Source organism: Gossypium arboreum, chromosome 4, assembly GCF_025698485.1.
Source record: "Gossypium arboreum isolate Shixiya-1 chromosome 4, ASM2569848v2, whole genome shotgun sequence".
In the NCBI taxonomy this organism is placed as follows: Eukaryota; Viridiplantae; Streptophyta; class Magnoliopsida; order Malvales; family Malvaceae; genus Gossypium; species Gossypium arboreum.
The window spans coordinates 61,937,489-62,225,846 of record NC_069073.1 but is presented as its reverse complement, the minus strand read 5'-3'; the positions used below and the strand labels follow the sequence as shown (position 1 = coordinate 62,225,846).

The following is a 288,358-nucleotide window of genomic DNA, read 5'->3' as shown; positions in this document are numbered from 1 at the left end:
AGTTTATAACACAATCATAGTCTTTCAGAAGCTCGATCCATCGTCTTTGTCTCAAATTCAATTCTTTCTGAGAAAGAAGATATTTCAAACTTTTATAATCAGTATAGATGTAGCATTTTTCACCATAAAGATAATGTTTCCAAATCTTCAATCCAAAAATCACAGCTGCTAACTCAAGATCATGAGTCGGATAATTACGTTCATGTGATTTTAACTGTCAAGATGCATAAGCTATGACCTTCCCTTCTTGCATCAATACACAGCCCAGGCCGTTCAGAGTAGCATCACTATGCACGGCAAAATCTTTCCTTGACTCTGGTAATGTTAATACCGGTGCCTCTGTTAACATTTGCTTCAAAGTCTCAAAACTCTTCTGGCACTAATCATCCCAAATAAAAGGAACATTCTTCTGCAGTAGTTTAGTCATTGGTAGTGCTATCTTCGAGAATCCATTTACAAACCTCCTGTAATACCCAACTAAACCGAGAAAACTGCGCACTTCCGATACATTCTTTGGTGCCTTCCACTGAACAATTGCTTCGCTCTTCTTTGGATCAACTCTAATCCCATCAGCAGATACTACATGTCCTAGAAATACAACCTCTGACAACCAAAATTCACATTTGCTGAGGTTTCCATACAACTGTTTCTCTCGTAAAATCTGTAGAATTATTCGAAGATGTTGATCATGTTCTGCCTCTGTCTTCAAATATACCAATATATTATCAATAAAAACCACTACGAACTGATCTAAATACTGCTGGAAAATGCGGTTCATCAGATCCATGAAAGCAGCTGGGGCGTTGGTCAACCCAAACGGCATCACTAAAAATTCATAATGGCCATAACGAGTACAGAAGGCAGTCTTAGGCACATCACTTTCCTTCACCTTCAGCTGATAATACCCGGATCTCAAATCAATTTTTGAAAATACTGAAGCTCCCTTAAGCTGATCAAACAAATCATCTATGCGAGGCAATGGATACTGGTTCTTGATCATTACTTTATTCAACTGTCGGTAGTTAATACAAAGTCGCATCGAGCCATCTTTCTTTTTAACAAACAACACTGGAGCTCCCCAGGGTGAAATGCTTGGTCTAATAAATCCCCGATCTAGTAAATCTTGTAAATGCACCTTCAACTCTTTCAACTCAGTGGGCGACATTCGATACGAAGGTATAGAGATTGGTGCTGTACCCGGATAAACTTCAATAGCAAATTCAACCTCTCTGTCAGGTGGTAAGCCCGACAATTCTTTAGGAAATACATCTAAAAACTCACATACTATCCGAATTTTACTGCACTGGCTTCCAACTGAATCTGAATTAATAACATATGCCAAATATGCTGAACAACCCTGTTGAAGTAATTTACTAGCCTTTATTGTTGAAACAATTTGTGCTGGGCTACTAGTACGAATACCATTTACTTCAACCCGACCTTCACTCGCTGTCTGAATACTGAATCTCTTCTTATAGCAGTCCAAAATCACTCCATGTTCAGATAACCAATCCATTCCCAATATTATATCAAAATCCCCAAATGGCATAATCAACAAGTCAACCGAAAAAGTTTTATTCTGTATAATTAACGGGCATCGCCTTCTTCACGAGTTCTGACCACATAAGCTCTACCTGGTACTCTGGCCTCAGATTGCTAAGTAACAATGTCACTGCTTCTCCTAACACCTCCTCTTCTGGAAACCAAACTACCTCTACCAGATCCTCTGCCACGAACAGTAGGCACTGACCTTTGAGATGCTGCAGGTGTGGCACTTTCATTTTTTGGACAATCACGGATAAAATGATCTGTGGACCCACATCGAAAACATCGTCAGGTTATCATCCAACATTCACCTAAATGTTTTTTTTCCGTAATGCTCAAAGTCTAGAATTTCTATACTTCGGGATGGACCTCTCACACTACTAGTAGATATTTTCATCTGTTTACCCTTGCTTCTACCGCCTCTATCTGATCTAAAACTAAATCTCCAACCACTCTAAGATTCTTTTGGTCTTTTCGGCTGAGGGTTCGAACTGGTAGTTCCCGTACGCTTCCCAGCTGGTCGAACACTTTCAGTCTTTTTATTGAAACCCAACACTTGTTTTACCATTTTAGCTCGCTCAACCAAGTCTACCATTTCAGTAATACGTTGAGATACCAACTGTAATTTGATCTCATCTCGTAGGCCCCGTAAAAATCTCTTACATCTGTCAGCTTCATTTGGAATAACCTCTGAGGCGTATCTGCTGAGTCTCGAGAATTCTCTCTCATAATCTATTACTGACATGTCACCCTGTTACAACATCAAAAACTCTTGCTTCTTGTCTTCGATATACATTTCTTCGATATATTTCTTTTGGAACTCTTTCTGAAATAGATCCCAAGTTATCTGATTCTCTGGTAAATGTCGAATCACTGATTCCCACCATAAGTAAGCCTCTCTTTGTAGCAAAGATACAGAACAAGTCAAACACTCTCGGGGGGTACAATTGCTGAAAAATTCTCTTAGTCGATTCCATCCAATTTTCAGCAGTTGATGGATCGACTCCTTCTAGACCTATAAATTCAGTGGCACCATACTTTCTCAATTCCTTTATCAGGGCTCGTCTTTGAGTTGGAACTGAAGTCGTAGCAGGAACAATTTTCGCTACTCTTTGTAGTGCATTGGCAATTTTTCTCCATATATCAGAATCATCTCTATCATTTCTTCTATCAACTCTAGGTGGTTATTTTCTTATAGGATTTATGCTAGGTGTTACCGACTCAGTTTCATCTAATCCATACGACTCTTCATCACCAGTATACATTTCCTAATCGGTAGCTTCTATTCTTTCATCTGACATCTTTAATCTATAAAATAAAAACAAACAAATAGGTCAGCATCCAAAAATCCCGACTCAATTTTGACTTAAAAGTGGCATGTACTATTAGACTCACTTCCGAGCTTGATTTAGCCAGAGAATCGGCTAAACCTGATAGCTCTGATATCAACAACTGTAACACCCCCTAACCCTAAACCGTCGCCAGAATAAGGTTACGAGGCATTACCGGACATATCAGACAACTTACGAATAATTCACAATTAATATAACATTCATAGTAATACAAATAATTAAGTCTCTATATTGGATTTTCGAAGCCCAAAACACGTATTAAAAGTAGAACGGGACTTGTTCGAGTATCCTGGAAAATTTTTCGTAAATTGTTGTTATTGTTGTTCTTATTTTTTTTTATAAAAATTTCGACAGTATTTTTGCTAATTTTTACTTAAAACCCTCTGCAAATTCAAACCAAAAGTAACCAACCAATACCAATATTTCAGCCAAAAAAGTTTTACATCTTAAACACTATTAGGTTACGCTTAATCCATTAATTTATTACTTAAATTTTAAAGTATTAACATACAAGGAACTATTTCATATATTTCATTTCATTTCAAAATTTAATACTAAATTTACTAATTTATAACTTTAAACTTACTTATCATCCGAATTACATAACTATCTAATTACAACAAGATCATTTAACCTATATATATATATATATAACTCATGTACAACCACCTAATACATGCCACTTAAACAAAAAGACGAAATACATCACCAAAATTTTCTTGTCGGAGTCGAGTTTGTTTTGGATGCTGGACCGGATCCGAAACTCTAATAACCTACGCACGGAAACAACCGTACGCTGAGTATTTCATACTCGTGGTATTACTATAAATCAAAACTATTTATCATTAATAAATTACAAACATCAACCATAAAACTTTATAATCATTTAAACTAATTATATATATAATTATATTACTTCATAATTCTTAAATTCATATTTTATTTTTCACATACTAATTCAATTCATAATTTAACTCATACATTCTTTCTCATACTTTTCAATAGTGCCAAACAATTAATCTCATTTTCAAAATTTCATTTCAATTATTTACCCTATTAACAAGGCTCGGACTCTGACAGATACGCGGATTCCATCCAAACACACCAGAATATCCAACACAAACACACCCTGAATATTACAAATCCTCCTTAACACACCAGTATATCATATCCTCCCAAACACACCAATAAGGCATTAAATGCCTCTTTGGATAAACCGAAGTATATAATAATAGAAACATCTTTTCTGCCGAACTACAAATCTCCTCATCACATCACAAATCCAATGACATGCCATTTGTATCAAATCTAGTCCGACAAGTTAATAGGGTATTATTTTATTTTTCCAATTTCAATTTCATTTCCACAAAAATTTTCATTACTCAATCAATTCAAACATCTATTATCTTAATTCATATACAAATTAATTTTCACACATACTCATATTTAATTTCAAATATAATACTTACCTTACCTTAATTATTCCATAACTATAAATTCAATATACAAATTAATAAATAGTTTGAGTTATAGTAATACAAACCCGGAATATGAGTTTACTCCTCAACGATCTTTTCTTTTCCTTTGGATGCCGATGCCTCGTTTTCCTTGTTAGCTAAAAAATAATAATAACAATTTACATTATTAATTACAACATTAATTTAAATAGTTAATTAAATTTCTACTCATTTTATGCCTAATGTTCGTTTGGTTGCAACTCCCAAACTTACTTCATACTTCATCTGGAATTATTACTTTGTTGTTCTGGCTTCAACAAGAACTTCATATTTCATCGGGATATACTACTTTATTGCTCTAGTTTCAACAAGAGCTTTATATTTCATCCGGATAACTTAGTTTTTTTTCCTGTGTGAAAAACCCAATAAAACTCTTGCTAATTGAAAATTCATATATTTATTTCATACTTCAATTCTATTCATTTTTCTTCCATATTCATCCTAACTTTCAAGTATTCATAATATAACCCTAATTTAAAATTTCTTTTAATCTAATCCTCTATTACAAAACTTATAGCTTACCTTACAATTTAATCCTTTTACTATTCTAACTTAAAATTTATTCAATTCAATCCCTAATTCATCTTTTTTCTTCAATATGAACTTTGTTTAAAAGCTTATAAATTTTCTAACTATCAAATTAAGTTCATCAAAATCTTGTTTTAAGACTTCTAAAACATCAAATTTAAGAGAAAAGGACTAGATTTAGCTTACCAAACAAACTTGAAGCTTTAAAATCCCAATTTTCCCCTTTTCTTTTCTTTCCCTTTTCTTCCCCTATTTTTTGAATGCTCTCTGTTTCTTATTCTATTTGTTTGTTGGCTTTTGTTTCATTTTATTCTATTTACTTTATTTTAATTTGTTTTCTATTTAATTAATTAATAATTATAAAATATCTATTTAATAGCAAATGTATATATTACAATTGTATCCCATATCCACCCTACATTTGTCTTGATCTAATCTATTTCATAATATAATATAATTAATAATTTTAATAATAAACATCTAATAAATATCTCTTACTAATTAATAATAAATATAAAATATCTTTTTACTTAAATATTAAGTAAATAACTAAATATATTACAAGTGTACCTATTTAATTATTATTTCAATACACTTGTATACTTCATCACCGCACTTGTCACACAACTAGATTTATTTATTTATTTATCTATAATTCATATTATAATTTAAATAAAATAATAATTATATAATATAATAATTTAATAAAGTAAGAAAAATCTTACACTTATGTCGCCTCATTCTATAGTAAATGGCATATTTTTCATTTTGGCCTTTTTATTTTATTTTAATCTACAGTTAAACTTTTACTCTTTATTCAATTTAGTCCTTTTTTTTATTATTTACACTAAATTGAGCTAATTTCACTTAATTAAAGCCTAATTAAACATATTATTAGGCTCACAATTATTCCTAATAATTATTTTCGAACTTATTTCACTAAGACAGTGGCCCTATAACTCACTTATCCGGTGCCCGTGAATTTTGGGTAATTACAGGGCCAATGGGTCGTGTGGGCCTATGGGTCTGCTTAAATTGGCTTTGGGCCCAATCGCTCTATTTATTTGCTAAAGGTTGCACGGGTCACGCGAGACGACTGTGAACCTACTGATGGGTCAGCAAGTGCACTTAGATCCCGATTTACGAAATGACCGTTATGCCCCGAAGGGCAAAATTACAAAATTGCCCCTACATATGTTTGCATTCATGTGATATTATGTTGCATGGGAGAATGGAATCATTGATTTAGAGGGAGTATATGATTTGTTAGAGTCTCCTGTTTGCTTGACGACTGTGGATCCACCGACGGCTTAAAGCCATTTTGTGATTGGCAGCTCTGCTGCGAAATTGGTTAGTGCCACTGTGACAGCCCAAAATTGACCCTAGTCGGGAAGTGGTTTCGGGACCACTAAACCGAGTCACCGAAATGTTTGAACGTAATATTTATTGTCTAGAATATGTATTTACGAATGTGTGAAAATTTCAAGCTTCGGTTTAGTCGATTGCATGTGAATTCAGTTAGTAGGACTTGTATGTCACTTTTGAAAATGATAGGCTAATCTATAAGGACCTAATAGTACATGTAGTCAAAGGAGGACTTGCATGTCAAAATCCCCCTAAGTGCTAGTGGCCGGCCATGACAAGGAAGCATGGGCAAGACATGTCATGAAACATGTTGGGTGAGTGTTTTATGTTGAAATAAATAAAATAAGGTGCATGAGTAATAAAAAAAAAAAAGTGTGTGTGTGAAGGCTTTCCCCTCCCCTCCCCATTGCCGTGCAAGTGAGAAAGAAAAACAAAAAAAAAGCTTTGTTCATCTTTTTTTTTTTTCATCCTTTTGGCCGAAAATCTCAAGGGAGAAGAAAGGGGTCCTTGCTCATGGTTGGTTTGGAATAGGTTGGCCATCCTTGTAGCTAGATTAAGGTATGTTTAATATGGTGCCATGAGATTCATGCATGTTCTTAGTTGCTAGTTTTAGTTCTAATTAGTCCATGATTCAAAACCTTGCTATGTCATGGGGATGATAGTATGAAATGAAAATTTGAGATAAGTAAGGTTAAATTTGATTTGGTAAAATCGGCCAAATGGGTGTATATGTTTGTAAAAATATATTTTCTTTGTTAACTCCTTACAATCGGTTGTAGGAGTAATATTGGCTTATAAGGTTGAGTTGATTCATGATGTTGTATGTTAGGATTAAAATACTTGAGACTAGATTAGCTTAATGGTGACCATGCATTCGACCTTGAAGCATTAAACAAATGTTGGTTGAGATTTTGATATTTTGAACAAAGATAGTTGTGAAATGGGGTGAAAACCATTAAGTTATACACATAAAAATCCAGCAAGAAGATTAAACTACTAAATGTATTCATTTTAGATCAAGACATCAAAGAGGAGAACCAAGCAAAGGCAAAGCAAAGATAATCGAGTAGTAGATTGGGAATCATTTCATCCGATATAAGGTAAGTCATTAAGCACTTATTTTGTACTAATTTAAAGGGTCGTAATGTCCAAGTAATGATGCTGAATGGAATGGTAGAATATATATATAAACATGTATGTATGTGGTGATAAAAATATTGAATTGAAAGAAAAGAGGTGAGATGTATTGAATGATCGGTTTCGGCACTAAGTGTGCGGTGTAAACATTTATAATCACAAATTGGCACTAAGTGTGCGGGTTCAAATTATACAGCACTAAGTGTGCAAGTTTGATTATATAGCACTAAGTGTGCGAGTTCGACTATTAAGCACTAAGTGTGCGGGCTTATTGCACATCCTCTAATAAACGTACATGTTCTATGTGCGCGGCCTTACCGAGTCAATCATGGACAGCGGTACGAGTAAACACCTTGAGCTCATGAGGAATGGACATTTTATTTATATTTGGAATTTTGGTTTGGTAAGTCTTGATCTATGTGGTGATTATGCTCGAAAGTAAATGCATGCAATGTCATATGGCGTAATGTATGAAATATCAAGTAGGGCTTGGTATGTGACCAAACCGAAATGCCTAAAGAATTATAGTACCGTTTGGGGTGTGGATGGAGGATTTTAATCCCGCATTAATTATTTTCTTTTATGGTATATTATTACTGAACGGCAATATAATGCTTATGGCTTACTGAGTTATATACTCACCCGGTGTTTGCTTGTCGCCATTTTAGGTTTCTCGGACTCGTCCTTTTTGCGTGCTCGTGATCGTCATTGGAGTCATCACACCGGCTAGCAACTTTTGGTATTTTTTTTGTGTAGTCGGTTTAGGAGAACATTTTGGCATGTATAGGCTAATATGCTTTGTTGAACTTTGGTATGTAAACTTTTAGCCATGCGAAAATGGCATAAATGCTCGGTTGGATTTAGTTCTCAAATGTTAAGTCACAAGTCTTGGTAATTCGATTTCCATGCCTTATGCCATGGTTGATTATTTTGGTGTTAAAATGCATGTTATGGCAATAGTGTAGTAGGGAGATGTTGGATAATGATTAGCCTCTGGTATGGCTAGTCATGATCATGATTTGTGACATGTATGATGAATCACTAGTTAGATCAAAAGGGAAATCATGAAATAGGCATAGTTGCTTTAGTGACAGGTGCTGGCAGCAGCAGTAACGTGAGATTGAAAAATCACTAAAAATAGTAGGAATGGTATTAAGTAGTAAATAAATTATGTAAATGTACCTTGATGAATCTACTTTTATATAGAAGAAACGAAATGGTCATATGAGTTATAAGTTAACAGATATTAAAGTTCTTGTGAAACAGGGCCAGAACGGTTTCTGGATCCCCTGTCCCGACTTTGGAAAATCATTGTAAATTAACCAGAGATAATTAGGAGTCATGCCATATATGTGTAGATTCCTCTCTGAGTCTAGTTTCTATAGAAACAAACGGCATCAGTATTGAAGCCCTGTACAGGTAGATATCCAATTCGTAATGGACAAAGGTCAGTGTAGTCGATCCCTGCAACAGGGGAGACTTTAATTAATAAACTGTACTAATTGGCTCTACCAAAAATTCTAGAAAAAAATATGTAGATGGAAATATGAGTCTAGTTTCAGGAAAAAATTGCGAAACTGATTTTCGAGTTGTAAAACTCAAGTTATGAATTTTGGAGCGACTAGTACACAGATTGGCAGCTTGTCTGAAACTCTCAATAAGTGGGTTGAAGTCTGTTAACACCTCGTGTTCGACTCGGCTGACGGTCTCGGGTTCGAGGTGTTACATTTTTATTGGTATCAGAGCTATGGTTTAGTCGGATCTAGGACTACCATAGCGTATGAGTCTAGCTATACATGCCTTAATGTTAATGTTTAAATGTGTGATGACTTGACGGTTAAAATTTTTGTTTTGATTAGTAAATGGATCCGGTGTAGAGAGAACCTTGGCGGATGACGTTGAAAGTGTAGCGGCTGCTCCTGCACAAGGGACGCCGCTGTTGAACCTCGGTCATCTGCGAATAATCAAGGTGAGGAGGCAAAACAAGCCTTCTTTACCATGATGAATGAGTGGGTAGCATAATACGCCCGAACCAATCCGGCTGTCCAACAATTCCGAATTTAAATAATCCACCCGAGGGCTGTAATGCCATCGGTTATCCTATGAGGCCGAGTAAGCCACCAGTAGACTTGATTAGAAAGCGGGCTGAGGAGTTTAAGGCCATAGTTCTTGATGATGCCGAAAGAGCCGAGTTCTGGCTTGATAACACCATTTGGGTGTTTGATGAACTGTCATGCACACCGATGAATGTCTAAAGTGTGCTATATCCTTGTTGCGAGACTCGACTTACTATTGGTGGAGGACTTTGATCTCCATAGTCCCAAACGAAGCGAGTTACTTGGGATTTCTTTCAAAGCAGAATTTCAAAAGAAGTATATTAGTCAACGGTTCATCGATCAAAAGCGTAAGGAATTCTTGGAACTCAAGCAAGGCCGTATGACAAGATACACGAATCGAACATGAGTTCGTAAGACTTAGTCGGTATGCTCGGGAGTGTGTGGCCGATGAGGTTGCTATGTGCAAAAGATTTGAAGAAGGATTGAATGAAGATTTAAAACTACTAGTGGGTATTTTGGAGATAAAGGAGTTCGTGACGCCTGGTCGAACGAGCACGCAAGGCGGAAGAACTTGGAAAGGAGAAGAAGAAGGCTGAATTTGAAGCTAAAGACTATCGTAAGAGATTGATGGGTAAAGCTCCGTTCTCGATTGTAAAGAAGTTCGTGGAGGACACTAATAAATCGAGGACGATCGGGAATTTCCATTAGAGCACGACCATCGACGGACTCCGAGCTACTTGGTGGCTAGTGTGGGCAATAATCGTCAAGAGAGACTGAATGCCCCCAATGTGGAAGAATACACCTAGGTGAATGTTGGGGTAAGTCTGTTAACAAGACTGTTACGGATGTGGTTCAAGGACCACTTCATTAGAGATTGCACGGAGCTAGATGAGAAGAATAAGATGCAAGGTGCAAGATCGAGTGGGGCGACAACTAGAGGTAGACCCCGAGGATTTCAGGAGGTAGGGGTGGTAATCGAGAGGAGCCACCGACTGGTTGTTCGATCCGAGACCCGTGCTCTGCTAGAGCATATGCCATCCGCGCACGAGAGGAGGCATCCTCCCCGACGTTATCACTTTGGTACTTTTACTCTCTTTGATACTAGTGTGATTGCATTGATTGACCCGGCTCTACTCATTCATATGTATGTGAAACTTTAGCATCCAAGAAGACTCTCACTGTTGAGTCTCTCGAGTTCGTAATTCGAGTGTCAAACCCTTTGGGTCAATACGTACTCGTTGATAAAGTGTGCAAGAGATGCCCCTAATAATTCGAGAATCTGTTTTCCTACCGATCGATGCTTCTACCATTTGATGAATTCGATGTTATTCTTGGTATGGATTGGTGATCAGTACATGATGCGGTGGTGGATCGCAAAAGGAAAACCATTGATTTGAGGAGTGCAAATAATGAGGTAGTCCGAGTCGAGTCTCTCGATTTAAAAGGAGTGCCGGCGATAATATCTTCTATGACCGCTCGGAGATATGTGAAAAAGGGTGTGAAACATACCTTGCGTATGTGTTTGAAAGTAAAGAGACGGAAAAGAAACTCGAATCGGTACCAAGTGGTTTGTGAGTATTTAGATGTTTTTCGGAGGAGTTACCGGATTGCCACCGGTTCGAGAAGTGGAATTGACATCGAAGTTGTACCGGTACTACGCCGATCTCAATAGCTCCGTGTCGTATGGCATTAACGGAGTTAAAGGAATTGAAGGTCCAATTGCAAGAATTGACGGATAGAGGTTTCGCTCGACCGAGTTTTTCTCCATGGGCGCACAAAGTATTGTTTGTGAAAAGAAGGACGGAAGCATGAGGTTGTGCATCGACTATCGTCAACTCAATAAAGTGACGATAAAGAATAAATATCCGTTGCCACGAATTGATGATTTGTTTGATCAATTAAAGGGAGCCTCGGTGTTTTCAAAGATAGATTTGAGGTCGGGGTACTATCAGTTGAGGGTCCGAGAATCGGACATACCCAAAACCGCTTTTAGAACGAGGTACGGTCACTACGAATTCTTGGTGATACCGTTTGGGCTCACTAAGGCCCCTGCGGTGTTTATGGATTTAATGAATAGAATTTTCAGGCCATACTTGGATCGGTTCGTAGTTGTATTTATCGATGACATTTTGGTCTATTCGAGATGATGGCCGAACATCTTTGAACACTTGAGGCTAGTGTTGCAAATCTTACGAGATAAGCGGTTATACGCAAAGTTCAATAAATGTGAATTTTGGTTGAAAGAGGTTAGCTTTTTGGGGCACGTGGTGTCCGATCGGTGTCGTGGTGGACCCGAACAAAATTTGACCATAGTCGATTGGAAACCACCAAGGAATGTTACCGGGTTAGGAGCTTTTTGGGGCTTGCGGTTATTACCGACGATTTGTAAAGGTTTCTCGACGATAGCCACGCCAATGACGGCTACTCCAAAAGGATGTTAAGTTCGAATGGACGGAGAAATGTCGAAAAGTTTCGATCAACTGAAAGCTTATTTGATGAAGCCCCAATTCTAGTGCAACCGAATTGGGCAAAGAGTTTGTCATTTATAGTGACGCATCCCTACTTGGGTTGGGTTGCGTATTGATGCAAGAAGGGCGAGTTGTGGCCTATCGTCGAGACAATTAAAGCCACATGAGAAAAATTATCCGACCCATGATCTCGAATTGGCTGCCATCGTATTCGCCTTAAAGATATGGCGACATTACTTATTTGGTGAGAAGTGCCATGTGTATTCGGATCACAAAAGTCTCAAATATTTGATGACTCAAAGAGACTTAAATCTGCGACAAAGACGTTGGCTCGAGCTGTTAAAGGATTATGAGTTGGTCATTGACTATCACCCGGGAAAGGCTAATGTGGTTGCGGATGCCTTAAGTCGTAAATCACTATTTGCGTTGTGAGCGATGAATGTACACTTGTCTGTTCTACCCGACAATGTGTTAGTAGCTGAATTGAAAGCCAAACCATTATTGATACGTCAAATTCGTGAAGCTCAGAAAGTCGACGATGAGTTGGTTGCAAAACGGGATGAGTGTGTTCCGAACAAGGAATCGGAATTTCAGATTGACGACCATGATTGCTTGACGTTCAAGGGTCGATTATGTATTCCAAGGAATTCAGAACTTGTTTCGATGATTTTGAATGAGGCTCACGAGTCGAATGTCAATCCACCCGGAGTACGAAAATGTACAACGACACGAGACACCGTTTTGGTGGCATGGTATGAAACGAGACATTTCCAACTTTGTTTGAAGTGCTTAGTATGTCGCAAGTAAAGGCGGAACATCAAGTGCCCACGGGTTTGCTTCACCAATCATGATACACGAATGGAAATGGGAACGAGTCACGATGGATTTTGTATCCGGCTTGCCGTGTCGGCAAGCAAGAAAGATGCAATTTGGGTCGTCGTTGATAGATTGACTAAGTCGGCTCACTTTATCCCCGTCACGCACGGATTTTTCATTGGATAAGCTAGCTGAATTGTATGTTTCTCAGTTGTGAGATTACACGGGTACCGATTTCTATTGTGTCTGACGGAGATCCAAGATTCACCTCACGATTTTGGAAGAAATTGCAAGAAGCTTTGGGTACCAAGTGCATTTTAGCACCGCTTTTCATCCCCAAACAGATGGTCAATCCGGCGGATAATTCAGATACTTGAGGATATGTTGAGATGTTGCATCCTCGAGTTTAATGGTTCATGGGAAGCGGTATTTACCCTTGATTGAATTCGCTTACAACAATAGTTTTCAGTCAAGCATTAAGATGGCGCCTTACGAGGCTTTGTATGGTCGTAAATGCCGTACACCATTGTTTTGGGTGAGCTCGGTGAAAGCAAAATTTTCGGGGTGGATTTGATTAGAGATGCTGAGCAAAAAGTTCGAGTAATTCGTGAAAGTTTGAAGGCTGCTTCGAATCGTCAGAAGTCGTACGCGGATTTAAAACGAAGAGATATTGAGTATCAGGTGGGAGACAAAGTGTTTCTTAAGGTATCACCCTGGAAAAAGATACTCAGATTTGGCCGTAAGGGCAAATTGAGTCCGAGATTCATTGGGCCATATGAGATCTCCGAACGAGTCGGCCCAGTAGCGTATAGGTTGCTTTTACCCCTTGAACTCGAAAGGATCCACAACGTTTTCCATGTTTCGATGCTTCGACGTTACCGATCCAATCCTTCGCATGTAATAAACCCCTCCGAGATTGAAATTCAAGCCGATATGAGTTATGAAGAAGAACCGATTCGTATCCTAGCTCGTGAAGTGAAGGAGTTGCGAAACAAAAGGGTTCCGTTAGTAAAAGTGTTATGGCTCAAACACGGATGGAAGAAGCTACTTGGGAACCCGAGAATTCTATGAAAGAGCGTTACCCAAGCACATTTACGGTAAGATTTTCGGGACAAAATTCCTTAAGTGGGGAGAGTTGTGACAGCCCAAAATTGACCCTAGTCGGAAGTGGTTTGGGACCACTAAACCGAGTCACCGAAATGTTTGAACGTAATATTTATTGTCTAGAATATGTATTTGAATGTGTGAAAATTTCAAGCTTGGTTTAGTCGATTGCATGTGAATTCAGTTAGTAGGACTTGTATGTCACTTTTGAAAATGATAGGCTAATCTATAAGGACCTAATAGTACATGTAGTCAAAGGAGGACTTGCATGTCAAAATCCCCCAAGTGCTAGTGGCCGGCCATGACAAGGAAGCATGGGCAAGACATGTCATGAAACATGTTGGGTGAGTGTTTTATGTTGAAATAAATAAAATAAGGTGCATGAGTAATAAAAAAAAGTGTGTGTGTGAAGGCTTTCCCTCCCTCCCCATTGCCGTGCAAGTGAGAAGAAAAACAAAAAAAAAGCTTTGTTCATCTTTTTTTTTTTCATCCTTGGCCGAAAATCTCAAGGGAGAAGAAAGGGTCCTTGCTCATGGTTGGTTTGGAATAGGTTGGCCATCCTTGTAGCTAGATTAAGGTATGTTTAATATGGTGCCATGAGATTCATGCATGTTCTTAGTTGCTAGTTTTAGTTCTAATTAGTCCATGATTCAAAACCTTGCTATGTCATGGGGATGATAGTATGAAATGAAAATTTGAGATAAGTAAGGTTAAATTTGATTTGGTAAAATCGGCCAAATGGGTGTATATGTTTGTAAAATATATTTTCTTTGTTAACTCCTTACAATCGGTTGTAGGAGTAATATTGGCTTATAAGGTTGAGTTGATTCATGATGTTGTATGTTAGGATTAAAATACTTGAGACTAGATTAGCTTAATGGTGACCATGCATTCTACCTTGAAGCATTAAACAAATGTTGGTTGAGATTTTGATATTTTGAACAAAGATAGTTGTGAAATGGGGTGAAAACCATTAAGTTATACACATAAAAATCCAGCAAGAAGATTAAACTACTAAATGTATTCATTTTAGATCAAGACATCAAAGAGGAGAACCAAGCAAAGGCAAAGCAAAGATAATCGAGTAGTAGATTGGGAATCATTTCATCCGATATAAGGTAAGTCATTAAGCACTTATTTTGTACTAATTTAAAGGGTCGTAATGTCCAAGTAATGATGCTGAATGGAATGGTAGAATATATATATAAACATGTATGTATGTGGTGATAAAAATATTGAATTGAAAGAAAAGAGGTGAGATGTATTGAATGATCGGTTTCGGCACTAAGTGTGCGGGTGTAAACATTTATAATCACAAATTGGCACTAAGTGTGCGGGTTCAAATTATACAGCACTAAGTGTGCAAGTTTGATTATATAGCACTAAGTGTGCGAGTTCGACTATTAAGCACTAAGTGTGCGGGCTTATTGCACATCCTCTAATAAACGTACATGTTCTATGTGCGGCCTTACCGAAGTCAATCATGGACAGCGATGCGAGTAAACACCTTGAGCTCATGAGGAATGGACATTTTATTTATATTTGGAATTTTGGTTTGGTAAGTCTTGATCTATGTGGTGATTATGCTCGAAAGTAAATGCATGCAATGTCATATGGCGTAATGTATGAAATATCAAGTAGGGCTTGGTATGTGACCAAACCGAAATGCCTAAAGAATTATAGTACCGTTTGGGGTGTGGATGGAGGATTTTAATCCGCATTAATTATTTTCTTTTATGGTATATTATTACTGAACGGCAATATAATGCTTATGGCTTACTGAGTTATATACTCACCCGGTGTTTGCTTGTCGCCATTTTAGGTTTCTCGGACTCGTCCTTTTTGCGTGCTCGTGATCGTCATTGGAGTCATCACACGGCTAGCAACTTTTGGTATTTTTTTTGTGTAGTCGGTTTAGGAGAACATTTTGGCATGTATAGGCTAATATGCTTTGTTGAACTTTGGTATGTAAACTTTTAGCCATGCGAAAATGGCATAAATGCTCGGTTGGATTTAGTTCTCAAATGTTAAGTCACAAGTCTTGGTAATTCGATTTCCATGCCTTATGCCATGGTTGATTATTTTGGTGTTAAAATGCATGTTATGGCAATAGTGTAGTAGGGAGATGTTGGATAGTGATTAGCCTCTGGTATGGCTAGTCATGATCATGATTTGTGACATGTATGATGAATCACTAGTTAGATCAAAAGGGAAATCATGAAATAGGCATAGTTGCTTTAGTGACAGGTGCTGGCAGCAGCAGTAACGTGAGATTGAAAAATCACTAAAAATAGTAGGAATGGTATTAAATAGTAAATAAATTATGTAAATGTACCTTGATGAATCTACTTTTATATAGAAGAAACGAAATGGTCATATGAGTTATAAGTTAACAGATATTAAAGTTCTTGTGAAACAGGGCCAGAATGGTTTCTGGATCCCCTGTCCCGACTTTGGAAAATCATTGTAAATTAACCAGAGATAATTAGGAGTCATGCCATATATGTGTAGATTCCACTCTGAGTCTAGTTTCTATAGAAACAAACGGCATCAGTATTGAAGCCCTGTACAGGTAGATATCCAATTCGTAATGCACAAAGGTCAGTGTAGTCGATCCCTGCAATAGGGGAGACTTTAATTAATAAACTGTACTAATTGGCTCGACCAAAAATTCTAGAAAAAAATATGTAGATGGAAATATGAGTCTAGTTTCAGGAAAAAATTGCGAAACTGATTTTCGAGTTGTAAAACTCAAGTTATGAATTTTGGAGCGACTAGTACACAGATTGGCAGCTTGTCTGAAAACTCTCAATAAGTGGGTTGAAGTCTGTTAACACCTCGTGTTCGACTCCGGCGACGGTCTCGGGTTCGAGGTGTTACAGCCACAACCGGTGCTACATCAGGAGTGTTGGGATGGGTGGGTCGATTAAATCCCCACAGGAGTGTAGGGAGGAATGGCATACGGAGTGCAGGGTTGGTTGGGTATTTGTGCATTTCATAATCTGATTCTGATTGTGACATGAGCTCAGGCCAACTGAGGCTACTATGGACTAAGGCCCAAGTGCCACCGTTATTGTAATGGGATTAGGCCCAAATTGATGTGACGCATGCTTTACGATCGATGAGGGTTGTACACAATGAGTTTTTGTAAACTCACCCCCTTCTTTCAAATTTTTCAGGTAATCCTCGGTTGGCGGTTCGACGTATGGGAGGATTTAGAGGTGGCCGCATTGCAAACAACTTTAAATATTCGTATTTTCTTTTACATTACTTAAATTACTTTTTCTTTGGGTTTTTGATGTAATAAGGCATTTTCTCTAATTTTCTGGCTTTTAATTTGGGGGTTTTTAACTGTTATGATTTATTTCTGTTAAAAGTAGAGCGCGGTTTTCCAAAATGATATCTGTTTTCGTAACATCACGTTTTCGAAACATTGTTGAAATGCTTCCGCAACAAACATGTTTTTAAAAGTAAAGCTGGTTTAAAATGGTTACAAATAATTAAGTTGACTTTAGAATTAAACAAATGGGCTTTTCTCTTTCAGGTGAGATTTATTAATAAGACAAAGATTTTCGATAAAGCATTTTAATTTGACACACCAGATTTGATCATAACGTCTAGGTCGGGTTTGGGGTGTTACAGGGCTTTTCGGATGTCAGAACTTTGTCGATACTTTCTCAGATGTCTTGTGACAGCCCTAATTTGGCCCTAGTCAGAAAGTGGTTTCGGGATCACAAAACCGAGTCCCAAAAATAATCAAATGTTATATTATGTGTTTATTTCATGTGAAAGTGCATGTGTGAAAATCCCATGCTTTGATTCCGCCATTTGTGAGTGAAATTACGAAATAGGACCTTTGTGAAAATTTTTGAAAATGCTATAGGCTAATATGTAGTGGCCTAATAAATAGTAGTGCAAAATAGGAGGATTTGCATGTCAAACTCCCCATTTTATGTGTAGTGGCCGGCCATGGTGTTAATGGTAGACAACATGTGCAAATTTTTTTATTGAAGTTATGGCATAAGTATGGCACAAATAATATATGTTATTTTGTGTCATAAAATGTTTAGTAATAGAATAACAAAAAGGAAGAAAAGGAAGGTTTTTGTTCATTCTTGTTCATGAAAGCTGAAAATAGAAGAGAAAGGAGAGGAAAAGAGCTCTTGAATGTTCGGTCACTTGGGGAAGAAAAATCCAAGGTAAGTTCATGGTAGTTTGCTTCTATCTTGATGTTCATGAGTTCTTCTTGATTCTACCCTAACTCATGAAGCATATTTTGATTTTTGGTTGTGTTGTGAGCATTCGGTCATGAATTAAAATGAAGAAAATGGTTGTTGTTTCATGTCCTTTTGATGAAAAATGGAAGATAGGTGAAGTTGAGCCAAGCAAATGAGCATGCATGTGCCTTAGATGCTAAGGGAAAAATCGGCTAACATGTTGTGCTTTAAAATGATGAAATGAAGATTATGCTTAAGTAAAATTATAGATATGTGATGATTGATTGGTGATATGCATGTTTAAATAAGATGCATGCAAGGTATGTGTGAAAGAGTGATTTCGTAATAAATCTGTTTGGGACAACAGCAGTAACGTGATTTTGGAAAATCGCCATAAATTGTGGGAGATGAGTTAGAAGCTGAATAAATTATGTAATTAAATCTTAATGAGTCTAGTTTCTTATAAAATAAACTGTGTAAGAAAAAGGATTTCCGATAATGATATATTTGAAGTGATGTGGGACAAGGTCAGAATGACTTCTAGATCCTCTGTTCTGTTTTTATAAAATCATTATAAATTGTAAAAAAATGTTCATAAGATGAAATTTATATGCTTAGACTCCTTATTGAGTCTAGTTTGAAATGAAATAAATGAGAACATATTTTTAATTCTGTACAATAAGAAATTTGATTCGTAGTGAGGAGTGGTCAGATTAGTCAAACAGTGAAACAGGGGAAACTTTAAGAAAAATCTGGTATTGATTGGCAAAACCAAAAATTCTGAAAATTTTATGGATGAAATATATATGAGTCTATCTTCAGGAAAAATTAGCGGCACTTGATTTGGAGTTTGGTATCTCCAGTTATAAATGATTTAGTGGCTGTTGCTCAGGAATACAGCTTGCAGTGAAATTATGATTATGTGGTAAACATTGACAAAAATTTGTTAATGTGTTGCTTATTGATTTCTTATAAGCTTACTATGATCAGTAGGTGTGAAAGTTGAATATATATATTATAATTTGAAAGTGATGCTCAAATAGTCGAATAATGATTAGTTTAAAATCTTTGAATTTAAGCTCAAGAGCATAGAGGGACAAAATTCGGATAAGAGAAAAGAGAAAGTAATCGAACAGCCGTTGTAATTGTTCGGCAACATTCAAGGTAAGTTCTTAAGTGTTTAAGCTTGATTCCTTTTTATATGCCTAAGAGTTAAATTAATATGGTAAAGGGAATGTAAATTTTATTTAGTTAATGTGCCGAATATGTAATGATTTAAGGCTATAAGCCGATTATGGCTATTATGCCTAAGTTGAATTGGATTTGGAAATTTGATGCACTAAATGAGTGTTACAATGAATAAACTATGCCGTATATGTGCTGGTGGAGATATCACGATTGTGATTATTGAATATCTAAAGGAAACCATGATGTGTATACAATTATTATATTTAGTCCGTTGTGGTAGCCGAAGGTGGCTTGGTACTAAAGTGATTAAATGTGAACTTCGATGAGGTAACTGTTAGTGATCGATGATATAAGTTATGCATTATAATATATATTCGGGTTTCAAACCTAACAGACGTAATGCCAGTGAAATAACATCGGACTTAAAGGTCTAGCAGGCTTATGGCCGGTGATGAAATCAGGTTATTACCTAGCAGGCAAATTGCCGATAAACTATTAAAAGTGTGGTGCTATAAGACTGTGACAGCCCAAAATTGACCCTAGTCAGAAGGTGGTCTCGGGACCACAAAACCGAGGCATAAAAATAATTTAAAATTTATTTCGATGCCTATAATATGTGTGTATTCATGTATGACATTTTTTGATGATTGGTTTAGTGTTATAAAGGTGAATTTCACTAGAAAGGACCTAGTAGCGAACTTTGAAAGTATGATGGGGAAATGTGTGATGACTAATTAAAGCATGCATGCAAAATAAAGAACTTGCATGTCAAATTCCCCCTTTTATAGGTGGTGGCCGGCCATGACAAGGGAGGATAGGCTAAACATGTCATGAAACATGTTTTGTTGGTGCATTAGGGTGAAATAATAAACAAAGGAGTATGGGTGATAAAAAATGAAAAAAAAATGTGTGTGAGTGTGGTAATCCCCCTTGCCGTGAGTTGAGAAAGAGGGAAGAAAAAATTTTGTTGTGTTCATCCTTTCTCATCCTTTTGGCCGAAAATCATAAGGGAAGAAAGAGGATTTTTGCTTCATGCTTGGTTTAGAAGAGATCTAGAAGGTGATTTGGCTAAATTGGCATCAAGATTAAGGTATGTATGAGGTTGTGTTAGGAGTTTCATGCATGTTTTGGTTGCTAACTTGATGTGCATGTTAGCCATGGCTCAAATCTTTGTTATGCCATGGAAATGGTATTTGGCCAAAGTTGTTATGGTGATAAAGCCATTGCATGCTAAGTGTGAAGCTTGATGATGATGCATGCAATGATGGATTGTCTACTCTTGAGTAAGATTTTGAGTTTTCTTTTGTGTTTAACCATGATTGAAGTTGAATGGAGCATGATTGTCATATTCGCCATGATGCATTCATGAGCATGGTTCATGCTTCTTGCATGTTAGTTAAAATTTGTATTTTGGATGGCTATGGACACCTTGAAATTCGCCATGCTCATATTGTATATATATGTTTACACATGATGTTTTGGCTATGAAGTAAGTGATGAATATATTGGTTTAAAGAAGAAGATGTGGAAGAATGCTTGTGAAATTGCAAGCACAATTCGCCTAGCACACATATAAGTGCTTGATGCTATATTATAAGTTTTGGGCCACAATGTGCAAAGCATTAACTAGTAAAATGCATGCTGTTTTGTGAGGTATTAAGTGCAAAATTGGCCTCAACATGTACATGAATATTCGCCTTGGGTAGCCTATTGAAGGCCTTAGCCTTTCCTTGATGCTCAAATAAATTGTATTGAATTGCTTGATGTAGTATAAAATGTGCATGACCATTGTGTATTCAAGCTAAAGAGTGGCCATATGACCATTTAAACTCCTTGTCATATTCGCCATAAGCAAGCACAATGAGGTTTTAATAAATTGAATTTGTTTGAATTAGCTCAAGAGCTAAGAGGGCCACAATTGGACAAGGGAAGGAAAAGGTGATCGAGTAGCCGAAAAAGCCGTTCGACAACATCCGAGGTAAGTCCTCAAGAACTGACCTTACTTGAATTATGTGAGATGAAGTATGGATGTGTATGATTATTGATTTATGTGTGTATGAGAAATTGAATGATACCGGGCTAAGTCCCAAGGCGAATATGCTTGTGAATATATGTGCGTTTGAGCCTTAGTAACTGAAAATGAAATATGTATGTCCAATGATTATTGATGTATGTGTGCATGAGAAATTGAATGATATCCGGCTAAGCCCGAAGACAATTATGCTGGAAATTATATCCGGGTTAAGACCGAAGGCAATTGTGCTAGTGGCTATATCCGGGCTAAGACCAAGGCATTCGTGCGAAGTTATTCTATCCGGCTAAGACCAAGGCATTTGTGCACGTGATTATATCCGGTTATATTCGAAGAATCTTGGGCTGGAGGTGAGTGTTGGTTGCTGTAATGAATTCAATTAGTACACTCGAAAAGCCCAAAGGATAAGGTACGTTATATGTGCATTGGAAAGTCGACATGTTTGAGCAACATTCGCTCAATCGACTAATGAATTTCAGTTATTGAATTGATTGATACTTTGTGAAAGTATATAATGATGAAGTGTGAAGTAAGAATGTGTATTAATGAAATGATGCATTTGGCTATGTGAATGTATTGCTGTAATTAGAGTTGATTATATTCCTTGAGACTTACTAAGCATAAAAAATGCTTACCCGTTACTTTGGCTCTCTGTTTTATAGATTTCGCTCGATAGCAATCGGATTCGGGATCAATAAAGTCGAAGTCATCCACACTATCCACGCCTCTATTTTGGTATAAATTTTGGTTGAACTTTGAAATGGCATGTATAGGACTACCCTTGTTGGTTGAATATGTTGTGATGTATATATGTACGGCCATGCGAAAATGGCTCGTAAAAGTGAAGTATCGACTTAGTCTAATTGTGGGTTGTATGTATATATTTGGTGTCATGATGTGGCTATGGCTTGGAAATGGGAATGTTGGTCATATGATCAGCCATTGGCATGGTTAAAATGATCATATATGAACCTATGTATGGCAAGACTAGTTGGTTCATGGAGACTACCAAAAGGTAAGACCTACCTTAAAACAGATGCTGCCAGCTGCAGTGACGTGAATGTGAAAAATCACCAAAATTCGTAGGAATGGAATTAAGTAGTGAATAAGCTATGTAAATGAACCTTGATGAGTCTATTTTCATATGGAAGAAACGAAATGGTCATAGGAGTTACATGTTAAGAGATATTAAAGCTATTGTGAGACAGGGCCAGAACGGTTTCTGGGTTCCCTGTCGCAACTTTAAAAATTTACTATAAATTATCCAAAAATAATTAGGAGACATACCTTATATTTACAGATTCCATTTTGAGTCTAGTTTCATTAGAAACAAACGGCACCAGAATTAAAGCCCTGTACAGAGAGATATTCAAGTTATACCGCGCGAAGGTCAGAGCAGTCGATCCCTGTAACATGTGTGACTTTAACCAATAAACTGTACCAATTGGCCAGACCAAAAATTCTAGAAATAAATCCATGGATGGATATATGAGTCTAAATTCAGGGAAAATTTACGAAACCAGTTTCCGAGTTTTGAAACTCGAGATATGATTTTTAAGGCGACAGTGACGCAGTTTTCCAGCCTGACTGGAAATGTCAAATGGATGGGCAAAACAAGTGAACTTGGCTTGTTAACCCCTCGTGTCCGACACCGGCGATGGTCTCGGGTTCGGGGTGTTACAAAGACTATGGGCTAATATGATATGTGGATTCGTTCCGTATAGTAAATTATTCAGGTACGAACAACCTAATTAAGTACATGTAAATTAAATGAAATTGATGATTGATGTGAATCGAACGTATAAGAAATGGTTTCATGTTTATGTTCAACTATGAGACCTTGTGTTAAATCGACAATCGAATTCGTTCAAATACATTAAGTTGGTCAGGTATGCGATATGTACTTATGCATGTTAAATCGATTGGAATTGAATCACAAATGTGAATTGAGAAGCATAGGTAAAAATGCCTATATGCGAGTAAGGGTAAAACCATCGTAAATTATCGATAAGGATGGGCTATGTGCGGAACCATCTTATAATTGCTAATTTGAAAGGTTGTGTACGAATCAGTGAACAATATGTACATATTAGATGAATTGTGACCTTTTGATTCTACCTGAATTAAGTTGTACGATAAATAATTTATGTATATGACTTAGAGTCGAATGGTCACTATGGGTTAAGTTTGAATGGTGAAATGGATATGTGATATTTACGTATGACTTTTGAACCGAAATGTAAATGATGGTGTTCATAAGGAGCTTATATCCGAATGTAGCAAATGACTACTAATGTGATATGTTGAATGAGAGGTGTTAAAATATAATTAAATATGCATGATATTCGATGTATATCCGGTTAAATCCATGAGCTTCGTCTTTGGTATTATATCCGGGTTAAATCCCATGAGCTTCGTCTGGTATTATATCCGGCTTAAAGACCCGAGCTTCGTGCTGGTAAAATATCCGGTTAAATCCTCTGAGCTTCGTGCTGGTATTATATCCGGATAAATCCTGCAGCCTAGTCTTTGGTATTATATTCGCCTTCATGCCTAGCGTGCTTTGTCTTTGGTGATGTGTATTCGACGCCGTGCCTAGCGAGGATAATGCCGGTGAAATGATATGTTATGTGAATTCGGTGTTCCTTGTAAGATAAGGGTTTAGCCGAATGTTAAAGATGAAATGATAGTGTATTGTATCATGCTTATATGGCCTAATGGCAAGTATAACATGTTGGTAAAAATGCAATATGCTTTTATAATCGAATGATAAGTTTGAAATGAACGTGAGTGAAATGTTATGCATAAGCTATCAAATGCTAAATGTGAAAATGAGATGAAAGAAAGTGTTTGAGATATATAATTATATACGTTCGAATGATGTTAGTACTTAATTGATATGAATATGTTATATGGAACTTGTTGACTTGATTATTCCGGCCTTTGAGCTTAGCAAACTATAATGCCGGTGAGATACTATTCAGGCCTTCGAGCCTAGCAGGCTATAATGCCGGTGAACTGATATCGGGCCTCGAGCCTAACAGGCAAAATGCCGGTGATTTGAGAAAAGTCCATGACTAAGGTACCTCGTGTTAGGTTGACAAATGAATACATTCAGTACATTAAGTGGGCCAGGTACGCATTATGTACTCATATGTGAGTTTGATCTGCAATGAATCATAAGCGTGCATTGTGATACATACATGAATAAATGTTATAACTATATCTATGATCATGATACACCGGGTCAGGGTGTGAAAGTATGTGAAAGTATTCGATTTAATTATGTTATACGAATTCAGATTAAGTGTGATAAGAATGCTGAAAGTGCATTATGTGTTTGTGTGTATTCGGCCAGATGGCAATATACCTAGAATATGGCCACTTAAGAAATTGAATAATCGAAGTATAATTGCGTTTATTTGTTTGCATTGCTTAAGACTTACTAAGCTTATGAAAGCTTACTCGTTGTTACATTCCTCTGTTTTATAGATTGTTGACTTGATTTACTGCTTCGGGTTGGAGTTCGCGGAGATATTATCACCTTTGTCGAGCTCACGCTATTGGTGTAAGTAAATCCTAGTATTTGAGTCTATGGCATGTATAGGGTTTTAATGTTGAGTATGTGATATTATAATTTAGCCAAAGGTGTTGGCTAGTGATTTTTGGGCCTCGTAAGCCCATATATGGGATGATTACATGTGAAAAGAAAAGTTTTAAATTGATTGAAATTTTTCAGCACTGTTTTTGTGTGATTGACTGAGTTTAAGTCGGGCAACACCTCGAACCCTGTTCCGGCGAGGGATATGGGCGAGGGGTGTTACATGTCTCATATTTCCCAACTCATATAATCATTCATCATAGTTCAATTGCATATAATCAATAATAATTTAATTAATAACATATTTATTTGTATATAGACTTACCTCATACGGATTGGAATGAACATAATCGGCTACTCAACGACTTTTGATTTTCCCCGATCTAATTCAGTTTTTTTTTGTTCTTGATCTATATAAATTCAAATTTAACTCTTTTATTCACCAAATCATTCAAATCAGTCCACAAACACACATTTAGGGCATTTTACAAATTAGCCCTCACATTTTCATATTTTGACACCTTAGTCCTTAATTCACAAAATCACAAAATACACAAAATTTCCTTACACATATCTTAGCCGAATTCTTATAGTGTTCATACAAGTCCACATATTTCTTTTATTTCTCATTTTATTCCCTCAATTTATAATTTTCACAATTTAGCCCATTTTACTCAAATTAATCAAAAATTCAAAGACAAAATATATCAACCCAACACATTTTCCAACAACTAACATCACAAAGCTCACAATTTCATCAATGGTATATTTCAAAATCTTCAACAAAATCAAAAATTGAGACATGAGCTTGATAGAACACTAAGCAACGATCACAAAAACGTAGAAATTATCAAAAACAGAACAAAACTCATACCTTAATCAAAGAAATCAATGACTGAACCCTAGTTGAATCCTTTTCTTTCATTTTCCTTTGATTTTCGGCTAAACAAAGTGTTAATGGCCTTATTTTCATATGTGTTTTATTTTTAGTAACATTGTTAATAAGTTTACCATAATAACCTTATTTTTATCATTTAAAATTCCATTAACTAATGTCCATCAATGTCATTTAATTATAACCATGGTCTATTTGCCTCATAAGGACCTCACATCTAAAAAGATACATCAATTAAGCCATTATTCAAATAGTAGGCCAGTTTCACACTTTATGCGATTAGGTCCTTTTATCAAATTGAGCACACAAGCGATAAATTTTCATACGAAATTTTCACACTACTATTTAACATATCATAAGCACAGAAAATAATATTAAAATATTTTTTTGACTCAAATTTGTGGTCCTGAAACCATTATTTTGACTAGTGTCTAAACCGGACTGTTACATGATGAAAGCCTATTGAACCTTAGGAATACTTAAGGTACAAATATCATGACATTTAGGTTGATGAGATCCCGTATAGGACCATATCTGGGATATGACATCAGAATCGTTATGTGTTATCGTGTAAGACCATATCTGGGATATGGCGTTGATATGAGATTTTGTGTAAGACCAAGTTTGGGACATGGCATCGAAATGAGATTTCGTATAAGACTATATATGGGATATGGCATCGATGTGAGATCCCTTGTAAGACCATGTTTGGGACATGAAATTGGCATCTTAATGTGTGTATGATAATCCCGAGTGTCCTTAGTATTCCAAGTGGTTCAACAGGTAGTCCAAGGATTTGTCAAGGAAATGATGTGATATGATCATATTAAAAGGGTATAGGTATGTACACCAAGCTCGTAGTTATTGAGATTACAAAATGACAAGACTTTGGTACGATGAAAATGAAGGAATTATGATCTTAAGTTCTATTGAACATTATGTAAATTGAATGAGATAGGATATGGCTACAGTGAAAATTGCAGTGAAAATTGAGAATGAGATAATTTAATTCATGTTGTGTATAAGTATGAAAGTGCATACTTGTATTGCTTATTAATTACATGCAAGCTTACTAAGCTTTATGCTTACTGTAACACCCTGTACCCGAGACCGTTGCCGGAGTCGGACACGAGGGGTTAACGGGCTTAATCCACTTACTTGCACAGTTCATTTTAAAAATTTCCAGACAGCTGGCTAACTATGTCACTGTCACCTTAAAAATCATATCTTGATTTCCACAACTCGAAAATCAGTTTCGTGATTTTTCCCTGAAACTAGACTCATATATGCATCTACAAATTTTTTTCTAGAATTTTTGGTCGGGCAAATTAGTACAGTTTATTAGTTAAAGTCCCCCATGTTACAGGGATCGACTACACTGACCTTTGTGCATTACGACTTGGATATCTCCCTGTACAGGGCTTCAATACTGATACCGTTTGTTTCTACAGAAACTAGACTCGAAAAGGAATCTGTAAATATATGGCATGGATTCTAATTATCTCTGGTCAATTTATAATGAATTTCCAAAGTTGGAACAGGGACTCCAGAAACTGTTCTGGTCCTGTCTCACGAAAACTTAAATATCTCTTAACATACTGTTCATATGATCGTTTCGTTATTTTCCTATAAAAATAGACTCGTCAAGGTTCGTTTACATAATTTATTCACTATTTAATTCCTTTCCTACTATTTTTAGTGATTTTTCACATCCACATCACTGCAGCTGTCAGCATCTGTCTTTAAGGTAGGCTTTACCTATTTCATAGTTTCCATGATTCAACTAGCCCTTTAACATAAATAGCACAAAATATGATCATGATTAACCATCCCAATGGCTAATCGTTTTCAAACATTTCCATACCTCTTAATGAACAACATACAATGATTATAATACCATGCCCAAAGTATACTTAAGCCATTTTCGCATGGCTATCCAAACTTACACAAAACCGAAAGGTACATGACCTACAACAAAAGGGTAGTCCTATACATGCCATTTCAAAGTTCAACCAAAAATATACCAAAAGGAGCTTTGATAGTGTGGGCGACTTCGACTTCAAAAATCCCGAGTCCGATAGCTGAAGAACCAAAATCTATAAAACAGAGAATCAAAGAAACGGAGTAAGCATTTAATGCTTAGTAAGTTTTGAGCAAAGAATTTAGACACAACCAAAGTATAGCATTCATGTAGCTAAACAGATAATTTCATATGCACGAATTCTCAATATCATACTTACTTCACATTACCAATGTAACACCCCTTACCCGTTACCGTCGCCGGAACAGGATACAAGGTATTACCAGAACATAACACATACCATTAAACATAACCGAAATATAAATATGTCATCCAATTTGATAGTGCATCGTATAATATATGTCTTGAACAATATTAGCCAACTTTAATGGCTTGTACAAATTAGCTGGTCGAAAATCTGTAACTAATATTTTAAACCTAGACAAATATGACACGTAACAAAATAATTAAGCCTACTATACATGCCATAATTCAAAGCGTTTAGTTCAAATACCCTAAAGTATGATAGTGCGGATAGATCTTCACGATCCTTAACTCCTGAGCAAGCCGAAGAACACTATAAGACAAAAGAGAGAAACAAAGTAAGCTTATAGCTTAGTAAGTAAGTATGTAAATACTAATAAAAAAAATCTAACATGTTTACACAACAATTCAAGTATATCTACTTTAACTTCACTATTCATTCCACTTTGATTAAGCTGTCTCTGCTGCGTCATATTCACTAAATAAATCATAACTCGAGTTACAAAACTCGAAATTCAAATCCGTAAAATTTCCTGAATCTAGACTCATAAAGATTTTTCTAATTTTTTCTATAATTTTGGTTCAGCCGATTAGTACAGTTTATTAGTTAAAGTTTCCCTGTTACACAGCTCGACTGATCTGACCTCTGTTCACTACAAATTGAATTTATCTCAGTACACAATTCAAACAACCCTGAAGTCTGTTTCATTTAAAACTAGTCTCAATAAGGAATTTAGGCATGTAAACTATATTTCTTAATTTGCTTTGTACAATTTTAATGATTTTTCAAAGTTGGAACAGGGGATCACGTATTCATCCTGAGCAAGTCACATACAATTGTAAATATCTCAAAATATAGAATTCCTTTGCTTGCTCTGTTTCTTTTATATGAAAGTAGACTCATTAAACTTTAATTTCACATCTCATTCAACCTCTAATTATATTCCTACTATTTTTGGTGATTTTTCAAAATCACGTCACTGCTACCATCTAAAAACAGTTTTAATGCTAATTTCACTCTTTCACACATTCTTTATGCTAACCTCATTTTATCTTATATATGTATATATCACAAATCATTTTCACCACATTTCATTCACCATAAGTGTAGGTCCAAACCACAATATCACCACAAAACCATCCCGTTGAACAATTCGGATCAATCCTCGATATTTAATGGTTTCAGCACACAGCCCCACCATCATACTTCGTTTAGTTCGGCTCTCTTGTATACATGGTGAACACTTAGTACCACTCATGCGACCCAACCGATTTGTCTCGTAGCTCTCTTGTCTACATGGTGTCCTTCACTTGGAATCACGCATGCGACCTAGCTACATTTATCTTTCACGTAGCTCTCTTGTCTACATGGGATACATCTCGTATCACACATGTGACCTAGCTACTCTGAGGTGTCTCGTAGCTTTCTTGTACACATGATGTGCACTCAGCATCATACATGTGACCTAGCTACGCTCCTCTATTTCATTCGATCTCTCAGAATGTTCAGCAGGATCTCTCTCTATATTTATTTCCATTCTTCCAATAGTCGATTTATATTTTAACATCAGCTAGTATATTTATATAATAGGCTGAAATATAAGAATGTACATGAAATTATTGTAATATTTACATACAAACTTACCTTGGTGCAAAATATGGAAATTTTGCAATTTAGTCCAAAACTTTTCCTTCCCCGTTCGAGATCAATTCGCGTCTTTCTTGATCTATAATAACACATTTAGCTCATTTAATACTCATACTATTTATTTCAATCCAAAAATCACATCATGGAAAAATTACATTTTGCCCCTAACTTTTCAAAATTACAATTTTGCCCCTAGGCTCGGGATTTAATTTCAGCCCTTATTCTTATATTTTATGATATGCTGAACATTTTCTCTTCTACAACAACATCAAATTCTCACTCTATCATATAGTTATGAACAATAGGTATTTTCTGGATTATCTTGCTTTTACTCGTTTTCACTTAAAACCGAGTAGCACAAGTTATTTAACATAATTTAAAACCTCATATTCTATCATAAAACATCAAAATACACAAATTTCACCTATGGGTATTTTTCCAAATGTGAACCCTAGGTTAAATTATTACTAGCATAAGCTTAATCGAGCTTAGGGATTCCAAAAACGTAAAGAACATTAAAAGCGGGCTTAGAATCACTTACTATGGAGCTTGAAAATTGAAGAAACCCTAGCTATGGAGAGAGGAGAATTCGGCAGCAACTAAGGAGGATGATGATCAATTTTGTGTTATTTTTCCCATTTTATTTCATTTAATATCCAAATGACCAAAATGCCCTCCTTACTAAACTTTCAAAAATTCCTTCCATGTCCTAATTTTGTCCATGAACTTAAAATTGGTCAAATTGCTATTTAAGACCTCCTAATTAATATTCCAAAACAATTTCATACTAAAACTTACGGGATGCAAATTTTGCAACTTATTCGATTTAGTCCCTACTTTCAATTTAAGTACTTTAGGCATAGAATTTCATCACGAAATTTTCACACAATCATGCAATCATATCATAAAACCCAAAATAATTATAAAACAATTATTTCTATCTCGGATTTGTGGTCACGAAACCACTATTCCGATTAGGCCCTAATTCGGGTTGTCACAACCAACCCTTATATTCATACACAAAGATCAACTTAGCCAAAGGCCGGTAGCTCATTTATCAACTGAGCGAATACTTATTTGTAAGGGCTCAACTAATTCAAAGCACATACGAAACATACCTCATTGTTGGGATTTCACAAGCGTATTAACTAAAATTTTTACAGCAAGTTCATTCATTCCTGAATCACGTACCTTCTGAGTTTAACTGGATATAGCTACTCGTTCAAATGCCTTGGGACATAGCCGGTTATAGTAACTTCGCACAAATGCCTTGGGCTTAGCAATTTAGTGACTTCGCACCAATGCCTTGGGCTTAGCAGGAATTAGTAACTCGCACAAATGCCTTGGATCTTAGTCCGGATATAATCACTTAGCACAAAGCCTTCGGGACTTAGCAGGACATCATTGAATAACCAAGCACAATTATCAATAAATCATGACACATTCAGTATTTCATTTTCATTAGCAAAACTCAAACACAAGACACTTATCACACTTGCAATTTCGGCTCAATAGCCACACACAAAGAGCATGATTTTGATTTGCTTAAAACATGATCTAATCAAATCATAATCCAAGTTCCATTACTCGAAAACTTACCTCGGATGTTGTCGAAGCGCTTCAATGACTATTCGATCCTTGTTTCCTTTCCCTTATCCAACTGTGGTCCCCTAAGCTCTTGAGCTAATTCAAACAAATTTAACTTATTAAAGTCTCATTTTGCTAGCTTATGGCGAATATGACAAGGAGTTTGATAGGTCATATGGCCACCTTTTAGCTCAAATACACAATGATCATACACATTTTAATCACATCAAGCAATTTAATACAATTCATTCGAACATCAAAGAGAAGCTCAAGGTACTTAGCCCATATATACATTAGACATTAGAGTCACATATATGCGAAATCACGAATCAAATTCAACATACTAGCTAATATTTCCCTTAGGCGAATTTTCTAAGTCAAGCTAAAGCCATCAATAGGCTACCAATGGCCGAACATACCCATCAACTCATGTACTCATTCATGTGGCTGAGCATACACATCTATGCTAAGGCCGATTGCAACACTTAATACATTCTACAAGTATGGTCACTTGTATTGACTAAACACCATTTGTTTCAAGTTCAAAACTTGGCTAATACACATATATACACTATTAAAGCATCCTCTCCTTTACACTAATTCAACACATGCATTACCCATAATATACAAAATTATATTAGGCCTTAGCACACAACTTGCTAGCCGATTCTTCTCCATCTAGCAACTAATGCACATACGAGCTCATTTGTTAGACTCTACTTCATCTAAAAACAACCTTATTTCTCTTCTATTTCCTACCATGGCCGAATGCATCACAACACCTTACCATTTCAATTTTGGTCATGGTTGAACAAGGAACTTAATGTCTCACTCAAGGATGATAAAAAGGAGATTCAAGAGTTATCAATCCACCATCACATGCATCATTACAAGCTTCACTTTTAGCATGCAAATAACATCAACACAAATCCACCTTAGCCGAATATCATCTCCATGACATAGTTAAGATTTGAACCATGGGCTAGTTAGAACTCAAGCTAACAAAAAAAAACATGCATGAATCTCATGGCACAACATCAAACTTACCTTCACCTAGCTACAAGCATGGCCGAATCTCTTCAACATTTCCTCCCTTCTTTCTTTTGAATTTTCGGTCAAGAAAAACCAAAGAACACAACTTGTTTTTCTCTCTTCCTTAGAACATTCGGCCAAGAGCTATGAAGAAAGATGGACACTTTTTTTCTTGTTTTCTTTCTTACACTCACGGCAATGGGGAGAGGGAGAAACAATCTCTCCATTCTTTTCTTTTCTTTTTTCCATTTCTTTATTACTAACTTTAGTTTATTGTTTCCTCCCATGATGCACCAACACAACATGTCTATGACATGTTTTGCCCATCATCCTTTGTCCACCCTAATGTCATGGCCGGCCACTACTAGATGGGGGGGAAATTTGACATGCAAGTCCTCCCTTTTGATTACATGCACTATTTGATCCTTGTAGATTAGCCTATCATATTTCAAAAGTGTCACACAAGTCCTATGTACTACATTCACATGTAATTAACTAAATCGAAGCTTAAAAATTTTCGCACATTCATTTTCACATATTTTAGACCATAAATATCACATTCAAATAATTTGGTGACTCAGTTTAGCGGTCCCGAAACCGCTTTCCGACTAGGGTTACTATAGGGCTGTCACAACTCTTCCCCACTTAAGAAATTTTCGTCCCTGAAAATCTTACCGGTAAATAGGTTTGGGTATTGCTCTTTCATAGAGTTCTCGGGTTCCCAAGTAGCTTCTTCCATCCCGTGTTTGAGCCATAACACTTTTACTAAAGGAACCTTTTTGTTTCGTAACTCTTTCACTTCACGAGCTAGGATACGAATCGGTTCTTCTTCATAACTCATATCGACTTGAATTTCAACCTCGGAGGGTTTATTACGTCTGAAGGATCGGATCTGTAACGTCAAGCATCGAAACATGAAAAACGTTGTGGATCCTTTCGAGTTCGGGGGTAAAAGCAACCTATATGCAAGCCGGGCCAACTCGTTCGGAGATCTCATACTGCCCAACGAATCTCGGACTCAATTTGCCCTTACGGCCAAATCGAGTATCTTTTCCAAGCGACACCTTAAGAAACACTTTGTCTCCCACGATACTCAATATCTCTTCGTTTTAAATCCGTATGACTTCGATGATCGTCGCCTTGAGACTTTCACAAATTATTCTTACTTTACGCTCAACATCTTTAATCAAATCCACTCGAAAATTTTACTTTCACCGAGCTCGGTCCAAAACAATGGCGTACGGCATTTTCGACCGTACAAAGCCTCGTAAGGTGCCATCTTAATACTTGACTGAAAACAATTGTTGTGGCGAATTCAATCAAAGGTAAATACCGTTCCATGAACCACTAAACTCGAGGATGCAACATCTCAACATATCCTCAAGTATCTGAATTATCCGCTCAGATTGACCATCTGTTTGTGGATGAAAAGCGGTGCTAAAATGTAGCTTGGTACCCAAAGCTTCTTGCAATTTCTTCCAAAATCGTGAGGTGAATCTCGGATCTCTATCCGACACGATAGAAATAGGTACCTCGTGTAATCTCACAATCTGAGAAACATACAATTCAGCTAATTTATCCATTGAAAAATCCGTGCGTACGGGGATAAAGTGAGCCGACTTAGTCAATCTATCAACAATGACCCAAATCGCATCTTTCTTACTTGCAAACCTTTGGCGGCCGGATACAAAATCCATCGTTACTCGATCCCATTTCCATTCGGTATCATGATCGGTTGGAGCAAACACAGAGGCACTTGATGTTCGCCTTCACTTGCGACATATTAAACACTTGAAACAAAATCGAAAATGTCTCGTTTCATACCATGCCACCAAAGCGGCGTCTTAGGTCGTTGTACATTTTGTACTCCCGGGTGAATTGACATTCGGCTACAATGAGCTTCGTTCGAATCATCGAAATGAGTTACGAATTTCTTGGAACACACAACCGATTTCTGTACCTCAAGCAATCGTCATCATCAATTTGAAACTCCGATTCCACATTCGGAACATATTCAGCCCGTTTTGCAACCAACTCATTGTCGACTTTCTGAGCTTCACGAATTTGATGAATCAATAATGGTTTGGCCTTTAATTCGGCTACTAACACATTGTCGGGTAGAACGAGAAAAGTGTACATTCATCGTCGTAAAGCAAGCAAGTGATTTACGGCTTAAGCGTGCGCAACCACATTAGCCTTTCCGGGTGATAATCAATGACAAGCTCATAATCTTTTAACATCTCGAGCCAACGTCTTTGTCGCAGATTCAAGTCTCTTTGAGTCATCAAATATTTGAGACTTTTGTGATTGAAAATACATGGCACTTCTCACCAAATAAGTAATGTCGCCATATTTTCAAAGCGAATACGATGGCGACTAATTCGAGATCATGAGTCGGATAATTTTTCTCATGTGGCTTTAATTGTCTCGACGCATAGGCCACAACTCGACCTTCTTGCATCAATACGCAACCTAACCCAAGTAGGGAGGCGTCACTATAGATGACAAACTCTTTGCACGATTCGGTTTGCACTAAAATTGAGCTTCGGTCAAATAAGTTTTCGTTGATCAAAACTTTTCGACATTTTTCCGTCCATTCGAACTTAACATCTTTTTGAAGTAGCCGTCATGGGTGTGGCTATGATCGAGAAACCTTTACAAACCGTCGGTAGTAACCAGCAAGTCCCAAAAGCTCCGAACCTCAGTAATATTTCTCGGAGGCTTCCAGTTAAGTATGGCTGAAATTTTGCTCGGGTCAACTCAAATACGATCACGGATACCACATGACCCAAGAAGCTAACCTCTCTTAACCGAACTCACACTTCTTGAACTTAGCATATAATTGCTTATCCTGTAAAATTTGCAATAGTAATCTCAGGTGCTCAGCATGTTCGGTCTCATCTCTTAAATAGACCAAGATGTCGTCAATGAACACAACTACGAACCGATCCAAATACTGTCTGAAGATCCGATTCATCAAATCCATAAATACCGCGAGGGCATTAGTGAGCCCAAAGCGGCATCACTAAGAACTCGTAGTGGCCGTATCTCGATTCGAAAGCGTTTTGGGTATATCCGAATCTCGAATTAGAATGGGTGGTAATACCGATCTCAAATCTATCTTTGAAAACACTGAGGCTCCCTTTAGTTGATCAAACAAATCATCAATGCGCGGTAATGGATATTTATTCTTTATCGTCACTTTATTCAGCTGACGATAGTCAATGCACATCCTCATGGTTCCGTCCTTCTTTTCACAAACAATCTTGGTGCACCCCAAGGTGAGAAACTTGGTCGGCGAAACCTCTATCCGTCAACTCTTGCAACCGAGCTTTCAATTCTTTTAACTCGGTTGGTGCCATACGATCTGAAGCTATCGATATTGGCGTAGTCCTGTACAAGCTCAATACCAAACTCTACTTCCGAACGGTGGTAAACCCGATAATTCTTGGAAAAACATCCGGTATTCACAAACCACCAAGCCAGATTCGGGTTTCTTTTCCAATTCCTTGTCATCAAGTACATACGCAAGGTATGCTTCGCACCCTTTCTTACATATTTACGGGCCAACATTGCGATATTACGGTGGCAACCCTTTAAGTCCGTAGACTCAACCCGGATTATCTCGTTATTTGCGCATCTCAAATCAATAGTCTTGCTTTTGCAATTCACAACCGCATCATGCATGATCAACCAATCTAAACCGAGGATAACATCAAATTCATCAAACGGCAACAGCATCAAGTCCGCCGGAAAACAGGATCCTCGAAGTACTAGGGGACATTTCTTACACACTTTGTTGACAAGCACGTAATGACCCAAGGGATTTGACAACCGAATTACGAACTCAGTAGACTCAATAGGTAAAGTCTTACTGGATGCCAAGGTTTCGCATATATAAGAATGAGTAGAACCAGGGTCAATCAAAGTAATCACATTAGTATCAAAGAGAGTAAAAGTACCGATAATAACATCTGGCGAGGAAGCATCCTCGCGTGCGTGTATGGCATAAGCCCTAGCAGGAGCACGAGCCTTAGATCTGGTGGTAGCATCTCTAGATCCTCTCTGACCGCCACTAGCATTGCCCGTATTCCTAGATGGTCTACCCCGAGCAGTGGTAGCACCCGGTTTCCCACTCTGATTTACATTCTGTTCAGAAAATCTCGGGCAATCTTTGATAAAGTGGTCGTGACCATAATTATAACGAGAGCGGTCATGGAACCTACAACTCCCGAATTCCATTTACCACAATCTCGACATTCCGCTCTGTCTCGACGGTCATTTCCAACACTTGGCGATCAAGTGACTCGTGTGCTCACGGGGTCGATCGCGATCTCGTCTAGAAAAGCCGAAGTGTCCCTAGACCGCCCAAGCCATCTCTAAATTTCTTCGATGATGTGGGAAGGGCTTCCCAAGACCTCTTATGAAACTCCTTGCTCCCACCTCGCTTTTCTTTTCTCCATCTTGAGCTCCTCGGCCTTGCAAGCTCGCTCAACAAGTACTACAAATTCTCGATTTCCAAGATGCCAACATACGACTTTATATCATCATTTAGTCCATCCTCGAAACGTTACACATTACGGCTTACGAGGAAATGCATTCTCGTATGCGTCTGGCTAAGCCTCACAAATTTTTGTTCATAGTCGGTAACCGACATGGAACCTTGTTTGAGTTCAAGAAATTCCTTCCGTTTTGGTCAATGAATCTCGGTGATATACTTCTTTGAAACTTCGGTTTGGAAGAACTCCCAAGTTACTTGCTCTCTAGGCACAATGAAGTCAACGTATTCCACCAATAGTAGGCGAGAATCACGTAGCAAGGAGATAGTACACTTTAGGCACTCATCGGGTGTGCAAGATAGCTCATAGAGTACCCAAATAGTGTTGTCCAACCAAAATTCAGCTTGCTCGGCATCATCGCTATTCGTAGCCTTAAATTGATAGCCGTGTTTTGGATTCTATCAAGCTGGGGCTTATTTGACCTTATTTGGTCGATTCGGAGGCATTGTAGGTGCGGGAGTGGTATTTGTTGGGAATGGAGGTTGTGGAACAGCCGTATTAGTTCGAATGTATTGGTTGAACCAATCATTCATCACGCTATAAAAAGCTTGCCTAGCCTCATCATTCGGATTGCTAGCAATAGGTTGAGAGTCTCACGGTATTTGTCCCTTGTCTTGAGCAAAGCGCTACACTCTCAAGATCATCAGCTACCGCTTCGGTCGGGATCGGGATCCATTACTATAAATAAACACATTTGCAAATGTCGAAATCACCACACTATCAAATAATCACATAAAATGGCATGTATAGCTAGACCCAAACGCATTACGGTAGTCCTAGAATCGACTAAACCGTAGCTCGATACCAATAAAGCTGTAACACCCCATACCCGAGACCATTGCGGAGTCGGACACGAGGGTTAACGGGCTTAATCCACTTACTTGCAGTTCATTTTAAAAATTTCAGACGGTAGGCTAAGCGTGTCTTGTCACCTTAAAAATCATATCTTGAGTTCCACAACTCGAAAATCAGTTTCGTGATTTTTCCTGAAACTAGACTCATATATGAATCTACAAATTTTTTCTAGAATTTTTGGTCAGGCCAATTAGTACAGTTTATTAGTTAAAGTCCCCATGTTACAGGATCAACTACTGCGACCTTTGCGCATTACGACTTGGATATCTCCATGCAGGCTTCAATACGACTCGAAAAGGAATGTACATATATGGCGTGGCTTCTAATTATATCTGGTCAATTTATAATGAATTTCCAAAGTCGAACAGGGACTCGAAACCGTTCGGCCCTATCTCACGAAAACTTAAATATCTCTTAACATCTTGTTCATATGATCGTTTCGTTATTTTCCTATGAAAATAGACTCGTCAAGGTTCGTTTACATAATTTATTCACTATTTAATTCCTTTCCTACTATTTTTAGTGATTTTTCACATCCACGTCACTGCATTTGTCAACATCATCTTTAAGGTAGGCTTTACCTATTTCATAGTTTCCATGATTCAACTAGCCCTTTAACATAAATAGCACAAAATATGATCATGATTAACCATCCCAATGGCTAATCGTTTTCAAACATTCCATACCTCTTAATGAACAACATACAATGATTATAATACCATGCCCAAAGTATACTTAAGCCATTTTCGCATGGCTATCCAAACTTACACAAAACCGAAAGGTACATGACCTACAACAAAAGGGTAGTCCTATACATGCCATTTCAAAGTTCAACCAAAAATATACCAAAAGGAGCTTTGATAGTGTGGGCGACTTCGACTTCAAAATCCGAGTCCGATGGTGAAGAACCAAAATCTATAAAGCAGAGAATCAAAGAAGCAGAGTAAGCATTTAATGCTTAGTAAGTTTTGAGCAAAGAATTTAGACACAACCAAAGTATAGCATTCATGTAGCTAAACAAATAATTTCATATGCACAATTCTCAATATCATACTTACTTCACATTACCAACCCTTATATTCATACACAAAGATCAACTTAGCCAAAAGGCGGTAGCTCATTTATCAAGCGGCGAATACTTATTTGTAAGGGCTCAACTAATTCAAAGCACATCTGAAACATACCTCATTGTTGGGATTTCACAAGCGTATTAACTGAAATTTTACAGCAAGTTCATTCATTCCGAATCACGTACCTTTGAGTTTAACCGGATATAGCTACTCGTTCAAATGCCTTGGGACATAGCCGGTTATAGTAACTTCGCACAAATGCCTTTGAGCTTAGCCCGGATTTAGTGACTCGCACCAATGCCTTGGGCTTAGCCCGAATTAGTAACTTCGCACAAATGCCTTGGATCTTAGTCCGGATATAATCACTTAGCACAAAGCCTTGGGACTTAGCAGGACATCATTGAATAACCAAGCACAATTATCAATAAATCATGACACATTCGTATTTCATTTTCATTAGCAAAACTCAAACACAAGACACTTATCACACTTGCAATTTCGGCTCAATAGCCACACACAAAGAGCATGATTTTGATTTGCTTAAAACATGATCTAATCAAATCACAATCCAAGTTCCATTACTCGAAAACTTACCTCGGATGTTGTCGAGCGGCTTCAATGACTATTCGATCACTTTTTCCTTTCCCTTATCCAACTGTGGTCCCTAAGCTCTTGAGCTAATTCAAACAAATTTAACTTATTAAAGTCTCATTTTGCTAGCTTATGGCGAATATGACAAGGAGTTTGATAGGTCATATGGCCACCTTTTAGCTCAAATACACAATGATCATACACATTTTAATCACATCAAGCAATTTAATACAATTCATTCGAACATCAAAGAGAAGCTCAAGGTACTTAGCCCATATATACATTAGACATTAGAGTCACATATGTACGAAATCACGAATCGAATTCAACATACTAGCTAATATTTCCCCTTAGCCGAATTTTCTAAGTCAAGCTAAAGCCATCAATAGGCTACCAATGGCCGAACATACCCATCAACTCATGTACTCATTCATGTGGCCGAACATACACATCTATGCTAAGGCCGATTGCAACACTTAATACATTCTACAAGTATGGTCACTTGTATTGACTAAACACCATTTGTTTCAAGTTCAAAACTTGGCTAATACACATATATACACTATTAAAGCATCCTCTCCCTTTACACTAATTCAACACATGCATTACCCATAATATACAAAATTATATTCGGCCTTAGCACACAACTTGCTAGCCGATTCTTCTCCATCTAGCAACTAATGCACATATGAGCTCATTTGTTAGACTCTACTTCATCTAAAAACAACCTTATTTCTCTTCTATTTCCTACCATGGCCGAATGCATCACAACACCTTACCATTTCAATTTTGGTCATGGTTGAACAAGGAACTTAATGTCTCACTCAAGGATGCTAAAAAGGAGATTCAAGAGTTATCAATCCACCATCACATGCATCATTACAAGCTTCACTTTTAGTGTAACACCCAGTACCCGAGTCCGTTACCGGAATCGAACACAAGGTGCACACAGACTTAATTATTTTCACAGTCCATTTAGAAATTTCCAGACAAGCTGGTTACTGCATCACTGTCGCCTTAAAAATAATATCTTGAGTTTCAAAGCTCGAAAATCAGTTTCGTAATTTTTCCCTGAAACTAGACTCATATGTCCATCTACATATTTTTTTCTAGAATTTTTGGTCTGGCCAATTAGTACAGTTTATTAGTTAAATTCTCCCCTGTTACAGGGATTGACTACACTGACCTTCACGCATTACAACTTGGATATCTCCCTGTACAGGGCTTCAATACTGATGCAGTTTGTTTCTATAGAAACTAGACTCAAAGAGGAATCTATACATATATGGCATAACTCCTAATTATCTCTGGTTAATTTACAATGAATTTCCAAAGTTGTAACAGGGATTCCAGAAACCGTTCTGGCCCTGTTCCATGAAAACCTAAATATCTCTTAACATATAACTCATATGACCGTTTCATTTCTTCCATATGAAAGTACATTCATCAAGGTTCATTTACATAATTTATTCACTATTTAATTACATCCCTACTATTTTTAGTGATTTTTCACATCCACATCACTGCTGCTGTCAGCATCTGCCTTTGAGGTAGACTTTACCTATTTCATAATTTCCATGATTCAATTTGTAACACCCCGTACCCGAGTCCGTTACTGGAGTCGAACACAAGGTGCACACAAACTTGACTTAATCATTTTCACAGTCCATTTAAAAATTTCCAGACAAGCTGGTTACTGCATCACTGTCGCTTTAAAAATCATATCTTTAGTTTCAAAGCTCGAAAATCAGTTTCGTAATTTTTCCCTGAAATTAGACTCACATTTCCATCTACATATTTTTTTCTAGAATTTTTGGTTAGGCCAATTAGTACAGTTTATTAGTTAAAGTCTCCCATGTGACAAGGGTCGACTACACTGACCTTAGCGCGTTACAACTTGAATATCTCTCTGTACAGGACTTCAATACTGATGCCGTTTGTTTCTATAGAAACTAGACTCAAAGAGGAATCTATACATATATGGCATGACTCCCAATTATCCCTGGTTAATTTACAATGAATTTCCAAAGTCGGAACAGGGGGTCCAGAAACCGTTCTGGCCCTGTCTCACGAAAACCTAAATATCTCTTAACATACAACTCATATGACCGTTTCGTTTCTTCCATATGAAAGCAGATTCATCAAGGTTCATTTACATAATTTATTCACTAATTTATTCCATTCCTTCTATTTTTAGTGATTTTTCACATCCACGCCACTGCTGCTGACAGCATCTGCCTTTAAGGTAGACTTTACCTATTTCATAATTTCCATGATTCAATTGGCCCTTTTTGCATACATAGCACAAAGTGTGATCATGATTAACCATTCCAATGGCTAATCGTTTCAAAATAATTCCATAACTCATAATGATCAACATACAAACGATTATAGTACTATGCTAAAAGCATTATATAAGCCATTTTCGCATGGCTATCTAAGTTTACACAAAACCGAAAGGTACATGACCTACAACAAAAGGGTAGTCCTATACATGCCATTTCAAAGTTCAACCAAAATTTGTACCAAAAAGGGGGCTTTGATAGTGTGGATGACTTCGACTTCAATGATCCCGAATCCGATAGCTAACGAGCAAAATCTATAAAACAAAGAGCCAAAGCAGCGGGTAAGCATTTTAATGCTTAGTAAGTCTCAAGTAATGAAATCAGCTTTGACTAAAGTATTACATTCACATAGCTAAATGAATCACTTTAGTAATACACATTCTCATAATCATATACACACACAAGGTATCAACCTATCTAAGAGCCGAAAGTTCGTTAGTCGATCGAGCGAACACTATTTCAAACGAATCGACTTTTCCGATGCACATGTAAACATACCTTATCATATGGGTTTTTCGGCGTATTAATTGAATTTATTACCGCACCAAAACGCTCACCTTCAAACCGAGCTTCTTGAATTTAGCGGATATAACCACAAGCACAATTGCCTTGGTCTTAACCCGATTTGGTATCTTGCACAAATGCCTTGGTCTTAGCCGGATATGACAACTTCATGACGAATGCCTTGGTCTTAGCCGGATATAATCACTAGCATAAATGCCTTGGGACTTAGCCGGATATATTCACTAGCATAAATGCCTTGGGACTTAGCCGGGTATCATTCAAATGCTCATGTATACATATATCAATAATCACGACACATCCATATTTCATTTTCGTTACTAAGGCTCAAACACAAAATATTTATCAAACCTTTCCAATTTAGGCTCAATAGCCACACACAAAAGCATGATTTCAATTAACTTTATAACTTAGTCCCTCGCACATTCGGCTGTCCGCCATAATATGACAAATCATTTCAATATAATTCAAGTAGGGTCATTACTCAAGACTTACTTGGACGTGGTCGAGCGATTTAAATGGCTACTCGACTACCTTTTCCTTCCCTTTATCGGATTTAGCTCCCTTTGCTCTTGAGCTTAATTTAACAAATAAATTGATTTAATCATTTGAGCATCGAAGAGGAATTCAAGGTACTTAGCGAATATATATACTCATTAGGCATCAAAGTCACATATGTACGAAATCATGAATCGAACTCAACACATTAGTTAATATTCCTCTTAGCGAATTTTCTAAGCCAAGAATAGGCATCAATATGCTTGCCTCTAACCGAATGCATGCACACCAATTCCCTCATGTGGCGAATATGCATGTCCATGTTGAGGCCAATTATACATAATACCACACAAAACAGCATACATTTTACTAACTAACACATTCCATATTGTAACTCAATACGCATCAATCATTTACTTCATAACCGAAACACCATCATATGTAATTATATGCCTTGAGATAGTATATATGTCATACCAATACATCATGTGCAAACATATATATATATATACATGCAAGAGCCGAATCATAAGGCTGATTATGACTATCTCATGTATCTTCATTATGGCCGAATGCTCCTTCTACACCATTTACCTTCACAAAGCATGAATTTCATCATCCAACTTACAAGCTTACAATGTCATGAAGTTTAACCTCATAGTATCTATCAAACTCTCACTCAAAATTGCTAAAAAGAATATTCAATAATCATTAATCCACCATCACATGCACCATTGCAAAGCTTCACTTTTAGCATGCAAATGATATCAACACAATCTCACCTTAGCCGAATATCATCTCCATGACATAGTAAGGATTTGAACCATGGCTAGTTAGAACTCAAGCTAACTACTAAAATATACATGAATCTCATGGCAAAACATCAAACTTACCTTAATAGTGACCTAGGATAGCCGAATGCTTCACTCCCTTCTTCCCTTTTTCCTTCAATTTTCGGCCAAAAGATGTTCAAGGATGAACACACACATTTCTTTTTCTTCTTTGTATTTTCTTCCTAGTTTTGGCTCAAAGAAAGGATGAACAAATTTTTTTTTTCTTTCTTTTCGTTCAACTCACGGCAATGGGGGGATTACACTTTCTCTCCCTTTTTTTTTCAATTCTTTATTCCTCACCTTAGTTTAATTTTTCCTCCCATATTGCACCAACAAAACATGTCTATGACATGTTTTGCCCATCCTCCCTTGTCATGGCCGGCCACCACTTATAAAAAGGGGGGTATTTGACATCCAAGACCATTGTTTTGCATGCATGCCTTAATTAGTCATCACACATTTCCCTATCCTACTTTCAAAGTTCACTACTAGGTCCTTTTTAGTGAAATTCACATTTATGACCCTAAATCAAATCATCAAAAATGTCACACACAAATTAACACATATCATAGGCATCAAAATGAATATTAAATTATTTTATGCCTCGGTTTTGTGGTCTCGAAACCACTTCTCGACTAGGGTCAATTTTGGGCTGTCACACAATTAGCCCTTTTTGCATACATGGCACAAAGAATGATCATGATTAACCATTCCAATGGCTAATCGTTTCCAAACATTTCCATACCTCTTAATGAACAACATACAAAATGATTATGATAGCATGCCAAAGTTTATATAAGCCATTTTCGCATGGCTATCCAAATATATACAAAATCAATGGGGTCTATGACCAACAAACGAAAGAGTAGTCCTATACATGCCATTTCAAAGTTCAACCAAAATTTGTACCAAAAGGGGGCTTTGATAGTGTGGGAGACTTCGACTTCCAAAAATCCGAGTCCGATGGTGACGAGCCAAAATCTATAAAGCAGAGAGCAAAGAAAGCGGAGTAAGCAATTTATGCTTAGTAAGTTTTGAGCAAGGATTCCAACACAACAAAAGCATAGCATTCATATAGCTAAGCGAATAATTTCACATGCACACATTCTCAATATCATACTTACTTCACATTACCAACCCTTATGTTCATACACAAAAGATCAACTTAGCCATAGGCGGTAGCTCGTTTATCAACCGGCGAATACTTATTTGTAAGGGCTCAACTAATTCAAAGCACATACGAACATACCTCATTCTGGAATTTTTGCAAGCGTATTAACTGAAATTTTACAGCAAGATTGCTCTTTCCGAATCACGTACCTTCGGATTTTATCCGGATATAGCGACTTCGCTCAAAAGCCTTGGGACATAGCCGGTTATAATAGCTAGCACAAATGCCTTGGGACTTAACCTGATTTGGGAACTCGCACAAATGCCTTGGATCTTAGTCCGGATTTAGTAACTCGCACAAATGCCTTTGAGAATTGACCGGATTTAGTCACTTAGCACAAAAGCCTTGGGACTTAGCCGGATACCATTCGAATAACCAAGCACATATATCAACAAATCATAACACATTCTTATTACATTCTCATTACCAAAGCTCAAACACAAGACACTTATCATATTTACAATTTCGGCTCAATAGCCACACACAAAGAGCATGATTTTGATTTGCTTAAAACATGATCTAATCAAATCATAATTTAAGCTCTATTACTCAAGAACTTACCTCGGATGTTGTAGAACGATTTGATGGCTATTCGACCACCTTTTCCTTCCCTTTATCGGTTTAGATCCCTTTGCTCTTGAGCTTAATTAAATAAATAAATCGATTTAATCATTTGAGCATCGAAAAGAGGAACACAAGGCACTTAGCCTACACTTATACATTAGACATTAAAGTCACATACATGTGAAGTCATGCATCAAACTCAACACATTAGTTAGTACTCTCCTTAGCCGAATTTTCTAGGTTGAGATAAAGCCTTCAACATGCTTACTTATGGCCGAACAACACATCAACCTATGTACTCATTCATGTGGCCGATTATGCATGTTGATGTTGAGGCCAATTACATGTTTAATACCACACATGAGCGGCATACATTTTACTAACTAATGCATTACATATTGTAGTTCAATACACATCTATCATTTACTTCATAACCAAACATCATCATAAGCAAATATATACCTTGAGATAGTATATATGTCATACCAATACATCATGTGCAAACATATATACATATAGGTGCAAGGGTAGAATCTCAAGTTGCTTATATCCAAATATAAACATATATCCAAAGCTCAAATCTTACCTACCATGCAATATGCATAAATCATACTTATGGATATACCATGGCGAATACACCACAACACCATACCGTTTCAATTTTGGTCATGGTTAAACAAAGATCTTAATGTCTCACTAAAAATGCTAAAAAGAGAATCCAAGAGTCATCAACCCACCATCACATATATCATTAACAAGCTTCATATTTAGCATGCAATGGCATTAACACAAAATCTACCTTGGCGAATACCATTCCCATGACATAGCAAGGATTTGAACCATGGCTAATAAGAACATCAAGCTAGCAACTAAAACATGCATGAATCTCATGGCACAACATCAAACATACCTTAATCTTATACAAGTATAGCCAAAACTCTTCCTAATCCTCTTCCAAACCAAACATGAAGCAAAAACCCCTTCCTTCTTCCTTAGAATTTTCAGCTCAAAGAAATGAAAAAAGGATGAACAACAATTTTTTTTCTCCTTTTCTTCAACTCACGGCAATGGGGGTAACACACATTCTTTCTTTTTTTTTCTTCCTTTCATTATTCAATTCCCATGCTCATTATTTTATTTTTTCTTACATACCCCATTGTCACAACATGTTTCATGACATGTTTTTCCCATAATCCTTGTCATGGCGGCCACTAGCTATTAGGGGGAAATTTGACATGCAAGTCCTCCTTTTGATTACATGCACTATTAGGTCCTTATAGATTAGCCTATCACATTTCAAAAGTGTCACACAAGTCCTAATAACTGAATTCACATGCAATCGACTAAATCAAGCTTGAAATTTTCACACATTCATAAATACATATTCTAGACAATAAATATTACGTTCAAACATTTGATTGTCTCGGTTTAGCGGTCCGAAACCACTTCCCGACTAGGGTCAATTTTGGCTGTCACAACTCTCCCCACACAAGAAATTTTCGTCCCGAAAATCTTACCGTAAATAGGTTTGGGTAACGCTCTTTCATAGAGTTCTCGGGTTCCCAAGTAGTCGCTTCCATCCGTGCTTGAGCCATAACACTTTCACTAGCGGAACCCTTTTGTTTCGCAACTCTTTTACTTCACGTGCTAGGATACGAATCGGTTCTTCTTCATAACTCATATCGGCTTGAATTTCAACCTCTGATGGAGTAATTATGTGCGATGGATCAGATCTATAGCGTCGAAGCATCGAAACATGAAAGACGTCGTGAATCCTTTCTAGTTCAGGGGGCAAAATCAATCGATATGCAACTGGACCGACTCGTTCGGATATTTCATATGGCCCTATGAACCTTGGACTCAGTTTTCCCTTACGGCCAAATCTGAGTATCTTTTTCCAAGGTGACACTTTAAGAAATACTTTGTCTCCCACCTGATACTCAATATCTCTTCGTTTTAAATCTGCGTACGACTTCTGACGATCTGATGCTGCCTTTAGACTTTCACGGATTACTTTTACTTTCTGTTCAGCATCTTTAATCAAGTCCACTCGAAAATTTTACTTTCACTAAGTTCGGTCCAAAACAATGGCGTCGGCATTTTCGACCGCATAAAGCCTCGTAAGGTGCCATCTTAATACTTGACTGAAAACTATTATTGTGGCGAATTCAACCAAAGGTAAATACCGTTCCCATGAACCACTAAACTCGAGGATGCAACATCTCAACATATCCTCAAGTATCCGAATTATCCGCTCGGATTGACCATCGGTTTGTGGATGAAAAGCGGTGCTAAAATGCGCTTGGTACCCAAAGCTTCATGCAATTTCTTCCAAAATCGCGAGGTGAATCTCGGATCTCTATCCCACACAATGTAAATCAAGACCGTGTAATCTCACAATCGAGATACGTACAATTCAGCTAGTTTATCCAATGAAAAATCCGACGCACGGGGATAAAGTGAGCCAATTTAGTCGATCTATCAACAACAACCCAAATCGCATCCTTCTTACTTGTCGACAATGGCGGTCGGACACAAAGTCCATTGTGACTCGATCCCATTTCCACTCGGGTATCGTGATCGGTGAAGTAACCGAAGGCACTTGATGTTACGCTTTCACTTGTTGACATATTAAACATCTCAAACAAAGTCGGAGATGTCTCGTTTCATACCATGCCACCAAACCGACATTTCAAATCGTTGTACATCTTCGTACTCCGGGTGAATTGACATTCGGCTACAATGGGCTTCGTTCAATCATCGAAATGAGTTCTGAATTCCTTGGAACACACAGACGACTTCTGAACCTCAAACAATCATCATCATCAATTTGAAACTCTGATTCCTTGTTCGGAACACACTCTGCCCGTTTTGCAACCAACTCATCATCGACTTTCTAAGCTTCACGAATTTGATGAATCAATAATGGTTTGGCCTTTAATTCGGCTACTAACACATTGTCGGGTAGAATAGACAAGTGTACATTCATCGCTCATAAAGCAAGCAAGTGATTTACGGCTTAAGGCGCCGCAACCACATTAGCCTTTCGGGTGATAATCAATGACAAGCTCATAATCTTTTAACAACTCGAGCCAACGTCTTTGTCGCAGATTCAAGTCTCTTTGAGTCGTCAAATATTTGAGACTTTTGTGATCCGAAAATACATGGCACTCTCCCCAAAAAGGTAGTGTCGCCATATTTTCAAAGCGAATACGATGGCAGCTAGTTCGAGATCATGGGTCGGATAATTTTTCTCATGTAGCTTTAATTGTCTCGACGCATAGGCCACAACTCGACCTTCTTGCATCAATACGCAACCCAACCCAAGTAGGAGGCGTCACTATAGATGACAAACTCTTTGCTTGATGAAATTTGCACTAAAATTGGAGCTTAGTCAAATAAGTTTTCATTGCTCAAAACTTTTTCGACATTTTTCCGTCCATTCGAACTTAACATCTTTTTGAAGTAGCCGTCATGGGTGTGGCTATCATCGAGAAACCTTTTACAAACCGTCGGTAGTACCCGACAAGTCCCAAAAAGCTCGAACCTCGATAATATTTCTGGAGGCTTCCAGTTAAGTATGGCTGAAATTTTGCTCGGTCGACTCGAATACCCGTCAGATACCACATGACCCAAGAAGCTAACCTCTCTTAACCAGAACTCACACTTACTGAACTTAGCATATAATTGCTTATCCCGTAAAATTTGCAATACTAATCTCAGGTGTTCAGCATGATCGGTTTCATCTCTTGAATAGACCAAGATGTCATCAATAAACACAACTACAAACCGATCCAAATACGGTCTAAAGATCCGATTCATCAAATCCATAAATACCGCAGGGGCATTAGTGAGCCCAAACGGCATCACTAAAAATTCGTAATGACCGTACCTCGTTCTGAAAGCAGTTTTGGGTACATCCGAATCTCGAATTCGCAACTGGTAGTAACCCGATCTCAAATCTATCTTTGAAAACACTGAGGCTCCTTTAGTTGATCAAACAAATCATCAATCATGATAGCGGATATTTATTCTTTATCGTCACTTTATTCGGTGACGATAGTCAATGCACAACCTCATGGTTACGTCCTTCTTTTTCACAAACAATCTTGGTGCACCCCAAGGTGAGAAACTTGGTCGAGCGAAACCTCTATCATCAATTTCGAATCGAAGCTTTCAACTCTTTTAACTCGGTTGGTGCCATACGATACGGAGCTATCGAAATCGGTGCGATCCCAAGTACAAGCTCAATACCAAACTCTATCTCCGAACAGTGGCAAACCCGTAATTCTTGGGAAAAACATCCGGTATTCGCAAACCACCAGCACAGCACTGGGTTTTATTTCTAACTCCTTATCACCAAGTACATATGCAAGGTATGCTTCACACCCCTTTCTTACATATTTCTGGGCCAACATTGATGATATTACAGCTGGCAACCCCTTTAAGTCTGTAGACTCAACTCGGATCATCTCGTTATTTGCGCACCTCAAATCCATAGTCTTTCTTTTGCAATTCACAACCGCATCATGCACGGTCAACCAATCCAAACCAAGAATAACATCAAATTCATCGAACGGCAAAAGCATCAAGTCCGCGGAAAATAGGAACCTCAATTACTAGGGGCATTTCTTACACACTTTGTCAACAAGCACATAACGACCCAAGGATTTGACACCGAATTACGAACTCGAGAAGCTCAATAGGTAAAGTCTTCTTTGGATGCTAAGGTTTCGCATATATAAGAATGAGTAGAACCAGGTCAATCAAAGCAATCACATTAGTATCAAAGAGAGTGAAAGTACCAGTAATAACATTTGGCGAGGAAGCATCCTCGCGTGCGGCGATTGCATAAGCCCTAGCAGAGCGCGAGCCTCGGATCTGGTCGTAGCATCTCTAGATCCTCTCGACCACCACTAGCATTGCCCATATTTCTAGATGGTCTACCCCAGCGATGGTAGCGCCCGGTTCCCACTCGATTTACATTACATTCAAGCAACCTCGGGCAATCTTTAATGAAGTGGTCAAGCGATCGCACTTGTAACAGGAGGCGGTCATGGAATCTACAACTTCCGAATTCCATTTGCCACAATGTCGACACTCCGCTCGTCTCGACGTTCATTCCCAAGCCTTGGCGACCGACGTGCCTCGTGTACCATTGTGGGGTCGATCACGATCTCGTCTAAAAGGCCGAAGTGCTTCTAGACCGCCCACATCATCACGAAATTTCTTCGATGCTGTTGAAGAGACTTTCCGAGGATCTTTTACGAAACTCTCCGGTTCCCACATCAACTTTTTGTTTTTCTTTTCTAAGCTCTTGACTTTACAAGCTCGCTTCGACAAGTACTACGAACTCTCGTAATTCAAGAATGCCAACGAACATTTTTATATCTTCATTCAGCCCATCCTCGAAGCATTTACACATGATAGCCTCGAACGAAATACATTCCCGAGCATATCTACTAAGTCTAACAAATTTTCGCTCGTAATCGGTAACTGACATAGAACCTTGCTTAAGCTCAAGAAATTCCTTCCGTTTTTGATCAACAAATCTCTGACTGATATACTTTTTCCGAAACTCAGTTTGGAAAAACTCCCAAGTTACTTGCTCTTGGGGCACAACAGAAGTCAGAGTACTCCACCAATAGTAGGCGAGAATCACGTAGCAAGGAGATAGTACACTTTAGGCATTCATCGGTGTACAAGATAGCTCATCGAAAGTGCGGATAGTGTTGTCCAACCAAAATTCAGCTTGCTCGGCATCGTCGCTATCCGTAGCTTTAAATTCAGTAGCCCCATGTTTTCGGATTCATCAGCTGGGGCTTATTCGACCTTATTTGGTCATTACGGAGGCATTGTAGGTGCGGGTTTGTGTTTGTTGGGAATGGAGGTTGTGGAACAGCCGTATTAGTTCGAATGTATTGGTTGAACCAATCATTCATCACGCTATAGAAAGCTTGTCTAGCTTCATCATTTGGATTACTAGCATTAGGTTGAGAGTCCGCCGGCGCTGTCCCTTGTCTTGGGAGCAGCGCTACACTCTCAAGATCATCAGCTACCGCTCGGTCGGGATCGGGATCCATTACTATAAATAAACACATTTCAATTGTCAGAAATCACCACACTATCAAATAATCACATAAAATGGCATGTATAGCTAGACCCAAACGCATTACGGTAGTCCCAGAGTCGACTAAACCGTGGCTCTGATACCAATAAAATTGTAACACCCCGTACCCGAGTCCGTTACCGGAATCAAACACAAGGTGCACACAGACTTAATTATTTTCACAGTCCATTTAGAAATTTCCAGACAAGCTGGTTACTGCATCATTGTCGCCTTAAAAATCATATCTTGAGTTTCAAAGCTCGAAAATCAGTTTCGTAATTTTTCCCTGAAACTAGACTCATATGTCCATCTACATATTTTTTTTCTAGAATTTTTGGTCGTACCAATTAGTACAGTTTATTAGTTAAAGTCTCCCCTGTTACAGGGATCGACTACACTGACCTTTGCGCATTACGACTTGGATATCTCCCTGTACAGGGCTTCAATACTGATGCCGTTTGTTTCTATAGAAACTAGACTCAAAGAGGAATCTATACATATATGGAATAACTCCTAATTATCTCTGTTTAATTTACAATGAATTTCCAAATTCGGAACAGGGATTCCAGAAACCGTTCTGGCCCTGTTCCACGAAAACCTAAATATCTCTTAACATATAACTCATATGACTGTTTCGTTTCTTCCATATGAAAGTAGATTCATCAAGGTTCATTTACATAATTTATTCACTATTTAATTCCATCCCTACTATTTTTAGTGATTTTTCACATCCACATCACTGCTGCTGTCAGCATCTGCCTTTGAGGTAGACTTTACCTATTTCATAATTTCCATGATTCAATTAGCCCTTTTTGCATACATGGCACAAAGAATGATCATGATTAACCATTCCAATGGCTAATCATTTCCAAACATTTCCATACCTCTTAATGAACAACATACAAAATGATTATGATAGCATGCCAAAGTTTATATAAGCCATTTTCGCATGGCTATCCAAATTTATACAAAATCAAAGGGGTCTATGACCAACAAACGAAAGAGTAGTCCTATACATGCCATTTCAAAGTTCAACCAAAATTTGTACCAAAAGGGGGCTTTGATAGTGTGGGAGACTTGACTTCCAAAATTCGAGTCCGATAGCTGACGAGCCAAAATCTATAAAACAGAGAGCAAAGAAACGGAGTAAGCAATTTATGCTTAGTAAGTTTTGAGCAAGGGATTCCAGCACAACAAAAGCATAGCATTCATATAGCCAAACGAATAATTTCACATGCACACATTCTCAATATCATACTTACTTCACATTACCAACCCTTATGTTCATACACAAAAGATCAACTTAGCCATAGGCCGGTAGCTCGTTTATCAACTGAGCGAATACTTATTTGTAAGGGCTCAACTAATTCAAAGCACATACAAACTGTAACACCCCGAACCCGAGACCGTTGCCGGTGTCGGACACGAGGGGTTAACAAGCCAAAACCACTTCTGGCACCGACCAATTTGACATTCCCAGGCAAGCTGGAAAACTGCGTCGCTGTCGCCTTAAAAAGCATATCTCGAGTTTCACAACTCGGAAACTGATTCCATAAATTTTATCTGAATTTAGACTCATATATCCATCCATGGATTTATTTATAGAATTTTTGGTCAGGCCAATTGGTACAGTTTATTAGTTAAAGTCGCCCATGTTACAGGGGTCGACTACACTGACCTTCGTGTGTTTCAACTTGAATATCTCTCTGTACAGGGTTTCAATACTGATACCATTTGTTTCCAATGAAACTAGACTCAAAAAGGAATCTGTACATATAAGGCATGACTTCTAATTCATTCTGGATAATTTATGGAAAATTTTCAAAGCCGCGACAGGGGACCCACAAACTGTTCCGGCCCTGTCTCACGAGAACTTTAATATCTCTCGGTATACTGATCATATGATCGTTTCGTTACTTTCATATGAAAATAGACTCGTCAAGGTTCAATCACATAATTTATTCACTATTTAACACCATTCCTACAAATTTTGGTGATTTTTCACATCCACGTCACTGCAGCTGGCAGCCTCTGTTTTTAAGGTAGGCTTTACCTATATTGTAGTTCCCATGGACCAACTATAGTCTAGTCATACTTAGGTCCACATGTGATCATATTTAGCCATTCCAAAGGCTGATCATGTGACCAACTCTCTCATTCCAAACCATAATCACATCATGAAACCAAATATAATTACAAACCACATATGGTCAAATTCCATACTCCACTTTTACGAACCATTTTCGCATGGCCGTACACATATACATCACAAGTACTTAAAAACAACCGAGGGTGGTCCTATACATGCCATATCCGAACTCAACTAAAGGAGTACCAAAAAGGGCTTTGATAGTGTGGTTGACTTCAACTTCTATGATCTCGAATCCGATCGCTAACGAGCAAAATCTATAAACAGAGAAACAAAGAAACGGAGTAAGCAATTTATGCTTAGTAAGTTTCGAGCCATAATATACACACAACCAAAGCATAGCATTCAAGTAGCTAAACAATAATTCATATGCACAATTTCTCAAAGACATGCTTACTTCACAATCCCAACTCTTATATTCAAATGCAAATAACGGCCTAGTTAATGCCGATAGTTCATTTATCATTAGAGCGAATATTAGATGCGCATTTACTCATAGTGTGCAAAGCACACACAAAACATACCTTGTTGTTGGGAATTTCACATGTGCAATAACTGAAAATTTACCAGCAGCTTATAAATTTCAATTCACATACCTTTGAGTTTATCCGGATATAGCTACTCGTTCAAAACACCTTGGGACATAGCCGGTTATGGTAACCCGCACAAATGCCTTCGGACTTAACCGGATATCACAACTCGCACAATTACCTTCGGGCTTAGCCCGGTATCATAGCTCACACAATTGCCTTCGGCTTAGCCGGATATCATAGCTCGCACAATTGCCTTGGGCTTAGCCGGTATCATAACTTCGCACAATTGCCTTGGGCTTAGCCCAGATATCACTCGAACATTCATACACATCTTTGTTTCATTTTCACAACAAAACTTTTATGCACAATTCACTTAACAAAATATCATTTCGGCTCAATGGCCATATACAAGGGCAGAATTTCGATTGCTTATTACTTCATTCAATCGAATCAAAATCTAAGTTTCGATACTCAAAAACTTACCTCGGATGTTGTCGAAGCGATTCGATGGCTATTCGACTACTTTTTCCTTCCCTTTATCGGATTTGGTCCCTCTTTGCTCTTGAGCTTAATTTAGCAAATAAATTGATTCAATCATTTGAGTATCAAAAGAGGAACTCAAGGCACTTAGCCCACATATATTCACTAGACATTAAAGTCACATAAGTACGAATTCATGAATCGACTCAACACACAAAGCCTTCAACATGCTTACTCATGGCCGGACAACACAACCTCTTAGGTACTCATTCATGGGCCGATTATGCATGTTGATGTTGAGGCCAATTACATGTTTAATACCACACATGCATGGCACACATTTTACTAGCTAATGCTTTACATATTGTAGCTCAATACACATCTATCATTTGCTTCATAATCAAAACACAATCACATGAAAATACATACTTTGAGGTAGTATATATGTCATTCCAACACATCATGTGCAAACATATATATATATATAGGTGCATGGTCAATCTCAAGGGGTTCATACCCATCCAAACACAAATTTTACCAATCAAGTAACAAGCATAAATCATGCTCATGAATGCACCATGGCGAATACATCACAACCATACCCTTTTAACTTTGGTCATGGTTAAACAAAGAATTCAATGTCCTACTCAAGAATACTAAAAGAAATTTCAAGAGTAGTAAATCCATCATTACATGCATCATCAACAAGCTTCACATTTAGCATGCAATGGCTTTAACACAATATCAACCTTGGCCAAATACCATTTTCATGGCATAACAAGGATTTGAACCATGGCTAACATGCACATCAAGTTAGCAACCAAAACAAGCATGAACCTCATGACACAACCTCAAACATACCTTAATCTTGATGCAATTATAGCCGAATCTCCTTCTAGTTCTCTTCTAAACCAAGCATGAAGCAAAAATCCTTCCTTTTTCCTTAGTATTTTCGCCAAAGAAGAGAAAAATGGATGAACAAAATTTTTTTTCTTTGCTTCTCTTTCACTCACGGAAAAGGGGAAAGGATGAGCAAATTTTGATTTTTTGTTTCTCTTCCTACATGGTTAATTTTTTATCATTTATCACATCATGCATTAACAAAACATGTCATAACATGTTTTCCTTGCCCATATTCCTTGTCATGGCGGCCACTATACCATCTTTGGGGAAATTTGACATGCAAATCCCTTATTTTTGCATGCATGATCAACTAGTCATCACACATTTCCCCATCATACTTTCAAAGTTTACTACTAGGTCCTTTCTAGTGAAATTTACATTTATAATTCTAAATTGAAACATCAAAATGTCATACACAAATTAATACATATCATAGGCATCAAAATAAATTTTAAATATTTTTTATGCCTCGGTTTTGTGGTCCCGAAACCACATTCCGACTAGGGTCAATTTTGGGCTGTCACAACTCTCCCCACTTAAGAAATTGTCATCCCGAAAATCTTACGGTAAATAGGGTTGGGTATCACTCTTTCATAGAGTTCTCGGTTTCCCAAGTAGCTTCTTCTATCCCGTGTTTGAGCCATAACACTTTCACTAGCGGAACCCGCTTGTTTCAATAACTCTTTCACTTCACGTGATAGGATACGAACGGTTCTTTCTCATAACTCATATTGGCTTGAATTTCAACCTCCGATGGACTAACCACGCGATGGATCGATCTATAGCGTCGAAGCATCGAAACATGAAAGACATCGTAAATCTTTTCGAGTTCGGGGCAATATCAAATGAGACGAATCGAACCGACTCGCTTCGGATATCTCATATGGCCCAATGAACCTCGGGCTCAACTTGCCCTTACTACCGAATCGAGTATCTTTTTCCAAGGCGAAACCTTGAGAAACACTTTATCTCCCACGATGCTCGATATCTTTACGCTTCAGATCCGCGTCGACTTTTGACGATCGGAGGCTATCTTCAGATTTTCACGGATCACTATCACTTTCTATTCAGCATCTTTAATCAAGTCCACCTCGAAAATTTTGCTTTCACCGAGCTCCGTCCAACACAATGGTGTACGGCATTTACGCCCGTACAAGGCCTCGTAAGGTGCCATCTTAATACTTGATTGAAAACTATTGTTGTAAGCGAATTCAATCAAAGGCAAATACCGTTCCCATGAACCATCGAACTCGAGGATGCAACATCTTAACATATCCTCAAGTATCTCGAATCATCCGCTCGGATTGACCATCGGTTTGGGGTGAAAAGCGGTGCTAAAATGCAACCGTACCAGAGCCTCTCGCAACTTCTTCCAAAATCGCGAGGTAAATCTCGGATCTCTATCCGACACGATGGAAATAGGCACCCGTGTAATCTCACAACTGAGAAGCGTCTGATTCGGCTAGTTTGTCCATTGAAAAGTCCGACGTCACGGGGACAAAGTGAGCCGACTTAGTCAATCTATCTACAACGACCGGATCGCATCTTTCTTACTCACGACAATGGCGGTTCGGATACAAAGTCCATTGTGACTCGATCCCATTTCCACTCGGGTATCGTGATCGGTGAAGTAATCTGAAGGCACTTGATGTTCCGCTTTCACTTGTTGACATATTAAACATCTCGAAACAAAGTCGGAGATGTCTCGTTTCATACCATGCCACCAAAGCGGCGTTTCAAATCGTTGTACATCTTCGTACTCCCGGGTGGTTCGCCATTCGGCTACAATGGGCTTCGTTCAAGATATCGAAATAAGTTCAATTCTTTGGAACACACAGACGACTCTGAACCTCAAACAATCGTCATCATCGATTTGAAACTCCGAGTCCTTGTTGAACACACTCGGCCCGTTTGCACCAACTCGTCATCGACTTTTCGAGCTTCACGAATTTGATGTATCAATAATGGTTTGGCTTTCAATTTAGCTCTTGACACATTGTCGGATCGAGCGGACAAGTGCACATTCATCGCTCGTAAGCGAATAATGATTTACGACTTAAGGCATCCTCAACCACATTCGCCTCCCGGTGATAGTCAATGACCAGCTCATAATCCTTTAACAGCTCGAGCCAACGTCTTTGTCGCAGATTTAAGTCTCTTTGAGTCATCAAATATTTGAGACTTTTATGATCCGAATACACATGGCACTTCTCACCAAATAAGTAATGTCGCCATATCTTTAAGGCGAATACGATGGTAGCCAATTCGAGACCATGGATCGGATAATTTTTCTCATGTGGCTTTAATTGCCTCGACGCATAGGCCACAACTCGACCTTCTTGCATCAATACGCAACCTAACCCAAGTAGGGAGGCGTCACTATAGATGACAAACTCTTTGCCAGATTTGGGTTGCACTAGAATTGGGGCTTCAGTCAAATAAGTTTTGATTGATCGAAACTTTTCGACATTTCTCCATCCATTCGAACTTAACATCCTTTTGGAGTAGCCGTCATTGGCGTGGCTATTGTTGAGAAACCTTTTACAAATCGTCGATGACGCGGTAGCGGATATTTGTTCTTTATCGTCGCTTTATTAAGTCGACGATAGTCGATCTACGACCTCATGGTTCCATCCTTCTTTTCACAAACAACACCGGCGCACTTTAAGGCGAAAAATCGGGAGAGCAAAACCTCTATCCACCAATTCTTGCAACCGAGCTTTCAACTCCTTTAATTCCGTTGGTGCCATACGATACGGAGCTATCGAATTGGAATGGTACGGTACCAATTCGATGCCAAACTCTATTTCCGAGCACGGTGGTAAACCGGCAATTCTTTAGGAAAACATCCGGGTATTCACAAACCAGCGCACAGATTCGGGTTTCTTTTCTAACTCCTTGTCATCTAGAACATACGCAAGGTATGCTTCATACCCCTTTCTTACGTATTTACGAGCCAACATTGCGATATTACGGTGGCAATCCCTTTAAGTCCGTAGACTCAACCCGAATTATCTCGTTATTCGTGCACCTCGGATCAATAGTCTTGCTTTTGCAATTTACAACCGCATCGTGCATGGTCAACCAATCCAAACCAAGAATAACGTCGAATTGGTCGAATGGCAAAAGCATCAAGTCCGCGGAAAACAAGAACCTCAAAATACTAGGGACTTTTCTTACACACTTTGTTGATGAGCACGTAATGACCCAAGGGTTTGACACCGAATTACAAACTCAGAGACTCAATGGGCAAAGTCTTCTTTGGATGCTAAGGTTTCGCATATATAAGAATGAGTGGAACCGGGTCAATCAAAGCAATCACATTAGTATCGAAAAGAGTGAGGATACCGGTAATAACATCTGGTGAGGCAGCATCCTCGCGTGCGCGTATGGCATAAGTCCTAGCGAGAGCACGAGCCTCGGATCTGATGGTGGCATCTCTAGATCCTCTCTGACCGCCACTAGCATTGCCTGTGTTTCTAGACGGCCTACCTCGAGTTGTGGTAGCACCCGGGTTCCCACTTTGATTTATGTTTTGTTCAGATAAACTCGGGTAATCCTTAATGAAATGATCGACTGATCCGCACTTGTAACAGGAGCGGTCACAGAATCTACAACTCCTAGAATGCCACTTGCCACAATATTGGCACTCTGTTCTATCTCGACGATCATTGCCAACACTGGCGATCGAAGTGACTCAGCGTGCCCATAGGGGGTCGATCGCGGTCTCGTCTAGAAAAGCCGAAATGTCTCTAGACCGCCTAAGCCATCTCTAAATTTCTTTGATGATCGTGGGAAGGGCTTCCCAAGACCTCTTACGAAACTCCTACTTCACTTTTCTTTTCTCCATCTTGAGCTCCTCGGCTTTGCCTTTCGCTCGACAAGAGCCACAAACTCTCGGATTTCCAAAATGCCAACATACGACTTATATCATCGTTCAGGTCCATCTTGAGCGTTTACACATCACGACTTCGAAGAAATGCACTTTCAGCAGCGTCTGGCTAAGCCTCGCAAATTTTCGTCAGTAGTCGGAATCGACATGGAACCTTGCTTAAGATCAAGGAATTCCTTTCGTTTTTGGTCCATAAATCTCGGACTGATATACTTCTTTCGGAATTCAGTTTGGAAGAACTCCCAAGTTACTTGCTCTCTAGACACCACAGAAGTCAGAGTACTCCACCAATAGTAGGCGGAATCGCGTAGCAAGGAGATAGTACACTTTAAGCATTCATCGGGTGTACATGATAACTCATCTAGCACCGAATAGTGTTGTCCAACCAAAATTCAGCTTGCTCGGCATAAATCGCTATCCGTAGCTTTAAATTCAGTAGCCCCATGTTTTGAATTACATCATTGGGGCTTACTTGACCTTACTTGGTCGATTCTGGGAGGTATTGTAGGTCTTGGGGTTGCATTAGTCGGGAATGGAGGTTGTGGAACAGCCGTGTTAGTTCGAATGTATTGGTTAAACCAATCATTCATCACACTATAAAAGGCTTGCTTAGCCTCATCATTCAGATTGCTGGCAATAGGTTGAGAGTCCGCCGACTTTGTCCCTTGCGGGAGCAAAGCGCCGCACTCTCTACATCATCAGCTATTGCTCGGTTGGGATCGGGATCCATTGCTATAAACAAACACAAATTCAGATTGTCAGAAATCACCACACTATCAATTTATCACTTAATGGCATGTATAGCTAGACCCCAAACATATCACGGTAGTCCTAGGATCGACTAAACCTGGCTCGATACCAATAAATTGTAACACCCGAACCGAGACCGTTGCGGTGTCGGACACGAGGTTAACAAGCCAAAACCACTTATGGCACCGACCAATTTGACATTCCCAGGCAAGCTGGAAAACTGCATCGCTGTCGCCTTAAAAAGCATATCTCGAGTTTCACAACCCGGAAACTGATTCCGTAAATTTTACCTGAATTTAGACTCATATATCCATCCATGGATTTATTTCTAGAATTTTTGGTCGGGCCAATTGGTACAGTTTATTAGTTAAAGTCGCCCATGTTACAGGGGTCGACTACACTGACCTTCGTGCGTTACAACTTGAATATCTCTCTGTACAGGGTTTCAATACTGATACCGTTTGTTTCCAATGAAACTAGACTCAAAAAGGAATCTGTACATATAAGGCATGACTTCTAATTCATTCTGGATAATTTATGGAAAATTTTCAAAGCCGCGACAGGGGACCCACAAACCATTCCGGCCTGTCTCACGAGAACTTTAATATCTCTCGGTATACTGATCATATGATCGTTTCGTTACTTTCATATGAAAATAGACTCGTCAAGGTTCGATCACATAATTTATTCACTATTTAACACCATTCCTACAAATTTTGGTGATTTTTCACATCCACGTCACTGCAGCTGGCAGCCTCTGTTTTTAAGGTAGGCTTTACCTATATTGTAGTTCCCATGGACCAACTATAGTCTAGTCATACTTAGGTCCACATGTGATCATATTTAGCCATTCCAAAGGCTGATCATGTGACCAACTCTCTCATTCCAAACCATAATCACATCATGAAACCAAATATAATTACAAACCACATATGGTCAAATTCCATACTCCACTTTTACGAACCATTTTCGCATGGCCGTACACATATACATCACAAGTACTTAAAAACAACCGAGGGTGGTCCTATACATGCCATATCCGAACTCAACTAAAGGAGTACCAAAAAGGGATTTGATAGTGTGGTTGACTTCAACTTCTATGATCTCGAATCCGATCGCTAACGAGCAAAATCTATAAACAGAGAAACAAAGAAGCGGAGTAAGCAATTTATGCTTAGTAAGTTTCGAGCCATAATATACACACAACCAAAGCATAGCATTCAAGTAGCTAAACAATAATTCATATGCACAATTTCTCAAAGACATGCTTACTTCACAATCCCAACTCTTATATTAAATGCGCAAATAACGGCCTAGTTAATCCGATAGTTCATTTATCATTAGAGCGAATATTAGATGCGATTTACTCATAGTGTGCAAAGCACACACAAAACATACCTTGTTGTTGGGAATTTCACATGTGCAATAACTGAAAATTTTCCAGCAGCTTATAAATTTCAATTCACATATCTTGAGTTTATCCGGATATAGCTACTCGTTCAAAACACCTTTGGGACATAGCCCGGTTATGGTAACCCGCACAAATGCCTTGGGACTTAACCGGATATCACAACTTCGCACAATTGCCTTGGGCTTAGCCCGGTATCATAGCTCGCACAATTGCCTTGGGCTTAGCCCGGATATCATAGCTTCGCACAATTGCCTTGGGCTTAGCCGGTATCATAACTCGCACAATTGCCTTGGGCTTAGCTTTGGATATCACTCGAACATTCATACACATCTTTGTTTCATTTTCACAACAAAACTTTTATGCACAATTTACTTAACAAAAATATCATTTCGGCTCAATGGCCATATATAAGGGCGAATTTCGATTGCTTATTACTTCATTCAATCGAATCAAAATCTAAGTTTCGATACTCGAAAACTTACCTCGGATGTTGTCGAGCGATTCGATGGCTATTCGACTACTTTTTCCTTCCCTTTATCGGATTTGGTCCCTCTTTGCTCTTGAGCTTAATTTAGCAAATAAATTGATTCAATCATTTGAGTATCAAAAGAGGAACTCAAGGCACTTAGCCCACATATATTCACTAGACATTAAAGTCACATAAGTGCGGAATTCATGAATCGACTCAACACACAAAGCCTTCAACATGCTTACTCATGGCGAACAACACAACCTCTTAGGTACTCATTCATGGGCCGATTATGCATGTTGATGTTGAGGCCAATTACATGTTTAATACCACACATGCATGGCACACATTTTACTAGCTAATGCTTTACATATTGTAGCTCAATACACATCTATCATTTGCTTCATAATCAAAACACAATCACATGAAAATACATACTTTGAGGTAGTATATATGTCATTCCAACACATCATGTGCAAACATATATATATATATAGGTGCATGGCGAATCTCAAGGGTTCATACCCATCCAAACACAAATTTTACCAATCAAGTAACAAGCATAAATCATGCTCATGAATGCACCATGGCCGAATACATCACAACCATACCCTTTTAACTTTGGTCATGGTTAAACAAAGAATTCAATGTCCTACTCAAGAATACTAAAAAGAAATTTCAAGAGTAGTAAATCCATCATTACATGCATCATCAACAAGCTTCACATTTAGCATGCAATGGCTTTAACACAATATCAACCTTGGCCAAATACCATTTTCATGGCATAACAAGGATTTGAACCATGGCTAACATGCACATCAAGTTAGAAACCAAAACAAGCATGAACCTCATGACACAACCTCAAACATACCTTAATCTTGATGCAATTATAGCCGAATCTCCTTCTAGTTCTCTTCTAAACCAAGCATGAAGCAAAAATCCTTCCTTTTTCCTTAGTATTTTCGGCCAAAGAAGAGAAAAATGGATGAACAAAATTTTTTTTTTCTTTGCTTCTCTTTCACTCAGGGCAAAAGGGGGGAAAGGATGAGCAAATTTTTGATTTTTTTGTTTCTCTTCCTACATGGTTAATTTTTTTATCATTTATCACATCATGCATTAACAAAACATGTCATAACATGTTTTGTTTGCCCATATTCCCTTGTCATGGCCGGCCACTATACCATCTTTGGGGAAATTTGACATGCAAATCCCTTATTTTTGCATGCATGATCAACTAGTCATCACACATTTCCCCATCATACTTTCAAAGTTTACTACTAGGTCCTTTCTAGTGAAATTCACATTTATAATTCTAAATTGAAACATCAAAATGTCATACACAAATTAACACATATCATAGGCATCAAAATAAATTTTTAAATATTTTTTTATGCCTCGGTTTTGTGGTCCCGAAACCACATTCCGACTAGGGTCAATTTTGGGCTGTCACACGAACATACCTCATTGCTGGAATTTTTGCAAGCGTATTAACTGAAATTTTTACAGCAAGATTGCTCTTTCCCGAATCACGTACCTTCGGTTTTTATCCGGATATAGCGACTCGCTCAAAAGCCTTCGGGACATAGCCCAGTTATAATAGCTCGCACAAATGCCTTCGGGACTTAACCCGGATTTGGGAACTCGTACAAATGCCTTCGGATCTTAGTCCGGATTTAGTAACTCGCACAAATGCCTTCGGGAATTGAAATTTAGTCACTTAGCACAAAAGCCTTCGGGACTTAGCCCGGATACCATTCGAATAACCAAGCACATATATCAACAAATCATAACACATTCTTATTACATTCTCATTACCAAAGCTCAAACACAAGACACTTATCATATTTACAATTTCGGCTCAATAGCCACACACAAAGAGCATGATTTTGATTTGCTTAAAACATGATCTAATCAAATCATAATTTAAGCTCTATTACTCAAGAACTTACCTCGGATGTTGTAGAATGATTTCGATGGCTATTCGACCACCTTTTCCTTCCCTTTATCGGATTTAGATCCCCTTTGCTCTTAAGCTTAATTAAATAAATAAATCGATTTAATCATTTGAGCATCGAAAAGAGGAACACAAGGCACTTAGCCCACACTTATACATTAGACATTAAAGTCACATACATGTAAAGTCATGCATCAAACTCAACACATTAGTTAGTACTCTCCTTAGCCGAATTTTCTAGGTCGAGATAAAGCCTTCAACATGCTTACTTATGGCCGAACAACACATCAACCTATGTACTCATTCATGTGGCCGATTATGCATGTTGATGTTGAGGCCAATTACATGTTTAATACCACACATGAACGGCATACATTTTACTAACTAATGCATTACATATTGTAGTTCAATACACATCTATCATTTACTTCATAACCGAAACATCATCATAAGCAAATATATACCTTGAGATAGTATATATGTCATACCAATGCATCATGTGCAAACATATATACATATAGGTGCAAGGGCCGAATCTCAAGTTGCTTATATCCAAATATAAACATATATCCAAAGCTCAAATCTTACCTACCATGCAATATGCATAAATCATACTTATGGATATACCATAGCCGAATACACCACAACACCATACCGTTTCAATTTTGGTCATGGTTAAACAAAGATCTTAATGTCTCACTAAAAATGCTAAAAAGAGAATCCAAGAGTCATCAACCCACCATCACATATATTATTAACAAGCTTCATATTTAGCATGCAATGGCATTAACACAAAATCCACCTTGGCCGAATACCATTCCCATGACATAGCAAGGATTTGAACCATGGCTAATAAGAACATCAAGCTAGCAACTAAAAACATGCATGAATCTCATGGCACAACATCAAACATACCTTAACCTTGATACAAGTATAGCCAAAACTCTTCCTAATCCTCTTCCAAACCAAACATGAAGCAAAAAGCCCTTCCTTCTTCCTTAGAATTTTCAGCTCAAAGAAATGAAAAAAAAGGATGAACAACAATTTTTTTTTCTCCCTTTTCTTCAACTCATGGCAATGGGGGGGTAACACACACATTCTTTCTTTTTTTTTTCTTCCCTTTCATTATTCAATTCCCATGCTCATTATTTTATTTTTTCTTACATACCCCATTGTCACAACATGTTTCATGACATGTTTTGCCCATAATCCTTGTCATGGCGGCCACTAGCTATTAGGGGGAAATTTGACATGCAAGTCCTCCCTTTGATTACATGCCTTTGTTAGGTCCTTATAGATTAGCCTATCACATTTCAAAAGTGTCACACAAGTCCTAATAACTGAATTCACATGCAATCGACTAAATCGAAGCTTGAAATTTTCACACATTCATAAATACATATTCTAGACAATAAATATTACGTTCAAACATTTCGGTGTCTCGGTTTAGCGGTCCCGAAACCACTTCCCGACTAGGGTCAATTTATCAACACAAATCGACCTTAGCCGAATATCATCTCCATGACATAGTAAAGATTTGAACCATGGGCTAGTTAGAACTCAAGCTAACAAAAAAAAACATGCATGCATCTCATGGCACAACATCAAACTTACCTTCACCTAGCTACAAGCATGGCCGAATCTCTTCAACATTTCCTCCCTTCTTTCTTTTGAATTTTCGGTCAAGAAAAACCAAAGAACACAACTTGTTTTTCTGTCTTCCTTAGAACATTCGGCCAAGAGCTATGAAGAAAGATGAACACTTTTTTTTCTTGTTTTCTTTCTTACACTCACGGCAATGGGGAGGGGGAGAAACAATCTCTCCATTCTTTTCTTTTTTTTTTTCCATTTCTTTATTACTAACTTTAGTTTATTGTTTCCTCCCATGATGCACCAACACAACATGTCTATGACATGTTTTGCCCATCATCCTTTGTCCACCCTAATGTTATGGCCGGCCACTACTAGATGGGGGGGAAAATTTGACATGCAAGTCCTCCCTTTTGATTACATGCACTATTTGATCCTTGTAGATTAGCCTATCATATTTCAAAAGTGTCACACAAGTCCTATGTACTACATTCACATGTAATTAACTAAATCGAAGCTTAAAAATTTTCGCACATTCATATTCACATATTTTAGACCATAAATATCACATTCAAATAATTTGGTGACTCAGTTTAGCGGTCCCGAAACCGCTTTCCGACTAGGGTCACTATAGGGCTGTCACACTTACTCCCTCTCTTTTCCATTTTCTTATAGTATCGCCAAGCTAGCTCAGGGATCAAAGTACGTCGGAGGCATGTTCACACTATCGACTGGAACATTTGGGTGTAGTTAGTCTTAACATTTTGAATATGGCATGTATAGGGACTTAGTCTTTTTGTTATATGTCATATTGGTCTAGCCAAATGTGTTGGCTTACAATGATAGTTGATTCATTTTGTGTATGGCCTAAAAATATGGCTCATAATGAATATTGGATTGTAAATCTATTCATCTATGTATGTATGTGCCAATTCCATTATGATATGGCCTACGGTTATTGATAAATGTCATGTGTGTGTATAAGATGGTATGAAAATGCATGTATGCAAGTCTAAGAAATACTGCTTATTTGTATATATGTGTTTGGAAAAATAAGGGTGGCATTTGGCTTGGAAATAGCCTTAAAGTTGTCTACACGGGTAGACACATGGGCGTGTGTCTAGGCCGTGTGTGACACATGGTCTACCCTATGGGCGTGTGGTCTGGTTTTATGTCCTCTGCACCCTAATTAATGCAAAATAGAATGCCTAGTAGTAAACACAGGGGTAGGTACACAGCCGTGTGTCTCGACCGTGTGAGGGACACGGCCTCAGGATATGGGCATGTACCAGGCTGTGTGAAGTCTGCACCTGATTTTGGAATTTAATTCACCACATGGCCTAGTACACGGGCGTGTGAGTTGGCTGTGTGACCTTATTTGGCTGATGATGTCATAGTCAAAGAGTTACACGGGCTGAGGGCAAGAGTGTGTCCCAAGCCACACCAGTGTGTGTGACCACTCGGCCTACCCATACGGGCGTGTGACTCTCTAAAACATGAAAATTTTCTAAGTGTCGTAAAAGCTCCAAAAATTCCCGATTTAGTCACACATCTTTCCTGGTGTATGTTTTGGGCCTTGTAGGCCTGTATAAGGGATGTTAAGTATATGTTTGAATGACCTTAATTGGAACGAAATTTTATGGTCTGGTTTTTGGGTGCTTGATTGCGTTCAAGTATAGTAATGCCTCGTACCCTGTTCCAGCATTGAGGGATGATACACTTTTCATGTGGTTTTAACTGTTTGGAAGCATAAGCTATCACTTTACCCTCTTTCATCAAAACACAACCCAATCTGTTCAATGATGCGTCGCTAAAATCACAAACTCTTCAAAACTTTTCAATGCTTTGTAGCAATAGAGTAAAGAGGGTAAAATCACAAACACTTTTCATGTGGTTTTTAGCTAGCTTATGTGTCGCTAAAATCACTTTACCCTCTTTCATCCGGTGCTTCAGTTAACAATGCTTTCAACTTTTCAAAACTCTATTGGCATTTTTTGGACCATTCAAACTTCACATCTTTTTGTAGCAATCGAGTCATTGGTGTAGCAATCATAGAAAATCCTTTAACAAAATGCCGATAATAGCTAGCTAATCCTAAAAAACTCCTGACTTTGGATATGTTTCTTGGTGGTTTCTAGTCAACAACTGTTGAAATCTTGCTCGGATCAACTCGTATACCTTCTGCCAAAACAATATGTCCCAAAAATCCAACCTTTCAGAATCAAAACTCGCATTTGCTAAATTCAGCGAATAATTGCTTGTCTCTCAAGTTTGTAGCACAATCCTCAAATGTTCGACATGCTCAGACTCATCTCGGGAATAGGTCAGAATGTCATTGATAAATACTACAATAAATTTATCTAAATACGGTCTAAATATTTGATTCATCAAATCCATAAAAACTATAGGAGCGTTAGTTAATCCGAAAGGCATAACAAGGAATTCATAATGCCCGAATCTTGTTCTGAATGCAATTTTCAACACATTTGAATCTTTAACTCACAGCTGATAATAGCCAGATCTTAAATAAATCTTTGAAAACACTGTTGCTCCTTTCAATTGATTAAATAAATCATCAATTCTCAGCAAAGGATACTTATTTTTAATTGTAACCTTGTTAAGCTAATGATAATCAATACACAGTCTCATCGATCTATCTTTTTTCTTTACGAACAACACGGGTGCCCCCTAGGGCGAAAAACTAGGTCATGTGAACCCTCTATCTGTTAACTCTTGCAACTGAGCTTTCAACTCTTTCAATTATATCGGAGCCATTTTGGACGGAGCTATAGATATCAGTGATGTTCCTGGTACAAATTCAATAGCAAACTCGACTTCTCTGATCTGTGGCAACCCAGGCAACTCTTCTGGAAACACATTTGGATACTCACAAACCACTGGTATTGATTCAATCTTCAATTCAGACACCTTTGTACCCAGTACATACACAAGGTAAGCTTCACAACCTTTTCTCACATATCTCTGAGTTGACATTGATAAAATCACAATAGGTAATCCATTCAACCCATCTGATTCAATTTGAAGAATTTCACTATTTTGACATTTCAATTTAGTAGTCTTTCATCTACAATTCACAATAGCGTCGTGCAGAGTCAACTAATCTATACCCAAAATCACATCGAATTCATTAAATGGTAACAATATCAAATCAGTCGAAAAATAGTAAGCCTCAGTCATCAAAGGACAGTTCTTGTAAACTTTATCAACTAAGACATACTTGCCTAAGGGTTCGATACTTTAATCACAAATTCGGCAGACTCAATAGGAAAACTCTTACTAGACACTAAATTCATGCAAATATACGAATGAGTCCATCCAGGATCAATCAAAGTAATTACATTTAAGGATGACGCATCTTCACAAGCGCGAATAGCGTAAGCTCTAGCTGGCGTTGTAGCCTCAGATCTCATAGTCGAGTCCTTGCTTGTTCCCTTGCTACTATTCATATTTCCCAAATTTCTAGGTGGTCTCCTTCTAGCAGCTATTTTGTTCAATCTTGCATTCTGATATTTATCTTTCTTGACAATCTAGAATGAAATGATCTTACGAGCCACATTTAAAACAACCTCTATTATTCATCCAGCATTCTCCAAAATGTCATTGTCCATATTTTTGACACTCAGGTTTATTATTTCTCACACTACCAACACTTGACATCGAAGTAGCTTGAGCTTTATGACTCAAGTATTGCTTTCCACGATCTCTATTTGGATACCTGATTGAAGCATTTGAATTAGTATACGAATTCCGTGATTTCCTTGATGAAGATTGATAAGGTTTATTCATTGATCTTTTTCTCGAATCTCTAGCCTCATAATCAGCTTTTCTTTTTCTTTGCCAAGTTCTTCGGCTTTGCAAGCTTGACCGACTAACACCACAAACTCTTTCAACTCTAGAATCCCAACTAGCAATCTGATGTCTTCATTCAATCCTCTTCAAATCTCTTACACATAATTGCCTCAGTTGAAACACATTCTCGAGCATACTTACTGAGTCTCACAAACTCTCGCTCGTATTCAGTCATAGATGTACGACCCTGTTTCAGCTTTAGAAACTTTTTACGTTCTTTATCAATAAACCATTGGCTGATGTATTTCTTTCTAAACTCAATTTGAAAGAATTCCCAGGTGACCCTTTCTCTTGGCACCATAGATACTAAACTATTCCATCATTGATATGATGTGTCTCTTAGAAGTGATACAGTTCACTTTAAACATTTAGCTGGTGTGCAAGATAGTTCATCAAATAATCTGATAGTATTCTTAAGCCAAAACTTGGCTCTTTCGAGATCGTCATCAACTATAGCTCTAAACTCTTCAGCCACATGTTTTCTAATTTTATCGACATGCGGCTTATTCAATAGTAAGGGTTCTAAATCTTGAGGAGCTACGGGAATTGGTTGTGGATTAGGCGAGGATGGAGGTTGCTGAGTAGCTGGATTTGTTCGAACAAACTTCGTAAACCACTCATTCATCATTTGGAAGAAGGCTTCTTTGGCCTCTCCTCCCTGACTACCCGATACGAGTCTCGACTCAGATTGCGCTACCCCGTGAACGGAGGCTGGTGCATTACTTTCAACATTATCAGCTATAGCTCGATTGGGATCCATTTACTATATGAAAACATGATTTAAACTGATAACAAATATCACACTATCACAGGTTATATATGGCATGTATAGCTAAACTCTCAGTTATGCACATTAGTGCTAGAATCGACTAAACTGTAGCTCTGATACCAATAAACGTAATACCTCTCACCCGTATTCAACACCAGAATAGGGTTATGGAGTATTACTTGACTTATAACACAATTAAACATACATTTAACATACATTTTCCAATTCCAAATATAAAGTATTCAAATTCGCTCATAACGTCACTAATACGAGCCTACGAGGCCCTATACATGAATTTGAAATGATTCGGAACTAAACTGATAACTCAGGAAATTTTTACAAAACTTAGAAAATTTTTCAAACTACAGGGGACACATGCTTGTGTGGCCCGGCCGTGTGTCTCACACGGCCAAAGACACGCTCGTGTCACAGGTCGTATGGACATTCAAAATGGGATCACATGGCTATATCCCAACCCGTGTCCTACCCCGTGTAACTCTCTGACTTGGGTCATACAGCCAACCACACGCCCGTGTGACCAGCTCGTGTACCCTTTTAAAATGGCCTCACACACCCGTGTGTCAGGCCGTGTGTTAGGCCATGCCAATCCTGTAGGGGATACTGACTTATGCCACACGACCAAGTCACACACTTGTGTGCTAAGCCGTGTGGAGCATACTGACTTGATTTTTAATTCAACACTAGGGGACACACGACCGTGTAACCTAATTGTGTGTCACACACGGTTGAGTCACACACTCGTGTCTTTACCCGTGTGGACAAAAATAGGCTATTTACCAAGCCATTTTGCCACCAAAATTTGTACACACCTACACCAAACCAAATGGCACATAATATGGTATAAATAGGCATTCAACTAACCTCAACCAAGCCTAATTCATACCATTTCAATACCAACAAAACAAGGCACACAAATACCACAATATGCCATTCAATTTTATACCAAACTTCACTTTCTCAAATCATCAAAATAACCACTTTCAAATATGCATTATTTGCCTAGATTCACTAGCATTAATATCCCTAAATGCCAATTATCAACAAGCATCACATATCCATTATCAAACAGATAACACAAGCCATATGCACATATATACATATTATCAAATATACCAAAATAAGCCAACTCTCATGGCTATATACAAAACCAAACACTTAACGTTTACAAGCCAATTCAAATGGCTAAATTAATTATCAAACCATAACCAAAATGACCATACTTCCTATACACGCCATATAACCAAAAAATAGATTCAAAAGTACCAAAGTGATAGTTGGATAGTGTGATGAAGTCTCCGACGATTTTTGAATCTGAGCTAGCTTTGATATCACTATAAAACACAGAAAAACAGTGTAAGCTATAAAGCTTAGTAAGCTCGTATGAAATAAACTCAATTAGTCATAAATACACAATTCAAACAATTGAATATATCATCACATAACTCATATTAGCTAACAAACCTTTCACATAATCAATCACAAGATCAGTTATGAAATTCACAAGTTTCATCGATTCAATATTATACGATTCTTGTACATACCTGTACCATTTCTTACTAGTCTCATGCTTATCCATGTCTTTGACATACTAGTTGAACCATTTGGAATACTATCGGATACATGGGAAACTCGCACCCTAAGTGCCACATACATAGCTGAAGCTATCTCAATCTCGTATCACATATAATGCTCACTCTCTAGCTATAACAAGTTTGCTCACACAAGCTGACGAGTATCCGCAACACATGCCAAATAACTCAGCAAATGGTAGGACGTAAGGACCAACACCCAACTGACATAACCCCTAACGACATGTCATTTGTATCTAATCTATTCCTAAGGTTCAGCCAAAATTTCACATTTGTCAAATTGTCGTGAAACATGTCCGTAGTGTCGTATTCACAGTTTATGCAATACCAAAGTCTTTAAAACACAAATATAACAATCCTTATTATATTCAAACTTACCTCGAATGCAAAAATGACGAAATGAGTTGATTAGTCCAAAACCTTATTCTTTCCCCGATCTAAATCTGTATTTTGATTTTCTTGACCTATTTGAACAAAAATGCCTTGGCCGAACCCTAGCTTCAAAAATGGCTATTTCTTCTTTTTAAAAATCAGCTAAGGAAGATGATAACATAAAATTTTGGTTTCTATTTATTTTTTTTACTTTAAATAACCAAATTACCTATTTAACCTTAATTAAAAACTATTAAAAACACTTAATGCATGTCCATAAATGTACATTAACATTAAATATGGGCTAATTAATACATAATGGCTTCCACTATTTAATTTCATAGCCATTTAATACCTTTAGCTAATAGAACACAAGTTTTACACTTTACGCAATTTAGTCATTTTTATCGAATTAAGAATTCAAACGACAAAATTATTAACAAAATTTTCACACAATCTTATATTCATTAAAATAATAATAAAATTTTATTTAAACTTTAGATTTGTGATCCCAAAACCACTGTTCTGATTTGACTAAAAATAGGCTGTTATAGTGTCAATATAGGCGCTTCAGTCAAAACTGACTTCAACTTCTCAAAACTCTTCTGCCTCTCATCAGTCCACTCAAAGGCAGAGTTATTTTCAAGAAAATTCATCAACAGAGTAGTAATACTCAAAAAACCCTCGACGAAATGATGATAGTAACTAGCTAAGCCTAAGAAACTCCTAACCTCAGACATAATCCTCGGCGACTTCCAATCTAAGATCGCCTCAACCTTCTTCGGATCAACCCGAATACCCTCAGTTGAAATGACATGAACAAGAAAGGCCACCTCACGAAGCCATAACTCACACTTTCTCAACTCAGCATACAACTGCTTCTCCCGCAAAACTTGAATAACCACTCTCAAATGTTCATCGTGCTCATCCTCCAATTAAGAATACACCAATATATCCTCTATGAAATCCTTGACGAACCAATCCAGATAAGAATGGAATACATAGTTTATCATGTCCATAAATGTGACAGGTGCATTCTCCAACCCAAATGGCATGACAAGAAACTTGAAATGCCCACAACGAGTCCTAAAAGTTATCTTTATAAAACCCACATCCTTCACCTTCAACTAATAGTACCCATACCTCAAATTAATCTTTGAGAAAGTTAATAATCCTTAAAACTTGTTAAACAAATCATCAATCCTCAGAAGTGGATACTTATTCTTGATGGTCAACTTATTCAACTGGCGATAATCAATGCATAGTGTAACACCCCTAACTCGTCTCCGTCGACAAACTAGGGTTATAGAGCATTACCGTACAATCAAAAATATTTTAAAATTTAAAAATTTAAAAAATTAATCACATCATAAACAATTCATTCACATGCACATTGTCCTTAAATCGAGCCCTCGAGGCTCTAAAAATAGCTTAGAAGTAATTCGGGACCAATTTGAAACAAATCAAAAAGCTTAGGAAAAAGATGCAACATTTGCAAAATAGGGGTCACACGGTCGTGTGGCTAGGCTGTCTGCCTCACATGGCTGAGACACACGTCTGTGTCTCAGGCCATGTAACCTTCGAACTAGGGACACACAGCCGTGTCCCAACCCATTTCCTCACCTGTGTAACTCTATGAGTAAGGTCACACGACTGTGCCGCACGCCCATGTGTCAAGCTGTGTAACTCACTGACTTGCACCCTAAAGAAATCACCAGATGACACAAGGCTAAGTCACACCCCCGTGTCTCAAACCGTATGTGTAACAACTCGTTTTTAGTTAAATCGAAATAGTTGTTTCAGGACCACAAATCTGAAGTCAAAATATTTATTTTATTATTATTTTAATTCCTACAACATGATAGTATGACTGTGTGAAAGTTTTATTAATAAATTTCACTGTTTGAGTGCTCAATTCGATATAAAGAACTGAATCGCGTAAGCTGCAAAACTTGAGGTCTATAAGTTAAATGCACTAATTGTCTATAGAATGGAAATATATGAGCATTTGCATGGTAATTAGACCATTCATATTGTAAGTGGACATTTATGTGCATGGTTAGGTGAATTTTAATGTTTTATTTACAAGGTAAAAATAGTAAATTAGAAATTAAAATTAAATTAAACAAAAAAAACATTTGTATCATCTTTCTTATTCAATTTCTCAACCAAAAAAAAGAAGAAAAGTGTGACAGCCCTAATTTGACCCTAGTCAGAAAGTGGTTTCGAGGCCACAAAACTGAGTCATAAAAATAATTAACCGTTATATTTTATGCTTATTGTATGTGAACATGCATGTGTGAAAGATACATACCTTAATTTTTTTATTTGAATGTGAAATTTATTAAATAGGACTTATGTGAGACAATTGTGAAATGTGATAGCTAAATTGTAACGTGGTCTATTAATGCATGTTGTCAAAAATGTGGACTTGCATGTCAAATTAGCCATTTTTTTTAATGGCCGGCCATGATATTGATTAATATATCTTATATGTGTTTTATATTAGCATTTTAATATACAAAATAAATAAGAAAATAAGATAAAGAGTTAGTGGGAGGAAAAACCAAAGTGAATCCATTTTTACTCCTCCATTGTCGTAGCTTGAAGTGAGGAAGAAGGAAATTTTTGCTTAAATTTTCAGCTTAGGTGATGGCTATAATGAGGTAAGTACTAAAAAATTCTTGAAAAAAAAATTATGCATAGTTTGGATGATTGGTTTGAATGCTACCTATTCCATGTTTTAAATTTGGGTTATTTGGGGGTTTGAAATTCGGTCAAGAAGCTAGAACTCTTAGTATATATATATTTTTCTTTATTAAATTGGATAGTAATGTAGAGAATGATGAATTGTTAAATTGCTTTTAACTTGAAGGTAGAGGTTAGAATGTGTTTTAGGGAGATGCCGAATGTGGTTATTGTAGGTATCTTAAGAAATAATATTGTGGCTTGAGTTGCTAACAATCGGTTAAGGACTATGAGGATTAACAATTTCGGTATGATGTATAGGTGTTAATTACCATGTATTTAGATGATTTGAAGATTAAGTAGTGACTTAAATTCTTAGTGGCAAATGGCTATTATGGTGAAATGCAAATGTTAATATTTAGTTGCTAGTGTTTATATGTGTGTTAGCCGAATTTGAACTTGAATAATGATTTGAGCACAATGTGTTGTATTGATATTATGCTCAAGTGAAATTATAGATATATATAATGAAATTGATTGGTGATACACATGTTTAAATAATATGTATGCAAAGGATGTATGAAAGAGTGAATTAGTAATAATCTGTTTGGGACAGCAGCAGTAAAGTGATTTTGGAAAATCACCATAAATTGTGGGAGTTGAGTTAGAAGCTGAATAAATTATGTAATTAAAGCTTGATGAGTCTAGTTTCTTATAAAAGAAACTATAAAAGCAAAAGAATTGCTGATAATGAGATATTTGAAGTAATGTGGGACAGAGTCAAATGACTTCTAGATCCCCTATTCTTTTTGTATAAAAGCACTATAAAACGTATAAAAATAGTAAAATGATGAAATTTATATGCTTAGACTCCTTAATGAGTCTAGTTTCAAATGAAATAAACAAGAACATGTTTTGAATTCTGTACAATGAGAAATTTATTTTGTAGTGAAGAGTGGTCAGATTAGTCAAACAGTGAAACAAGGGAAACTTTAGGAAAAATCTGGTATTGATTGGCTAAACTAAAAATTATGAAAATTTTATGGATAAAATATAAATGAGTCTATTTTCAAGGAAAATTTACGGTAATTGATTTGGAGTTTCGTATCTCTAGTTATAAATAATTTAGTGACTGTTGCTCAGGAAGTCAGCTTATATTGAAATTGTGATTATATTGTAAACATTGATAAAAATTTGCTAATGAATTGCTTATTGATTTCTTATAAGCTTACTATAATCTGTATGTGTGAAAGTCGAATATATATGTATTATATTATGAAAATAATATTTGAATAGTCGATTAATGATTAGTTTAACATTTGTTGAATTAAAGTTCAAGAGCATAGGGGGCAATTTCGAATAAGGGAAAAGAGAAAGTAACCGAGTAGCCATTTCGCAACCGTTCAAATATATCCGAGGTAAGTTTTAAGTAGTTTCCGTTAGTATATAATTGACGATGCCACTATAAGAGTATAGTAGGTAAATTGTGATCTTTGGCTTGCACTTGAATTAAGATGTATAATAGATAATGCATGTATATGACTTATAGTTTGATGGCCACTTTGAATTTAAGATTAAATGACGAAGAGAATGAGTGATATGAGATATAACCATTGAGCTGAAATGTGAATGATGATGTGCGTATCGAGTTTATATTCGAATGTAATATACGACTATTAAGTGATAAAGTGACTGACATGTGTTATGATCAAATGTGTTTGAGATAGAAAAATATCCGGACATGAGATCCGCAGGCTATATGCTAGAAATATATCCGGACTTGAGGTCTGCAGGCTACATGCTGGAAAAATATTCGGGTTAAAGACCCGCAGGCTTACGCTAGTAATGTATTCCGAGCTCTAAGATTTGATGAACCGATGCCGATAAGTTAAATAAGATTTGACTTGAATATCGTTGGTAAACATCGTTATGTAAGTATTATATGTTTTACATGTTATGGTTCGTGTTATGTGCTTATATTTGAATTGATTTTTAAGTGATTTACTAACATCAAGGCACGATATATATATATATATATATATATATGTGTGTGTGTGTGTGTGTGTGTGTGTGTGTGTGTGTGAATGAATTCGATATTTGAGGATAAGACAATAATATAATTGGTTAATGTAAGTCACCATATGAAAGAATGTGATTAAAGGTATTAGTATAATCTATGTAAATAGTGAAATATGTACAAGAAGTCTTGTGTATAAATAGATACATATTCGGCCAAAGGGTTTTGTAACTAATGTACTAGTGTATATTTGGTTAAGTGAATTACAATTAGAATACAAGTTTTCTGATACTCAATGTTCAATTTTAATGAAAAGCCTAAATAGTATGAATTGCTTAAAACTTACTAAGCCTCGAAAGCTTACTCTGTTTCTTGTCTCTCTGTTTTCTAGATCGTTGGTTTTTGGCCACCGACTCAGGGATCGTCAGCAGTTCATCGTACTATCGAATTTGTTGGTACAGTTATTTTGGTCTCGATATGGCATGTATTGGTTGGACTGTTGACAAAAATTATATTTTGTAATTTGTAAATATCTTGGCCGTATGAAAATGGCAGTTATGACTTATAAATCTGTATGTATTCAGTTCGATTTATGCTTGGGTTAGTAGATTATGTGATTGAAATTAAATGTTTAGCTTGGTAATACCTCATTGCCTATACCGACGATCGGACACGGGCTAGGGGTGTTGTGACAGCCCAAAATTGACCCTAGTCGGGAAGTGGTTTCGGGACCACCAAACCGAGGTATAAAAATAATCTAATATTCATTTTGATGCCTATAATATGTGTTAATTCGCGTGTGATATTTTTGATGTTTTGATTTAGGGTTTTAAATGTGAATTTCACTAAAAAGGACCTAGTAGTAAACTTTGAAAATAGGATAGGGAAATGTGTGATGACTAGTTGATCATGCATGCAAAATGAGGGGTTTGCATGTCAAATTTCCCTAAACTAAAGCCTAGTGGCCGGCCATGACAAAGAATTATGGGCAAAACATGTCATAGACATGTTTTGTTGGTGCATCATGGGAGGAAGCAATAAAATAAAAAGTTAGTAATAAGAAATGAAAAAAAAAAGAGATCATCATTCATGTCTTTGCTAGCCGAAACTAGGAAGGAAAAAGAGAGAAAGAAAAGCTTCATCCTTGGGTTCTTCTTGGCCGTTTTGAAAGGAGAAAGGTTGAAGATATTCGACCATACTTGCATCTAAGTTAAGGTATTTTTGATGATGTTCCATGAGATGCATGCATGTTTTAGTTGTTAGCTTGAGTTCTAACTAGCCCCATGGTCTAAATCTTGCTATGTGATAGAGATGATACTCGGCCATGGATGTATCATTCTTGCTTGGTGTTGATGTTATGTTGATGAGATATTAAGTGATTTTTGAAAACCATGTTGAAATTTGATTAAGTGGGGTGAGTATGGTTTTCGGCTATAAAAGATTAATAAGGGTGATGGTTGTGTTTCATGCTAAACTTAGATAAATAATGGTAGTTTGCTTACATCTTGATATCTATGAGTTCCTTTCTTGGTTCTACCATAGACCCACGAAGTATATGTTTATGTGGTGTTGTTGGAGATTATGATAGAAGCTAATGAGTGAGAGTTTGATAGATACTATGAGGTTGAACTTCATGAGATTGTAAGCTTGTAAGTTGGATGATGAAATTCATGCTTTGTGAAGGTAAATGGTGTGGAAGGAGCATTCGGCCATGATGAAAATATATGAGATAGTTATAATCAACTTGAGATTCGGCCCTTGCACCTACATGTATATATGTTGCACATGATGTATTGGTATGACATATATACTATCTCAAGGTATATATTTGCATATGATGATGTTTCAGTTATGAAATAAATGATGGATGCGTATTGAGTTACAATATGGAATGCGTTAGTTAGTAAAATGTATGCTGTTTTTGTGTGGTATTAAGTGTATAATTGGCCTCAACATGGACATGCATATTCGGCCACATGAAGGGGGGGTGGTGTGCATGCATTCGGTTAGAGGCAAGCATATTGATGCCTATTCTTGGCTTGGAAAATTCGGCTAAGGAGAGTACTAACTAATGTGTTGAATTCGATTCGTGATTTCGTACACATGTGACTCTAATGTCTAATGTATATAAGGGCTAAGTACTGTAACACTCCTAACTCGTGACCGTCGCCGGTGTCGGACACGAGGGGTTAACGGCCAAATCCCCTTAAGGTACCAACCAATTTGACATTTCCAGTCAGGCTGGAAAACTGCGTCACCGTCGCCTTAAAAATCATATCTCGAGTTTCAAAACTCGGAAACTGGTTTTGTAAATTTTCCCTGAATTTAAACTCACATACCCATCCATGGATTTATTTCTAGAATTTTTGGTCGGGCCAATTGGTACAGTTTATTAGTTAAAGTCACCCATGTTACAGGGATCGACTGCTCTGACCCTCGCATGTTACAACTTGAATATCTCTCTGTACAGGGATTTAATACTGGTGTCGTTTGTTTCTAATGAAACTAGACTCAAAATGGAATCTGTACATATAAGGCATGACTCCTAATTCTTTCTGGATAATTTATGGAAAATTTTCAAAGTCGCGACAGGGGACCCAGAAACCGTTCTGGCCCTGTCTCACGAGAACTTTAATATTTCTCAGTATACTGCTCATATGGTCGTTTCGTTTCGTCCATATAAAAATAGATTCATCAAGGTTCAATTTCATAATTTACTCACTATTTAATTCTACTTCTACTATTTTTAGTGATTTTTCAATCTCATCTCACTGCTGCTGTCCGCAACAGTTACTGCAGTAGACTATGCCAATTTCATGAATCTTTCCTTGGCCTTAATCATCCACCATACATGACACAAATTATGGCCACCTTATCAAAATTAGAGTTTCTAAGACTCGTGGCTATAGGTTCTAGCATCCCACTCGACGACTACATAGGCCATTTTCACATGGCTTAAAGTTTACAACCCACAATTCGACAAAATATAATAGCCTATACATGCCAAATGTTCTTCAACAACGAAAACAATACCACAAGATTTCAGCCGGTGTGATGACTTCAACGACAGTCCCGATCACGCAAACAATAAGAGTCCGAGAGACCTAAAATGGGTGACAAGAAAACACCGAGTGAGTTTATAACTCAGTAAGTCATAAGCATTCATCAATCCACTGATAAAGTTACTACAACATGTACAACAAACGAGGCTAGGTATTCATCCATATCGAATCTATACCATAATACCTCGGACCTTTCGGTCCAATCTCGTACCAAGTCATACATCCCCATTTCATATTCTACACAACAAGATAATCGAAGCATTTTTACACATTAACTCATTTTCCAGCACAACCATGCAATTTCAATCATCACATAGATTTAAGGCTTACCAGATTCAACCCCAAGCATGAACGTATTTTCTATTCGTCATGGGCTCGAGGTACTTACCCGATCCGCTGTCCATACTCAATTCAATGGAGACACACCCTCCATATATATATAGAGTACGCACACACAGTGCTTACTACTCGATTTCGCACACTTAGTGCCACGAAATTTAAGCCCGCACACACAGTGCCATACCCTTCGAGCTCGCACACCCAGTGCCGTACTTTTTTCAGCTTGCACACATAGTGTCATATTTTTCCAGCACGCACACTTAGTGCCATATATTTCCAGCACGCACACTTAGTGCCAATCTCGTCACCATACACACGTATTGCCCGCACACATAGTGCCGAAAGCAAACTTTCTACACATTCCACTATTTCTTTTACATTCAACAATTATCCTCACTCCATACACATACAATTTCATTTATACATATATAGCATTCCATTAAACACAATTGCATAGATTTTCCAATCATTTAAGCAATATCAAACATATGTGCTTAATGACTTACCTTGTTTGGGGTAGAACGGTTCCAAATCGGCTACTCGTTTGCTTTCTCCTTTCCTTTATCCAATCTAGTTCCCCTTTGCTCTTGAGCTAAATCAAACAAATTTACTTCTCAATCAAACATACACATACGGCAACCATATACATTTCAGAAACCAATTCATTCGTATCATTTGTCCATACATTAGCTTTTAACACATTCGGCCACTAGGGCAACCTATTTAACTTTTAAGATTCATTTCTAATTTTAGTTAAACGATGCCGAATGCCATTAACTACTAATGCCACACACACATATGCATAAAATTAACCCATACATGACCTATAGCTCATTCGGTCATTCATCTTTCAAGCCTATCAAGCTTCATATCATGCTTCCTTGGTCGAATATACATATAACCACAATTTAGCATTTTATTCATTTCATGATACATTCGCCTAGGGATAATTTCATTGAGAGTCCCTATTAGCCACTTCACCCTTCAATTATATCATCTACTTAACATTTCTTAAGATTACCATCTTAATGCCCATTATAACCACTCTCATAATCTAAATCTAAAAATCGGCAACACCCACCTTTTAGCTATCTTAGCGAATACTTCTCAACACTTAGATTAAAGTATGCACCTTAACTTAATACAACTTTCATTATCCCATGTAGTCGAATGTACCAAGCATTTATCATTTGCACATAGATTCTATAGCATGGCCGAATACTCATGCACATACACATAACAACAAGAACTCAAGGATCTAAAATCTCCTTTTATTAAACATTCATCTCACTTCTCTTCATGCTTCATCACAACAACATTTAAACAACCAACCAAAAAGACAACCTCCATGGCGAACTTCATCTCCATCAAATAGCAAAGAAATCTAAGCCATGGGCTAGGTAGGTTTCAAACTAACAACTAAAACATGCATGAATCTTAAGGAATGACATCAAACATACCTCACTCTAGTTGCAAGTATGGCCAAGCTTCTCCAAACCCCCCCCTCTCTCTCACTCACGGCAATTGAAAGAAATATGAGGAAGGATGAGCACTTTTTTTTTGTTTTTCTTGTTCAATTCACGGCAAATGGGGGGGAAAGGCATCCACACACACTTTTTTTTTTCTTTTCTATTTCTTTTATTATTTTCATTTCTTTATTCTTTCTACATAATCCACTAATTAAACATGTTGGCAACATGTTTCCACTCATAGCATGGCCGACCATCATGCTTCATTTTGGCTAATTTGACATGCAAGGACAACACTTTCCCACATGTATTAATAGGCCACCTTACATTTGCCTAGCACATTTCTAAATTTTTCTCACATAAGTCCTATTTGATAAAAATTCACTTACAATTAATAAAATCCAACCATGAAATTTTCACACATGCATATATGCATATAATGATCATCAATTATGATGGTTAATTATTATTATGACTCGGTTTAGTGGTCCCGAAACCACTTTCCGACTAGGGTCAATTTAGGGATGTCACAAGTACCTTGAGCTTCAATTTGATGATTGAATGAATTGTACTGAATTGCTTGTTGTGATTAAAAATTGTGCATGACCATTGTGTATTTAAGCTAAAGGATGGCCATATGACCATTTAAACTCCTTGTCATATTCGGCCATAAGCTATCATAATGAGATTTTAATAAGTTAAATTTGTGTGAATTAGCTCAAGAGCTTAGAGGACCACAGTTGGATAAGGGAAAGGAAAAAGTGATCGAATAGCCGTCGAAATCGTTCGACAACATCCGAGGTAAGTCTTCGAGTAATGACCCTACTTGAATTATATTGAAATGATTTGTCATATTATGGCGGACAGCCGAATGTGCGTAGGGATTAAGTTATAAAGTCAATTGAAATCATGCTCTTTGTGTGTGGCTATTGAGCGAAATTGGAAAGGTTTGATAAATGTTTTGTGTTTGAGCCTTAGTAACGAGAATGAAATATGGATGTGTCGTGATTATTGATATATGTGTACATGAGCATTTGAATGATACCGGGCTAAGTCCGAAGGCATTTATGCTAGTGATTATATCCGAGCTAAGACTCAAGGCATTCGTATGAAGTTGTTATATCCGGGCTAAGACCAAGGCATTTGTGCAAGTTACCAAATCGGGTTAAGACCCGAAGGCAATTGTGCTTGTGGTTATATCTGGCTAAATTCCGAAGAGACTCGGTTTGAAGGTGAGCGTTTTGGTGCTGTAATAAATTCAATTAATATGGTCGAAAAACCCATACGATAAGGTATGTTTACATGTGCATCGGAAAAGTCGATCCGTTTGAAATAGTATTCGTTCAATCGACTAACGAACTTTCGGCTCTTAGATAGGTTGATACCTTGTGTGTATATGTTGATGAAGTGTGAAGTAAGTATGATTATGAGAATGTGTATTAATAAAGTGATTCATTTAGCTATGTGAATGTAATACTTTAGTCAAAGCTGATTTCTTTACTTGAGACTTACTAAGCATTAAAATGCTTACCCCGTTGCTTTGGCTCTCTGTTTTATAGACTTTGCTCGTTAGCTATCGGATTCGGGATCATCGAAGTCGAAGTCATCCACACTATCAAAGCCCCCTTTTTGGTAAAAATTTTGGTTGAACTTTGAAATGGCATGTATAGGACTACTTTTTCGTTTGTTGGTCATAGACCCCTTTGATTTTGTATAAATTTGGATAGCCATGCGAAAATGGCTTATATACACTTTGGCATGGTATCATAATCATTTTGTATGTTGTTCATTAAGAGGTATGGAAATGTTTGGAAACGATTAGCCATTGGAATGGTTAATCATGATCATTCCTTGTGCCATGTATGCTAAAAGGGCTAGTTGAATCAAAGAAATTATGAAGTAGGTAAAGGTTACCTTGAAAACAGATGCTGACAGCAGCAGTGATGTGGATGTAAAAAATCACTAAAAATAGTAGGAATGGAATTAAATAGTGAATAAATTATTTAAATGAACCTTGATGAATCTACTTTCATATGGAAGAAACGAAACGGTCATATGAGTTATATGTTAAGAGATATTAAAGTTATCGTGAAACAGGGCCAGAACGGTTTCTGGATCCCCTGTTCCGACTTTGGAAATTCATTTTAAATTAACCAGAGATAATTAGGAGTCATTCCATATATGTATAGATTTCTCTTTGAGTCTAGTTTCTATAGAAATAAACGGCATCAGTATTGAATCCCTGTACAGGGAGATATCCAAGTTGTAATGCACGAAGGTCAGTGTAGTCAATCCCTGTAACAGGGGAGACTTTAACTAATAAACTGTACTAATTGGCCCGACCAAAAATTCTAGAAAAAAATTTGTGGATGGAAATATGAGTCTAATTTCAGGAAAAAATTACGAAACTGATTTTCGAGCTTTGAAACTCAAGATATGATTTTTAAGGCGACAGTGATGCAGTAACCAGCTTGTCTGGAAAATTTTAAATGGACTGTGAAAATGATTAAGTCAAGTTTGTGTGCACCTTGTGTTCGACTCCGGTAACGGACTCAGGTACGGGGTGTTACAGGTGTTACAAAAAGAACTCCATGGACACATGTTGATTCAGCTAAGCTTGGTAGCTCAATTGGTGAGTGAATTTTGTCCCGTTTTTAATGATTTCTATGTTTTTGAGATTATTGCAGCTTATTCTAGCTAGGCCAGGGACTAATTTGCAAAACTGTTAAAGATTTTAGATGTTTTCATTGATGAATAAGCATGTGTTTTGAAGTTTCTGATAGATTATGAATGCTTGTTGATAGATATACAAGTTTTGTTAAGTGATTTTTAGTGAAAATGCAAAATAGGGATTAAATTGTGAAATGTGGAAATTTAGTGGTTAAAAGGTGAAATAAATGAAAAATATGGGCTGCTAAGGGCATAATATTAATTCGGCTAGTATGAGTTTATTTTAAATTTCATTAATTTGTTATTTTATGAAATAAAGACTAAATTGTAAAAAATGTGAAAAATTAAGGGAAAATGTGTAAATGTGCTTTAAAGTGTGTTTTGGACTATGTTGAATAGAGGGATAATTAAATGTGCTGAATTTGATATTATATAGATCCAGAAAAGAAGAATTTGGAATTTGGTTGAGGGAAAAGCAAAGTTTTGGATTAATCGATTTATTTCATCGTTTTTGAAACCAAGGTAAGTTCGTATATTATAAGTTTTAATACAAATGTATTTCTTATGCTTTGATATTGCATAGATTGTGAATACGAGACTATAGATATGTTCGATAGTGATTCGATGATGACTCGACATTCGAAGTCCCAGTTGAACCTTAGGAATAGTTTAGGATACTAGTGACATGTCATTAGAGGATACATTGATTTGGCTTCGAGCCATGATATTAATACTTCGGATATAAGCTACCTTGATTTGGCTTCAAGCCATGGTATAGGTACTTATTGTGCGAGACTCTTGAGTATCCGACTTCTATTCTGATTGGTTCATCGGTCAAACGAAATATGTGATTGAGTATGAGAATGATATGAGATGGTACAGTGTTATCAAGCTAGCTCAGATTCAGGGATCGACGAAGATCACTTTACACTATCCACCTATCACTTGGTACGTATGAACTTTGGTATTTTAAGTATATGGCATGTATAGGGACATTGGTCATGTTGGCTAAGTCTTGGTAATGATTTTGGCCATTTGAATTGGCTTGTAAGTGTATATGTTTTGGTTTGTATATATATAGCCATAAGTGATGGCTTACTTTGAGTTATTTTGGAATGGTTGAATCATGTATATGTATATGTCTATGCTTTGTGAAATGTGTTGAATGATTAAAGTTGAATTCATGATGCTTGTTGATAATAGGTAATTTAAATGTCAATAGGTGATGATTTGTGAATTAGCATGTTTGTGGAATTGAGCATATTGATACATATTTGTTAATAGTCATTTTGATGAATTGAGAAAATAAAGATTGGTATGAACCTAGATGGCATAATGTGGTAATTATTTTTTGCAATGGTTGGTATTGGAAATGGTATAAATTATGCTTCATTTGGAATTGAATTTTATGTCTATTGATGCTATGTTTTGTGCCTTATGAGTTGTGTAGGTGTGCCTAAGTTTGGGTGGCAAATTGGCTTGGTAAATAGCCTATTTTTGTCCACACAGGTAGAGACACGGGCGTGTGTCTCAGCCGTGTGCGACACATGATATTGTTACACGGCCATGTGCCCCCTAATGTTGAATTTGAAACCAAGTTAGTATGCTCCACACAGCCTTACATACGGGCATGTGACTTGGCTGTGTGGCCTAGGTCAGTATATCCTACAGGTTTTCACGGCCTAGTACATGGCCTGGCACATGGACGTGTATGGCCATTTTTAGGGTACACGGGCTAGCCACATGGGCATGTGTGTTGGCTGCGTTACCCAAGTCAGAGAGTTACATGGGGCCGGACATGAGCTGGGACACTGTCTTGTGCTCCCATTTCGAATGTTCACACGGCCTGTGACACGAGCGTGTGTCCCCTATTTTGAGAAAAATTTTCTAAGTTTCGTAAAAAATTCTTGAGCTATCGGTTTAGTCCCGAACCACTCCCAAAGTATGTTTATGGCCTTGTAGGCTCGTAATAGGGACAATATGATTATATTTGATTGGAATTACATTTGGTTGATGAATTTTGATTTGAATTGGATGGTTGTTTAAGTTGTAAGTCTAGTAATGCTCCATAACCCTATTTTGGCATTGAATACAGGTGAGGGGTGTTACATTAATCGGAATCAGAGATATGGTTTAGTCGACTTTAGGACTAACGCAGCGTGTGTGAGAGTTTAGCTATACATGCCATATATAAACTGTATAGCGTGATGACTCCTGACATTTTAAAATGTGTTTTCATATAGTAAATGGATCCCAATTGAGTTATAGCTGATAAGGTTGACAGTAATGCGCCAGCTTTCACTCAAAGGACAGTGCCTTCTGAATCTAGACTCATATTGGGTAGCCAGGGAGGAGAGGCGAAAGAAGCTTTCTTCCAAATGATGAACGAATGTGTAACACCCCTTACCCGTATCCGACACCGGGATAGGGTCCGAAGCGTTACCGGACTCAAACATAAACATTTAAACAAAACCGGGCCATAAAATTTTGCCCAAATTAAAACCACTCACACAAAAGCATATTTTCTCTTACACGAGCCCACGAGGCCCAAAACATCCAGTAGGGGTGGCTCGAGACTAAACTGAGAACTTTTTGAACTTATACAACACATAAAAAATTTTCTTGTCTAGGAGGGTTACACGCCCGTGTGGGTAGGCCGTGTGGTCACACCCCCCCGTGTGGCTTGGGACGCGCCCGTGTCCTCAGCCCGTGGAACTCTCGATTTATGACGTCATCAAAAAATAAGGTCACACGGTTAAGTCACACACCCATGTCCTAAGGTAGTGTCCTTCACACGGCTGAGGCACACGGCCGTGTCTCTGCCCGTGTGTTTACTACTGAGCATTTTGTTTTACCTAATTAAGGTGCAGGAGACACACGCCCATGGGGCAGACCATGTGTCACACACGGCCTAGACACATGCCTGTGTGTCTACCCGTGTGGACAAATACAACGCTATTTTCCAAGCCAATTGCCACCCTTATTTGCACAAACACATACATGACTTCAAGGGCACTTAACATGGCATAATTGAGCACTAAAAACATACACAAACAAGACATGATCATGATCACCCATCTTTACTAATACATGCGTAAAACTTCATACTGTGTTAAGCCAAATTTATAAATTTGCATGCACTAAGAGTTGAAGTTTACTTCCATTTAACATACTCATGTCTTAGTTATTATCATACCACTCACTCACAATTCCATCATCAAACATCCATAGTCACATCCACAATTCATCCATGCCAAACAATTTTAACCACATCATGTATGACCTTGACACATTCATGCATATATGAATAGATTTACAACCAAATAATCAATATTAACCATATTTCATGGCCATATATGAAATGAATCACCAATTCACTATAAGGCAACACACTTGGCCAAATTAATAATGACATATTTAATCAAAGAAAAAGTCCCTATACATGCCATAAACTTAAAATACTTCAAATCTTAGTAAGTTCACATGCAAATAATATACAACTATTAACATTCATTTACTTTACCCATTCATCAGAATGTTATTAATATAATTTGCATTAAATCTCATGATTACCACTTACTCATTCATAATGCTTACTATTTTATCTTACAAATACTAGTTACATGTCTTGGCATTAGACTAACAACCATGATCTCCTCATTATAGCATATCACATTATTTAACATGTTATCTCAATTCCCTTAACAACATGCACATCATTTATGAGTAACCATAATTTCAAATTCACTTATCTATAGCTCATATCTCTCAATGTTTTCATAGTGACTTTAATCGACAATTACGCTTGTCTTTTCTTTTTCTCATATCCAATGAATCACGGTTTAAGTACATACATCGTACTATATCACAACCCAATTAGGCTCATAAGCCTATACATCGTACTATATCACTACCCAATTAGGCTCATAAGCCTAACACATGATCATTTTCAAATCTTATCATGTATCCATTCATCATAAATGTAAATTATTAATCACATGGTTACCAGTATCTCACAAGCATAACTTGTTCATGCACATTCTTATCAAGAATTCATCATATACCAAATTCATTTCAAATGAGTTCTGTGTACATACCTGTACCACACGTAATATAGTCACATACTTTCTCGTATGCATTCTTACCACATTTTCATAGTATACTGAGTCCTTTACTCATGAATTATAAATACATACCTGTACTAACTCATAGCACATTCTCACATTTCTGCATCATTGACTTGTCAAATAACTCATTAATTTACCTGTTGAACACTTGGAATACTATTGGACACACAGAAGCCTCGCACATAAGTGCCACATTCGTAGCTAAAGCTACCTCATATCGCATAACACATAAATGCTCATTCTCGAGCTACTTACGGGTCTATTCACACAAGCTGTCGATTAGGACATAGCTACATGGGCTACTCACACAAGCTGTCAGGTATCTGCAACACATGTCGGACTACCCAGCCACAGGTAGGACGTACAAGACCAACACCCGGAGCCACATAAACATATATCACATATCTCATGAGCTCATAAATCACTTGGTTCCTAGTGACATGTCACTTGTATCCTAAACTATTCTTAAGGTTCAAATGAGATTTTTCGATATCACATCTCTATTGAATTCATTCACAATGTCATTCTCATAGACCATAATGTCGTTCATACACATTATAACAATTAAACATAGAAATTCATACATTAATAAAACATTAAAACATGATATAATATTGCATTATTTACACATGAACTTACCTCGACACCAAAAATGGCAAAAATGGACCTAACCGTCAATTTCTCGTTTTTCCCCTGTTCTAGATTCGAACCTCATTTTCTTTGATCTATAATATCACATTTAGTCTATTTATTAGTCATATTAGTCAATGTGATCCAAAAATCATACTATGGCAAAATTATATTTTTGCCCTACACCTTGTCTTATTTACACTTTTGCCCCTAGGCTCATAAAATGATTTTCATTCAATTTCTTTGCACTTTAAGCCTAGCTGAACCATTTTTATAACTGTAACAACCCACAACTTCCACTAAAGCACACTTTTATGACAAATTTTAAAACTTTTACAAATTAGTCCTTTTTAGCATTTTCACCGGAAACTACTTAGTAAAAGTCGTTTAACATACAACAAACATTCATATCCCTCCAGTAAACATCAAAATACACCCATGTCACACATGGGTAAATTTTTAAACATGAACCCTACTTCAAATCAAGGGTAGAAATAGGTAAATTAAGTTACGATGACATAAAAAATGTAAATGGGGCTAGGATGCGCTTACTATGGAGCTTGGAAAGCTTGAACAAAACCCTAGCCATGGCTTCCATGGTACATTCGGCCAATGGATGAGAGGTGAAGAAGATGACATCTTTTTCTCAAGTTAATTTGGCTTTATTAGTCAAATTACCAAAATACCCTTAATAAAAAACAACTTAAAACATACCTAACCATGTCCATTTTTGTCCAAAAATTATCCAATGGTCTAATTACCGTATAAGGACCTCAAATTTAAAATTTCATAGCAATTACACATCTCTAGCTTCTAGAACTCAAGTTTTGCACTTTTTACGATTTAGTCCTTTTGACTAAATTGAGTGCCCAAATGTCAAAATTTTTGAACGAGATTTTCACAAAATCATTTCGTGAAATTTTAGACTATAAAAATATAAAAAATAAATTTTCTTACTTCAGATTTGTGGCCTCGAAACCACTGTTCTGACGAGGCCCAAAATTGGGCTGTTACAGAATGGTTCACGCAGTATGTCTGAACAAATTTGGCTGCTCAACAACCTTGTAACACCCCAAACCTGACCTAGACGCTATGGCCGAATCTGGTGTGTCACATTGAAGTGTTTTAGCGAAAACAGTGTTTTCATCGAAAACCCTTCTTAAAATAAAAGAACCCTAATTAAAAAAAAAACCTTTCAGTTACGAAAGCCTTGCTTAAAACATTTGATTTAAAAAAAAAACTTAGTTGCGGAAACGTAGAAAACATACTATAATGTAAGAAATCCATGTTCAGCTTCTCGTAATTATAATGAAAAATAATAATAATAATTCAAGTAATAATAACATAATGAAAACCTTATTATAATCTGGTCTGAACACACCTAAAAAGAAATAAAAACTTAAATGCTTAAGAAAAACCAAGTCCGAATTATCTTGCTAGACGGCCACCCAGACTCCCTCCAAACATCGAACCTTCTACTGAGCATCACCTGAAATAAAATAAAAGAGGGGGCTGAGTTTTCGCAAACTCAGTGTGTACAACCCTCAATGAAAAACAAGCATTCAAAGAGAGATCATCAAACATGCAATGCAATCCCATCCAAATTATCCATCATCTACACACCAGCTCTGTCCCCCGTCACACCTTGTAGGGATATAAATATCGACCCACCCAGCCCACACAACAATGGTAGCCTAGTTGCGAAACTACCTTCATTTCGGCTTTAAAAGCCGTTGGTGGATCCACGATTGTCAGGCAACCATGCGATCCTCATATACTTTCTTCGTTCCATAGTTCCCACCCTATATGCAACTTAAGCAGAACATCATATGTATGCATGTCACATCCATAAAACTTACATTCAACACCTAGGGGTATTTTGGTCATTTCGCCCTTAGGGGCACTTCGGTAATTTTCCCTTAATTATGGTTTTCACTTACCTTGACCCGTTAACAAGTCCTGCGAGCTAAGATGAACGAATACTATGCACCAGGTAGGATTCCAAAGAAGAGGAGGTGGGTTACTAAGACCGCTTAAGTACCAAGCTCTCCCTAGATCCAATCCTAGACATGCATATAACCGTTGCCACACCTTAACCCTTTGACTTGTCCACGGTCGCAATATGTTAATAAAGTCCTATGTAGTTGTCATATACTAGGCTCAAAACCCCTTACAACGCCCAAACAAATTCACATACCTGTATCTGGCCCATGAAGGCGAACCATATTCATATGGCCCATTAGGCCCAAATCACATTTATATGGCCCGTTAGGCCCAGTCACATTCATATTCATGCTCACATACAAATTCCTATCACATAGCATCAATATTCAGTTTTTGCCTATTATGGGCCCAACAGCCCATCGACCCCATTTAGCCCATTCTGGCCGTATGGCCAAATCATAGCCCAAGTCCACGGAATCGCCCGTGGGTCTCAGGCAACCTATTGGTCTCCCCCTTACGAGTGTTCACACACTCGTAAGACTACCGTAGCCAAACTTTTAGCTTTTCAGCATTTCGACTTTACGGCATTTCGACTTTTCAGCATTTCGGCTTTTGCTGATTCATAGTGTGTGTGCAGTGTATGTATACACCTGGTAAGCAAGCGTGCTGCGATTCCTTTAGTTACCAACCTACAATGATATCACCCTTCCATTAACGTATGTTTGATCCATATTCTACCCAAAAATCGAAACCTCACCTTAACCATACCTTGAACACCAATCCTTAATAGCTTTCCTTGATCACGTACTCCCCAGATCTACATTGATCTTACTCATTAAAACCAGAATAATAGATGACTCGTATCCAAAACAAGTCCCCTTACCTTAACTATGAACATTCGGCCACCTTAGCCAATGGGAGAGGAATACTTACCAATATCGCAACACCTAAGGAGCAATTCGACAATGAGCTAAGATCCGAGATCCAATACTAATTCCCTACCACAATTGATTAGAAAGAGTGAGGGACAATATTCGATACTTAACGAAGAAAACCGATTGGAAGAGTAACACTTACACTAGATTTGGTCAAAGAGTATTCGGCTCTAGAGATTTGAATGGCAACAATTGCTTATTCGGCACCAAGGGAGAGAGGAAGAAGAATCGGCTAAACCCAAAAGTGAAACAAAGAAATCAGAACAAGGAAAATAAAAATGAGAACAAGGGTTTTCCGCTTTTGGAGAAATCGACAGAAAGAAAAGGAAAAAAACAAAAGGGTTTTCGGCTTTTAGGGAAGAGGGTTTCTGGCAACAAGATGAGAAAAAGATTTCGGCATTGGCCTCATACCCTTGCATTTGACACCTATTTATAACCCTTATGGCCGAACTACTCAAGCCCAAGTTCCCATTTAGGCTCCACTTGCTCCTCACTTCTTATCTCCTCGTTTTTCTCCCTGATAACCCCTTGATCTTTTCCTCAGGTTTCTCTCTTGAACACTTCCCTTGGAGTCCATTTCCACTCCACTTCCAACCTTCTAGAAGGCCAAAATTAAACTTCTAAAAACACTAAGCTAGGATTCAAACCTTGGACCTCCTTGCTAGCTATTAACGCCACCTCCCTACACTCTAAGTGGTGTCCCTTAGCCACTCCTCCACAAGGCTTTATGATGCTATTTTCCCCTATCTTTATTTAAAAGCCCAACTACTTGCCAACCCTGATTCTTTTAATAATTAAATTACAATTTCTTCTACCCCTTAATTTGAACTCAAACCTTGACCAAGACCTACCCTTGCGTAATTAACACTTAACCAGAATTGCTAAGTACAAAAAAAGAAAATTCAAGATTTCGGGATTTTTGGGGCGTTACAACTCTACCCCCTAAAAGAAATTTTACCTGATTCAAACAGTTGAGGATATTGACGTTGCATCACTTCCTCAGGTTCCCAAGTAGCCTCGTCAACCTTGTGATTCCGCCAAAGCACTTTAACTAATGGAATGGACTTCCTTCTCAGCTCTTTGACATCTCGATCAATTATTTGTATGGGCTCTTCCTCGAAAGTTAGGTCTGGACTGACCTCGATTTCTTCAACCGCCATGACATGTGATGGATCCGAGTGATACTGCCTTAGCATGGAAACGTGAAACACGTCGTGGATCTGGCTTAGTTTAGGAGGTAACTCCAGTTGGTAAGCGACTGGCCCAATCCGCCTTACAACTCGATATGGCCCAATGAACCTTAGGTTTAGCTTCCCCTTCCGTCCAAACCTTAATACCTTCTTCCAAGGAGAGGCCTTAAGGAAAACTAAGTCCCTCACTGCAAACTCTATTTCTCGATGCTTAAGGTTAGCATATGACTTCTGCCTATCCGAGGCCTCTTTCAAACGACCCCGAATCAATTTTACCTTATCCTTAGTATCATCTACTAACTTAAGGCCCAAAACCCTTCGTTTGCCCAACTCCATCCAACATGTTGGAGTTCGACACCTTTGCCCATACAGTGCTTTGTATGAAGCCATCCCAATGCTTGCTTAATAACTATTATTGTATGCGAATTCAGCTAGCGGTAAATAGTCCTCCTAGCTACCTTGAAACTCAATCACGCATTCCCTCAACATATTTTCCAATACTTGGATCACCCTTTCTGACTGTCCATCAGTTTGAAGGTGGAAAGCCATAATGAAGTTCAACCTAGTACCCAATGCCTCATGCAGCTTCTTCCAAAATCGTGAAGTGAAATGTGGGTCCGTATTGGATATTATGGACACTGACACTCCATGCAACCTTACAATCTCTGCCACATACAACCTAGCTAGCTTTTGTAATGAGTAATCAGCATGAAATGGGCAGACATGGTTAACCGATCCACTAAAACCCATATCGAGTCTTTCTTAGTAGGCGTCAAGGGTAGCCCACTAATAAAGTCCATAGTGATCCTCTCCCACTTCCAGAGTGGAATCTTCACTGGTTGAAGCAATCCCGAAGGTAGCTGATGTTTTGCCTTCACTTTTTGACAGACCAAACACTTACTTACAAACTCCATAACCTCACACTTAAGTCCAGGCCACATGTAAAGCTCCCGCAAGTTCTGATAAATCTTGTTTCCGCCAGGATGTATAGCATAGAGGCTGCTATGTGCTTCTCATAGAGTAGACTGTCTTAGATCATTGTCTTTAGGTATATACATGCTCCCACGGAAACACAACACTCCTTCACTGTTCATCCCAAAGTCAGATGTCTCCCTACTCTCCACTTATTTAAAACGAGCACTCAAAGTCCCATCCACTAATTGCTTACTCCTTATCAGCTCGACCCAGACCGACTTTACTTGAAGTTCAGCTAACAAGCTACCATCATCCAACAAGCTTAAATAGGCGAGCATAGCCCTCAAGTCTGACCTAACGCTACGACTCAACACGTCGGCTACCACATTTGCTTTGCCAGGGTGGTATTCAATCGTGCAATCATAATCCTTCAATAATTCCACCCACTTACGCTGCCTAAGGTTGATCTCCTTTTGGGTAAGGAGGTACTTCAAGCTCTTGTAATCCGAATAAATTATACACTTCTCCTCGTATAAGTAATGCCTCCATATTTTTAGTGCAAAAACCACCGCAGCTAGCTCCAAATCATGGGTTGGGTAGTTCACCTCGTGAGTCTTAAGTTGCAGTGACGCATATACAGCCACCTTTCCTTCTTGCATCAAGACACATCCTAAGCCCACATGCGACGCGTCACTATAAACTGTAAATTCCTTCCCAGGCACTGGCTGAATCAACACAGGGGCCTCAGTTAAAACTTTCTTAAGTTTTCCAAAACTCTCTTACTGCTTGTCCGTCCAAACAAACGATACCCTTTTCCTCAATAACTTAGTTAAGGGTGCAGCAATTAGTGAAAAGCCCTCAACAAACCGCCTCTAGTATCCTACCAAGCCCAGAAAACTTTAGATTTTCGATACCGACTTAGGTGTTGTCCAGTCTAACACCGCTTCAATTTTCTGAGGATCCACCTTAATCCCCTCGGCTGGCACCACATGTCTTAGAAAAGTAACCTCTCTTAGCCAAAATTCACACTTACTGAATTTGGCATACAGCTGCTTCTCCCTCAAAGTCTGCAACACAATCTTTAAGTGTGTATCATGCTCCTTCTCATCTTTTGAGTACACCAGAATGTCATCTATAAAGACTACCACGAACCGATCTAAGTAGGGTTGGAAAACCCAATTCATGAGATCCATGAAAGCGGCAGGTGCGTTCGTCAGCCCGAATGGCATCACCAAGAACTCGTAGTGCCCATAACAGGTTCTAAAAGCTGTCTTATGAACATCCACCTCCTTAACCCTCAATTGGTGATATCCTGAACACATATCAATCTTTGAGAAAATAGAAGCTCCCCTAAACTGATCAAAAAGATCAACGATTCTCAGTAGAGGGTACTTGTTTTTAGCAGTTAATTTGTTTAACTGTCGATAATCGATGCACATTTGCAAGGTTCCATCCTTCTTTTTCACAAATAACATCGGTGCTCCCCATGGAGACACACTTGGTCTAATGAATCCTCGATCCAATAATTCCTGAATTTGTGCCTTAAGTTCTACCAACTCCTTTGGTGCCATCCGATAAGGAGCGATAGACATTGGAGCTGTCCCAGGTAACAACTCGATTCCAAATTCCACTTCTCTACTGGGTGGCAACCAAAGCAGCCCCTCGGAAAGACATCTGGAAATTCCCTAAATATTCTCAACTCCTTCACAGTAAGGCTTTTAACATCCGTATCACTAATAAAAGCCAAAAAGGCTTCGCATCCCTTTCGTACTAACTTGTCAGCCTTCAACGCTGAAATCACATTCGACAGGTAATTTCGGTGTTCACCAATTACAACCACCTCCTTATCCTCTGCCGTTCTTAACACCATTCCCTTTGCAGCGCAATCCAAGGTGGCTCGGTGCTTCACTAGCCAATCCATACCTAAGATTAAGTCGAATTTGCTAAATGGTAGCTCCATCAAATCTGCTAAAAAGGTAACCCCTTGGACTACTAAGGGTACCTCCCTAAACAACTTATTCACTCCTAAAGCTGCCCTAACGGACTTATCACAGTCATCTCATTCGCAATAATCTCAAACATATCACCCAAAGACTCAGTCTTATTGCATGCAACATATGAATGCGTCGATCCAATATCAATCAAGGCTGTGTAAGGTAACTCGTATATAAGGAACATACCCGTTATCACATCTGGGGCATCCCCGTCCTCTCGGCGAAGAGCAGCATAAACCAAAATCTCCCCTCAGCATGGCCTGCATTTCTACCTGGTGCTCCACGTCCTCGTCCAATGCTGTTACTGCCCTTGGCCTGTCCACGACCCACTGGTGGCAGCTGTCTACCCTTTGGTGGCTGAGCACCACTTTGACCCACTACTGGCTCTCGTCCTAGCGTTCAAGGGCAATCCCTGATCCTATGCTCCATAGACCCACACACGAAACAAGCTCCCATTCTCTTCCAACACTCACCTCTATGTCTTCTCCCGCAATCAGCACAATGTGGCACCCTTGGATTAGCAACAGGGGGCCCTGCTCTAACTGGCCCATTATTTCTGACTCTAGCCCTAGGCCTTTGTCCCCCACCAGGAGTCTCAGCCTCCCTCTTATTCTTACCCCTTTCTTTCTCTCGGTTTAGGCGCTCAGTGCGCTTTACCTCGTCCGCTATCTTTGCTTTCTCCATCAATTCTAAGAAAACTCGTTCCCTTTGTGGAGCTATCAACACCCTGAGGCTATCTCTAAGTCCATCCTCAAACCTAACGCAACGCTTATAATCCGTTGCCACCATTACTTTTGCATACCTACTAAGGCGTAGAAACTCTACCTCATACTCCGCCACCGATTTGTTTCCTTGGGTCAAGTTCAAGAACTCCTTTCTTCTAGCATCTACAAAGCTTGCACCCATATACTTCCCTTGGAATGCAGCTTTAAAAAACTCCCAAGTGACCCACTTCAGTTGGGTGCCCTCTTTCACTGTTAGCCACCATTGGTAGGCTTCTTCCCTAAGCAGTGACACTGCCCCTTTCAGCTTTTTTTCTGGTAAGCAGTCCAAGTCCACCATTATCCTTTCAGTGGCCTCCAACCAATATTCCACCACGTTAGGAGCCACGCCAGCTACGCCCTTAAAGATTTCAGCCCCGTTCGATTGAAGTCGCTCCAGAATGGACCCTCGATTTCTAGTGCCATTGTTGGGCCCAACGACTCTCTCCAAAATCCTCAGCATTGCCTGCAACAATGCATCATCCTCCGTGGCCCGATCGTACTATCCATTCTCAGCCATGGGTGAGGCCGGAGCCTCTTTTACTCCAACATTGGGCACATGACCTAACGCTGATGACTCATCCCTAACACTTCCGTGACCTCAGCCACGACCTCTCACACCTCTTCTAGCACTCATCCTCGATTCACATATTATCTGGATTAAAAATTTTATAAAGTTTTAGTTAGTTTCAATATTTAACCTGATGTTTTATGAAAGTATTTAGAGAGAATATTGTTTTCAAAAATCCTCTACAGTTTCAGTATCCTACGAACTTCAGTTCCACTCTAACAAAATCATCTAAAGTAGCCCTTTAACTATCTACTATATAACAATTTAAACAAAATTAAGAATAAAAGTACTTACTTGGTTTGACGTCGGAGGCTCGGTGTATTGCTCAGCCAGACTTCCCCTTTTCTAATTTTTTTTTAAAAACACAAAAAGAAATCAAGTAATAAGGTCCACTTCACAGCCCGCGTTTTACAACCTGGGCTTTGATACCACTAAATGTAAACCCCAAACCTGGCCCAGACGCTATGGCCGAATCTGGTGTGTCACACTGAATTGTTTTAGCGAAAACTGTGTTTTCATTGAAAACCCTTCTTAAAATAAAAGAACCTTAAATAAAAAAATAACCTTTCAGTTAGGAAAGCCTTGTTTAAAACATTTGATTTTTTTAAAAAAAACTTAGTTGCCAAACCTAGAAAACATACTATAATTTAAGAAATCTATGTTTAGGTTCTCGTAATTACAATGAAAAATAATAATAATAATTCAAGTAATAATAACATAATGAAAACCTTATTACAATCTAGTCTGAACACACTTAAAAAGAAATAAAAACTTAAATGCTTAAGAAAAGCCAAGTCCGATTTATCTTGCTAGCCGGCCACCCAGAGTCCCTCGAAACATCGAACCTTTTACTAAGGATCACCTGAAAATAAAATAAAAAAGGGGGTTGAGTTTTTGCAAACTCAGTGTGTACAACCTTCGATAAAAAACAAGCATTCAAAGAGAGATCATCAAACATGCAATGCAATCCTATGCAAATTATCCATCCGCTACACACCAGCTCCGTCCCCCGTCACACCATGTGGGGATATAGATATTGACCCACCCAGCCCACACACCAATGGTAGCCCGATTGTGAAACTACCTTCATTTACATATTGGGCTTTAAAAGCCATTGGTGGATCCACGATTGTCAGGCAACCACGCAATCCTTATATACTTCCTCCATTCCATAGTTCCCACCCCATATGCAACTTAAGCAGAACATCATATGTATGCATGTCACATCCATAAAACTTACATTCAACACTTAGGGGTATTTTGGTCATTTTGCCCTTAGGGGCATTTCGATAATTTTCCCTTAATTATGGTTTTCACTTACCTTGACTCGTTAACAAGTCCCGCGAGCTAAGATGAATGAATACTATGCCCTTGGTAGGATTCCAGAGAAGAGGAGGTAGGTCATTAAGACCGCTTAAGTACCAAGCTCTCCCTAGATCCATTCCTAGACATGTATATACCCGTTACCACACCTTAACACTTTGACTTGTCCACGGTCGCAATATGTTAATAAAGTCTTATGTAGTTGTCATATACTAGGCCCAAAACCCCTTACAACGCCCAAACAAATTCACATACCTGTATCTGGCCCATTAAGCCCAATCATATTCATATGGCCCATTAGGCCCAAATCACCTATATATGGCCCATTAAACCCAAATCACATTTATATGGCCCGTTAGGCCTAGTCACATTCATATTCATGCTCACATACAAATTCTTATCACATAACAATAATATTCAGTTTTTGCCTATTATGGGCCCAACAGCCCATCGACCCCATTTAACCCATTCTGGCCCGTATGGCCCAATCACAACCCAAGTCCACGGAATCGCCCATGGGTCTCAGGCAATCTATTGGTCTCCCTCTTACGAGTGTTCGCACACTCGTAAGACTACCGTAGCCAAACTTTCAGCTTTTCAGCATTTCGACTTTTCGACATTTCAGCATTTCAACTTTTGTCGATTCATAGTGTGTGTGTGCAGTGTATGTACTCACCTGGTAAGTAAGCATGCCGCGATTCCCTTAGTCACCAACCAACAATGATATCACCCTTCTATTAACTGTATGTTTTATCCATATTTTACCCAAAAATCGAAACCTCACCTTAACCTTACCTTGAACACCAATCCTTAATAGCTTTCCTTGATCACGTACTCCCTAGATCTGCATTAATCTTACTCATTAAAACTAGAATAATAGATGACTCGTATCCAACACAGGTCCCCTTACCTTAACTATGAACATTCAGCCACCTTAGCCAATGGGAGAGGAATACTTACCAATACCGCAACACCTAATGAACAATTCGGCAAAGAGCTAAGATCCGAGATCTGATAATAATTCCCTACAACAGTTGATTAGAAAGAGTGAGGGACAATATTCAATACTTAGAAAAGAAAACCGATTGGAAGAGTAACACTTACACTAGGTTTGGTTAAAGAGTATTTGACTTTAGAGATTTGAATGGCAACAATTGTTTATTCGGCACCAAGGGAGAGAGGAAGAAGAATCGACTAAACCCAAAAGTGAAAAAAAAAATCAGAACAAGGAAAATAAAAAAGAGAATAAGGGTTTTCAGCTTTTGGAGAAATCAACAGAAAGAAAAGAAAGAAAACAAAAGGGTTTTCGGCTTTTAAGGAAGAGGGTTTCTGGAAACAAGGTGAGAAAAAGATTTCGGCATTAGCCTCATATCCTTGCATTCGTCACCTATTTATAACCCTTATGGCCGAACTCCTCAAGCCTAAGTTCCCATTTCGGCTCCACTTGCTCCTCACTTCTTATCTCCTCGTTTTTCTCCCTGATAACCCCTTGATCTTTTCCTCAGATTTCTCTCCTGAACACTTCCCTTGGACTCCATTTCCATCCAACCTTCTAGAAGGCCAAAATTAAACTTCTAAAAACACTAAGCTAGGATTCGAACCTTGGACCTCCTTACTAGCTATTAACGCCACCTCCCTACACTCTAAGTGGCGTCACTTAGCCACTCTTCCAAAAGGATTTTTGATGCTATTTTCCTCTATCTTTATTGAAAAGCCCAACAACTTGCCAACCCTGATTCTTTTAATAATTAAATTATAATTTCTTCTACCCCTTAATTCGAACTCAAACCTTGTCCAAGACCTACCCTTGCGTAATTAACATTTAACCGGAATTGCTAAGTACAAAAAAAAAAAGAAAATTCAAGATTTCAAGATTTTTAGGGTGTTATGAACCTCCACCCCTCCTAATCCCAACCAGTTCCCATAGCTCCTCAAAGTGCGAACTTTTAAGATTGAATAAGCCTCTAGTTGATAAGACCGTAAACATGAAGCTGAAGAGTTTGGAGCTAATGTTGACGATGATCCTAAGAGAGCCGAGTTTTGGCTTAAAAACACATCAGAGTATTTGATGAGCTTTCTTGCACACAGGTTGAGTGTTTAAAATGTGCTATATCACTTCTGAGGGACACTGCATACTGATGGTGGAATACTTTAGTATTTGTGGTACCTAGAGAATGGATCACCTGGGAATTCTTTTAGACTGAGTTCAGGAAGAAATATAAGCCAACAGTTCTTGGATCAAAAGCACAAAGAGATTTTAGAATTAAAATAGGGTCGTATGACCGTAACCGAGTACGAGAGAGAATTTGTACGGTTGAGTAAATATGCTCGATAGTATACTTCTACCGAAAAGATCATGTACAAGCAGTTTGTTAATGGTTTGAATGAAGACATTAAACTTCTGGTCAGAATTTTAGACTTGAAAGAGTTTGTTGTCTTGGTTGATAGAGCTTGCAAAGTCCAAGAACTTAGCAAAGAAAAGAAGAAAGTTATTCATATACTAGAGATTTGAGAAAGAGGTCGATGAGTAAACGTTATTATTGTTCATCAAAGAAATCCCGAGATTCGTATAGTCGATCAAATGCTTCAGTGGGACATCAGAATAAAGATCGTGGAAATCAATACATGAGTCCTAAACTCAAGCTACTTCCATCTCGAGAGTTGGCAGCATGAGAAACAATAAACCTGAATGCCAACAATGTGGGAGACGACATTTTGGAGAATGCTAGAATAAAAGTAATAAAGCTTGTTTCAAATGTGGCTCACCAGATCATTTTATTCGAGATTGCCCAGAGTTATCTAAGAAAGATAAATTTTAGAATACAAGGCCGAGCAATACGACTGCGAGAGGGAGACCACCAAGAAATACAGGGAATGTGTGTAGTGGCAAAGGTATGACTAGGGATTCAACTGTGAGATCCGAGGCTAGAGCACCAGCCAGAGCTTACGCTATTCGTGCTCGAAAAAAAGTGTCGTTACTTGATGTTATCACCAGTATATTCTCTCTTTATGATACTAATGTGATTGCTTTAATTGATCCTGGATCGACGCATTCGTATGTTTGTGAGAATTTAGTATCTAGTAAGAAATTGTCTATTGAATTTTCTGAGTTTATGATTAAAGTATCGAACCCCTTAGGCAAGTATGTTTTAGTTGATAAAGTTTGCAAGAACTGTCCTTTAATGACTCGGGGTTACTATTTTCTGGCTGATTTAATGCTATTTCCATTTGATGAATTCAATGTAATTCTGGGTATGGATTGGCTGAATCTGCATGATGCTGTTGTAAATTATAGACGAAAGATTATTGAACTGAAATGTCAGAATGGCGAAATCCTTCAAATTGAATCAGATGAGTCGAGTGGATTACCTGTAGTGATTTCGTCTATGTCAGATCAGAGATGTGTGAGAAAAGGTTGTAAAGTTTATCTTGCTTATATATTGGACACAAAAGTGTCTGAATCGAAGGTTGAATCAGTGACTGTAGTTTGTGAATATCCGGATGTATTTCTAGAAGAATTTCCTGGATTACCACCGATCAGAGAAGTTGAATTTGCTATTGAGTTAGTACCGAGAACTTCACCGATATCAATAGCTCTGTATAGAATGGCTCTGAAAGAATTGAAAGAGTTGAAATCTCAGTTGCAGGAGTTAACAGATAAAGGTTTTACACGACCTAGTTTTTTGCCCTTGGGTGCGCCAGTATTGTTCGTAAAGAAGAAAAATGGATAAATGAGAATGTGTATTGACTATCGACAGCTCAACAAGGTTATGAAAAAGAACAAATATCCTTTGCTGAGAATTAATGATTTGTTGGATCAGTTAAAAGGGAAAACAGTGTTTTCGAAGATTGATTTGAGATCGAGTTATTATCAATTGAGGGTTAAAGACTCCGATGTGCCAAAAACTGCATTTAGAGCAAGGTACAGACATTATGAATTCCTTGTTATGCCTTTTGGACTAACTAATGCTCCTGCTGTTTTTATGGATTTGATGAATCAGATCTTTAGACCGTATTTAGACAGATTTGTTGTTGTATTCATTGATGATATTCTGATCTATTCTCAAGATGAGTCTGAGCATGCCGAGCATTTGAGGATTGTGTTGCAAACCTTGAGAGATATGCAACTGTATGCTAAATTCAGTAAATGTGAGTTTTGGCTCAGAGAAGTTAGATTTTTAGGGCACATTGTTTTAGCGGAAGGTATAAAAGTTGATCCGAGTAAGATTTTGGCAGTTGTTGATTGGAAACCACCAAGAAATGTATCTAAAGTCAGAAGCTTTTTGGGGTTAGATGGCTACTATCGACGTTTTATAAAAGGGTTCTCGATGATTTCTACACCGATGACCAGATTACTATAGAAAGATATAAAATTTGAGTGGTTTGACAGAGTTTTGAGCAGTTGAAAGCATTGTTACCCGAAGCACCAGTTTTGGTTCAACCTGAGTCAGGTAAAGAGTTCGTGATTTATTGTGACGCATCATTGAACAGTTTGGGCTATTTTTTGATACAAGAGGGTAAAGTGATAGCTTATGCCTCTAACCAGTTGAAACCACATGAAAAGAATTATCCAACGCATGATTTAGAGTTGGCCGCAATTGTATTTGCATTGAAAATTTTGGCGACACCATTTGTACGGTGAAAAATGCCACATCTTTACCGATCATAAAAGCTTAAAGTATATTATGACTCAGAAAGATTTGAATTTGCGACAACGAAGATGGCTCCAGCTACTAAAAGACTATGAGTTAGTAATTGATTATCATCCGGGAAAAGTAAATGTGGCAGCACATGCTTTGAGTAGAAAATCTCTGTTTGCTTTGAGAGTGATGAATATGAGATTAACTATGTTCGATGATGGTTCTATTTTAATAGAGTTGAAAGCTAAACTAGTTTTTCTTCAACAAATTTGTGAAGCTCAAAAGTGTGATACCGAGTTACAAGCTAAAAGAATGCAATGTGAAACGACTAGTGATTCAGATTATCAGATCGGAGCCGATGATTGTTTAATGTTTCGAAATAGAATTTTTGTACCAAAGAATTTTGAGCTTATTCAAAAAATTCTGCACAAGGCACATAATGGTTGTTTATCTGTTCACCCGGGGAGTACCAAAATGTACAATAACTTGAAACAATTGTATTGGTGGTTGGGTATGAAAGGAGACATTTCGAAGTTTATATCGAAGTGTTTGATTTGTCAACAAGTCAAAGATGAACACCAAGTACCTTTGGGATTGTTACAACCTGTGATGATACTAGAGTGGAAATGAGACAGAGTTATGGTGGATTTCGTATTGGGGTTACCCCTGACTCTGAAAAAGAAAGATGTTGTTTGGGTTGTAGTTGATAGATTGACAAAATCGACTCATTTTATTCCAGTATGTACTGATTATTCGCTTGATAGATTGGTTGAATTGTACATCTTTGAGATTGTTAGACTGCATAAGGTGCCTGTTTCGATTATTTTTGTGACATCCCTAATTTGACCCTAGTCGGGAAGTGGTGTCGGGACCATTAAACCGAGTCTTATAAGTAATTAAAAGTTATATTCTATGTTTATGATGTTAGCAAATGCATGTGTGAAAGTTGCATGCATTAATTTGATCATTTCTATGTGAATTTATTAAGATGGACTTATATGAAACATTGTTGAAAGGTGATAGGCCAATCTTCAATGGTCTAATAGTATATGCATGCAAAAGAATGGTTTTGCATGTCAATTTACCCAAAGAGAAGGAAGTGGCCGGCCATGGTGATGAAGATGGGCAAAAGAAAACATGTCTTAAACATGTTTTGCTAGTGGTGGATGTTAGAAATAATAAAATAAGAGCATGGGTAAAGAAATGAAAAAAAAATGATGAGTGTGGATGCTTTCCCCCCCTTGTGCCGTACATGAGAGAAACAAAAACAAAGAAAAAAAATTTTTGTTCATCTATTTTCACTCTCCTTTTGGCCGAAAATACTAAGGATAAGGAAGGAGTTTTGCTTCATACTTGGTTTGGAAGAGGATTAGGAAGAGGTTGGCTATACTTGCATCAAGAGTAAGGTATGTTTGAGGTTGTGCCATGAGATTCATGCATGTTTTTGGTTGCTAGATTGATGTTCTTGTTAGCCCATGGTTCAAATCTTTGTTATGTCATGGGAATGAAATTCGGCCCAAGTGAATATGGTGATAAAGCCATTGCATGCTAAGTGTGAAGCTTGATGATGATGCATGCAAAGATGGATTGTCTACTCTTGAAATTTCTTTGTAGCCATCTTGAGTAAGACTTTGAGTTTTCTTTTTGTTTAACCATGATTGAAGTTGAAAGGGCATGATTGTGATGTATTCGCCATGATGCATTCATGAGCATGGTTCATGCTTCTTGCATGATAGTTAAAATTTGTGTTTTGGATGGCTATGGGCACCTTGAAATTGACCATGCACATATATGTATATATATGTTTGCACATGATGTTTTGGTTATGAAGTAAGTGATGAATATGTTTGTTTAAAGAAGAAAATGTTGAAGAATGTTTGTGAAATTGCAAGTATAATCGGCCATATGAGTGCTTGATGCTATATTATAAGTATTGAGCCACAATATCTAAAACATTAACTAGTAAAATGCATGCTGTTTTTTGTGTGGTATTAAGTGGATAATTGGCCTCAAATTGGACATGTATATTCGGCCTTAGGTAGCCTATTGATGGCCTTAGCTTTTCCTTGATGCTTGAATGAATTGTATTGAATTGCTTGATGTAGTATAAAATGTGCATGACCATTGTGTATTCAAGCTAAAGGGTGGCCATATGACCATTTAAACTCCTTGTCATATTCGGCCATAAGCTAGCATAATGAGGTTTTAATAAATTAAATTTGTTTGAATTAGCTCAAGAGCTTAGAGGGCAACAATTGGACAAGGGGAAGGAAAAAGTGATCGAATAGCCGTAAAAGCCGTTCGACAACATCCGAGGTAAGTCCTCAAGAAGTGACCCTACTTGAATTATGTAAAATGAAACATGAATGTCTAATGATTATTGATGTATGTGTGCATGAGCAATTGAATGATATCCGGGCTAAGTCCCGAAGACATTTATGCTGGAAATTATATCCGGGTTAAGACCCGAAGGCAATTGTGCTAGCGGCTACATCCGGCTAAGACCAAGGCATTCGTGCAAGTCGTTCTATCCGGGCTAAGACCGAAGGCATTCGTGCGTGGTTATATCCGGTTGTATTCGAAGAAGCTTGGGCTGGAGGTGAGTGTTGGTTGCTGTAATAAATTCAATTAGTACGCTCGAAAAGCCCAAAGAATAAGGTATGTTTATATGTGCATTGGAAAAGTCGACATGTTTGAGCAACATTCGCTCAATCGACTAACGAATATCAACTATTGAAGTGGTTGATACCTTGTGAAAGTATATAATGATGAAGTGTGAAGTAAGAATGATTATGTGAATGTGTATTAATGAAATGATGCATTTGGCTATGTGAATGTATTGCTTTAATTAAAGCTGATTTTATTCCTTGAGACTTACTAAGCATAAAAATGCTTACCCCGTTGCTTTGGCTCTCTGTTTTATAGATTTTGCTCGATAGCAATCGGATTCGGGATCATTAAAGTCGAAGTCATCTACACTATCAAAGTCTCCATTTTGGTATAATTTTTGGTTGAACTTTGAAATGGAATGCATAGGACTACCCATTGTCGGTTCAATTGTGTTGTGATGTATATGTGTACGGCCATGCGAAAATGGCTCGTAGAAGTCAAGTACGAACTTAGACCATTTGTGATTTGTATATATATATATATATGGTTTCATGATGTAATTATGGATTGGAAATGGGAGTGTTGGTCACATGATCAGCCACTGGAATGGCTAAATGGTCATAGGTGAACCTATGTATGGCAAGACTAGTTGGATCATGGAGACTACAAATAGATAAGACCTACCTTGAAAACAGATGCTGGCAGCAGCAGTGGAGTGGTTTTGAAAAATCACCAAAATTTGTAGGAATGGTATTAAATAGTGAATAAGTTATGTAAATGAACCTTGATGAGTCTACTTTCATATGGAAGAAACGAAACGGTCATAGGAGTTACATGTTAAGAGATATTAATGCTATTGTGAGACAGGGCCAGAACGGTTTCTGGGTCCCCTGTCGCAACTTTAAAAATTTACTATAAATTATCCAGAAAGAATCAGGAGTCATGCCTTATATGTACAGATTCCATTTTGAGTCTAGTTTCATTAGAAACAAACGGCACCAGTATTAAAGCCCTGTACAGAGAGATATTCAAGTTGTAACGCGCAAAGGTCAGAGCAGTCGATCTCTGTAACATGGGTGACTTTAACTAATAAACTGTACCAATTGGCCCGACCAAAAATTCTAGAAATAAATCCATGGATGGATATATGAGTCTAAATTCAGGGAAAATTTACAAAAACAGTTTCCGAGTTTTGAAACTCGAGATATGATTTTTAAGGCGACAGTGACGCAGTTTTCCAGCCTGACTGGAAATGTCAAATTGATGGGCGAAACATGTGGATTTGGCTTGTTAACCCCTCGTGTCCGACACCGGCGATGGTCTCGGGTTCGGGGTGTTACAATTTTGGATAGAGATTCGAGGTTCACGTCGAGATTTTGGAAGAAATTGCAAGAAGCTCTGGGTACGAAGTTGAACTTTAGTACTGCATATCATTTACAAACCGAAGTCAGTCCGAGAGAGTAATTCAAATTCTCAAAGATATGCTTCAATGTTTTGTTTAAGAGTATGAGGCAACTGGGAGAGATATTTTCCTTTGGTTGAATTCGCATATAATAACAATTTTCAATCGAGCATAAAAATGGCACCGTACGAAGCATTGTATGGTCACAAATGTCAAACTTCGTTATATTGGACCGAGTTGATCGAGAAACAGATTCACAAGGTTGATTTGGTTAGAGAAACTGAAGAGAAAGTGAAAATAATCTTCTATTATTTGAAAGCAACTTCAGATTGACAGAAATCATACGCGGATTTAAAATGGAAAGAAATTGAATTTTAGATCGGGATAAAGTGTTTCTGAAAGTCCGTGGAAGAAAATTCTTCGTTTTGGGTGCAAAGGCAAGTTGAGTCCGCATTTTATTGGGCCATATGAGATTATTGAAAGAATAGGGCCAGTGGCATATTGACTAGCTTTACCGACTAAGTTAGAGAGGATCCACAATGTGTTTTATGTATCGATGTTACATCAATATAGATTGGATCCTTCACATGTAATTTCTACGGCTGAGATTGTAATTCAACCCGACATGACGTATAATGAAAAATCGATCCGAATTTTAGCTCAGGAGGTTAAAGAGTTGAGAAATAAATGAATAGTTTTAGTGAAAGTTTTGTGGCAACGACATAGTGTTGAAGAGGCTATGAGGGAGCCCGAGGAAGTTATGAGAAAATAGTACCTAACCTATTCACTGGTAAGATTTTTGGGGATAAAAATCCCTAAGGGGGAGAGTTGTAACAGCACGTTTTGAGTCAAATCAGAACGTGGTTTTGGGACCAGAAATCCGAAGTCAAAATATTTATTTTATTATTATTTTAATGCCTAAAACATGATAGTATGATTGTGTGAAAGTTTCGTTAAGAAATTTCTATGTTTGAGTGCTCAATTCGATAAAAATGACTAAATCGCATAAGCTACAAAACTTGAGGTCTATAAGTTTAATGCACTAATTTGCTATAGAATGGAAATATATGAGCATTTGCATGGTAATTAGACCATTCATATTGTAAGTGGACATTTATCTGCATGGTTAGGTGAATTTTAATGTTTTATTTACAAGGTTAAACTAGTAAATTAAAAATTAAAATTAAATTAAAAAAAAACAAACATTAGTATCATATTTCTTCTTCACTTTCTCAACCAAAAATAAGAAAAACAGAACTCCATGGATGCATGTTGATTCGATTAAGCTTGGTAGCTCAATTGGTGAGTGAATTTTGTCCAATTTTTAATGATTTCTATGTTTTTGAGATCGTTGCAGCTTATTCTTGCTAGCTCAGGGACTAATTTGTAAAATCGGTAAAGATTTTAGATGTTTCCATTGATGATTAAGCATGATTTTTGAAGTTTCTCGATAATTTATGATGCTTGTTGATAGATATACAAGTTTTGTTAAGTGATTTTTAGTGAAATGCAAAATAGGGATTAAATTGTGAAATGTGGAAATTTAGTGGTTAAAAGGTGAAATAAATGAAAAATATGGGCTGCTAAGGGCATAATAGCAATTCAGCTAGCATGGGTTTATTTTGAATTTCATTAATTTGCGATTTTATGAAATAAGGAATAAATTGTAAAAAATGTGAAATATTAAGGGTAAAAGTGCAAATGTGCTTTAAAGTGTGTTTTGGACTAAATTGAATATAAGGATTTTCGAAACCATTTTTTGAAAATGGGATCAACTTGATTTTGAAGACGAAATTTAAAACGGGAGTCGCCATCGATCTTGATTTGGTGTGATCGGGTCACCTTTGTTTTAATAAAACAATTTTAGTTTACTAGAACGACATTTTGGTCTACGAAATCCAAGAGAATAGGTTCGGGAGTCGGTTACGTGCGAGGAAGGATTAGCACCCTCGACACACGCAAATATTGGTACCGAATTGATTAGTTAATGTCTTAATGTCGAAAGCTGAAAATCGGGAATGGATTTTAAATACGATTTTTTATTAATATCGATTTTAAAATTCTTGAATTAGCTCAAAATGATTGTTAAAGATTTCCTTATCTCGAGATATCGGGGTATCACATCCCGTAAGTTAGGACACAATACCATGAATTCTCGAGCGCAAGGTCATCTTTTATTTTAACTAGAAATCTATGTGTTTTAACTCGAAAAGGATATTTGTTATTTAGAAACAATGAGAAAATTGAAACCCCGTAAGTTAGGGCACAATTCCCGTATGTTCCAAAATGCGAAACATTGCCTTACTTTGAAATTCTAGTTTTTGAATAGTAGCAAAGGTAGTATTTAAATGATGTATGTTATTTGTTTAGGTTAAAACGAAGCGATTTATTGGATAAATGTAGTGAAATTTAATTCATAAGGCGATAATAAAAAATAAAAATATGATGCGACATAGAGTGATGATACATGAATAAAGTATTACGCGAGCAAATGACAATAGAGGAAATACGAATAAACGAATTATAACACACACAATGGCAATAACATAACATATGTCAATTAAATAACAAGCTTAATAAACACAGAAATGAGGTGATAATATAAAATGATTTGAATCAAACAAATAGATAATCTTAAATATAAAATATATACATAAAGGATTTTAAAATAAATACTATAAAGGCGACTTAAAGTAAATAATAAAAAATCTAAAATCATTAATGAAAAGTTTAAAATCATAATACGTAAAAAGAAGTTCAAAATAAATAATATACATAGTATAAAAACTTATCATAAATATATGCATAAAAAAATAGACAACGTGCAAAGGGTTTAAGATAAAACATATGAAAATTTGAAAATAAATGCCCTAAACAAAAGGCGGTTTAAGGATAAATGTTATATAAATTTAAAATAATAAGTAATTCAAAAATGATATATAAAAGGTTTAAAATAAATAAGCGAAAAGCAATGTAAAATAATTAACATGTATATAATAATTCAAAATGATATGTAAAACCAAAACAGTATAAAATAGATAATATATAAGATAGTTTATGATAAAATAAGTCAAAAATGAATATTATGTAGATAGAAATTTAAAATAAGTAACATACAAAACATTTAAAAAGGGTATATATGAAAATGGATAACACATACGAAATTTGGAAGTAATAATATACAAAAAAGAATATTTTAGAATACATAATAAAAGCAGTTTAGGATGAATAATACATTTAACTAATTTAAAATAAACAATGGATAAAGCAATTTAAAGTATATGAAATAATTTAAAATAATATATATCTAAGACAATTTAAAATAGTATAATATATAAAATTTAAGGTAAATGAAAATAGTTTAAGATAAATAAATAAGCGAAAGGTCTAGATTGTCATGAAAAAAGGGTGAAATTACAAATAAAACAAAGATTAAGGGTCCAAATTCGAATAAAATAAATGCGAATATTAAAAGGACTAAATTAAAATCTAAATAAAATTAAAGGGAGAATTTAGAAAGGAAAAAAAAAGGTAATAGACTTCTTTAAAACGTGTCGAAACCTCAAGGGACTGGTTGGGAAATTTTCCCCAACCCCTTATGCGCAACGTTTAATTTGTCTAGGTCAGGGACCAAATCAGTAATGAAATAAAATAATTGGCGCTATTTGAAAGGATAAAAAATGCAAATCAGGATCAAATCAAGGGTCAGAAAAGGGGGAGGGGCCAAAGTGGGTAATTTCCCATTCAAGGGAGACATGCGGACCCCTCCCCTTTCTAAACGGTGCCATTTACTTCTTTTATTTAAGTTAATTTTTTTTTAAATTCATTCTTCTACTGCTGTTTAAAAAAAAAACTTTTAAACACCCCCCATTTCAATTCCTCTGCTAAGGTTTTAAACCCCCCATTTTTGCCTCCTCCATGGCCGACCATGAACTCCTCGGCGGTCCTCCACGCCCATGCCACGAATCGGTGACCAGTATTGCGCGATGTGGGATTCTCCGACCCTCTTTGAACGAGTTCGAGGATGGAATCTCCCTAACTTGCGGCACCATAAAGAGAGGAGGAGCCTTTTGGTTCCTCTCCCTCCGCCACGGCCAATGGCCAAACCCCAAGGGTTCGGCGACCTTCAGATCGGCGAGGGAAAGTCGGAGCATGCCCCAAGTAGTAAATCATAAGTTCCCTTTTTTATTATTTGTATTTTATTACTGTTTTGTGTGTAAAAACTGAAAAAGAAATAAAGAAGAAAGCAAATCTAAGTGGAAAAGAATGAAAATCGAAACTCAACAATAATCACCTTTTGAAATCGTCTATTCTTTTGATTAATTTCGTTTGGTAAATATCTGTAGTTGTTTACAAAGCATAGATTTCGGCTTTTAAAGCCAATCTACCAACCGTTCACTTCCCCTTTTTTGTTCTTTTGTTCATTATTTTCTTTTGCATGCTCTCTGTTGTTGCATCTAATTTGATTGCAGATGTCAGAAGTGAAAGGTGGTGGTTGGCTCGAGGGAGGCCAAGGGTTGGAAGACGCAGCGTGGGTGCTGAAAAAATAAAGGTAGTGGGCTATTAGGGTTAGTTTAGGTAATAGGCTACTAGGGTTTTGATTTGTTTTTGGTTTTAATCTGTAATGGGCCATTTATTTTGCACTTTTAATTTGGGTTTTATTATTTTGTTGGCCAGGCCAAAATTGGCTATAACAAGGATAATTAAATGTGTTGAATTTGATATTATATAGATTAAGAAAAGTGAAATTTGGAATTAGATCGAGGGAAAAGCAAAGTTTCAGATTAATCGGTCTACTTCATCGTTTTTGAGACCGAGGTAAGTTCGTATATTATAAGTTTTAATACAAATGTATTTCATTTGCTTTGATATTGCATAGATTATGAATACGAGACTATGGATATGCTCGATAGTGATTCGATGATGATTAGACATTCGAAATCCCACTTGAACCTTTGGAATAGTTTAGGATACTAGTGACATATCATTAGAGGATACATTGATTTGGCTTGGCCATGATATCGATATTTTGGATATAAGCTACCTTGATTTGGCTTGAGCCCTGGTATAGGTACTTATTGTGCGAGACTCTTGAGTATCGACTTCTATTCGATTGGTTCATCGGTAAGCGAAATATGTGATTGAGTATGAGAATGATATGAGATGGTACAGTGTTATCAAGCTAGCTCAGATTAGGGATCAACAGAGATCGCTTCACACTATCCACCTATCACTTGGTACCTATGAACTTTGGTATTTTAAGTATATGGCATGCATAGGGACTTTGGTCATTTTGATTAAGTCTTGGTAAAGATTTTGGCCATTTGAATTGGCTTGCAAGTGTATATTTTTTGGTTTGTATATATATAGCCATAAGTGATGGCTTACTTTGAGTTATTTTGGCATGGTTGAATCATGTATATATATGTCTATGCTTTGGGAAATGTGTTGAATGATTAAAGTTGAATTCATGATGCTTGTTGATAATAGGTAATTTGAATGTCAATAAGTGATGACTTGCGAATTAGTATGTTTGTGGAATTGAGCATATTGATACATATTTGTTAATGGTCATTTTGATGAATTGAGAAAATAAAGATTGGTTTGAACTTAGATGGCATAATGTGGTATTTATGTTTTGTAATGGTTGGTACTAGAAATGGTATAAATTATGCTTGATTTGGAATTTAATTATATATCTATTGAGACTAAGTTTTGTACCATATGAGTTGTATAGGTGTGCCTAAGTTTAGGTGGCAAATTGGCTTGGTAAATTGTAACACCCGTGCAGAGTCCGTTCATCGGGTCGAACACAAGGTGCTACAGACTTAACTTAATTGTTTTCACAGTCCATAAAAAAAAATTTTCCAGACTAGCTGGTTACTGCATCACTGTCGCCTTAAAAATCATATCTCGAGTTTTAAAGCTCGAAAATCAGTTTCGTAATTTTTCCCTGAAACTAGACTCATAAGTCCATCAACACATTTTTTTCTAGAATTTTTGGTCAGGCCAATTAGTACAGTTTATTAGTTAAAGTCTCCCCTAATCCAGGGTTCGACTACACTGACCTTCACACATTACGAATTGGATATCTCCCTGTACAGGGCTTCAATACTGATGCCGTTTGTTTCTATAGAAACTAGACTCAGATAGGAATCTATACATATATGGCATGACTCCTAATTATCTCTGGTTAATTTATAATGAATTTCCAAAGTCGGAACAGGGGATCCAGAAACCGTTCTGGCCCTGTTTCACGAGAACTTTAATATCTCTTAACATATAACTCATATGACCGTTTCATTTCTTCCATATGAAAGTAGATTCATCAAGGTTCATTTACATAATTTATTCACTATTTAATTCCACTCCTAAAATTTTAGTGATTTTCAAATCCACACCACTGCTGCTGTCAGCATCTGTTTTCAAGGTAAACCTTACCTATTTCGTGGTTTCGTGGACCAACTAGAGTTTTGTCATATATAGGTCCACATATGATCATATTTAGCCATTCCAAGGGCTGATCATTGCCCAAGACTTCCATTCCAGTCCATAGTCACATCATGAAACCATATATATATACATAAACACAAATGGTCTAATGCCATACTCCACTTTTACGAGCCATTTTCGCATGGCTGTACACATACATCACAAAACGTACTTGAAAAAAAACAGCAAAGGGTAGTCCTATACATGCCATATCCAGAGTTCAACTAAAAGAGTACCAAAGGGCTTTGATAGTGTGGATGACTTGACTTGATGATCCCGAATCCGATAGCTAACGAGCAAAATCTATAAAACAGAGAGCCAAAGCAACGGGTAAGCATTTTAATGCTTTGTAAGTCTCAAGTAATGAAATCAGCTTTGACTAAAGTATTACATTCACATAGCTACATGAATCACTTTAGTAATACACATTCTCATAATCATACTTACTTCACACTTCATCAACATATACACACACAAGGTATCAACCTATCTAAGAGCCAAAAGTTCGTTAGTCGATCGAGCGAACACTATTTCAAACGAATCGACTTTTCCGATGCACATGTAAACATACCTTATCGTATGGGTTTTTCGAGCGTATTAATTGAATTTATTACAGCACCAAACGCTCACCTTCAACCGAGCTTCTTGAATTTAGCGGATATAACCACAAGCACAATTGCCTTGGTCTTAACCGGATTTGGTAGCTTGCACAAATGCCTTGGTCTTAGCCGGATATAACAACTTCATACGAATGCCTTGGTCTTAGCCGGATATAATCACTAGCATAAATGCCTTGGGACTTAGCCGGGTATCATTCAAATGCTCATGTACACATATATCAATAATCACGAAACATCCATATTTCATTCTCGTTACTAAGGCTCAAACACAAAACATTTATCAAACCTTTCCAATTTGGCTCAATAGCCACACACAAAGAGCATGATTTCAATTGACTTTATAACTTAGTCCCTACACACATTCGGCTGTCCGCCATAATATGACAAATCATTTCAATATAATTCAAGTAGGGTCATTACTCAAGACTTACCTCGGACGTGGTCGAACGATTTCGACGGCTATTCGACTACTTTTTCCTTCCCTTTATCGGATTTAGCTCCCTTTGCTCTTGAGCTTAATTTAACAAATAAATTGATTTAATCATTTGAGCATCGAAGAGGAATTCAAGGTACTTAGCCCACATATTTTCATTAGACATTAAAGTCACATATGTACGGAAATCATGAATCAACTCAACACATTAGTTAGTACTCTCCTTAGCGAATTTTCTAAGCCAAGAATAGGCATCAATATGCTTGCCTCTAACCGAATGCATGCACACCAATTCCCTCATGTGGCGAATATGCATGTCCATGTTGAGGCCAATTATACACTTAATACCACACAAAACAGCATACATTTTACTAACTAACGCATTCCATATTGTAACTCAATACACATCTATCATTTCCTTCATAACCAAAACATCATCATAAGTAAATATATACCTTGAGATAGTATATATGTCATACCAATACATCATGTGCAAACATATATACATATATATATGCTAGAGCCGAATCTCAAGTTGATTGTAACTAAACATGAACATAAATCCAAAACACAAATCTTACTTTCCATGCAATGAGCATAAATCATACTTATGGATGTACCATGGCGAATACATCACAACACCATAATTTTTGGTCATGATTAAACAAAGAACTTAATGTCTTACTCAAAAATACTAAAAAGAAAGTCCAAGAGCCATCAATCCACCATCACATGTATCATTAGCAAGCTTCATATTTAACATGCAATGGCATTAACACAAAATCCACCTTGGCCAAATACCATCCCCATGATATAACAAAGATTTGAACCATGGGCTAATAAAAGCATCAAGCTATCAACTAAAAACATGCATGAATCTCATGGCACAACCTCAAACATACCTTAATCTAGATACAAGTATGGCCAAACCCCCTCCTAATCCTCTTCCAAACCAAGCATGAAGCAAAAACCCCCTCCTTCTTCCTTAGGATTTTCGGCCAAGAGAGAATGAAAGGATGAACAAATTTTTTTTCCTTTCTCTTCTTCAACTCACGGCAATTGGGAGGGAGAGAAGCCTTCACACACATTTTTTTTTTTTCATTTTTTTATTACCCATGCACCTTATTTTATTTATTCCAACATGAAACACTTACACAACATGTTTCATGACATTTTTGCCCATACTCCTTGTCATGGCCGGCCACTTTGGCAATTAGGGGGAAATTTGACATGCAAGTCCTCCTTTTGATTACATGCACTATTAGGTCCTTATAGATTAGCCTATCACATTTCAAAAGTGTCACACAAGTTCTATTGACTAAATTCACATGAAATTTACTAAATCGAAACTTGAAATTTTCACACATTCACATATACATATTCTAGACAATAAATATTACGTCCAAACATTTCGGTGACTCGGTTTAGCGGTCCCGAAACCACTTCCCGACTAGGGTCAATTTTGGGCTGTCACAACTCTCCCCTACTTAAGAAATTTTCGTCCCCGAAAATCTTACCGGTAAATAGGTTTGGGTATCGCTCTTTCATAGAGTTCTCGGGTTCCCAGGTAGCTTCTTCTATCCCGTGTTTGAGCCATAACACTTTCACTAGCGGAACCCTTTTGTTTCGCAACTCCTTCACTTCACGAGCTAGGATACGAATCGGTTCTTCTTCATAACTCATATCGGCTTGAATTTCAACCTCTGATGGACTAATTATGTGCGATGGATCAGATCTATAGCGTCGAAGCATCGAAACATGAAAGACGTCGTGAATCTTTTCGAGTTCAGGGGGCAAAATCAAGCGATATGCAATCTGGACCGACTCATTTGGAGACTTCATATGGCCCGATGAACCTCGGACTCAATTTGCCTTTACGGCCAAATCTGAGTATCTTTTTCAAAGCGAAACTTTAAGAAACACTTTATCTCCCACGATACTCAATGTCTTTTCGCTACAAATCCGCGTCGATTTCTGGCGATCTGTGGCCGCCTTCAGACTTTCACGGATTACCTTTACTTTCATTCAGCATCTTTAATCAAATCAACTCGAAAATTTTACTTCCACCGAGCTCGGTCCAAAACAATGGTGTACGGCATTTACGACCGTACAAAGCCTCGTAAGGTGCCATCTTAATACTTGATTGAAAACTATTATTGTGGCGAATTCAATCAAAGGTAAGTACCGTTCCATGAACCACCGAACTCGAGGATGCAACATCTCAACATATCCTCAAGTATCCGAATTATCCGCTCGGATTGACCATCGGTTTGGGGGTGAAAGGCGGTGCTGAAATGTAACTTGGTACCCAAAGCTTCTTGCAATTTCTTCCAAAATCGCGAGGTGAATCTCGGATCTCTATCCGACACAATGAATCTGGTACCCGTGTAATCTTACAATCGAGAAGCGTACAATTCAGCTAGTTTATCCAATGAAAAATCCGTGCATACGGGGATAAAGTGAGCCGACTTAGTCAGTCTATCAACAACAACCCAAATCGCATCCTTCTTACTTGCGGACAATGGCAGTCCGGACACAAAGTCCATTGTGACTCGATCCCATTTCCACTTAGGTATCTTGATCGGCTGAAGTAATCCTGAAGGCACTTGATGTTCCGCTTTCACTTGTTGACATATTAAACATCTCGAAGCAAAGTCGGAGATGTCTCGTTTCATACCATGCCACCAAAACTGACGTTTCAAATCGTTGTACATCTTCGTACTCCCCGGGTGAATTGACATTCGGCTACAATGGGCCTCGTTCAGAATCGTCGAAATGAGTTCCGAATTCCTTGGAACACACAAGTGACTTCTGAACCTCAAACAATCATCATCATCAATTTGAAACTCCGATTCCTTGTTCGGAACACACTCAGCCCGTTTTGCAACCAATTTATCATCGACTTTTTGAGCTTCACGAATTTGATGAATCAATAATGGTTTGGCTTTTAATTCAGCTACTAACACATTGTCGGGTAGAATAGACAAGTGTACATTCATCGTTCATAAGTTTAACGGTGATTTCGGCTTAAGGTGTCCGCAACCACATTAGCCTTTCCCGGTGATAATCAATGACCGACTTATAATCTTTCAACAACTCGAGCCAACGTCTTTGTCGCAGATTCAAGTCTCTTTGAGTCATCAAATATTTGAGACTTTTGTGATCCGAATACACATGGCACTTCTCACCAAATAAGTAATGTCGCCATATCTTTAAAGGCGAATACGATGGCGACCAATTCGAGATCATGGGTCGATAATTTTCTCATGTGGCTTTAATTGTCTCGACGCATAGGCCACAACTCGACCTTCTTGCATCAATACGCAACCTAACCCAAGTAGGAGGCGTCACTATAGATGACAAACTCTTTGCCGATTCGGGCTGCACTAATCTGGAGCTTAGTCAAATGAGTTTTCAATTGACCGAAACTTTTCGACACTTTTCCGTCCATTCAAACTTGACATCTTTACAAGCGGTTTCGTCATGGGTGTGGCTATCATCGAGAATCCTTTTACAAACCGTCTGTAGTAACTGGCAAGTCCCAAAAAGCTCCGAACCTCAGTAATATTTCTCGGAGGCTTCTAGTTAAGTATGTCTGAAATTTTGCTCGGGTCGACTCGAATACCCGATGCAGATACCACATGACCCAAGAAGCTAACCTTTCTTAACCAGAACTCACACTTGCTGAACTTAGCATATAACTGCTTATCCCGTAAAATTTGCAACACTAATCTCAGGTGCTCCACATGTTCGGTCTCATCTCTTGAATAGACCAAGATGTCGTCAATGAACACAACTACGAACCGATCCAAATATGGTTTGAAGATCCGATTCATCAAATCCATAAATACCGCAGGGGCATTAGTGAGCCCAAACGGCATCACTAAGAACTCGTAGTGACCATATCTCATTCTGAAGGCAGTTTTGGGTATGTCCTGAAGGCAGTTTTGGGTATGTCTGAATCTCGGATTCGCAACTGATAATAGCCCGATCTCAAATCTATTTTTGAGAACACTGAGGCTCCTTTCAGTTGATCGAACAAATCATCAATACGTGGTAACGGATATTTGTTCTTTATTGTCACTTTATTAAGCTGACGATAGTCGATGCACAACCTCTATCCGTCAACTCTTGCAACTGAGCTTTCAACTCCTTCAATTCCGTTGGTGCCATACGATACGGAGCTATCGAAATCGGTGTGGTCCCAGGTACAAGCTCAATACCAAACTCTATCTCCCGAACAGGTGGCAAACCCGGTAATTCTTCGGGAAAAACATCTGGGTATTCACAAACCACCGGAACAGATTCGGGTTTTATTTCTAACTCCTTATCATCAAGTACATACGCAAGGTATGCTTCGCACCCTTTCTTACATATTTTGGGCCAACATTGATGATATTACGGTGGCAACCCTTTAAGTCCGTAGACTCAACTCGGATCATCTCGTTATTTGCGCACCTCAAATCCATAGTCTTTCTTTTGCAATTCACAACCGCATCATGCACGGTCAACCAATCTAAACTGAGGATAACATCAAATTAGTCAAGCGGCAACAACATCAAGTCCGTGGAAAACAGAACCTCGAATTACTAGGGGACATTTCTTACACACTTTGTCGACCAAAGACGTAACGACCCAAGGATTTGACACCGAATTACGAACTCGAGAGACTCAATAGGTAAAGTCTTCTTGGATGCTAAGGTTTCGTATATATAAGAGTGAGTAGAACCAGGGTCAATTAAAGCAATCATATTAGTATCAAAGAGAGTGAAAGTACCGGTAATAACATCTGGCGAGGAAGCATCCTCGCGTGCGCGTATAGCATAAGCCCTAGCAGGAGCGCGAGCCTCGGATCTGGTCGTAGCATCTCTAGATCCTCTCTGACCACCACTAGCATTGCCCATATTTCCCGATGGTCTACCTCGAGCAGTGGTAGCACCCGGTTTCCCACTCTGATTTATATTCTGTTTAGGCAACCTCGGGCAATCTTTAATAAAGTGGTCGACCGATCCGTACTTGTAACAGGAGCGGTCACGGAACCTACAGCTTTCAGAATGCCATTTGCCACAATGTGTCACCCGTTCTGTCTCGACGTTCATTCCCAACACTGGCGACCGAAGTGCCTCGTGTACCCACAGGGGGTCGATCACTATCTCGTCTAAAAAGGCCTGAAGTGCCTCTAGACCAGCCCACATCATCTCTAAATTTCTTCGATGCATGTTGAAGAGACTTTCCCGAGGATCTTTTACGAAACTCTCCAATTCCCACATCAACTTTTTGTTTTTCTTTTCTAAGCTCTTGACTTTACAAGCTCGCTCGACAAGTACTACGAACTCTCGTATTTCAAGAATGCCAACGAACATTTTATGTCTTCATTCAGCCCATCCTCAAAGCGTTTACACATGATGACCTCGGACGAAACACATTTACGAGCGTATCTACTAAGTCTAACAAATTTTCGCTCGAATCGATGGCGACATAGAACCTTGCTTAAGCTCAAGAAATTCCTTCCTTTTTGATCAACAAATCTCGATGATATACTTTTTCGAAACTCGGTTTGGAAAAGCTCCCAAGTTACTTGCTCTCGGGGCTGTAAGTCGAGTACTCCACCAATAGTAGGCGAATCACGTAGCAAGGAGATAGCACACTTTAGGCATTCATCGTGTGTACAAGATAGCTCATCGAGTACCGGATAGTGTTGTCCAACCAAAATTCAGCTTGCTCGGCATCGTCGCTATCCGTAGCTTTAAATTCAGTAGCCCCATGTTTTCGGATTACATCAACTGGGGCTTATTCGACCTTATTTGGTCGATTCATCAAGGCATTGTAGGTGCGGGGGTGTGTTTGTTGGGAATGGAGGTTGTGGAACAGTAGTATTAGTTCGAATGTATTGGTTGAACCAATCATTCATCACGCTATAAAAGGCTTGCCTAGCCTCATCATTCAGATTGCTAGCAATAGGTTGAGAGTCATGCGTATTGTCCCCTTGTGGAAGCGGTGCCACACTCTCCACATCATCACTATCGCTCGGTTGGGATCGGGATCCATTACTATAAATAAACACAAATTCAAATGTCAGAAATATCCACACTATCAATTAATCACATAATGGCATGTATAGCTAGACCCAAACGTATTACGGTAGTCCTAGAATCGACTAAACCGTAGCTCTGATACCAATAAAATTGTAATACCCCGTACTCGAGTCCGTTACCGGGGTCGAACACAAGGTGCACACAGACTTAACTTAATTGTTTTCACAGTCCATAAAAAAAAATTTTCCAGACTAGTGGTTATTGCGACAACTATCGCCTTAAAAATCATATCTTGAGTTTTAAAGCTCGAAAATCAGTTTCGTAATTTTTCCTGAAACTAGACTCATCGTCCATCAACATATTTTTTCTAGAATTTTGGTCGGGCCAATTAGTATAGTTTATTAGTTAAAGTCTCCCATAATCCGGGGTTCGACTACACCGACCTTCACGCATTACTTAATTGGATATCTCCTGCATGCAGGGCTTCAATCTGATGCCGTTTGTTTCTATAGAAACTAGACTCAGAGAGGAATCTATATGGCATGACTCCTAATTATCTCTGGTTAATTTATAATGAATTTCCAAAGTCGAACAGGGATCCGAAACCGTTCTGGCCCTGTTTCACGAGAACTTTAATATCTCTTAACATATAACTCATATGACCGTTTCGTTTCTTCCATATGAAAGTAGATTCATCAAGGTTCATTTACATAATTTATTCACTATTTAATTCTATTCCTACAATTTTTAGTGATTTTTCAAATCCACACCACTGCTGCTGTCAGCATCTGTTTTCAAGGTAAACCTTACCTATTTCGTGGTTTCCATGGACCAACTAGAGTTTTGTCATACATAGGTCCACATATGATCATATTTAGCCATTCCAAGGGCTGATCATTGCCCAACACTTCCATTCCAGTCCGTAGTCACATCATGAAACCATATATATATACATAAACACAAATGGTCTAATGCCATACTCCACTTTTACGAGCCATTTTCGCATGGCTGTACACACATACATATCAAAACGTACTTGAAAAAAAAAACAGCAAAGGGTAGTCCTATACATGCCATATCCAGAGTTCAACTAAAAGAGTACCAAAGGGCTTTGATAGTGTGGATGACTTCGACTTCGATGATCCCGAATCCGATAGCTAACGAGCAAAATCTATAAAACAGAGAGCCAAAGCAACGGGGTAAGCAAAGTTTGTTGGCCAGGCCAAAATTGGCTATAACAAGGATAATTAAATGTGTTGAATTTGATATTATATAGATTAAGAAAAGTGAAATTTGGAATTAGATCGAGGGAAAAGCAAAGTTTCAGATTAATCGGTCTACTTCATCGTTTTTGAGACCGAGGTAAGTTCGTATATTATAAGTTTTAATACAAATGTATTTCATTTGCTTTGATATTGCATAGATTATGAATACGAGACTATGGATATGCTCGATAGTGATTCGATGATGATTAGACATTCGAAATCCCACTTGAACCTTTGGAATAGTTTAGGATACTAGTGACATATCATTAGAGGATACATTGATTTGGCTTCGGGCCATGATATCAGTATTTTGGATATAAGCTACCTTGATTTGGCTTCAGGCCCTGGTATAGGTACTTATTGTGCGAGACTCTTGAGTATCTGACTTCTATTCTGATTGGTTCATCGGGTAAACGAAATATGTGATTGAGTATGAGAATGATATGAGATGGTACAATGTTATCAAGCTAGCTCAGATTCGGGGATCAACAGAGATCGCTTCACACTATCCACCTATCACTTGGTACCTATGAACTTTGGTATTTTAAGTATATGGCATGCATAGGGACTTTGGTCATTTTGATTAAGTCTTGGTAAAGATTTTGGCCATTTGAATTGGCTTGCAAGTGTATATTTTTTGGTTTGCATATATATAGCCATAAGTGATGGCTTACTTTGAGTTATTTTGGCATGGTTGAATCATGTATATATATGTCTATGCTTTGGGAAATGTGTTGAATGATTAAAGTTGAATTCATGATGCTTGTTGATAATAGGTAATTTGAATGTCAATAAGTGATGACTTGCGAATTAGTATGTTTGTGGAATTGAGCATATTGATACATATTTGTTAATGGTCATTTTGATGAATTGAGAAAATAAAGATTGGTTTGAACTTAGATGGCATAATGTGGTATTTATGTTTTGTAATGGTTGGTACTAGAAATGGTATAAATTATGCTTGATTTGGAATTTAATTATATATCTATTGAGACTAAGTTTTGTACCATATGAGTTGTATAGGTGTGCCTAAGTTTAGGTGGCAAATTGGCTTGGTAAATTGTAACACCCCGTACCCGAGTCCGTTACCGGGGTCGAACACAAGGTGCACACAGACTTAACTTAATTGTTTTCACAGTCTATAAAAAAAAATTTTCCAGACTAGCTGGTTACTGCATCACTGTCGCCTTAAAAATCATATCTCGAGTTTTAAAGCTCGAAAATCAGTTTCGTAATTTTTCCCTGAAACTAGACTCATAAGTCCATCAACACATTTTTTTCTAGAATTTTTGGTCAGGCCAATTAGTACAGTTTATTAGTTAAAGTCTCCCCTAATCCAGGGTTCGACTACACTGACCTTCACACATTACGAATTGGATATCTCCCTGTACAGGGCTTCAATACTGATGCCGTTTGTTTCTATAGAAACTAGACTCAGATAGGAATCTATACATATATGGCATGACTCCTAATTATCTCTGGTTAATTTATAATGAATTTCCAAAGTCGGAACAGGGGATCCAGAAACCGTTCTGGCCCTGTTTCACGAGAACTTTAATATCTCTTAACATATAACTCATATGACCGTTTCATTTCTTCCAAATGAAAGTAGATTCATCAAGGTTCATTTACATAATTTATTCACTATTTAATTCCACTCCTAAAATTTTTAGTGATTTTTCAAATCCACACCACTGCTGCTGTCAGCATCTGTTTTCAAGGTAAACCTTACCTATTTCGTGGTTTCCGTGGACCAACTAGAGTTTTGTCATATATAGGTCCACATATGATCATATTTAGCCATTCCAAGGGCTGATCATTGCCCAAGACTTCCATTCCAGTCCATAGTCACATCATGAAACCATATATATATACATAAACACAAATGGTCTAATGCCATACTCCACTTTTACGAGCCATTTTCGCATGGCTGTACACACATACATCACAAAACGTACTTGAAAAAAAAACAGCAAAGGGTAGTCCTATACCTGCCATATCCAGAGTTCAACTAAAAGAGTACCAAAGGGCTTTGATAGTGTGGATGACTTCGACTTCGATGATCCCGAATCCGATAGCTAACGAGCAAAATCTATAAAACAGAGAGCCAAAGCAACGGGGTAAGCATTTTAATGCTTAGTAAGTCTCAAGTAATGAAATCAACTTTGACTAAAGTATTACATTCACATAGCTAAATGAATCGCTTTAGTAATACACATTCTCATAATCATACTTACTTCACACTTCATCAACATATACACACACAGGGTATCAACCTATCTAAGAGCCGAAAGTTCGTTAGTCGATCGAACGAACACTATTTCAAACGAATCGAATTTTCCGATGCACATGTAAACATACCTTATCGTATGGGTTTTTCGAGCGTATTAATTGAATTTATTACAGCACCAAAACGCTCACCTTCAACCGAGCTTCTTGAATTTAGCGGATATAACCACAAGCACAATTGCCTTGGGTCTTAACCGGATTTGGTAGCTTGCACAAATGCCTTGGTCTTAGCCGGATATAACAACTCGCATACGAATGCCTTGAGTCTTAGCCGGATATAATCACTAGCATAAATGCCTTGGGACTTAGCCGGGTATCATTCAAATGCTCATGTACTCATATATCAATAATCACGACACATCCATATTTCATTCTCGTTACTAAGGCTCAAACACAAAACATTTATCAAACCTTTCCAATTTCGGCTCAATAGCCATACACAAAGAGCATGATTTCAATTGACTTTATAACTTAGTCCCTACGTACATTTGGCTGTCCGCCATAATATGACAAATCATTTCAATATAATTCAAGTAGGGTCATTACTCGAAGACTTACCTCGGACGTGGTCGAACGATTTCGACGGCTATTCGACTACTTTTTCCTTCCCTTTATCGGATTTAGCTCCCCTTTGCTCTTGAGCTTAATTTAACAAATAAATTGATTTAATCATTTGAGCATCGAAGAGGAATTCAAGGTACTTAGCCCACATATTTTCATTAGACATTAAAGTCACATATGTACGGAAATCATGAATCAACTCAACATATTAGTTAGTACTCTCCTTAGTCAATTTTCTAAGCCAAGAATAGGCATCAATATGCTTGCCTCTAACCGAATGCATGCACACCAATTCCCCTCATGTGGCCGAATATGCATGTCCATGTTGAGACCAATTATACACTTAATACCACACAAAACAGCATACATTTTACTAACTAACGATTCCATATTGTAACTCAATACACATCTATCATTTCCTTCATAACCAAAACATCATCATAAGTAAATATATACCTTGAGATAGTATATATGTCATACCAATACATCATGTGCAAACATATATACATATATATATGCTAGAGCCGAATCTCAAGTTGATTGTAACTAAACATGAACATAAATCCAAAACACAAATCTTACTTTCCATGCAATGAGCATAAATCATACTTATGGATGTACCATGGCGAATACATCACAACACCATAATTTTGGTCATGATTAAACAAAGAACTTAATGTCTTACTCAAAAATACTAAAAAGAAAGTCCAAGAGCCATCAATCCACCATCACATGTATCATTAGCAAGCTTCATATTTAACATGCAATGGCATTAACACAAAATCCACCTTGGCCAAATACCATCCCCATGATATAACAAAGATTTGAACCATGGGCTAATAAAAGCATCAAGTTATCAACTAAAACATGCATGAATCTCATGGCACAACCATAAACATACCTTAATCTAGATACAAGTATGGCCAAACCCCTCCTAATCCTCTTCCAAACCAAGCATGAAGCAAAACCCCTCCTTCTTCCTTAGGATTTTCGCCAAGAGAGAATGAAAGGATGAACAAATTTTTTTCTTTTCTCTTCTTCAACTCACGGCAATGGGGAGGAGAGGCCTTCACACACATTTTTTTTCATTTTTTTATTACCCATGCACCTTATTTTATTTATTCCAACATGAAACACTTACACAACATGTTTCACGACATGTTTTGCCCATACTCCCTTGTCATGGCCGGCCACTGGCAATTAGGGGGGGAAATTTGACATGCAAGTCCTCCCTTTTGATTACATGCACTATTAGGTCCTTATAGATTAGCCTATCACATTTCAAAAGTGTCACACAAGTCCTATTGACTAAATTCACATGAAATTTACTAAATCGAAACGTGAAATTTTCACACATTCACATATACATATTCTAGACAATAAATATTACGTCCAAACATTTCGGTGACTCGGTTTAGCGGTCCCGAAACCACTTCCCGACTAGGGTCAATTTTGGGCTGTCACATAAATAGCCTATTTTTGTCCACACGGGCAGAGACACGGGCGTGTGTCTCATCTGTATATGACACACGGTCATGTTACATGGCCCATAGCAACCTAAGCCCACGAGAGCACTCATGATGGCCTCAACCATCATGTCAAAGCTCCCACATGTGCGCTCGCACGTTAGTGTGGCTGCCATCGCCGTGTGACCTAAATTTTGGCATTCTGGCATTTGCTGTTCTACAGCTAGAGTAGTGCAAAATACACACCTGTTTATGAGAACGTGCTGAAGTCCATGATCACCAACTTTGGCACATCATGCATTGAGTCTTAATCACTTTTTTCCCCACCAACTCATCTGGTTCGCTCTATTTAAAGCCAGCTTCTTGCCAATTCTCATGTTAGCTTCCCGATGTGGGATTACTTTCAACCATTAGGAAAATTCCTTATTTTTATATGACCACTTCAATCATAGAGTTCCGATCCAACTCCACCTCTACACAGCTCAAACAGCAAAATAAATACCCCATTGTGCATCCCAAGACTTGAACCTTAGACCTCACAGTTACACAACACGCCACCTTGCCACTCCACCACAGGCTCTTTGTGTATCACATTTTATCCTTAATTAATTATAAGGCATATGGGTTAATGTCCAGATTCCTTTAAAAGAAAAACCAAAATAAATTACAAGAGACAAGAATTAAACCCAGGTTTCCTTGCAACCTTAATGATGCCCCAACCACTAGACCACATTCTTTCTTATGTCATTTATTTACCACAATAATTTAAAAGGCATTCATCCAAGCACCTCGGGTTTTATTCACTTAAAACCAAAAATTTTGCTAAAGCCCAGGTTTGAACCCAAGATTTCTCCAACAATTCTCAGGGCCATTAACCACCAAAGCAGACATTTAATTGTGTCATTTCCTTGTACAATTAAATGCTTATATACAACCTCTTTACGGACCCATACTCAAGGCCCAATACTTCTAGGCCCAAATTCAGGGTGTTACACAAATGTTATGTTTTATTTACTTATTATTAACTTAAATAACCAAATTCCAATTTTGGCCTTAATGAAATAATAATAAAAACTTATAATGGTTGTCTTTAAAAGTCCATTAACCATGTTAATGGTCCAATTGCAATATAAGGACCTTGCTTTAAAAAGCCAAATCAAATAGGTATTTTAACAAACAGAAGGCTACTTTTACATTTCATGCGATTAGGTCCTTTTTCAAAATTAAGCACACAAACATTCAAATTTCCATACGAGACTTTCACACATGCTCATTCACATATCATAAACATGAAAAATAATATTTAAATATTTTTTTGACTCAGATATGTGGTCCCAAAACCACTATTTCGACTAGGTTCTAAACTGAATTGTTACAATTCTCCCCCTAATGGATTTTCGTCCCTGAAAATCTAACCATTGAACAGATTCGGATATTGCTATCTCATAGTATCTTCAGGCTCCCACGTGGCTCTTCAATACCGTGTCGATGCCATATCAATTTTACTAACAAAATTTTCTTATTTCGCAGTTCTTTATCCTCAGAAGCTAATATATAGATTGGCTTTTCTTTGTAAGTCATATCAGACTGAATCTCAATCTCAGATAAAGGAATCACATGCGAAGGATCGAATCTATATCGTCGAAGCATCGATACATGAAACACATTATGAATCTTTTCTAACTTTGGTCGCAACAACAATCTATATGCTACTCGCCCAATATGCTCGATAATCTCATATGGCCCGATGAATCTCGGACTCAATTTACCTTTTCTACCAAATTGAAGTACTTTCTTCTGTGGAGATACTTTCTAAAACACTTTGTCGTTGATTTCAAACTCAATGTCTTTTCTTTTCAAATCCATATAAGATTTATGATGATCGGAAGCTGCTTTCAAACTATCTCGGATTACTTTTACTTTTTGTTCGGTTTTTTTATCAAATCAATTCTGTGAACCTTATTTTCACTGAGTTCAGTCCAATACAAAGGTGTACGACATTTGCGACCATATAAAGCTTCATAAGGTGCCATTTTGATACTTGATTGAAAGCTGTTATTGTAAGCGAATTCAATCAAAGGCAGATACTGTTCCCACGTACCTTCAAAATCAAGAATGCAACATCTCAACATATCCTCGAGTATCTGAATAATCCGCTCGGATTGACCATCCGTTTGTGGGTGAAAACCAGTACTGAAATGCAACTTCATACCCAGAGCATCTTGCAACTTCTTCTAGAATCGTAATTTAAATCTCGGATCTCTGTCTGACACAATAGATAATGGCACACCATGCAATCTCACAATATCAGAAATGTATAACTCAGCTAATTTATCAAGTGAGTAATCGGATCGTACCGGAATAAAATTAGCTGCTTTTGTCAAACGATCAACTACAACCCAGATAGTATCTTTCCTTCTCGGAGACAGGGGAAAACCCAAAATAAAGTCTATTGTCACTCGATCCCATTTCCACTCCAGAACCATAATCGGTTGTAACAAACTAGATGGCACTTGATGTTCATTCTGGACCACCAATAATGTTGTTTTAGATCATTATACATTTTCGCACTGCCCGGATGCATAGATAACCGACTATTGTGAGCTTCACTGAAAATCATTTGAATTAACTCTAGATTTCTCGGGACACAAATTCTATCTTGAAATATCAAACAATTGTCTTTATCAACTCTAAATTCTGAATCAGACTTTAAATCACACTAAGCTCGTTTAGCTAAAATCCCATTATCAATCTTCTGAGCTTCGATAATTTGTTGTAAGAACAAAGGTCATGCTTTCAATTTAGCTAAAACTGAACCATCATTGGATAGAAACGAATGAGCATTCATCGCACGCAAAGCAAATAATGATTTTTAGCTCAAAGCATCATCAACAATGTTTGCCTTACCCGGATGATAATCTATCACAAGTTCGTAATCTTTTAGTAGTTCTAACCATCTTCTCTATCACAGATTCAGATCTTTCTGAGTCATCAGATATTTCAAACTCTTATGATCAGAATATACATGACATTTTTCTCCGACAAATAGTGGCGCCAAATCTTTAGAGCAAACACAATTGCAGCTAACTCAAGGTCATGTGTCGGATAGTTCCTTTCATGCGGCTTCAACTGTCTCAAAGCATAAGCAATGACTTTACCTTCTTGCATCAAAACACATCCCAAATTGATCAGTGAAGCATCACTGTAAATCACAAATTCTTTACCCGATTCGGGTTGTACAAATATCGGAGCTTTAATCAATAAAGTTTTCAACTGATTAATACTGTTCTGACACTTTTCGGACCATTCAAACTTCACATATTTCTGAAGTAGTTTCGTTAATGGAGTTGCAATCATAGAAAAGCCTTTTACAAACCTTCTATAGTAACTAACAAGTCCCAGAAAACTGCGGACTTTATAGACATTACTCGGAGGCTTCCAATCTAAAATAGCTGAAATTTTTCTCTGATCAACTCGGATACTAGATGCTGATACAATATAACCCAGAAAATTGACCTCTTGTAATCAAAATTCACATTTGTTAAACTTCGTATACAACTGTTTATCTTGCAGAGTCTGTAATACTATTCTTAGATACTCAGCATGTTAGGTTTCATCTCGTGAAGAAATCAATATGTCATCAATGAATACGACAACAAATCGATCTAAATATGGTCTGAAAAATATAGTCATCAAATCCATAAAGATAGCAGGTGCATTAGTCAATTCGAAAGGCATAACTAAGAATTAACAGTGGTCGTGCCTCGTTCTGAAAGCAGTTTTTGGAATGTCTGAGTCTTTCACTTGCAACTGATAATAGCCTGATCTCAAATCTATCTTTGAAAACACATCAACTCCTTTCAATTGATCAAAAAAATCATCAATATGGGGTAAAGGATACTTATTCTTGATAGTCACTTTGTTCAACTGATGATAATCGATACACATTCTCATCGTACTGTCTTTCTTTTTCACAAATAGAACCAGAGCACCCCAAGTGGAAAAAATCAGTCTAGCAAACCCTCTATAAGTCAACTCTTGTAACTGAGACTTTAATTCTTTTAATTCGGTTGGAGCCATTCTATACAGAGCTATCAAAATCGGAGTAGTACCAGGTACTAAGTCAATGCCAAATTTAACTTCTCTAACCGAAGGTAAACCCGAAAGTTCTTCAGGAAACACATCAAGAAACTCACATACAACAGGCACTGATTCAGCTTTCTTTTTTGACACTTTCGAATCAATTACATAAGCAAAGTAGGCTTCACAACCCTTTCTTACAATACTCAAAGCTTTTATCGAAGATATCATAGCAGACAATCCATTCAAATCACTAGATTCAATTCTGACTATTTTATCATTCTTGCATCTCAAATCAATAATTTTCCGTTTGTAGTTCACTACAGCATCATGCAAAGTTAACCAATCCATACCCAGAATTATATCAAATTCATCAAAGGGCACAAGCATCAGATCAACCAGAAAACAAGTGTCTCAAAACATTAATGGACAATTCTTGTAGACTTTATCAACCAAAACACATCTGGCTAGGGGGTTTGAAACTCTAATTACAAATTCAGTAGACTCTACAAACAAATTCTTACTGTTCACTAAGTTCATGCATATATATGAATGTGTTGATCAAGGGTCTATCAAAGCAATCACCGAAGTGTCATAAAGATTAAATATACCTGTAATCACATCTAGCAATAAAGCTTCCTCACGAGCTCGATAGCATAGGCTCTGGAAGGTGTACGAGCCTCGGATCTAATAGTTGTGTCTTTTGTCCCTCTCTGACTACCACTTATATTTCCCGTATTTCTGGAAGGTCTACCTCGAGATGCATTGCCACTTGACCTCGAATTTTGTACAATTTCTTACTCGACAGATTCAAGGAAATCATGAATAAAATGTTGTAATGCCCTCACGCCCGAGACAGTCGCCAGAGTCGAGCTTGAGGTGTTACTAAACTTAATTCATTAATTTAATAGCTCAAACAATTTACTTTTAAAATTTCCAGACAAGCTGGCCAACTGCATCATAGTTGCTTAAAAATTCATATCTTAAGTTCCAAAACTCAAAATTAAGATCTGTAAATTTTCCCTGAAACTAGACTCATATGTATATTTACTAATTTTTTTCTAGAATTTTTGGTCAAGCGAATTAGTACAGTTTATTAGTTAAAGCCTCCGCTATTTCAGGGTTTGACTACTCTGCCCCTGTGTATTATGAATCAGATATCTCCCTGTATAGAGTTTCAATTACTATTCCGTTTGTTTCTTATAAAACTAAACTCAATAAGGATCTCATAAATGTAAGATAAAACTCATAATTGTTTTTTTACAATTTATAGTGAATTTTTAAAGTCAGAACAGGGGATACAGAGATCACTCTGACCCTGTTCCACCAAAACTTAAATATCTCACAAAATATAACTCATATACCTGTTTTGTTTCATCCATATGAAAATAGACTCATCAAGCTTCAATTTTATAACTTAATCATCATTTAATTCAATTTCTACTATTTTTAGTGATTTTTCAAATTTACATCACTGCTGTTGTCAGATTCTGTTTTATGGCAAATTTTACTTTACTATAGATTTTCATGGACTAAATAACATTTTAAACATACATAACATCAAATCTGACTTAGATTGGCCATTTCAATGGCTAATCATTTACAAACCCTTTTCTTGCCAAACCATAGCCATATCATAAGATCATTTACACAAAGTGAGTATTTTGCCATACATGCCACATTCAAAACATACTAGCCATTTTACCAATTTAGGCCTTCGGATAGTGTGAACGAGTCTTCGACCTATCCCGATTCTCAAGCTGGCTTGTCAACAACTACAATGAATGAAAAGAAGGGGGTAAGCATAAATGCTTAGTAAGTTCACATGCAAATAGCCAGTAACATAATCATGCAATTCCACATAAAACATCATTTGTATAAACAACACCAAGACATTCATGTTTCATTTACATTTAATATCTTTCTACGATTTCATCATACCAAGTTCTCAACCCGAGGATTTAAGCACATACCTGTCAAATTTTCTCATTCACCACAATTACCAATATGTCACCTTCGTTTAGGCATTCTTCTCATTCACTTAAGATTCACCCATTGAACACATCGGAATATAATTCGAATACGCGGATTTCATGAACGTAAGTGCCATACCCGCAGCTAGAAAAACTCAATAGCCTGCGGAACTTATGTAGCCAAGGTACCATGTAACCCGCCCATAAGTGAACTCGGACTCAACTTGTAACACCCCGTACCCGAGACCGTCGCCGGGGTCGGACACGAGGGGTTAACAGACTTCGTTCACTTAATTTCACCGTTCATAAAAAAAAAATTTCCAGACAGCTGGCTAACTGTGTCACTGTCACCTTAAAAATCATATCTTGAGTTCTACAACTCGAAAATCAGTTTTGTGATTTTTCCCTGAAACTAGACTCATATATCCATCTAAAAATTTTTTTCTATAATTTTTGGTTGGGTCAATTTGTACAGTTTATTAGTTAAAGTCTCCCCTGTTCCAGGGTGCGACTACACTGACCTTCATGCATTACGACCCTGATATCTCCCTGTACAGGGCTTCAATACTGATGTCGTTTGTTTCTATAGAAACTAGACTCAAAAAGGAATCTATACATATATGGCATGACTTCTAAATGTCTCGGGTTAATTTATAATGAATTTCCAAAGTTGGAACAGGGAATCCAGAAACTGTTCTGGCCCTGTTTCACGAAAACCTAAATATATCTTAACATACAACTCATATGACCGTTTCGTTTCTTCCATATGAAAGTAGATTCATCAAGGTTCATTTACATAATTTATTCACTATTTAATTCTATTCCTATTATTTTTAGTGATTTTTCACATCCACATCGCTGCTGCTGTCAGCATCTGCCTTTAAGGTAGACTTTACCTATTTCATAGTTTCCATGATTCAATTAGCCCCTTTTGCATACATAACACAAAGTATAATCATGATTAACCATTCCAATGGCTAATCGTTTCCAAACATTTCCATACCTCTTAGTGATCAACATACAAACGATTATAGTACTATGCTAAAAGCATTATATAAGCCATTTTCGCATGGCTATCCAAAGTTTTACATACCAAAGTTCAAACAAACATAATAGCCTATACATGCGAAATGTTCTCTTAGACCAACTAAGAAGAAGATACCAAAAGTTGCAAGCTGGTGTGATGACTTCGATGACGGTCCCGAATACGCAAAAAGTCGAGTCCAAGAAACCTAAAATGGGTGACAAGCAAACACCGAATGAGTATATAACTCAAGAAGTCATAAGCATTACACTACCATCCATTAATAAAATTTTCACAAGAGGAAACAACGAAATGAGGCTAAGTACTCCATCCATACCGAACTATGCCATAGTTTCTTAGACCTTACGATTCAATCTCATTCCAAGTCCTACATTGACATTTCATACGCTATTCAATAGGATAATTGAGGCATTTCCATACATCATTTTATTTTCGTTACAATCATACAACTAAACGAACTTTCACCTATTCCACGATGAACCTTATGTACGTGACTTCAATTATAATCATCACGTAGGTTCAAAACTTACCACGCTCAACTCCATATATAAACATAGCACCTATTAGCCATGAACTCAAGGTACTTACCCTTTCCGCTGTTTGAAATCGATTCGGTAAGGTCGCACCCTTAATATAAATAATTGATAGAAAATATATATATATATTTATATAGTGGGTTCGCACACATAGTGCTTAATAATCAACCACGCACACTTAGTGCCATGTACTTTAAACTCGCACACTTGGTGCCATGCATTTCAAGCCCGCACACTTAGTGCCATTCTCTCAACCGTGAACACTTATTGTCCGCACACTTAGTGCCGAAAACCAGCCACTATATACGCTTCACTTCCTTTTACATTCGACAATTTCATCTCTACATACATATACATTTGTATACATTTCACCTCATTAAACACAATTGCATAGGTATTACGATCATTTAAATCAATACCAACTATATGCTTAATGACTTACCTTGTGTTGGGTAAAATAATTCCAAGTCGGCTACTCGATGACCTTCGATTTCCCCTTGTTGGACGCCTCTCCTTTAGGATCTTGAGCTTAAACAAATAAATTAACTCATTCAACCGCTTTGCTACATATATTGGTATTCACATTTTAATGTTTTATGACATACTGAACGGCATGGTAAAATTTTTATCTTGCTACCTTATGCTCTTAGCTATTCATTAATAATAGTATGCTATCGCCCTACTATCAATAATCGAATCACACATGCATATATATATATATATGGCGAATGTATAAAGCTTAGACTCATCATCACCTATGCTCTTAATTTGATGGCGAATATGCATACATATATATATATAATATCAACTATACTATCATCTTTAATTCACCTAAACACAAAATTTCATCTCATGAACACTTGACTGAATTTTTCCTAATCTAGCATGGCTTCACATATATTTGTAACATCCTATAAATCCACATATATCACATTTCTACATAAATTTTCTTTTACTTTTCCTCTACTTCCATTCACAACATCAAAAGCACCATACACATGTATCATTACAAAGCTTCACACTTAGCATGCAAATGACATCAACACAAATCCACCTTAATAAACTTAACTCATCTTCATGCCTCATCACCACAACATCAAACATCAAACATCAACCAAGAAGACAACACCCATGGCCAAATATCATCCCCATCTCGTAGCAAAGATTTAAACCATGGGCTAGGTAGAACTCAAACTAACAACTAAAAACATGCATGAATCTCATGGACAACATCAAACATACCTTAGTCTAGTAATCTCCCATGGCTGATTTTCTCAAACTCTTCCCCCCCCCTTTCTTCTTAGAACATTCGGCCAAGCCAACAAAATGTGAAAGGATGGACACTTTTTTTTTTCTTTTCTTTGTTTTCATCATATTCCTTTTTCATTATTTATTCTTTCTAACATAACCACTAACTAAACATGTTTGCAACATGTTTCCATTCATAGCATGGCCGGCCACTATGCTTAGATTTTGGGTAAATTGACATGCAAACCCAGCATTTTCACAACATGCATTTATAGGCCACCTTACATTTGCCTAGCACATTTCTAAATTTTCTCACATAAGTCCTATTTGATAAAATTCACTTACAATTAACAAAATCCAAACATGAAATTTTCACACATGCATATGTACATATAATGAGCATCAACTATGACGGTTAATTATTTTTATGACTCGGTTTAGTGGTCCCGAAACCACTTTCCGACTAGGGTCAATTTAGGGCTGTCACACAACTCAACAAGCTCAGGCGCTCGGATCCATAAGTGAACTCGGACTCAACTCAACGTGTTCGGATGGCTAGTTACATCTCACGAACTCGGACTCAACTCAACGAGTTCGGAACTCAAGTATCCTAGTGATGTCACTTGTATTCTAATCTATTCCTAAGGTTCAAACGGGATTTTTCCTAGATCTCACATCTTTGCCGTCTTCCACGGAATATCAGAACCGATACTCGGTGATAGTTCATACTCATCAAGTAATCCACATAATTACATATTTTTCAACAATAACCACAAAACATAACATTTCATGATAATAATAAGCACCATATCATAAAAACAATATTAAATTGCTTAAAATGACAATTATGTTACTACATTTACACATGAACTTACCTCGATACAAAATTATTAGCAATCGAGCCTATTCTTCGTAAACATTATTTTTCCCTCGATCGCGACTTGAATCTCGTTTCTCTTGATCTATAATGCCAAATTAATCTTATTTAATACATAAATTCATCAAAACAACATTTAATATGAACTTTGAAAAAATTACATTTTTGCCCCTAAACTTTTGCATAATTACACTTTTGCCCCTAGGCTCGGGAATTAAACTTCATCCCTTATTCTTATGTTTTATGACATGCTGATCATTTTTCCCTTCTATGGCAACATCAAATTCACACTCTAACATGTACTTATGACTATTAGGTATTTTTACCGATTAAGCCCTTTTACTCGTTTTCGCTTAAAACCGAGTAGCACAAGTTGTCTAACATAATTTAAAACCTCATATTCTATCATAAAATACAAAAATACACAAATTTCACCTATGGGTATTTTTCCAAATATGAACCCTAGGTTGAATTATTGCTAGCATAAATTAATTCGAGCTACCGGGATTTCAAAAACATAAAAATCATTAAAAACGGGGCATGAAATCACTTACTATGAAGATTGAAAGTTGAAGAAACCCTAGCTATGGGGAGAGGTAAAATTTGGCAGCAAAAATATGGAGAAGATGATCATTTTGTGTTATTTTTCCCATTTTATTTCATTTAATATGCAAATGACCAAAATGCCCTTACTACTAAACTTTCCAAAAATTCCATCCATGTCCAATTTTTTGTCCATACACATAGAAATTGGTCAAATTGCTATTTAAGACCTCCTCATTAATATTCCAAAGCAATTCATACTAAAAACTCCTAGAATGCAAATTTTGCAAATTATTCGATTTAGTCCCTAATTTCAATTTAAGCTCTTTAGGCATAGGATTTCATCACGAAATTTTCACACAATCATGAAATCATATCATAAACATCAAAATAATTATAAAATAATTATTTCTATCTTAGATTTGTGGTCACGAAACCACTATTCCGATTAGGCCCTAATTCAGGATATTACAACTCTCCCCCCCTTTAAGGATTTTCGTCCTCGAAAATCTTACCGGTAAATAGGTGTGGGTATTGTTTTCTCATAGTTTCCTTAGGTTCTCATGTAGTCTCTTCTACCCCGTGCTTTTGCCACAAAACTTTCACGAGAGCGACACTTTTATTTCTTAGTTGCTTGACCTCTCGAGCTAAAATCTCAATCGATTCTTCTTCGTAAGCCATATCTGGTCGTAGTTCAATTTCTGTCGGTGAAATTACATGTGAGGGATCCGAACGATGCTGACGTAGCATAGATACGTGGAACACATCATGCATCTTCTATAATTCAGGTGGTAATGCTAGCCGATAAGCTACTGGTCCTATTCTTTCAATTACTTCATACGGTCCAATAAAACGTGGATTTAACTTACCCTTCCGTCCAAATCTAAGGACTTTCTTCCATGGAGACACTTTCAAAAATACCTTATCACCAACTTGAAACTCGATTTCCTTTCGTTTCAAATCCACATAAGATTTCTATCTATCTGAAGCAGCTTTCAAACAATCTCGAATCACTTTCACCTTTTCTTCGGTTTCTTTTATTAGATAAACTCCATAAATTTGATTTTCCTTGAGTTCAGTCCAATACAATGGTATCTGACATTTACGACCATACAATGCTCCAGAAGGTGCCATCTTCAAACTCGTCTGATAACTATTATTATAAGAAAATTCTACCAATGGTAAGTACCTTTCCCAACTACCTTGAAATTCCAATACACAACATCTGAGCATGTCTTCAAGAATCTGAATTACTCTCTCTGATTGTCCATCAGTTTGTGGATGAAAGGCAGTGATGAAATTTAACTTCGTACCTAATGCCTCTTGCAACTTTTGCCAAAACCGTGAAGTAAATCTCGGATCTCTATCCGAAATGATTGATAGAGGTATTCCATGAAGTCTAACAATCTCACGGATATACAATTCAGCCAATTTGTTAAGAGAATAATCTGTACATACCGGAATAAAATGAGCCGATTTAGTCAGTCTGTCAACTATTACCCAGATGGCATTTTTCTTCCCCGGAGTTAACGGTAACCCTGATACAAAATCCATAGTAATCCGATCCTATTTCCATTCAGGAATCATGATAGGCTGGAGTAATCCCGAAGGTACTTGGTGTTCAGCTTTCACTTGTTGACAAACTAAGCACTTTGATACAAACTCAGAAATATCTCTTTTCATTCCACTCCACCAGTACATTTTTTTCAAGTCATTATACATTTTCGTACTGCCCGGATGAACCGCCAAACAACCTTTATGTGCTTCATGCAAAATCTTTTGAATCAACTCATCATTTTTTGGTACACAAATTCGGTTTTTAAATATCAAGCAACCATCGAATCGATTCGAAATCGATCCGTGTCGACTTCACACTGCTTTCTCTTGGCTTGCAAATCTTGATCATTTTTCTAAGCTTCATAAATCTCTTGTAAAACATCGGTCTTGCTCTTAACTCGCTAGAATCGAACCATCATCGATACCTTTAATCGAGTGTTCATAGCTCTCAAAGCAATAGCAACTTTGTAACACCGAACTTCGAGGCCGTTCTTAGGTTAGTCAGACACGAGGGTTAACAAAATAAAACCACTTATGGCACCGACCAATTTGACATTTCGAGCAAGTTGGAAAAGCTGCGTCATATATCCATCCATGGATTTATTTCTAGAATTTTTGGTCGGGCCAATTGGTGGTTTTGGCTTGTTAACCTCGTGTCCCATTAATCAAGAACGGTCTCTGCTTCGGTGTTACAATTTTATTGGTATCGAGCTACGGTTTAGTCGATCCTAGGACTACCGTGATATGTTTGGGGTCTAGCTATACATGCCATTAAGTGATAATTGATAGTGTGGTTATTTCGACATTTTGAAATTTGTGTTTGTTTATAGCCATGGATCCCGATCCCAACCGAGCAATAGCGATAATGTGGAGAGTGTGGCGCTGCTCCGCGCAAGGGACAACGCAGACTCTCAACCTATTGCTAGCAATCCGAATGATGAGGCTAAGCAAGCCTTTTATAGCGTGATGAATGATTGGTTCAACCAATACATTCGAACTAACACTACTGTTCCACAACCTCCATTCCCGACTAATGCAACCCCGCACCTACAATACCTCCGAGAATCGACCAAATAAGGTCAAGTAAGCCCCAATGATGTAATTGAAAACATGGGGCTCTTGAATTTAAAGCTACGGATAGCGGCGATGCCGAGCAAGCTGAATTTTGGTTGGACAACACTATCCGGTGCTCGATGAGCTATCATGTACACCGATGAATGCTTAAAGTGTACTATCTCCTTGCTACGTGATTCCGCCTACTATTGGTGGAGTACTCGACTTCATTGTGCCTAGGGAGCACGTAACTTGGGAGTTCTTTCTAACCGAGTTCAAAGAAGTATATCGATCGAGATTTATGGATAAAAATGGAAGGAATTTCTTGAACTTAAACAAGGTTCCATGTCGGTTCTGACTACGAATGAAAATTTGTGAGGCTTAGCCAGATGCTGTGAATGCATTTCTTGTAGGTCGTGATGATGTAAACGCTCAAGATGGTGAATGATAATATAAAGCGGTATGTTGGCATTTTAGAAATCCAGAGTTTGTGGCTCTTGTCGAGCGGCGTGCAAAGCCGAGGAGCTCAATATGGAGAAAAGAAAAGTGAAGTGGGAGCAAGGGAGTTTCAGAAGAGGTCTTGAAGCCCTTCCCAGTCATCAAAGAAATTTAGAGATGGCTTAGGCGGTCTAGAGACACTCGGGCTTTTCTAGACGAGACCGCAATCGACCCCCTATGGGCACGCGAGTCACTTCGATCGCCGGTGTTGGCAATGATCGTCAAGGTAACGGAGTGCCAATATTGTGGCAAATGGCATTCTGGGAGTTGTAGATTCCGTGACCGCTCCTGTTACAAGTGCGGATCAGTCGATCATTTCATTAAGGATTGCCCGAGTTTATCTGAACAAAACGTAAATCAAAGTGGGAACCCGGGGTGCTACCACAACTCGAGGTAGGCCACCTAGAAATATGGGCAATGCTAGTGGCGGTCAGAGAGGATCTAGAGATGCTACCATCAGATCCGAGGCTCGTGCTCCTGCTAGGACTTATGCCATACGCATGCGTGAGTATGCTTCCTCGTCGGATGTTATTCTGGTACTTTTACTCTCCTTTACACTAATGTGATTGCTTTGATTGACCTGGTCCTACCCATTCTTATATATGCGAAACCTTAGCATCCAGAAGACTTTGCCCATTGAGTCTCTCGAGTTTGTAATTCGGTGTCAAACCTCTTGGGTCATTACGTGCTTGTCAACAAAGTGTGTAAGAAAAGTCCCTAGTATTCCGAGGTTCTTATTTTCCGCGGACTTGATGCTTTTGCCGTTCGATTTAATTCGACATTATTCTTGGTTTGAATTGGTTGACCATGCACGATGCGGTTGTAAATTGCAAAAGCAAGACTATTGATCCGAGGTGCGCAAATAACGAGATAATTCGGGATGAGTCTACGGACTTAAAGGGTTGCCATTTGTAATATCGCAATGTTGGCCCGAAATATGTAAGAAAAGGGCGAAGCGTACCTTGCGTATGTGCTCAATGACAAGGAGTCGAAAAGAAACCCGAATCTGTGCGGTGGTTTGTGAATACCGGATGTTTTCCCGAAGAATTGCGGGTTTACCACCTGTTCGGAAATAGAATTTGGCATCGAATTGGTACCGGTACCACTCCAATTTCGATAGCTCCGTATCGTATGGCACCAACGGAATTAAAGGAGTTGAAAGCTCGATTGCAAGAATTGGTGGATAGAGGTTTTGCTCGCCGAGTTTCTTGCCTTGGGTGCGCCGGTGTTGTTTGTGAAAAGAAGGATGGAACCATGAGGTCGTGCATCGACTATCGTCGACTTAATAAAGCGACGATAAAGAACAAATATCTGTTACAGCGTATCGACGATTTGTTCGATCAAGCGAAGGAGCTTCGGTGTTCTCGAAAATAGATTTGAGATCGGGCTATTATTAATTACGAATTCGAGATTGGACGTACCCAAGAGGCGCCTTGAGCGAGATATGGTCACTACGAGTTCCTAGTGATGCCGTTTGGGCTTACTAATGCCCTACGGTATTTATGGATTTAATGAATCGGATCTTGAGACCATATTTGGATCGGTTCGTAGTCGTGTTCATTGATGACATCTTGGTCTATTCAAGAAATGAGACCGAACATCTTGAACACACGAGGTTAGTCTTTGCAAATTTTACGGAATAAGCAATTATATGCTAAGTTGACAAGTGTGAGTTACGGTTAGAGAGGTTAGCTTCTTGGGGCATGTGATATCTGCGCCGGGTATTCGAGTCGACCGAACAAAATTTCAGCCAGACTTAACTGGAAGCCTCCGAGAAATATTACCGAGGTTCGAGCTTTTTGGTGGCGGTTATTACCGACGATTTGTGAAAGGTTTCTCAATGATAGCCACGCCAATGACGAAGCTTACTCCAAAAGGATGTTAAGTTGAATGGACGGAGAAATGTCGAAAAGTTTCGATCAATGAAAACTTATTTGGTGAAGCCCCAATTCTAGTGCAACCGAATCGGGCAAAGAGTTTGTCATTTATAGTGACGCTTCCCTACTTGGGTTGGGTTGCGTATTGATGCAAGAAGGGCGAGTTGTGGCCTATCGTCGAGACAATTAAAGCCGCATGAGAAAAATTATCCGACCCATGATCTCGAATTGGTCGCCATCGTATTCGCCTTAAAGATATGGCGATATTACTTATTTGGTGAGAAGTGCCATGTGTATTCGGATCACAAAAGTCTCAAATATTTGATGACCCAAAGAGACTTAAATCTGCGACAAAGACGTTGGCTCGAGTTGTTAAAAGATTATGAGCTCGTCGTTGATTATCACCCGGGAAAGGCTAATGTGGTTGCGGATGCCTTAAGTCATAAATCATTATTCGCTTTACGAGTGCACTTGTCTGTTCGATTCGACAATGTGTTAGTAGCTGAATTGAAAGACAAACCATTATTGATATATCAAATTCGTGAAGCCCAGAAAGTCGACGACGAGTTGGCTGCAAAACGGGCTGAGTGTGTTCTAAACAAGGACTCGGAGTTTCAAATCGATGATGACGATTGTTTGAGGTTCAAAGGTCGTCTGTGTGTTCCAAAGAATTTGGAACTTATTTCGATAATTCTGAACGAAGCCCATTGTAGCCGAATGGCAATCCACCTGGGGAGTATGAAGATGTACAACGATTTGAAACGTCGGTTTTGGTGACATGGTATGAAACGAGACATCTCCGACTTTGTTTTGAGATGTTTAATATGTCAACAAGTGAAAGCGGAACATCAAGTGCCTTCAGGATTACTTCAGCCGATCATGATACCCGAGTGGAAATGGGATCGAGTCACAATAGACTTTGTATCCGGACTGCCATTGTCAGCAAGTAAGAAGGATGCGATTTGGGTCGTTGTAGATAGATTGACTAAGTCGGCTCACTTTGTCCCCGTACGTACGGGTTTTTCAATGGACAAACTAGCCGAATTGTACGTTTCTCAGATTGTGAGATTACACGGGGTGCCTATTTCCATCGTGTCGGATAGAGATCCGAGATTTACCTCGCGATTTTGGAAGAAGTTGCAAGAAGCTTTGGGTACCAAGTTGCATTTCAGACCGCCTTTCACCCCAAACCGATGGTCAATCCGGCAGATAATTGAGATACTTGAGGATATGTTAAGATGTTGCACCCTCGAGTTCGATGGTTCATGGGAACGGTATTTGCCTTTGATTGAATTCGCCACAACAATAGTTTTTAATCAAGTATTAAGATGGCACCCTACGAGGCTTTATGCGGTCGTAAATGCCGACGCCATTGTTTTGGACCGAGCTCGGTGAAAGCAAAATTTTGGGTGGATTTGATTAGAGATGTGAGCAGAAAGTGAAAGTAATCCGTGAAAGTCGAAGATAGCCTTCGATCGTCGGAAGTCGACGCTGGTGCGAAACGAAAAGACATCGAGTATCGGTGGGAGATAAAGTGTTTCTCAAGGTTTTGCACGGGAAAAAGATACTCAGATTCGGTAGTAAGGGCAAGTTGAGCCCGAGGTTCATTGGGCCATATCCGAAGCGAGTCGTTCGGTGGCATATCATCCGATTTTGCCCCGAACTCGAAAAGATTCACGATGTCTTTCATGTTTCGATGCTTGACGCTATAGATTTGATCCATCGCACGTGATTAGTCCATCGAGGTTGAAATTCAAGCCAATATGAGTTATGAGGAAGAACCGATTCGTATCCTATCACGTGAAGTGAAAGAGTTGCGAAACAAGCGGGTTCCGCTAGTGAAAGTGTTATGGCTCAAACACGGGATAGAAGAAGCTACTTGGGAAACCGAGAACTCTATGAAAGAGCGATACCCAACCCTATTTACGGTAAGATTTTCCGGACGAAAATTTCTTAAGTGGGGAGAGTTGTGACAGCCCAAAATTGACCCTAGTCGGGATGTGGTTTCGGGACCATTAAAACCGAGGCATAAAAATAATTTAAAATTTATTTTGATGCCTATGATATGTGTTAATTTGTGTGTGACATTTTGATGTTTCGATTTAGTGTTATAAATGTGAATTTCATTAGAAAGGACCTAGTAGTGAACTTTGAAAGTATGATGGGGAAATGTGTGATGACTAGTTGCTCATGCATGCAAAATAAGGATTTGCATGTCAAATTTCCCCCAACATGAGGTGGCCGGCCATGGCAAGAGAGGATGGGCAAAACATGTCATGAAACATGTTTTGTTGGTGCATTGGGGAGAAATAATAAACAAAGGTGTATGGGTAAGAAAAGAATGAAAAAAATGTGTGTGAGTGTGGTATTCCCCCATTGCCGTGAGTTGTAGAGAAAGAAAGAAAAATTTTGTTCATCCTTTCTTTGAGCCAAAACTAAGGAAGAAGGAGGATTTTGCTCCATTTTTGGTTTGGAAGAGATCTAGAAGGAGATTTTGGCTATACTTGCATCAAGATTAAGGTATGTATGAGGTTGTGTCATGAGATTCATGCATGTTTTAGTTGCTAACTTGATGTTCATGTTAGCCATGGTTCAAATCCTTGTTATGCCATGGAAATGGTATTTGGCCAAGGTTGTTATTGTGTTGAAGCCATTGCATGCTAAATGTGAAGCTTGCTAATGATGCATGCAATGATGGATTGACTACTCTTGAAATTTCTTTGTAGCAATCTTGAGTAAGACATTGAATTCTTTGTTTAACCATGACCGAAGTTGAAAGAGTATGGTTGTGATGTATTCGCCATGGTGCATTCATGAGCATGATTTATGCTTGTTACTTGATTGGTAAAATTTGTGTTTGGATGGGTATGAACCCCTTGAGATTGACCTTGCACCTATATGTGTATACATGTTTGCACATGATGTATTGGCATGACATATATACTATTTCAAGGTATATATTTTCTTGTGATGATGTTTGGTTATGAAGTACATGAGAGATGTGTATTGAGCTACAATATGTAATGCGTTAGTTAGTAAAATGCATGCTGTTTTTTTGTGTGGTATTAAGTGCATAATTGGCCTCAACATGGACATGCATATTCGGCCACATGAGGGAAATTGGTGTGTATGCATTCGGTTAGAGGCAAGCATATTGATGCCTATTCTTGGCTTAGAAAATTGGCTAAGAGGAATATTAACTAATGTGTTGAGTTCGATTCGTGATTTCGTACATATGCGACTTTGATGCCTAATGAGCATATATATTGGCTAGGTATCTTGAATTCCTCTTTCGATGCTCAAATGATAAAACCAATTTATTTGCTAAATTAAGCTCAAGAGCAAAGGGGAGCTAAATCCGATAAGGGGAAGGAAAAAGTCGTCGAATAGCCGTCGAAATCGTTCGACCACGTCCGAGGTAAGTTTTCGAGTATCGAAACTTAGATTTTGATTCGATTGAACGAAGTAATAAGCAATCGAAATTGTGCCCTTGTATGTGGCCATTGAGCCGAAATGATATTCTTGATTAAGTAGATTGTGCATAAAAGTTTGTTATGAAATTGAAACAAAGATGTGTATGAATGTGCGAATTGTGATATCCGGGCTAAGCCCGAAGGCAATTGTGCGAGTTGTGATATTCGGGCTAAGCCCGAAGGCAATGGTCCGAACTATGATATCCGGGCTAAGCCCAAGGCAATTGTACGAGTTATGATATCCGGTTAAGACCGAAGGCATTTGTAAAGGGTTACCATAACAGGGCTATGTCCCAAGGCATTTGAGCAGTAGCTATGTCCGGTTAAACTCGAAGGTATGTGATTTGAAAATTATAAGCTTGCTGGAAAATTTTCAATTAATGCACTTGTGAAATTCCCAACAACAAGGTATGTGTTGTGTGTGCTTTGCACACTAGGAGTAAGTGCGTATGAATATTCGCTCTAATGATAAATGAGCTATCGGCATTAACTAGGCCGTTATTTGTGTATGAATATAAGAGTTGGGATTGTGAAGTAAGCATGTCTTTGAGAAATTGAGCATATGAATTATTGTTTAGCTACTTGAATGCTATGCTTTGGTTGTGTGTATATTATGGCTCGAAACTTACTAAGCATAAATTGCTTACTCCGTTTCTTTGTTTCTCTATTTATAGATTTTGCTCGTTAGCGATCGGATTCGGGATCATAGAAGTTGAAGTCAACCACACTATCAAAGCCCTTTTTGGTACTCCTTTAGTTGAGTTTTGGATATGGCATGTATAGGACTACTCTCGGTTGTTTTTAAGTACTTGTGATGTATATGTGTGCGGCCATGCGAAAATGGTTCGTAAAAGTAGAGTATGGAATTTGACCATAAGTGGTTTTGGCTTGTTAACCCCTCGTGTCCGACACCGGCAACGGTCTCGGGTTTGGGGTGTTACAAACTTTCTGCTTAAAGCATCGGCAACCACATTCGCTTTTCCCGGATGGTAATCAATAACAAGCTCGTAATCTTTCAATAACTCCAGCCATCTTCGCTATCTCAAATTCAAGTCCTTTTGTGACATGAAGTACTTAAGACTTTTGTGGTCGTTATATACTCGGCACTTTTCACCATACAAATAATGTCGCCAAATCTTCAAAGCAAACACTATAGCAGCCAATTCCAAATCATGAGTCGGATAATTCCTTTCGTGAGATTTTAACTACCTCAAAGCATAAGCCACCACTTTTCCTTCTTGCATAAGTACACATCCTAAGCCATTTCGAGAAGCATCACTATACACGACAAATTCTTTACCTGATTCGGGTTGTACCAACAATGGTGATTCAGTTAATAACTTTTTCAATTCTTCAAAACTCTGTTGACATTCTTCCGTCCATTCAAATTTAACATCCTTTCAGAGTAGTCTAGTCATATGAGCAGCAATTATAGAAAATCCATTTACAAACCGCCGATAATACCCAGCTAGCCCCAAGAAACTTCTAACCTCGGTTACATTTTTTGGTGGTTTCCAATCAACAATGGCTGAAATTTTACTAGGATCAACCCGTATACCATCACCTGAAACAATGTGACCTAAAAATCCAACTTCCTGAAGCCAAAATTCACTTTTACTAAACTTAGCATACAACTGCTTATTTCTCAAAGTTTGCAAAACTATCTTCAAGTGCTTGTCATGCGCTGTATCATCTTTCGAATAAATTAAGATGTCATCTATAAACACCACAACAAATTTGTCCAAGTATGGCTGAAATATGCGATTCATTAAATCCATAAACATAGCAGGAGCATTTGTCAACCTGAATGGCATAACAAAAAATTCATAATGATCGTACCTTGTTCTAAAAGCAGTTTTAGGCACATCCGGCTCTTTTACTCGCAGCTGGTAGTACCCAGATCTCAAGTCAATCTTTGAAAACCATGTCACTCCTTTTAGCTGATCAAACAAATCATCAATTCTTGGCAACGGATACTTGTTTTTGATTGACACCTTGTTTAATTGCTGATAGTCAACACACAATCTCATAGAACCATCCTTCTTTTTCACAAATAACACGGGAGCACCCCAAGGTGAAAAACTCGGTCTCACAAAGCCTTTATCAGTCAACTCTTGCAACTCCGACTTTAATTCTTTCAACTCTGCTGGTGCCATTCTATATGGAGCAATCGAAATCGGAGCTGTTCCCGGTATCAAATCAATACCAAATTCTACTTCCCTGACTGGAGGCAAACCCGACAATTCGTCTGAAAATACGTCTTCAAATTCACACACAACCGGCACTAATTCAACTTTCTTTTCAACTTCTTTTGTATTAATTACATACGCCAAATAAGCTTCATAACCCTTTTTCAAATATCTCTAAGCCGACATCGAAGAAATCATACTAGATAATGCCTCTGATTTATCTGGTTCAACCCGCAAAATTTCACCACTTTCACACTTTAATTCTATAACCTTTTCTTTGCAATTTACATCAAGTTGGCCGGAAAGTAATGACCCCAAATCATTAAAGGGCATTTCTTGCTTACTTTATCAGCTATCACACATTTGCCTAACGGATTTGACACTCTAATCATAAATTCTGTGTTCTCAACAGGTATATTCATACTAGACACCAATTTCATGCACACATATGAATGAGTAGAACCGGGATCAATCAAAGCAATAACATTAACATCATAAAGAGAAAATATACCAGTAATCACGTTGGGTGATGAAGCATCTTCACGTGCCTTTATAGCATATGTTCTAGCTGGAGCCCTTGCTTCAGATTTAGCTACTGAATCTCTAGCTACATTCTTGCTGCTTGCTTCATTTCCAGCTTTTCTCAAATATCTTCCCCTCGAGTCTGCACCACTAGCTTTTACACTCTGAAATTTTTCTTTTCAGCTCTCTGGGCAGTCTCTAATAAAATGATCCGGAGAACCACACCGAAAACATTCATTCGCTCTACATGGGCCAAAATGATTTCTGCCACACCGCTGGCACTCGGGCTTAACGAATCTCGTATTTCCCACACTAGCCGTAGAAGGAGTCTGAGATTTAGGACAACATTTTGCTTCTTAAAATTTCCATATGATTGTCCAGCCGAAATCTATGAACAAGGATTCATATTTTTAGATTTTCTGGATTGCTGTGAGAACGAACTGCTCATCGATCTTTTCTTCCAATTTCTAGTCTCAGCCTTTATGTTTTTCTTCTCTTTAAGTAGTTCTTCAGCCTTGCAAGCTCGATCAACCAGTACTAACATTTCTTTTAATTCAAGAATCCCAACAAATACTTTGATGTCTTCATTGAGTCCGTCTTCAAATCGTCTGCACATTTTAGCTTCTGTAGGAATATATTCTCTAGCATACTTACTCAACCCGACGAACTCCCTTTCGTATTCGAGAATCGTCATGTTCCCCGCTTTAATTCAAGAAACTCTTTACGCTCGATCAATAAATCTTTTCTTGATGTATTTCTTCGAAACTCTTCTTGAAATAACTGCCAGGTTATTTTCTCTTTCGGTACTTCTAAAGTCAATGTCTTCCACCAATGATAAGTTGAATCCCTCAACAATGATATAACACATTTTAAGCATTCCTTAGGTGTACAAGACAATTCATCAAATACTCGAATAGAATTCTCAAGCTAGAACTCTGCTTTCTTGGCATCATCATCAATATTTGCCCTGAATTCTTCGGCCCATTGCTTACGGATTCTGTCAACTGGAGTTCTGTGAAATTTCATCAGATCTACACCTTGAGGCATTGGAGGTACAGGTTGAGGAATCGGGGGAGGTTGTGCATTTAGGTTCGTACGAACGAACTCAATATACCAGGCACTCATCATCTGGAGAAAGGCTTCTCGAGCCCCTTCTCCTCCTCCTTACCAACAGTAGGAGGTGGATTTTCAGTTGGCACCACCCCTTCAACTGGAGCTGGTGCATTACTCTCTACATCATCAGCCGCAACTGGATCGGGATCCATTTACTATAAAAAAATCATTTAAAAGGTCAGAAGTCGTCACACTATCACAATATATATATATATATGGCATCATAGCAAAACCCGTACATACAACACATTAGTTCGGGAACTGACTAAACCTGCTCTGATACCATGAAATGTAACACCCTCACGCCCGAGATCGTCGCTAGAGTCGAGCTTGAGGTGTTACTAAACTTAATTCATTAATTTAACAGCTCAAACAATTATTTTTAAAATTTCCAGACAAGCTGGCCAACTGCATCACAGTCACTTAAAAATTCATATCTCGAGTTCTGAAACTCGAAATTAAGATCTGTAAATTTTACCTGAAACTAGACTCATATATATATTTACTAATTTGTTTCTAGAATTTTTGGTCAAGAAAATTAGTACAGTTTATTAGTTAAAGTCTCCCCTGTTTCAGGGTTCGACTACTCTGACCCCTATGTATTACAAATAAGATATCTCCCTGTACGAAGTTTCAATGACTATGATGTTTATTTATTATAAAACTAGACTCAACAAGGATTTCATAAATGTAAGATAAAACTCCTAATTATTTTTGTAAAATTTATAGTGAGTTTTTAAATTCAGAATAGGGGATACAGAGATCACTCTGACCCTGTTCCACCAAAACTTAAATATCTCACAAAATATAACTCATATACCTATTTTGTTCCATCCATATGAAAATAGACTAATCAATCTTCAATTTTATAACTTAATCATCATTTAATTCCATTTCTACTATTTTTAGTGATTTTTCAAATTTATATCACGGCTGTTGTTAGATTCTGTTTTATGGCAAATTTTACTTTACTATAGATTTTCATGTACTAAATAGCATTTTAAACATACATAACATCAAATATAACTTAGATTGGCCATTTCAATGGCTAATCATTTACAAACCCTTTTCCTGCCAAACCATAGCCATATCATAAGATCATTTACACAAAGTGAGTATTTTGCCATACATGCCACATTCAAAACATATAAGCCATTTTACAAATTTAGGCCTTCGGATAGTGTGAACGAGTCTTCGACCTATCCCGATTCTCAAGCCAACTTGTCAACAACTACAATGAATGAAAAGAAGGGGGTAAGCATAAATGCTTAGTAAGTTCACATGCAAATAGCAAGTAACATGATCATGCAATTCCACATAAAACATCATTTGTATAAACAACACCAAGACATTCATGTTTCATTTGCATTTAATATCTTTCTACGATTTCATCATATCAAGTTCTCAACCCAAGGATTTAAGCACATACCTGTCAAATTTTCTCATTCACCACAATTACCAATATGTCACCTTCGTTTTAGGCATTCTTCTCATTCACTTAAGATTCACCCGTTGAACATATGGAATATAATTCGAATACGCGGATTTCATGAACGTAAGTGCCATACCCGCAGCTAGACAAACTCAATAGCCTGCGGAACTTATGTAGCCAAGCTACCATGTAACCCGCCCATAAGTGAACTCGGACTCAACTCAACAAGCTCGGGCGCTCGGATCCATAAGTGAACTCGGACTCAACTCACTGTGTTCGGATGCCTAGTTACATCTCACGAACTCGGACTCAACTCAACGAGTTCGGAACTCAAGTATCCTAGTGATGTCACTTGTATTCTAATCTATTCCTAAGGTTCAAACGGGCTTTTTCCTAGATCTCACATCTTTGCCGTCTTCCACGGAATATCAGAACCGATACTCGGTGATAGTTCATACTCATCAAGTAATCCACATAATTACATATTTTTCAACAATAACCACAAAACATAACATTTCATGATAATAATAAGCATCATATCATAAAAACAATATTAAATTGCTTAAAATGACAATTATGTTACTACATTTACACATGAACTTACCTCGATACAAAATTATTAGCAATCGAGCCTATTCTTCGTAAACATTGTTTTTCCCTCGATCGCGACTTGAATCTCGTTTCTCTTGATCTATAATGCCAAATTAATCTTATTTAATACATAAATTCATCAAAACAACATTTAATATGAACTTTGAAAAAATTACATTTTTGCCCCTAAACTTTTGCATAATTACACTTTTGCCCCTAGGCTCGGGAATTAAACTTCATCCCTTATTCTTATGTTTTATGACATGCTGATCATTTTTCCTTCTATGGCAACATCAAATTCACACTCTAACATGTACTTATGACTATTAGGTATTTTTACCGATTAAGCCCTTTACTCGGTTTTCGCTTAAAACCGAGTAGCACAAGTTGTCTAACATAATTTAAAACCTCATATTCTATCATAAAACACCAAAATACACAAATTTCACCTATGGGTATTTTTCCAAATATGAACCCTAGGTTGAATTATTGCTAGCATAAGCTAATTCGAGCTACCGGGATTTCAAAACCATAAAAATCATTAATAACGGGGCATGAAATCACTTACTATGAAGCTTGAAAGTTGAAGAAACCCTAGCTACAGGGAGAGGTAAAATTCGGCAGCAACAATATGGAGAAGATGATCATTTTGCGTTATTTTTCCCATTTTATTTCATTTAATATACAAATGACCAAAATGCCTTTACTACTAAACTTTCCAAAAATTCCATCCATGTCCAATTTTTTGTCCATAGACTTAGAAATTGGTCAAATTTATATTTAAGACCTTGTCATTAATATTCCAAAGCAAATTTCATACTAAAAACTCCTAGAATGCAAATTTTGCAAATTATTCGATTTAGTCCCTAATTTCAATTTAAGCACTTTAGGCATAGGGTTTCATCACAAAATTTTCACACAATCATGAAATCATATCATAAACATCAAAATAATTATAAAATAATTATTTCTATCTCAGATTTGTGGTCACGAAACCACTATTCTGATTAGGCCCTAATTTGGGATATTATAAATGTTCTAACGATCCACATCTGAAACAAGCCCTTTCATACAGTCTACAATTATCGGGATGTCTTTGACCATAATGTTTGCACTCAAGGCGATCGGATTTAGCATTTCCAACATTGGCAACAGATGTAGCTGAAGCTTTGAAGCTCAAATGTGATCTTGTACGATCTTTATTCGAATATCCCACATTAGCCTTTGAACGACTATTATCATCTCGAAATTTCTTTGATGCAGATTGAAATGACTTGCCCGATGATATCTTTCGCACTTCTCTAGCTTCATAATTAGCTTTTCTTTTCTCTTTCCTGAGATCTTTAGCTTTACATGCTCGTTCAACAAGCACAACAAATTCTTTAATCTCGAGAATCCTGACTAACAAACGAATATCCTCGTTCAAACCATCTTCAAATATTTTACACATTATTGCTTCCATAGATACACATTCACGAGCATACTGACTCAGTCTTCTAAATTCTCGCTCGTATTCTGTGATAGACATACAACCTTGTTTAATCTCGAAAAACTCTTTATGTTTTTGGTCGATGAATCTCTAACTGATTTATTTCTTTTGAAATTCAGCTTGGAAGAAATCCCAGGTGACTCGCTTACTCAGAACTACCGATATCAAATTTTTCCACCAATGGTACGTCGTATCTCTCAGAAGTTAAACGACACATTTTATACTTTCATCGGGGATTCAAAGACAATTCATCAAACACTCTTATCTTATTCTCTAACCAGAACTCGACCTTTTCAGCATCATCATTTATTGTAGCTCGAAACTCTTCGGCCCCAAACTTTCTAATCTTATCTACAAGAGGCTTACTTAATTGAACCAGATTCACTGATGGTATAGCAGGAGCTTGCGGAGAATTGACTGAGGGTGGGGGTTGTTGAACTGCCAGATTAGTTCTAATATATTGGCTAAACCAATCGTTCATCATCTGATAGAAGGCTTGTCTAGCCTCATCATCACGGCTACTCATAGCCGGTCTAGAATAAGATGGTGCCGTCCCTTGCACGGGAGCAGGCGCATTGCTTTCGACATCATCCAATACGGCTCGATCAGGATCCATTTGCTATATAAAAGCACATTTCACTGTCAGGATTCATCACACTATTGCAGTTCATAAATATGGCATGTATAGGTAGACCTACATACGCTATGGTAGTCCTAGAACTAACTAAATAATAGCTCTGATACCAATAAAATGTAACACCTCTAACCCATATTGTGACAGCCCTAATTTGACCCTAGTCAAAAAGTGGTTTCGGGACCACAAAACTGAGTCATAAAAATAATTAGATGTTATATTCTGTGGTTATTATATGTGAAAGTGCATGTGTGAAAATTTCATGCTTTGATTTTGTCATTTGTGAGTGAAATTATTAAATAGGACTTGTGTGAAATTTTTTGAAAATGTGATAGGTTAATTTTGTAGTGGCCAAATAATTTATGGTGTTAAATAGGTGGATTTGCATGTCAAATTTCCCACTTTAATGAGTAGTGGCCGGCCATAATGATGGTGATAAATAAAATATGCTTTTTAAATTAGCATTATTAAATTTGATGGCTTTATTATCATAAAATAAAGATAAATAAAAGAACAAAAATGAGGTAAAGGAAAAAGCTTGTTCATCTTTGTTCTTCATAGCCAAAATTAGGAGAGGAAAAGAAACTCAAACTACATTCGGTCACTTTTGAGTTGGAATTAAGGTAAGAAATTCTTGTTAGTTTTTGAAATTGTAGCATATTTTAAGCTAGTTACTAAGTCCCTTACTTAGCCCATGTCAAAATTTTGAATTGGGTAATGATTTGAGTATTCGGCTATGAAAGATTTTGAAGGGAATGGTTGTTGTTTTTATGTTTTAATGAATAATTGTGAATGGGTGATGTTTGAGATAGTTTAATGTTCATATATGTAGTTTAGATGATAGGAAAATCGGCTTGTGTATTTGTGAAATTGCCGAATGTGAACTTAGATAATATTTGAGTAATGTTTGTGTTTTAAAATGATAGAATGGAGTGGATGATTTGAATGTGATATGCACAATTATAAGTTGGATTTAAGGTTTGTTAAATTGCCATTGTCATTGCCGAATGTTTGCTTAGTTAAGCTTGTTAATTTGTTCTTAATAATTCTGGTTAAATTTGCTCTTAATAATTCCGGTTAAATTTGTTCTTAATAATTCCGGTTAAATTTGCTCTTAATATTTCTGGTTAAATTTGCCCTTATTATTTCTGAATAAGTTACTTAGTTAAAGAAAATTTTAAAGTACTTAGTTAATTGATACTAGGTTAATGTTGTGTATATAAATTAATATAAACTTTGTATATGTACTAAAGGTTGTAGTTGAATTCGGCCTTCGGAGAAATTTTGGTATAAAATGCTTGAATGTTAACAGGTTATTGCTTTAATGACCGAATGTGTCAATGGCTAATGCATGGTCTAGTTGATCAATATGTGTTAAAAGGGAAATGTAAATAAATACCTAATTGATGAGCTATATATATATTCGGCTATATGGTAAAGATATATATATGAAAATATGATAAGCCTTATGAGTTTTGTGTTTGTGTGTGTGAGCTAAGTATACAATGAATATTCGACTATAAGCTAGCTTGATGGGACCTTAATAAATTAAATTTTGTTTGAATTAGCTCCAGAGCATAGAGAACCAAGGTTGGACAGAGGAAAAGAGAAAATAGTTGAATAGCCAATCCAAGACTATTCGAAAATATTCAAGGTAAGTTTTAAGTAGTTAAATATAAATAATATTCGAGAATGACATGACATATTATGAGAATTAAGTATTACTTGTCATATATGTATATAGACGAATGGCAATTGTAATGGAAGTAAAATGTGATAGGCTTTTATGATCAAATGATAATGTTAGATGAATATGAGTAAGATGTTATGTGTAAACTATCAAATGATAAATGTGAGTGATGAAATGAAATAAAAGTGAATAAAATGTAGGATGATATATTCGAATGATGCTTGTACCTAATTTGGTGTGATTGTGTTATATGAAACTTGTTGAATTGAATATCGTACAGTACTATTCAGGCCTTTAAGCCTAGCAGCTATAATGCGGTGAGATACTATTCAGCCTTTGAGCCTAGCAGGCTATAATCTTGGGTGAGATACTATTCGAGCCTTTGAGCCTAGCAGGCTATAATGCCGGTGAGATACTATTCGGACCTTGAGCCTAGCGAGCCATAATGCTTGGGTGAAATGATATCGGGCTTCAAGCCTAGCGAGGCAAAATGCCGGTGAATGAATTCAGGTTTAAAACCTAGTAGGCTGAATGCCGGTGATTTGATAAAAGTCTAGAACTAAGATACCTCGTGTTAGAAAGACACATGAATACGTTCAATACGATAAGTTGGCCAGGTACGTATTATGTACTTATATGTGAGTATGATTTGAATTGAATCATAAGTGTATAATGTGATACATATGTGAATAAATGTTATATCTATATTTATGATCATGATATATATTCGGTCAAGGTGTGAAAGTATGTGAAAATATTCGATTTATTTATGCCATATGAATTCAGATTAAGTGATATTAGAATGCTAATTGTGCATTATGTGCTTATGTATATTCGGCCAAATGGTAAAATATCTAGAAAATGACCTATTGAGAAATTGGATAATTGAGTTTATTTGTTGCATTGCTTAAAACTTACTAAGCTTATGAAAGCTTACTCCGTTTGTTATGTTTCTCTATTTTATAGATTGTTGATTTCAGTCACCTCCTTGGGAGGGGATCGTCAGCAACTCGTCACACTATCTATCTTTTTGGTATTACTATATTTTGGAGCTAGTATGGCATGTATAAAATAGACTTAAGTGAATTATATTTTGAGATGCTGTTGTATATAAGTCATGTGGATATGGCAACTTTTGAATGTTGGTATAAGTCTGAATTTCGATCTTTGATTGTGTTTGACTATGTATATAATTGCTAATGAAATTATGTATATGTGAATGTACAAATGTAGTGTTTTGGGTTGGTAACTCTTCATAACTCTCTCCGGCAATGGTTACGGGTTATAGGGGTGTTACACATATCCATCGCTAAACTAGGGTTAAAGGCATTAACGGAAAAAATCAGAACAATTAACATACGTTTCATAAGCATCAAACCATCAAAGATCAAATATCAATATAGAGTCCCTTATATAGGTCATCGAGACCTTAAACATGAATTAAAAAGGAGTCGGGACTAAACCGAACACATACAAAATTTTTCTAAGACTTAAACATTTTCAAAGAAGTACAGGTAACACGCCTGTGTAAACAGGCTGTGTGCCTTACACGGCATTAGACACGTCTGTGTGTCTAAGCCGTGTAAAAACAGGGCATACATACTGACTTGCTCACACAGCCACAAGACTCGCCCGTGTGCCTTGGCCGTGGTCGAGTCTAACTTGGGCCACATTGCTAGCCACACACCCGTGTGCCTTGGCCGTACTCGAGCTTGACTTACAATTGCAGGGTACCACAAGGGACACACGACCGTGTAACATAGCCGTATGTCACACACGGCTGAGACACACACTCGTGTCCCTGCCTGTGTGGACAAAAATAGGCCATTTGAATAACCAACTTGCCACCCCAATTAGGTCAAACCTACAAGCACCAAACCAAGCATGTTTGTACAGCATTTTATGACCAATTCGCCATTCATGACTTATCATTGCAAACCAAATTTCCATCTCTATTTATCAACCAAATCATAACAAATCTAAAATAAAATCATACCAAACATATGTTTCAATTTCATGATCAAAAGTTATCAATTACCATAGCTAAGACATGCCAAAAGCTTACCAATCTTACCATCCAAATATATCATATTGCTTCATAATTCATATACCAAAGCCATATCATAAGCACATCCATACCAAGCAATATCACATGGCTAAATATATATACATCATAAAACACAATTCAAACACTTCTAGCCTATACATCCCATACTTGAATATATACATTTTTAAAAGTAGCAAAATAAGGTTCGATAGTGTGGTGATGATTCTTGATGATCCCTGAGCTCACAGTAGCTTCAGTATCTATAAAAAAATGCAAACACACACAAGTAAGCTTTCAAAAGCCTAGTATTCCATATACAATTAAACTTATCATTTAAAGCAAATAAACATCATAAAATTACTTATACTTTGGAGCTAAATACCAACAAACCTCATATTCATATACTTGGATCATAGATCATCATTTTGCACGTGTGCCTACCTTTCATTTTCAAATATAGTACATAATTCAAACGTATCTAAATCAGATATATATTCACTTATTCATTCATTTTCTCGGAATGCCCGTTGAACCGTTTGAAAACATAAGGATACGTGGATAGCTCAGAGAATATATACAATGCCAATGTCCCAGACGTGGTCTTACATGTAATCAAACATTGATGTCGCTATCCCAGACAGGGTCTTACATGTAAAGCAAAAGTCGATGCCAACGTCCCAGACATGGTCTTACACGTAAAACAAAAGTCTATGCCAACGTCCTAGATGTGGTGTTACATGAAATCACATAACGAAATCCTATGTCATGACATATGTATCCTAACTATTCCTAGGGTTCGTACGAGGCTTTTCAAACGTCAGAACTTTGTCGATACTTTCTTGAATATTACATATTGAGCTTGAATATTCATTCATCACAATTCGATATCATATGAACAATAATAACTCAATTCAAACACGTTTATTGTATATTGACTTAGCTTGTACGGATTCTGAAGAATGAAATGGGTTACTCGACAACTTTTGACTTTCCCCAATCTAACTCCGTTTTCTTTAATTCTTGATCTATATAAATTCAAATTTAACTTATTCAATCATAAATTCATTTAAAACAATCCATAGATACATATTTAGGGTAATTTGAAAACTAGCCCTCATATTTTCACATTTTGACACTTTAGTCCCTAATTCACAAAATCACAAAATACACATAATTTGCATATACTTAAGCTTGGCCATATTCATAGCTCTTATTCAAGTCCACACATTTCATTTATTTCACATTTTAGTCCCTCAATTTACAAATTTCAAAATTTAGCCCATTTTACTCAAAATCATAAAAAATCCAAAGACAAAACATATAAACCCAACATCAAACTTTCATATTTCATCATATAACAACATAAAGCTCATGAATTTATCCATGGCACATTTCAAATTCATCATCAAATCAGAAATTGAGCCATGGGCTTAGGAAAACACAAAGCAACGACCACAAAAACGTAGAAATTATCGAAAACGGAACAGAAACAAACCTTGAATTGAGCTTTAGTATGGCCAAACCCTAGCTAACTCTTTTGTTTTCTTTTTCTTTGTATTTTTGGTTGTGAATGAACACATAATGACCAAATTTTATGTTTTATTTATTTATTATTAACTTAAATAACCAAATTCCAATTTTTCCCTTAATGAAATAAAAAAAAAAACTTATAATGGCTGTCCTTAAAAGTCCATTAACCATGTTAATGGTCCAATTTCAATATGAGGAGCCTTGCTTTAGAAATCCAAATCAAATAGGTACTTTAACAAATAGAAGGCTACTTTTACATTTTACGTGATTAGGTCCTTTTTCAAAGTTAAGCACACAAACATTCAAATGGTCATTCACATACCATAAACACGAAAAATAATATTTAAATTTTTTTTGACTCGAATATGTGGTCCTGAAACCACTATTTTGACAAGGGTCTAAACTGAACTGTTACAAAAATGATCTAAATATCCACATCTAAAGCAAGCTCGGTCATTCAATCTACAACTTCCCGAATGTCTTTTACCACAATGTCTACACACTAGTCGTTTGGAATGAACATTCCCAACACTTGCAGTAGAAGTAGTTGGAGCTCTAAGGCTCGAATACAATCTAGCACGATCTCTACTCGAATGCCCCACATTAGCCTTTGATGGCTATAATCATCTCAAAATTTCTTTGACGCGGACTGAAATGATTTACTTGCTGATCTCTTTCTCACGTCTCTAGCTTCTAAATCGGGTTTTATTTTCTCTTTCCTGAGTTCTTTAGCTTTACATTCTCATTCAACGAGCACAACAAAATCTTTTATCTCTAGAATTCTGACTAACAAACGGATATCTTCATTCAATCCATCCTCGAGTATCTTCTACATAATTGCTTCAGTTGAGACACATTCTCATGCATATTGGCTCAGTCTCACAAATTCTTACTCGTATTCTATAATAGACATACTGCCCTGTTTCAATTCAAGAAGCTCTTTGTGTTTCTGATTGAAAAATCTCTTACTGATGTATTACTTTCAGAATTCAGCTTGAAAGAAATCCTAGATGACTCGTTCTCTTGAAACCACAGATATCAGTGCCTTCCACCAATGATATGTTGTATCTCTCAAAAGCGAAACAACACATTTAAGGCATTCATCCAGAGACAATAACAATTCATCTAACACTCTTATCATATTTTCAAGACAAAATTTAGCTCTCCCAGTATCATCATTAGTAGTAACACGGAACTCTTCGGCCCCATATTTTCTAATTTTGTCAACCAGAGGCTTATTCACCTGAATCAGATTAGCTTATGGATGACAGGGACTTGCAGTGGATTGAGTAGGAGTGAAGGTTGTTACACAACTGGATTAGTTCTCATATATTGCATGAACCAATCATTCATCATTTTGTAAAAGGGTTGCTTAGCCTCTCCCTCGTGACTACTCGCAGCAGGTCTAGAATTGGATGGCGTTATCCCTTGTGCGGGAGCAAGTGCATTACTCTCGACATCGGTAGCTACAGCTTGTTCAGGATCCATATACTATATAAAATCACATTTTCATTGTCAGGATTCATCACACTATCGCAGTTCATAAATATGGCATGTATAGCTAGACTCATATACACTATGTGTAATACCCCTAACCCATATTCGTCGCTGAACTAGGGTTAAAGGCATTACTGAACAAAATTAGAACAATTAACATACATTTCATAATCATCAAAGCATCAAAGATCAGATATTAATATAGAGTCCCTTATATAGGTCATCGAGACCTTAAATATGCGTTAGAAAAGAGTTGGGACTAAACTGAACACATATAAATTTTTTCCAAAACTTAAACATTTTCAAAAAAGTACAGGTCACACGCCCGTGTAAATAGGTCGTGTGCCTTACACAGCATTAGACACTCCCGTGTGTCTAGTCTGTGTCAAAACAGGGCATACATACTAACTTGCTCACATGGCCACAAGACACGCCCGTGTGCTTTGGCCATACTCGAGCCTAACTTACAATTGTAGGGTACCCCAGGGGACACATGGCCGTGTAACATTGCAATATGTTGCACACGACTGGGACACATGCCCGTGTCCCTGCCCCTATGGACAAAAATAGGCCATTTGAATAGCCAACTTGCCATCTCAATTAGGTCATACCTACAAGCACCAAACCAAGCATATTTGCACAGCATTTTACGACCAATTCTCTATTCATGACTTATCATTGCCAACCAAATTTCCATCTTAATTCATCAACAAGATCATAACAATCTAAAATAAAATCATACCAAACATATGTTTTAATTTCATGATCAAAACTTATCAATTACCATGGCTAAGACGTACCAAAAGCTTACCAATCTTACCATTTCTTATATTCCTACATAAACACACCAAATATGTCATATTGCTTCATAATTCATATACCAAAGCCATATCATAAACACATCCATACCAAGCCATATCACATGGCTAAATATATATGTAACACCCCGTACCCGAGACCGTGGCCGGAGTCGAACACGAGGTGCTAACAGACATAATATATTTATTTTCACATCCATTTAAAATTTCCAGACAGGTGGCTAACTGTGTCACTGTCACCTTAAAATCATATCTTGAGTTCCACAACTCGAAAATCAGTTTTGTGATTTTTCCCTGAAACTAGACTCATATATGCATCTACAAATTTTTTTCTAGAATTTTTGGTCGGGCCAATTAGTACAGTTTATTAGTTAAAGACTCCCATGTTACAGGGATCGACTACACTGACCTTCGCGCATTACGACTTGGATATCTCCCTGTACAGGGCTTCAATACTGATACCGTTTGTTTCTGCAGAAACTAGACTCAAAACGGAATCTGTAAATATATGGGATGACTTCTAATTATCTCTGGTCAATTTATAATGAATTTCCAAATTCGGAACAGGGGCTCCAGAAGCCATTCTGGCCCTGTCTCACGAAAACCTAAATATCTCTTAACATACAACTCATATGACCGTTTCGTTTCTTCCATATGAAAGTAGATTCATCAAGGTTCATTTACATAATTTATTCACTATTTAATTCCATTCCTACTATTTTTAGTGATTTTTCACATCCACGTCACTGCAGCTATCAGCATCTGTCTTTAAGGTAGGCTTTACCTATTTCATAGTTTCCATGATTCAATTAGCCCTTTTTGCATACATAGCACAAAGTATAATCATGATTAACCATTCCAATGGCTAATCGTTTCCAAACATTTCCATACCTCTTACTGATCAACATACAAAACGATTATAGTACTATGCTAAAAACGTATATAAGCCATCTTCGCATGGCTATCCAAATTTACACAAAATCCATGGGTACATGACCAACAACTAAAGGGTAGTCCTATACATGCCATTTCAAAGTTCAACCAAAATTGTACCAAAAGGGGCTTTGATAGTGTGAGAGACTTGACTTCCAAAATCCAGTCCGATGGTGACGAGCCAAAATCTATAAAACAGAGAAACAAAGAAAGCGGAGTAAGCAATTTATGCTTAGTAAGTTTTGAGTCATGAGTTTAGACACAACCAAAGTATAGCATTTATGTAGCTAACAGAAAATTTCCTATGCACAAATTCTCAATATCATACTTACTTCACATTACCAGCCCTTATATTCATACACAAAGATCAACTTAGCCAAAGGCGGTAGCTCATTTATCAACTGGCGAATACTTATTTGTAAGGGCTCAACTAATTCAAAGCACATACTAAAGCAGACCTCATTGTTGGGATTTCACAAGCATATTAACTGAAATTTTACAGCAAGATCATTCATTCTTGAATCACGTACCTTGGAGTTTAACGGATATAGCTACTCGTTCAAATGCCTTGGGACATAGCCGGTTATAGTAACTTCGCACAAATGCCTTCGGTCTTAACCGGATTTAGTAACTTGCACCAATGCCTTGGGCTTAGCCCGAATTAGGAACTCGCACAAATGCCTTGGATCTTAGTCCGGATATGGTCACTTAGCACAAAGCCTTGGGACTTAGCCGGACATCATTCGAATAACCATGCACATTTAACAATAAATCATGACACATTCAGTATTTCATTTTCATTAGCAAAACTCAAACACAAGACACTTATCACACTTGCAATTTCGGCTCAATAGCCACACACAAAGAGCATGATTTTGATTTGCTTAAAACATGATCTAATCAAATCATAATTTAAGCTCTATTACTCAAGAACTTACCTCGGATGTTGTCGAGCGATTCCAATGGCTATTCGACCACTTTTCCTTCCCTTTATCGATTTAGTTCCCTTCGCTCTTGAGCTTAATTTAACAAATAAATTGATTTAATCATTTGAGCATCGAAAGAGGAACTCAAGGTACTTAGCCCACATATATTCATTAGACATTAAAGTCACATATGTACGGAAGCATGAATCAAACTCAACACATTAGTTAATACTCTCCTTAGCCGAATTTTCTAAGTCAAGATAAAGCCTTCAATATGCTTACCTATGGCTGAACAACACATCAACCTATGTACTCATTCATGTGGCCGATTATGCATGTCTATGTTGAGGCCAATTATATACTCAATACCACACACAAATGGCATACCTTTTACTAACTAATGCATTACATATTATAACTCAATACGCATCCATCATGTACTCCATAACCGAAACACCATCATATGTAAGTATATACCTTGAGATATTGTATATGTCATACCAATACGTCATGTGCAAACATATATATATATATATATATATATATATATGTGCAAGAGCCGAATCTCAAAGTTGATTATAACTAAACATGAACATAAATCCAAAACACAAATCTTACCTACCATGCAATAAGCATAAATCATACTTATGGATATACCATGGCCGAATACATCACAACACCATACCATTTCAATTTTGGTCATGGTTAAACAAAGAACTTAATGTCTCACTCAAAAATGCTAAAAAGAAAATCCAAGAGTCATCAATCCACCATCACATGTATCATTATCAAGCTTCATATTTAGCATGCAATGGCATTAACACAAAATCCACCTTGGCCGAATATCATCCCCATGACATAGCAAAGATTTGAACCATGGGCTAATTAGAACTCAAGCTAGCAACTAAAACATGCATGAATCTCATGGCACAACCTCAAACATACCTTAATCTAGATACAAGTATGGCCAAACCTCTTCCTAATCCTCTTCCAAACCAAACATGAAGCAAGAACTCCTTCCTTCTTCCTTAGAATTTTCGGCCAAAAGAAATGAAAAAGGATGAACAAATTTTTTTTTCTCTTTTCTTCAACTCACGGCAATGGGGGGGGGGGGAAACACTCACACACCTTCTTTCTTTTTTTTTTTCCATTTCTTTATTACCCATACTCCTTATTTTATTTTTCCTAACATACCTCACTAACATAACATGTTTGTGACATGTTTCCACTCATAGCATGGCCGGCCACTACTAATTAGGGGGGGAAATTTGACATGCAAGTCCTCCCTTTTGATTACATGCACTATTAGATCCTTATAGATTAGCCAATCACATTTCAAAAGTGTCACACAAGTCCTACTAGCTGAATTCACATGCAATCGACTAAATCGAAGCTTGAAATTTTCACACATTCATAATTACATATTCTAGACAATAAATATTACGTTCAAACATTTCGGTGACTCGGTTTAGCGGTCCCGAAACCACTTCCCGACTAGGGTCAATTTTGGGCTGTCACAATATATACATCATAAAACACAATTTAAACACTTCTAGCCTATACATGCCATACTTCAATATATACATTTTCAAAAGTATCAAAATAAGGTTCGATAGTGAGGTGACAATCCTTGATGATCCCTGAGCTCACAGTAGCTTCGGTATCTATAAAACATTGCAAACACACACAAGTAAGCTTTCAAAAGCTTAGTAAGCCATATACAATTAAACTTATCATTTAAAGCATATAAACATCATCGAATTACTTATACTTTGGAGCCAAAATACCAACACAAACCTCATATTCATATACTTGGATCATAAATCATCATTTTCCCCGTGTGCCTACCTTTCATTTTCAAATATAATATACAATTCGAACGTACCTGAATCAGATATATATTCACTTATTCATTTTCTTGGGACGTCTGTTGAACTGTTCAGAAATTTAAGGATACACAGATAGCTTAGAGAACATATACAATGGCAATGTTCGAGACGTGGTCTTACATGTAATCAAACATCAATGCCACTGTCCTAGACAGGGTCTTACATGAGATCAGATACGATGTCGATGTCCCAGACATGGTCTTACACGTAAAATAGATGTCGATGCCAACGTCCCAAATGTGGTTTTACACGAAATCACATAACGAATTCCTATGTCATGACATATGTATCCTAACTATTCCTAGGGTTTGTACGAGGCTTTTCAAACGTCAGAACTTTGTCAATACTTTCTCGAATAGCACATATTGAGCTTGAATATTCATTCATCACAATTTGATATCATATGAACAATAATAACTCAATTCAAACACATTTATTGTATGTTGACTTACCTCGTATGGATTCGGATGAATGAAATTGGTTACTCGACAACTTTTGACTTTCGCCGATCTAACTCTATTTTTTTAATTCTTGATCTATTTAAATTCAAATTTAACTTATTCAAGCATAAATTCATTCAAAACAGTCCATAGTCACATATTTAGGGCAATTTGCAAACTAGCCATCACATTTTCACATTTTGACACTTTAGTCCCTAATTCACAAAATCAGAAAATACACATAATTTGCATGTAGTTATGCTTGGCTAAATATTCATAGCTCTTATTCAAGTCCACACATTTCATTTATTTCACATTTTAGTCCATCAATTTACAAATTTCAAAATTTAGCCCATTTTACTCAAAATCATAAAAAATCCAAAGACAAAACATATAAACCCAACATCAAACTTTCATATTTCATCATATAACAACATAAAGCTCATGAATTTGTCCATGGCACATTTCAAATTCATCATCAAAATCAGAAATTGAGGCATGGGCTTAGGAAAACACAAATCAAGGATCACAAAAACGTAGAAATTATCGAAAACGGAACAAAAACGAACTTGAATTGAGCTTTAGTATGGCCAAACCCTAGCTAACTCTTTTCTTTTCTTTTACTTTGTATTTTTGGCTGTGAATGAACACATAATGGCCAAATTTTATGTTTTATTTACTTATTATTAACTTAAAGAACCAAATTCCAATTTTGCCCTTAATGAAATAAAAAAAACTTATAATGGTTGTCCTTAAAAGTCCATTAACCGTGTTAATGGTCCAATTGCAATATGAGGACCCTTGCTTTAGAAAGCCAAATCAAATAGGTACTTTGTAACGCCTGGAGTTTTGGACCTAGAAGTGTTAGTTCTTGAGTATTGGAGCAGTTAGGAAGCTGCTCATAAATTTTTAGTTGTGTAAGAAAGTGACACACAACTCTCTATCTGCTTCAGTGGTTATGTGTTTTGGGAGTGTCTGAGAAGTCTTGGGTTCATGCCTGGGCAGGTGCAAAAAGTTTTGTTTTTAAAGGAATAAGCACTATCTTTAGGGAGTAGGCCTTTAATTAAATATGGGTAAAACATGACAGAAAAAGGCCTGCATGTGCGAAGGGATTAAAATTTTGCAGTGCTGGACGGCTAGAGTTTTTGTTTCATTAAAATTATAAGTAGTTGAGATCAATTGAGGGATTTCAGGAGAGATTTTAGGAGGAAATCAAGAGAAGTTGAGGAGAGAAGGAGTAGCATGCCGAATGTGGGATTTGAATGTTGCCAAATTTAGAATTGAGTGGGAGAGGGAGCCAATTTTTGACCTGGTGGCTCTCAGGAATTTCGATTTTGGGGGATAAGTTTGAGTACTCTATTTCGGGTTTTAGGGAAAACATTTTGGTTCTTTTCTCTTCATCTCAATTCGGTCATTTCTCTTTCTTTGTAATCGATTGTGCTAGGGAGTGTTTTTGTTCTTACTTATCTTGAGTACCATTCGGGTTTATTTTTCCCTACAAATCTTCTATCAAACCAATTCTCTTTTTTTTCTCTACCCCTCCACTTTGGCCGAATAATGTTAGAGTGCTCCCTTTCCTTTTTGGTTTTAATCGAATACTTTCCTTTCCCCATTCCCAATTCTGTTGGCTTTTAGCCCTTAGCTTCTGTTAACTCTTTTCTTAGTCTCCTTCTCCTCTTCCGGCTATTATCAAGTTTCCCTCTAACATTGCAAAGCCGAATATCACCTTCTTTAGTAGCTGAATCTCTCCCTCTCTTTATTGTCCAATCTCTTTCATCCTTTCTTGTTCGTTGAGTTCTTTTGGATACTGGAACTTTTTGAGAAGTGAAGGGTTAGTCACTGATATTGTAGCGTTTTAGTCTCTCTCTACACTCGATCAAGATAACTCTGTTTGCAATTATCCTCTCCGTTCTGCTCTTTCTTCCAAGTTAATAGTTTCCATCTAGTGTATTCTTTACTACCATTATTTGTTAGGGGCGGTTTGTGCTAAGCCTCTGCCTTTGTCGCATAGGGTGTTGTGTGAAGATAAACTGATTACTTCCCTTCTATATAATTAGTTTATGTTTCGGTAAGTGGTTTATGCTTGGTTCAAATGGTTGTGCGAACAATATGATCAAGGTTAATAGATTTGGTTGATATGCAGATAATAATCGAAGAAGGGAGAAAATCATTCTTGATCAACGGTTTAGGTATGTAAAGGTTTGGGGGGTTCGAAACAAGGTATGTGACAATTGATATTTGGATAAGTGGTATGGAGAAGAGTAGTATTAATTTGATTACCTCGTGACTAATTGAATGTTTGTGGACTGGGTCAAGGTTTGGAATGCTCAAGGACTACATGCGCATTTTCTGTAAACAAGTGTGTAACATAATCTCAACTATGGAAATCGACAAAAGCCGGAATAAGTAAATGTCGAGCTACACGGGCGTGCGCTCGCTCGTGTGATAGTCTGTAAGACTAAACATGGACGTATGATCGTTGAGGCCGGCCATGAGCGATTTTATGGGTTGAGGTCGTATTGGGCCATATTGGGCCGTGTGGGCCCCACAGGCATGTGGGCCCTACACAGGTAAATTACATGAACGTGTGGAGAATAAGCTATGTAATCCCCACGGCCAAGGCCATTTCTGGGCTGTGTAGGCCACATGAGCGTGTGGGGCCACATGGGCTTACATTATGGGCCTTGGGCCTATTTTCAATGTTTGACTGTTAAGGTTGCACGGGTCGCCCGAGACGACTGTGGACCTACTATTGGGTCGGTAAGTATACCTAGACCCCTAAATTGACAAAATGACTATTTTGCCCCTATTTGAGGTATTTATATATATGTACATGTATGATTGTATTTCAGCATGTTGTTTAAACTGTTAATGGCCACATGTATGATTCTATGACATGACTGTATGATGCATTGCATGGGGATGTGTTTGTTATGATTGGAGGAAGTGTACTGTACTGGCAGCTTTGCTGCAAATCACTGATGGCTCTAAGCTTATTATACTGGCAGCTCTGCTGCAAATATTGTTTAGTGCCGCAACCGGTGCTATTTTTGGTTTGTAGGGATGGGTGGTTATTTTATCCCCACATGGTGTGTAAGGTTGGACGGAGTGGTGTGTAGAGGCTGGTTAGGCATGATTTCTGATTACATATCTGAATTGTTACTGTTACTGCACTATTTACTATTACTGCAATGGGCTAAGGCCCGAACACATGACTGTTTCTGAATTGTGATAGGCTAAAGCCTAAACTGATATTGTCACTGTTACTGATACGGGCTTAGGCTCAAACTGTTTTTGCTTACTGCATGATTGACTGTTACTCATTAAGGGATTACACACTGAGTTTTCGTAAACTCACCCATCTGTTTATCTATACAGGTAATCCCCAGGCTTAGGCGGATCGGTGCTGCGAGGAACTTGAGGGTGGCCACACAACCGCATTTACTATCATATTTGCTTTATCGTTATAGTAATTATATTTTGGGTATTGTTACTGTAATAAGGCCATTATGTATTTTAACTTTAATTATATTTTGAAAACTCGAGTTTTCAATAGTAACAATGTTTTTACAAAGTAAACGCAAGTACGCAACTGTTTTAAAAAGCTTCCGCTATAAAATGATATTTTTTGAAATAAACAACGATTTTTAAGTAAATACTTTTTAAATAGTAACGCAAGTTTCAAAAAGGATAATTTTTTTTCAAGAACACACAAAGAGGTTAAATGTTTAGAATGGGTTTTCAATGGAATTACACTTTGCGGAAAACACTTCAATGTGACATCGCCAGATTCGGCCACAACGTCCAGTTCGGGTTTGGGGTCTTACATACTTTAACAAACAGAAGGCTACTTTTACATTTCACGCGATTAAGTCCTTTTTCAAAATTAAGCACACAAACATTCAAATTTCCATACGAGACTTTCACACATGCTCATTCACCTATCATAAACACGAAAAAAATATTTAAATATTTTTTGACTCAAATATGTCGTCCCAAAACCACTATTCCAACTAGGGTCTAAACCGAACTGTTACACTATGTTAGTCCTAGAATCGACTAAGCCGTAGCTCTGATACCAACTAAATGTAACACCCCTAACCCATATCCGTCACCAGACTAGGGTTAAGAAGCATTACTCAACATATCAGAATATTTCACATTCATTTCACTATCATTATAGTATCATAGTCACACATCATTACAGAGTCTCTTATATAGGTTAACAAGACCTTAAACATGCTTTAGAAAAGGGTCAAGGCTAAATCGGGCACATACAAAATTTTTCAAAACTTAAACATTTTTCAAAGTTATAAAGGTCACACACCCGTGTGAACAGGCGCTGTGCCTCATACGGCATTAGACACATCCGTGTGTCTATGTCGTGGCAAAACAGGGCATACATACTAACTTGTCCACACAGCCACAAGACACGTCCATGCGGTAGGCCATGTGAAAATTAGGGAGGTTACTGACTTGGGTCACATAGCCAACCACATGCCTATGTGCCAGCCCGTGTGCCACATACGACCAATAGACACGCCTGTGTGTCTAGACCATGTCAAAACTGTAGGGTATACTGAGTTTAAATCGTAGAGTGCCCCAAGGGACACATGGCCGTGTAACATAACCATGTTCGCACACGGCTGAGACACACGCCCGTGTCTCTGCCTGTGTGGACAAAAATAGGCTATTTGCAAAGCCAAATTGACACCCATTTTGGGCCATCCCTACAAGCATCAAAACCAAAACGTTTTATACCAAATTTTCAACCAATTCACAACCAATATAAACCATTCATGCCATATCATTATCAACAAATTTCATCCTCAATATACAAACTAAAACATATCAAATCCTAAGCCAAAGTCATACCAAATATGAGTTTCATAACCTCAATTCATTTCATTCAATCTCATGCCATAAACTTACCAATTCCTCAAATAAGCACATACCAAAACTTACCAAATTGACCTATTCACTTGGCCATTCATGAACATATCATATTGACCATAATGCATCACATAGTTTATAGCCATAATTCATTCTTATACACAACCAAATCCAAGCCATATCACATGGCTAGATATACACAATACAAATCATATTCAAATACTTCTAGCCTATACATGCCATACTTCAATATTCACATTTTCAAGAGCTACCAAAATAGAGTTCGATAGTGTGGTGATGATCCCCGATGATCCCTAAGCTTTCAGTAGCTTCGATATCCATAAAACAGTTGAAAACACACACAAAGTAAGCTTTCAAAAGCTTAGTAAGCCATATACAAATAAACTTAACACAAATCACAATTATAAACCAAATCATTCATATAGCTCATAGCAAATCATAACCACATATCGAGAATTCTCATATTGCTCATTTATGCATAATTCACTTTTACTTAACACATTTCAGTCTCATATACTTTATACATATTTCATAAGTCTACATACAACCATATACTTACCTTTCATTCTCAATTATTATATACATTTCAAGCGTACCTGAATCAGATTCATATTCACATAGTTATTCGCTTTTCGAAATGCCCGTTGAACCATTCGGAACCAATAAAGATACTCAGATAGCTCAGAAAGCTCGTACAATGCCAACGTTCCAGACGTGGTCTTACATGTAATCAAATATCGATGCCACTGTCCCAGATAGGGTCTTACACAAAATCAAATACGATGCCGATGTCCCAACTAAGTTTATGTTGAACCCCTTTTTAACTTATAATTTGATTACACATCTCTAAGTTTCACGAATTCACTTAGTAAGTATCAATTTAACTTCTAATCCAACTAGCATATAATCATCCTTTGATAAAATCAATCTTGTATTCATCATTCATAAAGCACACAAAAGTTTCTTATTCAGATCATTCGAAACTATAATCATTTCTCTCGGATAATAATTTATACTTACAGACTCAAAAGTTTTTCGACGATTGAAGCTAACTTTGTTGTGCCGAATTCGGATCTCGCTCTGCAACATTGAATATTTTAAACTCTTGTAATCAACAAATATGTCACGTAACTCTTTTCATGCAGCTTTAAACGTATGGAATCACAAAATATCTTTATATACTCTATTATTAGACGCACTTCAAACCGTTCATTAATGCATGACTAAAGATCATAAACTTTTTTTTCTTCAACTTAGACTGAACCAGTACTGATGTTTCGGTTGACAATATCTCCATGCAAAAAGGAAAACTTCAACAATCGAACTAACTTTAATTTACCACAACATTTTCCAAATAGAATTTTTTCGATAGATATAATTCTGTATCAAGTCTTCAGGAATATGAATTCTTCCTCCAAACTATCCCTCAATTCACACATCTGCGTTCAAAGTTTATTTCCAATCCGATGGATAGATTCAAACACATATAACCCAATTAACTTTTCAATCAAATAATTTAGATTAGACTAAACTAATGAATTGGTCTTTTTGAAGAAATCTTTTGCTCTTGTTAAAAAGGATAATTGGAATGACAGAAATGTGCAAGTGTACACAATCGCAACAAGTAATAAAGTGACAAGTAAATGTCGAGTTATCGTACCTACAGGGACTGCGAAAAGAATTATTTATGGATGCAATTTAAAACACTTTGGTGAAGGAAAAGATTTTGTTTAAAGAGGGTGATTAAAAACTTAAGAAAATAACTAATAAAAAAATAAAGTAAAAGAAAGTTCTAAAGCATGATTTCAAAATAAGATTTAATCAAGATGAATAATTGTGTTGGATTAATTACACTTCTTATCTTAGAATTATTAAAATTATGTTTATATTGTTACGAATAAAATCACAGCAACCCAGTAATTTGCTAACTTATGAACATACTTACATACCAAAATCCATTCATCTCTTGACATATCCCTATGACAATTCAGCCGACTAAACAGATTCTAGTAAGCAAACATGTTATTGCACATACATACTCATTAAACTGAACTAATCTCTTACATATCCCTATGTCAATTCAAATGATTAATTAAATTTAACAAGCATATAAAAGACTATGTGAGGTAACAAGTTATCCCTACCTTGAAACAGTTTAATCACAATAATCTTGCAAGTTATGCAAGGCAATAATATCGCCAGATACATTGCTAATTTAACCTTCAGCTACCTTAGAAGAATAAACATGCACTGATTAAGTACTGTGTCAATTAATTACAGTTTCAGTCCGTTTAAATAATTAATTCATTAGTTACCTCACAATCGTAATGCAAGAATAACTTAGGCATGATTAAATTAAGAAGACGAAATGCAATCAACCTAACATGAATTAAATTCAAACTAATCTGATTAAATTAACCATTCCAACAACATGAATACTCATAGGTATGTTCATCATAACAACAACAAAAATTAAATAGATAGGGAAGAAGAATCAAATCCGGTGGTTTTTTGAGGCTTGACTTGGTTGCTCTGTTAATCCTTCTTGTTGTCCTTGCCGATCAAGGGTTTGATTAACACTCAATTGCTGCTCCAAAATGGTCGAAGAACACCCCTTTTTCAAGGGACAAAATCAGCACAAGAGCAAGGGAATTGAAATGGAAAAATGAGAAAAAGAATGAGAGAAGAGAGAAGTGTTGTGAAATGAATAAGGAATGAATAAGATGCCTTGAATGATCAGCTAAGGGGGGCTTTTATAGCTAAGTGTGGCAGCTGAAATTTGGTAAAAATAGCAGCCAAAGAGCCACCCCTTGTGGCAAAGTTGATGCTTTCAACTTTGCTAAAAATGGCTTGGGGCAAATCGAAAAATCCGCCAATTGTGGAGAGGTTTGAATGCAACTTTGACAAGACTTCAAGGGCTTCTTTGCAAGCTTAATTAATCAGCAAATAAGCTGATTTGGGTCAGCATATGGCCGGTTTTGGGCTGCCCAATCTTTAGCCGGTTCACTTCAATTGGTTCAGTTCAACTGGACCACTTTTTCCATAATTATTTGATATTAATTTATTTAGCCCAAATTAAGTTGGGTATAAATTAAAATTAATTATATTATGAATTAATACACATAATTGGACCGTCTTAGGCTGGAAATTAATTTGCCTTGATACTTCAAATTGCTTCTCGGTTTTGTGCTTCAAGTAGTGTCTGCCGAGCCATTTTTCGTCCTTTTCGCAATTTTGTCGAAAATAACCAAAATTACTCAAAATTAATTATAAAATTAACTAAAATTCATCATGTTCATATTTTGAGTATAATTTAATTATTTTATAAAAATTAAATATTTTTCGACAGAATTTAATCGAAACGGTATGATTTTATGTAAAAATGCGTAAATTTTTGTGTTTCCAATAACCTAGACATATCATTATACAGATGCCACAATTATCAAATAGAAATCATAATATCAAAATAAGACTGACGTCTTATCCATAATAATAGATAAAATCCCGGCTGTTAATAAGCATTTGAATCTAGAAGAAAATCAAATATGATTTGAACAACACCCAATGCAAAAACACAACTTTTATAACTCTGATAACAATACAACAGTACTTTCCAAATTTCAGAACAGAAATTATGATTATAATAGATATAGCCATTTTCGTCAAATAGCTCTTATAGATAATCACATAGAATCATAAGAAAACCAAAATTGTGAAATTTTCAACATCTGTAGCTACAAAGAGTTTCAAAAAATTACAACCCATATAGAATGATATCAACTCCGATAATATCCTAGAAAATGTCCAGAAAGAACAATATCACTCATAAATATTGGAATCCACAGTAACAGAAGCAACATAATCTTCACATATTTTCAGCAGAACAATAGCCAGCAGAAATAGTGTATTAGCATTATATAGATTTTTTTACCGTCGATTTTCATATTCACACAAGGGAATAAATACTAGAGAAAGACATAGTAGTGTCGAACATAACTCAAACAGACCAATGATACTTTCGACTATTAACATCTTTAGCTAATGTTCTTATACGATAAGAATTCTTTCTGAAATTAAACAGTCACATATACTTCTGAGGATAAATGTACACATAAAATGTCCAGAAGAAGTCATAGTAACTACCCGACTATAACCACTGCACTCAGTCATCAGTATAATTCAAACATTATTCAACTGTCTAATTCTGTCATCATTAAATCCATATTATCCCATCAATAACAGAAATCAATTCAAAAGAACATTCAGTTAGTATCTTTCTTTAGATATCATACCTGAATACTTTTATTTCATCGAATTCAACTTCTTCGTTAATAGTGACTTTGCATAATTTGAATAGTCTTTAAAACTTTTCAATATCTTCTTTAGTACTATCTTCATTTGCTGGTTCATTCACTTTTCTAACCACATTATTAATCTTCCGAACTTGGACTTCTATAAGGGGGTGAGGGTAGTAAAGCCTCAAGTTTAACTCTCTCATAGATGCACACATACTATCAAAAATAACCAGTTCAATTCTAATTTCACATTCTCAAAACATTTAATAAATACTTGCTTTTAATCACTTTTGTTCTTAACACATAGTTCATATGCCGACTCAAATCACTAATTCAGGAACAAAGTATTTCATATAATAGTCATAATCCAAATATCATAACCCATATGCTCATATAATTATAACATTTATCAATAACAATATGTCATACTCTTTGATCCATACCTTTATGAGTTTCAACTCATAATCAACATATTTCCATTCAAAAATTTGAGTACATATTCCATACTATTAGAATTAGCTTGGTTGGAAAACTTATCTGTCTCATCAAAACAATTTGCGTTAGAGTTGGGAGATATTACACTATCACAGGTTAAATGTGGCATGTATGGCTAAACTCACATTAGCTATGTTAGTCTTAGAACCGACTAAACCATAGTTCTGATACCAACTAAATGTAACACCCCTAACCTGCGTCCATCACTGGATTAAGGTTATGAGGCATTACCAATCAAAATACAACTCATTACGGTCATACAATTCAATCATGCATATAGATATTAACTCCTTTACAAATTTTCGAAAACTTAAACAACCAGAAGTTACCAATTCATATAAACCAAATTCTCATATTGGACTTTCATAATTCAACCAAAATAATCATACTTTACCTATCATGCTTATATAAATGAACCATACTTTCACACTCAACTATTTCAATCTCATTTATCAATTCCAAATTTCAAATCAACTAACATGCATCATTGCCATAATATATATACTTATTGAATATATAATTCGAAACGTATGTACATCACACTCATGTTATTGAATACCTAAATAAAATCAAACATTTTGGTTCCATAAACTGAACATACATTAAAACATCCTTAAGTTTAATTCATATATTTAATTATACTAAACAAATAATTTACATATTTATACACATTTGCATATTAAACCATATCAACCCATTTCATTCGACATTATAATAATTAACTTATAAAATATTAGCTAACATTACAACATAGCCCAATGTATTATTATTATTTTATTTTTTTATACTACTAATGTATGCGCAAACCACCATAATGACAATAGCTATTACTAAACTCAAATGTTGAACCAATCATACCAAGTTTATAGGCTAAACATCATGCTAGAGTTTCCTATACTTATCAAATCCATTTATCACCCATTCAACTATCAAAATTAACCACAAAAGTAGTACAATTTCATCATTCAATCATAAGCTAAATCATGTCGTTTCATTACCAAATAACCTTACTAAATATACACCTTATACTAGCCCAAATGTTCAACCAATTATCCATGAAACAAATACTACCCTTGTCATTACAAACCATAACAAAAATGACAAATACACCAATAAGGATATCATATGTATTGGTTTTACCTTTTATTGCCGAATATAATTATGCTTCACAAATCATAATTAACCTCACATAGTGACTAAAGTAATTTCCATCAGTTACCGAATAAATTACAAGGCAAGTTATACATCAAAACATAGGTGTATATTAAACAAAACCAAATAGACAAATTCCCATGGCATAGCATAATTGGAAACACAAAAAAAATTTACACACTTTTTCATACCCTTTTTAACTTAAATTCATGCGAATTCGGTTAAATTCTTATCGAAATAATTAATTTTTATAAAATAATTAAAGTGCACTTAAAATATGAACATGTTGAAATTTATTTAATTTTATAATTATTTTTTTATGTATTTTGGTTATTTTTGACAAATTTGCACAAAAGGCAAAAAATGGCTCGGTAGACACTACCAGAAGCACAAAACCGAGAAGCAATTTGAAGTATCAAGGCGAATTAATTTCCTGCCTAAGACGGTCCAATTATGTATATTGATTCATAATATAATAAATTTTAATTTATACTCAATTTAATTTAGGCTCAATAAATTATTATTCATTAATTATGGAAAAAGTGGTCTAGTTGAACCGAACCGATTGAACTAAACCAGCCAAGGATTGGGCAGCCCAAAACCGTCCATATGCTGACCCAAATCAGCTTATTTGCTGATTAATTAATCTTGCAAAGAAGCCCTTGAAGACTTCTCAAAGTTGCATTCAAGCCCCTTCACAATTGATGGCTTTATGAATTTGCCCCAATCCATATTTAGAAAAGTTGAAGCCATCAACTTTGCCACATAGATGCGGCCAAGGGGTGGCTCTTTGGCTGCTATTTTTAGAAAATTTTAGCTGCCACATTCAGGTATAAAAACCCCCCTTGGCTGATCAATCAAAGCACACCTCAACTCATTCACATCTCTCCTCTCCTCTCTCACTTTCTACTCTCATTTTTCCATTTCAAGTCCCTTGCTCTTGTGCCGATTTCTCCCCTTGGGAAAGGGTTATTCTTCAGACATTTTGGAGCAACATTGAAGTGTTCATAGCAGCCTTGATCGGCAAGGACAACAACGGAGCAACCTAGTCAAGCCACGGAAAAACATTGGATTTGATTCTTGTTCCCTATCTCTTTAATTTTTGTTGTTGTTATGATGAACATATCTATGAATATATATGTTGTTGGAATGGTTAATTTAATCAGTTTAGCTTGAATTTAATTCGTGTTGGTTTGATTACATTTCATCTACTTAAATTATTAAAATTATGTTTATGCTGTTATAGGCCTCGGCAAAATGCTTGATTGAGTAAAATCATGCCTAAGTTATTCTTGCATTACATTTGTGAGATTGCTAATGAATTAATTATTTAAATGGATTGAAATTGTAATTAATGGATGCAATACGTAATCAGTGCATGTTTATTCTTTTAAGGTAGCTGAAGCTTAAATTAGCAATGTATCTGGCGATACACTTGCCTTACATAATTTGCAAGATTATTGTGATTAAACTATTTCAAGGTAGGGATACCTTGTTACCTCACATAGTCTTTTAATGTGCTTATTAGATTTAATTAATTGGTTGAATTGACATAGGAATATGCAAGAGATTAGTTCAATTTAATGAGTATGTAAGTGCCATAACATGTTTGCTTATTAAAATTTGTTTAATCGTTTGAATTAACATAGGGATATGTTAAGAGATGAATGGATTCGTGTAGGTGAATATGTTCATAAGTTAGCAAATTACTGAGTTGCCGTGAATTTATTCGTAACAACATAAGCATGAGTTTCATAATTCTAAGTTAAAGAAATGTAATTAAATCAACACAATTATGTCATCTTGATTAAATCATATTTTGAAATCATGCATTTGAGATTTATTTTTTTAGTTATTTAGTTTAAAATCTTATTTTTCTTAATTACCTTTTTAAAACAAAATATTTTTCTTCATCAAAGTGTTTTAAATTACATTCATAAATAATCCTTTCCACACTCCTTGTGGGTACAATAACTCGACATTTACTTGTCACATTTATGTCGTTCCAAGTTTTTGGCGCCGTTGCTGAAGACTGTTTTAAAAAGTCATTGTTTGTGAATTTGTTAGTTTTGCATTTTGGTTTAATTTCCTGTTTAATTTTTAATTTAATTAATTTTTCTGTGATTATTTTAGGTGTTTATGAGTATTGACCGAATTATTGACCTACTCTCTGTAGACCCTAAGATTGAACGAACTTTCCGACAATAAAGAAGATAAGCAAATCAAAGAAGGACTGAAGATATGAACTTCGAAAATTCGATCCAAGGAAATGGAGCAAACCCTACTCAAATCTATCCTTATTGCTGATGATAGGGATAGAACTTTACGACAGTATGCCGTGCCAGTATTTAATGATCTTAATCCTGGTATTAGGAGACCCAAAATTGAGGCAGAATAGTACGAACTGAAGCCAGTCATGTTTCAGATGCTTCAGACAATGGGCTAATTCAGTGGAATGCCTACCGAAGATCTTCATCTACACTTAAGACTGTTTATGAAGGTGAGTGATTCTTTTAAATTAGCCAGAGTACCCAAAGATGCATTACGATTGAAGCTGTTCCCATATTCACTGAGGGATAGAGCTCGAGCCTGGTTGAACTCATTGCCACCGAACTCAATTTTCACATGGCAAGAGTTAGCAGAAAGATTCCTTATGAAGTATTTCCCGCCTAGCAAGAATGCTAAGTTGAGGAACGAGATCACTGCCTTCCAACAAATGGATGATGAGTCCTTGTATGAGGGATGGGAAAGATACAAAGAGTTATTATGAAAGTACCCTCATCATGGAATCCTACATTGCATCCAAATTTAGACATTTTATAATGGTCTCAATGCTCACACAAGGATGGTAGTGGACACTTCTGCTAATGGTTCTCTCCTTTCTAAGTCTTATAACGAGGCTTATAAAATCATGGAGAGGATGGCTAGCAACAATTACTAATGGCCAACCAATCGAGCAGCGTCATGAAGACGAGTTGCTGGAATACATGAAGTAGACGCTCTTACTTCACTCGCTTCTCAGGTATCATCAATATCCTCAATGTTAAAATATCTTACTACTAATGGTCTAACAGTTTTGCAGTACAGCCACCAACCCAGTTTGAAAATATAGCCTGTGTTTACTGTGGGGAAGGACATTTGTTCGAAGAATGTCCATCAAACCCAGAATCCATGTACTACATAGCTAACCAGAACCAAAATCGAGGAAGGCAAAGACTTCAATCCAATTTTTATAACCCATCGTGGTAAAATCACCCTAATTTTTCCTAGAGTAACCAAGGGACTGGAACCAGTAACACTTATGCCCAACCTAGACCAACCCAGCCACCTAGTTTTCCCTAACAAGTTCAGAAACCAACCCAAGCTGAACCATCCAATAGCTTAGAAAATCTGTTGAAGGCATACATGGCCAAGAATGATGCCTTAATCCAAAGCCAAGCAACTACATTGAAAAACCTAGAAAACCAAATGGGCCAGCTTACAACTGAACCCAGGAACCGACCACTAGGTGCCTTACCTAGTGATACGAAAAATCCAAGGAATCCGAGGAAGGAGCATTGCAAAGTGTTGACATTGAGGAGTGGAAAGACAGTAGAGCCCAACATTATTGAAGTTGAAAAGGAGCAAGCTGACACTCAAGATTCAGAGGAAATTTAACCGAGTGTTGAAATTCCAGTTTCACAAGAACCAGAATCTACAAAACCCGATAAGTTAATTTCAGTACCAACTAATTCTGATCAACTAACAACTTCGTTAGATGCAGAATTGCCACAGAAGACGAATCAACTAGTTCTAGTAAAGAAACCACCACTACCCTTAAAGACTTCAAAAGCAGAAGTAGGAGATTCTATTCAAGAAGTTCCTAGACGTACTCAAGCAACTTCATATCAACATCTTTTTGGTTGAAGCACTTGAGCAAATGCCGAACTACATCAAATTCATGAAGGATATCTTGCCCAAAAAACGAAGACTTGGAGAATTTGATATGGTAGTTCTGACGAAGGAATGCAGTGCATATCTTCAAGGCAAATTACCCTCAAAGTTAAAGGATCCTAGATGTTTTACCATACCCTGCAACACTGGAGCAATGTATTGTGGTAAGGCATTATGTGATTTAGATGCGAGTATTAACTTGATGCCTATGTCAATATTTAGGAAGATGGGGATAAGTGAAGTTAGACAACTACGGTTACACTTCAATTAGAAGATCGATCTTTAGCACATCCAGAAAGAAAAAATCGAGGATGTATTGGTACGTGTAGATAAATTTAACTTCCCTGCTAATTTTGTTATCCTAGACTTTGAAGTAGACAAAGAAGTTCCAATTATCATAGGAAGACCGTTCTTAACAACCAGAAGGACCCTTATTGATGTGCAGAAGGGCGAGTTTACTATGCATGTTTAGGATGATCAGGTAACATTTAACGTTTTTAAGTCTATGTGATTTCCTAACACAATTGATGATTATTCTTCAGTGTCCGATTTAGAGGACTTAATAGTGGCGAAAGAGCTCAACTATGTTGAGGATCTATTGGAACAAATTTTGACATTAGATCATCTGAATGATGAAGAGGAGGATAAATACTTGGCATTGTTAGAAGCTAATCAAAAGGGATTTAATCCACAATCCCATTTTGAATCTGTGGAATTAGAGAAAATGGATTATGCCCAACCAAAAGAGTCAATTGAGGAGCCACCTAAATTAGAAATCAAGGTACTACCTTTACATCTGAAATATGTTTATTTAGGTAACTCTTCTACTTTTCCTGTGATTATTTCAACAGAATTAACTAGTGAGCAAGAAGAGAAACTCATCCTTGTATTGAAACAATTCAAGAAGGCTATTGGATGGACCATAGCCGATATTCACAGAATTAGTCATTCTGTATGCATGCACAAGATTATCCTTGAAGATGGCGAAAAAGGGACGATTGATGGACAACAAAGACCGAACCCCATCATGAAGGATGTAGTAAAGAAAGAAATCATCAAGTGGTTAGATGCGGGTATAATTTACTCCATCTCAGACAGCTCATGGGTAAGTCTGGTCTAGTGCGTTCCAAAGAAAAGAGGTATCACGGTCATTGAAAACAAGAATAATGAGTTGATACCGACTAGAATGGTTACGAGATGGAGAATTTGCATCGATAACGGAAGCTGAACAAATCAACTAGGAAAGATCACTTTCCATTGCCGTTTTTAGACTAGATGCTGGATAGACTTGCGGGGCAAGACTACTATTGTTTTCTCGATGGATACTCGGGGTATAATCAGATTACAATAGTACTAGAAGATTAACACAAGACAACATTCACCTGCCTGTACGGTACATTTGCATTTAGACGCATGCCATTTAGTTTATGTAATGCACCTGCTACATTTCAAAGATGTATGATGTCTATTTTTACTGATATGGTTGAGAAGTATTTGGAAGTTTTTATGGATGATTTTTCAGTATTTTGAGATACTTGTGATGATTGCTTAGCCAATCTAGCGAAGGTACTAAGGCGATGTAAAGAAACAAACCTAGTACTCATGTAACATCCTGATTTTCGGGTTTTTCGCGATTCCTGATATTTTAAGTAATTTTCTAAAATTTGGTATGTGATTATGGAATTCATAATTTGGGTGTGTAAATGGGCTTATGGAAGGCTTATGAGTTAGCCAAAACCCGGTTGAATTTTTAAATTTTGGACTTAGGAGTTAGGGGTTCGGCTAGGTGCCCTTATATTAAGTTGTGGGTAAAGTGTATCACAAAAGAGCTTTGGTAGAGTGGCAAGGGTGACGCCACTAAGCTCCTAAAAGGTGGCGTGTGGAGCATAAGGGAAGACACAGGATCGATTATTGTGTTGGCAAATAAGAGTATTTATTTTTATGTGCGGGAAGGGTAAGTGTTGGAACCTAAGTGGATTACGTAAGAGGAGAGTTGGATCAAGTCAAACGCATGGATTAAGGAGGGATAAGGGAGAGATTTTAGGATTTGAGAGAAGGATAGAGCTTAGTCGTTTGGAAGGGGTTAGAGAGGGAAATCGGCGTAAGGGTATTAGGTTAGTAATTTCGGCATTAGGGTCTTAGCTGTGCTGTTTTCTCCTTTGTTTTAGTTTTTCTTCTTTTCTTCCCTAGCAGAATCTACCATCCTTCCTCTCATCTTTTCTCCCTTTTCTTTTCAAAATCCAGCCTATTACTTTCCTCTACTCATTTATTATTTCTTTCTTTAATCTCTACTTCTGCCGAAATACCGCAAAAAGCCGAAATCAGTGAAGATAGGTGGGTGCTGATTCTTTGTGACCAGCAACCTTTTCTTTCCTTTTCAATAGTTGGCGTTCAATTCCATTACCTTTTAGGCATCCGGATTCAAGAGGAAGAAGACTGTAGTAAGTGTTCAAACTCTAAACAATTCCTAGTGTAACTATGGCCAAAAGCCGAAACCCCTCTAGTTTAGGGAGGTGGCCGAATGTGGGTGTAGGTCTTATGTGTAACACCCCGTACCCGAGACCGTCGCCGGGGTCGGACACGAGGGCTTAACAGACTTCGTTCACTTAATTTCACCCTTCATAAAAAAAATTTTCCAGACAGCTGGCTAACTGTGTCACTGTCACCTTAAAAATCATATCTTGAGTTCTACAACTCGAAAATCAGTTTCGTGATTTTTCCCTGAAACTAGACTCATATATCCATCTACAAATTGTTTTCTAGAATTTTTGGTCAGGCCAATTAGTACAGTTTATTAGTTAAAGTCTCCCCTGTTCCAGGGTGCGACTACACTGACCTTCATGCATTACGACCTGGATATCTCCGTGTACAGGGCTTCAATACTGATGCTGTTTGTTTCTATAGAAACTAGACTCAAAAATTAATCTATACATATATGGCATGACTTCTAAATGTCTCGGGTTAATTTATAATGAATTTCCAAAGTTGGAACAGGGAATCCAGAAACCGTTCTGGCCCTGTCTCACGAAAACCTAAATATCTCTTAACATACAACTCATATGACCATTTCGTTTCTTCCACATGAAAGTAGATTCATCAAGGTTCATTTAAATAATTTATTCACTATTTAATTCCATTCCTACTATTTTTAGTGATTTTTCACATCCACATCGCTGCTGCTGTCAGCATCTGCCTAGGTAGACTTTACCTATTTCATAGTTTCCATGATTCAATTAGCCCTTTTTGCATACATAACACAAAGTATAATCATGATTAACCATTCCAATGGCTAATCGTTTCCAAACATTTCCATACCTCTTAGTGATCAACATACAAACGATTATAGTACTATGCTAAAAACGTATATAAGCCATTTTCGCATGGCTATCCAAAGTTTTACATACCAAAGTTCAAACAAATATAATAGCCTATACATGCCGAAATGTTCTCTTAGACCAACTAAGAAGAAGATACCAAAAAGTTGCAAGCTGGTGTGATGACTTCGATGACGGTCCCGAATACGCAAAAAGTCGAGTCCAAGAAACCTAAAATGGGTGACAAGCAAACACCGAATGAGTATATAACTCAGTAAGTCATAAGCATTACACTACCATCCATTAATAAAATTTTCACAAGAGGAAACAACGAAATGAGGCTAAGTACTCCATCCCTACCGAACTATGCCATAGTTTCTTAGACCTTACGATTCAATCTCATTCCAAGTCCTACATTGACATTTCATACGCTATTTAATAGGATAATTGAGGCATTTCCATACATCATTTTATTTTCGTTACAATCATACAACTAAACGAACTTTCACCTATTCCACGATGAACCTTATGTACGTGACTTCAATTATAATCATCACGTAGGTTCAAAACTTACCACGCTCAACTCCATATATAAACATAGCACCTATTAGCCATGAACTCAAGGTACTTACCCTTTCCGCTGTTCGAAATCGATTCGGTAAGGTCGCACCCTTAATATAAATAATTGATAGAAAATATATATATATATTTATATAGTGGGTTCGCACACATAGTGCTTAATAATCAACCACGCACACTTAGAGCCATGTACTTTAAACTTGCACACTTAGTGCCATGCATTTCAAGCCCGCACACTTAGTGCCATTCTCTCAACCGTGAACACTTATTGTCTGCACACTTAGTGCCGAAAACCAGCCACTATATACGCTTGACTTCCTTTTTACATTCGACAATTTCATCTCTACATACATATACATTTGTATACATTTCACCTCATTAAACACAATTGCATAGGTATTACGATCATTTAAATCAATACCAACTATATGCTTAATGACTTACCTTGTGTTGGGTAAAATAATTCCAAGTCGGCTACTCGATGACCTTCGATTTCCCCTTGTTGGACGCCTCTCCTTTAGGATCTTGAGCTTAAACAAATAAATTAACTCATTCAACCGCTTTACTACAAATATTGGTATTCACATTTTAATGATTTTATGACATACGGAACGGCATGGTAAAATTTTTATCTTGCTACCTTATGCTCTTAGCTATTCGGCTAATAACCATATGCTATCGCCCTACTATCAATAATCCAATCACACATGCATATATATATATATATGGCCGAATGTACAAAGCTTAGACTCATCATCACCTATGCTCTTAATTTGATGGCCGAATATGCATACATATATATATATAATATCAACTATACTATCATCTTTAATTCACCTAAACACAAAATTTCATCCCATGAACACTTGACTGAATTTTTCCTAATCTAGCATGGCTTCACATATATTTGTAACATCCTATAAATCCACATATATCACATTTCTACATAAATTTTCTTTTACTTTTCCTCTACTTCCATTCACAACATCAAAAGCACCATACACATGTATCATTACAAAGCTTCACACTTAGCATGCAAATGACATCAACACAAATCCACCTTAGCCAAAACTTAACTCATCTTCATGCCTCATCACCACAACATCAAACATCAAACATCAACCAAGAAGACAACACCCATGGCCGAATATCATCCCCATCTCATAGCAAAGATTTAAACCATGGGCTAGGTAGAACTCAAACTAACAACTAAAAACATGCATGAATCTCATGGACAACAACAAACATACCTTAGTCTAGCTGTAACGCCCCGTACCCGAGACCATTGTCGGAGTCGAACACGAGGTGTTAATAGACTTAATTCATTACTTAAACAGCTGATACAATTCATTTTAAAATTTCCAGACAAGCTGGCTAACTGCATCACAGTCGCTTTAAAAATCATATCTCGAGTTACGAAACTCGAAAACCAATTCCGTAAATTTTTCCTGAAACTAGACTCATATATCTATCTACTAATTTTTTTTCTAGAATTTTTGGTCGGGCCAATTAGTACAGTTTATTAGTTAAAGTCTCCCCTGTTTCAGGGTTCGACTACTCTGACCTCTGTATATTACGAATCAGATATCTCCATCTACAGAGCTTCAATGACTATGAAGTTTGTCTCTAATAAAACTAGACTCAATAAGGAATCTGTACATATAAAGCATGACTTCTAATTATCTTTGTAAAATTTATGGTGAATTTAAAAATTCAGAACAGGAGATCCAGAAATCGCTCTGGCCCTGTTTCACAAAAATTTAAACATCTCATAAAATATAACTCATATACCTGTTTTATTCCATCCATATGAAAATAGACTCATAATTCTTAAATTCCATATATTATTCATCATCTAATTGTATCTTTACTATTTTTAGTGATTTTTCAAACTCACATCACTGCTGCTGTCTGAATCTATTTTATGGTAAATTTTACCTATTTCATGGTTTCCATGGATTAGCTAGCAATTTAGCATACATAACACCAAATATGATCATGATTAGCCATTCCAATGGCTAATCATTACCAAGAATTTCCATACCACTCAATAACCATATCATAAGACCATATATACAAAATGATTATAATGCTATACATGCCATCTTGAAAATATACAAGCCATTATGCCAAGATGGTATACGGATAGTGTGAGCGAGCCTCCGACCGTTCCCGATTTCCGAGCTGGCTTGTCAAAACTACAAGGAATGAAAAGGAGGGAGTAAGCATAAATGCTTAGTAAGCTCACATGCAAATAGCAAGTAACATAACTATATAAGCAAACATAAAACATCATTTGCATAATCATCACCGAGACATTCATATCACATTTTCATTTATCATCTTACCATATTGTTGTTATATCGAGTTTTCAACCCGAGGGTTAAGTACATACCTGTTCAAAGTATCCATTTCACAACACTTACCAATACGTCCCTTTCATCTTGAGTATTCCTCCATTTGAGTAGAACTTTACCCGTTGAACACATCGGAATATAATTCGGATACATGGAAAGTTTGCACATAAGTGCCACATATGTAGCCAAGCTACCATGTAACCCGCCCATAAGTGAACTTGGACTCAACTCAACGAGCTCGGATGCCTAGTTACATCTCTCGAACTCGGACTCAACTCAACGAGTTCGACATTCGCATCCATAAGTGAACTCAGACTCAACTCAACGAGTTCGGATGCTCAACCATCCTAGTGACATGTCACTTGTATCCTAATCTATTCCTAAGGTTCAAACGGGCTTTTTTCCTTGATCTCACATCTTTGCCGTCTTCCACGGAATATCGGAACCGATACTCGGTGATAGTTCATACTCATCAAGTAATTCACATAATTACATATTATTCAACAATAACCACAAAACATAACGTTTCATGATAATAATAAGCATCATATCATATAAACAACATTAAATTCCTTAAAACAACAATTATGTTACTACATTTACACATGAACTTACCTCGTATGCGAAAATGGCTACTTTTACCATTTCGTCCACAACTTGGTATTTTGCCCGTTTTAGCCCGAATTTCAGTTTTCCTTGCTAATCGAGCTTGGAAGCTTAAAAAACCCTAGCCATGGTTTCTCCTTGCTATATTCGGCCATGGGGTTGAAGATGAGCAAAATTGGCTTTTAATTTTGTATTTTAATTCATTTTACCCCTAAATGACCAAAATGCCCTTACTACTAAACTTTCCAAAAATTCCTTCCATGTCCTAATTTTGTCCATGAACTTAAAATTGGTCAAATTGCTATTTAAGACTTCCTCATTAATATTCCAAAACAATTTCATACTAGAAACTTCTAGAATGCAAGTTTTGCAAATTATTCGATTTAGTCCCTAATTTCAATTTAAGCACTTTATGCATAAAATTTCTTCACGAAATTTTCACACAATCATGCAATCATATCATAGACCTTAAAATAATCATAAAATAATTATTTCTATCTCAGATTTTGTGGTCACGAAACTACTATTCCGACTAGGCCCAAAATCGAGGATATTACAACTCTCCCCTTTAGGGATTTTCGTCCCGAAAATCTTACCGTAAAAGTGGTCTTCACTTTTAATCTCATATTCGGTGCCAAAGAACTTTCACTTAGACTGCACCTCCAATACATCTCTTTAATTTCTCATATGATATGAAAGCTTACGCCTCAACTCTCAACCTGTTCTTAAATTTTCAACCTTCTCGCTTCCCATGATATCATGACAAAAACCGGATCTCAACTTGATTTAATGGAGACCGAATTCCAAAAATCCAACAATCAAAGAGACCTAAAATTCCATGAATCGATGAGTAGGAATTCATTAAATCTGATATGATTTATAGATCTCGCCAAACATTTAACAATAGAATACATCACATTTTCCTCTTTCCGCCATATAAATAATTCTGATATGGCCTCAAGAATAATCCTTCTCATTTCCATCCCAATATCAACACTGACAAGGATAATTTTGATAGATCCCAATGCTCGGCTTTAACCCTTTAACAACTCCGATTTTATGTAACATCGATGCTCTAAACTATCATATTACCTCACCGTCTTGAAACACATCACAATTCATACAACAATACATTCTTGAAAGTCGAAGTCTTTGCTCAATGTAGACTAGTCTAGTTCAGACACTTCTGTTACCAATATTCTCATCTATCCGAACTCTGTCAACATGTAATAAACTTTTCAGCTTTCACAAGATGGAAACCTTATCATTCGTAGTGACTTAAACTAATATCCAACTCTTTCTAATAAATATACACTTCTCGTTCAAACTATTTACTCTTTTATCCGTACAAAATGAAATTCTATTATCGACTTGAGAAAATAATCCCGACATAATTGTCACATGAAATCTTTCAAATAAATAATTTACCATACCGATTTGAAACTCGCGCTTTTATCACCTATGCCTTTACCGATGTCAAATCCTTACACAGAAATTAGAAAAAATCCCAATACTAAAATCACCACATTACTAAGATCAAATTATAAGTATAGTCATATTTGACATGATTATCACGAGCTAAAGAACGTACTTCGAACACGAGTCATAATTGACAAATTATGGAACAAAGATAACAAGGAAACCGAATAAAGAAATCCAAGATAGAGAAATCCGAATAAAGAAATCCGAATAAAGAAACCCAAGATACGATACTATGCGGAGAATCGAAAACCAAACCCATAGAGAAAATCTGAGAATACCCGATAATTCTTCAAAGAAAGAAAGTCCAGAAGAAAACATCATTTGATCCCATCGAAATCAAATATAACAAGATCAATATATCTTCCCATACATATATATCGATGAAGCATCAAGTAGAAGAAAGCAGAATCATAATGTCATCGTATTCTCTCATCAATTCTTATAAGACGAAATGAAATAGAATACCCGATTAAATAGAGCAATATAAATTATAAACCATCAGACTACCAATGCTTTCATCCAACACCGAATTAGAAGATATTCCCATATAACAAGAATTTCTTTAGAAGATCAATAGCCATAGAAATATTTACGAGAACGGGTAAACACATAGAACATCTCAAAAGAGATCGCTAAATCATGTCAAATCATAATCTGTCACACTCGGATAGTTCACATTTCAATTATCATTTCCCCAACTAGTTCTGCGTCACAAATTTCATATTAAACCATTCACTAAAGAAGGCCGATTCGAATAAATTTCGATTTACACTTTTCTCGACCTTTTTGATTAATTCGGTTTACCAAGGAGAATTCCTTTTCTAATCGGGACAAGTGCATAACTCCAATAATTTTTACGTCAATCCGATACTTTATCGGCTCGACTTTACTTATCGGTTCATTTTCAATCTCTAATCATACTTATAATTATTCTATCTTTGTACTCTTTGGGTTCTCAACGGAAACTTATTCAATACAAATCTCATGAAATTCCATTATAAGTACCACTTTGTAAGGGGAGGGTTGTAGGACCTCGACTCGACTTTCTTATACATACACATATGACACAACTTCCATCATCATAGTAACATCATCAAAATCATGTCATTCATTCATGTTGGCTTACACCAATTTTCCTATTGTCCCATTTAGACAATATACTATGCATACATTCTATGTTTTCTAGACGACTTTACTTATCCATTCATTTAATTAAATTAATTCATGCTCATGACATTATATAAGGCCAAACAAACATAGATATTTGCATCACAATCACAACTTTCATTTCGTGCATCATCATGTACATATCATTACAATCATATAATTCAGTCCAACAATTTAACATAGATAAGTTTATTTCATTATAATCCTTTATCTCATAAAAATTATATATCATTAACATTTATCAACATTCGACGTCCAAATCAAGACAAGGACATTTTCACTCGTATCATAATATTATGACCTTTATTCATACCTCTACTACTTTCTATTTATTCCATTCATCTTATCAAGTAAGCCACATACACTACATCATATGAGCATTAAGCAAATATGAATATTTATCACAACATGAACTTTCATCTCACATATTATCACATATGTATCATAAACCTTTATTCGTACTTTTCTGAACCGAGACTTATCATAATCATAATTTTACTCAAATACCTTCACTTGACATTGATCATGGTCGGCGCAGCTCGGTTGGAGAGTACCCTGTCTAAATAAGACGGTACTGTACTCATACGCGTCGGAAGACATCACACTATCACAGATCAGTGGCATGTATAGCTAAACTTTTACACATGCTAGGTTAGTCCGAGAACCGACTAAACCTGCTCTGATACCACTAAATGTAATGCCCTGTACCCGAGACCATTGTCGGAGTCGAACACGAGGTGTTAATAGACTTAATTCATTACTTAAACAGCTCATACCATTCATTTTAAAATTTCCAGACAAGCTGGCTAACTGCATCACAGTCGCTTTAAAAATCATATCTCGAGTTACGAAACTCGAAATCCAATTCTGTAAATTTATCCTGAAACTAGACTCATATATCTATCTACTAATTTTTTTCTAGAATTTTTGGTCGGGCCAATTAGTACAGTTTATTAGTTAAAGTCTCCCCTGTTTCAGGGTTCGACTACTCTAACCTCTGTGTATTACGAATCAGATATCTCCATCTACAGAGCTTCAATGACTATGAAGTTTGTCTCTAATAAAACTAGACTTAATAAGGAATCTGCACATATAAAGCATGACTTCTAATTATCTTTGTAAATTTATGGTGAATTTAAAAAGTTAGAACAGGGGATCCAGAAATCGCTCTGGCCCTGTTTCACAAAAATTTAAACATCTCATAAAATATAACTCATATACCTGTTTAATTCCATCCATATGAAAATAGACTCATAATTCTTAAATTCCATATATTATTCATCATCTAATTGTATCTTTACTATTTTTAGTGATTTTTCAAACTCACGTCACTGCTGCTGTCTGAATCTATTTTATGGTAAATTTTACCTATTTCATGATTTCCATGGATTAGCTAGCAATTTAGCATACATAACACCAAATATGATCATGATTAGCCATTCCAATGGCTAATCATTACCAAGCATTTCATACCACTCAATAACCATATCATAAGACCATATATACAAAATGATTATAATGCTATACATGCCATACTAAAAATATACAAGCCATTATGCCAAGATGGTATACGGATAGTGTGAGCGAGCCTCCGACCGTTCTCGATTTCTGAGCTGGCTTGTCAAAACTACAAGGAATGAAAAGGAGGGAGTAAGCATAAATGCTTAGTAAGCTCACATGCAAATAGCAAGTAACATAACTATAAAAGCAAACATAAAACATCATTTGCATAATCATCACCGAGACATTCATATCACATTTTCATTTATCATCTTACCATATTGTTGTTATATCGAGTTTTCAACCCGAGGGTTAAGTACATACCTGTTCAAAGTATCCATTTCACAACACTTACCAATACGTCCCTTTCATCTTGAGTATTCCTCCATTTGAGTAGAACTTTACCCGTTGAACACATCGGAATATAATTCGGATACATGGAAAGTTTGCACATAAGTGCCACATATGTAGCCAAGCTACCATGTAACCCGCCCATAAGTGAACTTGGACTCAACTCAACGAGCTCAGGTGTTCGCATCCATAAGTGAACTCGGACTCAACTCAACGAGCTCGGATGCCTAGTTACATCTCTCGAACTCGGACTCAACTCAACGAGTTCGACATTCGCATCCATAAGTGAACTCAGACTCAACTCAACGAGTTCGGATGCTCAACCATCCTAGTGACATGTCACTTGTATCCTAATCTATTCCTAAGGTTCAAACGGGATTTTTTCCTTGATCTCACATCTTTGCCGTCTTCCACGGAATATCGGAACCGATACTCGGTGATAGTTCATACTCATCAAGTAATTCACATAATTACATATTATTCAACAATAACCACAAAACATAATGTTTCATGATAATAATAAGCATCATATCATATAAACAACATTAAATTCCTTAAAACAACAATTATGTTACTACATTTACACATGAACTTACCTCGTATGCGAAAATGGCTACTTTTACCATTTCGTCCACAAGGTATTTTCCCCATTTTAGCCCGAATTTCAGTTTTCCTTGCTAATCGAGCTTGGAAGCTTGAAAAATCCTAGCCATGGTTTCTCCTTGCTATATTTGGCCATGGGGTTGAAGATGAGCAAAATTGGCTTTTAATTTTGTATTTTAATTCATTTTACCTCTAAATGACCAAAATGCCCTTACTACTAAACTTTCCAAAAATTCCTTCCATGTCCTAATTTTGTCCATGAACTTAAAATTGGTCAAATTGCTATTTAAGACCTCCTCATTAATATTCCAAAACAATTTCATACTAGAAACTTCTAGAATGCAAGTTTTGCAAATTATTCGATTTAGTCCCTAATTTCAATTTAAGCACTTTATGCATAAAATTTCTTCACGAAATTTTCACACAATCATGCAATCATATCATAGACCTTAAAATAATCATAAAATAATTATTTCTATCTCAGATTTTGTGGTCACGAAACTACTATTCCGACTAGGCCCAAAATCAGGATATTACACTAGCAATCTCCCATGGCTGATTTTCTCAAGCTCTTCCCCCCCTTCTTCTTAGAACATTCGGCCAAGCCAACAAAATGTGAAAGGATGGACACTTTTTTTTTCTTTTCTTTGTTTTCATCATATTCCGTTTTCATTATTTATTCTTTCTAACATAACCACTAACTAAACATGTTTGCAACATGTTTCCATTCATAGCATGGCCGGCCACTATGCTTAAATTTTGGGTAAATTGACATGCAAACCCAGCATTTTCACAACATGCATTTATAGGCCACCTTACATTTGCCTAGCACATTTCTAAATTTTCTCACATAAGTCCTATTTGATAAAATTCACTTACAATTAACAAAATCCAAACATGAAATTTTCACACATGCATATGTACATATAATGAGCATCAACTATGACGGTTAATTATTTTTATGACTCGGTTTAGTGGTCCCGAAACCACTTTCCGACTAGGGTCAATTTAGGTCTGTCACAACTCTCCCCCGCTTAAGAAATTTTCGTCCCCGAAAATCTTACCGGTAAATAGGTTTGGGTATCGTTCTTTCATAGAGTTCTCAGGTTCCCAAGTAGCTTCTTCCATTCCGTGTTTGAGCCATAACACTTTCAGTAACGGAACCCTTTTGTTTCTCAACTCTTTCACTTCACGAGCTAGGATACGGATCCGTTCTTCTTCATAACTCATATCGGCTTGAATTTCAATCTCGGAGGGGTTTATTACATGCGAAGGATCGGATCGGTAACGTCGAAGCATCGAAACATGAAAAACGTTATGGATCCTTTCGAGTTCAGGGGGTAAAAGCAACCTATATGCAATTGGGCCAACTCGTTCGGAGATCTCATACGGCCCAATGAATCTCGGACTCAATTTGCCCTTACGGCCAAATCTGAGTATCTTTTTCCAAGGTGATACCTTGAGTAACACTTTGTCTCCCACCTGATACTCAATATCTCTTCGTTTTAAATCCGCGTACGACTTCTGATGATCTGATGCTGCCTTCAGACTCTCACGAATTATACTTACTTTACATTCAAAGCATCTTTAATCAAATCCACTCGAAAATTTTACTTTCACCGAGCTCGGTCCAAAATAATGGCGTACGGCATTTTCGACCGTACAAAGCCTCGTAAGGTGCCATCTTAATACTTGACTGAAAACTATTATTGTAAGTGAATTCAATCAAAGGTAAATACCGTTCCCATGAACCACTAAACTCGAGGATGCAACATCTCAATATATCCTCAAGTATCTGAATTATCCGCTCGGATTGACCATCGGTTTGGGGGTGAAAAGTGGTGCTAAAATGCAACTTGGTACCCAAGGCTTCTTGAAATTTCTTCCAAAATCGTGAGGTGAATCTCTGATCTCTATCCGACATAATAGAAATCGGTACCCCGTGTAATCTCACAATCTGAGAAACATACAATTCAGCTAGTTTATCCAATGAAAAATCCGTACGTACGAGGATAAAATGAGCCGCCTTAGTCAGTCTATCAACAACAACCCAAATCGCATCTTTCTTACTTGTCGACAATGGCAACCCAGACACAAAATCCATCGTGACTCGATCCCATTTCCATTCAGGTATCATGATCGGCTGAAGTAAACCCGTAGGCACTTGATGTTCCGCCTTTACTTGCTGACATATTAAACACTTCGAAACAAAATCGAAAATGTCTCGTTTCATACCATGCCACCAAACCGACGTCTCGGATCGTTGTACATTTTCGTACTCCCGGTGAATCGACATTCGGCTACAATGAGCCTCGTTCGAATCATCGAAATGAGTTCGAATTTCTTGGAACACACAAACGACTTCGAACTCGAAACAATCGTCATTATCGACTTGAAACTCGATTCCATATTCGAACACATTCAGCCGTCTTGCAACCAACTCATCGTCGACTTCTCGAGCTTCACGAATTTGATGAATCAATAATGGTTTGGCCTTTAATTCACTACTAACACATTGTCGGGTAGAATGACAAGTGTACATTCATCGCAGAATAAAATAAAGATGATTTCCGCTTAAGCCGTCCGCAACCACATTAGCCTTTCCCGGTGGTAATCAATGACAAGCTCATAATCTTTCAACAACTCAAGCCAACGTCTTTGTCGCAGATTTAAGTCTCTTTGAGTCATCAAATATTTGAGACTTTTGCGATCCAAAATACACGGCACTTCTCACCAAATAAGTAATGTCGCCATATTTTCAAAGCGAATATGATGGCGACTAATTCGAGATCATGGGTCGATAATTTTTCTCATGTGGCTTTAATTGTCTCGACGCATAGGCCACAACTCGACCTTCTTGCATCAACACGCAACCTAACCCAAGTAGGGAGGCGTCACTATAGATGACAAACTCTTTGCCTGATTCGAGCTGCACTAAAATTGGGGCTTCGGTCAAATAAGTTTTCGTTGATCAAAACTTTTCGACATTTTCCGTCCATTCGAACTTAATATCTTTTTGAAGTAGCCGTCATGGGTGTGGCTATCATCGAGAAACCTTTTACATACCGTCGGTAGTAACCGGCGAGTCCCAAAAAGCTCCGAACCTCAGTAATATTTCTCAGAGGCTTCCAGTTAAGTATGACTAAAATTTTGCTCGAGTCAACTCGAATACCCGATCAGATACCACATGGCCCAAGAAGCTAACCTCTCTTAACCGTAACTCACACTTCATTGAACTTAGCATATAACCGCTTATCCCGTAAAATTTGCAACACTAATCTCGGTGCTCGGCATGTTCGGTCTCATCTCTTGAATAGACCAAGATGTCGTCAATGAACACAACTACGAACCGGTCCAAATCTTCGTCTCAAGATCCGATTCATCAAATCCATAAATACCGTGAGGGCATTAGTGAGCCCAAACGGCATCACTAAGAATTCAGAGTGGCAGTATCTCATTCTGAAAGCAGTTTTGGGTATATCCGAATCTCGAATCCGAAACTGATAATAACCCGATCTCAAATCTATCTTTGAAAACACTGAGGCTCCCTTTAGTTGATCAAACAAATCATCAATACGCAGTAACGGATATTTATTCTTTATTTTGTTCAGCTAACGATAGTCGATGCACAACCTCATGGTTCCGTCCTTCTTTTTCACAAACAATACCGGTGCACCCCAAGGTGAGAAACTTGGTCTAGCGAAACCTCTATCTGTCAATTCTTGCAACTGATCTTTCAACTCTTTTAACTCGGTTGGTGCCATATGATACGGAGCTATCGAAATCGGAGTAGTTCCAGGTACAAGCTCAATACCAAACTCTACCTCCCGAACAGGTGGTAAACCCGGTAATTCTTCGGGAAAAACGTCCGGGTATTCACAAACCACCGGCACAGATTCGGGTTTCTTTTCTAACTCTTTGTCATCAAGTACATACGCAAGGTATGCTTCGCACCCTTTTCTTACATATTTCTGAGCCAACATTGTTGATATTACATTGGCAACCCTTTAAGTCCGTGAGACTCATTTCGGATTATCTCGTTATTTATGTACCTTAAATCAATGGTTTTTCTTTTGCAACTCACCATCTGCGTCATATATGGTCAACCAGTCCATACCAAGAATAACATCAAATTCATCAAATGGTAAAAGCATCAAATCGGCCCGAAAACAGGATTCTCGGATCATTAGAGGGCATCTCTTACACTTTGTCAACAAGCGCATATTGACCCAAAGGATTTGACACTCGAATTACGAACTCAAGAGACTCAATAGGTAGAGTCTTATGGATGCTAAAGTCTCACATACATAAGAATGAGTAGAGCGTGGTCGATTAATGCAATTACATTAGTGTCAAAAGAGTGAAAGTACCGGTGATAACATCGGGGAGGATGCTTCCTCTCGTGCACGGATGCCATATGCCCTAGCAGAGTACGGTCTCGGATCGAACAACCAGTATCCGAGGCCCCTCTCGACTACCACCCCTACCTCCCGAAATTCTTGGTGGTCTACCTCTAGTCTGTCATTCCACTATGTCTTGCACCTTGCATCCTATTCTTCTCATCAAGCTCGTGCAATCTCTAATGAAGTGGTCCTTGAACCGCATCCGTAGCAGCCTCGTTAGTAGACTTACCCCAACATTCACCTATGTGTTGTCTTCCACATTGGGGGCATTCAGGTTTCTCTTGGCGATTATTGCCCACACTAGCTACCAAGTAGCTCGAGTCCGTCGATGGTCGTGCTCTAATAGAAATTCCCGATCGTCCTCGATTTAATAGTGTCCTCCCGAACTTCTTTACGTACCGAGAATGGGGCTTTACCCATCGATCTTTTACGATAGTCTCTAGCTTCAAATTCAGCCTTCTTCTTCTCCTTTCCAAGTTCTTCCGCCTTACAGGCTCGTTCAACTAGTGTTACGAATTCTTTTATCTCCAAAATACCCACTAGTAGCTTTAAATCTTCATTCAATCCTTCTTCAAATCTCTTGCACATAGCAACCTCATCAGCCACACACTCAAGATACCGATCGAGTCTTACGAACTCATGTTCAGTATTCGACATCTTGTCATACGGCCTTGCTTGAGTTCCAAGAATTCCTTACGCTTTTGATCGATGAACCGTTGACTAATATATTTCTTTCGAAATTCCGCTTGGAAGAAATCCCAAGTAACTCGTTCGTTTGGGACTATGGAAATCAAGGTCCTCCACCAATAGTAGGCTGAGTCTCGCAACAAGGATATAGCACACTTTAGACATTCATCGGGTGTGCATGACAGTTCATCGAACACCCAAATGGTGTTATCAAGCCAGAACTCGGCCCTTTCGGCATCATCGGTAACTATGGCCTTGAACTCCTCGGCTCCGCGCTTCCTAATCAAGTCTACAGGTGGTTTACTCAGCCTCACAGGATCAGTAACTGATGGCATTACGGGCTCTTGGGGTGGATTATTCAAATTCGGAATGGTTGGACAGTAGAATGGTTCGGGCATATTATGTGACCCACTCATTCATCATGGTGAAGAAGGCTTGTTTTGCCCCTCATCCCGATTATTTTGCAGATGGTGAGGTTCAACAGCGGTGTCCCTTGCGCAGAGCAGCCGCTACACTTTCAACGTCATCCGCTAAGGGTCTCTACCTCGGGTTCCATTTGCTAATCAAAATGTAAATTTTAACCGTCGAAGTCATCACATTATTAAGCACTAACATTAAGGCATGTATAGCTAGACTCATACGCTATGGTAGTCCTAGAACTGACTAAACCATAGCTCTGATACCAATAAAATTATAACACCCCGTACCCTAGACCGTCAGCGGGTCGGACACGAGGGGTTAATAGACTTCGCTCACTTAATTTCACCGTTCATAAAAAATTTTTCCAGACAGTGGCTAAGCGTGTCACTGTCACCTTAAAAATCATATCTTGAGTTCTACAACTCGAAAATCAGTTTCGTGATTTTTCCCTGAAACTAGACTCACATATCCATCTACAAATTCTTTTCTAGAATTTTTGGTCGGGCCAATTAGTACAGTTTATTAGTTAAAATCTCCCCTGTTCCAGGGTGCGACTACACTGACCTTCATGCATTACGACCTGGATATCTCCCTGTACAGGGCTTCAATACTGATACCGTTTGTTTCTATAGAAACTAGACTCAAAAATTAATCTATACATATATGGCATGACTTCTAAATGTCTCGGGTTAATTTATAATGAATTTCCAAAGTTGGAACAGGGAATCCAGAAACCGTTCTGGCCCTGTCTCACGAAAACCTAAATATCTCTTAACATACAACTCATATGACCGTTTCGTTTCTTCCACATGAAAGTAGATTCATCAAGGTTCATTTACATAATTTATTCACTATTTAATTCCATTCCTACTATTTTTAGTGATTTTTCACATCCACATCACTGCTGCTGTCAGCATCTGCCTTTAAGGTAGACTTTACCTATTTCATAGTTTCCATGATTCAATTAGCCCTTTTGCATACATAACACAAAGTATAATCATGATTAACCATTCCAATGGCTAATCGCTTCCAAACATTTCCATACCTCTTAGTGATCAACATACAAACGATTATAGTACTATGCTAAAACGATATAAGCCATTTTCGCATGGCTATCCAAAGTTTTACATACCAAAGTTCAAAAAACATAATAGCCTATACATGCGAAATGTTCTCTTAGACCAACTAAGAAGAAGATACCAAAAGTTGGAAGCTGGTGTGATGACTTCGATGACGGTCCCGAATACGCAAAAAGTCGAGTCCAAGAAACCTAAAATGGGTGACAAGCAAACACCGAATGAGTATATAACTCAGTAAGTCATAAGCATTACACTACCATCCATTAATAAAATTTTCACAAGAGGAAACAACGAAATAAGGCTAAGTACTCCATCCCTACCGAACTATGCCATAGTTTCTTAGACCTTACGATTCAATCTCATTCCAAGTCCTACATTGACATTTCATACGCTATTCAATAGGATAATTGAGGCATTTCCATACATCATTTTATTTTCGTTACAATCATACAACGAAACGAACTTTCACCTATTCCACGATGAACCTTATGTACGTGACTTCAATTATAATCATCACGTAGGTTCAAAACTTACCACGCTCAACTCCATATATAAACATAGCACCTATTAGCCATGAACTCAAGGTACTTACCCTTTCCGCTGTTCGAAATCGATTCGGTAAGGTCACACCCTTAATATAAATAATTGATAGAATATATATATATATATTTATATAGTGGGTTCGCACACATAGTGCTTAATAATCAACCACGCACACTTAGTGCCATGTACTTTAAACTCGCACACTTAGTGCCATGCATTTCAAGCCCGCACACTTAGTGCCATTCTCTTAACCGTGAACACTTATTGTCCGCACACTTAGTGCCGAAAACCAGCCACTATATACGCTTCACTTCCTTTTTACATTCGACAATTTCATCTCTACATACATATACATTTGTATACATTTCACCTCATTAAACACAATTGCATAGGTATTACGATCATTTAAATCAATACCAACTATATGCTTAATGACTTACCTTGTGTTGGGTAAAATAATTCCAAGTCGGCTACTCGATGACCTTCGATTTCCCTTGTTGGACGCTCTCCTTTAGGATCTTGAGCTTAAACAAATAAATTAACTCATTCAACCGCTTTGCTACATATATTGGTATTCACATTTTAATGATTTTATGACATACTGAACGGCATGGTAAAATTTTTATCTTGCTACCTTATGCTCTTAGCTATTCGGCTAATAACCATATGCTATCGCCCTACTATCAATAATCCAATCACACATGCATATATATATATATATATGGCCGAATGTACAAAGCTTAGACTCATCATCACCTATGCTCTTAATTTGATGGCCGAATATGCATACATATATATATATATATATATATATATAATATCAACTATACTATCATCTTTAATTCACCTAAACACAAAATTTCATCTCATGAACACTTGACTGAATTTTTCCTAATCTAGCATGGCTTCACATATATTTGTAACATCCTATAAATCCACATATATCACATTTCTACATAAATTTTCTTTTACTTTTCCTCTACTTCCATTCACAACATCAAAAGCGCCATACACATGTATCATTACAAAGCTTCACACTTAGCATGCAAATGACATCAACACAAATCCACCTTAGCGAAACTTAACTCATCTTCATGCCTCATCACCACAACATCAAACATCAAACATCAACCAAGAAGACAACACCCATGGCGAATATCATCCCCATCTCATAGCAAAGATTTAAACCATGGGCTAGGTAGAACTCAAACTAACAACTAAAAACATGCATGAATCTCATGGACAACATCAAACATACCTTAGTCTAGCAATCTCCCATGGCTGATTTTCTCAAGCTCTTCCCCTTCTTCTTAGAACATTCGCCAAGCCAACAAAATGTGAAAGGATGGACACTTTTTTTCTTTTCTTTGTTTTCATCATATTCCTTTTCATTATTTATTCTTTCTAACATAACCACTAACTAAACATGTTTGCAACATGTTTCCATTCATAGCATGGCCGCCACTATGCTTAAATTTTGGGTAAATTCACATGCAAACCCAAAGATTTTCACAACATGCATTTATAGGCCACCTTACATTTGCCTAGCACATTTCTAAATTTTCTCACATAAGTCCTATTTGATAAAATTCACTTACAATTAACAAAATCCAAACATGAAATTTTCACACATGCATATGTACATATAATGAGCATCAACTATGACGATTAATTATTTTTATGACTCGGTTTAGTGGTCCTGAAACCACTTTCTGACTAGGGTCAATTTAGGGCTGTCACAACTCTCCCCCACTTAAGAAATTTTCGTCCCCGAAAATCTTACCGGTAAATAGGTTTGGGTATCGTTCTTTCATAGAGTTCTCAGGTTCCCAAGTAGCTTCTTCCATTCCGTGTTTGAGCCATAACACTTTCACTAACGGAACCCTTTTGTTTCTCAACTCTTTCACTTCACGAGCTAGGATACGGATCCGTTCTTCTTCATAACTCATATCGGCTTGAATTTCAATCTCGGAGGGGTTTATTACATCGAAGGATCAGATCGGTAATGTCGAAGCATCGAAACATGAAAAACGTTGTGGATCCTTTCGAGTTCAGGGGGTAAAAGCAACCTATATGCAATTGGGCCAACTCGTTCGGAGATCTCATACGGCCCAATGAATCTCGGACTCAATTTGCTCTTACGGCCAAATCTGAGTATCTTTTTCCAAGGTGATACCTTGAGAAACACTTTGTCTCCCACCTGATACTCAATATCTCTTCGTTTTAAATCCGCGTACGACTTCTGACGATTTGATGCTGCCTTCAGACTCTCACGAATTATACTTACTTTCTATTCAGCATCTTTAATCAAATCCAATTCAAAATTTTACTTTCACCGAGCTCGGTCCAAAACAATGGCGCACGGCATTTTCGATCGCATAAAGCCTCGTAAGGTGCCATCTTAATACTTGACTGAAAACTATTATTGTAAGCGAATTCAATCAAAGGTAAATACCGTTCCCATGAACCACTAAACTCGAGGATGCAACATCTCAACATATCCTCAAGTATCTGAATTATCCGCTCGGATTGACCATCGGTTTGGGGGTGAAAAGCGGTGCTAAAATGCAACTTGGTACCCAAGGCTTCTTGAAATTTCTTCCAAAATCGTGAGGTGAATCTCGGATCTCTATCCGACACAATAGAAATCGGTACCCCGTGTAATATCACAATCTGAGAAACATACAATTCAGCTAGTTTATCCAATGAAAAATCCGTATGTACGAGGATAAAATGAGCCGCCTTAGTCAGTCTATCAACAACAACCCAAATCGCATCTTTCTTACTTGTCGACAATGGCAACCCAGACACAAAATCCATCGTGACTCGATCCCATTTCCATTCAGGTATCATGATTGGCTGAAGTAAACCCGTAGGCACTTGATGTTCCGCCTTTACTTGCTGACATATTAAACACTTCGAAACAAAATCGAAAATGTCTCGTTTCATACCATGCCACCAAAACTAACGTCTCAGATCGTTGTACATTTTCGTGCTCCCCGGGTGAATCGACATTCGGCTACAATGAGCCTCGTTCAGAATCATCGAAATGAGTTCTGAATTTTTTAGAACACATAAACGACTTCTGAACCTCAAACAATCGTCATTATCAATTTGAAACTCTGATTCCATATTCGGAACACATTCAGCCCGTCTTGCAACCAACTCATTGTCGACTTTCTGAGCTTCACGAATTTGATGAATCAATAATGGTTTGGCCTTTAATTCGGCTACTAACACATTGTCGGGTAAAACAGACAAGTGTACATTCATTGCTCGTAAAGGAAACAGTGATTTCCAGCTTAAGGCGTCCGCAACCATATTAGCCTTTCCCGAGTGATAATCAATGACCAGCTCATAATCTTTCAACAACTCAAGCCAACGTCTTTGTCGCAGATTTAAGTTTCTTTGAGTCATCAAATATTTGAGACTTTTGTGATCCGAAAATACATGGCACTTCTCACCAAATAAGTAATGTCGCCATATTTTCAAGGCGAATACGATGGCAGCTAATTCGAGATCATGGGTCAGATAATTTTTCTTATGTGGCTTTAATTGTCTCGACGCATAGGCTACAACTCGACCTTCTTGCATCAACACACAACCTAACCCAAGTAGGGAGGCGTCACTATAGATGACAAACTCTTTGCCTGATTCGGTTGCACTAAAATTGGGGCTTCATCAAATAAGTTTTCATTGATCAAAACTTTTCGACATTTTTCCGTCCATTCGAACTTAATATCTTTTGAAGTAGCCGTCATGGGTGTGGCTATCATCGAGAAACCTTTACAAACCGTCGGCGAGAATCAAACGGCGTCCCAAAAGCTCCGACCCTCAAGTAATATTTCTGGAGGCTTCCAGTTAAGCATGGCTGAAATTTTGCTCGGTCAACTCGAATACCGATCTGAGATACCACATGGCCCAAGAAGCTAACCTCTTAACCGAACTCACACTTATCGAACTTAGCATATAACCGCTTATCCCGTAAAATTTGCAACACTAATCTCGGTGCTCAAGATGTTCGGTCTCATCCCTTGAATAGACCAAGATGTCGTCAATGAACATAACTACGAACCGGTCCAAAATCATCTCAAGATCTGATTCATCAAATCCATAAATACCGCAGGGCATTAGTGAGCCCAAACGGCATCACTAAGAATTCGTAGTGGTAGTATCTCGCTCGAAAGCGGTTTGGGTATATCCGAATCTCGAATCCAGAATCGATAATAACCCGATCTCAAATCTATTTTTGAAAACACCGAGGCTCCCTTTAGTTGATCAAACAAATCATCAATACGCTGTAACGGATATTTATTCTTTATTTTCACTTTGTTCACCGACGATAGTCGATGCACAACCTCATGGTTCCGATCCTTTTTTTCACAAACAATCTTGGTGCACCCCAAGGTGAGAAACTTGGTCGAGCGAAACCTCTATCCGTCAATTCTTGCAATCGAGCTTTCAACTCTTTAACTCGGTTGGTGCCATACGACACGGAGCTATCGAAATCGGAGTAGTCCTGTACAAGCTCAATACCAAACTCTACTTCGAGCAAGTGGTAAACCCGTAATTCTTCGGAATAATGTCGGGTATTCACAAACCACCAAAGACTGATTCGGGTTTCTTTTCTAACTCTTTGTCATCAAGTACATACGCAAGGTATGCTTCGCACCCCTTTCTTACATATTTCTGAGCCAACATTGATGATATTACAGCTGGCAACCCCTTTAAGTCCGTAGACTCAACTCAGATTATCTCATTATTTGCGCACCTTAAATCAATGGTTTTTCTTTTGCAACTCACCACTGCGTTATATACGGTCAACCAGTCCATACCAAGAATAACATCAAATTCATCAAATTCACCAAGAATAACATCAAGAATAACATCAAATTTATTGAAGGAGCAGCAAGGTGTAGTGTCGACTTGGAGTAGCTTGGATCACCGGAGTGGCTAGACCTAGTCATCAATCGCGACAAAGGTAAGATTCCTAAGGCCATTTTGGATGGTGGCGAATGTGTAAGTATTAGTATTAGATGATTTGAGGTTTGGTTCAATTATGGGAAGCTGATTATTAACGATGGATTATAGGAGAAATCGTGTAGGAGATCTCGTCGAGGAATATCGCCAAACAGTGTGTAACGAACCCTTTTCATAGCTTAAAGCGATAAATGCTAAAAAGCGAAATGTCAAATTCGGCATTTTGAGGACTTGTGAGCGTTTAACGCTCACTAGTTAGTTAGAATCGAGGAGATGATGATGGGAATAATGGAAACAGTCGGGACGTGTTTTTGGCGTTCACGGTAAGTTGGGCCTCGAGGGTGAATTAGGGCCCAATAGGCTTTCGGGCCCATTTGGGTAAATTTGGTAGGAAATGGAAATCATTAAATTGCATGTTAAAACCTATTATCTTGTTATGGATATAGGCTAAATGGGCCTAGATGATGTAATCGACTAAGTAGGGCCTATTAGGGTTTTTGGCCCAATAAATCGATTTCGCTAAAATGGGCCGTAATCATTGTTTGCACCCATGAATTGTTTGTAATCGTTAATGAACATGGAAACCTTAATTTTGGTAAAATTACAAGATTACCCTTATAATATGAAAATGACCGTTTTGCCCTAGGTAAAATGACCATTATACCCCTAGGGTTTATATATGAACTTAATGCAAGGGATTTTGATAAACATGATATGTATGATATGCACATGACATGTATGATATGCACATGATATGTATGATATGCACACGAGATGTTCATAAATGCATTGGGTGGGTTTTATATGGATGGAGGAAGTGCAAAAGGGCTTATGCCCTGATTATTAAAAGGGCTTATGCCCTGATTATTAAAAGGGCTTATGCCCCAGCTTATTAAAGGGCTTATGCCCCGATTATTAAAAAGGGCTTTGCCCGATTATTAAAAAGAGGCTAGGCCTCGGTTATATGATAAATGACTATCTTGCCGGTGGAGAGTTATGGCGGGGTGGGTCGAGTTAATCCCACATGGTGTGTTGGTTGGTACGGTGGAGAGTAGCGGATGGTGGGTTGACTAGCCTCCCAAATGGGTTGCATTCTTTCATTGACATTACATGTGACATAAAATGGGCCTTTGGGCGCACTGCTTTCTTGAAAGGCTTCGCCCAAGAATATGAAATATGAAAAGGCTTGCCCAGTGTTATGAATTATGAAATATGAAAAGGGCTATGGCCCAATACATGTTTGAGATTGGTTTTGGGCTTAGACCCAACAGTCGTTATTGTTTTGGGCTCGAAAGGGCTTGTTGCTGTGAGTTTCCAAACTCACCCCTTTCCTTAACCTTGCGGTGAGCCTTGATGTGGGGACTTGGGCGGAGGGATTGAGTATACGGTGATTGTCTTTGGACTTTTAGATAAGCGTTGGTTTTATTAGTTTCCTTTAATTATTATTTATTTTGGGTTGTAATAAGGCCACTTTAACTTTCCTTTTATTTCTTTTCGGGATTATTTTAATTTTAATAACTTCAAACCGGTTGATAATTATTCAAATGGGCTAGACTTAGGACGTGTTTTCAAAACGATACTTGTTTTCAAAAGAGTTCAACACCACGATTAATCGATTTACCAAAGTCGTTCACTTAAACAAATTTAAACTCGATATAACAAAGTGTGGCTATGGTTGTGGGCATGTCTAGGATTGGATCCAATCAAAAAGCTTGGTACTTAAGCAGCCTTCATGGCTTACCTCCTCTATCTCGGATACCTACCTGGTGCCCAGCTTCCATACACCTTGTTAACTCAACAAAATATATGGTTTTTAAAACACTAAAACGGAACGTGGGTTTTCAACTCCAATATGGCACGTCAGATTCGGCCATAACGCCTGGGCTGGGTTTGGGGTGTTACAACTCAACTGGGAAAAGTGCCACTTTATGGTACGAGAAGGGATTGTTCTAGGGCATTGGATAAAAAGACATGGAATAGAGGTTGATAAAGCAAATATAGATGTTATTAAGAAACTCCTACCTCCAACATTTGTAAAGGGTGTTAGGAGCTTTTTGGGCCACGCCAGTTTCTATTAAAGATTTATCAATGACTTCTCCAAAATTTCTAAACCCTTATGTAAATTATTGGAGAAGGAATCGACGTTCAAGTTTTGATGAGGAATGCTTAAAGGCTTTCAAATATTTGAAGAGTCGATTAGTTACGACACCCATAATTGTTACACCAGATTGGGATTTGCCATTCGAATTGATGTGTGATGCAAGTGACTTTGCTATAGGAGCTGTCATGGGCCAGTGAAGGAAAAAAGTTTTTCATCCCATCTACTACGCAAGTCGAACTCTAACAGGAGCTCAATTGAATTATACGGTAATAGAAAAAGAGTTACTTGCTATTGTATTTTATTTTGAAAAATTTCGATCTTATCTTGTAGGTACCAAAGTGGCTGTCTATACAGGCCACTCAGCAATTAAGTACTTACTTTCTAAGAAAGATGCTAAGCCGAGGTTGATCCGATGGGTACTTCTACTTCAAGAGTTTGATTTAGAAATTCAAGATCGAAAGGGAGTGGAAAATCAAGTAGCAGATCACTTGTCCAGATTGAAGTCACAAGAAGGGAACTCTTCTCTTATACCAATGCGAGAGACGTTTCCAGATGAACACATACTGAAGGTAAATCATGTTCATAATACCCCTTGGTTTGCTGATATTGCTAACTATTTAACTTGTGGTTTGATTCAGATTGAGAAGACATATCATCAAAGGAAAAAGTTTCTTCACGATGTGAAGTACTATTTCTGGGAAGAACCATACTTGTTTAAAAGATTTTAAACCATTTACACTCAGCTCCAAGTGGGGGACACTTTGAAGGTACACGTACTATGGCCAAAGTATTACAAGCCGGGTTCTTTTGGCCAACATTGTTCAAGGATACATATGCTTACGTAAAGAGTTGTGATCGATGTCAAAGGGTTGGAAATGTCACCAACAGAAATGAGATGCCTCGAACAAATATCATTGAGGTAGAATTGTTTGATGTATGGGGTATTGATTTTCTTGGTCCTTTTCTACCATCTTTTGGTCACAAGTACATATTGGTACTAGTAGACTATGTGTCTAAGTGGGTCGAGGCTAAAGCTTATCCAACAAATGATGCTAAGGTTGTAATTAAGTTTTTGTAGAAACACGTGTTCACAAGGTTTGGAATCCCAAGAGTTATTATCAGCAATGAAGGGTCCCATTTTGTGAACAAGTGGTTGAAATGGTTATTAGATAAATATGGAGTGAAACACAAGGTCGCTACAGCTTACTATCCGCAGACGAATGGGAAAGCTAAACTGGCGAACAAAGAGACAAAAGGCATACTTGAGAAGGTAGTTTGCCCAAACTGACGAAATTGGTCCAAAAGACTGGATGGTGCTTTATGGGATTATAGAACAGCATACAAGACACCTTTAGGGATGTCACCCTACAGGTTGGTCTTTGGGAAAGCCTGTCATCTACCCCTAGAGTTAGAGTACAAAGCTTATTGGGCCCTTCAACAACTCAACTTGGATCTTAAGCTTGCTAGAGAGAAACAGATGCTCCAACTCAATGAGCTAGAGGAATTTCGAATGTTCAAGTATGAAAATGCCAAATTACTCTAGGAGAGACTTAAGAAATGGCATGACAAGCACATTCGAGTTTAAGAATTTGAAGCAAGTCAGCAAGTCTTGTTATTTAATTCTGATTAAGGTTCTTTCCAAGTAAATTAAAATCACATTGTCTGGTCCATTTACAACTCGTGACGTCCATCCATACGGAGTTGTTGAACTCCAAGGTAAGGGAGGTAATTTTTAAGTTAATGCTCAGTGTCTGAAACATTACTAGGGAGATAAGACTGAACGGAATCAAATTGTGTTCATTTTATTGTTTTTCCTTTTTAATAAATGATTTAGGGTATATTTTCAGGATTAGTATGTTTAAATAAATTCTGTTAAATTTTCGTGATTTAATTTTGTCATTTGAGTGTCGATTTAATAAAAAGGGCTTAATCGCGTAAAATGAAAACTTAGTAGTTTAATGTGTAAGGGCCGACTTGTTGTTGTCTATTTAAGTGGAGGCATTTAAGTTGCAATTTGCCCATGATATAATGATATGGATGGTCATGACCTTAATATATAATGGTATTATATTTTATTATAAAGGTTATTTAAGTAAAATAATAATGTTGTTAATATATGTTATATTATAACATAAATAAAAAGCCATTAGTTCATATAATTTCTTTGACCAAAATAAAAAGAAAAGAAAAAGAAAGAAACCTTCCATAGGTTCTGTAACAACCCAAAAATTTAGGTTTTTATTTTTATTTATTGTGTTGCACAAAAACATGCTTGCTACAGTGGTTAAGTGCCCTGAGGAGTGTGGGAAAGGTCCTGAGTTCAAGCCTTGGCTTGTGCAGAATTTTCTTTTGGCTTGAGTAAACCCTGTCGCCTGTTGATGGGCTTCTTAAATAAATGTGGGAAGGATGTGTCATAAAAATGAATGCTAGTCTAGTGGCAAATGGCGTGCTGCTATGCTAAGGGGCTTAAGTTCGAGCCCTATTGCGTGCAAAGGGTGTTTATTTTTGCAGCTCTGTCGTGTAGGTAGTTGTAGTTGACCGAAACTCTGCTGGTTGAGGAGTGTTTGAATGGGCGGTTGAGGAGATGTTGGAGGAGGGATTTTAAGAGGATATTGCGGAATTTTGAAAGTGGGGGAATGTTGTGCCGAAATTGGACTCTTGTTCATAAGAGTTTCGGCTGAGGTGGGAAAGGTAGATTGAGTTTAGTGTGAGGGTTGTCTGAGGTTTTGTCGAATTAGGGGATTCATTTGGGGCAAGTCAGCTTCGGTTTTTTTACTCTTGTTCAACACTGTTTGTTTGATTGTTTGATCAATATGGATTACACACTGAGTTTTCAAAAACTCACCTTTTCCACCTACCTGTACAGGTAATCCTTAGGCGGGTTGGTGCTGCGAAGGACTCGGAGTTAGCTACACCACCGATTATGTTTTTGTTTGAATTTAGTAAAAGTAGTTTTATCTGGGTAAATTTTATGTAATAAAGCCGTTTTAAAGTTACATTTTATTTGGGGTTTTATTTAAATTGACTTATCTCTGCTAGCTGTAGGACTTGGGTTTTAAGAAGGTAAAATGTTTTCACTGTTATGCCACGTAACTAGTTTTAAAAGCTTCAGCAACGAACAATGTTTTAAAGCGTAATAATGATTTTTTATGAGCCATGTTTTGCTTAATGAACCCATAATTTAACAAGTAAATAAACTAAGCTAGCTTTTCATAAGGATCATAAACGAGGTTTTAAAACAAACGGACTTTACTAATAGAACTACGTTTTTCAAAACTCACTTTAATGTGACATCGCAGATGCAGCCATAATGTCTAGCCGGGTTTGGGGTGTTGCTTTAGTGGTATCAGAGCCAGGTTACAAAACTCGACTGTTGATTTGGGTTCTTTGTAAAAACATAAATTTTAAAAGAATTATTTTAAATGGTGGAAAAATATTTTGTGGTGTTGTTTCCGAATGTGTTGTTTCATAAACCCTGTACGTTCTCTAAAACTATTGTATGTTTTAACTGAAATACTGAGACTATCGTAGATAATAGACTATACTGAGACCTTTATTAGGGTAACCTGAAACTGTAGTAGGACTACAAACTACGAAAAAAAACTCTGAATTATTGATGCTATTTTTCATAAAACATCCGTTAATAATCACTGGAACTGTAAAACTAATGCATAAAATTGTTAATACAGATAATAAGCAAATCGATAATGAGCACCAGGGGTACTCATGGAAGGGGTATAAGAGGCTCATGTTGGGTCTTCGGCATCGGGCCATATGCCTAACATTGGGGCAAGAGAGGTTTCGGATTCACCTGTGACTGAGACTGGGTCACATGAAAGGGCAGCTGGGGACGACGCACTGTCCCAGGCTATGCTGTAAATTTTGGAGATGGTCGCTGGGCCCAATACTGGTACTGTGGGCTGTTGGTCGGTAATGGAACGACTCAGGTTTAATGGGGTTGAGATCTTTAGGGGTATCATTAGAGTTGCCCCTAATGTGGTTGAATATTGGATTGAGGCCACAGAGAGGATCATGGATGATCTCGACTACACCCCAGAGCAGAAACTGAAAGATGCAGTGTCGTTGTTGCGAGATGAAGCCTATTAGTGGTGGCTTAAAGTGAAAGAGGGTACTCAGCCCGATTGATTGACTTGGAAGTTTTTCAAGAATGCTTTCCAAGGTAAATATGTGGGTGCTAGCTATGTGGATGCCCGCAAAAGGGAGTTTCTGAATATGACCCAAGGGGATAAGTCGGTAGCTGAATATGAGGCAGAATTTTTGCGATTGAGCCGTTATGCGCGAGGCATGGTGGTAACTGAGTATAAGTGTTGCGTGCATTTTGAGGACAACCTTAGATATGATCTACGGGTTTTGATAGCTCCACAACGGGAGCGAGATTTTGCAGTTTTAGTAGAAAAGGTGAAGATCACTGAGGATGTGAAGCATGCTGAGCGCCAGAATCATGAAAAGGATAAGAGAAGAAGCAAGACGGTTCGAGAGCCCCTAGGTTCAGGTATAGGGCCTAAGAAAAAGGCCAAATTTGATGGGCATGTTAGAGTTGGGCCCCCTGTTGCTACTTTTGGATTGCAACCTTGTACTGTTTGTGGGAAACGACATCAGGGCGAGTGCTGGGTACGAATAGGGGCATGTTTGAGGTGTAGATCTATGGAACACCATATCAGGGATTGTCCACAGATGCCCAAACAGATGCAAGCTACTAGTATGGGTACCGTTTAGCTGCAGAGGAGTTTTCAGTAGCCACCAAGAGGCCGTGCCCAGGCTAGAGGTGGAAATGGTATGGGCCATGGTCTTGGGGCATCGAGTAGAGGTGCTGGTCATACTGAGGCGAGGCAGCCGTGTAATGCCCCAATTTTCGGGTTTTCTGTGTTTCTGTGATTTTTAAAATTTGTGTGTGTTCTGGTTGGTTAATATATATATTTTAGTAGGTTAGTGGGCCTTTGGAAGGCCCAAACTTAAGTTAAATCCGTGGTAGTCTTCGAAATTTTAATTTTATGAATAGGTGATGCAATTGGCGTTTGGCCTTTTAAGAGTAAAGGGTAAAAGATGACACAAAAAGGAGTGTGGTGTAGTGGCAAGGTGGCGCCACTTAGGGGACAAAAAAGTGACGCCATGGAGGAAGCAAGGGGTCCAAGGTTCAAGTCTTGGCTCTTGCAATATATTTTGGTTTTTCTATTCAATAAATCTAGAAGCAAGTAGGTGTGCTTTAAAGTTTAATGTGTTGGATTTATGACACAAATGAGTTGATGGCCTAGTGGTGGTGGCGTGAGTTGGCATGTGAGAGGACTTTGGTTCGAATCCCTTAGCACGCAAAGGTTGATTATTTTGCTATGTGGGGACGGCAAGAGTTGGTGTTGGTTTTAAACTCTGGTGATGGAGGGATCCCACATCGGGAAGCTAACATAAGAGTTGATGGAGAGCTGGCTTTAAATAGAGCAAACCATGAGGAGAGTAGGCATACCCTTCTTGGTTGATCCCTTTGTGCTCCTTTGGGTTGGGCGTCAGCTAAGAGTGTTTGGAGCGCGGATGAACTGCAGTCTCCTAACAGGTGTGTATTTCTTATTACTCTAGCAGTAGGATGGCTATTTCGGGCCATGATGGGCTGAAATAGGCCATGTGGTCCCAATGGGTCCGTAGGCCCAAGTGGATAAGTTGTAGAATTACTGAAATCATCCTGTAGGATAGAATTATTGAAATACCCTTGTAGGGTAGAAATACCGAAATACCCCTATAGGGTAGAATTACCGAGATACCCATGTGGGGTATAATTACCATTTTGCCCCTAGGGTGTTAAATGACTATTTTGCCCCTCGTGCGTAAATGACTAACTTGTGTGATGATTGGGTTAGTTGACGTGGATTTATGTTAGTTATCGTTAATTCGTAAGTCTAATGTGTTAGTGGTCAATTGTAGGATTATCGCGTAAGAGATATCATCATCAATCGTCATCAACCAGGTGTGTAAACGACACCCTCCCTTAGACTGAATCGGTAAAAGCCGAAATACCGAAACGTTGGTATTTTGTGAACTCGCGAGCATGTGAGTGCTTGTGAGACAGTTGTTAATGAATATGGTGCATTTGGATGATTAGAGTGCGAGTGTGCATTTTAGGTACAACGTATTTTTGGGCTTAATGGGTGAAAGCGGGCCAATGGGCCAACAGCCCACTTTGGTAAAAAGATGAGGTAAGTACTTCTGATTACTTGGTAAACATTAGAATGAGCATGAAACCTTAGCAATAGGTAATAATTACTGAAATACCCTTATGTATGCAAAATTACGATTTTACCCATAGGGTTATTTTTTTTTTTTGAAAAGCATGATGTTCTGTTTCTATATACGTATGCCATGACATATTATTTCTGTTGCATGAGACATGGGTTTATATTGATGGAGGAAGCATTCTGGCAGCCTCGCTACAATTTGATGGCCTCACCACATATATCTGTTCTGGTGACTTCGTCACAATATCTGGCAGCCTCGCTGCAATCTGGTGGCTTCGCCACATATATATATATATATCTATTCTGGTGGCCTAGCCACAATATCTATATCTGGTGACTTCGTCACAATATTTGGCAGCCTCGTTGTAATTTTTGTGGTGTGTAGCGGTTGGGTGGGTCGAGTAGTCTCCCCACATGGTGTAAATTTGATGCAGGGGTGTTATGGATGGATCTGGGTTGGGTTTTCGCATTCATGATATATTTGTTACAGTATCGCTATGGGCCTATGGGTTTCATTCGATATCTGATCTTGGGCCAAGGTCCAGATAAGTCTGACTCTGAGGTTTGATCTGTTTTGGGCTATGGTTGTGTTATGTTACACTCGAGTTTACCTAACTCACCCTTTATTTTCATCTCGCAGAAATCCCCAACCATAGTGGGCTTGGTGCCATGAGGATTGAGTGGCCACATCATCTGCAAAGTTGGTTTTCTAAGTTAGTTTATTTTATTATTTTATATTTCGATTTAATTTTGGGTTTTAAGTTGTAATAAGGCCGCTATTTAAATTTCTTTTTCTGCTATGGTTTTATTTTATGATTATTTATATACTATGTCAAAACTGCTGGTGTTAGGCTGCGCGGGTTTTCAAAATTAATGAACGTTTTCCAAGACTCAACAAGCACAACAAATGGATAGCCTAAAGATTGATAAACCAGCTCTTCATTCAAACCGCTATTTTTACAAAGACCACCCCAATCACTTAAACCAACGAATGCATACTAAGTCGTAAATCCATGTGACACGTCAGATCTGGCAATAATGTCTGGGCCGGGTTTGGGGTGTTACAAGCCGGCACTGGTTTATGCTGCACGTCACCGAGAGGATAGAGATGCCCCAGATGTTATTACGGGTATGTTTTTTATTCGCCATGTACCTTACACTGCATTGGTTGATGTTGGTTCTACGTACTCTTATATAGCATGCATTGTGTCTAAGACTTTAGGAGTGATGTGTGAAAACACTACGAGTGAGGTTATTGTGTTAAGTCCATTAGGGCAGTCTGTGAGAATAAATAAACTGTATAAGGAGGTACCTTTAGAGGTTCAAGGAAGGATCTTTTTGGCAGACTTAATGGAACTCCCTTTTGGGGAATTTGACTTGATACTGGGTATGGATTGGCTAGTTAAGCATCAGGTGAATTTGGATTGTGCTGCTACACAGGTAGTACTAAAAACTGCAGAGGGTGATGAGGTAGTTGTGATTCGGGAGCGTTGAAACTATCTCTCAAATGTGATTTCTGCACTTAAAGCTAAGAAGTTGGTTCGTAAAGGTTGCGAGGCGTACCTAGCCTATATTGGTGCTTCTAGTTCTAACGGTTTATCTGTTAAAGATATCAGAACAGTTAAGGATTTTCTGGATGTTTTTCCTGATAAGCTATTGGGGTTACCTCCTAACCGTGAAGTTGAGTTTGGGATAGAGCTCTTGCCTGGTATAGCTCCAGTGCCTATTGCTCCTTATAGAATGGCACCGGAAGAGCTTGTAGAGCTAAAGGCTCATATTCAAGAGTTACTGGATCGAGGGTTCATTCGCCCTAGTATGTCTCCGTGGGGAGCACCAGTTTTATTTGTGAAGAAGAAGGATGGAACCATGCATATGTACATCGACTATCAGCAACTGAACAAATTGACTATCAAGAATAAGTCCCCCTTCCGAGGATTGATGATTTATTCGACCAATTTTAAGGAGCCTCGGTCTTATATAAGATTGATCTCCGATCGGGGTACCATCAACTAAGGGTTAAGGAGACTGATGTATACAAGATAGCATTTAAGACTCATTACCGTCATTATGAGTTCCTAGTGATGCCGTTTGGACTGACGAATGCACCAGCAGATTTTATGGATTTGATAAACTGAGTGTTCCAGCCCTATCTGGATCGGTTCATAGTGGTGTTTATAAATGACATTCTGGTGTATTCAAGGACTGAAGAGGAGCACGATGCAGATCTTTGGGTTGTTCTGTAGATTTTGAGGGAGAAGCAGTTGTATGCTAAATTCAGCAAGTGTGAATTCTGGCTACGTGAGGTAACTTTTCTGGGTCATGTGGTATCTGCTGAGGGGATTAGGGTTGATCCTCAAAAAATTGAAGCAGTTCTGGATTGGAATCAACCTAAGTCAGTATTTGAGATTCAAAGTTTTCTGGGATTGGTAGGGTATTATAGGCGGTTTGTTAAAGGATTTTTGTTGATTAGTGCACCTCTGATTAAGTTGTTGTGTAAAGGGGTACTATTTAACTGGACTAATAAACAGCAGAAAAGTTTTGAGAGACTTAAGAAAGTTTTGACTAAGGCCCTTGTCTTAATACAGCCAGAGTTTGGGAAGGACTTCACTGTCTATAGCGATGCATAACATGTTGGCTTGGGATGTTTGTTGATGCAAGAGGGTAAGGTAGTGGCATATGCGTCTCCTCAGCTTAAGACGCATGAAGCGAACTACCCGACGCATGATTTGGAGTTGGCGGTGGTGGTGGTGGTTTTCGCACTAAAGATTTGGAGGCACTACCTGTATAGTGAGAAGTGTATCATTTACACGAATCACAAAAGCCTTAAGTATCTCCTCATTCAGAAGGAGCTAAGTGGATTGAGCTGCTTAAGGACTATGACTGTTCGATTGAGTACCATCCTGGTAAGGCTAATGTGGTAGCCGATACACTGAGCCGTAGAGCTATTACTGATTTGAGAGCGATGTTTTCTCATCTCAGTTTATTTGACGATGGTAGTTTACTGGCCGAACTTCAAGTTAAATCGAGGTGGATTGAATAGATTAAAGGTAGGCAGTTGGAGAATGAGTCACTGGGTTCTCGTTTCTGACAGATTGAGAGTGGGGAAACTTCAGATTTTGGGTTGAATAGCGAAGGGGTACTTTGTTTCTGTGGGAGAGCCTGTGTACCGAAAGATACTGATTTGAGGCAGTCTATATTGCAAGAAGCGTATAGTAGTCCTTATGTTATGCATCCTTGTGGGAATAAGATGTACCGAGACCTTCGGGAGTTGTATTGGTGGCCAGGGCTTCAGTGTAAAGTTATTGATTTTGTAAGTAAGTGCTTAACTTGCCAACAGGTTAAGGCGGAGCATCAATTGCCTTCAGGGTTGCTTCAGCCAGTTAAGATTCCACTTTGGAAGTGGGAGAGAGTAACTATGGACTTTGTTAGTGGGCTACCCCTCATGCCTTCTAAGAAAGATTCAGTATGGGTCATCGTGGATCGATTCACCAGGTCAGCCCATTTTATACCTATTCTACTGATTACTCATTACATAAGCTGGCTAAGCTATATGTATCCGAAATTGTAAGATGCATGGGGTACCGATTTCCATCATATCCTATTGAGATCCTCATTTTACGTGTCAGTTCTAGAAGAAGTTGCACGAGGCATTGGGTATAAGGTGGGACTTCAATACTGCATTCTATCCTCAAATAGACGGGCAGTCAGAGAGGGTGATTCAGATACTAGAAGACATGTTAAGGAGTTGTGTGATTGACTTCCGGGGCAGTTGGGAGGATTACTTATCATTGGCAAAGTTTGCATACAATAATAGCTACCAGTCTAGCATACAGATGGCACCTTATGAGGCTTTATATGGTCGTAAGTGTCGTACTCCTTCTTGTTGGACTGAGTTGGGTAAGCGGCGTGTTTTGGGTCTTGAGCTAGTATCTGATATCGAGGATAAGGTTAGATTAATTCAAGATCAACTGAAAGCAGCATCAGACAGACAGAAGTCATATGCGAATCTGAAGCGAAAAGAAATTGAGTTTTCTATGGAGGACTTGGTGTTTCTTAAGGACTCGCCATGGAAGAAGGTATTGAGGTTTGGTCGGAAGGGCAAGTTAAGCCCTAGGTTCATTAGGCTATATCGTATAATGAAGCGCGTGGGACCAGTTGCCTATCAGCTTGAGTTACCTCCAGAGTTGGACCAGATTCATAATGTGTTCCACGTCTCTATGTTGAGGCGATATCGTTCTGCTCCTGCGCACATCGTTTCCAATGAGGAGGTTGAGGTTAGGCCAGATCTAACCTTTGAGGAAGAGCCGATTCAGATTTTAGACCGCGATGTGAAAGTTCTGAGGAGAAAGTCAGTTCCACTAATTAAGGTGCTATGGCATAATCACAGTTCTAAGGAAGGCACATGGGAACCCGAGGTGATGCGATCGCAATATCCTCACCTATTTTCAGCAGGTAAATTTCAAGGCCAAAATTTCTTTTAGGGGGTAGGTTGTAACGCCCTAAAAAATTAGGTCTTTATTTTTGTTTATTGTGTTGCACAAAAGCATGCTTGCTACAGTAGTTAAATGTCATGAGGAGTGTGGGAGAGGTCCTAAGTTCAAGCCTTGGCTAGTGCAAAATTTTTGTTTTTGGCTTGAGTAAACCCTGTCGCCTGTTGATGAGCTTCTTAACTAAATGTGGGATGGATGTGTCATAAAAATTACTACTAGTCTAGTGGCAAATGGCATGTTGCTATGCTAAAGGGCTTAAGTTCGAGCCCTGTTGCGTGCAAAGGGTGTTTATTTTTGTAGCTCTACCGTATGGGTAGTTGTAGTTGACCGAAACTCTGTTGGTTGAGGAGTGTTTGAATGGGCGGTTGAGGAGTTGTTGGAGGAGGGATTTTATGAGTGTAACACCCCCTACCTGTATCCATTGCCGGAATAGGTACGAGGCATTACCGGAGTTTATTGAACATTTTTATATAATTCTGAGTCATTTATTATTCATATTTTGAAAATAATCATAACGTCTCTCTATTGGGCCCTTGATGCCCCAAACATACATTAAAAACCAACCGGAATTAAATCGGGATCATAAAAAATTTCGCAAAATCTTAAATATTTTCATCTAAGTACTTACCATTTCAATGCTTCTTATAATTAAACATGTTACCATTCAATCAATAGCTTGACACTTGCCTAAGCGTCAAACAACATCATTGTTAGTATACTTGCACATATTTCATATAAATTCAACATTGATATACTTATTTTCTCGACATGTCATGCTTGAGTTTAATAATTGTCTTTACTTACATAATTTCCTTGTATCAACATATCAAAGATAATCATATATGTACATGTCATGAAACATATCATTCTCTTACCGTTTCTTCATAAGTATATATCAATCATTTCATTATATCAATATGTCATGCTCCATCATTTCCATTTATTTTATGTATATTTGTTCCTGTAAAGTTTATATCAAAGTTAAATTATATTCCATGTAGTTATTCTTATTTCGTTTATCTATCTTCATAATTATTTCATACAACTATTTTGTACATACATTTCCATATGACCAGTTCTTGTAAACATTTCACACAACCATTTTATATAACCATTCGTCATCTGATACATATTACCTGAATATCAATTGTTCAATAGATGTCATCGCGTCTCCCATCCACGATCTTATTTATCTTTGACATGATGCCATAGTGTCTTTCAACTATGGTCTTACTCATTTTCTATCAGGTTGCCATGGTATCTTTCAACCATGGTCTTGTTCATTTCATGTTACATTGCCATAGTATCTTTCAACCATGGTCTTATTCATTCCCGTCATGTTGCCATGGTATCTTTCAACCATGATCTTACACATTTTATATACTGTTGCCATGGTATCTTTCAACCATGGTCTTACACATTTCATATCATGTTGCCATGGTATCTTTCAACCATGGTCTTACACATTTCATATCATGTTGCAATGGTATCTTTCAACCATGGTCTTACACATTTCATATCATGTTGCCATGGTGTCTTTCAACCATGGTCTTACACATTTCATATCATGTTGCCATGATATCTTTCAACCATGGTCTTACACATTTCATTTCGAAAGCACACTCATGAACCTCATCCTTACGGTGGGATTACCGGTCGAGCTAAATCCCGCAGCGACAATTACTCTAATGAGCTTGGATTTGAATTACCAATCCAAAGCTAAATTCAGACTTAATTGGATTACCATCCGGCTAAATCCATTTTACACATATTCTTGGAGGGCTATATCAGGATAGGATCACCCGTCCAAGGCTAGATCCTTTTACGATCAATTCCTTTTCCAATGATCCATGAATTCCATTCCATTCAAGCGAGAGTTATTTTCAATTTATATCGAGTATTATCAATATTTCATCAATTATCATGAATTGAACATTCAAATCATATTTTCATCACATAACCACATATTTCAAGTATTTAAAAATACAATTCAAGTTACACAAACTTACCTCATTGCTTGTTTGTGTTTATAATTTCATTAATCCGATATCTTTTCTTTTCCACGATCAAGTCTCGTATTTGAGTTGTTCGGAACTTTATAAATAAATTTGATCATCATTTTCATTCATTTCATATTCTAATGCATTTAATTAATGCTCTAGGCAAAATTACCATTTTGCCCTTAAACTTTTAATTAATGATGATTTCATCCTTAGGGTCGGAAAATAAAATTCTTGCAATTTAATCCTTATTTCCACTATTATTCTCATACATATTGATAACATCCATGAATTCTATAAAATATCGAATTTTCCATAATTTCAACTCTTTTCAATTTAATCCCTAAAACATGTTTTCCCGATCTTGAACTAAATTAATAATTTCATTCAATTTTATAATTTAAATAATAAAATAATCCATTTCATGCAATTTGGTCATTTCTGACATTTTTACAAAATTGCCCATAAATTTTTACTTTTATTCAATTTAGTCCCTGAGCCTAAAATATGCAAATTAGCCATGCTAGATGAATATTCATACATATTTTTCCTCCTCCTCCTCTCCATTACACATCCTTAATGTATATACACACTTGTAAGTAACATTATCTATAATTTTTATTATTTACTTTTATGAATATTCATGCTGTCTATCTGCGTCATAGTCACTAAATTATTTATATCTGGAGTTATAGAACTCTAAATTAAGATCTGCTAATTTTACCTCAAACTAGACTCATATATATTCTTACCATAACATTTTCAGAATTTTTGGTTTAGCCAATAAGTACAGTTTATTCTTTAAAGTCACCCTTATTCTGCTGTCTGACAGTTGTGACCCTTCTTCACTAAAAATTAATTATCTCATCATACAGAATTCGAATGATGTTCCCATTTGTTTATATTGAAAATATACTCATTCAAGATTATAAATATATATATTTAAGCCCGTAATTATTTTTATCCAAGTTTTATGATTTTACAAAGTCAGAACAGGGGAACCCGAAATCATTCTGATTTTGTCTCACAAAATTCATCATATCTCATGATTTACAATTCCATTGCTTACAGAATTTATTCTATAAGAAACTAGACTTAATAAGATTTAATTTCATGTTCTATTCATCCTATAATTAGATTTCTACAATTTTTGATGATTTTTCAAAGTTAGACTACTGCTGCTGTCCAAAACTGTTTTAGTGCAAGATATTAATTACCATGTTATAACACCCTTATTTTCTTTTTCTACACTATTTCTCATCACTTTCTCTTATTTTCTCTTCACTAACATATCAAGAATATAGGACCTTATGTAAGAAAACTCTACTATTACATTATTTCCATGCTTTGTCAATAATAACAAACTTAAAAACATATTAAAATCTTGATGTACTTACCTTGTTCTATTGATACTGATTTTTAACTTGATTTTCTCTCTCCTCCAGCTTCTATTTCTTGAATCCAACTTGATATTCTAACTCCTCATGGTCTCCTTAACATTTTTCTCTCTTAGTAGCTATGGAAATTCTTTTGATTTCTAAGTGAAAATGGTGAATTTTTAGTGGAATGACCAAATTGTAAAGAAAGAAAACTTCTTTTCTTCTTCCTCTCTCTCATGTTGGTTTGCATGGGAAAGAAAAGATGATGATTCTTCATCTTTCTTTCCTTATATATACTAAATAAAATAATAATAAAATAATAAAATATCATTTAAAAATCAATTTAAAGTATTAATAAGCTAATATTTATTTATTTAATTTATCTAAAATATCTCCAACATCATCATTGTCTCTAGATTTCTCTCTCTTCCAATTGACCATTTTGCCCTTAGTGATCTTTTAAAATTCCATTCTTGAGTCATCACTTAATTTGGTAAAATTGCAATTTAATCCCTCATAATTCTTCACCTATTCAATTTGGTCCTAATTCATCAATTTTCCTTGGTTTCTAGATCATTCCACCCTTAAAATATTAGCACTATTAGTCCTTCAACTTTTCATATTTACATTTCAATCCCTCAAATTTTAAATATTTACTCTTGGGCCGTAAAACTTTTCTCACTTTTATAATTTAGTTCTTTCTTAAATCAATATATCATAATATATTTCCCAGTGACATAACTCAATTTTTCCTCTTCTTGTCACTTTATTTTCTTATTTTACTATATTAAGGATAATATCTTACTGTAGAAATTTTCAGGGTGTTACAATAAGGATTTTGTGGAATTTTGAAAGTGGGGGAATGTTATGCCGAAATTGGACTCTTGTTCATGAGAGTTTCGACTGAGGTGGAAAAGGGTTGATTGAGTTTAGTGTGAGAGTTGTTTGAGGTTTTGCCGAATTAGGGGATTCATTTGGGGCAAGTCAACTTTGGTTTCTTTACTTGCCTTTGGTACTGAATTTGGCTAATTTTTGGGGTTTGGCTTCCTTGCTTGTTGTGACTGAATTGTGCTTGTCATTCGGGTCTTTCTCCCTTTTGTGCTTCACGCTCTTTAGTTAATTGTTTTCCTTTCCCTCTTTCTCATTTGGATTTATTTTCTTTTCCCTTCCTTCTTGGCCAATTGTTGTTTCCTCTCAACACTCTCGGCTTTGTTCCTCCTCCCTCCCTTATTGGTTTTGCTTGACCGAATACTCATCCTTACTTCTATTCTGCTTTTGGTTAGCAAGTGTGGTGTGATCGGTTGGGTTAGACATTGGCTCTCATCTCCCGCTTTAGTGTTCTTGTGTTGGTCGAATATTGTTGGGTAAGTCACAATTTCTTTCTTCTCCTTTCGGTTTATTTCACTTGGTTGATCCATCTTCTAACTTTCCCTCTTCTTGTCAACTATCTCTTCTACCTTTTAGATCAATCATTTTGTGTGCTTCTATGTACGTTACGTCATTAATCGGAACTCTTCTTGGTCGTTGTTGTAACGCCTCAATTTTTGGGAATTCTGTGTATGTTGGCGAATTTAAAATTTTTGTGTTCTGTTTGTGTGGGTGTAGGTTTAATTATGTTAGTGGGCCTCTAGAAGGCCCAAGCGTAAGTTAAAACTCGGTAATTTTAGTTAATTCTAGTCCCATAAGAAAAGGGTTACAGTTAAGCGGGCTTTTAAGAATTAACTGGGTAAAATAAAACACAAGGAAGCCTGTGGTAAGTTGGCATGAGACGCCACTTGGGGGGCTTTAGAGGTGGCGTGTGGATGACCAAGGAGAGCTAAGGTTCGAGTCACAAGGTAAGCAAATTAGTGATATTAATTTTTATGTACAGAAAAGGTAAGCAGTGGTACTGAAGTGAAAGTCTGTCAGGAGAGGATTTAGGAGTTGATAAGGGATAGGATTTAGGAGTTGATAAGGGATAGGATTTAGGAGTTGATAAGGGATAGGATTTAGGAGCTGATAAGGGAGAGGATTTAGGAGTTGATTAGGGAGAACAATGTTGGCCGAATGTTGGACTTTTGAGGAGCAAGAATTGGCTGGCCAAAGGATGCTTTAGAGGGGCAATTTCGGCTAGGTTAAGTGCCAGTATAAGTTCGGCATTAGGGATAAGTTGTGCCATTTTTCTGACCATCCTTCCTCCTTTTCTCTTCTTTTCTTTTTCTCTCCATCTACTTTCTCCTCTTCTTTTCTCCATAGCTGAATCCTTCCACCACTCTACCCTACACTACTTTTTTCCATTGTTCTAAGCCTATAGTCGATTGCCTCAAAAAGCCGAAATCCCGAAGGCCTGATTTCTTTTGTGCCATTTTCTTCTAGGAAAAACTGTCTTATTCTCCCTCATTTTCTTGACTGATTCTCTTGTCCTCTAAACCCCAAGTTTCTGTCGATAAAGCCACTACAAAACCTCATCTTTTCTTCACTGTTACAAAAAGCCGAAAACGCATAGCCATAGGGTCATAGCTGAATTTTAAGATCACTAAAGGCTCGAATTTTGTTATCATTTGAGGGGTAGATCTGAGTCAGAATTGAGTAGAAGTTAATTGGAGTCATTGACTGAAGGAACCGATGGTAAGTTTTTTTAACTTAATCCTTATTTTGGGTTTTAGAAAAGCCAAAACCCCTAAAGGTTAGGGGGGCTTTCGATTTGGGCATGTAGCTCTAAGGGGTGTTATAACTATTTTATTTTGATAATAGTGGGATCTAAAGGCTGCTGATCGAAGTCTTGGACAAGCGGAGCGACTGGATCTAAACATAATCGCTAACTTCGGCAAATGTAGGATCGCTAGTGCCTAAGGTGCCTTTGGCCGAATGTCGTAAGGGGTCATTACGTAGTTCGTTTTTGATAAGTTAGATTAACGTGTTAGTAATTCAACTATAGGTAGTACGTGTGTGGACTCGTCAGCATATCATCGTAATCAGGTGTGTAACTGACACCCTCTTATAGATTAGATCGGTAAAAGTCGAAAAGCCGGCATTTTAAGATCATGCGAGTGTGCGAATGCTCGTGAGATTAGTAGTTTGATGTATATGGTAGATTAAAGTGATAAGACTGTAGAGTGCACGATTCTGTGCATTTCAATGTTTTTGGGGCTTAATGGGCCAAAATCGGGATAGTGGGCCAACGGGCCCAATACGGTAAGAAAAAGCGGTAAGTGTTTTTGGTCGTATGTAAATGGCTATGCTATGCATGAAAACCCTAAGAATAGTTAAATTACTTGAATACCCCTATGTATGGAAATTATTGATATACCCTAGGTGCAAAATTACCATTATGCCCCTAGGGTTACTTTTGACTGAAAAGTATGATAATTTAATTCTGTATGATGTATGCCATGATTGTATATCTGCTGCATGGGGACATGGGTTATATTATGGAGGAAGCGTCCTGGTGGCTATGCCACATTTATCTGATCTGGTGGCTCTGCCACATATATCTGTTCTGGTGGCTCTGCCACAATTATCTGTTCTGGTGACTCTGTCACATTATTCGCTACAGCGACAATGCTGCATATTTCTGTGGCATGTAGCGGTTGGGTAGGTCGAGTAGTCTCCTCACATGGTGAAAGGTTGGTATGGGGTGCATGTGGTTGGATATGGGTTGGGTTTTTTCATAGACATGTAATATCTATTCTGTTCTGTTATGGGCCTATGAGCTTTATTCTGACTTCTGTTCTGGGCTAAGGCCAACTTATTCTGTTTCTATGGTTGAGCTGATATAGGCTATGGTTGGGTTAATTTACACACTGAGTTTCCCCAAACTCACCCCTTTATTTCTATCCACGCAGGTAATCCCTAACCATAGTGGGCTTGGAGCTGTGAGGGATTCGGAGTGGCCACACGTTCTGCAAGTTTGACTCTCTTCCGGTGAATTGGACATTTATTTTACGTTTAAGGTTTCGATTTTTTTTAAAAAATTGTAATAAGGCCGCTTAATTATTTTTGATGGTTTTAATATGTTATGTTAAGGTAGGTAATACTTATATTTAACTGTTGGAATTGGATAACTTTAGGACGTGTTTTCAAAAAATAGTAATTGATTTCAAAATAACATGACAACAAGTAAAGCTTCTGCAATGAAAATATTTACCAAAATTAATCACTTTTCCTAAAAAGGACTTAATCAAATTGGTTTCTGAAATATACATGACGTTAAGGTGTGGCAATGGCGGTGTGCATGTCTAGGATTGGATCGAAGGGAGCTTGGTACTTAGCGATCCGATGGACTCACCTCCTCCTTTCCGGTTTCCTACCGGTGCTCGACTTCCATTCACGTTAACTCGCATTAAAATTATCTTTTAAAACACTAAGTAAGTTTTTTAGAACAACGACCTGAAATGTTTTTGAACGCTTTGATGTGGCATGTCGGATCCGGCCATAACGTCTAGGCTGGGTTTGGGGTGTTAGATTTAGTGGTATCAGAGCCAAGTTACGACAACTCAGCTGTGGAATGGGTTTACAAAAACAAAGATTTAAAAAAAACTCGATTTTCAAAATTTAGATATTTAAAAGGTGGCATTCCGAATTTGGAGGGAACCGTATCATTGCAGCGGGACAAGGCCTATCAGTGGTGGCTCACTGTGAGAGAGGGACCCCAGCTAATAGGGTAACTTAGGAACTGTTTAAGACGACCTTTAAAGGGAAGTACATTGGGGCAAGTTATGTGGACGCTCGCAGAAAAGAATTCCTGAATCTAGTGCAAGGAGGTAAAATAGTTGCTGAGTACGAGGCTGAGTTTCTGAGGCTGAGCCGGTATGCCGTGGGCATAGTCGCTACGGAATATGAGCGTATTGTGAGCTTTAAGGATGGTCTTAGGGATGACCTTAGGGTGTTGATTGCTCCGCAGAGGGAGTGGGACTTTGCGGTCTTGGTGGAGAAGGCAAAGATAGCTGAGGAGGTTAAGCGGACTGAAAAGCAAAATCGGGAGAAGGATCGAAACTATTTTTGAAGGGATTCAGGGCCCTCAGGTGGTGCTAATAGGAATGTTAAGAGAGCAAAAGTGGAGGAACCAGTTCAAGCATTGCCGATGAATGTGGTTAGACCACCAATCTGTGGAGACTGTTGTAAGGTACATTTGGACGAGTGTAGGAAACGTTCCGGTGCTTGTTTCCGATACAGATCTATGGAGCATAGAGTTAAGGACTGTGACAGCCCTAAAGTGACCCTAGTCGGAAAGCGGTTTCGGGACCGCTAAACCGAGTCACCAAATTATTTGAATATGATATCTATTGTCTAAAATATGTGATTATGAATGTGTGAAGGTTTTAAGCTTCGATTTAGTAAATTGCATGTGAAATTAGTCGATAGGACTTATGTGTGACACTTTTGAAATGTGATAGGTAAATCTATAAGGATCTATTAGTGCATGTAATCAAAGGGTGAACTTGCATGTCGGTTTCCCCTTTTAATTGCTAGTGGTAAGCCATGACAAAGGGTGATGGGCAAAACATGTCATAAAACATGTTGTGACAATGGTGTATGTTAGGAAAAAAAATAAAATAAGGAGTATGGGTAATAAAGAAATGGGGAAAAAAAAAAAAGAATGGTGTGAGTGTTCCCCCCCCATTGTGACAGCCCAAAATTGACCCTAGTCGGAATGTGGTTTCGGGACCACAAAACCGAGGCATAAAAATAATTAAAAATTTATTTTGATGCCTATAATATGTGTGTGCTCATGTATGACATTTTATGATGATTGATTTAGTGTTATAAAGGTGAATTCCACTAGAAAGGACTTAGTAGTGAACTTTGAAAGTACGATAGGGAAATGTGTGATGACTAATTAAAGCATGCATGCAAAATAATGGACTTGCATGTCAAATTCCCTTTACAAGTGATGGCCGCCATGACAAAGAGATATGGGCTAAACATGTCATGAAACATGTTTTGTTGGGCATTAGGGAGAAATAATAAACAAATAAGCATGGGTAAGAAAAGAATGAAAAAAAATGTGTGTGAGAGAGTAGCATTCCCCCCTTGCCGTGAGTTGAGAAAGAAGGAAGAAAAAATTGTTGTGTTCATCCATTTTCACTTCTTGGCGAAAATACTAAAGAAAAAGGGGGAGGATTTTTGCTTCATGCTTGGTTTGGAAGAGATCTAGAAGGAGATTTGGCTAAGTTTGCATCAATATTAAGGTATGTATGAGGTTGTGTTAGGAGTTTCATGCATGTTTTGGTTGCTAACTTGATGTGCATGTTAGCCATGGCTCAAATCTTTGTTATGCCATGGAAATGGTATTTGGCCAAAGTTGTTATGGTGATAAAGCCATTGCATGCTAAGTGTGAAGCTTGATGATGATGCATGCAATGATGGATTGTCTACTCTTGAGTAAGATTTTGAGTTTTCTTTTGTTTAATCATGATTGAAGTTGAAAAGGGCATGATTGTCATATTCGCCATGATGCATTCATGAGCATGGTTCATGCTTCTTGCATGTTAGTTAAAATTTGTGTTTTGGATGGCTATGGACACCTTGAAATTCGCCATGCTCATATATGTATATATATGTTTGCACATGATGTTTTGGTTATGAACTAAGTGATGAATATGTTTGTTTAAAGAAGAAGATGTTGAAGAATGATTGTGAAATTGCAAGCACATTCGCCTAGCACACATATGAGTGCTTGATGCTATATTATAAGTTTTGAGCTACAATATGCAAAGCATTAACTAGTAAAATGCATGCTGTTTTTGTGAGGTATTAAGTGCATAATTGGCCTCAACATGTACATGAATATTCGCCTTGGGTAGCCTATTGAAGGCCTTAGCTTTTCCTTGATGCTCGAATAAATTGTATTGAATTGCTTGATGTAGTATAAAATGTGCATGACCATTGTGTATTCAAGCTAAAGAGTGGCCATATGACCATTTAAACTCCTTGTCATATTCGCCATAAGCTAGCACAATGAGGTTTTAATAAATTGAATTTGTTTGAATTAGCTCAAGAGCTAAGAGGGCCACAATTGGACAAGGGAAGGAAAAAGTGATCGAATAGCCGTAAAAGCCGTTCGACAACATCCGAGGTAAGTCCTCAAGAAGTGACCTTACTTGAATTATGTGGAATGAAATATGGATGTATTGATTATTGATTTATGTGTGTATGAGTATTGAATAATACGGGCTAAGTCCCAAAGGCGATTATGCTAGTGATTATAATTGTGTTTGAGCCTTAGTAATGAAAATGAAATATGTATGTCCAATGATTATTGATGTATGTGTGCATGAGAAATTGAATGATATCCGGGCTAAGCCCCGAAGACAAATATGCTGGAAATTATATCCGGGTTAAGACCGAAGGCAATTGTGCTAGTGGCTACATCCGGCTAAGACCAAGGCATTCGTGCGAGACATTCTATCCAAAGCTAAGACGAAGGCATTTGTGCGTGGTTATATCCGGTTATATTCGAAGAATCTTGGGCTGGAGGTGAGTGTTGGTTGCTGTAATAAATTCAATTAGTATGCTCAAAAAGCCCAAAGAATAAGGAATGCGTTTATATGTGCATTGGAAAGTCGACATGTTTGAGCAACATTCGCTCAATCGACTAATGAATTTCAGCTATTGAATTGATCGATACTTTGTGAAAGTATATAATGATGAAGTGTGAAGTAAGAATGACTATGTGAATGAGTATTAATGGAATGATGTATTTGGTTATGTGAATGTATTGCTTTAATTAAAGCTGATTATATTCCTTGAGACTTACTAAGCATAAAAATGGTTACCCCGTTGCTTTGGCTCTCTGTTTTATAGATTTCGCTCGATAGCAATCGGATTCGGGATCAATAAAGTCGAAGTCATCCACACTATCAACGCCTCTATTTTGGTATAAATTTTGGTTGAACTTTGAAATGGCATGTATAGGACTATCTCTTGTTGGTTTAAAAATGTGGTGATGTATATGTATACGGCCATGCGAAAATGGCTCGTAAAAGGAAGCATGAACTTAGACTATTTGTGGTTTGTATGCATATATATGGTGTCATGATGTGATTATGGATTGGAAATGGGAGTGTTGGTCACATGATCAGCCATTGGTATGGTTAAAATGATCATATATGAACCTATGTATGGCAAGACTAGTTGGTTCATGGAGACTACAAAATAGGTAAGACCTACCTTTAAAACAGGTGCTGCCAGCTGCAGTGACGTGAATGTGAAAAATCACCAAAATTTGTAGGAATGGTATTAAACAGTGAATAAGCTATGTAAATGAACCTTGATGAGTCTATTTTCATATGGAAGAAACGAAATGGTCATAGGAGTTGCATGTTAAGAGATATTATAGCTATTGTGAGACAGGGCCGGAACGGTTTCTGGGTCCCCTGTCGCAACTTTAAAAATTTACTATAAATTATCCAGAAATAATTAGGAGTCTTGCCTTATATTTAAAGATTCCATTTTGAGTCTAGTTTCATTAGAAACAAACGGCACCAGTATTAAAGACCTGTACAGAGAGATATTCAAGTTATAACGCGCGAAGGTCAGAGCAGTCGATCCCTGTAACATGGGTGACTTTAACTAATAAACTGTACCAATTGGCCTGACCAAAAATTCTAGAAATAAATCCATGGATTTATATATGAGTCTAAATTCAGGGAAAATTTACGAAACCAGTTTCCGAGTTTTGAAACTCGAGATATGATTTTTAAGGCGACGGTGACGCAGTTTTCCAGCCTGACTGGAAATGTCAAATTGGTGGGCAAAACATGTGAACTTGGCTTGTTAACCCCTCGTGTCCGACACCGGCGATGGTCTCGGGTTCGGGGTGTTACAATTTTATTGGTATCAGAGCCACGGTTTAGTCGATTCTAGGACTACTATGATGTGTTTGGGGTCAAGCTATACATGCCATTAAATGATGAATCGATAGTGTGGTGATTTCTGACAATTTGACTTTGTGTTTGTTTATAGCAATGGATCCCGATCCCAACCGAGCGATAGCTGATGATGTGGAGAGTGTGGCGCCTGCTCCCACGCAAGGGACAGCGCCGGCGGACTCTCAACCTATGGCCAGCAATCCGAATGACGAGGCTAGGCAAGCCTTTTATAGTGTGATGAACGAATGGTTTAATCAATACATTCGAACTAACACTACTGTTCCACAACCTCCATTCCCGACAAATGCAACCCCGCACCTACAATACCTCCGGTGTTGACCAAATAAGGTCAAGTAAGCCCCAATCGATAGGATTAGAAAACATGGGGCCACTGAATTTAAGGCTACGGATGATGATGATGCCGAGCGAGCTGAATTTTGGTTGGATAACACTATCCGGTGCTCGATGAGCTATCCTGTACACCCGATGAGTGCTTAAAGTGTACCATCTCCTTGCTACGCGAGTCCGCCTACTATTGGTGGAGTACTCGACTTGTGGTACCTAGAGAGCAAGTGACTTGGGAATTCTTTCAAACCGAGTTAGAAAAAAGTATATCGATCGAGATTCATCGACCAAAAGCGAAGGAATTCCTTGACCTTAAGCAAGGTTCTATGTCGATCACCGACTACTGAACGAAAATTTGTGAGGCTTAGCGATGCTGCGTGAGAATGCATTTCGTCAAAGCCATTATGTAAGCGCTTTGAGGATGGGGTGTTGATGATATAAGGATGTTCGTTGGCATTCTCGAAATCGAGAGTTCGTAGTACTTGTTGAGCGAGCTTGTAAAGCGAAGAGCTTAGAAAGGAGAAACAAAAGTTGATGTGGGCAGGAGAATTCGAAGAGGTCCTCGGAAAGTCTCTTCAACAGCATCGAAGAGATTTCGAGATGATGTGAGCCGGTCTAGAGGCGTTTGGGCTTTTCTAGACGAGGACGCGATCGACCCCTGTGACCACACGAGTCACTTGATCGCTGATGGTGGAAATGATCGCCGAGAGAGGCGAGTGTCTACATTGTGGCAAATGGCATTCGGGAGCTGTTGGTTTCGTGATCGCTCCTACTATAAGTGTGGATCGGCCGACCACTTTATGAAGGATTGCCGAGGATGCTTGAGCAGAATGTAAGTCAGTGGAAACCCGGGTGCTACCTTTGCTCGAGGTAGGCCACCTAGAAATATGGGCAATGTCGTTGGCGGTCGAGAGGATCTAGAGATGCTACCATCGGATCGAGGCTCGTGCCCTGCTAGGACTTATGCCATCTGCGCACGCCCGAGGATCTTGCCTCTCCGGATGTCATTACCGGTACTTTCACTCTTTTCAATACTAATGTGATTGCTTTGATTGACCTGGTTCTACTCATTCTTATATATGTGAAACCTTAGCATCCGATAAGACTTTGCCCATTGAGTCTCTTGAGTTTGTAATTCGGTGTCAAACCCTTGGGTCATTACGTGCTTGTCAACAAAGTGTGCAAGAAAAGTCCCCTAGTGTTCGAGGTTCTTATTTTCTGGCGGACTTGATGCTTTTGCCGTTCGATGAATTCGATGTTATTCTTGGTTTGGATTGGTTGACCATGCACGATGCGGTTGTAAATTGCAAAAGCAAGACTATCGATTTGAGGTCTTGCGAATAATGAGATAATTCGGGTTGAGTCTGAGACTTAAAGGGTTGCCGGTGTAATATCGCAATGTTGGCCCGAAAATATGTAAGAAAAGTGCAAGCGTACCTTGCGTCGTCGTTTCGATGACAAGGAATCGGAAAAGAAACCCGAATCTGTGTTAGTGGTTTGTGAATACCGGATGTTTTCCACGAAGAATTGCGGGTTTACCACTGTTCGGAAATAGAATTTGGCATCAATTGGTACTGGTACCACTCCAATTTCGATAGCTCCGTATCGTATGGCACCAACGAATTAAAGGAGTTGAAAGCTCGGTTGCAAGAATTGGTGGATAGAGGTTTTGCTACTTCGAGTTGTTCGCCTTGGGGTGCGCCGGTGTTGTTTGTGAAAAGAAGGATGGAACCATGCGGTACGTGCATCGACTATCGTCGACTTAATAAAGCGATGATAAAGAACAAATATTCGTTACCACGTATCGATGACTTGTTCGATCAACTGAATCGAGCCTCAGTGTTCTCAAAAATAGATTTGAGATCGGGCTATTATCAATTGCGAATCCGAGATTCGGACGTACCCAAGGCGCCTTGAGCGAGATATGGTCACTATGAGTTCCTAGTGATGCCATTTGGGCTCACTAATGCCCTCGGGTATTTATGGATTTAATGAATCGGATCTTGAGACCATATTTGGATCGATTCGTAGTCGTGTTCATTGATGACATCTTGGTCTATTCAAGAAATGAGACCGAACATCTTTGAACACTGCGGTTAGTCTTTGCAAATCTTACGGGATAAGCAATTATATGCTAAGTTCAGCAAGTGTGAGTTACGGTTAAGAGAGGTTAGCTTCTTGGGTCATGTGGTATCTGCATGATGGTATTCGAGTCGACCGAATAAAATTTCAGCCATACTTAATTGGAAGCCTCAGAAAATATTATCGAGGTTCGGAGCTTTTTGGGGCTTGCTTAGGTTATTACCGACGATTTGTAAAAGGCTTCTCAACGATAGCCACGCCGATGATGAAGCTACTCCAAAAGGATGTTAAGTTCGAATGGATGGAGAAATGCCAAAAAGTTTCGATAAACTAAAACTTATTTGTGCGAAGCCCCAATTCTAGTGCAACCCGAGTCCGCAAAGAGTTTGTCATCTATAGCGACGCCTCCCTACTTGGGTTAGGTTGTGTATTGATGCAAGAAGGTCGAGTTGTGGCCTGTCGTCGAGGCAATTAAAGCCACACGAGAAAAATTATCCGACCCATGATCTCGAATTGGCCGCCATCGTATTCGCCTTAAAGATTTGGTGACATTACTTATTTGGTGAAAGGTGCCATGTGTACTCGGATCACAAAAGTCTCAAATATTTGATGACCCAAAGAGACTTAAATCTGCGACAAAGACATTGGCTCGAGCTGTTAAAGGATTATGAGTTGGTCATTGACTATCACCGGGGAAAGGCGAATGTGGTTGCGGATGCCTTGAGTCGTAAATCATTATTAAACTACGGTGATGAGCGTGCACTTATGCATTCGATCCGATAGTGTGTTAGTAGCTGAATTGAAAGCCAAACCACTATTGATACATCAAATTCGAGAAGCTCGAGAAAGTCGACGACGAGTTGGGCGCAAAAGCGAAATTTGAGTGTGTTCCGACCAAGGACTCGAATTTCAAATTGACGATGACGATTGTTTGAGGTTCAAAAGTCGTCATGTGTTCCAAAGAATTGAAACTCATTTCGATAATTCGAATGAAGCCCATTGTAGCCAAATGGCAATCCACCGGGAGTCTGAAGATGTACAATGATTTGAAGCGGCGGTTTGGTGGCATGGTATGAAGCGAGACATCTCCGACTTTGTTTGAGATGTTTAATATGTCAACAAGTGAAAGCGGAACATCGGTGCCTTGAGATTACTTGACCAATCACGATACCCGAGTGGAAATGGGATCGAGTCACAATGGACTTTGTATCCGGACCGCCATTGTCGACAAGTAAGAAGGATGCGGTTTGGGTCGTGGTAGATAGATTGACTAAGTCGGCCCACTTTGTCCCCGTCGTCGGATTTTCAATGGACAAATTAGCCGAATTGTACGTTTCTCAGTTGTGAGATTACGGGTGCCTATTTCCATCGTGTCGGATAGAGATCCGAGATTTACCTCGCGATTTTGGAAAAAGTTGCAAGAAGCTTTGGGTACCAAGTTGCATTTCAGCACCGCTTTCACCCCAAACCGATGGTCAATCCGGCGGATAATTCGGATACTTGAGGATATGTTAAGATGTTGCGTCCTCGAGTTTAGTGGTTCATGGGAGCGGTATTTGCTGTTGATTGAATTAAACACAACAACGACTTTCAATCAAGTATTAAGATGGCACCCTACGAGGCCTTATGCGATTCGTAAATGCCGTACACCATTGTTTTGGACCGAGCTCGGTGAAAGCAAGATTTTCGGTGGATTTGATTAGAGATTTGAATGAAAGTGAAAGTAATCCGTGAAAGTCGAAGATAGCCTCCGATCGTCAAAGTAAATGCGCGGATCGAAGCGTAAGGATATCGAGTATCGGTGGGTGATAAAGTGTTTCTCAAGGTATCGCCTTGGAAAAAGATACTCGATTCACCGTAAGGCAAGGTGAGCCCGAGGTTCATTGGGCCATATGAGATATCCGGCGAGTCGGTCCAGTGGCATATCGTTTGATTTTGCCCTGAACTCAAAAGGTTCACGATGTCTTTCACGTTCGATGCTTGACGCTATAGATCCGATCCATCGCACGTGATTAGTCCATCGAAATTGAAATTCAAGCTAATATGAGTTATGAGGAAGAACCGATTAAGTATCCTATCACGAGAAGTGAAAGAGTTATGAAACAAGCGGGTTCCGCTAGTGAAAGTGTTATGGCTCAAGCACGGGATAGAAGAAGCTACTTGGGAGACCGAGAACTCTATGAAAGAGCGATATCCAAACCTATTTACGGTAAGATTTTGGGACGAAAATTTCTTAAGTGGGGAGAGTTGTGACACCCAAAATTGACCCTAGTCGAAATGTGGTTTCGGGACCACAAAACCGAGGCATAAAAATAATTAAAATTTATTTTGATGCCTATAATATGTGTGTGCTCATGTATGACATTTTATGATGATTGATTTAGTGTTATAAAGGTGAATTCCACTAGAAAGGACTTAGTAGTGAACTTTGAAAGTACGATAGGGAAATGTGTGATGACTAATTAAAGCATGCATGCAAAATAATGGACTTGCATGTCAAATTCCCCTTTTTATAAGTGATGGCCGGCCATGACAAAGAGATATGGGCTAAACATGTCATGAAACATGTTTTGTTGGGCATTAGGGAGAAATAATAAACAAATAAGCATGGGTAAGAAAAGAATGAAAAAAAAATGTGTGTGAGAGTAGCATTCCCCCTTTTGCGTGAGTTGAGAAAGAAGGAAGAAAAAAATTGTTGTGTTCATCCATTTTCACTTCTTGGCCGAAAATACTAAAGAAAAAGGGGGAGGATTTTTGCTTCATGCTTGGTTTGGAAGAGATCTAGAAGGAGATTTGTGTGACAGCCCAAAATTGACCCTAGTCGGAAGGTGGTCTCGGGACCACAAAACCGAGGCATAAAAATAATTAAAAATTTATTTTGATGCCTATAATATGTGTGTGCTCATGTATGACATTTTATGATGATTGATTTAGTGTTATAAGGGTGAATTCCACAAGAAAGGACTTAGTAATGAACTTTGAAAGTATGATAGGGAAATGTGTGATGACTAATTAAAGCATGCATGCAAAATAATGGACTTGCATGTCAAATTCCCCTTTATAGGTGGTGGCCGGCCATGACAAGGAGGATGGGCTAAACATGTCATGAAACATGTTTTGTTGGTGCATTAGGGTGAAATAATAAACAAAGGTGTATGGGTGATAAAAAATGAAAAAAAATGTGTGTGAGTGTGGTAATCCCCCATTGCCTTGTGAGTTGTAGAGAAGGAAAGAAAAAATTTTGTTCATCCTTTCTTTGAGCCAAAATTAAGGAAGAAGGAGGATTTTTGCTTCATGCTTGGTTTGGAAGAGATCTAGAAGGAGATTTGGCCAAGTTTGCATCAAGATTAAGGTATGTATGAGGTTGTGTTAGGAGTTTCATGCATGTTTTGGTTGCTAACTTGATGTGCATGTTAGCCATGGCTCAAATCTTTGTTAAGCCATGGAAATGGTATTTGGCCAAAGTTGTTATGGTGATAAAGCCATTGCATGCTAAGTGTGAAGCTTGATGATGATGCATGCAATGATGGATTGTCTACTCTTGAGCAAGATTTGAGCCTTCTTTTGATTTATCATGATTGAAGTTGAAAAGGAGCATGATTGTCATATTCGCCATTCATGAGCATGGTTCATGCTTCTTGCATGTTAGTTAAAATTTGTATTTTGGATGGCTATGGACACCTTGAAAATTCGACCATGCTCATATTGTATATATATGTTTGCACATGATGTTTTGGCTATGAAGTAAGTGATGAATAAGTTGGTTTAAAGAAGAAGATGTTGAAGAATGATTGTGAAATTTCAAGCACAATTCGGCCTAGCACACATATAAGTGCTTGATGCTATATTATAAGTTTTGAGCCACAATATGCAAAGCATTAACTAGTAAAATGCATGCTGTTTTTGTGAGGTATTAAGTGCATAATTGGCCTCAACATGTACATGAATATTCAGCCTTGGGTAGCCTATTGAAGGCCTTAGCATTTCCTTGATGCTCAAATAAATTGTATTGAATTGCTTGATGTAGTATAAAATGTGCATGACCATTGTGTATTCAAGCTAAAGAGTGGCCATATGACCATTTAAAATCCTTGTCATATTCGGCCATAAGCGAGCACAATGAGGTTTTAATAAATTGAATTTGTTTGAATTAGCTCAAGAGCTAAGAGGGCCACAATTGGACAAGGGGAAGGAAAAGGTGATCGAATAGCCGAAAAAGCCGTTCGACAACATCCGAGGTAAGTCCTCAAGAAGTGACCTTACTTGAATTATGTGAGATGAAATATGGATGTGTATGATTATTGATTATGTGTGTATGAGTATTTGAATTCCACCGGGCTAAGTCCGAAGGCGAATATGCTAATGATTATAATTGTGTTTGAGCCTTAGTAACTGAAAATGAAATATGTATGTCCAATGATTATTGATGTATGTGTGCATGAGAAATTGAATGATATCCGGGCTAAGCCCGAAGACAATTATGCTGAAAATTACATCCGGGTTAAGACCAAGGCAATTGTGCTAGTAGCTATATCCGGGCCAAGACCGAAGGCATTCGTGCAAGTTGTTAAATCCGGGCTAAGACCGAAGGCATTTGTGCAAATCGTGATATCCGGGTTAAGTCCGTTGGCCTTGGTGCGGGTTACCATAACCGGGCTATGTCCCAAGGCGATTGAACGAGTACCGACATCCGGATAAACTCGAAGGTATGTGATTTGAAAATTATGAGCTTGCTGGAAAATTTCAGCTAATGCACTTGTGAAATTTCCCAATGATAAGGTAAGTGCGGTGTGTGCTTTGCTGCGCTAGGAGTAAGCGCGATGAATATCCGCTCCTATGATGGAGCGAGTTATCGGCCTTAATGAAGCCGTTATTTGTGTATGAACATAAGAGTTGGGATGGTAAAGTAAGTATGATTATGTGAATGCGCATTAATGAAATGATGCATTTAACTATGTGAATGTATTGCTGTAATTAGAGTTGATTATACTCCTTGAGACTTACTAAGCATAAAAATGCTTACTCATTGCTTTGGCTCTCGGTTTTCTAGATTTCGCTCGATAGCAATCGGATTCGGGATCGTTGAAGTGAAGTCATCCACACTATCAAGCCCCCATTTTGGTATAAATTCTTGGTTGAACTTGAAATGGCATGTATAGGACTACCCTTGTTTGTTAAATATGTGGTGATGTAAGTATATACGGCCATGCGAAAATGGCTCGAAAAGGAACATGAACTTAGAATAATTGTGGTTTGTATGTATATATTTGGTGTCATGATGTGGCTATGGCTTGGAAATGGGAATGTTGGTCATATGATCAGCCATTGGCATGGTTAAAATGATCATATATGAACCTATGTATGGCAAAGACTAGTTGGTTCATGGAGACTACCAAATAGGTAAGACCTACCTTAAAACAGATGCTGCCAGCTGCAGTGACGTGAATGTGAAAAATCACCAAAATTCGTAGAAATGGAATTAAATAGTGAATAAGCTATGTAAATTAACCTTGATGAGTCTATTTTCATATGGAAGAAACGAAATGGTCATAGGAGTTACATGTTAAGAGATATTAATGCTATTGTGAGACAGGGCCAGAACGGTTTCTGGGTTCCCTGTCGCAACTTTAAAAATTTACTATAAATTATCCAGAAAGAATTATGCGACATACCTTATATGTACAGATTCCATTTTGAGTCTAGTTTCATTAGAAACAAACGACACCAGCATTTAAGCCCTGTACAGAGAGATATTCAAGTTATACCGCGCGAAGGTCAGAGCAGTCGATCCCTGTAACATGGGTGACTTTAACTAATAAACTGTACCAATTGGCCCATCCAAAAATTCTAGAAATAAATCCATGGATGGATATATGAGTCTAAATTCAGGGAAAAATTACGAAACCAGTTTCCGAGTTTTGAAACTCGAGATATGATTTTTAAGGCGACGGTGATGCAGTCTTCCAGCCTGACTGGAAATGTCAAATTAGTGGGCAAACCATGTGAACTTGGCTTGTTAACCCCTCGTGTCCGACACCGGCAACGGTCTCGGGTTCGGGGTGTTACAATTTTATGGTATCAGAGCCACGGTTTAGTCGATTCTAGGACTACCGTGAGGTGTTTGGGGTCTAGCTATACATGCCATTAAATGATGAATCGATAGTGTGGTGATTTCTGACAATTTGACTTTGAGTTTGTTTATAGCAATGGGTCCCGATCCCAACCGAGCAATAGCTGATGATGTGGAGAGTGTGGCGCTGCTCCGCACAAGGGACAGCGCCGCCGGACTCTCAACCTATGGCCAGCAATCCGAATGATGAGGCTAGGCAAGCCTTTATAGTGTGATGAGCGAATGGTTTAATCAATACATTCGAACTAACACGGCTGTCCCACGACCTCCCTTCCCGACAAATGCAACCCCGCACCTACAATACCTCCGGATCTTGACCAAATAAGGTCAAGTAAGCCCCAGTCGATAGGATTCGAAAACATGGGGCCCTTGAATTTAAAACTACGGATGATGATGATGCGAACGAGCTGAATTTCGGTTGGACAACACTATCAAGGTGCTCGATGAGCTATCTTGTACACCGATGAATGCTTAAAGTGTACCATCTCCTTGCTACGTGATTCCACCTACTATTGGTGGAGTACTCGACTTCCGTGGTACCTAGAGAGCAAGTGACTTGGGAATTTCTTGATCTTAAGCAAGGTTCTATGTCGGTTACATCGACTATGAATGAAAATTTGTGAGGCTTAGGTGATACACGCGAGAATGCATTTCGTCAGAAGCTATTATGTGTAAATGCTTCGAGGATGGGCTGAATGATGATATAAGGATGTTCGTTGGCATTCTCGAAATCGAGAGATCGTAGTACTTGTTGAGCAAGCTTGTAAAGTCGAAGAGCTTAGAAAGGAGAAACAAAAAGGCGATGTGGGAGCTGGAGAATTCGAAGAGGTCCTCGGGAAAGTCTCTTCAACAGCAATCAAGAGATTTGAGATGATGTGAACCGGTCTAGAGGCGCTTTGGGCTTTTTAGGCGAGGACGCGATCGACCCCTGTGACCACACGAGTCACTTCGATCGCCATGGTGGAAATGATCACGAGAGAGGGCGGAGTGTCAACATTGTGGCAAATGGCATTCGGGAGCTGTTGGTTTCGTGATCACTCCTGCTATAAGTGTGGATCGGCCGACCACTTTAGGAAGGATTGCCCAGGAAGCTTGAGCAGAATGTGAGTCGAGTGGAAACTCGGGTGCTACCATCGCCGAGGTAGGCCACCTAGAAATATGGGCAATGTCGGTGGCGGTCGAGAGGATCTAGAGATGCTACCATCGGATCCGAGGCTCGTGCTCCTGCGAGGACTTATGCCATACGCGCACGCCGAGGATCTGCCTCTCCGGATGTCATTACGGTGCTTTCACCCTTTTCAATACTAAAGTGATTGCGTTGATTGACCACGGTTCTACTCAATCTTATATATGTGAAACCTTAGCATCCGATAAGACTTTGCCTATTGAGTCTCTCGAGTTTGTAATTCGGTGTCAAACCCTTGGGTCATTACGTGCTTGTCAACAAAGTGTGCAAGAAAAGTCTCCTAGTGTTCCGAGGTTCTTGTTTCGGCGGACTTGATGCTTTTGCCGTTCGATGAATTCGACGTTATTCTTGGTTTGGATGGGTTGACCATGCACGATGCGGTCGTAAATTGCAAAAGCAAGACTATCGATTTGAGGTGCGCGAATAACGAGATAATTCGGGTTAAGTCTACGGACTTAAAGGGTTGCCACCGTAATATCGGCAATGTTGGCCCGAAAATATGTAAGAAAAGAGTGCGAAGCGTGCACAGCGTCGTGCTTTCGATGACAAGGAATCGTAAAAGAAACCCGAATCTGCGTGCGTGGTTTGTGAATACCCGGATGTTTTCCTCAAGAATTGCGGGTTTACCACCTGTTCGGAAATAGAATTTGGCATCGAATTGGTACTGGTACCACTCAATTCGATAGCTCCGTATCGTATGGCACCAACGGAATTAAAGGAGTTGGAAGCTCGATTGCAAGAATTGGTGGATAGAGGTTTTGCTCGCTTGAGTTTTTCGCCTTAGGGTGCGCCGGTGTTGTTCGTGAAAAGAAGGATGGAACCATGCGGTGTGCATCGACTATCGTCGACTTAATAAAGCGACGATAAAGAACAAATATCCGTTGCCACGTATTGACGACTTGTTCGATCAAGCTGAAGGGAGCCTCGGTGTTCTCGAAAATAGATTTGAGATCGGGCTACTATCAATTGCGAATCCGAGATTGGACGTGCCCAAGACCGCCTTGAGCGAGATATGGTCACTATGAGTTCCTAGTGATGCCGTTTGGGCTCACTAATGCCCCTACGGTATTTATGGATTTAATGAATCGGATCTTTAGACCATATTTGGATCGATTAAGTAGTCGTGTTCATTGATGACATCTTGGTCTATTCAAGAAATGAGACCGAACATCTTTGAACACCTACGGTTAGTCTTTGCAAATTTTACGGGACAAGCAATTATATGCTAAGTTCAGCAAGTGTGAGTTACGGTTAGAGAGGTTAGCTTCTTGGGTCATGTGGTATCTGCATCGGGTATTCGAGTCGACAGAATAAAATTTCAGCCATACTTAATTGGAAGCCTCAGAAATATTACCGAGGTTCGAGCTTTTTGGGGCTTCTTAGGTTATTACCGACGATTTGTAAAGGCTTCTCAACGATAGCCACGCCGATGACGGTTACTCCAAAAGGACGTTAAGTTCGAATGGACAGAGAAATGCCAAAAGGTTTCGATCAATGAAAACTTATTTGGTGAAGCCCCAATTCTAGTGCAACCCGAGTCCAAGCAAGGAGTTTGTCATCTATAGCGACGCCTCTCTACTTGGGTTAGGTTGCGTATTAATGCAAGAAGGTCGAGTTGTGGCCTATCGTCGAGGCAATTAAAGCCACATGAGAAAAATTATCCGACTCATGATCTCGAGCTGGCCGCCATCGTATTCGCCTTAAAGATTTGGCGACATTACTTATTTGGTGAAAGGTGCCATGTATACTCGGATCACAAAAGTCTCAAATATTTGATGACCCAAACAGACTTAAATCTGCGACAAAGGCGTTGGCTCGGTTGTTAAAGGATTATGAGTGATCATTGACTATCACCGGGAAAGGCGAATATGGTTGCGGATGCCTTGAGTCGTAAATCGTTATTCACTTCTGAGCGATGAATGTGCACTTGTCTGTCCGATCCGACGGTGTGTTAGTGGCTGAATTGAAAGCCAAACCATTATTGACACACCAAATTCGAGAAGCTCGAGAAAGTCGACGACGAGTTGGTTGCAAAAGCGGCTGCGTGTGTTCGAACAAGGACTCGGAGTTTCAAATCGGCGATGACGATTGTTTGAGGTTCAAAAGTCGTCGGTGTGTCCCAAAGAATTTGAACTCATTTCGATAATTCAATGAAGCCCATTGTAGCCGAATGGCAATCCACCCGGGAGTCGAAGATGTACAATGATTTGAAACGTCGGTTTTGGTGGCATGGTATGAAGCGAGACATCTCCGACTTTGTTTCAAGATGTTTAATATGTCAACAAGTGAAAGCGGAACATCAGGTGCCTTCAGGATTACTTCAGCCAATCACAATACCCGAGTGGAAATGGGATCGAGTCACAATGGACTTTGTATCCGAAGCGCCATTGTCGCAAGTAAGAAGGATGCGGTTTGGGTCGTGGTAGATCGATTGACTAAGTCGGCCCACTTTGTCCCCGACGTCACGGATTTTTCAATGGACAAATTAAGCGGAATTATGCGTTTCTCAGTTGTGAGATTACATGGGGTGCCTATTTCCATCGTGTCAGATAGAGATCCGAGATTTACCTCGCGATTTTGGAAAAAGTTGCAAGAAGCTTTGGGTACCAAGTTGCATTTCAGCACCGCCTTTCACCCTCAAACCGATGGTCAATCCGAGCGGATAATTCAGATACTTGAGGATATGTTAAGATGTTGCGTCCTCGAGTTTAGTGGTTCATGGAGCGGTATTTGCCGTTGATTGAATTCGCCACAACAACGACTTTCAATCAAGTATTAAAATGGCACCCTACGAGGCCTTATGCGATCGTAAATGCCGTACACCATTGTTTTGGATGAGCTCGGTGAAAGCAAGATTTTCGGGGTGGATTTGATTAGGGATGCTGAACAGGAAGTGAAAGTAATCCGTGAAAGTCTGAAGATAACCTCCGATCGTCAGAAGTCGTACGCGGATCTGAAGCGTAAGAATATCGAGTATCGGTGGGTGATAAAGTGTTCCTCAAGGTATCGCCTTGGAAAAGATACTCGATTCGGCCGTAAGGGCAAGTTGAGCCCGAGGTTTGTTGGGCCATATGAGATATCCGAGCGAGTCGATCCAGTGGCATATCGTTTGACTTTGCCCCCTGAACTCGAAAAGGTTCACGATGTCTTTCACGTTTCGATGCTACGACGCTATAGATCCGATCCATCGCACGTGATTAGTCCATCAGAAATTGAAATTCAAGCTAATATGAGTTATGAGGAAGAACCGATTCGTATCCTATCACGAGAAGTGAAAGAGTTGTGAAACAAGCGGGTTTCGCTAGTAAAAGTGTTATGGCTCAAGCACGGGATAGAATAAGCTACTTGGGAGACCGAGAACTCTATGAAAGAGCGATATCCAAACCTATTTATCGGTAAGATTTTGGGGACGAAAATTTCTTAAGTGGGGAGAGTTGTGACAGCCCAAAATTGACCCTAGTCGGAAGGTGGTCTCGGGACCACAAAACCGAGGCATAAAAATAATTAAAATTTATTTTGATGCCTATAATATGTGTGTGCTCATGTATGACATTTTATGATGATTGATTTAGTGTTATAAGGGTGAATTCCACAAGAAAGGACTTAGTAATGAACTTTGAAAGTATGATAGGAAATGTGTGATGACTAATTAAAGCATGCATGCAAAATAATGGACTTGCATGTCAAATTCCCCCTTTTATAGGTGGTGGCGGCCATGACAAGGGAGGATGGGCTAAACATGTCATGAAACATGTTTTGTTGGTGCATTAGGGTGAAATAATAAACAAAGGTGTATGGGTGATAAAAAATGAAAAAAATGTGTGTGAGTGTGGTAATCCCCCATTGCCGTGAGTTGTAGAGAAGGAAAGAAAAAATTTTGTTCATCCTTTCTTTGAGCCAAAATTAAGGAAGAAGGAGGATTTTTGCTTCATGCTTGGTTTGGAAGAGATCTAGAAGGAGATTTGGCCAAGTTTGCATCAAGATTAAGGTATGTATGAGGTTGTGTTAGGAGTTTCATGCATGTTTTGGTTGCTAACTTGATGTGCATGTTAGCCATGGCTCAAATCTTTGTTAAGCCATGGAAATGGTATTTGGCCAAAGTTGTTATGGTGATAAAGCCATTGCATGCTAAGTGTGAAGCTTGATGATGATGCATGCAATGATGGATTGTCTACTCTTGAGCAAGATTTGAGCCTTCTTTTGATTTATCATGATTGAAGTTGAAAAGGAGCATGATTGTCATATTCGACCATTCATGAGCATGGTTCATGCTTCTTGCATGTTAGTTAAAATTTGTATTTTTGGATGGCTATGGACACCTTGAAAATTCGGCCATGCTCATATTGTATATATATGTTTGCACATGATGTTTTGGCTATGAAGTAAGTGATGAATAAGTTGGTTTAAAGAAGAAGATGTTGAAGAATGATTGTGAAATTTCAAGCACAATTGCCTAGCACACATATAAGTGCTTGATGCTATATTATAAGTTTTGAGCCACAATATGCAAAGCATTAACTAGTAAAATGCATGCTGTTTTTGTGAGGTATTAAGTGCATAATTGGCCTCAACATGTACATGAATATTCGGCCTTGGGTAGCCTATTGAAGGCCTTAGCATTTCCTTGATGCTCAAATAAATTGTATTGAATTGCTTGATGTAGTATAAAATGTGCATGACCATTGTGTATTCAAGCTAAAGAGTGGCCATATGACCATTTAAAATCCTTGTCATATTCGGCCATAAGCAAGCACAATGAGGTTTTAATAAATTGAATTTGTTTGAATTAGCTCAAGAGCTAAGAGGGCCACAATTGGACAAGGGGAAGGAAAAGGTGATCGAATAGCCGAAAAAGCCGTTCGACAACATCCGAGGTAAGTCCTCAAGAAGTGACCTTACTTGAATTATGTGAGATGAAATATGGATGTGTATGATTATTGATTATGTGTGTATGAGTATTTGAATTCCACGGGCTAAGTCCCGAAGGCGAATAATGCTAATGATTATAATTGTGTTTGAGCCTTAGTAACGAAAATGAAATATGTATGTCCAATGATTATTGATGTATGTGTGCATGAGAAATTGAATGATATCCGGGCTAAGCCCCGAAGACAATTATGCTGAAAATTACATCCGGGTTAAGACCCGAAGGCAATTGTGCTAGTAGCTATATCCGGGCCAAGACCCGAAGGCATTCGTGCAAGTTGTTAAATCCGGGCTAAGACCCGAAGGCATTTGTGCAAATCGTGATATCCGGGTTAAGTCCGTTGGCCTTGGTGCGGGTTACCATAACGGGCTATGTCCCAAGGCGATTGAACGAGTACCGACATCCGGATAAACTCGAAGGTATGTGATTTGAAAATTATGAGCTTGCTGGAAAATTTCAGCTAATGCACTTGTGAAATTTCCCAATGATAAGGTAAGTGCGGTGTGTGCTTTGCTGCGCTAGGAGTAGAGCGTATGAATATCCGCTCCTATGATGGAGCGAGTTATCGGCCTTAATGAAGCCGTTATTTGTGTATGAACATAAGAGTTGGGATGGTAAAGTAAGTATGATTATGTGAATGCGCATTAATGAAATGATGCATTTAACTATGTGAATGTATTGCTGTAATTAGAGTTGATTATACTCCTTGAGACTTACTAAGCATAAAAATGCTTACTCATTGCTTTGGCTCTCGGTTTTCTAGATTTCGCTCGATAGCAATCGGATTCGGGATCGTTGAAGTCGAAGTCATCCACACTATCAAGCCCCCATTTTGGTATAAATTCTTGGTTGAACTTGAAATGGCATGTATAGGACTACCCTTGTTTGTTAAATATGTGGTGATGTAAGTATGTACGGCCATGCGAAAATGGCTCGAAAAGGAACATGAACTTAGAATAATTGTGGTTTGTATGTATATATTTGGTGTCATGATGTGGCTATGGCTTGGAAATGGGAATGTTGGTCATATGATCAGCCATTGGCATGGTTAAAATGATCATATATGAACCTATGTATGGCAAAGACTAGTTGGTTCATGGAGACTACCAAATAGGTAAGACCTACCTTAAAAACAGATGCTGCCAGCTGCAGTGACGTGAATGTGAAAAATCACCAAAATTCGTAGAAATGGAATTAAATAGTGAATAAGCTATGTAAATTAACCTTGATGAGTCTATTTTCATATGGAAGAAACGAAATGGTCATAGGAGTTACATGTTAAGAGATATTAATGCTATTGTGAGACAGGGCCAGAACGGTTTCTGGGTTCCCTGTCGCAACTTTAAAATTTACTATAAATTATCCAGAAAGAATTATGCGACATACCTTATATGTACAGATTCCATTTTGAGTCTAGTTTCATTAGAAACAAACGACACCAACATTTAAGCCCTGTACAGAGAGATATTCAAGTTATACCGCGCGAAGGTCAGAGCAGTCGATCCCTGTAACATGGGTGACTTTAACTAATAAACTGTACCAATTGGCCCATCCAAAAATTCTAGAAATAAATCCATGGATGGATATATGAGTCTAAATTCAGGGAAAAATTACGAAACCAGTTTCCGAGTTTTGAAACTCGAGATATGATTTTTAAGGCGACGGTGATGCAGTCTTCCAGCCTGACTGGAAATGTCAAATTAGTGGGCAAACCATGTGAACTTGGCTTGTTAACCCCTCGTGTCCGACACCGGCAACGGTCTCGGGTTCGGGGTGTTACAATTTGGCTAAGTTTGCATCAAGATTAAGGTATGTATGAGGTTGTGTTAGGAGTTTCATGCATGTTTTGGTTGCTAACTTGATGTGCATGTTAGCCATGGCTCAAATCTTTGTTATGCCATGGAAATGGTATTTGGCCAAAGTTGTTATGGTGATAAAGCCATTGCATGCTAAGTGTGAAGCTTGATGATGATGCATGCAATGATGGATTGTCTACTCTTGAGTAAGATTTTGAGTTTTCTTTTGTTTAATCATGATTGAAGTTGAAAAGGGCATGATTGTCATATTCGCCATGATGCATTCATGAGCATGGTTCATGCTTCTTGCATGTTAGTTAAAATTTGTGTTTTGGATGGCTATGGACACCTTGAAATTCGCCATGCTCATATATGTATATATATGTTTGCACATGATGTTTTGGTTATGAACTAAGTGATGAATATGTTTGTTTAAAGAAGAAGATGTTGAAGAATGATTGTGAAATTGCAAGCACATTCGGCCTAGCACACATATGAGTGCTTGATGCTATATTATAAGTTTTGAGCTACAATATGCAAAGCATTAACTAGTAAAATGCATGCTGTTTTTGTGAGGTATTAAGTGCATAATTGGCCTCAACATGTACATGAATATTCGGCCTTGGGTAGCCTATTGAAGGCCTTAGCTTTTCCTTGATGCTCGAATAAATTGTATTGAATTGCTTGATGTAGTATAAAATGTGCATGACCATTGTGTATTCAAGCTAAAGAGTGGCCATATGACCATTTAAACTCCTTGTCATATTCGGCCATAAGCTAGCACAATGAGGTTTTAATAAATTGAATTTGTTTGAATTAGCTCAAGAGCTAAGAGGGCCACAATTGGACAAGGGGAAGGAAAAAGTGATCGAATAGCCGTAAAAGCCGTTCGACAACATCCGAGGTAAGTCCTCAAGAAGTGACCTTACTTGAATTATGTGGAATGAAATATGGATGTATTGATTATTGATTTATGTGTGTATGAGTATTGAATAATACCGGGCTAAGTCCCAAAGGCGATTATGCTAGTGATTATAATTGTGTTTGAGCCTTAGTAACGAAAATGAAATATGTATGTCCAATGATTATTGATGTATGTGTGCATGAGAAATTGAATGATATCCGGCTAAGCCTCAAGACAAATATGCTGGAAATTATATCCGGTTAAGACCAAGGCAATTGTGCTAGTGGCTACATCAGGGCTAAGACCAAGGCATTCGTGCGAGACATTCTATCCGGGCTAAGACCGAAGGCATTTGTGCACGTGGTTATATCCGGTTATATTCAAGAATCTTGGGCTGGAGGTGAGTGTTGGTTGCTGTAATAAATTCAATTAGTGCGCTCAAAAAGCCCAAAGAATAAGGTACGTTTATATGTGCATTGGAAAGTCGACATGTTTGAGCAACATTCGCTCAATCGACTAATGAATTTCAGCTATTGAATTGATCGATACTTTGTGAAAGTATATAATGATGAAGTGTGAAGTAAGAATGACTATGTGAATGAGTATTAATGGAATGATGTATTTGGTTATGTGAATGTATTGCTTTAATTAAAGCTGATTATATTCCTTGAGACTTACTAAGCATAAAATGCTTACCCGTTGCTTTGGCTCTCTGTTTTATAGATTTCGCTCGATAGCAATCGGATTCGGGATCAATAAAGTCAAGTCATCCACACTATCAACGCTCTATTTTGGTATAAATTTTGGTTGAACTTTGAAATGGCATGTATAGGACTACCCCTTGTTGGTTTAAAAATGTGGTGATGTATATGTATACGGCCATGCGAAAATGGCTCGTAAAAGGAAGCATGAACTTAGACTATTTGTGGTTTGTATGCATATATATGGTGTCATGATGTGATTATGGATTGGAAATGGGAGTGTTGGTCACATGATCAGCCATTGGTATGGTTAAAATGATCATATATGAACCTATGTATGGCAAGACTAGTTGGTTCATGGAGACTACAAAATAGGTAAGACCTACCTTAAAAACAGGTGCTGCCAGCTGCAGTGATGTGAATGTGAAAAATCACCAAAATTTGTAGGAATGGTATTAAATAGTGAATAAGCTATGTAAATGAACCTTGATGAGTCTATTTCCATATGGAAGAAACGAAATGGTCATAGGAGTTACATGTTAAGAGATATTAAAGCTATTGTGAGACAGGGCCAGAACGGTTTCTGGGTCCCCTGTCGCAACTTTAAAAATTTACTATAAATTATCCAGAAATAATTAGGAGTCATGCCTTATATTTACAGATTCCATTTTGAGTCTAGTTTCATTAGAAACAAACGGCACCAGTATTAAAGCCCTGTACAGAGAGATATTCAAGTTGTAACGCGCGAAGGTCAGAGCAGTCGATCCCTGTAACATGGGTGACTTTAACTAATAAACTGTACCAATTGGCCCGACCAAAAATTCTAGAAATAAATCCATGGATGGATATATGAGTCTAAATTCAGGGAAAATTTACGAAACCAGTTTCCGAGTTTTGAAACTCGAGATATGATTTTTAAGGCGACGGTGACGCAGTTTTCCAGCCTGACTGGAAATGTCAAATTGGTGGGCAAAACATGTGAACTTGGCTTGTTAACCCCTCGTGTCCGACACCGGCGATGGTCTCGGGTTCGGGGTGTTACACCCATTTCCATGAGTTGAGGGGAAGAAGAAAAAAAAAGTGTCCATCATTTTTCACTTCCTTTGGCTGAAAATTCTAAGGAAGAAAGAAAACAAGTTGTGTTCTTTGGTTCTTCTTGGCCGATTTGAGAGGAGGAAGAAAGGAGTGAAGCAATCGGTCATCTTAGGTCGATATTAAGGTAAGGAAGTTGATACTAGTTCTTGAAATCCTAGTTGATTTTGAGTGAGATATCAAGTTATTATTGGTAACCCATGTTGAAATTGTGATTTTGGAATAAGTAAGGTTTTCGGCTATGGAGATTAGTAAGGGTGATGGTTGTGTTTCATGCTAAATCTTGATGATTATGAGTTCCTTTCTTGGGTCTACCTTAGATCCATGAAGTATATTTTTATTTGGTGTTGTTGGAAGTATCGGCCATGGTATATCCATAAGCATGATTTATGCTTATTGCATGATAGGTAAGATTTGTGTTTTGGATATATGTTTATATTTGGTTAAAATCAACTTGTGATTCAGCTCTTGCACATATATATATATATATGTTTGCACATGATGTATTGGTATGACATATATACTATCTCAAGGTATATATTTACATATGATGATGTTTCGGTTATGAAGTAAATAATTGATGCGTATTGAGTTACAATATGTAATGCATTAGTTAGTAAAATGTATGCCATTTATGTGTGGCATTAAGTATAAAATTGGTCTCAACATAGACATGCATATTCGGCCACATGAGGTGGATTGGTGTGCATGCATTCGGCTAGAGGCAAGCATATTGATGCCTTATCTTGGCTTAGATAATCGGCTAAAAGAGAGTGTGGACTATTGTGTTGAGTTAGATTCATGATTTCGTACATATGTGACTTTAATGTCTAATGAATATATATGGGCTAAGTACCTTGAGTTCCTCTTTTGATACTCAAATGATTAAATCAATTTATTTGTCAATTTAAGCTCAAGAGCAAAGGGAACTAAATCCGATAAAGGGAAGGAAAAAAGTGGTCGAATAGCCATCGAAATCGTTCGACAACATCCGAGGTAAGTTTTCGAGTAATGGAACTTAGATTATGATTTGATTAGATCATGTTTTAAGCAAATCAAAATCATGCTCTTTGTGTGTGGCTATTGAGCGAAATTGCAAGTGTGAAAAGTGCCTTGTGTTTGAGTTTTGCTAATGAAAATGAAATACGAATGTGTCATGATTTATTGATAAATGTGCATGGTTATTGAATGATGTCGGGCTAAGTCCGAAGGCTTTGTGCTAAGTGACTATATCCGGACTAAGATCTGAAGGCATTCGTATGAAGTTACTAAATCCGGACTAAGATCCGAAGGCATTTGTGCGAGTTACTAAATCCGGGTTAAGTCCCGAAGGCATTTGTGCGAGTTACTATAACCGGGCTATTTCCCGAAGGCATTTGAACGAGTAGCTATATCCGGTTAAACTTCGAAGGTACATGATTCGGGAATGAATGAACTTGCTGTAAAAATTTCAGTTAATACGCTTGTGAAATCCCAACAATGAGGTATGTTTTGTATGTGCTTTGAATTAGTTGAGCCCTTACAAATAAGTATTCGCTCGATTGATAAATGAGCTACCGCCTTTGGCTAAGTTGATCTTTGGGCATGAATATAAGGGTTGGTATGTGAAGTAAGTATGATATGGAGAATTTGTGCATATGAAATTATCTGTTTAGCTACATGAATGCTATACTTTGGTTGTGTATAAATTCATGACTCAAACTTACTAAGCATTAAATGCTTACTCCGTTTCTTTGATTCTCTGTTTTATAGATTTTGGTTCTTCAGCTATCGGACTCGGGATTTTGAAGTCGAAGTCGCCCACACTATCAAAGCTCCTTCTTGGTATACTATTTTGGTTGAACTTTGAAATGGCATGTATAGGACTACCCTTTTGTTGTAGGTCATGTACCTTTCGGTTTTGTGTAAATTTGGATAGCCATGCGAAAATGGCTTAAGTATACTTTGGGCATGGTATTATAATCATTGTATGTTGTTCATTAAGAGGTATGGAAATGTTTGGAAAGGATTAGCCAATGGGATGGTTAATCATGATCATATTTTGTGCTATTTATGTTAAAGGGCTAGTTGAATCATTGAAACTATGAAATAGGTAAAGCCTACCTTAAAGACAGATGCTGACAGCTGCAGTGATGTGGATGTGAAAAATCACTAAAAATAGTAGGAATGGAATTAAATAGTGAATAAATTATGTAAATGAATCTTGATGAATCTATTTTCATAGGAAAGTAACAAAATGATCATATGAACAGTATGTTAAGAGATATTTAAGTTTTTGTGAGACAGGGCCAGAACAGTTTCTGGATTCCCAGTTCCGACTTTGGAAATTCATTATAAATTAAACAGAGATAATTAGAAGTCATGCCATATATTTACAGATTCCTTTTTGAGTCTAGTTTCCTTAGAAGCAAACGGCATCAGTATTGAATCCCTGTACAGGGAGATATCCAAGTCGTAATGAGCAAAGGTCAGTGTAGTCGATCCCTGTAACATGGGAGATTTTAACTAATAAACTGTACTAATTGGCCCAACCAAAAATTCTAGAAAAAAATTTGTAGATGCATATATGAGTCTAGTTTCAGGGAAAAATCATGAAACTGATTTTCGAGTCGTGGAACTCAAGATATGATTTTTAAGGTGACAGTGACACAGTTAGCCAGCTGTCTGGAAATTTTTAAAATGAACTGTGCAAGTAAGTGGATTAAGCCCGTTAACCCCTCGTGTCCGACTCCGGTGACGGTCTCGGGTACGGGGTGTTACAGTTTTATTGGTATCAGAGCCAGGTTTAGTCGATTCTAGGACTATCGTAATGCGTTTGGGTCTAGCTATACATGCCATTTTATGTGATTATTTGATAGTGTGGTGATTTCTGACATTTGCAAATGTGTTTATTTATAGTAATGGATCCCAATCCCGACCGAAGCGGTAGTGATGATCTTGAGAGTGTAGCGCTGCGCTCCCAAGACAAGGGACAGCGCCGGCGGACTCTCAACCTAATGCTAGTAATCCAAATGATGAAGCTAGACAAGCTTTTATAGCGTGATGAATGATTGGTTCAACCAATACATTCGAACTAATACAATTGTTCCACAACCTCCATTCCCACAAATACCACCCTCAAGACCTACAATGCCTCCCAGAATCGACCAAATAAGGTCAAATAAGCCCCATTGATAGAATTTGAAAACACGGGCTACTGAATTTAAGGCTACGGATAGCGATGATGCCGAGCAAGCTGAATTTTGGTTGGACAACACTATTCGGTACTCGATGAGCTATCTTGCACACCGATGAGTGCCTAAAGTGTACTATCTCCTTGCTACGTGATTCGACTACTATTGGTGGAATACGTTGACTTATTGTGCCTAGAGAGCAAGTAACTTGGGAGTTCTTCCAAACCGAGTTTCAAAAGAAGTATATCGTTGAGAGATTCATTGACCAAAACGGAAGGAATTTCTTGAACTCAAACAAGGTTCCATGTCGCCATCGACTATGAACGAAAATTTGTGAAGCTTAGCCAGACAAGACGAGAATGCATTTCCTCGAAGCCGCAATGTGTAAACGCGTTCGAGGATGGACTAAATGATGATATAAAGCTGTATGTTGGCATCTTGGAAATCCGAGAATTTATGGTACTTGTTGAGCGAGCTTGCAAGGCCGAGGAGCTCAGTATGGAGAAAAGAAAAGCTGAGGTGGGAGCAAGGGAGTTTCGTAAGAGGTCTTCGGGGAAGCCCTTCCCACAGTCATCGAAGAAATTTAGAGATGGCTTGGGCCGGTCTAGGGACACTTCGGGCTTTTCTAGACGAGATCGCGATCGACCCCCTGTGAGCACACGAGTCACTTCGATCGCCAGTGTTGGAAATGACCGTCGAGACAGAGCGGAATGCCAGTATTGTGGTAAATGGCATTCGGGAAGTTGTAGGTTCCATGACCGCTCCTGTTACAAGTGCGGGTCAGCCGACCACTTTATCAAAGATTGCCCGAGATTGTCTAAACAGAATGTAAATCAGAGTGGGAAACCGGGTGCTACCACTGCTCGGGGTAGACCATCGAGGAATACGGGCAATGCTAGCGGCGGTTAGAGAGGATCTAGAGATGCTACCACCAGATCTAAGGCTCGTGCTCCTGCTAGGGCTTATGCCATACGCGCACGCGAGGATGCTTCCTCACCAGATGTTATTACCGGTACTTTCACTCTCTTTGATACTAATGTGATTGCTTTGATTGACCCCGGTTCTACTCATTCTTATATATGCGAAACCTTAGCATCCAAAGAAGACTTTACCTATTGAGTCTCTCGAGTTCGTAATTCGGTGTCAAATCCTTGGGTCGTTACGTGCTTGTTGACAAAGTGTGTAAGAAATGCCCCTAGTAATTCGAGGTTCCTGTTTTTGTGGACTTGATGCTTTTGCCGTTCGATGAATTTGATATTATTCTTGGTTTGGATTGGTTGACCGTGCATGATGCGGTTGTGAATTGCAAAAGCAAGACTATTGATTTAAGGTGCGCAAATAACGAGATAATCCGAGTTGAGTCTACGGACTTAAAGGGTTGCCACCGTAATATCGCAATGTTGGCCCGTAAATATGTAAGAAAGGGGTGCGAAGCATACCTTGCGTATGTACTTGATGACAAGGAATTAAAAAGAAACCCGAATCTGCTGCGGTGGTTTGTGAATACCGGATGTTTTTCCAAGAATTACGGGTTTACCACCTGCTCGGGAAGTAGAGTTTGGTATTGAGCTTGTACCAGGACTACGCCAATTTCAATAGCTCAGATCGTATGGCACCAACCGAGTTAAAAGAATTGAAAGCTCATTGCAAGAGTTGACGGATAGAGGTTTCGCTCGACCAAGTTTCTTACCTTGGGCGCACAAAGATTGTTTGTGAAAAGAAGGACGAAACCATGAGGATGTGCATTGACTATCGTCACCGAATAAAGTGACGATAAAGAATAAATATTCGTTACAGCGTATTGATGATTTTTTTGATCAACTAAAGGAGCCTCGGTGTTTTCAAAGATAGATTTGAGATCGGGTATTACCGATTCATGTAATTCGAGATTCGGATATACCCAAAATTGCTTTCGAGCGAGATACGGCCACTACAAGTTCTTAGTGATGCCGTTTGGGCTCACTAATGCCCTGCGGTATTTATGGATTTGATGAATCGGATCTTGAGCAAGATTTGGACCGGTTCAGTAGTTGTGTTCATTGACGACATCTTGGTCTATTCAAGAGATGAGACCAAACATGCTAAGCACCGAGATTAGTGTTGCAAATTTTACGGATAAGCGGTTATATGCTAAGTTCAAGAAGTGTGAGTTCGGTTAAGAGAGGTTAGCTTCTTGGGTCACGTGGTATCCGTGATCGGTATTCGAGTTGACCCGAGCAAAATTTCAGCCATACTTAATCGAAGCCTCCAGAAATATTATCGAGGTTCGAGCTTTTGGGACTTGCGGTTACTACCGACGGTTTGTAAAAGGTTTCTCGATGATAGCCACACCCATGACGGTTACTTCAAAAGATGTTAAGTTCGAATGGACGGAAAAATGTCGAAAAGTTTTGACCAACTAAAACTTATTTGACTGAAGCTCCAATTTTAGTGCAAATTAATCGTGCAAAGAGTTTGTCATCTATAGTGACGCCTTCCTACTTGGGTTAGGTTGCGTATTGATGCAAGAAGGTCGAGTTATGGCCTATGCGCGTCGAGACAATTAAAGCCACATGAGAAAAATTATCCGACCCATGATCTTGAATTAGTCGCCATCGTATTCGCTTTGAAAATATGGCGACATTACTTATTTGGTGAGAAGTGCCATGTATTTTCGGATCAAAAAGTCTCAAATATTTGATGACTCAAAGAGACTTGAATCTGCGACAAAGGCGTTGGCTTGAGTTGTTGAAAGATTATGAGCTGGTCATTGATTATCACCCGAAAGGCTAATGTGGTTGCGGACGCCTTAAGCCGAAATCACCGCTTGCTTTACGAGCAATGAATGTACACTTGTCTGTTCTACCTGACAATGTGTTAGTAACCGAATTAAAGGCCAAACCATTATTGATTCATCAAATTCGTGAAGCTCAGAAAGTCGACGATGAGTTAGTTGCAAGACGAGCTGAATGTGATCCGAATGTGGAATCGAAATTTCAAATCGATGATGACGATTGTTTGAGGTACAGAAATCGGTTGTGTGTTCCAAGAAATTCAGAACTCATTTCGATGATTCTGAACGAAGCTTATTGTAGCTGAATGTCAATTCACCCGGGGAGTACAAAAATGTACCACAACCTAAGACGCCGCTTTGGTGGCATGGTATGAAACGAGACATTTCGATTTTGTTTCAAGTGTTTAATATGTCGCAAGTGAAGGCGAACATCAAGTGCCTACGGGTTTGCTCCAACCGATCATGATACCGAATGGAAATGGGATCGAGTAACGATGGATTTTGTATCCGGGCCGCCAAATTGTCGGCAAGTAAGAAAGATGCGATTTGGGTCGTTGTTGATAGATTGACTAAGTCGACTCACTTTATCCCCGTACGCACGGATTTTTTAATGGATAAATTAGCTGAATTGTATGTTTCTCAGATTGTGAGATTACAGGGGGTACCTATTTCTATCGTGTCGGATAGAGATCCGAGATTCACCTCACGATTTTGGAAGAAATTGCAAGAAGCTTTGGGTACCAAGCTGCATTTTAGCACCGCTTTTCATCCACAAACAGATGGTCAATCCGAGCGGATAATTCAGATACTTGAGGATATGTTGAGATGTTGCATCCTCGAGTTTAGTGGTTCGTGGGAATGGTATTTACCTTTGATTGAATTCGCTTACAACAATAGTTTTCAGTCAAGTATTAAGATGGCACCTTACGAGGCTTTGTACGGTCGAAAATGTCGTACGCCATTGTTTTGGACCGAGCTCGGTGAAAGTAAAATTTTCGGAGTTGATCTGATTAAAGATGCTGAATGGAAAGTAAAAGTAATCCGTGAAAGTATGAAGGCAACCACAGATTGCCAGAAGTCGTACGCGGATCTGAAACGAAAAGACATTGTGTGACAGCCATAATGTGACCCTAGTCGGGAAGTGGTTTCGGGACCACAAAACCGAGTTATAAAAATAATTATTTGTTATATCCTATGCTTATTATGTGTGTACATGCATATGTGAAAGTTTCATTCTCTAATTTTACCAATTGTGTGAGAAATTATTAAATAGGGATCAATATGAGACATGGTGAAATATGATAGGCTAATGTTAAAGTGGCCTATTAATGCATGTAGGAAAATACTTGGACTTGCATGTCAAATTGCCAAATTTCCTTATAGTGGCCGGCCAAGCTAGATTGATGATGGGCAATATATTTGTTTGCCTTAGATATTATAATAAGAAGTGGCATTATTTGAGATAAAATAATATTAGTAAAATAAGGTAAAGAAAACAAAGGGAAGGAATATTCATCTTTCTTCTTCTTCATTGCCGAAATTGAGAAAGGAAAGATTGAAAAAGAGACCAAGGCATTCGGCCATAGCTATTTCAATGGAAAGGTATGCATTGTGATTTTGTTTACTAATTGATATTGAGATTAAGTTGATAAGTGTATAGTCTAGTTAACCCATAACAAAACTCATGGATTCATTGTTGGGAGATAAGAATGGTAGTTGCCGTATGTATGGGTATATATGCACTTTGGAAAGGAGATTTTTGGTGTCATTTGAGTTCTCTCTATGAATGTATGTGCATGTGTATTCGGTCATGTTATAGATTCATGTTGAAAAATGTTTAATGCTTAATGTATTATACAATTGTACTTGTGAATGAACTTGAGAATATCTAAATTTTTGGTTGGAGGTGCCGAATGTGGCCTTGGGTGAGTTTTAAAGAATAAAGGTTTAGGTGACTAGAGGTCAATGACATTCGGCCAAAGGCTTGTGTGCTAGCAAAATCGGTATAAGTGTTATTTTGATGTGTTGAATGGAGTAAGTTAGATGTCGGAACACTTAAGGATTCGGCATTTCTATGACAACCGATATACGTGTATGAGAGGCTAAGTTTAAGTAGTAAGGCCGAATAAGTTGTGATTAAGGCACTTGTGAGTTTTGGCCAAGTAATTTACAAATTAAATTAGAGTTCTTGTGATATTATCTTTGATTGTTTATAATCGAAAAAAATGGGAAAATTAGCAAGGGTGGTGGCCGAATGTCCAAATATAAATATATGCATGTGTGATTAGATTATTGATAGTATGGTAATTGCATAAGGCTATTAGCCGAATAGCTAAGGACATAAGGTAGCAAGATAAAAAAATTTTACCATGTCGTTCCGTATGTCATTAAATCATTAAAATGTGGATACCAATATATGAACCAAAGCGGTTGAATGAGTTAATTTATTTGTTTAAGCTCAAGATCTTAAAGGAGAGGCGTCCAACAAGGGGAAATCGAAGGTCATCGAGTAGCCGACCTGGAACTACCTTGCCTAACACAAGGTAAGTCATTAAGCATATATTTGGTATTGATTTAAATGATCATAATATATATGCAATTGTGTTTAATGAATTGATGTGTAAATGGAAATGTATGTGTATGGAATGATGCCATCGTTGAATGTATAAAGGTGGTAAATTGCATAAAGTATTGGTCTCGGCACTAAGTGTGCAGGTATAAATGGACACGGTGACAAGATTGGCACTAAGTGTGCGGGTATAAATGGACACGGTGACAAGATTGGCACCACGTAAAGTGGTTTAAATTGTACAGCACTAAGTGTGCGAATTTGATTATATAGCACTATGTGTGCGAGCTGATTTTATAGCACTAAGTGTGCGGATTCACTATATGCTCTCGCATTACAATTGGCACCGAGTGTGCGACATTATCGAGTTAATCCCGGACAGCGGATCGGGTAAGTACCTTGAGCTCATGACGAATAGGCAATATGTTCATGCTCGGGGTTGAGCTTGGTAAGCTTTAAATCTATGTGATGATTGCAATTGTGTGATTGTGGTGAAAATGAGTTAGTGTGTGAAAATGCCTCAAATATCTTATCGTATAAATATGAAATGTGGATGTATGACTTGGTATGAGATTGAACCGAAAGGTCCGAGGAATTATGGTATAGTTTCGATATGGATGAGTACCTAGCCTCGCTTATTGTTTCATGTTGTGATAACTTTATCAATGGGTGGTTGATGAATGCTTATGACTTACTGAGTTATAAACTCACTCGGTGTTTTCTTGTCACCCATTTTAGGTCTCTTGGACTCGTATTGTTGCGTGCTCGAACCGTCGTTGAAGTCATCACACCGGCTGGAAATCTTTTGGTATTGTCTTCGTTGTTGAAGAACATTTGGCATGTATAGGCTGTTATGTTTTGTTGAACTGTGGGTTGTAAACTTTAAGCCATGTGAAAATGGCCTATGTGGTCGCCGAGTGGGATGCTAGAACCTATAGCCACGAGTCTTAGAAACTTTAATTTTGATAAGGTGGCCATAATTTGTGTCATGTATGATGGATGATTAAGGCCAAGGAAAGATTCATGAAATTAGCATAGTCTACCGCAGTAACTGTTGCGGACAGCAGCAGTGAGATGAGATTGAAAAATCACTAAAAATAGTAGAAGTAGAATTAAATAGTGAATAAATTATGAAATTTAACCTTGATGAATCTATTCTTATATGGATGAAACGAAACGACCATATGAGCAGTATACTGAGAGATATTAAAGTTCTCGTGAGACAGGGCCGGAACGGTTTCTGGGTCCCCTGTCGCGACTTTGAAAATTTACTATAAATTATCCAGAAAGAATTAGAAGTCATGCCTTATATGTACAGATTTCATTTTTAGTCTAGTTTCATTAGAAACAATCGGCACCAGTATTAAAGCCCTGTACAGAGAGATATTCAAGTTGTAACGCGCAAAGGTCAGTGTAGTCGACCCCTGTAACATGGGTGAATTTAACTAATAAACTGTACCAATTGGCCCAACCAAAAATTCTAGAAATAAATCCATGGATGGATATATGAGTCTAAATTCAGGTAAAATTTACAGAATCAGTTTCCGAGTTTTGGAACTCGAGATATGATTTTCAAGGCGACAGTGACGCATTTTTCCAGCCTGTCTGGAAAGGCCAAATTGGTTGGTACTTTGAGAGGATTTGGCCCGTTAACCCCTCGTGTCCGACACCGGCGACGGTCACGGGTTCGGGGTGTTACACATTGAGTATCAGGTGGGAGACAAAGTGTTTCTTAAAGTTTCACCTTGGAAAAAGATACTCAGATTTGGGCGTAAGGGCAAATTGAGTCCGAGGTTCATCGGGCCATATGAAATATCCGAACGAGTCGGTCCAGTTGCGTATCGATTGATTTTGCAGCCTGAACTTGAAAAGATTCACGACGTCTTTCATATTTCAATGCTTCGACGCTATAGATCTGATCCATCGCACATAATTAGTCCATCAGAGGTCGAAATTCAAGCCGATATGAGTTATGAAGAAGAACCGATTCGTATCCTAGCTCGTGAAGTGAAGGAGTTGCGATACAAAAGGGTTCCGTTACTAAAAGTGTTATGGCTCAAACACGGGATGGAAGAAGCTACTTGGGAACCCGAGAACTCTATGAAAGAGCGATACCCAAACCTATTTACCGGTAAGATTTTTGGGGACGAAAATTTCTTAAGTGGGGAGAGTTGTGATGACCTAAAGTGACCCTAGTCGAAAGCGGTTTCGGGACCGCTAAACCGAAATCACCAAATTATTTGAATATAATATCTATTGTCTAAAATATGTGATTATGAATGTGTGAAGGTTTTAAGCTTCGATTTAGTAAATTGCATGTGAAATTAGTCGATAGGACTTATGTGTGACACTTTTGAAATGTGATAGGTAAATCTATAAGGATCTATTAGTGCATGTAATCAAAGGGTGGACTTGCATGTCAATTTTCCCTTTTAATTGCTAGTGGCCGCCATGACAAAGGGTGATGGGCAAAACATGTCATAAAACATGTTGTGACAATGGTGTATGTTAGGAAAAAAAATAAAATAAGGAGTATGGGTAATAAAGAAATGGGGAAAAAAAAAAATGGTGTGAGTGTTCCCCCATTGCCATGAGTTGAGGAAAGAAGAAAAAAAAAGTGTCCATCATTTTTCACTTCCTTTGGCTGAAAATTCTAAGGAAGAAAGAAAACAAGTTGTGTTCTTTGGTTCTTCTTGGCCGATTTGAGAGGAGGAAGAAAGGAGTGAAGCAATCATTTACAAACCCTTTTCTTACCAAACTATAACCATATCATATGATCATTTACACAAAGTGAGTATATTGCTATACATGCCACACTCAAAATATACAAGCCATTTTACCAATTTAGGTCTTCGGATAGTGTGAACGAGCCTTCGACCTATCCCGATTCTCAAGCCGGCTTGTCAAAACTACAATGAATGAAAAGGAGGGAGTAAGCATAAATGCTTAGTAACTTCACATGCAAATAACAAGTAACATGATCATGCAATCCAACATAAACATCATTAAGACACTCATATCATAAGAATACTTACTATCTTACCACAATTTTGTCTTACCAAGTTCTCAACCAAGGATTAAAATCATACTTGTCCATTTTCACTTCTTCAACACATTCATCATCGAATCACTTTCGTTTTAAGCATCCTCAATATTCTCTTAGGATTCTCCCGTTGAACACATCGGAATATAATTTTGGATACGCGGATAGTGTGCACGTAAGTGCTATACTCATAACTGAACAAGCTCAATAGCTTTTGAATCTATGTAACCAAGCTACCATGTAACCCGCCCATAAAAGAAATCGGACTCAACTCAATGAGCTCGGATGCCTAGTTACATCTCACGAACTCAGACTCAACTCAACGAGTTCGGAACTCAACCATCCTAACTAATCTATTCCCAAGGTTCAAACGAGATTCTTCTCAATTACACATTTTGATCACCTTCTTCGAAATGTAAAAACCGATACTTGCTAACGTCTCATACTTATCAAGTTGTTCACATAATTTGTATGTTACCAAATAATAATTCACAAAACATAATATTTCATGATAATAAGTATCATATCATATAAATATCATTAAATCATTTAAAATAAAAATTATGTTACCTTATTTACACATGAACTTACCTCGATACAAAATATTACCAATAGAGACTATTCCTCGTAAACTTTGTTTTTCCCTCGATCACGACTTGAATCTTGTTTCTCTTGATCTATAATACCAAATTAATTTATTTAATACATACATTCATCAAAACAGCCCCTAGTACGAACTTTGGCAAAATTACCATTTTGCCCCTAAACTTTTGCATATTTACACTTTTACCCCTAGGCTCGGAAATTAAACTTCATCCCTTATTCTTATGTTTTATGACATGCTGATCATTTTTCCCTTCTATAGCAACATCAAATTCACACTCTAACATGTACTTTACTTATGAATATTAGGTATTTTTACCGATTAAGCCCTTTTACTCGTTTTCACTTAAAACCGAGTAGCACAAGTTGTCTAGCATAATTTAAAACCTCATATTCTATCATAAAACACCAAAATACACAAATTTCACCTATGGGTATTTTTCCAAATATGAACCCTAGGTTGAATTATTGCTAGCATAAGCTAAATCAAGCTACCGGGATTTCAAAAACATAAAAATCATTAAAACCGGGCATAGAAATCACTTACAATCAAGGCCTAAAAGTTTTGCAAACCCTAGCTATGGTGGAAAGCAAAATTTGGCAGCAACTTATGGAGAAGATTATCATTTTTGTGTTATTTTTTACCATTTTATTTCATTTAATATCCAAATGACCAAAATGCCCTTCCTTACTAAACTTTCAAAAATTTCATCCATGTCCAATTTTTTGTCCATAAACTTAGAAATTGGTAAAATTGCTATTTAAGACCTCCTCATTAATATTCCAAAGCAATTTCATACTAAAAACTTCTAGAATGCAAGTTTTGCAAATTATTCGATTTAGTCCCTAATTTCAACTTAAGCACTTTATGCATAGAATTTCGTCACGAAATTTTCACACAATCATGAAATCACATCATAAACCTCAAAATAATTATAAAATAATTATTTCTATCTTGGATTTGTGGTCACAAAACCACTATTTCGATTAGGCCCTAATTCAGGATATTACACAGTTACTGAGTATGAAAGGGAGTTTGTTTAGTTTAGTAAGTGATGCGATCCCGGTCGCATCATGTTTCGGTACATCTCGACGACATCGAGATTGGCCTAAACTCGAGGGGCCCAAATGCAAAATGAGACCTTTAAATTCATTTATGCTGTTGGAATAAAGACTTGATTTATCTTAGTTACTTTAGTCTTTAATTATGTCTTATTTATTAAATACATATTTTAATTATGACATGCATTATGTGTTCTGCATTTAATAAAGTCATACATTATGTGACTCGATGTTAGTTTAAGTCGGTTTCATTAAATTAAGTCTTGCATTAAGTAACTTATTTGTTCATTTAGTTTGCATTTTAAACCATGCATTTAAGCATCTTAGTTTAATAAATGAGTTCTTTGGACGCTTATTCAACTCATCTTAGTTTAATTAATAAGTTTTTTGTTGAACTTTATTTAATAGTTGCTTCTTTAAATAATCTAGTTCCTAGGATAATTTATTGATGCATGAATTTAAGTTCATTTAATAATGCTTCTCTTAATTAAACTTGTTCTTTGGAATAAATGATGCATAAGTGTTAGTTCATTTATTTAAGTTAGTTGTTAATTTGTTTTAAGCTTAATAAATGAATAAATGTGACGGTTACATGTGTTAATTGCAGGTGACTTTTAGCTCCCATCTATTATTATTAAAGGTGTTATGCATTCAATAAGGTGACTTTTCAAGAGATTTCAGTTACAAAGAGAGGGTTGTTACAAAGAGGCTTTAAATATCATTAAGAAGTTGTTTCTATCAATTAAAGGAGAGCATTATTCTTCTTTAAATTAGGCAGCAACTTTGTTTCATCTTCCATAACCGTTTGCTTCATGAGTAATCACTACATGCATTCAATTCTCCATCAAAGAAGTGGTGTCTTTTCGGTTGCTCATGGAGACTTCAAAAGACTTTGAAAGCAACTTAATTGAAGAAGTAAATCAAATTGAAGGCTGGAGTTACTTGGAATAGAATTTCTATAGTTGTGACTTTTCATTAGGCCTCATTATTAGCTTCATTAAAAGTGACCTTTCAGCTACCTTTCCTTTTGACACTATAAATTCATGTAACCAAACCTTTTGAAGGAACACTACTTTTGGACATTTTGAATGATATTCGCCAAATTTGTGAGGCAAACTTTTCTCTTTTGCTCAAAGATTTGTTGGCTACCTAGTGTTCTAGTTGTGTCATCCATTTTCTTTTTGAAAATCGAACTTATCACTACTCGTAGTGTGGCGTTCAAACATACCAAGGTTCCTACTTTTCTAAGTAGCGGTCGAGGTTCTCATATTCTCCATCTGACCACCTTGAAAACTTATAAACATTTGGGTCAATATTTTCTAATATTGGTTCGTGTTTGTTTTTTAGATCATTTTCATTTCCATTCCATTCCATCTTTTCGTTTCATTATAACCAAACCTACAAAAACTTTATATCCATAAATCCATCTACATAAACTTCATATCTATAAACCCACCTTTGAATCCTTCTACATAGCTTCCACCATTATTTACGTTAAAACATCCTTTTGAACAAATTGAACGCTACTTCTTCGTAGACGATCGGGCAAACTCACATACGACTCGACTCACCCCGAGGCGGATCGTATCAGTAAGTATGCTAGAGAATGGATTCCTTCAAAGTCTAAAATGTGCAGACGATTTGAAGACGGACACAATGAAGACATCAAAGTATTTGTGGGAATTCTTGAGTTGAAAGAGTTCGTAGTACTTGTTGATCGAGCTTGCAAAGCTGAAAAAGTAATTAAAGAAAAGAGAAATGCAGAGGCTGAGACTAGAAATTTGAAGAAAAGACCGATGAGCGGTGCATTCCCACCGCAATCTAGAAAATCTAGATATATGTATTCTCATTCTCATGTTTCGACTTGATATTTGTATGGGAATTGTAAGAAGCAAAATACGGGTTTTAAATCTTAGACTACTTCTGAGGCTAGTGTGGGAAATTCAGGATTTGTTAGACCCGAGTGCCAATGATGTGGTAGAAGTCACCTTGGTCTATGTAGAACTAACGAATATTGCCAGTGTGGTTCTCCAGATCATTTTATTAGAGACTGTCCTGAGAGAATTGAGAAAGAAAAATTTCAGAGTACAAAACCTAGTGGTGCAGTTTCGAGAGGAAGATCTTCAAGAAATGCTGGGAATAAGGCAAGCGGCAAGAATGTAGTCAGAGATTCAATGTTTAAATCTGAAGCTAGAGCTCCGGCTAGAGCTTATACCATAAGGGCGTGTGAAGATGCTTCATCTCCCAATGTGATCACTGGTATTTTCTCTCTTTATGATGTTAACATTATTGCTTTGATTAACCCCGGTTCTACTCATTCATATGTGTACATGAAATTGGTGTCTAATATGAGTATACCTGTTGAGTCTACGAAATTTATGATTAAAGTGTCAAACCCGTTAGGCAAATGTGTTATAGTTGATAAAGTATGCAAGAAATGTCCTTTGATGATTAGAGGTCATTATTTTCCAACCGACTTGATGTTGTTGTCGTTTGATGAATTTGATGTTATTTTGGGTATGGATTGGTTGACATTGCATGATGCTATAGTAAATTGTAAACAAAAGGTTACTGAATTAAAATGTGAAAATGGTAAAATTTCATGAGTTGAATCAGATTTAATCGGAGGCATTGCCTAGTGTGATTTCTTCGATGTCGGCTCAGAGATATTTGAGAAAGGGTTATGAAGCTTATTTGGCGTATGTGCTGAATACAAAGGAATTTGAGAAGAAAATTGAATCAGTGCCGATTGTATGTGAATTCGCGGATGTATTTCCAGAAGAGTTTCTGGGTTTGCCTCCTGCCAGAGAAGTAGAATTTGGTATTAAGTTGATACCGGGAACAACTTCAATCTCGATTGCTCCATATAGAATGGCACTAACAGAGTTGAAAGAATTAAAGTCGTAGTTGCAAGAGTTAACTGACAAAGGCTTTGTAAGACCGAGTTTTTCGCCTTGGGGTGCTCCTGTATTATTTGTGAAAAAGAAGGATAGTTCTATGAGATTGTGTGTAGACTATCGGCAGTTAAATAAGGTAACAATCAAGAACAAGTATCCATTGCCAAGAATTGACAATTTATTTGATCAGCTGAAAGGAGCAACATGGTTTTCAAAGATTGACTTGAGGTCTGGATATTACCAACTGCGAGTAAAAGAGTCAGATGTGCCTAAAACTGCTTTTAGAACAAGGTACGACCATTATGAATTTTTAGTTATGCCATTCGGTTTGACAAATGCTCCTGCTGTGTTTATGGATTTAATGAATTGCATATTTCGGCCATACTTGGACAAGTTTGTTGTGGTATTTATTGATGATATCTTAATTTATTCGAAAGATGAGATAGAGCATGCTGAGCACTTGAGGATAGTTTTGCAAACTTTGAGAGATAAGCAGTTGTATGCCAAATTTAGTAAGAGTGAATTTTGGCTTCGAGAAGTTGGATTTTTGGGTCATATTGTTTCAGGTGATGGTATACAGGTTGATCCCAGTAAAATTTTAGCTATTGTTGATTGCAAACCGCAGAAGAATGTAACTGAGGTTAGAAGTTTCTTAGGTCTAGCTGGTTATTATCGACGGTTTATAAATGGATTTTCTATAATTGCTACTCCTATGACCAAACTACTCCAAAAGGATGTTAAATTTGAATGGACGGAAGAATGTCAACAAAGCTTTGAGAAATTGAAAAAGTTACTGACTGAGGCACCAGTGTTGGTACAACCTGAGTCAGGTAAAGAATTTGTGGTGTGTAGTGATGCTTCTCTAAATGGCTTGGGATGTGTACTTATGCAAGAAGGAAAAGTGGTGGCTTATGCTTCGAGGTAGTTGAAACCTCACAAAAGGAATTATCCGACTCATGATTTGGAACTGGCTGCTATAGTGTTTTCTTTGAAGATTTGGCAACATTATTTGTATGGTGAAAAGTGCCAAGTATATATCGACCACAAAAGTCTCAAATACTAGATGTCACAAAAAGACTTGAATTTGAGACAGCGGAGATGGTTAAAATTATTAAAAGATTACGACCTTGTCCTTGACTACCATTCGGGGAAAGCGAATGTGGTTGCCGATGCTTTGAGTAGAAAGTCTTTTGCTTTGAGAGCTATGAATACTCAGTTGACGATGTCTAATGATGGTTCGATTCTAGCAGAGTTGAGAACAAGACCGATGTTTTTACAAGAGATTTGTGAAGCTCAGAAAAGTGACAAAGATTTGCAAGCCAAGAGGAAGCAATGTGAGGCTGATACAAGATCAGATTTTAGAATCGGTTTTGATGGTTGCTTGATGTTTAAAGATCAGATTTGTGTACTGAAAAATGATGAGTTGATTCAAAAGATCCTGCATGAAGCACATAGTGGTTGTTTTTCAATTCACCCAGGCAGTACAAAAATGTATAATGACTTGAAGAAAATGTATTGGTGGAACGGAATGAAAAGAGATATCTCTAAATTAGTATCGAAATGCTTAATTTGTCAACAAGTGAAAGCTGAACACCAAATGCCTTCGGGACTACTTCAGCCTATCATGGTTCCTGAGTGGAAGTGGGATCAAATTACTATGGATTTTGTATCAGGGTTGCCGTTAACTCCGAGGAAGAAAGATGCCATCTGGGTAATAGTCGACAGATTAACTAAATCGGCTCATTTTATTCTGGTATGTACTGATTATTCTCTTAATAAGTTGGCTGAATTGTATATCAGTGAGATTGTTAGACTTCAAGAAGTACCTTTGTCGATCATTTTGGATAGAGATCCAAGATTTACATCCCGGTTTTGGCAAAAGTTGCAAGAGGCATTAGGTACGAAGTTAAATTTCAGCACTGCCTTCCATCCACAGATTGATGGACAATCAAAGAGAGTAATTCAGATTCTTGAAGACATGCTCAGATGTTGTGTATTGGAATTCCAAGGTAGTTGGGAAAGATACTTACCATTGGTAGAATTTGCCTACAATAATAGTTATCAGATGAGTTTGAAGATGGCACCTTATGAAGCATTGTATGGTCGTAAGTGTCGGACGCCATTGTATTGGATTGAACTCAAAGAAAATCAGATTTACGGAGTTGATCTAATTAAAGAAACCTAAGAAAAAGTGAAAGTGATTCAAGATTGTTTGAAAGCTGCTTCAGATAGACAGAAATCTTATGCGGATTTGAAGCGAAAAGGAATCGACTTTCAAGTCAGCGATAAGGTATTTTTAAAAGTGTCTCCATGGAAAAAAGTTCTTAGATTTGGTCGGAAAGGTAAGTTAAGTCCACATTTTATCAGATTGTATGAGATAATTAGAGAAGATTCATGATGTGTTCCACATATCTATGTTATGCCGGTATCGTTCGGATCCTTCACATGTAATTTCACCGACGGAAATTGAGCTACAACTAGATATGACTTACAATGAAGAACCGATTAAGATTTTACCTCGGGAGGTCAAGCAACTAATAAAAAAAAGTATCACTCTCGTGAAAGTATTATGACAAAAGCACGGGGTAGAAGAGGTACATGGGAGCCCGAGGGAACTATGAGGAATCAATACCCACACCTATTTACTGGTAAGATTTTCGGGGACGAAAATCCCTAAAGGGGGGAGAGTTGTAATATCCTGAATTAGGGCCTAATCAGAATAGTGGTTTCGGGACCACAAATTCAAGATAGAAATAATTATTTTATTATCATTTTAAGGTCTTTGGCATGATTTAATGATTTTGTGAAAATTTCATTTAGAAATTTTATCGATAGAGGGTCCAATTTGATATTTAGGACTAAATTGCAAAAGTTGTAAAATGTGTATTCTAGTTCACAAAGGTAATAAGTACTTGTGAGTAATGGGTTTTTAAAGTGGAGGTCCTTGGATAGTAATTAGGCCATTATACTAGTTTGGACAAAAATACCTAAAGAAAGATAAAACACCATAGTTTTTAAGTAAGGGTATTTTGGTCATTTAGTTATTAAAATGAATTAAAAACAAAATTAAAAGCCAACTTTTGTCCATCTTCAACCCCTTGGCTGAATTTCACATGAGGAAGACATAGCTAGGGTTTTTCAAGCTTCCAAGCTCGATTGTAAGTCCATTTTAGCCCCATTTTTAATGTTCTTTACATTTTTGGAGTCTTGGTAACTTGATTAAGCTTAGTCTAGCAATAATTTAACCTAGGGTTTATATTTGGAAAAAATACCCATACGTGAAATGTGTTTATTTTGATGTTTTATGGTAGAATATGAAGCTTGAAATTGTGTTAAACAACTTTTGCTAAGCGATTTTAAGTGAAAACGAGTTGGATGGGTGGGTCGATGCCCAAAATAGACCCTAGCGGAATGTGGTTTCGGACCACAAAACCGAGGCATAACAATAATTTAAAATTTATTTCGATGCCTATAATATGTGAGTATTCATGTATGACATTTTTGATGATTGATTTAGTGTTATAAAGGTGAATTTCACTAGAAAGGACTTGTGTGAGAAAATTTAGAATTGAGATAGGCAAATGTGGAAGTGGCCTATTGATGCACACTAGGAAATGTTGTCCTTGCATGTCAAATTCCCCAAATTTGACTATAGTGGCCGGCCATGGTGATGAATATGGGCAAAAGAAAACATGTCTTAAACATGTTTTGCTAGTGGTGCATGTTAGAAATAATAAAATAAGAGTATGGAAAAAAAAAGGAAAAAAAATGTTCATCTTTCACCATAGCTCTTGGCCGAATGTCCTAAGGAAAGAAAAGAAAAAATTTTGCTCATCCATTTTCACTTCTTGGCCGAAAATACTAAGGAAAAAGGGGGAGGATTTTTGCTTCATGCTTGGTTTGGAAGAGATCTAGAAGGAGATTTGGCTAAGTTTGCATCAAGATTAAGGTATGTATGAGGTTGTGTTAGGAGTTTCATGCATGTCTTGGTTGCTAACTTGATGTGCATGTTAGCCATGGCTCAAATCTTTGTTATGCCATGGAAATGGTATTTGGCCAAAGTTGTTATGGTGATAAAGCCATTGCATGCTAAGTGTGAAGCTTGATGATGATGCATGCAATGATGGATTTTCTACTCATGAGTAAGATTTTGAGTTTTCTTTGTTTTATCATGATTGAAGTTGAAAAGGAGCATGATTGTCATATTCGCCATGATGCATTCTTGAGCATGATTCATGCTTCTTGCATGTTAGTTAAAATTTGTGTTTTGGATGGCTATGGACACCTTGAAAATTCGCCATGCTCATATATGCATATATATGATTGCACATTATGTTTTGGTTATGAACTAAGTGATGAATATATTGGTTTAAAGAAGAAGATGTGGAAGAATGCTTGTGAAATTGCAAGCACAATTCGCCTAGCACACATGTAGGTGCTTGATGCTATATTATAAGTTTTAATACAATGTGCAAAGCATTAATTAGTAAATTGCATGCTGTTTTTGTGAGGTATTATGCAAAATTGACCTCAACATGTACATGAATATTCGCCTTGGGTAGCCTATTGAAGGCCTTAGCATTTCCTTGATGCTCGAATAAATTGTATTGAATTGCTTGATGTAGTATAAAATGTGCATGACCATTGTGTATTCAAGCTAAAGGGTGGCTATATGACCATTTAAACTCCTTGTCATATTCGCCAAAAGCTAGCACAATGAGGTTTTAATAAATTGAATTTGTTTGAATTAGCTCAAGAGCTTAGAGGGCCACAATCGGACAAGGGAAGGAGAAAGTGATCGAATAGCCGAAAAAGCCGCTCGACAACATCCGAGGTAAGTCCTCAAGAAGTGACCCTACTTGAATTGTGTGAAATAAAGTATGGATGTGTATTGATTATTGATTATGTATGCATGAGTATTTGAATTCTACCGGCTAAGTCCCAAGGCTAATATGCTTATGACTATAATTGCGTTTGAGCCTTAGTAACGAAAATGAATTATGTATGTCCAATGATAATTGATGTATGTGTTCATGGAAATTGAATGATATCCGGCTAAACTCAAGACAATTATGTTGAAATTATATCCGGTTAAGACCAAGGCAATTGTGCTAGTGGCTACATCCTGCTAAGACCAAGGCATTCGTGCGAGACATTCTATCCGGCTAAGACCAAGGCATTTGTGCACGTGATTATATCCGTTATATTCAAGAATCTTGGGCTGGAGGTGAGTGTTGGTTGCTGTAATGAATTCAATTAGTACACTCGAAAAGCCCAAAGGATAAGGTACGTTATATGTGCATTGAAAGTCGACATGTTTGAGCAACATTCGCTCAATCGACTAATAAATTTCAGTTATTGAATTGATTGATATTTTGTGAAATCATATAATGATGAAGTGTGAAGTAAGAATGTGTATTAATGAAATGATGCATTTGGCTATGTGAATGTATTGCTGTAATTAGAGTTGATTATATTCCTTGAGACTTACTAAGCATAAGAATGCTTACCCGCTGCTTTGGCTCTCGCTTTTTTTAGATTTCGTCAAGCAATTGGATTTGGGATCGTTGAAGTCAAGTCATTCACACTATCAAGCCTCCATTTTGGTATAAATTTTTGATTGAACTTGAGATGGCATGTATAGGACTACCTCTTGTTTGTTAAATATGTTGTAATGTAAGTATGTACGGCCATGCTAAAATGGCTCTAAAAGGGAAGCATGAACTTAGACAAATTGTGGGTTGTATGTATATATTTGGTGTCATGATGTGGCTATGGCTTGAAATGGGAATGTTGGTCATATGATCAGCCATTTGCATGGTTAAAATGATCATATATGAACCTATGTATGGCAAGACTAGTTGATTCATGGAGACTACCAAATAGGTAAGTCCTATCTTAAAACAGATGCTGCCAGCTGCAGTGGCATGAATGTGAAAAATCACCAAAATTCATAGGAATGGAATTAAATAGTGAATAAGCTATGTAAATGAACCTTGATGAGTCTATTTTCATATGGAAGAAACGAAATGGTCATAGGAGTTACAGGTTAAGAGATATTAAAGCTATTGTGAGACAGGGCCAGAATGGTTTCTGGGTTCCCTGTCGCAACTTTAAAAATTCACTATAAATTATCCAAAAGAATTAGGAGATATACCTTATATGTACAGATTCCATTTTGAGTCTAGTTTCATTAGAAACAAACGACACCAGCATTAAAGCCCTGTACAGAGAGATATTCAAGTTATACCGCGCGAAGGTCAGAGCAGTCGATCCCTGTAACATGGGTAACTTTAACTAATAAACTGTACCAATTGGCCCAACCAAAAATCCTAGAAATAAATCCATGGATGGATATATGAGTCTAAATTCAGGGAAAATTTACGAAACCAGTTTCCAAGTTTTGAAACTCGAGATATGATTTTTAAGGCGACAGTGACGCAGTTTTCCAGCCTGACTGGAAATGTCAAATTGGTGGGCAAAACATGTGAACTTGGCTTGTTAACCCTCGGTCCGGCTAACCGCGATGGTCTCGGGTTTGGGGTGTTACAATTTTATTGGTATCGAGCCACGGTTTAGTCGATTCTAGGACTACCGTGATGTGTTTGGGGTCTAGCTATACATGCCATTAAATGATGAATCGATAGTGTGATGATTTCTGACAATTTGACTTTATGTTTGTTTATAGCAATGGATCCCGATCCCAACCGAGCGATAGCTGATGATGTGGAGAGTGTGGCGCTCGCTCCGCCAAGAAGGGACAGCGCGGCGGACTCTCAACCTATGGCCAGCAATCCTAATGACGAGGCTAGGCAAGCCTTTTATAGTGTGATGAACGAATGGTTTAATCAATACATTCGAACCAACACGGCTGTTCCACAACCTCCATTCCCGACAAATGCAACCCCAAGACCTACAATACCTCCGGTGGATCGACCAAATAAGGTCAAGTAAGCCCCAATCGATAGGATTCAAAACATGGGGCCATGAATTTAAGGCTACGGATGATGATGATGCCGAGCGAGCTGAATTATGGTTAGATAACACTATCCGGTGCTTGATGAGCTATCCTGCACAACCGATGAGTGCTTAAAGTGTACCATCTCCTTGCTACGCGAGTCCGCCTACTATTGGTGGAGTACTCGACTTGTGGTGCCTAGAGAGCAAGTGACTTGGGAATTCTTTCAAACCGAGTTCAAAAAGTATATCACCGAGATTCATCGACCAAAAGCGGAGGGAATTTCTTGATCTTAAGCAAGGTTCTATGTCCGCTATCGACTCACGAACGAAAGTTTGTGAGGCTTAGCCAGACGCGCGAGAATGCATTTCGTCCAAGCTATTATGTAAACGCTCGAGGATGGGCTGAATGATGATATAAGGATGTTTGTTGGCATTCTCGAGATACGAGAGTTCGTAGTACTTGTTGAGCGAGCTTGTAAAGTCAAGAGCTTAGAAAGGAGAAACAAAAGCTGATGTGGGGATTGGAGAATTCGAAGAGGTCCTCGGAAAGTCTCTTCAACAAGCATCAAGAGATTTCGAGATGATGCGAGCCGGTCTAGAGGCGCCGGGCTTTTCTAGACGAGGACGCGATCGACCCCGTGACCACACGAGTCACTTCGATCGCCATGGTGGAAATGATCGCCGAGAGAGGGCGGAGTGTCCACATTGTGGCAAATGGCATTCGGGAGCTGTTGGTTTCGTGATCGCCTCGCTATAAGTGTGGATCGGCCGACCACTTTATGAAGGATTGCCCGAGGATGCATGAACAGTAATGTAAGTCGAGTGCAAACCCGGTGCTACCATCGCTCGAGGTAGGCCACCTAGAAATATGGGCAATGTCATGGCGGTCGAGAGGATCTAGAGATGCTACCATCGATCCGAGGCTCGTGCTCTGCTAGGACTTATGCCATACGCGCACGCCGAGGATGCCGCTCTCCGGATGTTATTACCAGTACTTTCACTCTTTTCAATACAAATGTGATTGCTTTGATTGACCCCGGTTCTACTCATTCATATATATGTGAAACCTTAGCATCCAAAGAAGACTTTGCCTATTGAGTCTCATCGAGTTTGTAATTCGGTGTCAAACCCTTGGGTCATTACGTGCTTGTTAACAAAGTGTGCAAGAAAAGTCCCCTAGTGTTCCGAGGTTCTTGTTTTCCGCGGACCTAATGCTTTTGCCGCTCGATGAGTTCGATGTTATTCTTGGTTTGGATTGGTTGACCATGCACGATGCGGTTGTAAATTGCAAGAGCAAGACTATCGATTTGAGGTGCGCGAATAATGAAATAGTTCGGGTTGAGTCCACGGACTTAAAGGGTTGCCACCGTAATATCGCCGATGTTGGCCCGTAAATATGTAAGAAAAGGGTGCGGCGTACCTTGCGACGTGTTTCGATGACAAGGAATCGAGAAGAAACCCGAATCTGCGTCGTGGTTTGTGAATACCCGGATGTTTTCCCGAGGAATTGCCGGGTTTACCACCTGCTCGAAATAGAATTTGGCATCGAATTGGTACCGGTACCACTCCAATTTCGATAACTCCGTATCGTATGGCACCAACGGAATTAAAGGAGTTGAAAGCTCGTTGCAAGAATTGGTGGATAGAGGTTTTGCTCGCCCGAAGTTTTTCGCCTTGGGTGCGCCTTGTTGTTCGTGAAGAAGAAGGATGGAACCATGCGATCGTAGATCGACTATCGCCGCCTTAACAAAGCGACGATAAAGAACAAATATCTGCTGCCACGTATTGATGACTTGTTCGATCAATCAAGGGAGCCTCGGTGTTCTCGAAAATAGATTTGAGATCGGGCTACTATCAATTGCGAATCCGAGATTTAGACGTGCCCAAGACTGCCTTCAGAACGAGATATGGTCACTATGAGTTCCTAGTGATGCCGTTTGGGCTCACTAATGCCCCTGCGGTATTTATGGATTTAATGAATCGAATCTTTAGACCATATTTGGATCGATTCGTAGTCGTGTTCATTGATGACATCTTGGTCTATTCAAGAAATGAGACCGAACATGCTGAACACCGCGTTAGTGCCGCAAATTTTACGGACAAGCAATTATATGCTAAGTTCAGCAAGTGTGAGTTCGTTAAGAGAGGTTAGCTTCTTGGGTCATGTGGTATTCAGACGGTATTCGAGTCAATTCAATAAAATTTCAGCCATACTAAATTGGAAGCCTCCAGAAATATTACCGAGGTTCAAGCTTTTTGGGGCTTGCGGTTATTACCGACGATTTGTAAAGGCTTTCAACGATAGCCACGCCGATGACGGTTACTCCAAAAGGATGTTAAGTTCGAATGGACGGAGAAATGCCAAAAAGTTTCGATCAACTGAAAACTTATTTGATGAAGCCCCAATTCTAGTGCAACCCGAGTCCAGCAAGGAGTTTGTTATCTATAGCGACGCCTCTCTACTTGGGTTAGGTTGCGATTAATGCAAGAAGGTCGAGTTGTGGCCTATGCGCCGAGGCAATTAAAGCCACATGAGAAAAATTATCCGACTCATGATCTCGAATTGGCCGCCATCGATTCGCCTTTAAAGATTTGGCGACATTACTTATTTGGTGAAAGGTGCCATGTATACTCGGATCACAAAAGTCTCAAGTATTTGATGACCCAAAGAGACTTAAATCTGCGACAAAGACGTTGGCTCGAGCTGTTAAAGGATTATGAGTGATCATTGACTATCACCCGAAAGGCGAATGTGGTTGCGGATGCCTTGAGTCGTAAATCGTTATTCACTTTACGAGCGATGAATGTGCACTTGTCTATCCGATCCGACAAAGGTGTTAGTGGCTGAATTGAAAGCCAAACCATTATTGACACACCAAATTCGAGAAGCTCGTAAAGTCGATGACGAGTTGGTTGCAAAACGGGCTGCGTGTGTTCAACAAGGACTCGGAGTTTCAAATCGACGATGACGATTGTTTGAGGTTCAAAAGTCGTCTGTGTGTCCCAAAGAATTGAACTCATTTCGATAATTCAATGAAGCCCATTGTAGCCGAATGGCAATCCACCCGGGAGTACGAAGATGTACAATGATTTGAAACGCCGATTTTGGTGGCATGGTATGAAGCGAGACATCTCCGACTTTGTTTCGAGATGTTTAATATGTCAACAAGTGAAAGCGGAACATCGTGCCTTCAGATTACTTCACCAATCACGATACCCGAGTGGAAATGGGATCGAGTCACAATGGACTTTGTATCCGGACCGCCATTGTCGCAAGTAAGAAGGATGCGGTTTGGGTCGTGGTAGATCGATTGACTAAGTCGGCCCACTTTGTCCCCGACGCACGGATTTTTCAATGGACAAATTAGCGGAATTGTACGCTTTTCGATTGTGAGATTACACGGGTGCCTATTTCTATCGTGTCGATAGAGATCCGAGATTTACCTCGCGATTTTGGAAAAAGTTGCAAGAAGCTTTGGGTACCAAGTTGCATTTCAGCACCACCTTTCACCCCAAACCGATGGTCAATCCGAGCGGATAATTCAGATACTTGAGGATATGTTAAGATGTTGCGTCCTCGAGTTTAGTGGTTCATGGGAACGGTATTTGCCGTTGATTGAATTCGCCACAACAACAAACTTTCAATCAAGTATTAAGATGGCACCTACGAGGCCTTGTACGGTCGTAAATGCCGACGCCATTGTTTTGGACCGAGCTCGGTGAAAGCAAGATTTTCGGGTGGATTTGATTAGGGATGCTGAATGTAAAGTGAAAGTAATCCGTGAAAGTCTCAAGATAGCCTCCGATCGTCGAAGTCGACGCGGATCCGAGGCGTAAGGATATCGAGTATCGTGGGTGATAAAGTGTTTCTCAAGGTATCGCCTTGGAAAAAGATACTCGTGTTCTACCGTAAGGGCAAGTTGAGCCCGAGGTTCATTGGACCATATGAGATATCGAGCGAAGTCGGTCCAGTGGCATATCGCTTGATTTTGCCCCCGAACTCAAAAGGTTCACGATGTCTTTCACGCTTCGATGCTTCGACGCTATAGATCCGATCCATCGCACGTGATTAGTCCATCGAAATTGAAATTCAAGCTAATATGAGTTATGAGGAAGAACCGATTCGTATCCTATCACGAGAAGTGAAAGAGTTATAAACAAGCGGTTCCGCTAGTGAAAGTGTTATGGCTCAAGCACGGATAGAAGAAGCTACTTGGGAGACCGAGAACTCTATGAAAGAACGATATCCAAACCTATTTACGGTAAGATTTCTGGGACGAAAATTCCTTAAGAGGGGGGAGTTGTGACAGCCAAAATAGACCCTAGCCGGAATGTGGTTTCGGGACCACAAAACCGAGGCATAACAATAATTTAAAATTTATTTCGATGCCTATAATATGTGAGTATTCATGTATGACATTTTTGATGATTGATTTAGTGTTATAAAGGTGAATTTCACTAGAAAGGACTTGTGTGAGAAAATTTAGAATTGAGATAGGCAAATGTGGAAGTGGCCTATTGATGCACACTAGAAATGTTGTCCTTGCATGTCAAATTCCCCAAATTTGACTATAGTGGCGGCCATGGTGATGAATATGGGCAAAAGAAAACATGTCTTAAACATGTTTTGCTAGTGGTGCATGTTAGAAATAATAAAATAAGAGTATGGAAAAAAAAGGAAAAAAATGTTCATCTTTCACCATAGCTCTTGGCCGAATGTCCTAAGGAAAGAAAAGAAAAATTTTGCTCATCCATTTTCACTTCTTGGCCGAAAATACTAAGGAAAAAGGGGGAGGATTTTTGCTTCATGCTTGGTTTGGAAGAGATCTAGAAGGAGATTTGGCTAAGTTTGCATCAAGATTAAGGTATGTATGAGGTTGTGTTAGGAGTTTCATGCATGTCTTGGTTGCTAACTTGATGTGCATGTTAGCCATGGCTCAAATCTTTGTTATGCCATGGAAATGGTATTTGGCCAAAGTTGTTATGGTGATAAAGCCATTGCATGCTAAGTGTGAAGCTTGATGATGATGCATGCAATGATGGATTTTCTACTCATGAGTAAGATTTTGAGTTTTCTTTGTTTTATCATGATTGAAGTTGAAAAGGAGCATGATTGTCATATTCGCCATGATGCATTCTTGAGCATGATTCATGCTTCTTGCATGTTAGTTAAAATTTGTGTTTTGGATGGCTATGGACACCTTGAAAATTCGCCATGCTCATATATGCATATATATGATTGCACATTATGTTTTGGTTATGAACTAAGTGATGAATATATTGGTTTAAAGAAGAAGATGTGGAAGAATGCTTGTGAAATTGCAAGCACAATTCGCCTAGCACACATGTAGGTGCTTGATGCTATATTATAAGTTTTAAATACAATGTGCAAAGCATTAATTAGTAAATTGCATGCTGTTTTTGTGAGGTATTAAGTGCAAAAATTGACCTCAACATGTACATGAATATTCGCCTTGGGTAGCCTATTGAAGGCCTTAGCATTTCCTTGATGCTCGAATAAATTGTATTGAATTGCTTGATGTAGTATAAAATGTGCATGACCATTGTGTATTCAAGCTAAAGGGTGGCCATATGACCATTTAAACTCCTTGTCATATTCGCCAAAAGCTAGCACAATGAGGTTTTAATAAATTGAATTTGTTTGAATTAGCTCAAGAGCTTAGAGGGCCACAATCGGACAAGGGAAGGAGAAAGTGATCGAATAGCCGAAAAAGCCGCTCGACAACATCCGAGGTAAGTCCTCAAGAAGTGACCCTACTTGAATTGTGTGAAATAAAGTATGGATGTGTATTGATTATTGATTATGTATGCATGAGTATTTGAATTCTACCCGGCTAAGTCCCGAAGGTGAATATGCTTATGACTATAATTGCGTTTGAGCCTTAGTAACGAAAATGAATTATGTATGTCCAATGATAATTGATGTATGTGTTCATGGAAATTGAATGATATCCGGCTAAACTCAAGACAATTATGTTGAAATTATATCCGGTTAAGACCAAGGCAATTGTGCTAGTGGCTACATCCGGCTAAGACCAAGGCATTCGTGCGAGACATTCTATCCGGCTAAGACCAAGGCATTTGTGCACGTGATTATATCCGGTTATATTCAAGAATCTTGGGCTGGAGGTGAGTGTTGGTTGCTGTAATGAATTCAATTAGTACACTCGAAAAGCCCAAAGGATAAGGTACGTTATATGTGCATTGAAAGTCGACATGTTTGAGCAACATTCGCTCAATCGACTAATAAATTTCAGTTATTGAATTGATTGATATTTTGTGAAATCATATAATGATGAAGTGTGAAGTAAGAATGTGTATTAATGAAATGATGCATTTGGCTATGTGAATGTATTGCTGTAATTAGAGTTGATTATATTCCTTGAGACTTACTAAGCATAAGAATGCTTACCCCGCTGCTTTGGCTCTCGCTTTTTTTAGATTTCGTCAAGCAATTGGATTTGGGATCGTTGAAGTCAAGTCATTCACACTATCAAGCCTCCATTTTGGTATAAATTTTTGATTGAACTTGAGATGGCATGTATAGGACTACCTCTTGTTTGTTAAATATGTTGTAATGTAAGTATGTACGGCCATGCTAAAATGGCTCAAAAGGAAGCATGAACTTAGACAAATTGTGGGTTGTATGTATATATTTGGTGTCATGATGTGGCTATGGCTTGAAATGGGAATGTTGGTCATATGATCAGCCATTTGCATGGTTAAAATGATCATATATGAACCTATGTATGGCAAGACTAGTTGATTCATGGAGACTACCAAATAGGTAAGTCCTATCTTAAAACAGATGCTGCCAGCTGCAGTGGCATGAATGTGAAAAATCACCAAAATTCATAGGAATGGAATTAAATAGTGAATAAGCTATGTAAATGAACCTTGATGAGTCTATTTTCATATGGAAGAAACGAAATGGTCATAGGAGTTACAGGTTAAGAGATATTAAAGCTATTGTGAGACAGGGCCAGAATGGTTTCTGGGTTCCCTGTCGCAACTTTAAAAATTCACTATAAATTATCCAAAAGAATTAGGAGATATACCTTATATGTACAGATTCCATTTTGAGTCTAGTTTCATTAGAAACAAACGACACCAGCATTAAAGCCCTGTACAGAGAGATATTCAAGTTATACCGCGCGAAGGTCAGAGCAGTCGATCCCTGTAACATGGGTAACTTTAACTAATAAACTGTACCAATTGGCCCGACCAAAATCCTAGAAATAAATCCATGGATGGATATATGAGTCTAAATTCAGGAAAATTTACGAAACCAGTTTCCGAGTTTTGAAACTCGAGATATGATTTTTAAGGCGACAGTGACGCAGTTTTCCAGCCTGACTGGAAATGTCAAATCTGGTGGGCAAAACATGTGAACTTGGCTTGTTAAGGCCCCCCTCGTGTTAGGTTAAGGGTCCGATATAATCAACACTGTTTGTTTGCGATGGTCTCGGGTTTGGGGTGTTACTTTATTTAAATTGACTTATATCTAGTGTAGGACTCGGGTTTTAAAAAGGTAAAATCTTTTCACTACTATGCCACATAACTGGTTGCAAAAGCTTCCGCAATGAACTATGTTTTAAAGCATAATAACGATTTTGTATGAGTCATGTTTTGCTTAATGAACCCATAATGTGATAAATAAACAAACTTCACTAATAAAACTACGTTTTTCAAAAATCACTTCAATGTGACATCGCAGATGTGGCCATAACGTCTAGGCTAGGTTTGGGGTGTTATAGGTTCGGCCATTGTTGATAGCTTAATCAAGGTAAGTAACTAGCTCGGTTTTTGATAATTTTTACATTTTTGAGATTGTTGCTAAGTTATCTACAAAGCCCATGTTTGAATTTTTTATTTTGATGAATATTTTGAGTTATTCCATTGATGAATGTTTGAGTTTTGTGATGTTAGTTGATAAAATATGAGAGATATGTTTTGGATTGATATGTTTTGTATTTGAATTTTTGATGATTTAGAGTAAATAGGACTAAATTGCAAAAATAATAAATTGAGGGACTAAAATATGAAATAAATGAAATGTATGGACTTGTATGAACACTAGGAATACTCGGCCTAAGCATGTTGTGTGCAAATTTTGCATGTTTTGTGTTTTGTGCAATTTGGACTAAATTGTAAAAAGTGTAAAATGTTAGGGTAAAATGGTAATTTGACCATTTGTGTGTTTTTGGACTAAAATGAATGAAAATATGTTGAATGAGTTTAATTTGAATATGTTTAGATCAATAACCAAGGAAATCAGATTTGGATCGGGGGAAAACTAAAGTTGTCGACTAGTCGTCCTGTTCCATTTTTCATCGTTCGAGGTAAGTTCATAAGCGAATAGATATTGTTAGTATTTACATATACGAGTTTATATGCTGAAATTGAATTATGTGAATTTATATAAGTGAAATTCGAATGTATATATGCATGAGAACTAAGTTTACGAGTTCGATTCGATCGAGTTACAACGTCCAAAAGTCCCGTACGAACCATAGGATTATGCTATGTGTTTTCGTGTAAGACCATGTTTGGACGTTGGCATCGATATATGTGTTTTCATGTAAGACCACGTCTGGGATGTTGGCATCGATATATGTGTTTTCGTGTAAGACCACGTCTAGGATGTCGGCATCGATATATGTGGTTACGAGTAAGACCATGTCTAGGACATCAGCATCGTATTTGATTCATGTAAGACCCTGTCTGGGGCAGTGGCATCGATATGAGATAGCATGTAAGACCATGTCTGGGACGTTGGCATTGTTCAATATATGTGATTATCCGAGTATCTTATTCGATCCCTAATTGTTCAACAGGCAATATCAAGACAAGATCGAATGTGAAATTGAGCTAAAATGTCAGGTATGTGTTAAGTTAAATGATTTAAAAGACAAGGAAAGTATATATTTGATATGAACAAGTGAAAAATGCGTTATGAAAGTGAGAATTATATATATTTATGAACGTATGTGTATTCAGCCAAATTAATATAATTACATATCATTCATGTAATGGTATATGAGTTTTAAGCATAAAAAATGTGTACTTGATTATAGATTACTTAATTCGGTCTAGTTGATTCAATACTAATGTTTGTTTAATGATTTATTTGCTTATGTGTAAAGCCTCAATTTTTGGGTTTTTGTGCTTCTGTGATTTTTAAAATTTGTGTTTGTTTTGGTTGGTTAAAATATATATTTTAGTAGGTTAGTGGGCCTTTAGAAGGCCCAAACTTAAGTTAAATCCGTGGTAGTTTTCGGAATTTCAATTTTATGAACAGGTGATGCAATTGGCGTTTGGGCTTTTAAGAGTAAAGGGGTAAAAGATGACACAAAAAGGAGTGTGGTGTAGTGGCAAGGTGACGCCACTTGGGGGACAAGGAAGTGACTCCATAGAGGAAGCAAGGGGTCCAAGGTTCAAGTCTTGGCTCTTGCAATATATTTTGGTTTTTCTTTTCAATAAATCTGGAAGCAAGTAGGTGCGCTTTAAAGTTTAATGTGTTGGATTTATGACACAAATGAGTTGATGACCTAGTGGTGGTGGCATGAGTTGGCATGTGAGAGGACTTTGGTTCGAATCCTTTGGCACGCAAAAGGTTGATTATTTTGCTATGTTGGGACGGCAAGAGTTGGTGTTGGTTTTAAAGTCTGGTGATAGAGGGATCCCACATCGGGAAGCTAACATAAGAGTAGATGGAGAGCTAGCTTTAAATAGAGTGAGCAAACCATGAGGAGAGTAGGCATACCCTTCTTGGCTGATCCCTTTCGCTTTGTGACGTGCTCGTTTGGGTTGGGCGTCAGCTAAGACTGTTTGGAGCGTAGATTAACTGCAGTCTCCTAATAGGTGTGTATTTCTCATTACTCTAGCAGTAAGACGGCTATTTCGGGCCGCGATGGGCTAAAATGGGCCATGTGGTCCCAATGGGTCCGTAGGCCCAAGTGGATAAGTTGTAGAATTACTAAAATACCCCTGTAAGGTAGGACTACCTTTTTACCCCTGGAGGGTAAAATGACTATTTTGCCCCTCGTGCATAAATGACTAACTTGTGTGATGATTGGGTTAGTTGATGTGGATTTATGTTAGTTATCGTTAATTCGTAATTTTAATGTGTTAGTGATCGATTGTAGGATTATCGTGTGGGAGATATCGTCATCAATCGTCATCAACCAGGTGTGTAAACAACACCCTCCCTTAGACTGAATCGGTAAAAGCTAAAATACCGAAACGTTGGTATTTTAGAACTCATGACGCGCTGAGCCGCCGTGAGACAGTTGTTAATGAATATGGTGCATTTGGATGATTAGAGTGCAAAGTGTGCAATTTCGTGCACAACGGTATTTTTGGGCTTAATAGGCCGAAAACAGACCAATGGGCCAACGGGCCCACTTTGGTAAAAAGACGAGGTAAGTACTTTTGATTACTTGGTAAACGTTAGAATGAGCATGAAACATTTGCAATAGGTAATAATTACTGAAATACCCTTATGCATGCAAAATTATGATTTTATCCCTAGGGTTATTTTTTCTGAAAAGCATGATGTTCATTTACGATATCGTATGCCATGACATATTATTTACATTGCATGGGACATGGGTTTATATTGATGGAGGAAGCGTTCAGCGGCCTCATCGCAACTGGTGGCCTCGCCACATATATTCTGATTCAGTGACTTCGTCACAATATCCGTAGCCTCACGCAATCTGGTGGCTTCACAATATCCGCAACCTCGCTACAATTTACGTGGTGTGTAGCGGTTGGGTGGGTCGAGTAGCCTCCCACATAGTGTAAGGCTAGTACAGGATGTTATGGATGGCGGGTTGGGATTTCGCATTCATGATATATTTGTTCAGATCTCGCTATGGGCCTATGGGTTTCATTTCGATTTCTATCTTGGGCCAAGGCCCGATAAGTCGACTCGAGGTTTGATCATTTTGGGCTATGGTTGGGTTATGTTACACATCGAGTTTACCCAACTCACCCTTTATTTTCATCTCTGTAGGAAATCCCCAACCATAGTGAGCTTGGAGCTGTGAGGGATTCGGAGTGGCCACATCATCTGCAAAGTTGGTTTTTCTAAGTTAGTTTATTTTTATTATTTTTATATCCTGATTTAATTTTGGGTTTTAAGTTGTAATAAGGCCGCTATTTAAATTTCTTTTTCCGCTATGGTTTTATTTTCTGATTATATTTATACTATGACGAAACTGCTAATGTTAGGCTGCGTGGGTTTTCAAAATTAATGAATGTTTTCAAGACTCAACAAGTACAACAAATGGATAGCCTAAAGATTGATAAATCGACATTTCATTCAACCGCTATTTTTACAAGGACCACCCCAATCACTTAAACCAATGAATGCATACTAAGTCGTAAGTCCATGTGACACGTCAGATCTGGCCATAACGTCTGGGCCGGGTTTGGGGTGTTATATTGAGTGGTATCAGAGTCAAGTTACAACAACTCAGCTCTAGAATGGGTCTAAAAATGGGAGTTTGTAAAGAAACACTGAATAAAGGTTTTTGAAAATTGTTTTTCTTTGGAACATGATTATAAATTGTTTTCGAGAATGTTTCCAAAATTTTCTCTTTACAAATAGATGATTTTAAAAATTTAAATCGGTTTTCTAAAATTAGGTTTTTTTAGAAGGTGGCACACCGAATCTCCGGCCCAAGTCTGTAGCTAGGCTACCGCAAAAGGAAACAAACTCAAATTCTGAATTACTGTTATTCATAAGACAGTTGTAATAAACACTAAAATATTAAACTGATTCATAAAATTCTTAATCAGATAATACGAAATGAGTAAGGAGCAGCTCGTGGAAGAGGCCGTGGACGTGGCCGAGGTAATGCTCAGGCTGAATCTTCGTCTTCAAGACATGTGCTGGCACCGGTACCACCGGCAACGGAGGTAGAGTCTCATGACCGAAGTACAGGGCACGATGCTCTGTCCCAGGCAATGCTCTGAGTTTTGGAAAGGGTTACTGGGGCAAGTACGGGAAACGAAATTCAGGGGTCTATTTCTGAGCGGCTCCGGGCCAATGGAGCAGAGATATTTAGGGGCGTATCTGGTGTATCTCCAAATGTGGCTGAGTATTGGTTAGAAGCCACAGAGCAAATTATGGATGATCTGGACTACTCTGTAGAGCAGAAGCTGAAGGGAGCCATATCGTTACTCAATGATGAAGATTATCAGTGGTGGCTCACGGTGAGAGATGGAACTCCTGCTGATAGTGTGACTTGGGAGCTGTTTAAGACAGCCTTCAAAGGAAAGTATGTTAGGGCTAGTTACGTGGACACTCATCGAAAAGAATTTCTGAACCTGGTCCAAGGGAGTAAGTCAGTGGTTGAGTATGAGTCTGAGTTTCTAAGACTGAGCCGGTATGCTTCTGGGATTGTCGCTACAGAGTATGAGCATAGCGTATGCTTCGAGCATGGTCTGAGAGATGAACTTAGGGTGCTGATTGCTCCGCAGAGGGAGCGTAGCTTCACTGCTTTAGTGGAGAAAGCTAAGATAGCTGAGGAAGTGAAGCATACAGAAAGACAGAATCGTGAGAAAGATCGGAACCATTTTAAGAGAGATTCAGGACTTTTAGGTGGTATGAACATGAATGTTAAGAGAGCAAGGGTAATAGAGCCAATTCGAGCAATACCGATAAATGTTGTTAGACCGTAGGGTTGTAGAAATTGTGGGAAGATGCATATGGGCGAGTGTCGGAAACGTTCTAGTGCTTGTTTTCGATGCGGATCTATGGAGCATAGGGTTAAGGATTGTCCCCAGGAACTAGATCAGGTTCAAGTTTTAGAGCAGAGGGTCGCTCAACCAGTGAGGGGTGGACCACAGTTTCTGAGAGGACGTGGGCAAGGCAGAGGTGGTAATGGAAACGGTCAAGGAAGAGGAGTGCCTAGCAAGGGTGCTAGATTTACTGAGGCTCGTCAGCCGGTATTGGTGTATGCAGCTCATCGCTGAGAGGAGGGTGATGCACCTGACGTCATAACTGGTACGTTTCTGATTTCCAGTATGCCATACACTACGTTGATAGATGTTGGATCTACCCATTCATATGTTGCATGTACTATATCCGGTCATTGGGTGTGCGCCCGAGGAGACCGTGAGTGGGATATCTGTACTAAGTCCTTTGGGTCACTCGGTTAGGGTAGATAAACTGTATAGAGATGTGCCTATAGAAACTCAAGGAAAAGTTTTCTATAGAGATCTGATGGAGCTACCTTTCGGAGAATTTGATCTCATTTTGAGAATGGATTGGCTTGTTAAGCATAGGGCTACTCTGGATTGTGCTGCTAAGCGAATAATGTTAAAGACCACAAAGGATGAGGAGGTTTTGGTGATAGGCGAGCGTAGGGATTATCTGTCTAATGTGGTGTCGGCATTGAAAGCTAAGAAGTGGATTCGACAGGGATGTGAGGCTTATTTGGCATTTGTAAGCCAATCGAAAACTGAGGATCTGACAGTGGATAAAGTTAGAACCGTCAAGGATTTTCAAGTTGTTTGTCCAGAGGAGCTTTCGGGTTTGCCTCCAAACCGAGAGGTTGAGTTTGGAATCGACTTGTTGCCTGGAACTGCACCGGTGTCCATTACACCTTATAGGATGGCACCGAAGGAGTTGGTGGAGCTGAAAGCCCAAATTCAAGAGTTATTGGATAGAGGCTTCATTAGACCAAGTGTGTCTCCATGGGGAGCACCAGTGTTGTTCGTAAAGAAGAAAGATGGGTCAATGCGGATGTGCATCGATTATCGGCAGTTGAACAAACTAACGATTAAGAACAAGTACCCACTGTCGAGAATCAATGATATATTCGACCAACTTAGAGGAGCTTTAGTATTTTCCAAGATTGACCTTCGATCTGGGTATCATCAGTTGAGGGTTAAAGAGGTGGATATTCACAAGACGACATTCAGAACTCGGTATGGTTACTATGAGTTCTTGGTTATGCCATTTGGGTTGACGAACGCACCTACGGCATTTATGGATCTGATGAATCGAGTGTTCCAGCCATACTTGGATCGATTCATAGTTATCTTTATCGACGATATTCAGGTTTATTTTGAAACTGAGGAGAAGCATGATGAGCATCTTCGTATTATGCTACAAGTTCTGAAGGAGAAGGAGCTTTATGCGAAATTCAGTAAGTGTGAGTTCTAGTTGAGAAAGGTAACTTTCTTGGGGCATGTTGTCTCTGCTGAAGGGATCAAGGTGGACCCTCGAAAGATTGAACCGATTCTAGAATGGGAGCCACCGAGGTCAGTGTCGAAAATTTGAAGTTTTCTGGGTTTTGCTGGGTACTATAGAAGGTTTGTGGAAGGATTCTCTGTGATGGCAGCGCCTTTGACAAAGCTTATAAGGAAGGGAGTACCGTTTGTTTGGACTGAGAAACAACAGAAATCTTTTAAGAAGCTGAAAAAAGTTCTGACCGAGGCACCTGTACTGATTCAGCCGGAGTCTGGAAAAGATTTTACCATATGTAGTGATGCATCACATGTAGGGTTGGGCTGTGTGCTGATGCAAGAGGGTAAAGTGGTTTCTTATGCATCGCGATAGCTTAAACCCCATGAAGTTAACTATCCTACTCATGATCTGGAGTTGGCAGCGGTAATCTTTGTGCTTAAGATTTGGAGACATTACCTGTACGGTGAAAGGTGTATTATATACACAGATCATAAGAGTTTTAAGTACTTGCTGACTCAGAAGGAGCTGAACCTTAGGCAGTTGAGATGGATAAAGTTGCTTAAGGATTATGACTGCGTGATTGAGTATCACCCAGGCAAAGCTAATGTGGTGGCTGATGCCCTAAGCCGTAGAACTGTATCTGATCTGAGAGCCATGTTTGCTTGTTTGAGTCTGTATGACGACGGTAGTCTGTTAGTAGAACTTCAAGTTAGGCCGACCTGGGTGGATGAGATTAAGGAAAAACAGTCGAGGGATGAGTCCCTAGTTTCTCGATTTCGGCAGGTTAAGAATGGGGATACTTCTGAGTTCGGACTGAATAGTGAGGGAGTTCTGTGTTACCGAGGTAGAGTTTGTATTCCGAAAGACTCTAAATTGAGGCAAGCAATTCTGAAAGAGGCTCATGGAGGTTTGTGTGCTATGCATCCTAGAGGGAGTAAAATGTATCGTGACTTAATGGAGTTGTATTGGTGGCCTAGATTGAAGTGAGAGGTAATGGAAGTTGTGGGAAAATGTCTGACTTGTCAGCAAGTGAAAACTGAACATCAATTACCTTCCGGACTTTTACAGCCAGTGAAAGTACCACTTTGGAAGTGGGAGAGGGTAACCATGGATTTTGTGAGTGGGTTACCCTTGACACTCGATTTGGGTAATTTTGGATAGGTTGACCAAATCTGCTCATTTCATACCAGTCTGCACTGATTATTCATTTCAAAAGTTAGCCAAATTGTATGTGGCAGAAATAGTACGACTTCACGGAGTGCCAGTGTCGATTATTTCTGATTGAGATCCTAGATTCACATCTCAGTTTTGGAAAAAGTTGCATGAGGCGTTGGGTACGCGGTTTAACTTTAGTACAGCCTTTCATCCTCAGACTGATGGTCAGTCAGAAAGGGTTATTCAGATTCTGGAAGACATGTTGAGGGGATGCGTTATCGACTTTCGAGGCAGTTGGGAGGATTACTTGCCATTGGCAGAGTTTGCATACAACAACAGTTATCAGGCAAGCATTCGAATGGCTCCTTATGAAGCACTGTATGGGCGAATATATCGTACACCTAGTTGTTGGATCGAGTTGGGTGAATGACAGGTTCTTGGACCTGAGTTGGTGGCAGATACTGAGGATAAGGTCAAGTTGATTAGAGACCGGTTGAAGGAAGCATTTGATAGACAGAAGTCATATGCAGATTTGAAGCGCAAGGAAATTGAGTACTCTGTGGGTGATATGGTCTTCTTGAAGGTTTCGCCTTAGAAGAAAATATTAAGGTTTGGGAGGAAAGGCAAGTTAAGTCCGCAGTTCATTGGGCCTTATCGGATTCTTAAGCGAGTGGGTCCAGTGGCTTATTAGTTGAAGCTACCTCCAGAGTTGGATAGGATTCATGATGTCTTTCACATCTCCATGTTAAGGCAGTATCATTCTGACCCTACTCATGTTGTGCTGGTTGCAGAGATCGAGGTCCAAACAGACTTGACTTTTGAGGAAGAGCCTGTGCAGATTTTGGATTGAGATGTTAAGATTTTGAAGAGGAAATCAATTTCGCTAGTAAAGGAGCTGTGGCGTAATCATGGCAGAGAGGAAGCTACTTGGGAGCCAGAACTGGCAATGCGTCAACAATATCCTCATCTGTTTGATTCAGGTAAAATTTTGAGGACGAAATTTCTTTAAGGAGGGTAGAGTTGTAATGCCCCAATTTTTGGGTTTTCTGTGTTTCTGTGATTTTTAAAATTTGTGTGTGTTCTGGTTGGTTAAAATATATATTTTAGTAGGTTAGTGGGCCTTTGGAAGGCCCAAACTTAAGTTAAATCCGTGGTAGTCTTTGGAATTTTAATTTTATGAACAGGTGATGCAATTGGAGTTTGGGCTTTTAAGAGTAAAGGGGTAAAAGATGACACAAAAAGGAGTGTGGTGTAGTGGCAAGGTGGCGCCACTTAGGGGACAAGGAAGTGACGCCATAGAGGAAGCAAGGGGTCCAAGGTTCAAGTCTTGGCTCTTGCAATATATTTTGGTTTTTCTTTTCAATAAATCTGGAAGCAAGTAGGTGCGCTGTAAAGTTTAATGTGTTGGATTTATGAAACAAATGAGTTGATGGCCTAGTGGTGGTGGCGTGAGTTGGCATGTGAGAGGACTTTGGTTCGAATCCCTTGGCATGCAAAGGTTGATTATTTTGCTATGTTGGGACGGCAAGAGTTCGTGTGAGTTTTAAACTCTGGTAATGGAGGGATCCCACATCGGGAAGCTAACATAAGAGTAGATGGAGAGCTGGCTTTAAATAGAG

The 288,358-nt window shown here is 37.9% G+C and overlaps 1 protein-coding gene and 1 non-coding gene across 2 annotated transcripts; one reads left to right on the top strand and one right to left on the bottom strand.

The window, feature by feature from the left end:
* Positions 1-178,729: 178,729 nt before the first annotated feature.
* On the bottom strand, positions 178,730-178,836 carry LOC128292194 (small nucleolar RNA R71). Its single transcript, XR_008282179.1, has one exon. It is a non-coding gene; the product is annotated as a small nucleolar RNA R71 (small nucleolar RNA).
* Positions 178,837-213,782: 34,946 nt separating this feature from the next.
* LOC128291582 (uncharacterized) lies at positions 213,783-215,020 on the top strand. The gene is made up of 3 exons (XM_053026764.1): positions 213,783-213,863; positions 214,047-214,206; positions 214,824-215,020. The coding sequence occupies exons 1-3, from the start codon at positions 213,783-213,785 to the stop codon at positions 215,018-215,020; spliced, it is 438 nt and encodes a 145-aa protein (XP_052882724.1).
* The last annotated feature ends 73,338 nt before the right edge of the window (positions 215,021-288,358 follow it).

Excerpts from the sequence above, each read along its gene's own strand:
- LOC128291582 (XM_053026764.1), top strand. The coding sequence starts at position 213,783 with ATGGATTGGCTAGTTAAGCATCAGGTGAATTTGGATTGTGCTGCTACA. Across the intron at positions 213,864-214,046 it reads AAACTGCAGAGGGTGATGAG|CTATTGGGGTTACCTCCTAA; the intron begins GTAGTTGTGATT and ends TTTCCTGATAAG. Across the intron at positions 214,207-214,823 it reads TCGAGGGTTCATTCGCCCTA|GGTATTATAGGCGGTTTGTT; the intron begins GTATGTCTCCGT and ends TGGGATTGGTAG.